At 47.7% G+C, this 288358-nt stretch overlaps 3 protein-coding genes across 3 annotated transcripts; all 3 read right to left on the reverse strand.

Annotated features, from left to right (window-relative positions):
• Positions 1–13634: 13634 nt before the first annotated feature.
• GALNT18 (polypeptide N-acetylgalactosaminyltransferase 18) lies at positions 13635–221615 on the reverse strand. The gene is made up of 11 exons (XM_038765072.1): positions 220794–221615; positions 90709–90901; positions 77110–77276; positions 63104–63287; positions 59311–59508; positions 57481–57595; positions 41865–42050; positions 39354–39491; positions 36428–36523; positions 19136–19300; positions 13635–14280 (listed from the first exon to the last, which is right to left on the reverse strand). The coding sequence occupies exons 1-11, from the start codon at positions 221032–221034 to the stop codon at positions 14134–14136; spliced, it is 1830 nt and encodes a 609-aa protein (XP_038621000.1). The 5' UTR covers positions 221035–221615; the 3' UTR covers positions 13635–14133.
• LOC119943465 (keratin-associated protein 10-2-like) lies at positions 221607–223376 on the reverse strand. The gene is made up of 3 exons (XM_038764453.1): positions 223325–223376; positions 222343–222773; positions 221607–222202 (listed from the first exon to the last, which is right to left on the reverse strand). Exons 1-3 carry the CDS (start codon positions 223374–223376, stop codon positions 221723–221725), a joined length of 963 nt encoding a protein of 320 aa, XP_038620381.1. The 3' UTR covers positions 221607–221722.
• Positions 223377–271713: 48337 nt separating this feature from the next.
• Positions 271714–280793, reverse strand: LOC119943921. The gene is made up of 2 exons (XM_038765127.1): positions 280726–280793; positions 271714–273998 (listed from the first exon to the last, which is right to left on the reverse strand). The coding sequence occupies exon 2, from the start codon at positions 273969–273971 to the stop codon at positions 272475–272477; it is 1497 nt and encodes a 498-aa protein (XP_038621055.1). The 5' UTR covers positions 273972–273998; positions 280726–280793; the 3' UTR covers positions 271714–272474.
• Between the last annotated feature and the right edge of the window lie 7565 nt (positions 280794–288358).

Genomic DNA, 288358 nt, shown 5'->3' on the forward strand with positions numbered 1-288358 from the left:
AAGGCAAGCAAGTAAATTCAGAGATAGATTTTAACCCCCAAACTATGATTTAAACAAGAAAACCCTCAAATTTGTGTCCAACTCTCACTTCTCTGGCTTACCTCTAAGCTCATTTTGGGCAGGGAACGAATCTGCCAGCTCTGTCACATTGTACTCTCCCAGGTGCTTAGCAGAGTGCTCAGCACATAGTAAGTGCTCAATAAACACTATTGATTGATCATTAGCTTCCCATCAAGTTAATTAAGGGAAATGACTTTCTTTTTTCAATGGCATTTGTTACGCACGTACTATGTGCCAGGCACTTGTTCTAAGCACTGTGGTAGATAAAAGCTAATCAGGTAGGACACAGTCCCTGTCCTACTTGGGGTTCACAGTCTTCATCCCCATTTTACAGATGAGACAACTGAGGAACAGAGACGTGAAGTGACTTGCCTAAGGTCACTCAGCTGACAAGTGGTAGAGCAAAATTAGAACTCAGGCCCTTCTGACTCCCAGGGCCGTTCTGTTTCTATTTGGCCACAGTGTTTCCGCAAGCCCTATGGCTTGGAAGCCAACTGGTCTGAGAGGCTCCTATCCCCACACTCATTAGTGTAGTGCCAGTATGGGACACACAGCTTTCTGTTTCATAAGGAAAGAAAGCCCTTTAGCTTAGTAAAGGTAAGTTCCAATAGTAAAGTGAATCAGCAATGTTCAGCACTTAACACCTGACAGGAGATAGCCAGGCGAACTATGTGATTTAACAGTAGGAGGTCAAGAAAGCAAAAAATAAATAAATCTGATCACAAAGGGAAACATTTTTCCCATCACAAAGCAGAAGCACTAATAATAATAACAACAATATTAATCATGATGACAATAATGATATTTGTTAAGTGCTTATTGTATGTGAAGCACTGTACTAAGCGCTGGGGTAGGTATAATATAATTAAGCTGGACACAATCTCTGCCCATACGGGCACCCAGTCTAGGAAGGAGGGAGACTCCTCTGCTCAATTTCTCTATCATCTTATTGGGTTTCAGAGATTTAGCTCACTGGCTAGAGATCCAGGAGCCAGGCCTCTCCGACACGTGCTCTCCTTCCAACATGGCCTTCCCCAGCTCCTCCGACAGAGACATCCCCTTGGCATCTCTTCCTGAGCCGCTCCGAACCCGAACTCCTTTCTTCCCAGCACTTTCCGGCTTTCGTCCATCTGCCCCACCATTCCTGGACTGCTCCTGGTTCAGCTATGGCAGCAAGTCACTCAACTTCTCTGGGCCTCAGTTTCCTCATCTGCAAAATGGAGATTCAATCCCTGTTCTCCCTCCTACTTGGACTACCAACCCTAAGTGGGACATTCATTCAGTCATACTTATTGAGCACTTAGTGTCTGCAGAGCAGTGTACTAAGAGCTTGGGAGAGTACAATAATAAAAAGACATAGTCCCTTCCCACAATGAGCTTACAGTCTAGAAGTGGGAAGACAGACATCAATACAAATAAATAAATTACAGACATGTACATAAGTGGGGCTGGGAGGGGAGAAAAGCAAAGTGAGCAAGTCAGGGCGACATAGAAGGGAGAGGGAGAAGAGGAGAGGCAGGGGGGCTTAATTTGGGAAAGGTTGTTGGAGTAGATGTGCCCTCAATAATGATATGAATGGAGGGAGAGTGATTGCCTGTTGGATTTGGGGAGGGAGGGTATTCTAGGCCAGAGGCAGGATGTGGGCTAGGGGTCAGCAATGAGATAGGTGAGATAGAGGCACAATGAGAAGGGTAGCATTAGAGGAATGATGAGTGCAGGCTGGGTTGTAGAAGGAGAATCATGAGTGAGGTAGGAGGGGGCAAGGTGATGGAGTGCTTTAAAGCTAATGGTGAGGAGCTTTTGTTTGATTTGGAGGTGGCTGAGCAACCACTGGAGTTTCTTGAGGAGCAGGAAAATCTGGTCTGAATGTTTTTGAAGGAAAATGATTCAGGCAGCAGAGTGGAGTATGGACTGGAGTGGGGAGAGACAGGAGTCAGGGAGGTCAGCAAGGAGGCTGATGCAATAATCCAGGTGGGTTAGGATGAGTGGATTGATGTACTAGCAGTTTGGATGGAGAGGAAAGGGCGGATTTTAGCAACGTTGTGAATGTGGGACCGAAAGGATTTAGTGATGGATTGAATATGTGGGTTGAATGAGAGAGAGGAGTCAAGGATAATGCCATGGTTATAGGCTTGTGGGACAGGAAGGATGGTGGTGCAGGCTAAAGTGATGGGACCGTCAAGGGAGGGCAGGGTTTGCATGGGAAATTAAGGAGTTCTGTTTTGGATATGCTAAGCTTCAGGTGATGGGAGGACATTCAAGTAGAGTTGTCTTGAAAACAAGAGGAAATGCGAGAATGCAGAGTGGGAAAGAGATCGGGGGTAGATTTGGATATCATCCAAAAGATGAGAAGCAGTGTGGTTCTCATGGAGAGAGCATGGGCCTGGTAGTAAGAAGGACCTGGGTTCTAATCCCAGCTCCACAACTTGCGTGTTGTGTGACCTTAGGCAAGTCACTTAACTTCTCTGTGTCTCAGGTACTTCAACTGTAAAATGGAAATATCTGTTCTCCCTTCTATTTAGACTGTGAGCCCCATGTGGGACAGGGAATGTGTCCAACCTAATTAACTTGTATCTACTCCAGCACTTAGAACTGTATTTGACACATAACAAGGGCTTAACAAATACCATAAAAAAAGATGATAAGAATGGTGCTTGTTAAGCAGATATTATGTGCCAAGCAATGTACTATATACAAGATAATTTGCAGCCAGAACAGGTATTGAATCCTCATTTTGCAGATGAGGGAATTGAGGCACAGATAAGATAAGCAACTTGCCCAAAGTCACACAGCAGGTAAGTGATGGAGCCGGGATTAGAACCCAGGGCTCTGACTCCCAAGTCCATGCTCTCTCCACTGTGTGATGTTGCTTCCCAGATGGAGCCAAACTCTTATTATTGACATCTGTCAATGAGGAGCTCCTGAAGGGAGAGAAGAAGCCATTGACTGGGGTGGGGAGAGGAGGCTTCCATTTGTAATTTTTCTGTTCACAATCCTCTCCAGCTGCTTGAAAGGCTCTAGGCTTTCACAAACGTAATTGAAAACTACGTCCTCATGAGGAAAATTTTCAGCATCTGATCATCCTTCACCAGTCATGTTTACATCTCAGTGTCTAAGAGCGTGTACTTGGCATCATCAAGTAGGGCACTTGGTATCAAAGTCTCCCACTTAACCAATTCACTACCAGCTTTTTCTTTCCCTACTGAAGGCAGGAAACATGTCTCCAGAAGATGGTTTGCCTTTCCCCAACACTTTGGGCTTTCTTTCCTTATGAAACAGAAGTTTTTGTGTCCCATACTGGCACTACGTGACTGAATGTGGGGATAGGAGCCTCTCAGACCAGTTGGCTTCTCATTGATAGAGCACGGGCCTGAGAGTCAGAAGGACCTGAGTTCTAATGCTGCTCTACCACTTGTCTGCTGAGTTACCTGAGGCAAGTCACTTCACTTCTCTGTGCTTCAGTTGCCTCATTTGTAAAATGGGGTTGAAGACTGTGAACCCCATGAAGGACAGGGATTTAACCACTCAGTTAAAATCCAGCAGCTCCAAGAGACATCAAGAGACCTTTCTGAAAAATTTAGGTCAGTCAGTGAAGAATAATTCCAAATCCAGTTGGAACCATGGGAAAAATGGAGGAAACATAGCTGGTCTTCACTCTCCTGGACTGATCCCCTCTAGACAGTAAGCTTTCTGAGGGCAGCAAATCTGTCTGTTTATTGCTATATCCTACTCTCCCAAGCGCTCAGTACAGTGCTCTGCACACAATAAGTACTCAATAAGTATGACTGACTGACTGATTGATCTTTTGTGGGAGGTCAGACACTGGTGGGGGCTTTAGGAAAGGACAACTCTTGCGCCAACAATAGCAATAATAATAATAATAATGACATTTATTAAGCACTTACTATGTGCAAAGCACTGTTCTAAGCGCTGGGGAGGTTACAAGGTGATCAGGTTGCCCCACGGGGGGCTCACAGTCTTCATCGCCATTTTACAGATGAGGTAACTGAGGCCCAGGGAAGTTAAGTGACTTGCCCAGGGTCACACAGCTGACAGGTGGCTGAGCCGGGTTTTGAACCCATGACCTCTGACTCCAAAGCCTGTGCTTTTTCCACTGAGCCATGCTGCTTCTCATAATAATAGTAGTAATTGTTAAGCACTTACTATACGCCAAGCACTGTACTAGGTGTCGGCATAGATACAAGACAGTCAGGTTGGACACAACTCCTGTCCCACATGGGGCTCACAGACTAAGGAGCGGACCAGGGATTGAATCTACATTTTACGAATGAGGAAACTGAGGATCAGAGGAGTGAAACGAATTGTTCAAGGTCACACCAGACATGTGGGAGAGCAGGGATTAGAACCCAGGTCCTGTGACTCCCGGGCTGGGGTTCTTTCCATAAGGCCATGTTGCTTCTCTGTGTGGCCTTGAAACAGGCTCCCGAGATGTAGGCGCAATGAAGCTCCACTTTTTGCTGGTGGTCAGGGAGGAGGAGGGCTGTGGGGGTGGTTTCATGATGTAGTTTTTGGGGAGTGAATGAAGGGAGGAAGGCCAGAGACCACAAGAGTAAAGTCCACTCCCTCCCCAACCTCTCCGGCCTCCCTCCCCCCAACAAACTCCAACATTTGCTGGTGAATTTTAGATGGCTTCCAGGTAAACACGGGCAGCAGGAAGAGGGAGGATCTGACAAGTCAGCCCTGATTGTGCTATTCTGCACCCCCCAGGACAGACCTTATGAATCTTCCCAAGGCTTTGGTTGACAGCGTGGTCCAGTGGAAAGAACATGGGTTTGGGAGTCAAAACACATGAGTTGTAATCCTGACTACTCCATTTGCCAGCTGTGTGATTTGGGGCAAGTCACTTAACTTCTCTGTGCCTCAGTTCCCTGCAAAATGGGGATTCAATAACTATTCTCCCATGGGAGCCCCATGAGGGACCTGATGATCTTGTACGTACCCCAGCTCTTAATACAATGCTTGGCGCGTATTAAGTGCTTAACAAATATGACAATTATTACTTATCCAAGCAGTAATTACAATTACAATAATTACAATTATCCAAGCACGGGCTTGGGAGTCAGAGGTCATGAGTTCGAATCCCGGCTCCGCCACATGTCTGCTGTGTGACCTTGGGCAAGTCACTTAATTTCTCTAGCCTCAGTTACCTCATCTGTAAAATGGGGATTAAGACTGTGAGCCCCACGTGGGACAACCTTGATTACCTTGTATCCCCCCAGTGCTTAGAACAGTGCTTTGAACGTAGTAAGCGCTTAACAAATGCCATCACTATCATCGTTATTATTATTACTATTCTGATATTCTCCAGCCACACTACCAATTCACCAGTCCAAGCACTTGTCATATCCTGATGCGATTATTGCATCTGCCTCCTCACTGCCCTCCTCGCCGCCATTCTTCCCCTCTCCAGTCCATACTTTGCTGCTCAAACTATTATTCTACAAAACGCTCAGCCCACATCTCAAAAACCTCCAATGGTGGTTCACGGTGGGTCAGAGGGGAAGGGGGTAGTTACCATCCACTTTATTAGGACACTTTAGAGGGCGATCTGTTATGATAGTGCTCTGTGCACACCACACATTCATTAAATACTATTGACTGATTTGTTCGTTATGGTATTTGTTAAGCACTTACCGTGTGCAGGCACTATTCTAAGTGCTGGGATAGATACGAGCGAATCAGGTTGGCCACAGTCCATGTTCCACACAGGTAGCACAGTCTTAATCCCCATTTTACAGATGAGGGAACTGAGGCTCAGAGAAGTGAAGGGGCTTGCCCAAAGACACACAACATGCAATTGACAGAGGCAGGATTCTGTCAAGATTCCCAGACTCTTCTGAATCCCAGGCCTGTTCTCTACCCACTAGGCCATACTGCTTCTCAGCCTTCTGAGCTAGTGATGAGTTGGCATCCGAATCTGTACAAAATGGAGTTAATATGTAGGGACCTGTCCTCCCCTCCCTCCCCTTTCTCTCTGAGCTGAGCCTCCTCTCGGGGTAGAAAGGTTCCTTGCTGGGAGGGCACTGCCCAGGGCACTGGATGTGGAAACCGATGCCTCAACAGATTTAGGGCAGGTCTGCAGGGCCCCGGGGCTGACTATCAGCTGGGAGTGGGGCCCCATGCCAGGCAGAGGCTGTGCCTGGGGTCGTTGAAACAGGAGGCTGTACTTCCCAGTACCCTCCTCCCCTTTCCCCTCTTCCCTCCTCCCTTCCCTCCTGATCTCCCTCCTCCCTTCCCTCTCCATTCCCTCCTCCTTCTCCCACTCTTCCTCCTCTTTCCTCTCCTCCCTCCTCTGTTTTCCCCGTTCCCCTCTTCCTTCTCTGCCCCTCTTCCCCTTGTCCCCTTTCTTCCCCCACTTCCCTTCCCCTTCCTCTTCTGTTCTTCTTCCACTTTCCCCTTCTTCCCTTCTCCCCCTCTTCCCTCTCTCCCTCTTTTCCCCCTCTGGACTGAAAACTCGTTGTGGGAATGTGTCTGTTATACTGTACTCTCCCAAGCACTTAGTACAGTGATCTGCACACCATAAGCGCTTAGTAAATATGACTGCCTGACTTACTGACTGCTGGAGAATGACTCCAGGCCAGCACAAATGTGCATATGAAATCTCCTCAGAGGAACTGAAACACCATTCGATTTATCATTCTACATTTGCTTCTCAAGTATTTTGAAGTCAGTCATTGTCTCTAGTAAGTGGCAACCATTTAGCTTAAATATATATACACATACATATATAATTTTTGTTCTCAAATTGGCTGAATGTATTTCAGCAAAATGGCTACCCAATTTGAGAACAAAAATGCAACTGCCCCAGTCAAATCGGCAGGAATTATGACTTCTGAACTACATGAAACTTCAGAATAAGTGAAATTTTTGACTCAGAAGGTGTGTTTTAGCAACAGTGTTTGATCTATGTTTAAAACTTGCAGACACCCTGTCAAAAACTGAAAAATAGTCTATTTTAAGAGACGCTTCCCTTAGCTATCTGCCTCTCTTGTATTGATCTTTTTTTTCATTAACAAGGATCACTTAAGTTGAAACCAAGTTTCTGAGAATTTCAGGGGCTTCTTCTGCTTTTTTAAAACTCCAAACAAAGATTTCTTGGCTTTAATCTCATAATCGGTTTCTTCGTTTAAATGCTAGGAAGAGAAGGGGAAGACAAACAGCTGAGGTCACATGCTTAAGTCATAGAAGGAGATGGTTTAATAATAATTAATGATAGATAAGGTAAGAGCTTATTATGTACCAAGCACTGTATTGAGTGCAGGGGTAGATATAAGATAATCAGGCCAGGCACAGTCCCTGTCCCACGGGGAGCTCTCCATCAAAGTGGGAGGGAGAACAGATATTTCATCCCTACTTTACAGATCAGGAAACTGGGGCCCAGAGAAGAGAAGTGACTTGTCCAAGGTCACACAGCAGACGGTTGCAGAGCAGGGATCGGAAAACAAGTCCTCTGATTCCCAGGCCCTGGAGGAGGATTCCAAAGTTTGGTTTTCTCAGCTGAGTGATTTTCCCAAGTTGGTCCTGAGGTTGGCCGAGTTGCTGAATTTCCCTGCTGGGACAATCACATGACTGAAAGGGGAACAGAAAAGGGTAACTGGACCAAATTCAAGTATTAATTTCAGGACACCCAAGGTCTGCTCTGAGTCTCTTCCCTTCTATTTCCCTTCTCTAGACTCTCCCTAACCACTCTTTTCCAACCTCAGCACCTTCCGCCCCGACTAGTTCTCTGGCTGGTTGTACCTAGAAACGGGCAGAGGAAGAAGAGGAGGAGAAGGAAGGGGAGGTGGAGGAATAAAAGGAAGTAGCAGTGGCATTTATTGAGCGCCTACTTGGTGCAGTGCACTGTGTTAGGTGTTTGAAAGTATGGAATCAAGAATCAATCAATTGCATTTATTGAGTGTTTACTGTGTGTAGAGCACTGTACTAAGCACTTGGGAGAGCACAGTTTTTTTATGGCATTTGTTAAGTGCTTACTGTGTGCCAGGCACTGTACTAAGCGCTGTACTTGATAGTTGGTAGAGTTGATAGATGCATTTCCTCTCCAAAATGAGCTTAAGTGACATGTCCTCTACCCACAAGGAGTTTGCAATCTAACAGGGAAGACGAACACAAAATATAAACATGAAAATTACTACAACCAAGTGGTCAGATTAAATATTTGAGTAATAATAATAATGATGATGGTATTTGTTAAGCACTTATTATGTGCCAGGCACTGTACTAAGTGCTGGGGTGGATGCAAGCAAATCGTTTGGACATAGCCCCTGTCCCACATAGAGCTCACGGTCTTAATCCCCGTTTTACAGATGAGATAACTGAGGCACAGAGAAGTGAAATGACCTGCTCAAGGCCACATGGAATTAGAACCCATGACATTCTGACCGTCAGGTGTGGGGTCTATCCACTACATCATGCTGCTTCCCTGTGGGTACATGTGAATGTTGGGGATGGGTACATATGGGTGCAAAGGTGATAGAGTTGGCTGAAGGGATGACAAATCTTGGGGTGCTGGAAGATTCACTGTATGATGGAGGAGGTGGGATTTCAGGAGGGATGCGAATATGGGGAGGGTTGGGGGGGGTCCATCTGATGTGGGGAAGGAGGGAGAGAGCACGGAACCAGGGGAACAGCATGACACAGCTAGAAGGTAGGTTTGGGAGGAACCAAGAGAGAAAATCGGGGAGAAGCAGGTGAAGAGAGCAGTTAAGGAAGGAGGGACCAGAGCTGGGAGAACCTGGAAGGTGTAGCAGAAAGACACTGCTTCTGAAGCAAGAACTTCTGGGACCCCCTGAGGAAGTCAAGGGCCAGCTCTCTTCTCAGACCCCAAAGAATAAAGCCCTGGAGCTCCTGTCTAACTATTCTCACTCCTCTGAGGAGAGCTTTTCTAAGGTTAAGGATGGAGGAGAGATGATTTTAGAAGGGCTTTGAAAATGGGGAGAGTAGTGGCCTGCCAAATGTGGAGAACTCATTCCCAACAGGAGGGAGAACTTGCACGAGAGGTTGACGTGAGAGAGATGAGAGCAAGGCATAGTGCTTAGGTGGGTGTTAGAGGAGTGAAGTGTGTGGGTTGGGGTATATATATAGAGAGAGTAGAGAAGTCAGGGCTAGAAAGATTTGTGAGCCATCAGCGCTGAGATGGTAGTTGACACCAAAGGACCAGATAGGCTTCCAAGAGAGTGGTTATGAATGGAGAATAAAAGGAGACCTAGAACTGAGCTTTGAGGGACCCCCATAGCTACAGGGTGACAGGCAGAGGTGGGGACATTGAAAGATACTGAAAAGAAGTGTCCACAGAGGCAGGAGAGGCAGGGGAAGACTGTCAGTGAAGCCAGGGTTAGATAGTTTCCAGGGGAAGGAGGTGGTTCACAGTGGCGAAGGCAGCTGAGAGGTCTAGGAGAATTAAGATGGAGTAGAGGCCATTGGGTTTCGCAAGAAGGAGGACACTGGTGATTTTAGAGAGACCAGTTTCAGTGGAAGGGCGGCGGCGGGGGGGGGGGGTGAAAGTCAGAATGTAGGGAGTTAAGAGGCATTTGGAGAAGTGGAAGCAGAGGCCATAGGAGAAAACAACTCATTCAAGGAGTTTGGACAGGAAAGATAGAGGGGCAGCGTGGCCTAGAGTAGCAGCGTGGCCAAGTGGATAAAAGTCCGGGCCCAGGAGTCAGAAGAACCTGGATTCAAATTTTGGCTCTGACACTAGTCTGCTGTGTGACCTTGGGCAAGTCACTTTACTTTTATGGGCCTCAGTTCTCTTATCCGTAAAATGGGGGATTAAGACTAGGAGCCTCATGTGAGACATGGACAGTGTCCAACCTGATTAGCTTGAATCTACCCCAGTGCTTAGTACAGTGCCTGGCACAGAGAAAGCACTTAACAAATATCATAAATAATAATAGTAATAATAATAGTAATGATGATATTTGTTAAGCGCTTACTGTTCAAAACACTCGGGGTGGGGGGAATACATGATAATCATGTTGTCCCATGTGGGGCTCACAGTCTTAATTCCCATTTTACAGATGAGGGAACTGAGGCACAGAGAAGTAAAGTGACTTGCCCAAAGTCACCCAGCTGACAAGTGGCAGAGCCGAGGTTAGAACCCATAATCTCTGATTCCCAAGCCCGTACTCTTTCCATTGAACCATGCTGCTTCTCTTGAAAAAACCATAGGAGGTAGGAGGGAGATGGGGAGATAGCAGGCTCCCAGTTCACACTGGGAACTAGCCACACAGCTAGGAGGGAGCAGCAGTGGGAGCAGCAGAGGGTTCCTGGAAGGGGGGACCCTGGAATTGTGCCTACCACGCACTTGGGAATTCCACCAAAGCCCCAGCTACGTGTGCCAAGGAAACCCACCCGAAGCAGGAACTCATGCTTGGCCCTGTGAGTGAGCCCACGCTGAAGGAGCGAGGACCTGCCATCCTGAAATTCTGCCCTGTCACTGGATGTGGGCATGGCCCAGAGGGGCAGGCAGGGGGGCACAGCAATCCTGAACCCAGGAGAACCAAGGTGGCCAAAGGCCCAGCTCCAGGGTGGAGCAGAGCAGCAGAGCTCCTGCATTCTTTGAGCGGTGTTGGGGAAGGAGGCGGGAGCGCCAATCGAGTCTACTCCTCCCCTCTCCTCGCCACCCCCAGCCTGCATCTCGGGCCTTCCAAGGCCCTGCCTTTTGTGACATGACCTTGTTGAATTTCACTAGGTTGTAACCTTCTCATGAGCAAGGATCGTGTCTTGTTTTTTTGTTTTGTTTTGTTTTATTTTTTAATGGTATTTGTTAAGCACTTACTATGTGCTAAGCACTGTTCTAAGTACTGGAGGGATACAAGGTGATCAGGTTGTCCCACGTGGGGCTCACAGTCTTAGTCCCCATTTTGCAGATGAGGTCACTGAGGCTCAGAGAACGTAAGGGACTTGCCCAAAGTCACATAAGTGACAAGTGGCGGAGCCAGGATTAGAACCCATGACCCCTGATGCCCAAGCCAGGGCTCTTTCCACTGAGCCACACTGCTTCTCTTGTTGTAGGCAGGGAATGCGACTGTTGTTGTAGTGTTATCACCCAAGCGTTAAGTAGAGTGCTTTGCACCCACTAAGCACTCAATAAATACAACTGAATGAGGGAATGACTATTCCAAGGGTTTGCTACGGTGCTCTGCCCACAGTGCTCAATAAATACCATTGATAGTGACTTGGCTAAGGTCACACAGCAGACAAGTGGCACAGCTGGGATTAGAACCCAGGCCCTAAGACTGCCAGACCCGTGCCCTTTCCACTGGGCGGTGTGGCTTCCCAGCAGGTGGTCCAGTCTGCAGACGCTCAGTCAATTGGGTGCCAACCCTGAAGGCCGGGCCGATTTTTAGACTTTATTGGTGTGGCGTGGATGGAGTAGGTGCTCTGCCCTTGGTGACCTCTTGTATGAGGACCTCTGATGTCGGCTTCGCATGAGGCTGCTGCAGTGTGTCCACTGGAGATGTTGAGAACCTCTGATTTGTCTCCAGTTTCTGCGGACTCTGGAATTTATTGCTCATCCATCTTTGGAAGAACTGAATCCTAACCCACTCCCCAAGGGCCATCTTCATCGTTGTCTTGTTCCCATCAAAGGACAAGCGATATCCTACATTTCACAGTCATCCAGTAGATCTTATTAATTACAGAAATGGATGACTAACTCTGAGATTCATCATTAACTTTTGGGTATAACCAGCAAAATAAGGACAGAGCATAGACCCCCTACTTATTATTAAAACCGTGAATACAAGGGAAAGAGGCCATTTACATTTTACAGCACCCCAAACTAAAATAATTGACTCATTAATTATAATGTCATCGTGGTGGTGCTTTGAAGGTCAGGTTCCAGAATAAATCGACACGGAGCGCCATTAAAATTTAGATGTGAAACAGGTAGGTGTTTAAGGTCGCTAGTACTCCGGGAGTACTCCGGGATTTGCATGAATCCAAAAGAACACTACTCCAGACAGTGGAACCTGATACTGATTGTGCTACAATGGAAGTGGGTTTTATGTCCCACAGTCCTTCACCACAAAGGAAGATGTCACTGAATTTTGCTATCTATGCAGCACTGTTTTAGTACATGGGTAAATAAAAAGTAGAAAACCAAATCAAGAAAGCCAGGGTAGTGGGGCAGAACTAATGCCAATTTCCTGGAGGCTGGGTGGGCAAGTTGTTGCCCAAAGACAGCGTCCACCGCCTCCCGGCCACCATCAAGTTCTTTCTCCCGAAGCCCAGCCCAGTGAACTACACTGCATCTGTCTGTCACCACCTGTCTTCCTTTCTCCTCCTCCTCCACCCCTTTCCCCTCTTCCTTCCACCCTTCCCCTCCTCCTCCTTCTTATACAGCAAGCCCCATGAGGGAGAGAGACTGTGTAAAACCTGATTATCTTGTATCTACTCCAGTGCTTAGTACACTTTTTGGTGAATAATAATAATAATAATTGTGGTGTTTGTTAAGCTATTACTATGTGCAAGGCACTGTACTAAGTACTGGGATGGATATAAGCACATCAGCTTGGACACAATCCCTGTCTCACATGGGGTGCACGGTCTTAATCCCCATTTTACAAATGAGGTAACTGAGGCACAGAGAAGTGAAGTGACTTGCTCAAGGTCACACAGCAGGCAAGTGGATGAGCCGGCATTAGAACCCAGGTCCTAGTAAGCACTTAACAAATACCACAATTATTATCTTCCCACCGTCTTTGTGATCAATTCCTGCCGGCAGCTCCTCAACTCTTACCAACCCCCACTTTTTGCTATTTGGTGTTTGCTAATCAGCTAATCAGGTTGGACACAGTCCGTGTCCCACATGAGGCTCACAGTCTTAATCCCCATTTTACAGAAGAGGTAACTGAGACACAAGAGAAATGAAATGACTTGCCCCAGGCCACGCAGCAGACAACTTAGTGGTGGAGCAGGGATTAGAACCCAGCTCTAACTCCCAGGCCTGTGCTCTAACCATTAGGCCACACTGCTGTTTCTGCCTCTCTTTTATCTCTCAGAGTGGCCTGGCAAGTAACCATTTTTGCTGCAGGATTCTTGTCATTCGCCCATTCTTGCTGATTATGCCTGATCCCCAGCAGCTGTTTGGCCCAATTTTTGTTTTCACTGGCGCTTTGATGGGACAGGAATGTTCACTGTGCAGTGTCCCAGTGTCCTTGAGTCCCGACCTTGCGGTCTTAAGACCTGCGCTGTCTAAATACGAAATCGAATCGAGGACGCGGTCCCTTCTGTTGGCAAGCTTGAGGAATGGGCTACCCAGAGCCAGAGAGCATACTTGGAGCTTCTTTATAGGTGGCTGATTGTGGTGCTGCCAGGATGTAACTATTGTACTGCCCCGAGTGTTTAGTACAGTCCCCACCCACAGTAGGTGCTCAATAAATAGTGGGTTCTAATCCCGGCTCTCCCTCCTTCTTCGACTGTGAGCCCCATGTGGGACGGGGACAGTGTCCAACCTGATCAACTTGTATCTATCCCATTGCTTAGAATAGTGCTTGGCGCAGAGTAAGCGCTTCATAAATACCATTGAAAGAAAAACAAAAAGAAAGGCTGCCCTTGGGCTCTACGCCAGAAGTGAGATGGCTAGCCAGGCTGCCGCCCATCCTGGAGACCCCTACTTGAGGCCTGGGGCCAGGGAACTTTTAGCGCTCAGTGCAGTGCTTAGCACACAGTAAGCTCTCAATAAATACGATTGAAATGAATGAAGGGATGGTCCACGGACGTTTGGTGGACCAGGCAACCATTAGCGTTGGTTGCCCCCCGCCCCCCAGACGCTCCTGGTTAAATCAATAGAATTTATTGTCAGTTATAAATAGCTTCCGTCCGTTCCTTATGTACATTGCAAAATATTTTATGCTATTAGCCCCTCACCCGACGGGCTGCGCCCATCTACAAACTCCATGGAAATCGAAGCGGAAGGAAAAACTCGATTCGGGCCTGCGCCCGTCCCCACCCATCCCCCAACGGTGAGAATGGTCCAGTTCCACGGGCCCCTGCTCCGCCTGCCAGCTACATGGTAGCCAGGCCCGCAGCTGCCCGTGCCCGCTGCCGTCAGGCCGCCGAACTGCTCAGCACATTGGTGATCGACCAGCGCTGCCCCGAGCACTTCTGAAGCACCAGCTGGAAGCCAAACTCGTTCTCCGGGTTCTCCTGGAGCTCCAGGCAACGCTTGGACTTCCGGTTCTGGATCGGGCCTCCCTGAAAGACACAATCACCAAGAGCATCCTGAGTCGGGGTGGGCCCGGGAGGGGCCGGGGGGACCGGGGTTCTGAGTCGCGATGACTTCTGAGTTTCTAGCAGCAACTAGATGCTCATGACCTGGAAGTGGGTTCTAATCCTGGCTCCGCCACTCATCCGCTGTGTGATCCTGGGCAACTCCCTTCACTTACTCTGTGCCTCAGTTCTCCTGCTCTCCGTCTTACTTAGACTATGAACCCATGCGGGATGGAGACAGGCGAGGGAACTGAGGCACAGAGAAGTTAAGTAACTTGCTCAAGGTCACAAGGCAGACAAGTGGCAGAGCTGGGATTAGAACCCATGACTCTCATGCTCTGTCCACTACGCCATGCTGCTTCTCAAGTTGGCAGGAAACTTGGTGGGTGTGGACACCCACGGTGAGGGCATGGTGCTGGATATCCAACACCCCTGTCTCCTCCTTTGCACCTCTAACTTTACCTCCGGTGCCCTGCCATGGACTGCTCCCTCATCCATGCATTTATCCAAACACCTCTGCAGTCTGCTGGAGTCTCCAGCTGCAAAGCTTCCCATGGAAAGGGAGAAGCAGCATGGTCTGGTGGATACTGTTACATTATACTCTCTCAAGCGCTTAGTACAGTGCTAAGCACACAGTAAGCACTCAATAATTTGACTGAATGATAGAGTATGGGCCTGGGAGACAGAGGTGCTGGATTCCAATCCCAGCTCTGACACATGCCTGCTGTGTGAACTTGGGTAAGTCACTGCACTTCTCTGTGTCTCAATAGCCTCACCTGTAAAATGGGGATAAAATAACTGTTCTCTCTCCTCCTATGATGACCCTGAAGCTTAAATGGAGGCTAGTGTGACCACTCTGGAGAATTAGTGCATGCAATGGGGATTTCCCAGGGAATTAGAACATGCAATGGGATCATTCCAGGGAATTAGTGCATGGAATGGGACCCCTCTGGAGAATTGGTGCATATAAGGGGGACTGTCCCAGGGAATTAGTGTATGCAATGGGGGACCTCTCTGAGAAGCCAATGGAGGCAATGGGGATCTCTCTGGGGAGTTAATACATTTCCCTGGAAAACTCTCTAGGGAATTAACACATGCAATGGGAAACACTCTGAGGAGCAGTTGAACAGTTGGAAAATCACTCTTGAAAAATTCCTTTTATGGCAACATTCATATGAAAAACTTTCTCATTATAGCAAGGTCCTCATGTAATTTGGGCAAATTAAAATCTTTTATTAGAAAATCAGTCCAAGAACAAGACTGAAATCACTAAAGAGCTCTCCCCTGTTCACTGAAGGTGGGCTGTGGAATTTCAGATGCTCGGTAATTAGGTTATTTTCTTGTGCACAAATCTCCCCCACTTCCACGTTTAATACCAAGGGAAATTTCGCAGGCTTTCTAAACTAAGAATCTTAAACACTTCAAGATTTAAAAAAGTTTCTAAACAGTTCACATCAGTGGAATGATCAACGGCCAACTGGCTGGCCAATGGGAAGAAAGTTTTTAATTAGAGTTATGCTACAATATCTGGAAGACAGACATCTAGGTCCAGAAGGTGAAAAATCTCACTGCTAGGGTAATGAACACTGAGCCGAAGAGATATGGCACAGAACATGAAAGGGGATTAAATGCCATTTCATCCGGAGGCCGAAGTTATGTGATTAATTTTTACTTATAATGGGCTTTTGTCTGAGTTAATGAGCTTGAGTCTCCCACACTTTGAAGGGCGTGGAGGTTCACTTGGGTGGAATTACACATACTCGCTGTGAGAAGCGATATTGCAGAGACCGGTATCCATAGCCAGTGTGTGTGGGTGGGTGTGTATGTGCTTGCGTGAACCTAAAAACACTCTGCTGATTTCACCTACTCCCTAAAAACAGCCCTTTACTCTTCCCAACTTCAAAGCCTTATTGAAGGCACATCTCCTCCAAGAGGTCTTCTCTGACTAAGCCCTACTTTCCTCTTCTCCCACTCCCTTTTGTGTCACCCTTGCACTTGGATTTGTTCACCTTTTTCACCCCTCCCTCAGCCCCACACTACTTCTGTATGTAGCCACAATTTATTTATTTATATCACTCCCTCTAGACTGTAAGCTCGTTGTGGGCAGGTAACAGGTCTACCAATTCTGTTATATTGTACTCTCCCAAGTGGCCAGCTTTAAGATTATCCAAGATGGCACATAGAGGCTCCTGCCAGGTTCTCCGGCACCCCTGGGGCCAGACGTTGCCCAGAATTTAGACCTGCTACTTTGTTAAGTGCTTGCTATATGCCAGTCACTGAACTAAGTGCTGGAGTAGCTACAAGCCAATCAGGTTGGACACAGCCCCTGTCTCACGTGGGGCTCACAGTCGTAATCCCCATTTTACAGATGAGAAAACTGAGGCACAGAGAAATGAAGTGAGTCGCCCAAGGTCACACAGCCGACAACTGATGGAGGTGGGATTAGAACCCAGGTCTTCTGACTCCCAGGCACATACTCTATCCAAGAGGCTATGCTGCTCCTCTACAACAGGCATTCCTCTTCCTGAGGGATAGGTGTGTCTATGTGGGGTGTTTGTGGCAACGTGTGGGGGTGTGTGCATATCTGTGTGTGTATTTGTGTGTTTGTGTACGTGCTCGTTTCCGGGCCCCAGGGGTAACTTCGAACCCGAGCAAGAGCCAAGCGGCCCCGTGATTCAGCCGGCTTCTGAATGTGTTCCCCAAAATGAATTCTTTTGCTGGATTAGATGTGAGCAGCCCTGACACCAGGCATATCCATTCATCTTGGCAGTGCTCGGTTAATCTCATTAATCTTCAAGTAGCCTCCGGCCTGCAAGCGGACGTGGCAGAGGGTTCTGCTCTCCAAGATGATGTTCTCAGCAGCAGCTGCTCAGCCCCTGACAGCCCTCACTCAGGGGTCTGCCTTCTTAATTCATCAGAAGGACAAAATAGCGGGGAAATCCCTCCCTATGCCCCTCCTGCACAACTGGGGTGGGGCCTTCGGATGGGGTCTCCGGAGGAAGAGGAAGTGGAGGAGTCCCACATGCTACCTCCTCTCCCTCCGGCACACACTGGGATGACCCGGCTCAGGTGGCTGAGGTGTGATACTGCCTGGAGGCTGAGGGAAGGATGAGTTGACAGCTCAATGCCGTCGCCTTCCAAAAGGGACAGTGCGCCATAGCAGACATCATCATCATCAATCGTATTTATTGAGCACTTACTATGTGCAGAGCACTGTACTAAGCGCTTGGGAAGTACAAATTGGCAACATATAGAGACAGTCCCTACCCAACAGTGGGCTCACAGTCTAAAAGAAGACACATGTGCCCGAGAAGGCTTTCCAGTCCATTGCAGCCTCGTGGGAAAAGTAACCTTGGGCAAGGAAGATTACTGCGGGTGGGAGGGGGGACCGGGAGGTCGGAGAGGGAACCGGATGGTGGGAGGGATAGCCATATGGGCTGCTTCTGTGGAGGAGCAGCATGGATTAGTGGATACAGCACTGGCCTGGGAATCAGAAGGACCTGGGTTCTAATCCCGACTCTGCCGCAAGTCTGCTGGATGACCTTGGGCGATTCACTTCACTTCTCTGGGCCTCAGTTATCTCATCTGTAAAACGGGGGTGAGAGCGTGAGCCCCATGTGGGACAGGGACCTTGTCCTACCTGATTTGCTTGAATCTACAACAGTGCTTGGCACATATTAAACGCTTAACAAGTATCACAATTGTTATTATTAACAGTGTGGTGGCAGGGTTAGCCGTGTGGTGGGAGGGTTAACAGTGTGCTGCCTGGATCATCTTTGTGCAGAAATGCTCTGGGCATGTTACTCCCCTCCTCAAAAATCTCCAGTGGCAGTCAGTCAACCTACACTTCAAGCAAAAACTCCTCACTCTCAGCTTCAAGGCTCTCCATCACCTCGCCCCCTCCTATCTCACCTCCCTTCTCTCCTTCTACAGCCCAACCCGCACCCTCCACTCCTCTGCTGCTAACTTCCTCACTGTACCTAGTTCTCACATGTCCTGCCATCGACACCCGGCCCACGTCCTCCCCCTGGCCTGGAATGCCCTCCCTCCACACATCTGCCCAGCTAGCTTTCTTCCTCCCTTCAAAGCCCTACTGAGAGCTCACCTCCTCCAGGAGGCCTTCCCAGACTGAGCCCCCTTTTTCCTCTCCTCCTCCCCATCCCCCCGCCCTGCCTCATTCCCCTCCCCACAGCACCCATATATATGTCTGTACAGATTTATTACTCTATTTATTTTACTTGAACATATTTACTATTCTATTTATTTTGTTAATGATGTACATCCAGCTTTATTTCTATTTGTTTTGACGACTTGACACCCGTCCACATGTTTTGTTCTGTTGTCTGTCTCCCCCTTCTAGACTGTGAGCCTGTTGTTGGGTAGGAACCGTCTCTATATGTTGCCAACTTGGAATTCCCAAGCGCTTAGTACAGCGCTCTGCACACAGTAAGTGCTCAATACATATGATTGAATGAATGAATGATGGGAGGGTGAACAGTGAGGTAGGAGGGTTAACGGTGTGATGGGAGGGTTAGTCGTGGAATGGGAGGTTTAACGGTGTGGTGGGAAGTTAGCCCTGTGGCAGGAGGGTGAACAGTGCGGTGGGAAGGTTAGCTGTGTGGTGGAAGGGTGAACAGTATGGTGGGAGGATTAACAGGTAGGTGGGAGGTTAGCCACATGTTAGGAGGGCTAGCCATGTGGTGGAAAGGTTAGTTGTGTGGCAGAAGGGTGAACAATATGGTGAGAGGGTTAGCCATGTGGTGGGAGTGTTAGCTGTGTGGTGGGAGGCTGAACAGTGTGATGTAGATGGGTCTGCCGCAGGCCTCCCCAGCGCCGTTACCTGAGAAAACTGCCAGTGCAGCTTCATCCTCTTGGCTTTGGCGTAGCTGCACTCGATGAGCCGTGGCCGGCTGTTCACATCCACCAGGCACCTGTTGTCGTCGTCATCGATGGTGGGGCTCAGGACGCCCACGTGGATCTGCTGGCCGCTTGTGTAGTATACGTTCTGACAGGGAGAGCCAGCCGCCAGAGGTAGACACAGATGTGCAGAGACACAGAGAGACGGAGACACAGAGATAGAGGCGGGCAGTAGGTCAGCATCAACCTGAGCTGGGGGTGGAGGAGAGGGCAGACGAGGGGTGAGCCTTCCAGGAAAGGCATGAGCGGGAAAGGCCAGGGGGTTTCAGTGGTCGCTGCACAGACCTCTACCCTACCAGTTTGGGCAGTTAATTTCACTTCCTGTTTGGTGTCTGTCAGTCAATTTTGTTTCCTGTTTCCTGTCAGTCAATTTCTGGACTTAGCAGACACGATCTGGGCCCTCAAGAATCAGTCAGTCAATCAATCGTATTTATTGAGCGCTTACTGTGTGAAGAGCACTGTACTAAGCGCTTGGGAAGTACAAGTCAGCAACACGTAGAGACAGTCCCTACCCAACAGCAGGCTCACAGTCTAGAAGGGGGAGACAGAGAACAAAACCAAACATACTAACAAAATAAAATAAATAGAATAGATATGTACAAGTAAGATAAATAAATAAATAAATAAATAAATAGACAAATAGAGTAATAAATATGTACAGACATATATACATATATACAAGAAGCTTACAGTCCGGCGGTCATCGTCATTCCCAAATTCTGGGGGTGCTGGTCTACCTGTGTCAGGACTGGCAAGTGGCAGGGGAGCGGGAAGAGCAGGGCCATGCCCTCTGGACCTGGGGCGCTTTCTGCTGCAACTTGCCCGTTTGGCCCAAGACATCCAGAGAAGCAGTGTTACCTAGGGAATGGAGCACAGGCCCGGAGACTAATCCCGGCTTCGCCACTTGTCTGCTGTGTGACCTTGGGGAGGTCACTTCACTTCTCTGTGTCTCAGTAACCTCATCTGTAAAATGGGGATTAAGTCTGTGAGCCCCATTTGGGACAGGGACTGTGTTCAACCCGATTAGCTTTTATCTACCCCAGCACTTAAATATGTGCCTGACACATGGTAAATCCTTAACAAATACCATAAAAAAATTAAAATAAAAACGGCAGTTGTGGAGAGCTCACCTCCTCCAGGAGGCCTTCCCAGACTGAGCCCCTTTTTCCTCTCCCCCTCCCCATCCCCCCCGCCCTACCTCCTTCCCCTCCCCACAGCACCTGTATATGTTTGTACAGATTTATTACTCTATTTATTTTACTTGTACATATTTACTATTCTATTTACTTTGTTAATGATGTACATCTAGCTTTGCTTCTATTTATTCTGATGACTTGACACCTGTCCACATATTTTGTTATGTTATCTGTCTCCCCCTACTAGACTGTGAGCCAGTTGTTGGGTAGGGATCGTCTCTACATGTTGCCAACTTGTACTTCCCAAGCGTTTAGTACAGTGCTCTGCACACAGTAAGTGCTCAATAAATACGATTGAATGAATGAATGAATGGAGCCACACATTGACTGTGTCCCCCTAGAGCTTAGGTTTGACAGCTTTAGCACCAAGAACGGTTGGGATACCGTTTCAGAGTCCTATCATATTTGGTCCTGTGGGTCGCTCATCTCCATGGATGGCAACTACTGCCAGTCATTACCCTAAGTGACAAGGCCAGCCCAGTCACGTCACCAAGTGACAAACCCACCATAGTCACTACAGTGTCCATTTCCTTAGGTAATGGGCAAACATACTGCTTTTTGGCCACTACCGAAGGGATCACACACCAGGTTTCTGGTTCACAATGTGTCCTTGGATTAGGGTTCTCCTAATCTGGCATAATCTGGTAGACACACACCTTTGCAGCCAAGGTTTAGGCATTTTAAATCCAAAGGAATTTCCAAGTTTCTAAGCACTCCCAAACTCCTCCCCTAAGTTTCCAGTCATCAAATAGTCCTGCATGAGGAGCAAACTCCTCTTTTTTTTTTTGATGACAGTTGGCAGAAACCCTTTTTTGAAGGAAATTCCTCCCTGTTATGGTGAGAACAGCCCTGATTCCTCCTCCTTTTAATGGTAGCAAGCAGGAACACTTTCTGAGTGATCCTTTGTTCTGACGATGGCGTGCGTGAGGAAGTTTTCCCCTTTTGGCGACGCAAAGAGTTGTTTCTGGAGGCCAATCTGTTTTGAACCAACAGCTCCAGGAGGGAGCTCTTTGGCGAGTTCTCTGTTCTGGACAGCCTCAGGTTCAGCGTGCTTTCTTGCTGCAGTTCAATCTCATCTATTTAACTGCCAATCTCACCCATGTCCTGTCTCCAGCCTGGAATTTCCTTCCTTTTCATATATGCCAGATAATTACTCTCCCCACCTTCAAAGTCTTATTGAAGGCACATCTCCTCCAAGAGGTCTTCCCTGACTAAACTCTACTTTCCTCCTCTCCCACTCCCTTCTGCATCACCCTGACTTGCTCCATTTATTCATCCCCATCCCAGACCCACAACTCTTATGTACATCTCTTTCAGCTTCAAAGCCATCACCTCGCCCCCTCCTGCCTCACCTCCCTTCTCTCCTTCTACAACCCAGCCCAGACCCTCCACTCCTCTGCCACTAACCTCCTCATCGTGCTTCGTTTTCGCCTGTCCCGCTGTCGACCTCTAGCCCACGTCCTACCTTTGGCCCGGAATGCCCTCCCTCCTCACATCTGCCAAACTAGCTCTGTTTCGCCCTTCAAAGTCCTACTGAGAGCTCAATTCTTCCAGGAGGCCTTCCCAGACTAAGTCCCCTTTCCCACTGCTCCTCCTCTCCTCCCCAACGCCCCCACTCCCTCTCTCTACCCTACCCTCTTCCCCTCCCCACAGCACTTGTGTATATTTGTACATATTTATTACTCTATTTATTTTATGAATGATGCATATATAGCTTTAATTCTATTCATCTATTCTGATGGTATTGACACCTGTTTACTTGTTTTGTTTTGTTGTCTGTCTCCCCCTTCTAGACTGTGAGCCCACTGTTAGGAAGGGACTGTCTCTTTCTGTGGCTGAACTGTACTTTCCAAGCGCTTAGTACAGTGCTCTACACACAGTAAGCTCTCAATAGATACAATTGAATAATTGAATGAATATCTGTAATTTTTTTTATTTATATTAATGTCTGTCTCCTGCTCCCAACTGTAAGCTCCTTATGGGTAGGGAATGTGTCTGTTATATATTTATACTCTACCCTCCCAATCACTTAGTATAGTGCTCTGCACACAGTAAGCGCTAAATAAATATAATTAACTGAGTAACTGACCCCCTCTCAGGACCACACCTGGAGAGTTTCCAGTAGTCTACCAGTCTCTGCTCTGGGAGGAAGGCCTACCCATTCCATTCCTAGCTTGGGCAGTGGCTAGTGAGTGGCAGGCAATCTGCTACAAGTCCAAACGCACCTGTGCTGCTCAGCAGCGGCACAGGAGAGAGTCAAGGGCAGAGACTCAAGTTTACTGAGCGGAAGAGGGCAATGGTAAACCACTTCCATATTTTTACCAAGAAAACTCTATGGATGCACTACAAGAATGACTGCAGATGGTGGTGGGGTGTCCTGGGATTGATACGACTGTGGAGTCGCAAAGTGTCGAAGATGACTCAACGGCATAAAACAAGACAAAAGTAGCTGACAGACTGCTGCTATTCTGTGGCTGGATTGCCATGGGCCCACTAGCCCTGTGGCAACAGTCTTTCCCTACATTTAACTTCACTCTCAAGTGTTTTCCTTCAGTATCAGCTTCCCCTTCTTGATTCCCCTCACAAGGCTACAGTTAATGAGGAAAATCTCTAAGGTTGAACTTCAAATTGAGAAAAGTGCATCTTCCTGCCAACCCCGACCTTGTCTCTTCCCCGCTCTCCATCGAGCTGGCCGCCTCCAGGGCAGATGGCCTCCAAGCAGCTGGCCCACCCATAGCCTACAGGCTGGGCTCCTAGGCAATGATGTCTCCCTGTGGGACTGGCAAATTGGTTCATAGCTGCCTAAGCCAAGCTGTCACGAAATCCACCTGTTACCAGGATAGCTGGCAGATCAACCCCAAACCCAGAGATTTAACATTTGGGGATCTCCTTTCTTCTCTGAGTCTACACCAGTGCCTCAAATCCTAAGTGTCTGCTCACCCAGAGCCTGCTTACCTTGCCTGTCTGACTCCTATTATCTGGGGATTGCTTAGCTTTATCTGTAAAGCATTTTGCTTTGTCTTTGCAAAGAAAATCAACGCATGGGTAAGGGGTGCTTGAACTGTACTGGGCTGAACTGAAGCATCTCCTCCTCCTTCTCCACTCCTCTTCCTTCTCCTTCCCTCATCTTCCTTCTCCTCCTCCCCATCCCCATCTCCTCACCATTTTCTTCTCACCACCTTCTCCTTTTCTTCCTCCTCCTCCACCTTCTCCTTCTCCTCCACACCTCCTCACCACCTTCTCCTCTTCTTCTTCTTCCAACTTCTCCTCCTTCTTCTCTTCCTCCTCTTTCTCCTCCTCCTCCCCACCTCATCACCATCTTCTCTTCTTCCATCTCTTCTGCCTCCTCCTCTTCTTCCAACTTCTCCTCCTTCTCCTTTTTTATGATATTTGTTAAGCACCGTTCTAAGGGCAGTTAATTAGATTGGACACAGTCTCTGTTCCACATGGGACTCATAGACTAAGAGGGAAATCCTATTTTGTAGTGGAGGAAACTGAAGCCCAGAGGAGTTAAGTGACTCACTCAAGGTCACTCAGCAGGCAAGTATCCTTCTTCTCCCCACATTCTCACCACCTTCCTCTCACCACCTTCTCTCCCTTCTCTTCTTCCTCTTCCTTCTCTTACCCAGCTACAAAAGATTGAGGAACAGATGATTAAAACTTAAAGTCAGAGAGCAGGAAAAATTGGCAGGGGGAAGTGATGGGGGATGGAAAGGGAAGAGGAGGAAGAACATTGGTTACAGCTCAAATTACTTTCTGTTTTCACCTTTATAAAAGCAAATCTATTTTTGGAGTCAAATGTTCAGAGAGAGGCAGAGAAATCCAAGTGAAACCAAGACGGATTCCCCTGCCTGCATACAGGGCAGATGATGTATTTTATTTTTTTTCTGAAATGGCTCCTTTTCTTCTAATCCCATGGGGACTTTATCACCCAGATCCTTCCTTCCCTCCTAAGAACTAGGTTCAGCCTGAAGCAAATTTGTAGCAAAAGAAAAATGGAATTTCCCCAGGAGTTGCACTTTCTCTTATTTTGCACCCAGAGATTAAGCCATCAGCTTATAACAGGGAGAAATGAGCTTCTTTACTGGTCTTGGATTCTCAGAAACACACGAACAATTAACAACTATGAAACTGCACAAGCTGCTGTTTCGCTCCTAACCAAGACAATCTGGATTTAAGACGACCTCCCAAAATTAGATGCTTCCTAACGGGCTCATTACCTTACATCTCTGGGGTCTATGACTTATCTTCCATCTCTAAATCACCGCCACTGGTGGCAGAGAGGCCACCCAAGAGACAGGGGCAGAGAGAAATGGGTAGATGGCTGAGATGGGTAGAGGCGAGGGTAGACAGGCAGTGACAGAGAGCAGCAGAAAGGCCCACCTGTTTCCTATAGTTCTTGCCAAAGAATATTACTTTCCAAGGAGTCTGACATATTCCTCTTACGTTATCACTAGTCTGTCTTACACTCATGACGTTTATTACTGTTTATTGCCTCAGAGATGTTTCTTAGATACAGCATTTTCAGACCTAATAGTCTTTAGTGTGAAAAGGGAAGCGTTCAACACATTTAGTTCCCTGCTGTCTGGTCCAGAAGTGGGGTCTTTATTCTCTCATTCTTTCTTGTTCTCTCTCTCTCTCTCTCTCTCTCTCTCTCTCTCTCTCTCTCTCTCCCTTTCTCTCTCACACAAATACATACACTTTGTAACAAATAATCAAACCCTTCATGATCAAACACTGACACGCCAAATGTCTTGCCACTGACCATCCAGTGAATCCAATGAATTGGATTCAATTCATTGAATTGGGATCACAATGAATCGTGATCCAATGAATCACAAATCCCCACCCGCTCCTGCTTCTGTCTCCTCCCAGCCCCATCTTGCATCTGGCCCTGGCTGTCCCTTCCCCCTGGGCTCTCCCCAACAAGCCTTCCACAGGCCAGGACACCTGCAGCTCTGAGCCTGTCAGATTGTTCCAACAGCCCCTCTCCTCGCTGTCTCCTGTGCTCCGACAGACAGGCTGGGCCTGCTTCTCCCTGCCAGGAGGAGAGCAGCTTCCTGCTTCCTGACCTTCCTTTTCCTCATCCCTCCACCCCATGGTCCAGTGGTGTCTAAATTCACCAACCCAGTCCAGAAACACTGAGGGCAAGCACTAAATCAGCAAGGCCCATCCACAATTAAAACAGTGCCAGGGGCCAGTTTCTGGTGCTTCTGGTCTGGGCAGTAGTAGCAGTAGTAGTTGTAGTAATAGCAGCCTGGCTCAGTGGAAAGAGCATGGGTTTGGGAGTCAGAGGACGTGGGTTCTAATCCCGGTATCTGCCACTTGTCTGCTGTGTGACCTTGGGCAGGCCACTTAACCTCTCTGTGCCTTGTTACCTCATCTGTAAAATGGGGATTAAGACTGTGAGTCTCACATGGGACAATCTGATTACCTTGTATCTACCCCAGCGCTTAGGACAGTATTTGGCACATAGTAAGCACTTAACAAATACCATAATTATTATTAGTAATAGTAGTAGTAGCAGTAGTAATAGTGGTAGCAGATAGAGAACAGGGCTTGGAGTCTGAAGGTCTTACGTTCTAGTCCTGGCTCCGTCACTTGTCTGCTGTGTGGGCTTGGGCAAGTCACTTCACTTCTCTGGGCCTCAGTTACCTCATCTTTCAATGGGGATCGAGACTGTGAGCCCCAAGCAGAATGGGGACTGTGTCCAACCCATTTTGTTTGTATACACCCCAGTGCTTAGTAGAGTGCCTGGCACATAGTAAGCACATAACAAATACCACAATTATTGTTATTATTAGCATTAGTAGTACTAATAGTAGTAGCAGTACTAGTAGCAGAAGCAGTAGCAGCTGTAATAGTAGTAGTAATAGTGGTAATAATAGCAGTACTAGTAGTAGTAATAGTGATAGTAGTTGACACATTTATTAAATGTTCACTGACCTCTCTGCCTCCAGCCTCTCCCTGCTCCAGTCCACACTTCTCTCTGCTGCCTTTATCCCTTTTAAAAGTGGCTTAGTAGAAAGAGCACGGGCTTGGGAGTCAGAGGTCCTAGGTTTGAATCCCGACTCTGCCACTTGTCAGCTATGTGACTTTGGGCAAGTCACTTCACTTCTCTGTGCCTCAGTGACATCTGTAAAATGGGGATTAAGACTGTGAGCCCCATGTGCGATGTGGAGTTTGCCCAAACTTGTATCTACCCTGATGCTCAGTACAGTGGCTGGACTCTACAAATATGAATTAAAAAATACCCCAAAACTGTGGTGAGTAGCCTGCCAAGTCTGTGTTGCTAGGAGGAGGCTCCTTTTGTGGACTGGGGGTAGGGGGCACATTGGAGTACCCTTTGTGGGCTGGGTCCCCAACCTTTGACCACTAGCCAGGGCAAGAGGCCACGCTCACTGCCCCTTCTCTGGACAAATGGAGACAGTCATGAGAAGCAGCATCAATCTAGTGGAAAAAGCATGAGTCTGAGAGTCAGAGGACCTGCGTTCCTATACAGCTCCACTACTCGTCTGCTGTGGGACCTTGGGCAAGTCACTTCAATTCTCTGGACTTCAGTTCTCACATCTGCAAAATGGGGGTTCAATACCTGTTCTCCCTCCTAGATAGAGGATGAGTCAACTTTGAGACCTGATTATTTTATGTTTACCCCAGTGCCTGGCACACAGTAAGCAACTAACAAATACCATTAAGAAATATGATGGGTGAGTTGATAGATATGGTCCAGAGGCTTCCTAAATGGACTGTGGTCTGGAAGCCCCTGGGACTTGTTCATCACTTTCAAGAGCATTTATAAAGTGAGGTGTTGTTTGCTATAAATCACGGGGATGAACTGCTGCTCTGATTTTGTCTGTGTTTCACCCTCATTCAGAACTACCATGTTCCATTTTGTTTATGAGCTTCCCGGAAACCTTCTCATTTAAGTGCCTCTCAGTCCAGATCCATGAGGCTTGAGGGAAATGTTGTAGCTGATAGGGCAGAGGGTGATAGTTACTAAACCCCCACAGTGAAATCAGACTCAGGAATGAGATTTGGCGGGGACTGGGGCGAGGGCTCCCTGAGGGCCTTTTTTTCCAAGTAAGGGTGGCTGACAGCCTCTGGCTGCTCAGGGCTTCAGAGAGAGTTTAAGGAGCTGAGGCTTAGCTTCCTTCCAAAGTTGAAGCATACACTCCTTGTAGGCAGGGAATACATCACGGCATTAGACCGTAAGATAATGATAGCATTATTAAGCGCTTACTATGTGGAAAGCAGTGTTCTGTAGGCTCGTTGTGGGCAGGGAATGTGTCTGTTATATTGTTTTGTTGTACTTGCCACATAGTAAGTGCTCAATAAATAGACTGACTGACTATTTTTCAGGTGTCTAGTACAGCTCGCCACCCAAAGTGGAGAGGCAGTGTGGTGCAGTAGAAGAGCTGTGGCCCTGGCAATCTGTGGTTCCGGGTTTTAGACCCAGCTCTGCCACTTGTCTACTGTCTGGCCTTAGGCAAGTCACTTAACCTCTCCATGCCTCAGTTTCTTCACCTGTAAAATGGGGATCATAATACCTAAACACTCCCTCGCAGGGGTGCTCTGAGGAGCAAATTAAAATAACTAATATCAGGGGCTTTGGTAATAAAAGCCCCAAATAAAATGAGAAGCACCAGGACCTAGTGGATAGAGCATGGGCCTGCGAGTCAGAAGGACCTAGGTTCTGATCCTGGCTCTGCCATTTTATTGCTGGGTGTCTTTGGGCAGGTCACTTAACTTTCCTGGACCTCAGTTACCTCATCTGTAAAATGTGGATAATATTAATAATAATGATGGCATTTATTAAGTGCTTACTATGAGCAAAGCACTGTTCTAAGTGCTGGGGAGGTTACAAGGTGATCAGGTTGTCCCACAGGGGGCTCACAGTCTTAATCCCTATTTTACAGATGAGGTAACTGAGGCCCAGAGAAGTGAAGTGACTTGCCCAAAGTCACACAGCTGACAGTTGGCGGAGTTGGGATTTGAACCCATGACCTCTGACTCCAAAACCCGTGCTCTTTCCATTGAGCCATGCTGCTTCTCCAAGATAAGATAAGATAAGATAAGATAAGATAAGATAAGATAAGATAAGACTGTGAGCCCCATGTGGGACAGGGACTGTGCGTAACCTGACTAGTTTGTATCCACTCCAGCACCTAGTAAAGTCAAAGAGACCGATTCGGTTTTCGAAGTAGGATATAATAAATACTTGGACCAGTGCAGTAGCAGTTTGGATGGAGAGGAAGGGGTGGATTCTAGAGATGTTTTGAAGGTAGATGTGACAAAAGTTGGTGACAGATTGAATATATGGGTTGAATGAGAGCGATAAATCAAGGAAAACACCAAGGTGGAGTACATGACAGAAAGGGAAATTGCTGTCTACAATAATGGGAAAGTCAAGGGGTGGACAGGTTTTAGATGGGAAGATGAGGAGTTCTCTTTGTGATGTGTTTAATTTGAAGTGTCATGGGGACCTCCAAACAGAGATGGAGTGAAGTCAAGTAGATTTGGGCATCATCAGCATTTAGTTAACCAGTTCAATCAATTAATTGTATTTATTGAACACTTACTGTATGCTGAGCACTATACTAAGCACTTGGGAGTGTACAATATAACAGAGTCGGTAGACACATTTCCTGCCCACAACGAGCTCATAAGCTTTGTCCAGTTGTCCAACTGAGGCAGTTATGGAGGTGTTAATGGGACTTAATAATAAATAATAAACCTTGTGACCATTGTTAGCAATCTAGTAGAAGGCTAGGAAACAAGACCATCAAGAATGTGGTACATTTTTACTCATTACTGCTTTTACCCTATGTAAATATCATAGTTCACAAGAGACAGGATAATGAATATATTATGCGTTTAAGGACTTTGTTCAAATAGGGGAGCAGGTGTTCATCCGTTTCCCTTCAATTTAATGTCTAAATTACTTTCCATGCCAAATACCACTGTCATCTGTATAATGTCAATCCAGGACAAGGAAAGAAAAGTCTTATTTAGAGGATCTAAAATGAGATGTTGCTATATTTTCTAGATATAATGAGATATATATATATATATACATATATATAGTTATAGTTGAATGATTCAGCCTCTAGCAATAGAAAATGCTGATATGCCTGAATGTTTGAGAATGAGAAAATCTGTGTAATACAAGTTTGCCGTAAAACAAGATCCTTCAAAACTTCAGAACTACCAAGTTCTAGCTGAAGTAACTGTATCTACTAACTCAGCGGTACGACAAGAACATGTAAGTCTTGCAATGTATGATCAAACTCAAGTGTAAAAGGGAATCAGTTACTACACAGTAAATGCCTGTTTTATTTTAATAGGTGTTCATTATGATTATTTTGTTTGGGCTTAGGGACTACAAGTTTGCTGCCTAATTTCATGTCTTGATATAGTGTGAAGTGGCGTGACCTTCGATCTAAAAGAGCGAAGAGAAAGAGCCCGGACTTGGGAGTCAGAAGACCTGGGTTTGAGTCCCTGCTCTGCCACTTGCCTGCTGTGAGAACTTTGGGCAAGTTATTTAGCTTCTCAGTTTCCTCATCTGTAAAATGGGGATTAAATCCTACTCCCCTCTACTTAGGCTATGGGCCCTACCTGTGATAGGGTTTGTGATGAGGTTGCAATTTGCATAAGAATCGTTTGGTTGTCTTATGAATCCTATCCCGTCTGGACTACTGCACCAGCCTTCTCTCTGATCTCCCATCCTCGTGTCTCTCTCCACTTCAATCCATACTTCATGCTGCTGCCCGGATTATCTTTGTCCAGAAACGCTCTGGGCATATTACTCCCCTCCTCAAAAATCTCCAGTGGCTACCAATCAATCTGCACATCAGGCAGAAACTCCTCACCCTGGGCTTCAAGGCTGTCCATCACCTCGCCCCCTCCTACCTCACCTCCCTTCTCTCCTTCTACTGCCCAGCCCGCAACCTCTGCTCCTCCACCGCTAATCTCCTCACTGTACCTCGTTCTCGCCTGTCCCGCCGTCGACCCCCGGCCCACGTCATCCCCCGGGCCTGGAATGCCCTCCCTCTGCCCATCCGCCAAGCTAGCTCTCTTCCTCCCTTCAAGGCCCTGCTGAGAGCTCACCTCCTCCAGGAGGCCTTCCCAGACTGAGCGCCTTCCTTCCTCTCCCCCTCGTCCCCCCTCCATCCTCCCATCTTACCTCCTTCCCTTCCCCACAGCACCTGTATATATGTATATATGGTTGTACATATTTATTACTCTATTTATTTATTTATTTATTTATTTTACTTGTACATTTCTATCCTATTTATTTTATTTTGTTGGTATGTTTGGTTCTGTTCTCTGTCTCCCCCTTTTAGACTGTGAGCCCACTGTTGGGTAGGGACTGTCTCTATGTGTTGCCAATTTGTACTTCCCAAGCGCTTAGTACAGTGCTCTGCATATAGTAAGCGCTCAATAAATATGATTGATTGATTGATTGATTATGAATTTTGGTATCCCATCTCTTCTTCTCCTTCTTCTTCCTGTCAAGTTCATTCATTCACTCATTCATTCAATCATATTTATTAAGTGCTTACTGTGTGCAGAGCGCTCTACTAAGCACTTAGGAAAGTACGATGCAACAATAAACAATGACATTCCCTGACCACAGTGAGCTCACAGTCTAGAGGGTGGAAAGAGATATCCATATAAAAAAGACATCAGTGTTTTTTACTATGTGTGGTAGATACAAGGTCATCAGGGTGGACACGGACCCTGTTACACACATGAGGATCACAGTCCAAGTAGGAGGGAGAACGGGTATTGAATACCCATTTTACAGATAAGGGAACTGAAGCACAGAGAAGCCAAGTGACTTGCCCAAGGTCACCCAGTAGACAAGTGGTGGGGCTGCGATTAGGAGCTGTGTCCTCAGAATCCCGAGTCCGTGCTCTTTCCACTAGACCATGTTTTCGCCCCCCAGCCCTAACCAGGAAAGGTGTAGAGGGGGAGGAGGAGGAGGAATGAGAGTGCTCAGACTTCTGGTCTGACCTCACCTGACTCATTGTGGGCAAGGAACTCTATTGCACATACTAAGCGCTCAGTAAATATCGTTGATTGATTGTGCACATGGTAAAGGGCAGAAGCAGCAGGAGCCAGTAAAGAAAACCAGTGAGACAATCTGAATGCATCCCAATGCATTCAGATTTCACTGGGGAAAAAGGCCAAGTCTTTAAGGTGGGAGCAATTAGTCGTCAGAACTCCAGAGCTGATCTCCTCATCTTAAAGCCCTCATTCAACAATGGGAAGTATGTACGGGCGTGGGAGTCAGAGGACGTAGGTTCTAATCTCAGATCCATCACATGCCTGCTGTGTGACCTTGGGCAAGTCACTTCACTTCTCTGTGCCTCAGTTACCTCATGGGGATTAAGACCTTGAGCCCCATGTGGGACAAGGACTGTATCCAACCTCAATACTTTGTATCTACCCCAGTGTTTTGAACAGTATTTGGCACATAGTAAGCACTTAACAGATGCCACAGTTGTCATTATTGTTATGTGGGCTCTACTATCTCCACTATGCTGCCAGAGACCTGCATTCTCTTAATGCTTTCAATGAAAATACATTGGATACCAGCCCGGACTCCCCAGCATGGCTCTGTTAAGATCCGGGGCTGCTGGGATGCTAGAGCGGGGCTATTTTAGATGAAAATCATCAGGTTCAGGGGGAGTTTACACCATCATCAATCGTATTTATTGAGCGCTTACCATCCCAACTCTGTAACTCATTGAAGGCAGGGGATGTGTCTGTTTATTGTTCTACTGGACTCCCCCGAGCACTTAATACAGTGCTCTTGCCACAGTAAGTGCTCAGTAAATAAAAATGAATGAAAGCTCACAGTTCTGTTGGGGCTGGGTATCCAGGAGGTGTGATCTGCTGACCCCAGGCTTCTTTGCCCTGAAAGCTGCTTGATCTGAGCACTCACGTAGCTGCAAATTTGTGGGACATTGAGCAGTCCCTGGGGCTTGAGGGAGGGAGGTTAGGTGACCTTGAAGCTATTGGCTCCTCTGGGCCTCATTCTCCCTGTCAGAGATGGAGGGAAGGACACCTATTTGAAATCTGGGAGGTCAGCGGAAAAGGCCAGGAGGAGAGTGGAAGGATCAGATGCTAGAAACAGATCTAAACCAACTCATTTCCCTTGGTTGCATTTCTAGTAATAACAAGGAATTTGTTAAATGCTAAGGGTTGACCACTGATATAAACTCTGAGATACATGGTAACGATAGTGATATTTGTTAAGTTCTTACTATGTGCCAGGCACTGTACTAAGCGCTGGGGTGGATACAAGCAAATGGGGCAGGCAAAATGTGCCTACCAACTCTGATGTATTGTACTCCCTCAGGAGCTTAGTATGGTGCTCTGCACACAGCAAGTGTTCATTAAGTGCCAGAGCACTGTACTAGGCACTTTTTAAAATGTTACTTGATAAGCACGTATTATGTGCCAGGCACTGGGGTAGATCCAAGCTAATCAAATCGGACACAGTCCCTGTTCCACGCGGGACTCATAGTCTTAATCCCCGTATTACAGATGAAGTAACCGAGACCCAGAGAAGTGAAATGACTTCCCCAAGGTCACACAGCAGGCAAGTGGCAGAGCCGGGCTTAGAACCCAGGTCCTCTGAATCCCAGGCCTGTGCTCTTTCAATTAGACCACACTGCTTTTCTTGTTTTTGTCACTGCTGCTTAAATTGCTGCTTCTTTCTTAATGCACTTTTCTCTAATGGATCGCTAAGGGGCTTTGCTCCTGGCAGCTGTCACAGCGAATGGCCCAGCTTTGGAAATTGAGAAAAATAAGAAGGCACTTAAACTCTGTGGTTCAAATGTAAATAACTCACAGTTACATGGAGCAGAAATTGGTTCAGTTTGTGGGCTAACGACAGTCTCGAGGTTGCTGGAACTGAAAGGGCGTCAACGAGAGACCGCGGGCATAGGGCAGACCCAATCGGGAACAACCTGACTCCATCTGTCATCCTGAAAATGCAGGAGCATCTATTCTTAATAATAATTAATAATTATGGTACTTGTTAAGTGCTTACTGTGTGCCAAGCACTTTTCTAAGCACTGGGGTAGATAAAAGGTAATCAGAATGGACACAGTCCCTGTCGCACAAGGGGCTCACACTCTTATCCCCATTTTACAGATGAGGGAATAGAGGCACAGTGGAGTGAGGTGACTTACCCAAGGTCACACAGCAGACATGCGACGGAGCCTGCATTAGAACCCATGACCTTCTGAGTCCCAGGCTTGTGCTCTATTCACTCTGTCACGCTCCTTCTTACCTACAGCAGCACAGTGTGATTTCTAGTCTAGGGGCAACCGCCTCCATCAATCCACCTAATCTCGGCTCCACCACTTGTCTGCTTTGCAACCTTGGGCAAGTCACTTCACTTCCCTGGGCCTCAGTTCCCACATCTGTAAAATGGGCGTTAAAGACTGTGAACCTCACGTGAGACATGGACTGCGTCCAACCTGATTAGCTTGTACCTATCCCAGCGCTTAGTACAGAGCCTGGCACATAGAGAGTGTTTAACAAATGCCATAAAAAAATCAATCAATGGTATTTTTTGAGTGCTCAGTCTAATATATATATATATTATGGCATTTGTTAGTGCTTACTATGTGCCAGACACTGTACTAAGTGCTGGGGTGGATACAAGCAAATGGGGTTGGACACAGACCCTTGTCCCATGTGGGGCTCAAAGTTTCAATCTCCATTTTACAAATGAGGTAAGGCACAAAGAAGTGAAGTGAGCTTCCCAAGGTCACACAGCAGATACGTGGTGCAGCCAGAATTAGAACTCAAGACCTTCTTACCCAGGTCTGTGCTCTATCCACTATGCCAAGCTGCTTCTCTTGAAGAGCACTGTACTAAAGGCATGGGAGAGTGCAATATGAAAGAATTAGCAGAAGGGAAGGTTGCCGGCTAGGAGTCTGGGAGGGCAGGAAAGGAAACTGGGCAACCAGGAAGGGAATGAGGAGCTTGTGGGAACCAGGACAGGAAGGACAAAGGGGAGATGGAAAGCATAGAGAAGAGAGAAAGGGAAGGGTAGGAGGGAGAAGAGGAAGGAAAATTTAGTGAGGAGTAGGAGGGGGAGAAAAGGAGGAGGTGAGGGAGAACTTATGTCCCTGACATTCTCTGTGCCTCAGTTTCCTCAACTGTAAAATGGAGATTAAATCCTACTCCCTCCTACTTAGATAGGGACTGCATCCAACCTGATAATCTTGTATGTGCCCCATACATAGAACAGTGCTTGACACATAGTTGGCGCTTAACGAATAGCATAAAAAACAAAAATGGTGTAATGAAGAGAAGGAGGGAGGGAGGAAGAGTGGAGTTGGTGAGGAAGGTCTGAAGAGATGGAAGAGGAAGAGGGGAGAAGTTAGGGCAAGGAAGAGTGGAGATGGAAGGGAAAAGTTGGGGAGGGAGGAAGAGAGGAAGACCTGAGGGACTGAGAGGGAAAGACCCCATAACCTTGGCGTTACCCTTGATTCAGCTCTTTCACACAACCCCCATATTCGATCAGTCACCAAATACCTTCACAACATCACTAAAATCCACCCTTTCCACTCCATCCAAACTGCTACTACGCTGATCCAAGCACTTAGCCCATCCCACCGTGATTACTGAAACTGCCTACTTGCTGACCTCCCAGCTTTCCTGCTCTCTCCACTACAGTCCATACTTCAAGCTGCTGCCAGGCCATTTTTCTAAAAACCTGTTCAATCCACATCTTCCCACTCTTCAAGAACCTCCAGTTGTTTGTCATCTACTTCCACATCAAACTGAAATACCTTTTTTTTTAAGCATTTGTTGAGCACTTACTGTGTGCCAGGCACTGTATGAAACGAATCAGTTTGGACACAAACCATGTCCCACAAGGGGCTCACTGGCTTAATCCCCATTAAGCCACAACACTCCTCGGGGTCAGTCAACTGATGGTATTTATTGAGCGCTCACTCTATGTAAGGTATTCATTCACTCATTCGTATTTATTGAGTACTTACTGTGTACAGAGCACTGTAGTAAGCATTAAAGGTACTGGATTAAGCGCTTGGGAAAGTACAGTATGATATATTGGGTAGATGCAATCCTTGCCTTCAAGGAGCTTTCAGTCTAAAGGTGGAGAAGGATATTGAAATAAAGCGCATCCCCTCAGGATGTAGGGGTGAAATCTCCAGGACTTCTAAGATTCAGAAAGATGTGAAAAAGCGATGGGGCAAGGTGGGGTGCCTGCCTCATCAGTCCTTGCATATGCCAGCCTCCCTTGCCTTGCAGGTGCCAGCCACCTTGGTCCCTCCTGGTGCCAGCTTCCCCAGTCCCTGCATATGCCAGTCTCCCCAGTCCTTTCAGGTGCCAGTTTACCCTGTCCTTGCAGATGCCAGCCTCTTCAATCAATCAATCAATCAATCATATTTATTGAGCACTTACTGTGTGCAGAGCACTTCAGGGCTTGCAGGTGTCAGCCTACCCTGTGCTTGCAGGTATGCCAGCCTCTCCCATCCCTGCAGGTGCCAATCTTCCTGGTCCCTGCAGGTCCCAGTCTATCCAATCCTTGCAGGTGCCAGTCTCCCTGGGCCCTGCAGGTGCAAACCTCCCCAGTCGCTGCAGGTGCCAGCCTCCCCACTCCTTGTAGGTGCCAGGCTCCCCTGTGCAGGCAGATGCCAGCCTCTTCGGGCCTTGCAGTGTAAGCCTACCCAATCCTTGCAGGTGTAAGTCTCCCCAGGCCCTGCAGGTGCCAACTTCCCCGGTCCCTGCAGGCAGAGTCATTGCTCCACAGCCTGAAATTCTTCCAAAAGAATAAATACATACCGTTGTCACCGCATTAATTAATACACCCCTGATTCTTGACATTTCGGCACTAATAATACCCCGTTTTCCATTAAATGCTTGACAAACAGCCGGAGAGGTCGCAGCGACATTTTGCAGATGCTTCCCGCCTCATTGGCCCAGCAGAAGCGGCAGCAATCTACCAGACCATCAGTCACACTAACCTGGGGTGTCATTCCGTGGCAGATATACATGATCGGAATATTCTCCGTGTCTGGCCCCTGATCAAGACACAAATCACTCTTCAGGGAATTCTGCAGCTGGAACCGAGAGGGCAAGAGAGAAAAGAAGAAACTGAACAGGTGAGAAGCCGGTGGAGGCGGGCCTTCATTTCCGATAAGAAAACCTGGCTCGGATAGAGGCCCATGCTGTTTGAACACGGGGCTCTCTGAAGGAAGGGGCGGGAGGCAGGCGTGACTCTGGGACTGATGGACCAAAGACAACGAAAACGCTGGAGCTCTGGACTCCCCTGTGGCCAAACCAGGGGGGCACTAAATATAGAGTAAATGCACTGTGTACACACCATATGCAATTTACACGGGGTTGTTTGGGCATCTACACACTGTAAGCGCATGGTACAGAGGGCTGGGGGTGAGAACAGCGGGAAAAGTAGACTTTCCCTCTGCCCACAAGAAGCTGACTGCCTGAGAGCGAAAAAGGACAAAAAAAATCAATCAATCAATCAATCAATTGTATTTATTGAGTGCTCACTGTGTGCCGAGCACTGTACTAAGCTCTTAGGAGAGTGCAATACAACTGAATTAGCAGATACATTCCCTTCCCATAATGAATTTATAGTCTAGAGGATGAGCTTACAAACACAAATATACTGACAGTTTGAAGGGGGAGACAGTATACACACATACTCTCTCTCTCTCTCTCTCTCTCTCTCTCTCTCTCTCTCTCTCTCTCTCTCTCTCTCTCCTGGATGGTATAGACAGGGAGGAGGAAGTGATGCAGTGCCTGTCCTCGAGAGGCGAACCATATGCTGAGGAAAAGCAGTATGGCCTACGGGATAGAGCTCAGGCCTGGGACTTAGACGGATCTGGATTCAAATCCCAGCTCGACCACTTGTCTCCTTTGTGATCTTGGGCAAGTCATTTCGCTTTTCTGTACATCAGTTACCCCATCTGTAAAATGGGGATTAAGATTGTGAACCCCATATCCAACCTTGTATCTACCAAGTACTTAGTACAGTGTCTGCCACATAGTAAGCGCTTAACAAATACCATAAAGAAAAAAAGAAGAAGAAGAATCTGACCCACACCTGCTGCTGTCCAGGGGGTGATGGGGATGAACTGAATGAGAGTCAGCTAGAGGCTGGCAGGGGTTAGGATTGGCAAAGGAAAGGCTACATATGTCTCTGTGTGTGACAGAGTGTGTCTATGTGTGCCCAAGTGTGTGTCTAGGTGCGTACCCCCAGGCACGTGGGTAGAGATGCTACTCAATAATAATAATTATGGTATTTGTTAAGCGCTTACTATGTGCCAGGGTCTGTACTAAGCACTGGGGTAGGTAGATACAAGATAATTGGGTTGAGACACAATTCCTGTGCCACACAGGGCTCACAGTCTTAATCCCCATTTTACAGATGAGGGAACTAAGGCACAGAGATGTTAAGTGACTTGCCCAAGGTCACACAGCAGACAAGTGGCAGATACTGGGATTAGAGCCCATGACGTTCTGACACCCAGGCCCGTGCTCTATCCACTAGGCCATGCTGCTTCTCAATCAATGGTGGTTAGCTCTGTGGCTGAGGTGCATTGCCGAATTTAGCCTTCCAGTTGTGGAGGGAAAAGAAGACGACCGTCCATGGCTGCGGTGGACGACAGAGTAGCCCACCTCTCCAGGCTCAGTTTGGGGGACGAAAGGCGATCATTACCTAGCAGTGCAGAAGCTCTGTCCCTCTCACCGACCCTAGGACCCTGTGGGTCCCGGGTTCCAGACCCTGCCTGACGGATTGCACTAGACAGAGCATTTCACGGGAAGCAGCATGACTCAGTGGAAAGACCATGGGCTTTGGGGTCAGAAGTCATGGGTTCTAATCCCGGCTCCACCACTTGTCAGCTGTGTGACTTTGGGCGAGTCACTTAACTTCTCCGGGCCTCAGTTACTTCATCTGTAAAATGGGGATTAAGACCGTGAGCCCCCCGTGGGACAACCTGATCATCTTGTAACCTCCCCAGCGCTTTGAGCAGCGCTTTGCACATAGTAAGTGCTTAATAAATGCCATTATTTCGGATACTTGTGCAAAATGGGGCGGGGCCTGGGAACAAGAAGTGAAAAACACGTGGCCTAGTGGAAAGATCACGGGCCTGGGAATCAGAGCACCTGGGTTCTAATCCCGGCTCCACCACTTGGCCGTGGGACCTTGATTAAGTCACGTAACTTCTCTGGGCCTCAGTTCCCTCAACTGTAAAATGAGGATTAAAACTCCAAGCCCCATATGGGACAGGGACTGCGTTCCACCTGATTAGCTTGGATCTACCTTAGCGCTTAGAACATTGTCTTGCACATAAGGAAGGATTTAACAAATACTATTGAAAAATAAATAACAGTGGTAATAATTATAACGATAAGAGGATTCCAAAGGGGATCCTGGCACTGGAGAGTGAGGACTCTCCAGGGTGGCAGGATTATGCCACCCTTCTCCCCACCACTGCCAAGACAGGGCCTCCCCATTACTATGTACTATGGCAGTGAACCATCTAGTGCAGGCGGCTGCCCTGGTTGGCTGGGCTCTGTGGGGTCTCTCCCACCCCAACAAGAGACATCCCTATCTGGTGGTCCGGAAGGACCACTTTCGGGTAAGACACCCTAGCCAGAGGAAGCCCAGCAGCCAGGTGATCAGACTCCTGGCTTCTGTGCTGCCTTGCCAGCGGCCTGCACAGGTATTATACCCCCTAGGAACCAGATGCCAGACTCCTGATGCTGCAACTTGGACAGGGAGTTCCCTCTCTGCCTCTCCATCTCTCTGAATCTCTGTCTCGCTCTGCTTCCGTTTCTCTCCCTCCGCCTCTGCCTCTCGGTAACTGAACAACTCGCCTTGGTTTATCTCCACACAGTCATCAAGGGAAGTCCAGTCCTTACCACCCCGTAGGCCACGGTGTCGGAGTACATCCTCATTTCGGGGTACACGTTGACGAGGTACCATCGGAAGGTCTTGCACTGCAGTGATTTCCTGAGGGCCTTCCTCTCCGAAATGTCCCCAATGTCGATTCCCGAATCCTGCGGGGTCACGGGAGGGGTCGGGGAGACAGAGGGAACCTGTGAGATACGAGTAGCTTTATAACATGAGAGAGGCCTCTTGACTGAACCCCAGGTTTCTGAGCACGAAGGTGCCTTGCCTGAAGAAGGAGACAAACCCTCTCCCAATTAACAACTGTGTAAAGAAGGAAGGGTGTGAAAGGGGTCTGTGGGCTTCCTCAGGGTGTCCTGCAGTGAGAGGGGGCACAGGCACCCCAAATAAGCAGGCAGCTATGATCCTGTATGCGTTGCTGATTCTGAGACGAAGCTTCTTTTCAGTTTCTTTCAGATGCCCACATCGCTGAGGAACAGTAACTGGTCTTTGAAGTCTGGAAAGATATGGAGTCCTCCTCTTTTTGTTCTTTGTCCTCCTTTTCTTTATCCTCCTCCTCCCTCTTCCTCTCTTTTTCCAAAATCTGGCCCAACTGTTTTATACAATTGCCAATGTCTCTAGGGCTGATTTGGTTGAAAACACTGGCAGAATCCTCCCTGCCCCCTCCCCGCCCCCACCATCTTGAATCTGTTTCTTCTGTGTCCCCTCCGGCACTGAGGTGATGCCTGCCACGGAGTTCACGAAATAGGAGTTCCATAAGTCAAGACCAATAATGCGTGGGTTGAAATCATGCATGCCTCATAGAGAAGTGGCTACAAAGAATGCCTCAGCTTGCTGGGGAGAAAGCCAAATGATGTTAATAATAACAATAATAATGGCATTTGTTAAGTGCTTACTATATGCCAGGCAATGTACTAAGCACTGGGGTGGAAACAAGCCTTAAGGGGCTCACACTCTCAATCGCCATTTAACAGATGAGGTAACTGAGGCCCAGAGAAGTGAAGTGACTTGCCCAAGGTCACACAGCAGACAAGCGGAGGAGCTGGGATTAGACCCCATGACCTTCTGATTCCCAGGCCTGTGCTAGGCCCATTATTCGTGCTAGGCCAATTCGTATGCGCTGAGCAGACCCTGGAGAATCAACTTCCAGCATGACTAAAGCCCATCCTCAGCCAGCCAGCCTGCCTCCTACGCTGTTGCTCTCCCCCAGCTCGTAACCTTGCTGGATTTTCTGCCTCTCGCCCACGGAAAGATTCCTCCTCTGCCTCGGTGAGGGGCCTCGGGGTGGAGAGCTCAGGGTCTCTCGGAACCGTGGGAAACGGAGAGGATCGGCCTTGTGCTACAGTCCAGATCCTGACTGTTAGTGTCTTTGTAGTGGTAATAGTAGTAGTAGTAATTGTAGCAGTAGAACTAGTAGTCATTGTAATAATAGTAGCAGTAGTAGTTGTAGTAGTAATAATAATAATTTGTTAAGCGCTTACTATGTGCCAAGCACTGTTCTAAATGCTGAGGTAGATACAAGGTAATCAGGTTGTCCTACATGGGGCTCACAGTCTTAATCCCCATTTTACAGACGAGGTAACTGAGGCAGAGAGAAGTGAAGTGACTTCCCCAAAGTCACACAGCTGACAAGTGGCGGAGTGGGATTACAACCCACAACCTCTGACTCCCAAGCCCAAGCTGTCCACTAAGCCACGCTGCTTCTCGTAGTAGTAGTTGTAGTAGTAATAGTATTTATTCAGCTTGTTTTGGGCAAGGGATGGGTCTTCCAGCTGTTCTGCATTGTACTCTTCCAAAGGTTTAGTATGGTGCTCTTGCCACAGCAAGTTTTTAATAAATACCATTGATTGATTAAGCACTTTCTGTGTGCAGAGCACTGTACTAAGCAATGAGAGAGAATACACAGTTGGGAATTAGCCATTGTCCGTGTCCCTCACAATCAAAGGGGAGAATTGGCTCATCTAGGGCAGGGGAGGGAAGCCCATGGCAGCAGTAGTGAAAGGAGCAAGAGGTCCCCAATGGACCCAAAAGATGTGGAAGAGTTTGGCTCAGAAGCACTAGACCTGCAGCCTATCAGAGCATCTCTGCCTTGGGCCGCCCTCTGGGCCTGGACTGCTTCCTTGAGGCTTCGTGTGTGTCTTTGTCACAGCTTAATGGATGCATGCTATCCTTAGAACCAGGGCTTCTCCCTCCCTCCAGGCTTCTCTCCATCTTCAGGTCCCCCCTTCCTGGGAGAAGGACTGTAGGAGGAAGAAGCCAGAGGGGCCTGGTTGTCATTATGGACTTCGGTTTGATATTCTGCCTTCCCCTTGCAGAGAAATCGTCTCAGGTGGCCAGACTATATACAAGAGCTTCAACAGGCTTCTTGGCTAAGCGTGTCAGGACACTAAACCAGAATCTTCCTACGTGCCCTTAAAGATGAAGAAAGAGAGAGAGAGAGAGCCTTTGGCCAGAGGCAAGCAAGAAGACTCGGGTGAGGATCTCCAAATCCCCTGTTCTTCCCACCTGGAGGTATCACTCACCTCTTGAGGAATGTTCCAAGCCATGTAAACGTGGCTCTTGAACTCATCCATCCAGACCTCGGCCACCCTGAGGGCGTTCCGGCGGACGTGGGCCGTGAGGTCTTCTGTGTAAGGTTTGTGCGCTCGTTCGATGTGGGCGATCCGGGAGCAGGGCAGGACCTCCACGCTCCCGCCACATTGCCACACCTGTGAGAATGACCGACAAAGGAGGGTCAGTGGCGAAGCCCAAAGTCACCCAGAAGACACTTGGAGGAGGATTAGAACCCAGGTCCTTCTGATTCCCAGTCTCGTGCTCTGTCCACTAGGCCACATTGCTGCCCAAGCACTTAGTGCAGTTCTCTACACACAGTAAGAACTCAATAATATCACTGATTGATTGAAAATAATAATAATTGTAGTATTTGTTAAGCGCTTACTGTGTGCCAGGCACTGTACTAAGCTCTGGGGTGGATATACGTAAATTGGGTTGGACACAGTCCCTGTCCCACATGGGGCTCACAGTCTCAGTCCCCATTTTACAGATGAGATAACTGAGGCCCAGAGAAGTGATGTGACTTGCCCAAGGTCATGCAGCAGACAAGTGGCAGAGGCAGGATTAGAACCCACAACCGTCTGACTCCCAGAGCCATAGTCTAGCCACTACACCATGCTGCTTCTCAAGTCCCCCATTGTGGGCAGGGATTGTCTCGATTTGTTGCTGAACTGTACTTCCCAAGCACTTAGTACAGTGCTCTGCATATGGTAATCGCTCAATAAATGCGACAACGAATGAATGAAAAGTCTCACTTCCCAAGGAGAAGACCCCTTCTCCGCGCATTCCCAACTTCCTGATTCAGGAGCCCCAGCAGGGCTCACCAGAGCCCTGGACAGACTCCTGGGTATATTCTGTTGTCAGGCTGGGTGTCTCTGAAATCGCCTTATTGGCAGATGGAGTACAGTGAGCATCTAGGGAAGGAGTTTCTGCAGGAGAATCAATCAATCATTCAATGGTATTTATTGAGCACTTACTGTGTGCACAGCACTCTCCTGAGCACTTGGGAGAGCAGGAATACAACACTGTTGGAAGGAAAGAGCCAAGATCTGGGAAAGCATTTGGCAAGACCACCAGCCAGCTGCCCATTTTTCTTTTTTTTTTTATGTTATTGGTTCTGTGCTTATTATGTGTTAAGCACTGTTCTAAGCCCTGAGGTAGGTACAACTTCATCAGGCCAGATAGAGTCCCTGTCCCACATGGGGCTCACAGTCAAATAGGAAGGAAAACAGAGTTGACAAACACATTCCCCGCCCACAAAAAACTTACAGTCGAGAGGGAGAAAGAGCGTTTCAACAGATGGATGGTACTTATTGAGAGCATATTAAGCTCTGGGTAGACATGTTCCCTTCCTACAACAAGCTTACGGTTTAGAGGACTCACCTGGAGAAGACTCCAGGAAGAAATCTGAGTGCGTGGCTCAGCCCTGATGGCTTTTTTTAAAATGGTATTTGCTAAGCTCTATGCGCCAGGCACTGTACTAAAACTCTGGGGGTAGATACAAGATAATCAGGTTGGACACAGTCCATGTCCTACATGGGGCTCCCGGTCTTTATTCCCATTTCACAGGTAAGGCACTTGAGGCACAGAGACGTTAAGTGGCTTGCCCAAGGTCACACAGAAGACAAGTGGCAGTGCCGGAATTAGAACCCAGGCCCTGGTGAAAGGGCCTTCCTGGATGAACTGCAAAGCGTGACAAGAGTCTCTGCAGTCTCTCACACGGGTGCCTTTTCGCCAGAGTCGCAGGATTTGCTGAAACAGCAGCTTCATCTACAGAAAGTCCCAGGTGGTCCAGCCAGGGAGGTTAGTAGTATTGATTCGAGCAAAGTGGTCTATTACATTACGGAGGTCTCAGCTTCACTCTCATACTGCGAGGTGGCAATTTGGGTGAAGTAGAAGAAGCAGAGTTCAGGGGAGGTTAAAGTCATGATTGTCTCTCCTCAGACTCGGAGCAATTAGGATCGAAATTTTTCTCCTCCCTCTGGGACGGTCAAGAGAATAGCCCAGGTCTCAGGGACTCGAAGCCCACCCACAATCAGTTATCATATAACATTAATAATAGTAATAACAATAATAATAATAATAATAATAATAATGGTATTTGTCAAGAGCTTAGTATGTACCAGGCACTGTACTAAGCATTGGGGTGGATACAAGCAAATCAGGTTGGACACAGTCCCTTGTCTCACGTGGGGCTCACAGTCTTAAACCCTTTTTCCAGATGAGGTAACTGAGCCCCAGATAAATGAACTGACTTGCTCAAGGTCACACAACAGGCAAGTGCATAGACTGTGCGCCCATTGTTGGGTAGGGACCATCTCTATATGTTGCCAACTTGTACTTCCCAAGCGCTTAGTACAGTGCTCTGCACACAGTAAGTGCTCAATAAATATGATTGAATGAATGAATGAATGATAAAACACAGGCCTGGGAGTCAGAGGTCATGGGTTCTAATCCTGACTCCGCCACTTGTCTGCTGCATGACCGTGGGCGAGTGGGGCGGGGTGGGGGGGCCAAAATTAATACTGAAGGAGAACGAAAACAGGTGTAAAAATATAGTATACGGTACAGGTCAGTAACAAGGCATTGCAGGGCATAAAAGTTGTGGGGAGATGGGGAAAGGCAGGGAGGGAGTTGGAAGGGAGAGACAAAGCTTAGTACTCAATTCGTTAAGTCCAGAAGTATATCCCAAGCCATGTGGTTTGCAAGGAGTTCAAAGGCACAGAGTTCAGAAGATGTTCACTTGCCACAATCCATCAGTCAATAAGTGGTATTTATCATAATCCCTACTGAGAGCTCACCTCCTCCAGGAGGCCTTCCCGGACTGTACGGCCTTTTTCCTCTCCTCCTCCCCATCCCCCCCTCTGCCCTACCTCCTTCCCCTCCGCACAGCACTTGTGTATATTTGTACAGATAGACTGTGAGCCCGTTGTTGGGTAGGGACTGTCTCTATATGTTGCCAACTTGTACTTCCCAAGCACTTAGTACAGTGCTCTGCACACAGTAAGCATTCAATAAATACAATTGAATGAATGAATCGAGCGCTTATTGGGAGACTATGATATAACAGAGTCGGCAGACAAATTCCTGGCCCATGAAGAGTTTACAGTCTAGAGGGGTTCATGGACATTAATATAAATATTTATTTTATTTTGTTATTATGTTTGGTTTTGTTCTCTGTCTCCCCCTTTTAGACTGTGAGCCCACTGTTGGGTAGGGACTGTCTCTATATGTTGCCAATTTGTACTTCCCAAGCGCTTAGTACAGTGCTCTGCACATAGTAAGCGCTCAATAAATACGATTGATGATGATGATAAACGAGTAAATTATGGATATGGATGTAAGTGTAAGCTAGTTCACTCATTCATTCATTTAGTCGTATTTATTGGGCATTTACAGCAAAGCACTGTACTACGCTCTTGGCAGCGTAAAATACAACAATAAATAGATACATTCCCTGCCCACAATGTGTTTACAGTCTTGACAGCTTACAGTCTGGAGTTGTGGTCAGGGAACATGTCTGCTAACTCTGTTGTACTGTACTTTCCCAAGTGCTTAGTACAGTGCTCTGCACATAGTAAGTGCTCAATAAATACCATTGATTGATTGAAGCGTCATGGGTTCTTTAGGAAAAAAAGAAGGGTGCTATTCAACCCAAGTTGGACTAATTCTTTACTAAAGTTGTAAACCCACTTCCACAGTTTGCACTTTCTGCAGCCTCCTGCAAACTCAAATTCACATTTCGACTCCTCGTTTACTTAACGTTGGGATGTTACGTGCTTTGAATTACTCTAGTAAAGATTAAACAATAGTTAACTGGTGTTTAACAGTATTGTAGATAGCCCTTAGGGGAATTTCAAATTATTTTTCCAGAGATTCTGGAATGGATCCTAATTTATAGCATATAAGTCTATGCCACAGTCCAGCCATTCATGACACAATCATTTTCCAGAATCGGAATGCTGGTGTATCATGGGATATACCTATAAAAGACAAGTGTAGCCCAGTGGATAGAGCACATTCCTGGAAGTCAGAGGACCTGGGGTCTAATCCTGGCTCTGCCACTTGTCTGCTGTGTGACCTTGGGCAAGTCACTTCACTTCCTCTGTGCCTCAGTTACCTCATTTGTAAAATGGGGATTAAGACTGTGAGTCCTGCATGGAATGGGGACTGTGTCCAAACTAATAATCTTTCATTCACTGAACTGCATTTATCGAGCACTTACTGTGTACAGAGCACTGTACTAAGTGCTTGGAGATGTACAATACAACAATAAAAAGACACGCTCCCTGCCCACAGCGACCTTACAGTCTAGAGTGGGGACACAAATATCAATACAAATAAATAAAATTACAGATATGTACATAAGTACTGTGGGGCTGGGAAGGGAGAAGAACAAAGGGAGAAAGCCAGGGAGATACAGAAGGGAGTGGGAGAAGAGGAAAGTGGTGGCCTAGTCTGGGAAGGCCTCTTGAAGGAGATGTGCCTTCAGTAAGGCCTTGAATGGGGGTAGAGTCATTGTCTGTCGGGTATGAGGAGGGAGAGCATTCCAGGCCAGAAGCAGGATAATAATTATGATAATAATAATAATAATAATAATAATAATAATAATAATAATGGCATTTGTTAAGCGCTTACTATGTGCAAAGCACTGTTCTAAGCGCTGGGGGGGATACAAGGTGATCAGGTTGTCCCACGCGGGGCTCACAGCCTTAATCCCCATTTTACAGATGAGGTAACTGAGGCTCAGAGAAGTTAAGTGACTTGCCCAAGGTCACACAGCAGACACATGGCGGAGCCGGGATTCGAACCCATGACCTTGGGCCAGGTGTCGGTAGGAAGATGGGTGAGATGGAGGCACAGTGAGATGGTTAGTACGAGAGAAGTGAAGTGTGTGGGCTGCGTTGTAGGAGAGTAGTGAGATGGGGTAGGAGAGGGAAAGGTGGTGGAGTGCTTTAAAGCCAATGGTGAGGAGTTTTTATTTGATGCGGAGGTGGATGTGCAGCAACTGGAGTATTTTGAGGAGTGGGGTGACGTGTCCTGAATGTTTTTGTAGAAAAATGAGCTGGGCAGCGGAGTGAAGTATGGACTGGAGTCGGGGGAAGGAGGCTGATGCAGTAATCCAGGCGGGAAAGGATGAGTGATTGTACTAACGTGATAGCAGTTTGGATGGAGAGGAAAGGGCGGGTGGATTTTAGCGATGTTGTGAAGGTGAGACCAAGAGGATTGAATGATGGATTGAATATGTGGGTTGTCCCATGTGGGGCTCACAGTCTCCATCCCCATTTTACAGATGAGGAAACTGAGGCCCAGAGAAGTGAAGTGACTTGCCCAAGGTCACACAGCAGGCACCTGGTGGAGCCAGAAGGAGCCAGGTCCTCTGGCTCCCAGGGCCGTACTCTTTCCATTAAGCTACTTTGCTTCCTGTTCTCCCTTCCCCTTAGACTGGGAGTCCCTTGAGGGACAAGGACTGTGTCTGATTTGCTAATCTTGACCTTTCCACAGTGCTTGGCCTTTAGTAAGCACTGAACAAATACCATAATCATTATTATTATTATCCTGGTTATGTGCGGTGTTCTCTCCCAGACCAATCGTGTTCAGATGGAGTCTTCTTCCTTCTGAATTCGGAAAAAAATGCCCTCACGTCAGCTCTATTTTAAACAGAATCCCCACACCATGTTTAATTTAAACTGTACTCTCTGAATATGAGCCACTTACTCATTTCAAGTGTTTCCTTTTTTATCTCTCTAATCATCTAAACACTTCCTTTCCCGCTCTTGCAGCCTAATCTAATCAGAACCTCAGCCTCTCTGATGGTTCAGAAGCACGGAGGTACAGAATTCAAATTGTCTCCCTGCTCCAGAAAGAAAGCGTGGAACTTGGAGTTCAGAGGACCTAGGTTCTAATCCCAGCTTTGCCACTTGTCTGCTGTGGGACCTTAGGAAGGTCACTTTGGTTCTCTGGGCCTCAGTTGCCTCATCTGTAAAATGGGGATTAAGATTGTGAGCCCCATGTGGGGCAGAGACTGTGTCCGACCTGATTACCTTGTATCTAACCCAGTGCTTAGAACAGTGCCCAGCACACAGCAAGTGCTTAACAAGTACCGTTAAAAAAACTCCCCCCAAAACAGAAGGGAAGGCAGGTAGGGGAAATGAGGGGTTAGTCAGTGAAAGCCTCTTGGAGGAGATAATAATAATAATAATAATGGCATTTATTAAGCACTTACTATGTGCAAAGCACTGTTCTAAGCGCTGGGGAGGTTACAAGGTGATCAGGTTGTCCCACGGGGGACTCACAGTCTTAAGCCCCATTTTACAGATGAGGTCACTGAGGCACAGAGAAGTTAAGTGAGTTGCCCAAAGTCACACAGCTGATAGTTGGCGGAGCCGGGATTTGAATCCCTGACCTCTGACTCCAAAACCCGGGCTCTTTCCACTGGGCCACACTCAGATGTGATTTGAGGAGGGTTTTGAAGGTGGAGAGAGTGGTGGTTTGTTGGATATTAAGGGGGAGGAAGTTAAAGGCCAGAGGTTGTGGGCAAGGGGTCAGCGGCAAGATAGACAAGATTGAGGTACAGAGGTGAGTTGAGATTGAGGTGGCGTTAGAAGAGCAGAGTGCACCCTATAACTTTCCTGGGTCGGGACTGATTTGCGGGGGTACCCTCGGGTTGGCTGCCCGTTAGCTTGATCAATCAATCAATCAATCGGATTTATCGAGTGCTTACTACATGCAGAGCACTGGACTAAGCGCTTGGGAGAGTACAACGTAGCAGAGTTGGAAGATACGATCCCTGCCCACAACAAGCTTTCAGTCTAGAGAGGGAGACGGGCATAATTGTGAAAAAAGAAATCATCCAGCCCCAGGGGCCTCCCTGAATCATAGTCCTCACGCTCACAGCCCATCAATTTTGCCTTTGCTCAGTTGTCCGTTGAATGATAAGAAAGTTATTTATGTGGACCACCTTTCTGGGGAAAATTGTGCGTTGCCTAGTCCCCTCCCCTGCCAAACCACTTTTAAGCTAATTGCTTCCTGATGTACTTTTTAAATTGCTTTGTACTTTAGGGACCCTTTTTTCATCTCCCCTGGTCATAAAGCTTTTACAGGGTGTTGTTAAACTATGCTGGCTCTGCTGCTGTTTCTTCCTGGCAATCTCACCCAGCCTAGGCTGGCTATGTGGTCTAGTGAAAAGAGCCTGGGCCAGAGAAGCAGAAGACCCGCGCTCTAATCCCGGCTCCACCACTTGTTTGCTATATTGTACTCTCCTAAGTGTTTAGTACAGTGCTCTGCACACAGTAAGTGCTTAATAAAGCAGCATGGCTCCTCCATTAAATGAGAAGTAGTGTGGCCTAGTGGCTAGAGCACGGGCCTGGGAATCAGAAGAATCTGGGTTCTAATCTTGGCTCCGCCTCTTGTCTGCTGTGTGACCTTGGGCAAGTCTCTTCACTTCAGCAGCGTGGCTCAGTGGAAAAATGCCCAGGCTTTGGAATCAGAGGTCATGGATTCAAATCCCGGCCCCGCCAATTGTCAGCTGTGTGACTTTGGGCACATCACTTAACTTCTCTGGGCCTCAGTTACCTTATCTGGAAAATGGGGATTAAGACTGTGAGCCCCCCGTGGGACAACCTTGTAACCTCCCCAGCGCTTAGAACAGTGCTTTGCACATGGTAAGCACTTAATAAATGCCATCATTATTATTATTATTATTCTCTGGCCTCAGTTATCTCATCTAGAAAATGCGGATTAAAGCTGTGAGGCCTTAATGTGGAATGGGGACTGTGTCTGGCCCAATTACCTTATACCTACCCAGGGCTTAGTACAGTGCCTGGCACAAGTATTCATTCATTCAATCGTATTTATTGAGTGCTTACTGTATGCGCTTAACAAATACCACAATTATTATTATTGTTATTATTACTATTCATAATACCACTGATTGATTAAATGATTGATTGTAGGGTGGGTGTGACTCCCCTGGGGCCCTTCTCCCTCTCTCCTGCTCCATCTCTGCCATGCTAGCCCCTGGTGTGGGAGATTTTGAGGTTGGCAAGCCCATATCCTGCAGAGTAACACCAAAACCTGGCCTCTCTGGGTCAGCAGAAAAGTAACCAGTGAGCAGAATGGACTGAAACATTTAGGGTTCAGTGTGGCCTAGTGGAAAGAGCCCAAGCCTGGGTGTCAGATGACCTGGGTTCTAGTCCCTGCTCCGCCACTTATATGCTGTGTGACCTTCTGCAAGTCGCTTCACTTCTCTGGGCCTCAGTTCCCTCATCTGCAAAATGGGGACCTGTTCTCCCTCTTCCTTAGACTGTGAGTCCCACACGGGACCTGACCACCTTGATTCTACCTTGGCGATTAGTATAGTGCCTGGCGGATAGTAAGTGCTTAATGAATATCGTCATTATCATTGTCATCAGTGGTATTTATTGACCACCTACCGTTTACTGAGCACTGAAAAAAGTGCTTGAGAGAGTATACTACAACAGAGTTAGCATATACGTTCCCTGCCCACAACGAGTTTACAGTCTAAAGGAAGAGAAAGACATAAATCCCCTTTTTCCTTTCCTCCTCCCCATCCCCTGCCACCCTACCTCCTTCCCCTCCCCACAGCCCTTGTATATATTTGTACAGATTTATTACTCTATTTATTTTACTTGTACATATTTACTATTCATTTTGTTAATGATGTGCATATAGCTATAATTCTATTTGTTCTGATGATTTTGACACCTGTCTACAAGTTTCGTTTTGTTGTCTGTCTCCCCCTTCTAGACTGTGAGTCCGTTGTTGGGTAGGGACCGTCTCTATATGTTGCCGATTTGTACTTCCCAAGCACTTAGTACAGTGCTCTGCACACAGTAAGTGCTCAATAAATACGATTGAATGATTGAATGAATGAATGAATAAATAAATAAATATAAATAAAGAATTACTAATGTATAATTTATAGATATGCTCATAAGCGCTGTAGGGGGAATATCTAATGCCCAGAGGTCATAGATCCAAGGGCAGAGATGATGCAGAAGGGAGAGGGGATCAGGGAAAAGACGGCTTAATTGGGGAAGTCCTCCTGGAGGAGACATGACCTTAATAAAGCCAATATCACAATTATTACTATTATAGACTATTATTGTTGCTGACTTGTACTTCCCAAGTGCTTAGTACAGTGCTCAGCACACAGTAAGCGCTCAATAAATATGATTGAATGAATAGACTGTAAACTCCCTGTGGGCAGAGACATTCTCTGTCAGCCAGCTCTGTTGCATTGTACTCTCCCAAGCGCTTAATACAGTGCTCTGCACATAGTAACCGCTTAATCAATACCATTGATGATGATTAATTAATTAATCACTCATCAAGCTCTTGCCAGGGATCCAGGGAAGGCAGCTGGCTGGGTCCAATAAGGTGGTCTGCAGCTCTCTGGGGGCCAGCAGGGTCCGGGATTAGGGCTGACTTGGACACCACCGAAGGATGTCACTGTGAGACGCAGAGTGGCCTAACTGAAAGAGCCTGGTCCTGGGTTCCAATCCCAGCTCTGCCAATTGCTTGCCGTGTGACCTTGGGCAAGCCACTTCAGTTCTCTGTCCCTTCGTTTCTTCGGTTGTAAAATGGAAATTCAATCCTACTTCCTCCTGCTTAGCCATGGAGCCCCATGTGGGACAGGGACTGTGTCCAACCTGAATGACTTGACTCTACCCCAGAGCTTAGAACAGTGCTTGACACTTAGTAAGCACTTAACAAACAGGACGAAACAAACAGAAACCAACCAACCAAGGTTGTCTCCCTGGCTTTAGTCTGTTTGCTGCCTGATTTAGCATTCCACCTGGACAGCGGACTGAGTTCAATCGATCAGTCAATGTTATTTACTGAGCACTTACTATGTGCAGAACACTGAACTAAGCTCTTGTGAGAACACAGTACAACAGAATTAGCAGATATGTTCCCTGTTCACAAAGAGCTTACAGTCTACAGGAGGAGACAGATATTAATATGAATAAATAAGCTGTGTTCCCGTTGTCCGAGTCAGGTGGTCAAAGACAAAATTGGCATCTCTCTAATGACTTGAGTCCACAGGCAGAGAAGAGGGCAGCCCCACCCCAGCCCTGCTACGCCGCCTTGGAATAATGATCCCATCATTCAAATCTCATCTTGGTTGTTTGCTTTTACATAAATTCTGCCGTAAAGAAAGCATGGAGGGCTCGTTTCTGCTAGTTAGAGCCTGCACTATGTCCTGGAGTTCTTAATGTCGGAATCACATTATTGCTTTGTAATACCATCTATCTCCATCCAGGTTGTCTTAGTAACCACACCTCGGTGACTAGAAGCTATAGAGAAGGTAATTAAATCCAGGGGTAGTCCCGACTTCCAGGAGCAGATAAGGATAATTGCCAAATCACCGCTCTGGAGACCTTGAAAGAACGACGGTGAAAAGCGTGTCTGAAACTGTCTGGAAACTGTAAAGGGAAGACACAGCCAGAAAATACAGCTCCAAGTCACCGATTTGATCCCCTCACCTCTTGTCCGTGGAGACCGAGAGAATTAAATACCTCAGATTGTATTTCATTCTCCATCGCGGCTGATCGCTCTCCTGCCGCCGGCCCGGACTGGTCGAAGCCCAGGGGTTTCTTCAGTCAGTCGGCAGTATACATTGAACGCTTACTGCTTTCAGAGCACTGTACAGCACTTGGGAGAGCACCATACATTTGGTAGACATGACCCTTGTTCTTTTGACGTTTTTATTCAGAATGATCGTCTCACACTACACCTTCTCTCTCCCAGTGCACCGCGGCGGTACGGATATTTGGAAAACTAATATCCAGTTTCTGGGAGTCTAGGAGTTTCCATAGGGTTACAGTTCGAAGTCAGAAGTTTGGGATCATTTTTCTCATGGAAGAAAATTTTCTCCATAGGAAAGGCAAGGTATTTTGAGAATTGGAACCTCCAGTGTGGGAGAGCTCCTTTGTGGGATAGTAGTTGGGTCCAGAGCAGTTTAAGAAGCGGAGATGCTTCTTTGGTGTGAAGACTCAGGGAGGGCCAGATTCTCCCTTAGCGACTGAGGCTGGAGGCCTTGCGGGGTGAGCCAAAACAGGCCCTGTGGAGGGCAGAGTGCCCACAGTGCTTCGGGGGGCCCATGAGCATCAAAACCAATGCCATGGCACAAGAGGGCCTGGTCCTACCTCAGAGGCTTCTGGGATCATAGGTGGGAATTTTGCTTCCCGCAGTCACCATTATGTCAGCGGAAGCTCTAGGGCCACTGGATGTTGTCCCAGTCTCCAGCCTCGCCCCATTTGGACAGTGAATTCTGCCTCGATTCCCTGATTTGGACCCCTGGTGATTTAGACTGTAAGCTCACTGTGGGTAGAGGACATGTCTACTGACTCGGTTATGTTTTGTTGTTTTTTTTATCACGTTTGTTAAGTGCTTACTGTGTGCCAGGCACTATTCTAAGTGCTGGAGTGGACACAAGATAATCAAGTTGCACACTGTCCCTGTCCCACGTGGGGCCCCAAGTGCTTAGTACAGTGCTTTGCACACAGTAAGCGCTCAATAAATACGATTGAATGAATGAATGAATAATCCCCATTTTACAGGCGAGAGAACTGAGGCACAGAGATGTTGTGACTTGCCCAAGGTCACACAGCAGACAAGTGGTGGAGCCAGGATTAGAACCCAGGTCCTTCTGATTCCCAGGCCTGTGCTCTATCCACTAGGCCATATTGCTTCTCATTGAGCATGCTTTTCATGCTCTTCATATCTGACAATCAGTCTCCCCACCTTCAAAGCGTTGTTGAAGGCACATCTCCTCCAAGAGGCCTTCCCTAACTTAGCCCTCATTTCCTCTTCTCCCATTCCCTTCTGCATTGCCCTGATTTGCTCCCTTTATTCACCTCCTCCCTCACTGTCAGCCCCAAGGCACTTATGTCCATATTTGTAATGTATTTATCTATATCAATGTCTGTCTCCCCTTCTAGACTATAAGCTCACTGTGCGCAGGAACATGCCTACCAAACTCTGTTATATTGTTATACTTTACTCTCCCAAGCACTTAGTAGAGTGTTCTGCATACAGTAAGTACTCAGTATACTGCCTGTTGACTTCCCAGCCTCCTGTCTCTCCTTACTCCGGTAGTATTCATTCATTCATTCAATTGTATTTATTGAGCGCTTACTGTGTGCAGAGCACTGTACTAAGCACTTGGAAAGTACAATTCAGCAACAGAGATAATCCCTGCCCACAACGGGCTCACAGTCTAGAAGCGGGGACACAGACATCAAAACAAGTAAACAGGCATCAATAGCATCAGTATAAATAGAGTTATAGATATATACACATCATTAATAAAAATAAATATAATTATAAATATGTACATATATACACAAGTGCTGTGGGGCGGGGAGGTAGGTAGAGTAAAGGGAGCAAGTTGGGGTGATGGGGAGGGGGAGAGGAGGAGAGGAAAAAGGGGGCTTAGTCTGGGTGCCCATCACCCCCGCCAGCTCTTCCGTACATTCAACTCCCTTCTCAGGCCCCCGGTTCCTCCCCCTCCTCCTTCCCTCACCCCCAACGATCTGGCCTCCTACTTCATTAACAAAATTAAATCCATCAGGTCCGACCTCCCCAAAGTCTCTTCCCCCCTTTCTCCAACCCCCTGGCTCTCAACACTCTCTGCTACTCTCCCATCCTTCCCAGCGGTATCCTCAGAGGAACTCTCCTCCCTCCTCTCAAGTGCTACTCCGGCCACCTGTGCTTCTGACCCCATTCCCTCTCATTTTATGAAATCTCTCGCTCCATCCCTTCTCCCCTCCTTAACTTCCATCTTCAACCGCTCACTCTCCACTGGTTCCTTCCCCTCTGCCTTCAAACATGCCCATGTCTCTCCCATCCTAAAAAAACCCTCTCTTGACCCCACCTCACCTTCTAGTTATCGTCCCATATCCCTCCTACCATTCCTTTCCAAACTCCTTGAACGAGTTGTCTACACGCGCTGCCTAGAATTCCTCAACGACAACTCTCTCCTCGACCCCCTCCAGTCTGGCTTCCATCCCCTTCATTCCACGGAAACTGCGCTCTCAAAGGTCACCAATGACCTCCTGCTTGCCAAATCCAACGGCTCATACTCTGTCCTAATCCTCCTCGACCTCTCAGCTACCTTTGACACTGTGGACCACCCCCTTCTCCTCCACACGTTATCTGACCTTGGCTTCACAGACTCCGTCCTCTCCTGGTTCTCCTCTTATCTCTCCGGTCGTTCTTTCTCAGTCTCTTTTGCAGGCTCCTCCTCCCCCTCCCATCCTCTTACTGTGGGGGTTCCCCAAGGTTCAGTGCTTGGTCCCCTTCTGTTCTCAATCTACACTCACTCCCTTGGTGACCTCATTCGCTCCCACGGCTTCAACTATCATCTCTACGCTGATGACACCCAGATCTACATCTCTGCCCCTGCTCTCTCCCCCTCCCTCCAGGCTCGCATCTCCTCCTGCCTTCAGGACATCTCCATCTGGATGTCCGCCTGCCACCTAAAGCTCAACATGTCGAAGACTGAGCTCCTTGTCTTCCCTCCCAAACCTTGTCCTCTCCCTGACTTTCCCATCTCTGTTGACGGCACTACCATCCTTCCCGTCTCACAAGCCCGCAACCTTGGTGTCATCCTCGACTCCGCTCTCTCATTCACCCCTCACATCCAAGCCGTCACCAAAACCTGCCGGTCTCAGCTCCGCAACATTGCCAAGATCCGCCCTTTCCTCTCCATCCAAACCGCTACCCTGCTAATTCAAGCTCTCATCCTATCCCGTCTGGACTACTGCACCAGCCTTCTCTCTGATCTCCCATCCTCGTGTCTCTCTCCACTTCAATCTATACTTCATGCTGCTGCCCGGATTATCTTTGTCCAGAAACGCTCTGGACATATTACTCCCCTCCTCAAAAACCTCCAATGGCTACCGATCAATCTGCGCATCAGGCAGAAACTCCTCACCCTGGGCTTCAAGGCTCTCCATCACCTCGCCCCCTCCTACCTCACCTCCCTTCTCTCCTTCTACTGCCCAGCCCGCACCCTCCGCTCCTCCACCACTGATCTCCTCACTGTACCTCGCTCTCGCCTGTCCCGCCATCGACCCCCGGCCCACGTCATCCCCCGGGCCTGGAATGCCCTCCCTCTGCCCATCCGCCAAGCTAGCTCTCTTCCTCCCTTCAAGGCCCTGCTGAGAGCTCACCTCCTCCAGGAGGCCTTCCCAGACTGAGCCCCTTCTTTCCTCTCCCCCTCGTCCCCCTCTCCATCCCCCCGTCTTACCTCCTTCCCTTCCCCACAGCACCTGTATATATGTATATATGGTTGTACATATTTATTACTCTATTTATTTATTTTACTTGTACATTTCTATCCTACTTATTTTATTTTGTTGGTATGTTTGGTTCTGTTCTCTGTCTCCCCCTTTTAGACTGTGAGCCCACTGTTGGGTAGGGACTGTCTCTATGTGATGCCAATTTGTACTTCCCAAGCGCTTAGTACAGTGCTCTGCACATAGTAAGCGCTCAATAAATACGATTGATTGATTGATTGATTGATTGGGAAGGCCTCCTGGAGGAAGTGAGCTTTCTCTGCACACAGTCAGCACTCAATAAATAAGATTGATTAATTGTCCATGCAACACTGTGGTTAAGGTGCCCCATTCCCAGGATAATGGGAGCCAGGTGGATAGATACTAATAATGGCGGTATTTGTTAAGTGCTTACTATGTGCCAAGCACTGTTCTAAGTGTTGGGGTAGATACCAGGTCATCGGGTTGTCCCACGTGGGGCTCACAGTCTTAATCCCATTTTACAGATGAGGTCACTGAGGCCCAGAGAAGTGAAGTGACTTGCCCAAAGTCACACGTTGACAAGTGGCGGAGCCGGGATGAGAACCCATGACCTCTGACTCCAAAGCCCATGCTCTTTCCACTGAGCCACGCTGCTTCTCAGCATGGGAGGCTCAGGGGAGGCTAGATGGTCTCTTCACACCAGCCTGGATGCTGCCAGTTGACCCGGGGTGACAAGCAGGGTCATCTCGGGCAGGTGAGAGACATGGGGGCACTTGGTGGCCAACCCCAGCTTTACTGCCCCTCCTCTCCAAGGGCTTCCGCACACCACGGGACGTGCCGTCAGTGGTGGGAATGGCAGTGCCAATCACAGCACACAGCACTATGTTAGGAAATATTTGGACAGTGTTAACAGCCATTGGAAAACGTTTAGTACATATTTACTATTCTTTTTATTTTGTTAATGATGTGCATATAGCTTCAATTATATTTGTTCTGACGATTTTGACACCTGTCTACGTGTTTTGTTTTGTTGTCTGTCTCCCCCTTCTAGACTGTGAGCCCGCTGTTGGGTAGGGACCGTCTCTATATGTTGCCGACTTGTACTTCCCAAGAGCTTAGTACAGTGCTCTACACACAGTAAGCGCTCAATAAATACGATTGAATGAATGAAGAGTGGGGGAGATTCGACCACCTTACCCCGCGAGCCGGAGCATCTCCAGCCCTGGACTGGCTCGGACCCAGGCATTCCCCGGGGCTGGCCTGGCCTCGGGAGCCCCCCAAGTCCCCGACTCACCCTGATTCCAAGCTCCACGTTCTCCCCGCCGTAGACCTCCATGCCCTCGTCCAGTAGGCCGATCTCCTGGAAGTACTGCCGGTCCACGATGAAGCAGCCGATGAGAGCGGGACTCCTGCGGGAGGCACAGAAATAGCACAGGGCTCAGCAGGAGGCCGAGGGCACCGACAACAGCCATCCGTCACCCCCGCCAACCGTTCATTCATTCATTCATTCATTCAATCGTATTTATTGAGTGCTTACTGTGTGCAGAGCACTGTACTAAGTACTTGGGAAGTACAAGTTGGCAACATATAGAGACGGTCCCTACCCAACAGTGGGCTCACAGTTTAGAACCGTTCCCCCTACTCTGCCAGGGGAACCCACCCCAGTTGGTCCACACACTTCTCCCAGAGGGCAAGCTCTTTGGCTTTATTTATTTATTGCTTTATATTATTTATTTATTTTTCATATTGTTGTCTTTCTCCCCCTCAAAACTGTAAGCTCGTTGTGGGCAGGGACTATGTCTGGTGTATCATATACTGTACTCTCCCAAGTGCTTTGTACTGTGCTCTGCATGCAGTAAGCGCTCAATAAATACGATTGAATGAATGAATGAATGCATAAATATGATAGAATGAACGAATGAATGGCTTTGCCCACTGGAGCTGATGACAGCAAACCCCATTTCCCACCCAGCAACACCCTGAAATGTCCCGAGTCAGCTCTGAAGTGGGAAACAGCCTGGCCTAGTGGATAGAGCACAGTCCTGGGAGTCAGAAGGATCTGGGTTCTAATCCCGGTCTGCCACTCGTCTGCTGTGTGACCTTGGGCGAGTCACTTCACTTCCCTGGGCCTCAGTTACCTCGTCTGTAAAATGGGAATTAAGACTCAGAGCCCCAGGTGGGACAGGGAGTGTGTCCAACCTGATTAGCTTGTATCTACCCCTGCACTTAGTGTTCGACACGAAATAAGAGCTTAACAAATACTATGAAAAAACAACAAGAAAAGAGGCACGGAGAAGTGAAATGACCTGCTCACATTCACCCAGTGGGCAAGTGGCAAGGCTGGGACTAAAATCCAGGGGTTTTTTTTTCCAAAGAAATGGTATTTGTTAAGCACCTATTATGTGTCAAACATAGTATTAAGCACTGGGGTAGAGATGATTTAAAAAAATCAGGTTAGACACAGTCCATTTCCCACAAGGGGCTCACAGCTTTAATCCCCATTCTCCAGATGAGGTAACTGAGGCATAGAGAAGTGAAGCGACTTGTACCAGGTCACCCAGCAGACACATGGTGGAGTCGAGATTAGAACCCAGGACACCTTACTACCAGGCTTGTGCTCTATCCACTTGGCCACACTCTTTCTCCCCAGTAACCGTCTAGTGAGAATGACTAACGGGGCGGCCAGTGAGGCTGCCTGTGGCTCCTGGGCTCTGCCCTAGTCCCCATTACTCATTCAACCCTATTTATTGAGCACTTACTGTGTGCAGAGCACTATGCTAAGTCCTTGGGAGAGTACAGCAGATCAATAAACAGATACATTTCCTGCCCACAATGAGCTTACAATCTAGGTGTAATGGATAGAGCATGGCCCTGGGAGTAAGAAGGTCATGGGTTCTAATCCCGGCTCCACCATTTGTCTGCTGTGTGATCTTGGGCAAGTCATTTCACCTCTCTGGGCCTCAGTTATCTCATCTGTAAAATGGGGATGAAGACTGTAAGTCCCACGTGGGACAACCTGACTACCTTGTAACTACCCCAGCACTTAGAACAGTGCTTGGCCCATTGTGAGCACTTAACAAATACCATAATGATTATCATTATTATTATTAGAGGACGAGCTCACCTGATGGGAGCGGTGGAGTTTTCCAGCTTCCACCACAGCTTGGGCGGGTTCAGGTAGCGACACCATAACTCCCAGTCAAACCCCTGGGCCGAGAGCGGGTATTCCTCAATCTCAAAGTTGTCGTATTTGATGTTGTCGAAGGACGGAGAGATGATCCTTTTCCGGTTCTCCTTTATTCGGGACAGCACGGGCTCGGCCCTGTGGGGAACAGGACAGGGTTACAGCAAAAAGGTCAACTTTCGCTTCTGGCAGAATCATTTTTTATTATCATTAGTATATGTTAAGTGCTTACTATGTGCCAGGCACTTACTAAGTGCTGGGGTAGACACAAGCTAATCAGGTTGGACGCAGTCCGTGTCCCACATGGGGCTCGCAATCCCCATTTTGCAGACGAGATCACTGAGGCCTAGAGAAGTGAAGTGACTTGCCCAGGGTCACACAGAATCGAGTGGGAAGCAGCATCTCCAGCAGGTCCCCACCCCAGGGGAAGAAGTTAGACATATCTCATTTCTGACCCTGAATCAATCAATCGACATTATTTATTGAGTGCTTACTATGTGCGGAGCACTGTAGTAAGCGCTTGGGAGAGCACAACAGAGTTTCCTTCCCATGATGTGCTTGCTTAACAGCCCTCCTAGGCTGTCAAGGCAGAGGGATGACAGGTTCAGAGGAAGACAGGGATGGGGAACTACCTCACCATCTCAAACAACAGCTGGGGGCTGCTCTAGAAGGTAAAACTTGCCCAGGCCTTATTGAAGACTTGCCAAAGTGGGCGAACCTCTAGGATGGGCAGGGTGAAGCAGTGCGGCCAAATGGATAGAGCACGGGCCTGGGAATCAGAAGGTCCGGGGTTCTAATCCCAGCTCCACCACAACTTTGTCTGTTGTGTGACCTGGGGCAAGTCACTTCACTTCTCTGTGCCTCAGTTTCTCATTTGTAAAATGGGGGTTAAGGCTGTAATGCGGGACAGCAACTGTGTCCAACCTGATTATCTTGTAGCCTATCTTGGTGCCTAGTTCAGTGACTGGCATACAGTAAGCACTTAAATACCATTAAAAAATGGGTGCCAATGCCTTGAGAAGGCAGGGATACAGCACCTTTGAATCATATATTATAAATAATTTTTAAAATCATGTTAATGTCTGTCCTCCTTCTCTAGACTGTAAGCTCATTGTGGACAGGAAACGTGACTGCTAATTCTGCTGTACTGTACTCTCCCAAGAGCTTAATACAGTGCTCTACACCTAGAAAGTGCTCAATAAATACCATTGATTGATTTATTGATTGAGAAAAATGTACTGTTCACAAATTTGAGAGAAAAGGAGCAGAGGAAAGAGTGGATCTCAAGTGAATTTGTGTCAGCAATGTAGGGCTGATAGCAAAATTCATTCATTCACTCATTCGATCTGATTTACTGAGTGCTTACTGTGTGCAGAGCACTGTACTAAGCACTTGGGAAGTACAAGTCGGCAACATATAGAGACGGTCCCTACCCATCAGTGGGCTCACAGTCTAGAAATAAGCACTAGGGTCCTGGGTGCCCCAATAGCAGCAGGGCCAGGGATATAAGAGGGAGCCCATTGTTGGGTAGGGACCGTCTCTATATGTTGGCGATTTGTACTTCCCAAGCGCTTAGTACAGTGCTCTGCACACAGTAAGTGCTCAGTAAATATGATTGAATGAATGAATGCAGTTGATCCCCCTAAACCATCTCTATGGCGAAGGAAATGGGCACTGCAATAATCCCCGTTCTTTCCCCTTCCAAAATGCCAACGTCCCTCCTCGGCTGGACGCTTCCGTTGGTCGGATTCCACATTCCAGTCCATGATCCCAAATAGGAATGTTTCTACCGGGTCTTTCTCCAGCCAGCCCCAAGCTACATAAGCTTCCCGTTGCCCTGGGGTGATTAATGTGTTCGTGGACAGCCAAGTTTCTCATTACCATCAGGTTGCGGAGATAATTGTTTATTCAAATCAGTTTGAAATAATCCAATTCCCTCTCCCATCCTGACTATAAATTCAACGAAAATGATTCTTAAATAGCTGCAAATGCCAACCGGGGACTTTAATGGGAACACATGTTTACCCGATAGCGCCGATTTGGCGGGGGAATGTACAAACCAGCCGGTCTCTGCTCACTACACGCCATTAGTCCCAACTGCCCGGTGTCTCGGGTCCAAGAAGCCAGGGAGCTCCGAACCGGGACTGTAAAAGCTGTCCAATCAATCGATGGAATATTTTGAGCACTTATTATACGCAGAGCGCTGTACTAAGCGCTTGAGAGAGTAATGGAATTGGCCAAAATGTTCCCTTTCCGTAACATGTTCCCCTGGGGAAACACAGCACGGCTTAGTGGATAGAGCACAAGCCTGGGAGTCAGAAGGACCTGGGTACCAATCCTGGATCTGCCACTTATCTGCTGTGTGACTTTGGGCAAGTCACTTCACTTCTCTGTACTTCAGTTACCTCATCTGGAAAATGGGGATTAAGACCTTAAACTCTATGTGGGACAGGGACTGTGTCCAACCTGATTCACTTGTATCTACCCCAGCGCTTAGAAAAGCGCTTGATTCATAGTAAGCGCTTAACAAATACCATTATTATTATTATTATTATTATTATAATGAGCATACAGCCACCAGTTGAGGGACCCCGGTTTTTTCCAAAGACTCGTTAGGGGAGGGAGGGAGAGTACAGCCAGTGACCTTCAAAAGGGCAATCCCTGCAAATCCTTCATGTCAATCAATCAACTAATCCTATATCCTCCTACTAGCCTTCTACAGCTAGCCCCTTATTTACCTGATTCCCTCCCTCCTCTGCATTGCCTATGAACTTGGAACCCTTTAAGCATTTGATCTTTACCCCATCCTTAGCTCCAAAGCACTTATGTATAGATCTGTAATTTATTTTAATTCTGGTCTCCCACTCTAGAGTGTAAGCTCCTTGCGGGCAGGGAGCAACATATGATAATAATAATAATAATAATTATTATTATTATTTTGACATTTGTTAAGCACTTACTATGTGCCAAGCACTGTTCTAAGTGCTGGGGTAGATACAAGGTAATCAGGTTGTCCCACGTGGGGCTCACAGTCTCAATCCCCATTTTACAGATGAGGTAACTGAGGCACAGAGAAGTTAAGTGACTTGCCCAAAGTCACACAGCTGATAAGTGGCGGAGCCGGGTTTAGAACCCATGACCTCTGATTCCCAATCCAGTGCTCTTTCCACAAAGCCACGCTGATATCTATCAACTCTACTGTATTGTACTTTCCCAAGCCTCCAGCCCAGGGCTCTGTACACAGTAATAATAATAATAGTTATGATATTTGTTAAGCACTTACTATGTGCCAGGCACTGCAATAAGTGCTGGGGTGGACCCAAGCAAATTGGGTTGGACACAGCCCCTGTCCCTCATGGAGTTCGCAGTTTCAATCCCCATTTTACAGATGAGGGAACTGAGGTCCAGAAAAGTGAAGTGACTTGTCCAAGGTCACACAGCAGACAAGCGGCAGAGCCAGGTTTAGAACTCACATCCTCTGACTCCATAGCCGGTGCTCTTACCACTAGGCCATGCTGCTTCTTTATTTTTACCAGCCATGATCCCTGGCCTAGAAGGGCAAAGGGTCACTAAAGGACATCCTTCTGCCTTCAGCTCCTTGGCCTCGGTATGCCATTCCCTGTCTTGGCATTTCATAAGGGGGAGGAATGAGGAGATGACCATTCTCGGTCTTGGTGGTCCCCAGGGTGGGCCAGGGCCCTGGCCCCCGCCTCGTTGGCGGCCGGGCTCCTACCAGCCTACGTTGAACTCCACGTGGGCATCGAAGAGGGCAACAACGGGGGCGGTGGCCACTCTCCAGCCGCTGACGCGGGAACGGATCAGCCCCTCCTGCTTGTTGTGGCGGACGACCTTGATGAAGCCGGGCTTGTGGCCGTTCACCTCATCTACATATTCCCTCAGCTTCTCCTTCAGCTCCTCTGTGGCAACAGAAACACACGGGCATTACATTTATTTCTCCTTTTCATCACCACCCTTCTCCTTCCCACCACTCCCTCCCTCTTCTTGTGACTCTCCTTCTCCACTGCCGTCACCATCTGTCAGTGTGGGATCCCATGGGGCAGTGAGGGAGAGTGGGGGGGGGACATCTCTCCAACCAGCTAACGGCCCTGTCTGCCGTCCAAGGCCCTGACCAATCCACCAGGAGTTTAGTGATCTGAGATCAGGTTTTCTACCACCCATCCCTGAGGTAGACAGAGGATCATTAAAGAGATTTTCTGAGCCACTCTCTGTAAACACACCAACGACCATCTTCTCCACTTGGAAAAGCATCGTTTTCCTCATGGTTCTCCCATAGAAATGGCCCCTCTGATCAGTTTCTAAACACCCTCTCATCTGTCCCTGACTGTAAGCATGATGGCAGCTGAGAATCAATCTGCTTTAGCTGGAAAGTTCCTTCAGCCTGGGCAAACCTCAGCGCAGGGGCCTGTTTACTTGGTTTGGGCAGTGTTTGACACTGTAAAGTGTCCTACACATCTACAATCTTCTAAAACTATTAAATAACCACGTCGGTATCCGAAGCTTCTCTGGTGTGGCGTCTTTGGAAAACAAAGGGAGAAATTAGGGAGCTGAAAACTAATGAGCTGCCTTTCTAGATAAGCGGAGTGGAAATTAAATCATTAAGCCAAATGCAGGCTTTGGGTGTTGGGAATAATCGAAGTCGCAAGTCCCAGATTGGGCAGATGGGGTTTGGGGTTTGAGGGAGGGGGCAAGGCTGGAGGCAGGGAATGAGGGATGAGGTGCAGTGGTGAGCTTGTCAGTGGCTCTGAGAAATTGCCTGGGTGAGTCCAGCCCACTGGGGTAAACCACCACCCCATTAAGATATACGGACCTACTCTCCAAGAGCGAGGTGCAGAGTAAGGGGGGACCAGGAAGCGAGGTGGGGGCTGTCCCAGGAAACAGATCCAGGTCTGATCCTGTCACAAAACAGAGGAGAGTGGTCCCATCTGCTGACTCAAACTCCTCAGCATGCTCAAAGCGTTCAAGAGCAGCCTGGTAGTCTCAGGTTGGGCAAAGTGAGGCCAAGACTTTGGGCCAGTCTGGCCTCTGTCAACCAAGGTTGCAGAAACAGAGCCCCCATCAAGTGAAGAGAACCGGTTTTCCAACCTCTGCCTTTTTCAAAATCTTGGCAAACAGCCTGGGGACCCCTGAGTGTTTCCTGTTAGGGCAAGTCTGGGCCAGGGGCAGAGGGAATGCTTCCTCAGTATCTGAAGTGGGTAATCCTCTCAGTGGCCTGTCCAGGCAAAACCTCGATACTCTGGGAGATTTTAGGGATGGAAGGATGTGGTGATGCAGCCACAATGGGAAAGAAGCTCCAGCTGTCACTCAATTTGCCTCTGGAAGGTAGCATGCTGAGCCAGGCATATGGCAAACCTGTGGGCCATCCTCTTCAGAACGTAGGCCTGGCTGCTCTGAGAGAGATGCAGACAACACTATCTCTCTCAGTATCAACGCTGATCCCCATATGAGAGGGCTCATCTGAAGTTCAAAAGGATATTGACCAAAATCCACCTAGAAGCCCTTGCTTCCATCCGATGGCAGGTTGTCACTCGGGCAGGGAATGCGTCTGTTTATTTTTACAATGTACTCTCCTAAGCGCTTGGTATAGTGCTTTGCACTTAATAAATATGATTAAATTGAATTGAATTGAATTTATCGAAGTGACTTCATGAGCTTGTTCTGCCCTGGTAGAACCTGGGCATTGGTCCCGGAGACTGGAAATGGGCAAGCATTGCTACTGGCCCAGCCTCTTTTCCATGGCTAGAGCAAATCTGCCCCACGCCAGCTGATTTACCGACCTCATTAAAGGAATAAAGCCTCCTAGTTGCCTGGGATTCACTCCTGGTGCTTCTGGGGTTTAGGATTATGATGGTTGATCTGGCTGGCCCCCTGGTTAATAATCATCATCATAATAATAACGATATTTGTTAAGTGCTTACTACGTAGGTACAATTTAATCAGGTTGTACCCAGCCCCTGTCCCACACAGGGCTCACAGTCTTAATCCCCATTTTACAGATGAGGAAGCTGAGGCACAGAGAAGTGAAGTGACTGGCCCAAGATCACACAGCAGACGTGGCGGAGCCGGGATTAGAACCCAGGTACTTTTGATTCCCAGGCCCATGTTCTATCCACTAGGCTATGAGTGGAGGGAAGCTTGGGGGAAGAGAACATACTTGGCTTAAGCCAATCAGAGGGAATGACTGAGGAGGAAATAAGGGGACTGGAAGAAGGAGACCAACTGTAAGCTCATTGTGGGCAGAGAATGTTTCTGTTTATTGTTACACTGTACTTTCCCAAGCGCTTAGTAGAGTGTTCCGTACACAGTAAGGGCTCAATAAATATGAGTGAATTGAATGGAATGAGTCGTCTGCCTGGGAGAACAGAACACAGGGACAGCTCATGCTTTGTACCCTGGATGGATGCTTTGCAGCAGGAGGGATCCAGAGCTAGGACTCAGGAGGAGTGAGGCTCCTGTCCCTGGTAGGGAGAAAGTATCCTAGGAGACTCCACTTCCAAATGAGTTGGAGAGGCTGAGACTGGAAGCTGGGATGCCCCGGATAAAAAGGGAAAGGACCAGAGGAACCTGGGCCTGGGATGTTTGCAGATAAGTACCGAGGTTTCTGGGGAGGGAAGGAAAGGTGGTTTAAACCAGAAATGTTGAGTGTTACTGAATTAAGGAAACTTATTAAACCTTACTAAGTTCTCAAATCTTGGTAGCTGCCTGTGGTAAGGTCTCGGGGAGAAGTTCCAGGTGGGCCTGGGCCTAGGGAGCCATGGAAGTGGGAAGGACCGCTTTCACGTGGGCAGGGAATGTGACTGTTATATTGTTATATTGGACCCTCGAAAGCACTTAGTACAGTGCTCTGCATGCAGTAAGTGCTCAATAAATATGATTGGCTGATTTGATTGACTGATTCTTCGAGCTTTCTGCAGCCAGCCTTGGGAGCGGGATGGTGTGCTTGTCTCTGATGACTCCTACACCTGCGGGGAGATTTCTGGGATTTAGTCAAAAGGTGGTGGTGGTGACAGGGATATAGGGATTTGGGAAGCACTGATCAGGTACACAAAATTTGTATTAGCTGAATGGGAGGACTGGTGGGCCTTAAGACTCAGGGGAGGCTGAGTGCTCCTAAAATGACTCCTGGGGCTTTTTTAGCTGGGAGTTTATTATGATTGTGATATTTGTCAAGTGCTTACTGTGTGTCAAACTCTGTACTAAGAGCTGGGGTAGATAAAAAATAATCAGGTCCCACATGGGACTAGCTAAGTAGAAGGGAAAGCAGGTACTGAATCCCCATTTTGCAGATAAGGAAACTGAGGCACAGAGAATGACTTGCCCAAAATCACATAGCAGGAGAGTGGTGGGGCTGGGATTAGAACCCAGGGCCTCTGACTCGGAGGTCTGTACTCTGTCCACTAGGCCACACTCATTCATTCATTCATTCAATCGTATTTATTGAGCGCTTACTTTGTGCAGAGCACTGTACTAAGCACTTGGGAAGTACAAGTTGCCAACATATAGAGACGGTCCCTACCCAACAGTGGGCTCACAGTCTAGAAGGGGGAGACAGAGAACAAAACAAAACATATCAACGGAATAAAATAAATAGAATAAATATGTACAAGTAAAATAAATAAATAGAGTAATAAATATGTACACTCTTAAATAAGGCTGAGGACCCTGGGTAAAATCAGAAGGATGGAGAAGGGGCTTCTGGGACCCGGGCTGAGGCCAGACACGCACTTCCACAAAAACACAGAAACACGTGCATAACTGGCAAAGGACACCCAGGCACATGCTAAATTGGCTTTCTCCCATTCATTGTCTCCGTCCAGCACAGGCATCCTCCACAGCCAAACGTTTTTTCTTCTTCTTTTTCTTTTGTAACAATAGTTGTTAAGTGTTTCCTATGTGCCAGGCTTTTTTTTTAGGGCATTTTTAAAGCACTTACTACATGCCAGGCACTGAACTAAGTGCTGGGGAAGGTACAAGTTAATCAGGTTGTACCCAGTACCAGCCCCATATAAGGTTCACATTTTTAATCTCCATTTTCCAGATGAGGGAACTGAGGCCCAGAGAAGTGAAGTGAGTTGCCCAAAGTCACCCAGCGGACAAGTGACAGAGGCAGGATTAGAACCCAGGCCCTTCTGACTCTCAGGCCCTTGCTCTGTGCACTAGACTGTAAGCTTGTTGTGGACAGGGAATGTGTTTGTTATTGCATTGTACTCTCCCAAGGGCTTAGTAGAGTGCTCTGCACAAAGTAAGCACTCAATAAATGTGATTGAATGAATGAATAAATGAATGACTGCTTCTCTCGTGCAGAAATCCATAGCCCACTCCATTAGAATTCACTTTGTCTCTCTCTCTCAATTCCCTTTGGAGGCCGTTGTGCCCTGGGAAGTGATTCTAAATCATGGCTCTGATCACCTTACACACTATCTTGATGTTCCCGCTCATTCTTCTCTGAACTCCTCAGGGCTCTTAACAACATTACGCTGTGATTTTGGGTTTATAAAATTTGGTGCTTAATGTACCTTCCTTCTATCCTAAGGCCTTTGAAATAACTCACAGATATCTGAGCCGGTGACCGGAACAATTTCTGTCCAGCGGGCGTGGGCTGTGGGAGGACACTGTGACTGCTGCGGCGGCTGGTATAGTCTGGGTTGGGTTTTGGCATTGCCCAGGATATGATTTCAGAAAGCAGTGCAGTTGCAACCTCACTTAGTACTCTCTCAAACGACTGGGCTGAAGCCCTGAGCAGAATGGAACCTGTGCCCCCTTCCCGGGACAGACTGGGGAGAATGTCGTGAAAGCCAAGTGGTTCTGAATACCCCCAGTGCCATCTCACTCCTTTGCCAGCTAATCAATCAATCAATCAATCAATCAATCAATCAATAGTATTTGTTGAGCGCTTACTGTGCGCAGAGCACTGTTCTAAGCGCCTAGGAGATTACAATACAACAGAGTTAGTAATAATAATAATAATAATTTATTAAGCGCTTACTATGTGAAAAGCATTGTTCTAAGGGCAGGGGAGGTTACAAGGTGAACAGGTTGTCCCACGGGGGGGTTCACAGTCAATCCCTATTTTACAGATGAGGTAACTGAGGCACAGAAAAGCCAAGTGACTTGCCCAAAGTGTAGTAGACTTTGGGATTCCTGCTCACAATGAGCTAATGAGGTGGGGTGTGAACCTGGGATTCATGGTTCAAATTCAGCTTTGCAGAGTGCAAAGTGTATGTTCGACACAGGGTGGAGAGGGTATTTTTTTGCCCTTGTGGAGGACCACTGGGGCACTGGGGACTGTTCCAGAGGCCCAGGGAGTGGACAGGACTGACAAGACTGACTCCCACAAAAACGTTCAGTCCACATTCCTCCAGTAGGCTCTCAATAGATACAAGTGATTGACTGATTGATTAGAAGTGATCTCTTCCCCCTTGGCCAGCTTCTCCCTTCTCCCGCTCCCCTGACAGATTCACACTTCCTAAAAGCTCCTTCTTTCCAAGCTCTGCCAAGGTCAGCAGCTGTCCGCGGTCCGGCTCAGAATTCACAATGCCTGTACTCCATGGAGGGATTTCCTTCCGGATATATTCATTCGCAGCATTGATGGGCAGATGTGTGATTATTGTCCAGCTCCTGCAGGCAGGGCTGGGGACTCGGGAGAAGAACTGGGGGGAGGGGAGGGGGCATAGCTCTGGCCAGAACCATGACCCAAAGGCGCCTTCCCACCACCTCATCTTTCCCATCGCTGTCTCTGCCCCAGAAGCCGTACTTCTGGCCAGGACTTCACCTCCCCTTCCAGCCCCACAGCACTTCTGACTGTACCTGTAATTTATTTGTTTAATTATTTATAATAATAATAATGATGGTGGCATTTGTTAAGTGCTTACTATGTGCAAAGCACTGTTTTAAGCACTGGGGAGGTTACAGTGTGATCAGGTAGTCCCACAGTGGGGACACAGTCTTAATCATCATTTTACAGGTGAGGTAACTGAGTCACAGAGAAGTTAAGTGACTTACCCAAATTCACACCGCTGACAATTGGTGGAGCTGGGATTTGAACCCATGACCTCTGTCTTCAAAGCCAGTGCTCTTTCCACTGAGCCATGCTCTATTAATATCTGTCTCCCCCTCTAGACTGTTAGCTCACTGTGGGCAAGGAATGTCTCTGTTTATTGTTGTATTGTTTTCTCCCAAGTACTTAGTACAGTGCTCTGCACACAGTAAGTGCTCAATAACTACAATTGAATGAGGTGCCCTCCCCTCATCTCAATTTCCCCTCGTGGTCTCTGCCAGGGAAACCATACCTCTGGGCAGAACTGTGACATAGAAGTGCCCTCCTCCACCTCAACTTTCTCCTTGCTGTCTCTGCCAGGGAAGCCCATACCTCTGACAGGAACTATGACATGCAGGTGCCCTCCCCCAACCTCACCTTCCCCCTCACTGGCTCTGCCAGGGTAAATCTACTCCATGTCCTCCTTGCGTGTCTCTTCAGGAGCACTGCTTCCACTGAACTGAGTTTGGTTTGTGGCTGGTGCTCTTTGCTCCCGGGCTAGCCTGGAGGGACTTCAGGGATTCACCCCACAGGCCATTGTGGAGGTAAAAGATGCTTCAGGGTGGGCTCAGTTGCTTTTGCCCCTCATCACCTGCCAGCCAGGCTGGATTTGCCCTCCGTACCCCCCCCCCCCCCCCGATCAGTTCCCAAGCCACTGTGGAATGGGAGACTTGGCAGGGGGCTGGGGGTAAGGAGGGCAGGAGGCAGCCCGTTAACTGGACGGCTATGCCAACTCCAAGACCCTGGAAGTCAGAGCTGCTCTCTGGACAGGAGATCCTGTCCACATGGCTCAGTCCCTGCTAAATGGGTTCTTAGTATTAGCTTCCCCAGAACTGACAGGAAAATTATTTTCCCAAAATACACGGGCCCCAGGCAGAGCAAGCCATGGGTTCAGTGGTCTGTGACGAGCCAGGAAATAGCGATTCTGATGCCTGTCACCCACTCTCTTTGGGTGAGGCCTTGGGAAAATCACTTTCCCTTTCTATGCCTCTGCATCCTCCTCTGCCCTCAGAGTCAACCACACTGACCTCCAATGCACAGGGCAGAGGGACAGTGACTGACTGGGCCATGAGAAGACAGGCTTTACTACTCCTGTCTCATTGGAATGTCTCGCTCAAGCCTTCTTTCCTTCCTTCTTTCCCTTCCTTCCTTCCTTCCCTTTCTTCCTTCCTTCCTTCCTTCCTTCCTTCCTTCCTTCCTTCCTTCCTTCCTTCCTTCCTTCCTTCCTTCCTTCCTTCCTTCCTTCCTCCCTCCCTCCCTCCCTCCCTCCCTCCCTTCCTTCCTGCCTTCCTGCCTTCCTTCCTGCCTTCCTTCCTGCCTTTCCTTACCTTCTTCTCTCCTTTCTTTATTTTCTCTTTCCTTATTTAGGAGTCTGCCTATTTCTTTATCATTTAGCAGTCTAAATTTCCCAGCAACTGAAACTTTCAGTAAAAACATTTCTTCCCAGTGAAAACTCTCAAAAATCTAGGTGCCAGACCTGAGAGTGGTACGCTTGCCCACTCAGGCTCCAATCTGAGCTCGGCAGGTGTCTGGCAGGAGGGGAGACCATTCCTTTGCTGGCAATTTCAGGCAGATGGGCCTGGCGCTGTCCATGGCCTTTCCCAGTTTGTCAAATGGGAGAAATTGGGAAAGAAAGAACAGGCATTCCCAACCGCCTACTGCGGGAAAGGGATTGACTGCATGCTATGCTACATAAACATCCCTAACTTGGTTGAGTCTTGGTTGTAATTTGATTAGCTAGACAGGAATTTTTAAGCTTCATAAAGCACAATGTTGTTTGCACATTCTTTTTCTCTGCTTTTTTTATTTTTCCAATTATTCCAGCTGCATGCAAATTTGCTGGTATTTTTATGGCCCGGAACGGCTGCCTCAAGTGTCGGCTGGCGTTTTTTGAAGCATTAAACAATGATTAGGCAGGCGCTGGGCCAGAGAAAGGGCGGTTTGAGGAAACCATGCAGCAGCTGGCGGTAAGCAATCTTGAGAAAACTGATAACATTTAGTAATTGCATCAAGATTTTCTGTACTGACAAATGAAAATAACAGTGATTCATACTGGGTTGTTATTCATCATTCACCTGGATTCCAAAAGGCTACAGTATCAATAAGTGCCTCCTACACCCGCAAATGCATACATGTACAATCATGTGTGCTCTGCACGCAGTAAGTGCTCAATAAATACAATTGAATGAATGAATGAGTGTGCACACACAAACACACATGGATACCTAGTATGGTTCCTTTGAGAATGGGAAGGAACACTGGTTTGGCATTGTAAGCTCTTTGGAGAAGCTCTGAAGCATCTTCTGTTCTCTTTGATTCTTGGCTTCACCATGAGCATCGTCACAGATTACTGGTGGCGAATTCTCGAGGAATCGGGGACTGATTGTCTAATTTGTGGATTTTTCCCTGTTTGGAATTTCTACTCCCCTGAGAAGGGCCTGGAAACATTAGGAATTCTCAGTGTGGAAAGAGACCTGCTGAGGATGCACAGAATTGGAGTTTACAAAGTCATGAAGGAGGTGGACAGGGTAAACATGGGACTATTGTTTCCCAAATCCCACAGCACCAGGGGGCAGGGAATCCATTGGGGCTAGTAGGCAGCAGGTTCAAAAAAAAAAGAAAAGAATTTCACCTGGGAGGAGAAGAGCATATGAAATCTGTTTGTTTCTTTTATGGCATTGTTAAGTGCTTACTACATATCAAGCACTGTTCTAAGCATTGGGGAAGATGCAAGTTTATCAGGTTGGACACAGTCCCTGTCCCACACAGGGCTCAGGGTCTAAGAAGGAGGGAGAACAGGTTTTGAATCCCCATTTTACAGTTGAGGAAACTGAGGCACAAAGAAGTGAAGTGACTTGCCCAGGGTCATACAGTAATCAATTGGTAGAGCTGGGACTAGAACCCAGGTCCTCTGATTCCCAGGCCCGGGATCTTTCAACTAGCTGATGCTGCTTCTCGGGAAGCTGTCAGGCCAGAAAATAACAGCAGATTCCAGAAGGTTTTGATAGATCCTGGCCCGTGCTGGGCTGGAAAGTTAGGGGAAGTTTTTTGGATGGTCCTTCCTAACCATGACAATGAGGTACCCAGGAGGGCAAAGAGGACAGGGTTTCATCAACCATTCCCTTGGAGACAGAGTCCTAGGCTGAAAGGAAGTTAGAGCTGACCCAGTAATGGTATTTTAAAATATCTACTTTGAATCTCCACTCCCAGGATCGCACCAGAGAGTTTCCAGTACTCCTCAGTCTAGGCTATAACAGGAAGAGTCAAAAAGAGGCATACTCATTCCATTCCTAGCTTGGGCAGTGACTAGTAAGTGGCAGGCAATCTGTTACAAGTCCAAACTCACCTGTGCTGGGCAGCAGTGTTATGGGAGAGAGTCGAGGGCGGAGACTCAAGTTTACTGCACAGAAGAAGGCAATGGTAAAACCAGTTCCATATTTTTACCAAGAAAACTCTTATGGGAGAGAGTCGAGGGCGGAGACTCAAGTTTACTGCACAGAAGAAGGCTGTGGTAAAACCAATTCCATATTTTTACCAAGAAAACTCTCTGGATACACTACCAGAACGACTGCAGATGGAAGTGGGGCATTCTGGAAGAGATGTGTCCAGGGAGTCATTATGGGTCAGAAATGACTCGACTAGGTTGAATTTTCACTTTTTAAATATCCATTTTTAGTAGCTAATTTGGCAGAGAATGAAAGGGCAGTGATCTGATGACCCTGCTCCATTTAAGAAGTACCTTTTGATACAGGAAAAAAAAACCCACAGTCTTAAAGGTCACCCCTCAGTCAAATGGTGAGTTTGCTAAGTTTGAAACTAATGAAGCCTAAATGACTAAGTGCTCAGTTTAGAGGTTCTCGGTGTGCTTAGCCACCTGAGCCTTGTGTGTCTGACCCATTTGTGTTTCTTGTGCTCCCACTGAAGTGAGCTTGGTTTGGGGCTGGTGCTCTTTGCTCCCTGGCTAGCCTGGGGGGGGCCTCAGTGATTCATCCTACAGGCCATTGCTGAGGTAAAAGGTGCTCTAAAGTGGGCTCAATGTAAAGGCTGGTCATGGACATATGGGAAGTCATTTGTCCAAAATAATATTAATACTTGTGCTATGAGTATCAAGCCCAGTACTAAACACTGGGGTACATACAAGATAACCGGGTTGGACAGTTACCATCCACTTGGGGCTCATAGTCTAATAGTCTTCTAGACTGTGAGCCCACTGTTGCGTAGGGACCGTCTCTATGTGTTGCCAACTTGTACTTCCCAAGCGCTTAGTACAGTGCTCTGCACACAGTAAGCATTCAATAAATATGATTGATTGATTGATTGATTAATAGGGAGGCAGACTAGGCATTCATTCATTCATTCAATCGTATCTATTGAGCACTTACTGTGTGCAGAGCATTGTACTAAGCGCTTGGGAGAGTACAATACAATAAACAGACACATTCCCTGCCCACAATGAGTTTACAGTCTGCGGTGGGGTGGAGGGGAAGACAAACATTAATATAAATAAATTACAGACATTTACATAAGTGCTGTTGGGCTGGTAGAGGGGGAAAGCAAAGGAAGCAAGTCAGGGTGATGCAGGAGGGGGTGGGAGAATAGGAAGGGGTGTGCTTAGTCAGGGAAGGCCTCCTGGAGGAGATGTGCCTTCAGTAAGGCTTTGAAAGAGAGGAGAGTAATTATCGGTCAGATTTGAGGAGGGAGGGCAATCCAGGCCAGAGGCAAGATGTGGGCGAGGGGTCGGCCGTTAGATGGGAGAGATCTAGGCACGATGAGGAATGAAGTGTGCGGGCTTGGTTTTAGTAGGAGAGTAGCAAGGTGAGGTAGGAGGGGCAAGATGATGGAGGGCTTTAAAGCCAATGGTGAGGAGTTTTTGTTTGATGCAGAGGTGGATGGGAAGCCACTGGAGTTTTGGGGGAATGGGGTGATGTGTCTGGAAAGTTTCTGTAGAAAAATGATCCGGGCAGCAGAGTGAAATATGGACTGGAGTGGGGAAGAGATAGGCGGCTGGGAGGTCAGCAAGGAGGCTGATACAGTAATTCAGGTGTGATAGGATGAGTGATTTTATTAATGTGGCAGCTGTTCGGATGGAGAGAAAAAGGTGGATTTTAGCAATGCTTACCAAGGATTTAGTTATGGATTGAATGAAAAAGAGGTGTCAAGGATAACACCAAGGTATTGAATCCCCATTCTGCAAAAGAGGAAACTGGGGCAGAGAGAAGTGAAACAACTGGCCCCTGGTCACAGCAGGCACCTGACTGAGCTGGGATTAGAACCCACGTCTTCTGATTCCCAGGCCCGTGCTCTATCCACTAGGCCACCTGGCTTCTCTAACTTGATGAGGGATCCGATTTCACAACTGGAGGACACACTTTTCAAATTCCTCATCAAGGAAGTAATAATAATGATGGTATTTGTTAAGTGCTTACTATGTGCCAAGCACTGTTCTAAGCACTGGGATAGATACAGGGTGATCAGGTTGTCCTACGTGGGGTTCACACTTTTAATCCCCATTCTACAGATGAGGTAACAAAGGAACAGAGCAGTTAAGTGATTTGCCCAAGGTCACACGGCAGACAAGTGGTGGAGGAGGGATTAGAACCCATGTCCTGTCTTTACTAAGCACTGAGGGAGAGACAAGATAATCAGGTCCCACATGGGGGTCACAGTCTAAGTAGGAGGGAGAACAAGGATTGAATCCCCATTTTGCAGATGAGAGAACTGAAGTGCAGAGAAGCTGGGACTTGCCCAATGTCAAGGCCCAATCAACCAATCGAGCACCGGTATTTATTGAGCGCTTACTAAAGCATTTGGGAGAGTACAACAGAGAGTTCATAGTCACGTTCCCCACCCGAAACAGTGTACAGTTCTGTCCTATTTCGATGGGCATCTCTCCAGTCTGAAGACACTTCCCTCGTTTTGCCTGTCCACCCAGTCAAAAACCCAGTCACTGTCCAAAGAACAGTGCTTTGCACGTAGTAAGCGCTTAATAAATGCCATTATTCTTATTCTTATTCTTATTCTTATTCTTATTCTTATTATTATTATTATCATTACCCCTCAATCCATTCGCCCACTTCTGCCAGCTTCCAGAAAGGCCTCCAGTGACCTCGGTCCCAGCCGTTGGGACAATAATAATAATATTGGCATGTGTTGAGCACTTACTTTATGCCAGGCACTGTACTAAGCGCTGGGGTGGATACAAGAAAATCGAGTTGGACAGTTAGAGTGACACTTTGACGCTTATAAGGGCCGTAAGCCCGAGTCCTACCATTAAAAGACAGTCTAGACCATTCTAGACTGTGAGCCCACTGTTGGGTAGGGAATGTCTCTATATGTTGCCAACTTGTACTTCCCAAGCGCTTAGTATAGTGCTCTGCACACAGTGAGCGCTCAATAAATGCAATTGATTGATTGATTGATTAAAATCCCTCATTTCCTTTCTATCCAAACCGCTTCTTCCCTGACCCAAGCCCTTATCCTATCCTGCCTTGATTACTGCATCTGCCTCCTCACTGAACTCCCTGCCTCCTGTCTTTCCCCACTGCAGTCCAGACTTCACTATACCACAATTACTATTATTATTATCCCAGGTAACACAGGGTCCCGAAGATTCACATCTGAGAATCAATCAATTGTATTTACTGGGCGCCTACTGTAGGAAGGGTTATTATAGCACATGTTAAGTGTTTACTATGTGCCATGCACTGTTCTAAGTGCTGGGTTAGATACAAGTTAATCAGATTGGACACAGTCCATGCCCCACATGGGGCTCACACTCTTAATCCCCATTTTATAGATGAGGTAACTGAAGCCCAGAGAAGGGAGGCAACTTGCCCAAGGTCACACAGCACACAAGCAGCAGAGCTGGCATTAGAACCCAGGTCTTTTTAACTCCCAGGCCTGTGCTCTATCCACGAGGCCATGCTGCTCTCCCAAGTGTTTTGTACAGTGCTCTGCACACAGTAAGTGTTCAATAAATACCACTGCTTAATTGGCTGACTGATCAGGGGTTGACCAATATTCATTCATCCATTCGATCGTATTTATTGAGCGCTTACTGTGTGCAGAGCACCATGGCTCAGTGGAAAGAACCTGGGCTTTGGAGCCAGAGGTCACGGGTTCAAATCCCGGCTCCGCCATCTGACTGCTGTGTGACCTTGGGCAAGTCACTTCACTTCTCTGGACCTTAGTTCCCTCATCTGTAAAATGGGGATTAAGACTGTGAGTCCCCCGTGGGACAATCTGATCACCTTGTAACCTCCCCAGCACTTAGAACAGTGCTTTGCACATAGTAAGTGCTTAATAAATGCTATTATTATTATTATTATTACTAAGTGCCTGGGAAGTACAAGTTGGCGACATAAAGTGTTGGTCCCTACCCAACAACGGGCTCACAAGTTTGGGGGCAGAAATTGACAGATCTTGAAATCCCAAGTGTTGCGTATCAGGTGTGAAATCACTGCAAAAGAGCATAATGTGGGGGTGAGGGGAGGGTGGAGTGGGGCGGGGAAGCCACAAGCAGGAGAGTGACAATGGGAGAGCACCTCTCCAACTAACGCCTTCTCTGCCAGGGCAGCTCCCAACCCTGGGCGCCGCCGGCCCAACACAGGGCCAGGGTGTAGACAAGGAAACGGCCCCTTCACCGAGTAGGGCCCAGGTGCGTCAGAAGACAAGGAAGAACCCACCGTTGCTACTGTTGTCATCCACGAGGATGATTTCCTTCAGCAGGTGAGGAGGGGTCCGGTCGATGGCGGTGTGGATGGATCGTAGAATCACCGAGAGAGCCTCGTTGACGAAAATAAACACAATGCTAACTTCAGGGAGGCTCTCGGGAAATGTGAGATTTCGGCACCTGAAAAAGAAAACCAATCGAGATTTCAAGCTCTCCTTAGGCTCTTTTGCTACCTAGGCACTCCACTGATCAAGATGATGATGACAATGGTATTTGTCAAGAGCTTACTACGTGCCAAGCACCGTTCTAAACTCTGGAGTAGATACAAGGTTCTAAGCTCTGGAGTAGATACAAGGTAATCAGGTTGTCCCACGTGGGGCTCACAGTCTTACTCCCCATTTTACAGATGAGGGAACTGAGGCCCAGAGTAGTTAAGTTGCTTGCCCAAGGTCACATAGCAGACAAGTGCTGGAGTCAGGATTAGAACCCAAGCCCTTCTGTATCCCTAGCCTCTGGCTCTTGCCACTAAGCCACACTGCTTCTCAGGAGGAAACAACAGGCAAAGAAAGTAGATCAATCGATCAATAGTTTGTTTTTTTTCTGGTCTTTGTTAAGCTCTTACTATACGTCAAACACTGTTCTAGGCACTGGGGTAGGTAGAAGATAATCACGTTGGACGCAGTCCTTGTCCCATGTGGGGCTCACAGTCTAAGTAGGAGGGAGAACACGTATCCCCATTTTACAGTTGAGAAAAGTGAGGCCCAGAGAAGTTGAGAGACTTGACCAAAGTCACACAGCCAACAATTGGTAGAGCTGGGATTATGACCCCATTTTTAGATTAGACTAGATTTAGATAACCCCAGTTTTAGATTATAATCTAAAACTCAATATGCCCAAGACTGAGTTCCTTATCTCCCCCCGAAACCCTGTCCTCTCCCTGACTTTCCCGTCACTGTAGATGGCACTACCATCCTTCCTGTCTGTTCACATGCTTTGTTTCTGTTCACATGTTTTGTTTTGTTGTCTGTCTCCCCCTTCTAGACTGTGAGCCCATTGTTGGGTAGGGACCGTCTCTATATGTTGCTAACTTGTACTTCCCAAGTGCTTAGTACAGTGCTCTGCACACAGTAAGCGCTCAATAAATATGATTGAATGAATGAATGAATGAACAAGCCCACAACCTTGGTGTCCTCCTCGACTCCGCTCTCTCATTCACCCCACACATCCAATCCATCCCCAAAATCTGCCGGTCTCACCTCCACAACATCACCAAGATCCACCGTTTCCTCTCCACCCAAATAGCTACCTTGCAGGTTCAATCTCTCATCCTATCCCGACTGGATGACTGCATCGGCCTCCTCTCTGATCTCCCATCCTCCTGTCTCTCCCCACTTTAGTCTATACTTCATTCTGCTGCCCGGATTATCTTTGTACAGAAACACTCTGGGAATGTCACTCCCCTCCTCAAAACTCTCCAGTGGTTGCCTGTCAACCTGCGAATCAAGCAAAAACTGCTCACTCTCGGCTTCAAGGCTGTCCATCACCTTGCCCCCTTTTACCTCACCTCCCTTCTCTCCTTCTACAGCCCAGCCCGCACCCTCCGCTCCTCTGCCACTGTCCTCCTCATTGGGCCTCGTACTCCCCTGTCCCACTATCAACCCCTGGCCCACGTCCTTCCCCTGGCCTGGAATGCCCTCCCTCTGCCCACCCCCCAAACTAGCTCTCTTCCTCCCTTTAAAGCCCTACTGAAAGCTCACCTCCTCCAGGAGGCCTTCCCGGGCTGAGCCCTCTTTTTCCTCTCCTCCTCCCCATCGCCCCCCTGACCCTTTCTCCTTCCCCTCCCCATAGCACTTGTATATTTATACATATTTATTACTCTATTTATTTTACTTGTACATATTTACTACTCTATTTTATTAATGATGTGCATATAGCTACAATTCTATTTATTCTGAAGGTTTTGACACCTGTCTACATGTTTTGTTTTGTTGTCTGTCTCCCCCTTCTAGACTGTGAGCCCGTTGTTGGGTAGGGACCGTCTCTATATGTTGCTGACTTGTACTTCCCAAGCGCTTAGTACAGTGCTGTGCACACAGTAAGTGCTCAATAAATACGATTGAATGAAGGAATGAATGAACCCCACACCTTCTGACTCCAAGGCCTGTGTTCTCTCCACTAGGCAATGCTGCTTCTTTATTCCTTTGGGGAGTTGTCAGGAAATGGTGGCAGTATGGATCAGATTCCAGACCAAACTGAAGGTTCATTCATTCATTCATTTATTCAATCATATTTACTGAGTACTTACTTTGTGCAGCGTGCTATACTAAGCACCTGAGAGAGTAGGATAGAACAATAAACAGAGCAGAAGTGCAGAAGGTCCTGGATTCTGATCCCGGCTCTAGCTGCTTGTCTGCTGTGTGACCGCGGGCAAGTCACTTCACTTCTCTGGGCCTCAGTTCCCTCCTCTGTAAAATGGGGATTAAGACTGTGAGTCCTGTGTAGGACAGGGACTGTGTCTGACCTGATGAACTTGTATCTGCCCAAGTGTTTAGAACTGTGTAAGCACATAGTAAATGCTTAAGAAATACCATTTTTTTTAAAAAACTTTTCTATGGCTGGGAAACCTGGACCCCACACAGACTTCACATAATAATAATAATAATAATAATAATAATAATAATAATAATAATAATAATGACAATAATAATGATAATGGTATTTGTTAAGCTCCTACTATATGCCAGGCTCTGTACTAAGCACTGATGTGGATACAAGTAAATCGAATTGGACACAGTCTCTGTCCCATGTGGGGCTTACAGCCTCAATCCCTATTTTACAGATGAGATAACTGAGGCCCAGAGGAGTGAAATGACTTGCCCAAGGTCACACAGCAGACAAGCGGCGACGCCGGGATTAGAACCCAAGACCTTCTGACTCCCATGCCCGTGCTCCATCCACTAGGCCATCCTGCTTCTAACCCCACGTTCAACTTCTTGTGTAGTCTCATCGGCGTCACTGAATGGATGAGAAGACACAGAGAACGGCAGGACAGGGTAACGAAACAGAGAGGTTCTGGAACAAAGTCATTCTCCTAGCACTGAAGCTACGGTCTCCGCAATACAGTCCCCACCCGCTGTGGGCAAATGGACACCTAAGCAACTTCCTTTTGGACAGCTGAAATTGAGAAGCCAGAAGCAAAGAAATCATAAGCTAGACCATAAACTCCTTGTGGGCAGGGAATATGCCTACCGACTCTGTTATATTGTACTCTCCCAAGCATTTAAGGCAGTGCTCTGCACACAGAAAGCGCTCAGTAAGTACGATCGATTGATTAACCAAGGAAACCCCTTAAAACAAACTATCAGACAATGCCACAGCCCATCTTAAACACTGGGAATCCATTAATAATAAGAAGAATAATAATGGCATTTATTAAGTGCTTACTATGTGCAAAGCACTGTTCTAAGCACTGGGGGGATTCAAGGTGATCAAGTTGTCCCACGTGGGGCTCACAATCTTAATCCCCATTTTACAGATGATAGAACTGAGGCCCAGAGAAGTTAAGCGACTTGCCCAAAGTCACACAGCTGACAACTGGCGAAGTTGGGATTTGAACCCATGACCTCTGACTCCAAAGCCTCCATTGTTGCGGCAAGCCCGGCACGGCGTTCTGTCACCCAGAAAAAGCGGCTACTTTTATGCAAAAACTTCACAGGGCTGGAGACAAGGATGTCAAAACGAAAACAACGCCAGGGGCTGCAAACAACAAACACAACGCAACAAGGGACAGCCTGTTTGTGTGCGCAATGTTGCCAAGACTGTGCTTTTTCGGTTAAATACGCGCTAGTAGTTGAATCTCCCCGTCGGTGCTGTCTTTACGTAAGAAGGACAAATATATTTGTGTAAGGCGGGGCTGTGGACTAGATTTAGGCCTGGCATAACATAGTCTATAGCCGTGCTCAAGGATGTAGCATTTTTTAAGCGCTTACTATGTGCCAGGCATTGTTCGAAGCGCTGGGCACTGTTCTAAGTGCTGAATGCAAGAGGGAACCTGAAAACTGGTGTTAGGGTAGAAATCCGATCCCCTGGGAATCTCATCCAAACTAGCACCCTCTAAAGTCCTTGAATAACTCCTCTGGGAACTCCCGGAGAAGCAGCATATCATAGTGGCTAGAGCACACGCCTGGGAGTCCCAAGGGCATGGGTTCTAATCCCGGCTCTGCCACTCACCTGCTGTGTGACCTTGAGCAAATCACTTCACGTCTCTGGGCCTCAGTTACCTCATCTGTGAAATGGGGAGGATGACTGTGAGCCCCACGTGGTCCAACCCGATTTGCTCATATCCACCCCAGCGCTTAGTATGGTGACTGGCATGTAGTAAGCGCTCAACAAACACCACAATTATTCCATCCCATTGGTCACCTTCGAGCATGCACTGGGGTGAGCCAGAAGTGGGGAACGTTGACCGTCCTGCCAATGTGGGGTGTCCCAACTTGGAAGCTTGGCAGTCAATCTTGGAGGGTGTGACTCAGTGGGGCTCCTGGTGATGACATCACTGAACAAGAAGCAGCGGGGCCTAGTGGAAAGAGATGGGCTTGGAAGACAGGGAACCCGAGTCTCTGTCATTTAACTTCTCTGGGCCTCAGTTACCTCATCTGTATAATGGGGATTAAGACTATAAATCCCACGTGGGACATGGACAGTGTCCAACCCGATTATCTTGTCTCAACTGCAGCGCTTAGTTCAGTGCCTGGCATGTAATAAACCCTCGAGAATTGCTATTAAAAAACAAACCAAAATTCAAGCCAATTACAGGGGTTGGACTGCATAAAGCAAAGAGGAGATTAAACCGTAAACTCATTATGGGCAGGGAATGTGTCTGCTAATGTTGTTGTACTGAATTTTCCCAAGCACTTACTACCATGCTCTGCACATAGTAAGCACTCAGTAAATATGATTGATTGATTGATTAGACCACAGTGACTCTTTTTATGGTATTTGTTAAGGGCCTACTGGGTGTCAAACACTGTTCTAAGCTCTGGGGTAGACTGTTTATCACAGTCTTAATCCCCATTTTACAGATGAGGTAATTGAGGCACAGAGCAGATAAGTGGCTTTCTCAAGGCCGCATAGCAGACAAGTTGAGGAGCTGGGATTAGAACCCAGGTCCTTCTGACTCCCATGCCTGTGCTCTAACCACTGGACATGCTGCTACTTGTCTTCATCATTATCATCCTCATCAATGGTATTTATTTATTTTATTTTTTATGGCATTTATTAAGCACTTACTATGTGCAAAGCACTGTTCTAAGTGCTGGTGAAGTTACAAGGTGATCAGGTTGTCCCACGGGGGGCTCACAGTCTTAATCCCCATTTTACAGATGAGGTAATTGGGGCACAGAGAAGTTAAGTGACTTGCCCAAAGTCACACAGCTGACGAGTGGCGGAGCCAGGATCCGAACCCATGACCTCTGACTCCAAAGCCCGTGCTCTTTCCACTGAGCCACGCTGCTTCTTTATTGAGCACTTACTATGTCTAGATATTGTACTAAGTGCTGCAGAGTGTACAATACAAAAGAATTGGCAGACACATTCCCTGCCCACAATGAGCTTATGGTTTAGAGGACTCACAGTCTAAGTGGAAGGGAGGACAGGTACTTAATTTCCATTTCACAGGCAAGGAAACTGAGGCATTAAGAAGTGAAGGGCCTTTCCCAAGGTCACCTGCAGGCAAGTGGCAGAGGCAGAATTAAATCCCAGATTCTGACCTCCAGTTTCATGCTCTTTCCATTAGACCATGCTGCTTCATGGCCTATCCAATTTATTCTATGGAGTCATCAATCAATCAATCAATCAATCGTATTTATTGAGCGCTTACTATGTACAGAGCACTGTACTAAGCGCGTGGGAAGTACAAATTGGCATCACATAGAGACAGTCCCTACCCAACAGTGGGCTCACAGTCTAAAAGGGGGAGACAGAGAACAGAATCAAACATACCAACAAAATAAAATAAGTAGGATAGAAATGTACAAGTAAAATAAATAAATAAATAAATAAATAGAGTAATAAATATGTACAACCATATATACATATATACAGGTGCTGTGGGGAAGGGAAGGAGGTAAGACGGGGGGATGGAGAGGGGGACGAGGGGAGAGGAAAGAAGGGGCTCAGTCTGGGAAGGCCTCCTGGAGGAGGTGAGCTCTCAGCAGGGCCTTGAAGGGAGGAAGAGAGCTAGCTTGGCGGATGGGCAGAGGGAGGGCATTCCAGGCCCGGGGGATGACGTGGGCCGGGGGTCGATGGCGGGACAGGCGAGAGCGAGGTACAGTGAGGAGATTAGTGGTGGAGGAGCGGAGGGTGCGGGCTGGGCAGTAGAAGGAGAGAAGGGAGGTGAGGTAGGAGGGGGCGAGGGGATGGAGAGCCTTGAAGCCCAGGGTGAGGAGTTTCTGCTTGATGCGCAGATTGATCGGTAGCCATTGGAGGTTTTTGAGGAGGGGAGTAATATGTCCAGAGCGTTTCTGGACAAAGATAATCCGGGCAGCAGCATGAAGTATGGATTGAAGTGGAGAGAGACACGAGGATGGGAGATCAGAGAGAAGGCTAGTGCAGTAGTCCAGACGGGATAGGATGAGAGCTTGAATTAGCAGGGTAGCGGTTTGGATGGAGAGGAAAGGGCGGATCTTGGCTAGGGAATGCAATGAAGAACCTGAATCCTGGCATTTGAATGCACTTCCTTTCCTGAAAATTGTTCCAGCTCATTAAAAGTCCTCGAGATATTCAAGAGTTTCTTTACGCAGATGACCGGACCCTGGAGATACATTAAAGTACCCATGCAAATAATTGTGAAACACTGTCCAGTCAGCCCAGCATTATTGAGTACAGGTTAAGATTGTCTAAAATAGAGGTAATGTATCAGCTTGCATGGAGGAAAACATATACCCAGTCAAAATTTCTCATTAGCCATTAGTCCTGAATCCTGCCACTGAATTTTGTTACCTGAGCAGCATACTGTCCAACAATCACTGAAGTAGAAATCCATTCAAGGCAGCATTCCTTTGGGAAACTATCTGTCAGACAGAGAATGGTGGCATTTTTTTTTAAATGGAATTTGTTTAGCACTTAATATGTACCAGGCACTGAACTAAGCGCTGGAATAGATACAAGCTAATCAGGTTGGACACAGTCAATGTCTCACATGGGTCTCACAGCCTCAATCTCCATTTTACAGATGAGGTCACTGAGGCCCAGAGAAGTGAAGTGACTTGCCCAAGGTCACAGAGAAAATAAGTGGAGCAGGTGGGATTAGAACCCATGACCTTCTGAATCCCAGGCCCATGCTCTATCCACTAAGCCACGCTACCATATTCACAGTTATTATTATTTTTATAGTACTTGTTAGGCACTTACTATATGCCAAGCACTGTTCTAAGCACTGGGTTAGAAGCAAGTTGATCAGATTGGACACAGTACATGTCCCACATAGGACTCATGCTCTTAATCTGCATTTTGCAAATGAGGTAACTGAGGTCCAGAGAAGTGAGGAGACTTGCCCAAGGTCACACAGAATAAAAATAATAATAATAATGATAATGACAGCATTTATTAAGCGCTTACTATATGCAAAGCACTGTTCCAAGCGCTGGGGAGGTTACAAGGTGATCAGGTTGTCCCACGTGGGGCTCACAGTCTTAACCCCCATTTTACAGATGAGGTCACTGAGGCACAGAGAAGTTAAGTGACTTGCCCAAAGTCACACAGCTGACAACTGATGGAGCCGCGATTTGAACCCATGAACTCTGACTCCAAAGCCCGGGCTCTTTCCAGTGAGCCACGCTGCTTCATCACAGAAAACATGTGACAAAGCCAGGATTAGAACTCAGGCCCTTCTGACTCCCGGGCCTGTGCTCTATCCACTAAGCCACTCTCCTTCTCGAGCCCTGCTGCTTCTCAGTAAGCACTGCTCTAAGTGCTTGAATAAGAGAAGCAGCATGGCCTAGTGGATTGAGCAAGGGCCTGGGGGTCAGAAGGACCTGGGTTCTAATCCCAACTCCACTCCTTGTCTGCTGTGTGACCTCGGGCAAGTCACTTAACCCTCCTCTGCCTCATTTACCATATCTGTAAAATGGGGATTAAGTCTGTGAGCCAGAGAGGGACTGTGTCCAACCTGATTAATTTGAATGTATCCCAGTGTGTAGTACAGTTCCTGGCACATGGTAAACACTAAACAAATATCATTTAAAAAAAATACAACAGAGTTGGTAGACATGTTCCCTGCCCACAAGGATCTTACAATCTAGAAGAGGAAACCAGTCTGCTAGCTTTGAGGCTGGGTTCACCTCAATCCAGGTGGGGTGGGTGGGATGTGAGGAGAATGGATGATGACAGTGGGATATCCAAACAGCTGCCGTCAAGTGAGGTGGAGTTGGGAAAGCAAAAAGAGAGGAAATGGTTTAAGACGGCAGTAAAGCTCAGCCTCAGAAAACATACCGCAGCTGAAAATTAGGAGACCACAGAAGCAGACAGACCAGCATGGTGCAATCAATAAAGAAGCAGCTCCTTCTGAGCGCATCCTTTGAGAATATCATGAGATAAAAAGAGAAAAGTCAAAGCAGGGCTAGGGGAGAAATAGATAAACGCTCCCCTGCTTCAAAGCCTTGTTGAAGGCACACCTCCTCCAAGAGGGCTTCCCTGACTAAGCCCTCCTTTCCTCTTCTCCCACTCCCTTCTGCGTCACCCTGACTGGCTCCCTCTGTTCTTCCCCCCAACTCCCAGCCCCACGGCACTTGCATACATATCTACAATTTATTAATTTATATTCATGTCTGTCTCCGCCAAACTGTAAGCTCGCTGTGGGAAGGGAACGTGTCTGTTCATTGTTGCATTGTACTCTCCTATGTGCTTAGCACAGTGCTCTGCACACAGTAAGAAGCCAATAATTACGATTGAAAGAAGGAACATTTTAAAATGTTATCGCAGAAGGAGGCGTACAGTGCAGCAACAAGCCCAGGATTGAGAGCCGCTGTGGGAAAAGTCTTAGAACCTGGAAATCAGAAGCCGTGGAAGGATTCTCCGCCAGGAGCGGAAAGTAGTTTACACAATCCCCATGGCAACGGACCTCTTCAAAGCAGGTGTGGGTTGTCATCTCTCCCCCAGGATTGTCCTGCCAACTCAGAAGAATCCGTTCCCTGGGAAACATGTCACCAAAGCTCCTGGCTTGAAATTGATACCTCCTTCTGGAGAGGCAGAAATGTTAACCTGGGTGAGCTCGCCCCAAATCTCCTCTGCGTTTCAAGAGCCATCGACACTCGAACACCGCCGTCCTGGGCAAACCTTCTGCTGGCACCTCGAGGAGCAGTTTTGTGTAATAAAAATTAGTGTTCCTGCTACGCTTCTTCTATATTTGCCCATTCAGATGCCCGTGCGTTCAATGTGGGATGTTAAAGTAGGCTACTGAGCCAGTGTACAATAGCTTGCCTCGGTGTTCCTCAAAGCCAGTTCTTGTGTTAGAGGGTTATACTGACATTTTTGCACAGTTTTCCCAGTTTGGGAAACAAGGAGGAAAGAGTACATTCCCTCTAATTACATATAAACTCCTTAGGAGCAGGAAACGTTTTCTGCTAATTCTGTTGTACTGTCCCAAGTGCTTAGTACGGTGCTCTGCACCTAGTAAGTGCTCAATAAATACCACTGATTGATTGACTGAATGGGGCTGGGCTTGGGCCAAGCTCCCCAGGGTGGGAATGAGGTCTCTGTAGTGTTTGGAAAGACTGAACCTTCCCAGCATTCTTCCAACTCAACCGAATAGGCCTAGGAATGATGCTGAGGTTGTCCTGAGGTGCCTCAGCCAGGCAAGGAGCATGCTGAGAGCAGCCTCCCCTCTGGTCTCCAAGGTGGGCTTGTCACGGTCAACCCCTCTGCACTAAGCACAAATCAATCAACGGTGTTAAATGAGCGCTTACTATGTACTGAGGAGGGTACCATATAACAGAGTTGGCTGACACGTTCCCTGCCCATAACGAACTTACAGTCTAGAGGGGGAGACAGACATTCATATAAACAAATAAATTACAGATATGGACGGACCTGTGGGACTGAGGGAGGGGCGAATAAAGGGTGCAAATCCAAGTGCAAGGGTGATACAGAAGGGAGTGGGAGAAGAGGAAATGAGGACTTAGTCGGGGAAGGCCTCTTGGAGGAGAAAGGCCTTTAGTAAGGCTTTCAAGGTGGGGAAAGTGATCAGTTATGCAGAGAGGAGGTGTTCCAGGTGGCCAGAGACAGGATGTGGTGAGAGGTTGGTGATGAGATAGATTAGATCGAGCTACAGCAAGCAGGCTGGCACTAGAGGAGCAAAGTGTGTGGGCTGGGTTGTAGTTAGGAGAGCAGCGAGGTGAGGTGGGACGGGCCAAGGTAATTGAGTGTTTTAAAGTGGCTCCACTCCTGACCAGACCGGCTACTTCAACCATCTTCTTTCCTGTGGATCTCAGTCTAATTCCCCAGGGGGAGCCTGGGGCCGTTACTACAGTTAGCCTCTGGGAGAGAGTCTTTTTATTTGACAAAGTTTGCCCTCACTCCGCAACAATCACCTGGGAACAGTAGCCTCGGGTAAGCCCACCAGGCCAAAGAACCAGAAGCGGAGCCGGGTGGGTGGCACCATAATCGGAGGTCTGCCGGATTGCCTGAGGGGTAGTCCCGGCATTCCCTTGAGAAGGAAAATCAATCAATCAATGCCATTTATTGAGTGCTTACTATGTACAGAGCGCTGTACTAAACAGAACTAGCAGACACGTTCCCTGCCCGTAACGAGCTGAATGTCTAGAGGAAAAGTGGGAGCAAAATTGGCTGGACAGAGTCAGGGGAGCAGTCTCAGGTAGCATACACAGCCTGAAGGTCTTCCAAGTTTCCGGGTGGCATCCTTTACCAAACCAATTTCAGTCCCAGGAAGAGGTAGAGGCCGATGCATGGTGTGGTGGATTGAGCCTGGGCCTGGGAGTTAGAGGACCTGGGTTCTAATCCTGGCTCTGCCACAGGTCTGCTGTGTTTCCTTGGGCAAGTCGCTTTACTTCTCTGGGCCTCAGTTCCCTCATCTGTAAAATGGGGATTCAGACTGTTTCTCTAGACTGTCAGCTTGTTAACGGGAAGGGAATGTGTCCAGAAATTCTGTCGTATTGTACTCTCCTGAGTGCTTAGCATGGGACTCTGTACATAGTAGGTGCTTGATAAATACCACTGATGATGCTAACTCTGTTGTACCCTCCTAAGCACTTAACAATAATAATAATGGCATTTATTAAGTGCTTACTATGTGCAAAGCACTGTTCTAAGCACTGGGGAGGTTACAAGGTGATCAGGTTGTCCCACAGGGGGCTCACAGTCTTAATCCCCATTTTACAGATGAGGTAACTGAGGTAAAGAGAAGTGAAGTGACTTGCCCAAAGTCACACAGCTGACAATTGGCAGAGCCAGGATTTGAACCCATGACCTCTGACTCCAAAGCCCGTGTTCTTTCCACTGAGCCACGCTGCTTCTCTATAGCTCTGCCTATAGTAAGCGATCAATAAATTCGATTGATCGATTACTCTCAAAGTGGTCTCTGGAGCCAGATTGCCTGGCTGAACATACCAAGATTCATCCTTTGCTGTTTGGAAAAGCACCTTTTCCTTTGGATCCTCTTTCCTCCCCCTCTTCCTTCTTCATCCCCCCCGACACCGGCTCTTCCCTCCTCTAGCTGACAAACTTTCCTGCAATCTCGGCCTCCAAGCTGTTTTGTGATTTGCAGTGTACCAAGATGATGATGAGTCTGCTGGTGATGGTGATATAGCCCCTAATTTAATGTGATGGTTGATTCTGCTACAGGAATATGCTCCCATTTTGAATAATTTAGAGTAATGAGAAACTCAAACCGAATCCTAGGGGCAGCATTGTTTCCTCAGAAAACAGTGCCGGCATTCTTCACTCTAGTTAGCCGGAGAAAACCCACTTGTTTTGAAATCTTAATCCATAGGAAAATGATTACGTGAGCTGGGGGGGAAGACCTGCATTCTACTCCCAACTCTGCCACTGATCTGCTGTGTGACCTTGAACGGGTCACTTAACCCCTCTGGGTCCTATCTGTAAACTGGGATCAATTATAATACCTGTCTCTCTCTACTTCACGGGGGACCTGGGTGAAATGAGAGAAGTAATGTGAAAAGTGACGGGGAAACATAAAAGCGCTATTCAAATGCAAATGATTATTGCCAACAAAATAACTCTTAATACAATATCCTTCATTGTACCCTATGGAGTCTAGTACCCTGGAGTTCTTCTAGTGCCTTTTTACCTTCATAGCTAACAGAAGGCTGCAAGTCATGGGAGGGCCCTAGAAGGAGGCATTAATAATAATAATAAAATAATTGTGGCATTTAAGTGCATACTATGTGCCAGGCACTGTACTAAGTGCTGGAATGGATACAAGCAAATTGGGTTGGACATAGTCCCTGTGTTGCATGGGGCTCACAGTCTTGATCCCCATTTACAGATGAGGGAACTGAGGCACAGAGAAGTGAAGTGACCTGTGCAAGATCACAAAGTGGACAAGTGGCGGAGCCGGGATTAGAACCTAGGTCCTTCTGATTCGCAGGTCTATGCTCTATTTACTAGGCCACGCTGCTTCTCCATCGGGCATTCTGAGGGATCTCTCGGGCTCTGTCAGTCCCCCAAAAGCATCTTGAGCCTCCACCTACATATGGCCCGGGATGCAATAAAGCCTGGTGACAGCAGGGAGGAATATTGAAACCAAATTTCGGGGCCCTTAAAATGACACGCTCCCACTCCCTTTCCCATCCTATCACTCTTAACCATTAAATATACTCCAGGTTAAGGTCACAATCTCCCTCGTTGGGCTGTTAGCTCCTCTAGGGCAACTAATAGTGTCAATCAATCCATCGTATTTATTGAGCCCTTATTATGAGCAGAGCACTGTATTAAGCACTTGAGAGAGTACAGTACAACAGAATTAGCAGTCATGTTGCCAGCACATAACAAGCTACTAGTAGTCAGGCAGGCAGTCAATCGTATTTACTTAGCGCTTACAGTGTGCACAGCACTGTCCTAAGCGCCTGGGAGAGTAAAATATAACAATAAACAGACACATTCCCTGCCGACAATTAGCTTACTACTACTATTACAATTATTTCTCCTACTTCTACTCCCCCTCCTCCTCCTCCTCCTACTACTACTAATAATAACTGTGGTATTTGTTAAGCACTTACTGTGTGCCAGGCACTATACTAACCACTGCTAACTACTACCCCTACTACTCCTATTACTACGGCGACTATTTCTTATATCTCTTCTCTCACTCTTAACCATGAAATACTCTCCAGGTTATATCCACTCACTCTTCTGTTGGACTATAATCAATCAATCGATCGATTGAGTGCCTACCCTGTGTAGAGCATTAGAGCTCCTCAAGGGCTGGGCCCAGGCCCGTCTTCCAGGTGCTCAGCTGGGGGTCCTTCACTGAGGAGGCTCAAGACAGAGGGGTGATCCCCCCTCTTGGGTAGTCGGGGCAATTCCAGACATTTCACCAGAGCCCAGTGGCGCTGAGGGGGCAGGCGGCCGGACTCACCCGCTGGGCCTCAGGTCTGGCAGAGCCCGGTCCAGGGGCAGGCGGTCACTGAGGTAAGCGTTGTAGCCATAATACTGGAACTGCTTCAGGGCCACACGCCGGTTCTCCGGGCTCAGGTCTTGGCCCCAGTGGGCGAAGAGAGACGAGTCGGTGAACGTTTCCGCCGCGGTCTCCTCTGGCTTGGGCGGGGCCTCTGTGGACACAGGGAGGAAGGGACAGAGCCCGGGTCAGATTGCTCGGGCCAAGGGGTAGACCGAGGGTAGCCTCCCGAGGACAGGAGTGTCCAACTCCTGGGGACTGTGCTCACCACTAGACACCTCGTTCATTCGATCATATTTATTGAGCACTATGTGCAAAGCACGGTACTAAGCACTGTAGTAACTCATTCATTCATTCAATCATATTTATTGAGCAGTTTCTATGTGCAGAGCACTGTACTAAGCACTTCCTCCTTGGTCCCCTGGCCCATCATCAGCTGCACCCATTTAAATTCCACAGACGTTCCCCTCCAACTCCTCTGTGTGCGAGAAGGGGGTCTTTGCGATTCCAACGTCACAGCAGGGTTGCCTACCATCCCTAAATTCACGGGCAGCCTGGAAAAATGAGCTAAAACTGGTTGTGTCCATAAATCTGATGAAAAGATAAGCACGCTGTGGGCAGGGAATATTGTCTCTTTATTGTTAATAATAATAATGATATTTGTTAAGCACTTATTATGTGTCAAGCACTGTTCTAGGCGTTAGGCTAGATACAAGCTAATCAGGTTGGACACAGTCCCTATCTCACAGGAGCTCACAATCACATTCTCCACTTTCCAGATGAGATAACTGAGGCCCAGAGAAGTGAAGTGACTTGTCCAAGGCCACACTGCTTCTCCTCTCCCAAGCACTTAGTACAGTGCTCTGCACTCAGTAAACACTCGGTAAATATGACTGAATGAGTGAACATTTGCAAAAAGAAGTGGTCGCCCTACGGGCACAGTGGCAGAAGGAATCACGTTGGCTCAGCCAGGAGGCCCAATGGCACGCTGCCCCTTGGGACACACTTCCTCTTTCCTGCATGGAGTCCTGTTCCTGGGGTCGCTACGGGAGGTGACGGTTGTCGGGATGATGGTGGAAAACTAACTGCTTTGCTTCCCGACAGGGTTGGGGAAGAAGCTTGAATGTCCCCTTCCTCAGCCCTGCCCACCCTGGCCAATCAGAGACGGCATGAGAGCTAGAAAAAGCAGATTAAGAGTGGGAGTATGTGACACTTACTAAGCACCCACTTGGTAAGGGTCACTGTACTAGGAGCTTGGTAAGGGACCTGTTCCCTGCCCAGAAGGAGCTTACGTTCTAATGGCTAAGCCGGGGAGAGAGAGAGGGTCACAGCACATGTTATCTCTCTCAGATGGCTGCAGCTGAATCTGGTGCCTGGGGAAATTCAAGAGGAGCTGTGGTAATGTTGGCAAGACAGACAGGCTGAAAGCTGACAAGAATCATGGCAGAATGATCATTTTTTAAAAATGGTATCTGTTATTCATTCATTCAATTGTATATATTGAGCACTTGCTGTGTGCAGAGCACTGTACTAAGCACTGGGGTAGATATAAGCTAATCAGATTGGACACAGTTCATGTCCTACATGGGGCTCACAGTCTTCATCCCCATTTTCCAGTTGAGGTAATTGAGGCCCACAGAAGTGAACTGACTTGCTCAAGGTCACATGGCAGACCTGTGACAGAGACGGGATTGGAATCTAGGTCCTTCTGATTCCCAGGGCCGTGCTCTACCCGCTAAGCCACACTGCTTCTCTAAGTGGACCAGCCCACATCATACCAGGGAAGCCCATACCCATCCAGACAGATCAGCTTTGATGATGATGATGATGGTATTTGTTAAGCACTGACTATGTGCGAAGCACTGTTCTAAGCACTGGGGAGATTACAAGGTGATCAGGTTGTCCCACGGGGGTCCCACAGTGTTGATCCCCATTTTACAGATGAGGTAACTGAGGCACAGAGAAGTTAAGTGACTTGCCCAAAGTCACACAGCTGACAGTTGGTGGAGCCGGAATTTGAACCCATGACCTCTGACTCCAAAGCCCGTGCTCTTTCCACTGAGCCATGCTGCTTCTGAGCCCTGAGGAGTCCAGAGCTGAGAGAATTCAGGGTCCGCTTCATCCTAAAGCCTCACTACCTGTCCTCTAACAGTGAGACCCACGGGGTTGGCTCGATCCTTGTCCCACCTGTGGTGGAAGGATGCTGGTGGACAAACCCATGTCAAGCGTGGGAAACCCTGTCAGGACAATTGGCAACTCCCTCACTCTTTGGGAGGGGTGCCCTTGGGCAATGCCACCCAAAAGGCAGGGACTCTTTTCTGACTCCCCTCTCTGTTCGGCAGCCCCGCTGGTCTTTATTATCTCAGACTTGAAAGGGGAACAAAACAAAAAATCCGGCTCTTCAAAGGTTTCTGCAGATAAGCTTGTGCTCTGGATTCATCCTCAGACACGAGGAAGAGGAAGTCATTCAAGTCAAACGCCCATGCTGACCCCAAGGACCCAAGTACGGCCATTTTTGGCTCGTGAGGGAGAAGTATTTGAGAAGAAACAGCTTATGTATCCATGCTGCTTAAATTCCATAGATCATAGCTCCCGGACTCCTGAAGATCTAGCTTCTCCTTTAATCTATTTTTACCCCAAATTGAAGAGACTGAGCCACAGTTCACTCTGATGATTGCGTCCCCCGAACGTGGCTTAGTGGATAGAGCACGGGCTTGGGAGTCGCAGGTCATGGGTTCTAATCTCAGCTCTGCCACTTGTCAGCTGAGTGACTTTGGCCAAGTCACATCACTTCTCTGTGCTTCAATGACCTCGTCTGTAAAATGGGGATTAAGACTGTGAGCCCCATGTGGGGAAGGGTCTGTGTCCAACCCGATTAGCTTGTATCTACCCCAGTACTTACAACATAGTAAGCGCTCAACAAATCACATGATTATTATCATTATTATTCTTTTGCCTATCTACCCCAGTACTTACAACATAGTAAGCGCTCAACAAATCGCATGATTATTATCATTATTATTCTTTCGCCTATACCTCAGAATGAGAAGGAGTGTTTGGTGATGCAGGTCGGAGGAAAATATGTCATGTCTCAGTCTCTTGCCTGATTCCCAGATTTCAGCCTCTCCATTCCCGACTGGTCCAAGAGATCCGCTGAGCCAACCCTGCCACACTCTCTCCTTTAAAACACCTTCGGACCTGGCTTTCCCTGAGGAAGATCCCGCCCCCGCCTTCTCCTTGTGGCCCCCTTATCAACACGCTGGCAGCCACGTTCCCTGACAGATGATCGTCTTAGCGTGTCTCACCTTTTCCTCCTAGACTGCCTGTCTTTCTCATCCTTGACCTTTCCCAGAGAAAATGTATGGAAATGAGTGTTCCTGGACCTCTGCAGGCTGCCTCGGGGGGTTTGGTCATTGAATCGGTCCTCGAAGCCGATGACGGCCGGATGGGAGATCTTTCGGTAAGAAATCGAGTGACCCCCTGACAGAGACAGCCTGCAAACGGCTGACCTGGGAATGGAATTACCCTCAAGTGGGAAGCCACTGACCACCATGCGTGCTCAACGCGGTCGACCGCTAAGCTCAGAGGAGAATTGGAGGTGAAATTACAGGAAGCAGGAAAAGGCAGGGTTTCCCCTGGGGCTTCCCCGGAATCCAGAAGAAATGACAATAGGTGCACCAAGACATTAGGGGTAACGGGAAGGGTGGAAGCGGTGAGGCCTAATGAGTGGAGCACAGGCCTAGCCATCAGAAGACCTGGTTTCTAATCCCTGCTGTGCCACTTGGCTGTGGAACTTGAGCCAGTTACTTCACTTCTCTGGGCCTCGGTTTCCTCATCTGTAAAATGGAGATTCAACATGTGTTCTCCCTCCTATTTAGACTGTGAGCCCTATGCGAGACAGGGACTGCGTCTGACCTAATTAACGTGTTTCTACTCCAGTGCTTAGAACAATGTTTGACACATAGTAAGCACTTAATAAATACCATAGAAAAGAGCAAGGCAAGGTGTCTAACTATCACTAGGCCTGTCGCTGGGTGGCTGAGGCTGGCAAGCTCAAATTAATTAATAATATTAATCTCAATTAATTATAATAATTGTGGTATTTGTTAAGCACTTTATTATGTGCCAGGCACTGTATTAAGCATAAGGGTGGATACAAGTAAATCAGGTTGGACACAGTCCCTGTCCCACATGGGGCTCACAGTTTTGATTCTCATTGTACAGATGTGGAAACTGAGGCACAGAAAAGTGAAGTGATTTGCCCAAGGTCACACAGCAGACTAGTGGCAAGGCTAGAATTAGAACTCAGGCCCGGGCTCTATTGACTAGGCCATGCTGCTTCTCCCCATTAGGCTGGGAATCTCCCAGCGAGATTTTGATCACCCACTAGGAACCGTAGCAGCTGTATGAGAAGCAGCGTGGTCTAGTGGATAGAGCAGGGGCCTGGGAGCCCAAAAGACCTGGGTTCAAATCCCAGCTCTGCCACGTGTCCGCCTGGGCGATCGTGAGCAAGTCACTTCACTTCTCTGTTCCTCAGTGCCCTCATCCATAAAATGGGGATTAAGACTGTGAGCCCCATGTAGGACAGGGACTGTCTGCCTGGAAGAGGAGAGATGGGTATGGAGGTCGCGTTTAACCCAACTGGCTGCACTTGGTGGGATCTGGGGCAGACCGCAAAGGGGACGGTTTCTGGGCCCTGAGTTCCACCACTGACTAAGTGCACTGGAGTGCTCTGACCAATGTCCCATTAGCAAGGCTGCTTGGAACAGACGGAAGATCTGAAAACCGAGACATCTGCCAGTCGCGGAAGTACAGGCCCGATTCCCGGGAGGTTGCATTATCAGACTCTTTGGACTGGGAAATAATGGATGAGTTAGCGCTCAGCAGGACGCTGGGTGGCAGAGGCCAGCGTCAGCTTGTTGAAAGAGAAATTTCAATTTCTGCTAAGTAAATTGGACTTTATTTTTGTCCAAACTCTAGCACATAAAAATACATCTCCCGCTTTGAGAACCAGGAACAGCTCACAAGGAACCTTCTTTAGCCCAGGCCTGGGGCTAGGGAGTTTTGACAAGGGGCTCTCTGCACATGTTTCTTCCTACTCAGATCATCCATTTAACAGATGGAGAAACTGAGGCCTGAGGTGCTGCTGGGGTTCTCAGAGAGTATCTGGGTAGGCAGGATGGGGCTGGAGGTGGGGATGGAAGGCTGGGTCCCTGAATCCGGCCCAGTGCCCAGCCTGTAATGTCCTCCCAAAGCCCCGTCCGGATCAAAGTGGGACAAACTGCTCTCCCCAAGGGAGCCCAGGAATTTTTTTTTAATGGTATTTGTGAAGCGCTTACTATGTGGCAGGCACTGTACTAAGCATTGGGGTAGATATAAGGTAATCAGGGTGGACACAGGCCATTCTCCTCATGGGGCTCACACTCTCAATAGTAATAATAATAATGGCGTTTATTAAGTGCTTACTATATGTAAAGCACTGTTCTAAGTGCTGGAGAGGTTACAAGATGATCAGGTTGTCCCACGGGGTGGGGCTCACAGTCTTTATCCCCATTTTACAGAGGAAGTAACTGAGGCCCAGAGAAGTTAAGTGACTTGCCCAAAGTCACACAGCTAATTGGTGGAGTCGGGAGTTGAACCCATGACCTCTGACTCCAAAGCCCGTGCTCTTTCCCACTGAGCCACGCTGCTTCTCTAGTAATAGTACTACTATTACTACTAATAATAGTGATAATGGTACTCATTAAGCACTAACTATCTGACAGGCACTGTACTTAGCACTGGGGTACATACAAGGTAATCAGATTGAATACAGGCCATGCCCCTTATGAGGCTCACAGTGTTAATACTCCTCCTCCTAATAATAATAATGGTAATGATGATGATGATGATATTTGTTAAGCACTTACTATATGCCAGGCACTGTACTAAGCATTGGGGTAGATGTAGTATAATCAGGTTGAGAAGCAGCGTGGCTCAGCGGAAAGAGCCCGGGTTTTGGAGTCAGAGGTCATGGGTTCAAATCCCAGCTCCACCAATTGTCAGCTGTGTGACTTTGGGCTAGTTACTTCACTTCTCTGTATACAGTTTGTACATATTTACTACTCTATTTATTCTTTTAGACTGTGAGCCCACTGTTGGGTAGGAACTGTCTCTATATGTTGCCAACTTGTACTTCCCAAGCGCTTAGTACAGTGCTCTGCACACAGTAAGCGCTCAATAAATACGATTGATGATGATGATGATGATGAGGTTGGAGACAGGCCACGTCCCTAATGGGGCTCACAGTCTTAATATCACTATACTTATATAATAATAACTCTATTTGTTACTGCTTACTATGTGCCAGGCACTGTACTAAGCGTCGGGGTTGATATAAGGTAATCAGGTTGGACACAGGCCATGTCCCACATGGGGCTCATGGTCTTAATCCCCATTTTACAGATGAGGGAACTGGGGTACAGGGAAGTGAAATGACATGCTCAAGGTCACAAAACATTCACATGGCAGAGCTGGGCTTAGGACCCAGGTCCTCTGACTCTCAAGCCTGTGCTCTTTCCACTACGGCACACTGCTTCTCAAGAAATGGTTGTCGTTTGCCTTTGACTGAGCTTCACCCCGCCATATGAAATGGGAGAAGCTGGATCTGGAAGACAGCTGCCCACGGTCACTCCCGGTGGGCTTAAGGGCCCACAGAACGAGTTCCCACGCCCACTGTCACAGAAGCCCTCTCCCAAACCAAGCTGTCGCCTTCCTTCTCCTAATGGACGCTCTACAGAGATGCCCCAATCCTTGTGGCTGCCACCACTCAATTCTGCTTGGTTTTCCAATGAGGCTGAACTGCCCATCCCTGTCCAGGGCAAACTGGCACGGAGTGCAGCAACAGCAGCTGCAGTGGGGCATCTACCCTCTGTTCCAAGTCCCCTGAGTCTTTCCTACTTACTCACCAAATGCCAAATCCAGCTAAGGTGCCAGAGAGAGAGAGAGAAAGAGAGAGAGAGAAAGAATGCCTGCTCTGCAGATAATAATAATAATAATAGCAGTATTTGTTAAATGCTTACTGTTTGCCAAGCACTGTTCTATGCCCTGGGGTAGATACAAGGCAATCAGGTTGTCCCACATGGGGCTCCCAGTCTTAATCCCCATTTTACAGATGAGAGAACTGAGGCACAGAGTAATTAAGTGATTGCCCAAAGTCACACAGCCGACAAGTGGCGGAGCTGGGATTAGAACCCACAACCTCTGACTCCCCACCTGTACTCTTTCCACTAAGTCACACCTAGTGTTTAATATAGTGCCTCCCCCCACCTCTATACTGTAAGCTCCCTTGTGGGCAGGAAACTCGTCGATCAATTCTGTTATATCGTTACTCTCCCAAGTACTTAATGCAGTGCTCTGCACGCACCAAGTGCTCAATAAATACCATTGTTTGATTGATTGATTGGCACACGGTAAGTGCTTAACAAGTACCATTTTCTTTTAAAGTACCACCTAAACTGGCAGGGGCTTGGACACCCATCCCCAGAGAAAGGACATCATCAGGGTTTCCAGCAACCATTCTCTACTATGCAGAGAAGTCCCGGCTAGGTTCACAGGCCAACCCTGAACTCTGAGACACTAGGACAGAGTCAGTCAGCCAGTCAATCATGTTTATTGAGCGCCTACTGTGTGCAGAGCATTGTACTAAGCACTTGGGAGAGCACAATAGAACAATAAACAGACACAGTCCCTGCCCACAACGAGTTTACAGTCTAAAGGGCACCGATCAATTAATTGTGGTATTTGTTAAGCGTTTAGTTTATGTCAGGCACTGTACTAAATGCTGGGGTGAATACAAGCAAATTGGGTTGAACACAGTCCCTGTCCCACATGGGGCTCACAGTCTCAAACCTCATTTTACAGATGAGGTAACTGAGGCCCAGAGAAATGATGTGACTTGCCCAAGGTCACACACAGAGTCCCTTCAATCCCAGCCCTGGGGAGGTGGGCGCAGGTTCAGGACGGCTGGGATTTTTTTTTGGTTTTTGTTTTTTTTTGTGGCATTTGTTATGCTCTTACCATGTGCCAGGATCTGTACTAAACACTGGGATAGATACAAGCTCGACAGGTTGGACACAGTCCCTATCCCCTAAGGGGCTCACAATCTTAACCCCCATTTTACAGATGAAGGAACTGGGCCTAGAGAAGAGAAGTGACTTGCCCGAGGTCACAGCAAAGTGGCAGAGCCGGGATTAGAACCCAGGTCCTTCTGCCCCCGAAGCCTGCGCTCTATCTGCTAGGCCACACTGCTTCCAGGAGCCAGGCCCGCTGGGAGCCCTCTCTCCGAATCTGGACCCGTTTCAGGGACAGACACTCAGGGCCCAACCTAGATGAAGCCCAGATGGGCTCAGGTCGGTCAACGCGGGCCTGCTATGTGAACTTGGGCAAGTCACTTAACTTCCGTGGGCTTTGTACTGTGCTTTAGACAATCTCGAAGCAGCCCAAATGGGCTCAGGTGCAGGGATGAGGAGAGGAGAGAGAAGCCCAGCATTGGTTCTCATTCCTCATGCACCCTCCCCCTTCCCCAGGGGAAGACTTGCCTTTCGATCAATCAATCGTATTTACTGAGAGCTTACTGCGTGCAGGGTACTGTACTAAGGGCTTTGAAGAGTACAATAGAACAGAGTTGGTAGGCACATTCCCTGCCTGTGACAAGCTTAGTTTAGAGCTTACAGTCTAGCCTTTCTCCGTTATCTGCCTCGGGACACTTCCTAGCAGGTCCCAGAGTGCAGGAATCCAACGTTGCCGGCTGGCCTCTGGGATGACCATTCCCTCCCGGAATCTCGGACACGTCAACAGGGGGACACCACACTTCTGCTCCCTCACTCACACACACAAATGCACACACACACTTCTCCCCTTGACTCACAAATGTGCACACTTGTTTCTGCCCTCAGCACACTCACACATTCAGCCACGTCCTCATTCATTCATTCATTCATTCATTTAATCGTATTTATTGAGCGCTTACTGTGTGCAGAGCACTGTACCAAGTGCTTGGGAAGTACAAGTTAGCAACATATAGAGACAGCCCCTACCCAACAACGGGCTCACAGTCTAGAGGCTCACAACGAGCTCACACACATTCTCACATGTACTCTCACATACACACAACACACACATACACTTATACACATGCTCACATACACACCCTCATGCACACCCGGATTTCAAGATGCACAGCAGCAAAGAGTTTCATTAAAATTATGCAGGCTATGAAGTCGCAATTAGGGATCTATAACATTTTATGTTCCGTGCCAACCACAGAAAGAAAATGTAAAGAACTAATTTCAGAGAGTGAAAAATGTATGTATCCTAGGAATAAGGATTTATCTACACTGTTACTCCTGGCTTTAAAACAACCCTTTATAGCTAATATTCTGCCAACAAGATATAACAAACTCCATGGAGCATACTGCAATTTTTCTTTTGGAGCGCTGACAGTCTGGACCAGAGTTCCAGACCTTCTTAGTGACTGATCATCCGGCATTTCCTGAGTGCAAAGGACAAGGCCCCATTAACACAAAAAGTGAGAAGCAGCATGGCCTAATGAAGAGAACATGAGCCTGGGAGCCAGAGAAACCTGGGTTCTAATGCCGGCTACGCCACTCATCTGCTGTGTGACCTTGGACAAGTCACCTCATTTCTCTAGGCCACAGTTCCCCCGTCTGTAAAATAGGGACTAAGACCACAAGCCCTACGTGGGACAGGGACTGTGTCCAACCTGATTAACTTGTATCTACTCCAGTGCTTAGTACAGTGGCTGGCACATAGTAAGTACTTAAGAAATACCATTTAAAGACAAAAAAAAGTACCCCAAGTCCATTCCCAGTGTCAGCAGCCGTGAGGCCTAGCGGAAAGATCATGGGCTTGGGTTCTAATGCCGGTTCTGCCCCTTTCCCGCTATGTGACCTTGGGCAAGGCATTTAACCTCTGTGGGCCTCAGTTTCCTCATCTGCAAAATGGGGATTCAGTGTGTTCTCTCTCCCATTTGTGGGACAGGAACTCTCTCTGATTTACCGACCTTAGTGGTTAGTACAGTGTATGGCACCTAGTAAGCACTTCATAAATGCTTACCTGCTATTATTATTACTGTTATTGTCCAAAGAGCCTATTTTTTTCTTTTTTATGGTATTTCAGTGCTTACTATGTGTCAAACACTGTCCTACGTATTGGAATAGATATGAGTTAATCAGGTTGGACACCGTCTCTGTCTACATAGGGCTCACAGACTAAGTAAGAGGGAGAACAGGGATTTAATCCCTATTTTTCAGGTGAAGAAACTGAGGCACAGGGAAGTGAAGCAACTTGCCCAGGATACCACAGCAGGCAAATGACAAAGCTGGGATTAGAACCCAGGTCCTCTGAATCCAGGCCCCTGCTCTTTCCACCGTGCCATGCTGCTTTTCAGTTGTTTCTGCCTGGCTCCCAGAGAGCATGGCTCTCTTTCTTCGCGTAATCGGGACTGACAACTGTGTATTCTGCATTCATTTATTCATTCAATTGTATTTATTGAGTGCTTACTGTGTGCAGAGCACTGTACTAAGTGCTTGGGAAGTACAAATCGGCAACATATAGAGACAGTCCCTACCCAACAACGGGCTCACAGTCTAGAAGGGGGATGACAGACAACAGCACAAAACAAGTAGACAGGTGTCAATACCATCAGAATGAACATCTGCACAGAAGACGGGCTCTTCCCTCTCCCTTCTCCGCTACCCTAACCCCCTTTCTCCCTGGTCGGCAGCAGATAGGCCACAACCCTTCCGCTTTAGATCACCCCGTCAGCACTTGCTTCCATCAGAAGTAGTGTGGCTTAGCGGATAGAGCACAGGCTGGGAGTCAGAAGGACCTGGGTTCTAATCCTGGCTCCGCCATATGTCAGCTGAGTGACCTTAGGCAAGTCACTTCACTTCTCAGTACCTCATTTACCTCATCTGTCAAACGGGGATTGAGACTGTGAGCAACCGTGTAGGATGTGGATGTGTCCAACTTGATTACCTTGTATCTACCCCAGTGCTCAGTACAGGGTGCGGCACATAGTAAACTCTTAACAAACACAATTAAGAAAAAAATAACTTAGCTCTAAACTCAGCCCCCGAGTGGCTCATCCTTTCTCCCGTGGGTAAGGGCATGAACCTCATTCATACAAAGGGGGAGAAAGTGGTCTGAACCCCAGGTGGCGGGGAGGGGAGAGGAGGGGGGCGGTCTGAGAGTCATCACACAGTTGCAGGCTGGCCTTTATTTCATATTCAATTCCAGGATCGCCAACTCAGCCTTTAAAGTTAATTTGCATTTTTATTTGTCTTCGAGTTTCCCTTTTTCCGGTACTCTCCGACACCTCACCCACTAGGCATGCTCTGCAGAATTCGTAACCCGGTACGATGGTCCAAATGCAGTGTTTCAGAAATGACTTATATCCGGGGTACATAAAGCTTGCCCACCATATATATAAAACCCATTAAAACGAAACCATTCCACAAGAAAAAGAAAAGGACATATAAAAACAAGCTTGCAAGAAGAAATATTAGGGCTTTTACTTCAGTAAAGTAGTCCCCTTCTAAATCTTTAAATCCATTTTATGGTCAAAGGGGGAGGCGGAGAACAGCAAGCCATCTGTAAGTTGGTGGAGTTCATGCCTTCCTGCTGAGTGAACAGGCATTCGCTGTCATCCTGATCAGAAAATGCCATAAATCCTGGCAACTGTTGGTGCCACGGAACATCTTTTCATTTCTGGTGTGAGCCATTTGGGAACACATGTGTCACTGTGCTGATAAGTGAGCCCCATGTGGGACAGAGACTGCGTCCAACCTGAGTAGCCTGTATCTACCTTAGGCGCTTAGAACAGCGCTTTGCCACACAGTAAGCATCTGGCCCAGTGGAAAGAACATGGGCCTGGTTCTAAACCTGGCTCCACCGCTTGTCTGCTGTGTGACCTTGGGCAAGTCACTTCACTTTGTGTCCCAGCTACCGCATCTGTACAATGGGGATTAAAACTGTGAGCCTGATATGGGATGAGGACTGTGTTCAATCTGATTAGCTTGTATCTACTCTAGTGCTAGGGACAGTGCCTGACATATAGTAGGCGCTTAACAAATACCATGAAATAAATAAATAAAAAGTGCATTTGGGGTTGGGGAAAGTGGGAACAGGAAGATGGTGCCTTTCATGGAACGGTTGTTTCCACCCTGCTGAAAAAAAATGGATCGGGTTGGAAAATGACCTATTCTTGAGGGGGGCGGTTACCCTTTTTAGATGGGGTGAGGGGTTTCCCTCCTGCTTAGGCTGTGAGCCCTATGCAGGACAGGGTCTGTGTCCCACCTAATTAACTTAACGCCTTCCCCAGCGTATAGAACAGTGTTTGGTGCGTAGTAAGCACTCAACAAATGCCATAAAAAAACAAAAAAAAACCCTGAGCCCCAGCCATTGCTTTAGTCCAACAACAAAGATGGCTATTGCTGCCAGTGCCATAGTCCCTTTCCCCATCAGTGGGGGCTCCTGGGGAGCCAGGAAACCCCCTGTGGGAGCTGCTGGATTTGGGTTTTCAAAGAACAGGACGTTTCATTACCTCTCGTGACACTGTTCTGAACGCACAACTGACTTTACAGTCTACTGTGAATGCTTGTCCTCAACACCTGCCGGTCACTCCTGGAGTCTTGAACGAATCACCTCCCAAACTACAAAAACTTCAGCTTCAGTGGCCACTCACTGCTGTCCTCGAAGACAGTTCCCATCGACTGTTTATTGTTGTACTATACTCTCCTAAGGGCTCAGTACAGTGCTCTGCATGCAGTAGGCGCTCAATAAATATGACCAACTGACTGATTGACTGCCTGGCTAGCAGCTCTGATGATGAGGCAGCCCAGTTTCCTGACGGCTGGATTCAGAGCAGTCTCCCCATTACTGAGAACCCTCCCTGCAGCCTCCTGGAACAGGGTGGCACAGGCTTCGGGGTCAGCAAAGCCTGGCACAGCCACTTGGGTGGTGTTACAGATCACAACGGGCACTCCGCCGTTTAACGGCAGGCGGACTCGGAAACGACGCAGCGCCGTTATAACGCGTGGGTTACATTACGTAAGTAGAGGGACAAAAGGATACACGGAAAGGTTCGTGGAAAACTGCAGAACCTATATAATTGCTGGGTGGGTTGCCATGGGAACTCCTGACGCCCCATTCCTGCTTCAGAGTCAGTGCGTTTTCCTCCCAGGGGCCTGTGAACGAGGAACTCGCTTTCAAGCCACACGGCTCAGCTGCAAAAACTGAAGAAGTGGGAGGCTGGGAGTTTAAAATAAAAACACCGGAGACATCTCATAACCGAACTGGGCACAGATTGGGTGAAAACTAGGCTGCCAGGTAGGAAACCGGATGAATAAACACCCAAGAAAAGTTCTTTCTCCAGTGTGCCTTAGCTGACCTCCTCTGGGGTCATCTAACCAATCAATCTAACCCCCACCAATCAATCTGCGCATCAGGCAGAAACTCCTCACCCTGGGCTTCAAGGCTGTCCATCCCCTGGCCCCCTCCTACCTCACCTCCCTTCTCTCCTTCTCCAGCCCAGCCCACACCCTCCACTCCTGCCGCTAATCTCCTCACCATGCCTCTTCTCGCCTGTCCCGCCATCGACCCCCGGCCCACGTCCTCCCCCGGGCCTGGAATGCCCTCCCTCTGCCCATCTGCCAAGCTAGCTCTCTTCCTCCCTTCAAGGCCCTACTGAGAGCTCACCTCCTCCAGGAGGCCTTCCCACACTGAGCCCCTTCCTTCCTCTCCCCCTCGTCCCCCTCTCCATCCCCCCATCTTACCTCCTTCCCTTCCCCACAGCACCTGTATATATGGTTGTACATATTTATTACTCTATTTATTTATTTATTTATTTATTTTACTTGTACATATCTAGTCTATTTATTTTATTTTGTTGGTATGTTTGGTTTTGTTCTCTGTCTCCCCCTTTTAGACTGTGAGCCCACTGTTGGGTAGGGACTGTCTCTATCTGTTGCCAATTTGTACTTCCCAAGCGCTTAGTACAGTGCTCTGCACATAGTAAGCGCTCAATAAATACGATTGATTGATTGATTGATTCCTCCCTTCAAGGCCCTGCTGAGAGCTCACCTCCTCCAGGAGGCCTTCCCAGACTGAGCCCCTTCCTTCCTCTCCCCCTCGTCCCCCTCTCCATCCCCCCCATCTTACCTCCTTCCGTTCCCCACAGCACCTGTATATATGTATATATGGTTGTACATATTTGTTACTCTATTTATTTATTTATTTATTTATTTTACTTGTACATATCTAGTCTATTTTATTTTGTTGGTATGTTTGGTTTTGTTCTCTGTCTCCCCCTTTTAGACTGTGAGCCCATTGTTGGGTAGGGACTGTCTCTGTGTTGCCAATTTGTACTTCCCAAGCGCTTAGTACAGTGCTCTGCACATAGTAAGCGCTCAATAAATACGATTGATTGATTGATTGATCTAACCTCAGCCCTTCATAGCACAGTGTAATGGCTAGAGCACGGGCCTGGGAATCGGAAGGTCATGGGTTCTTATCCTGGCTCCTCTACATGCCTGCTTTGTGACCTTGGGCAAGTCACTTCACTTCTCTCTTCCTCAGTTCCCTCATCTGTAAAATGGGAATTGAGACTGGGACAACCTGATTACCTTGCATGTACCCCAGTGCTTAGAACAGTGCTTAGCACTTAGTACGTACTTAACAAATACCATAATTTTTATTATTATTATTTATTTACCCATAAGGGACATAGCTCCAGTCCCTAGACTTCACTGGAGTCTAGTTGGGGGTGATCCTAATAATAATAATAATAATAATAATAATTGTAGCATTTGTTAAGTTTTTACCATATTCCAAGCACTGTATTAAGTGCTGGGGATGGACACAAGCAAATTGGGTTGGACGCAGTCCCTGTCCCACATCAGGCTCACAGTCTTAATCTCCATTTTAAAGATGAGGTAACAGGCACAGAGAGGTGAAGTGACTTGCCCGAGGTCACACAGCAGACAAGTGGCGGGGCGGGGGGGGGGGGGGGATTACAACCCATGTCCTTCTGACTCCGAGGCACATGGTTTTTATCCCCTCCCACTTTCCACTCTGGATTTGCTGTTCCTAAAGAGGGAGGTGTTGGAACCGGGGAAACAGGAACCCTTGTTAGCCTCGGTAGCCTGGTGGTCTTCTTGGCCACCAAAGTCCAGTGGGCACCACGACCTCGCCCCTGGAATCAGACCGGCTTCCAGTTAGGGTCCACAGATCACGCTAGCCTGGCCAGTTAATCGGCAGAGTCCTAAACCAAGCTGTTGGAGTCCGCAGAGAGCACGAGGCCTGTCGGTTAATTTGCAAAGAGCGCTAGGTTTTCTGGCTAGTCCACAGAGAACTCGAGCCTGGTCAGTTAGTCTGCAGAGAGTGCTAGGCCAACAGGTCAGAGTCCGCAGAGAGAGCTAGACGTTTGCAAGCGTCGTCAACTCTGAAGAGTTGCCAAGCAGTGGAGAGTGGGCGTTTGGATGGGAAAAGCACTCCAACATGACATTAATGAGGAAAAATTAAGCTTGGATAAATGTAGAGGAAAGAAAAGCCATCTGACAAACCCGTGAAGAAGCAGGGCAGGCCCTATCCTAGAGGACGGCCCTAAGAGTCTGGCAGAGGACGGGGAAGGAGTTGGGGAGGGGGATACCATCACTCTCAGACCCCAACAACACGCATCTGGGGGGGTGCATGGGAGGAGCCCCCCACTCCCTTCCCACACTGAGGCATGGCCTGGGTTCCAGCTGGATCAATCAATGAGAGAATAATAATAATAATGATGGCGTTTGTTAAGCACTTACCGTTCTAAGCGCTGGGGCGGACACAAGGTGATCATGTTGTCCCACATAATAATAATAATAATGGCATTTATTAAGTGCTTACTATGTGCAAAGCACTGTTCTAAGCGCTGGGGTGGATACAAGGTGATCAGGTTGTCCCACATGGGGCTCACAGTCTTAATCCCCATTTTACAGATGAGGTAACTGAGGCTCAGAGAAGTGAAGTGACTTACCCAAGGTCACACAGCAGACATGTGGTGGAGCCAGGATTTGAACCCATGACCTCTGACTCCAAAGCCCGTGCTCTTTCCACTGAGCCACGCTGCCACGCTGCTTCCCCAAATGGGGCTCACGGTCTTAATCCCCATTTTACAGATGAGATGACTGAGGCTCAGAGAAATTAAGTGACTTGCCTAAGGTCACACAGCAGACACGCAGGGGAACCGGCTTTAGAACCCATGACCTCTGACTCCCAAGCCCGTGCTGTTTCCACTGAGCCAAGTGGTGTGGCCTAGTGGAAAGAGCATAGCCTAGGAGTCAGAAGGACCTGGATTCTAATCCTAGCTCTGCCGTTTGTCTGCTGTCTGACCTTGGGCAAGTCACTTCTCTTGGCCTCATTGGCAAAATGGGAATTCAATACCTGCTGCCACCTTTTGAGCTACATCCCCTCGGGGGTCTGCTGGGAATCCAAGCTAGGCCGGGGTCTGAATCTGCCTGCCTCTGGCAGTGTCTTCAGTAGGGATCCCAGAGGAGCTGAGTTAGTCAGTCAGTCAGTCAAACATATTTACTGAACACTTACAGTGTGCAGAGCACTGTACTAAGCGCTTGGGAGAGTGCAATACAACAATATAACGCCGAGACAGAACCGTGTACCATGCACTGTGGAAATTTCCTCTGGACCGGAAGCTGGATATGGCAGGGACCGCGTCTGCTAATTCTGATGGATTGTGCTCTGTACATAGTAAGTGCTCAATAAATACCATTGATTGACTGACTGATTGCTGAAGGGTTGGCCTGTCCGGTTCACGTAGCATTCTCTTCATGGTGCCATCATTTCCCCAAATAACCTGGTTTCCACTCAGTTTTTTGTGGAGATAATATCTGGGGACTGCAAAAACCGACAAGCATAAGAGAAGCAGCATGGCGGAAAGAGCTTGGGCATGGGTGTCACAGGACCTGGGCTCTAATCCTTGCTCTTCCAATTGTTTGCTGTGTGACCTTGGACAAGTCACTTCAGTTCTCTGGGCTTCAGTTCCCTCACCTGCAAAATGGGGATTCAGTTCCAGTTTTCCTTCCTACTTAGACTGTGAGCCCCATGCGGGGCAGGGACTGTGTCTGACCTAATTAACTTGTGCCTCCCCCAGTATTTAGAACACTCTTTGATACATAGTACAGCTTGACAAATACCATAAAAAAGCATGAAGTTAATGGATGTTGCCAACTATGTTGCCAACTTGTACTTCCCAAGCGCTTAGTACAGTGCCCTGCACACAGTAAGTGCTCAATAAATACGACTGAATGAATGAATGAATAAATGGATCCTCATTCCATATCAGCCCTAAAAGCTGGGTGAAGGTTAATGCCCTACCCACAGAGGCTGGATGCCTCAACCTGAATCCCACCGAAAGCCATCGTGACCCGGCTTCTCTGGACACTAATCTTCCTTCTGCAATATGGTGTGGTAATAATAATAATAATAATGATAATAATAACAATAATAATAAGGGCAGGAGTGGGAACGGGGCTGGGAGCTGGGGTGGCCAAGGGGATTAGAGGTAGAAGGAAGGTATTGGAGATCGGAATGGGATTGAGGTAGGGATGAGGATTAGAAGTGGAGTTGGAATTATGGCTCAGTGGAAAGAGCCTGGGCTTGCGAGTCAGAGGTCATGGGTTCTAATCCCAGCTCTGCCACGTGTCAGCTGTGTGACTTTGGGCAAATCACTTCACTTCTCTGAGCCTCAGTTACCTCATCTGTAAAATGGGGATTAAGACTGTGAGCCCCACGTGGGACAACCTGATCATCTTGTATCCCCCCCAGCGATTAAAACAGTGCATCGCACGTAGTAAGCACCTAACAAATGCCATTATTATTATTATTATTATTATTATTATTATTATTATTATGGAAGAGGTGGCATTAGATGTAGGAATGGGGATTAGGGTAGGGATGGTGATTACAGGAAGGAATACATATTAAGGAAGGAGCTGGGAGGGCTCATGGAATTCCAGCCTGGGGCCAGTTGCTGAGTGGACACTGAGGCCAGTTTCCAGGTCCCATGGTACTTTGGGAGGTCCGGATCATCCAGGAGTTTGATTCTGTTTAAGTTACCCTGGGAGCCTGGCACGGTTCTTCGGATCTGTCTCTTTCTCTTTTTTAAAATGGTATTTGTTAGGTGCTTACTATGTGTCAGGCACTGTCCTAAGCACCGGGGAAGATATGAGCTAATCAGGTTGGACCCAGTCCATGCCACATGGGGCTTACAGTCTTAATCACCATTTTACAGATGACGCAACTGAGCCCCAGAAAAATGAAGTGACTTGCCCAAGGACACACAGCAGACATGAGGAAGAGCCGGAATTAAAACCCTCCTGACTCCAAGGCCTGTGCTCTTTCCACTAGGCCACACTGCTTCTCATCCTGAGCTGAAAGAACCCCTGACGGAGCTCCCAGAACAGGCCGCCCAGAGACTTCAGCAGACGTGAGGCTCCCTAAATCAACAACCCGATTAGCTTGTATCTACCCCAGCACTTAGTACAGTGCCTGGCACATAGTAAGTGCTTAACAAATACTATTAAAAAAAAAAAAAAAAAGCGGGAGCGGTCAAGGTGGTCCAGAGTTGGCCCTGTTGCTAGGGAACAGAGTAGCGTTCATAGAGTTCCTCTTGAAGCAGGCCACTTCAAGTTGAGGGAGTCTGCATCATTGCATCCCCAGGAGCCCCTAGGGAGGGGTGGGGTCAGCATGTTAACTGCATTTTTCTCTCCAGTGCTTTCTTTCACTCTCCACTTCAAAGGCTTGGTTGGTTCCAGAAATTTCTGGGAAACACCATTCTGGGAAACACAGGGAGCACTATTGCCTAATGGATAGAGCACAGGCCTGCGAGTCAGAAGGACCTGGGTTCTAATTCCGCCTCCCCCACTTGTCTGTTGTGTGACCTTGAGCAAGTCACTTCACTTCTCTAGGCCTCAGTTACCTTGTCTATAAAATGGGGATTAAGATGGTGTAAGCCCCATGAGGGACAAGGACTGTGTCTAACCTGATTATCTACCCCAGGGCTTAGTATGGTGCCTGGCACATAGAAATCACTTAACAAATACCATTGAAAACAAACAAACAAACAACAAAAAGCCCAGTCTCTTAGTCTTGGTCCTCCATGGACTTCCCAGTGGGAGAAAGATATCTGTGGTCAGCCCTACTCACAAGATGGTTAACAAGCTCCTACAGACAACTTCTCTTCTCCCACTCATGGAGATCCTACAGAGCTCAGCCATTCCCACCTAAAATCTCATGATTCCTTTTACAAAGATCTGGCATTTTCAGAGATCAAAAGCCCCCACTCAAAACCCATTCAACTTAACAACACTGCATTCTGTGTTTTCTGGGGCAAGGCATTTGAGCTTCACGCTGTTTTTAGAACTATGCTGATGGAACTTTTCCCTTTGATGGGTGATTATTTTGAGTATTTATAAAAGATCCTGTGGCTCCAAAGTGCTTCCCCCGATAAATCTACAAGCAGGCATTTTGTCACAGGCTAAGTTTTTTTTTATCACTATTATAGATGGTCTCAAGTCTCTCCTGGCTCTGGAGATCTGGGAAGTTTCCTCTAAAGAGAAGCAGAGTGGCCTAGTGAAAACATCACGGGCTTGGGAGTCAGCGGACCTGGGTTCTAGTCCCGGTTCTTCCACTTGCCTGTTGTGTGGCAAGTCATTTAACTTCTCTGGCCCTCAGATACCTTATATGTAAAATGGGGATGAAATCCTATTCTCTCCTACTAGACTGTGAGCTCCATATAGGACAGGAACTGTGTCTGAATTGATTATCTTGTATTTACCCCAGTACAGAGCTTGACACATAGTGAGCTCTTAGCAAATACTATCATTATTGTTATATCTGCCAATTCCCTAGATCTCTGACAGTCCATCAGGCCAGACTCCCATCTGGAAATTTCCAGAACGGAGAAACAATTCACTTGTTCCCTCCCCACAGTGAGCTTACAGTCTAGAGGGGAAGACAGTTATTAATATATATTAATATAAGTAAATTATGGATATCCCCATATGTGTTGTGGGGCCAAGGGACGATGTGAATAAAAGGTGCAAATCCAAGTGAAAGGGAGACACAGAAGGGAGAAGGTCTCTTGGAGGAGATGCCTTCAACAGGGATCTGAAGGTGGGAAGAGTCATTGTCTATGGAATATGAAGAGGGAGGGCATTCCAGGTCAAAGGTAGGACATGGGCAAGAGGTCGGCAGTGAGAAGACGAGAGTGAGAAGGTTGGCATTAGAGAAGCAAGGTATTTTCAGCCTGAAGTGTCACCCTCAGTTTATCTGAATTGTTTCTTTGCTCTCTGGGACTTACCACTGCAGCCCAGGTTAGTGTCCGCTGAGATTTTAATCAGGGGACTTCTTATTATGCCTTCTCTCTGTCATTACTGATATTAAATCATTTGGGATTCTATCCCACCAAATGTCCCAGATGGAGCTAGTTAGGCAGACGTAGGGGCCGCGGAGCTACAAACATAGGCTGGGCCCCATCTTGTTCTGCTTCCTCAGGCTGCTGGCCCTCACTCTGCTGCCTGTTCTGCTCTGCCACTCTGGGTCATCCGTGCCTGGCATCATTCATTCGTTCAATCATACTTATTGAGCACTTACTGTGTGCAAACCATTGCATAAACGCTCGGAAGAGTACAATATAACATCAGACACATTCCCCACCCACAACGTGTGCACAGTAACAGCCTGAGATGCCTTTCCCTTTGCTGTGCTTGACCGGTCATGTGACAAACTCGGAAAAAGGCACCTTGAGACATCCGGTAAATAACATCCGCTGGGCCCCTTTCACCTTTACCGACCATTTTTATTAGCATTGTCAATTAACTCTGACATTTTGAAACCAAACATTTGGTAGCCGTGGCTGGTTTGACCTAAGCTTCCATGACCGTCATCTCAGGATGATCTGAACAAGAAAGAAACTGATTCCTCCATATCAAGGTCTCGCTCCAAGCTTCTGCCTGAGCTTCTAGGCCTTTCACTCTTTGCTTCCTATCCAATTCTGAGTCACCTCCCCCACATCTTACCCTGGGGCTTTTCTTGGGGCTCCTTCTACCTAATGATAATAATAATAATAATAATTGTGATATTTGTTAAGCGCTTTCTAAATTCCAAGCACTGTTCTAAGCCCTACGGATGATACGGGATCATCAGGTCAGACGCCGTCCCTGTCCCACACAGGATTCACAGTTTAATGAAGAGGAAGAAGAGGTATTGAGTCCCCATTTTACGGATGAGAGAACTGAGGCACAGAGAAGTGAAGTGACTTACCCAAGGTCACCCAGCAGACAAGTAGCGGAGCTGGGATTAGAACCCAGGTCCTTCTGACTCCCAAGCCCGGGCTCTATCGATTAGGTGATGGAGTTAGACTGTGAGCCCCCTTCTAGACTGGGAGCCCATTGTTGGGTAGGGACAGTCTCTGTATGTTGCTGATTTGTACTTCCCAAACGCTTACTACAGTGCTCTGCACACAGTAAGCGCTCAATAAATATGATTGAATGAATGAATGAATTATGGTTAGAAGCAGCGTGGACTAGTGGACAGAGTACGGGGCTGGGAGTCCGAGGATGTGGGTTCTAATCAGAGCTTCGCCACTTTTTTATGGCATTTATTAAGCGCTTACTATGTGCAAAGCACCGTTCTAAGCGCTGGGGAGGTTACAAGGTGATCAGGTTGTCCCACGGGGGGCTCACAGTCTTTATCCCCATTTTGCAGATGAGGGAACTGAGGCACAGAGAAGTTAAGTGACTTGCCCAAAGTCACACAGCTGACAGTTGGCAGAGCCGGGATTTGAACCCATGACCCCTGCTCTTTCCACTGAGCCACGCTGCTTTCTGCTGGGTGACCGTGGGAAAGTCACATCACTTTTCTGTGCCTCAGTTACCTTGTCTTTAATATAGGGATTAAGATTGTGAGTCCCGTGTGGGACAGGGACTGTGCCCAATCTGATTAGCTAGTATCTATCCCAGTGCTTAGTACAGTGCCTGGCACATAGTAAGCGATTAATCAATACCCTAAAAAATGGTGGCACTCTTGGGGGAGGTGGTGGTGGTGGTGGAGACAGACAGGATGATGTTGCACTTGGATCTGTGCACTTTGGGCATTTGGTATTCTCCCCTCCCTCAACCTCACAGTACTTAATGTACAGATCTGTATTATATTTATTTCTATTAATGTCGGTCTCCCCTTCTAGACTGTGAGCTCCTTGCAGACAGGGAATGTGCTTACCAACCCTGTTGCAATGTACTCTCCTAAGCACTTAGTACAGTTCTCTGAACATGGTAAGCGCTCAATAAATACCAATGATTGATTGATTGATCGAGAAAGCAAACAGGCTCTATCCTCACTGCCCAATGCCACTGAATGCCTAGTGAATTTCAGTCATCCGCTCTCCCATGTACATGGCTTTCTGATTGCTAATAACCCCTTTCCTCTGCCACTTAGTCCCCTCCTTTCTTTTTCCAGCTCAGGGGCAGAGCACATAAGCCATCTCCGGCTCTAATTCAGTGTAATAACTACCTGCCAAGAAGAAACACAGTCGGTGTTGGAAGGACAAATATTCGACCCCCACCCGGCCCCCAAGCTATTGGCAGGAACTCCTGGATGCCAACAATTCTCTCCCCTGGCCCGACTGCAGCAAGTTCAGAAAGCAAGGCAGTTCCAGTCTGTAAAGAAAGTATAGATTGTCGCCCGGGTGCCTGACTTGGTCTCTGAACCTCAAGCAAAAGCATTAGCCCCAGACTCCTCCTTTGTCTTGTAATTCACAATTCTATTCTCCCCGTAGCAGAAACATACAACCTTGGTGTTTGCCTCAACTCCTCCATTCATTCAATTCATTCAGTCGAGCGCCTTTTTTTTATGGTTTTGTTAAGCGCTTACAAGGTAATCAGGCTGTCCCACGTGGGACTCACAGTCTTCATCCCCATTTTACACATGAAGTAACTGAGGCACAGAGAAGTGAAGTGGCTTGCCCAAGGTCACACAGAAGACAAGTGGTGGAGACCGGATTAGAACTCACGTCCTCTGACTCCCAAGCCCGTGCTCTTTCCACTAAGCCATGCTGCTTCTTCAGGGCACAGCACTGTACTAAGTGCTTCGGAGAGTACAATAGTACAACAAACAGACACATTCCCTGCCCATAATGAGTTTACAGGAGGAGGTTACAGTCTAGAGGACAAACTAACAGCTCTCTCCCATTTCATCAACTGCTAAATCCTGCCTTTGTTTCCTCGCTATTCCCCAGATCTGCCCCTTTCTCTCCACCTAAACCACCTCCCTCCTTCCCACCCTAGTCCAGGCTCTTGTGGAAACACAGTTAGATGACACTACCAGGCTCACACTGCTTTTCCTTTTTTCCAGTCTAGGTTTCCATTCACTCTGTAGCCTGGATTACCTCCTCAAAAAGTCACTCATCAAATATACCTCCACTACTTACACACCTCTGACCTATCAATCACAGCACCCATCCAAAAACTCCATGCAATTCCAGATAGTGAACCCCTTGAGGGGAGCAGTGTGGCCTAGTGGATAGAACACAGGTCTGGGAATCAGAATCCAGGGTTTTTAATCCCAGCTCTGCCACGAGTCTGCTGGGTGACCTTGACTTGCCCAAGGTTACCTCCTCTGTAAAATGGGGATTCAATACCTGTTCTCTCTGTTCCTTAAACTGTGAGGCCCTGTGTCCGACCTGGCTCAGTGGAAAGAGCACGAGGGCTTTGGAGTCAGAGGTCAGGGGTTCAAATCCCGGCTCCACCAGTTGTCAGCTGTGGGACTTTGGGCAAGTCACTTCACTTCTCTGTGCCTCAGTTACCTCAACTGTAAAATGGGGATGAAGGCTGTGAGCCCTCCATGGGACCACATGATCACCTTGTAACCTCCCCAGTGCTTAGAACAGTGCTTTGCACATAGTAAGTGCTTAATAAATGTCATTATTATTATTATTATTATTATTAACTTGTATCTACCCCAGTGCTTAGAACAGTGCTGGACACATAGTAAGCACTTGACAGATATCACACAGTTATTATAGGGTCTGTGTCTATATTTGCACCTGAATACTTTTTCCCAGCACTTAGTAGTGCTCTGCAAACAGTAAGTACTTAATAAATACTACATTTAAATGGTACTGTTAAGTGCTTATTATGTGTCAGGCAGCATACTCAGTGCTGGGGTAGATAGATGCTAATCAGCCCCACATGGGGCTCACAGTCTAAATCTCCATTTTACAGATGAGGTAACTGAGGCACAGAGATGTGAAGTGATTTGTCCAAGGTCACCCAGCAGACAAGTGGCAGAGCTGGGATTAGAACCCAGGTCCTTCTGACTCCCAAATCTGTGCTCTATCCACCAGACCAGACTGCTTTTTATTATTACTGCTATTCCCCACTTACACATCCCCCCTTCTAGACCGTGAGCCAGTTGTTGGGTAGGGGTTGTCTCTATTTGTTGCCGAATTGTACTTTTCAAACGTTCAGTACAGTGCTCTGCACACAGTAAGTGCTCAATAAATATGATTTAATGAAGTGAATGACTATCAGCTCTCTTCACCTACCACTCCCCAGTTCACACACCTCATTTCTGACAAACTCACCTCCTAACTGTATCTCACTCTTGTCTCTTCCATCTCTGACACCTTGCTCACACGGTTTTCCAGGCAGACACTCCCTCTCCTTCTAAATCCGCCAGGCTTTTGCTTTCCCCATCTTCAAAATCCTCCAAAATCCCACTGCCTCCAACAAGCCTTCCCAGATTAATTCCCAACACTCCAGGTTGTACCAACCCAAGAGCCACCCATTGCTAGCACTTCCATATTTATTCCTAACATCAGCACTTAGGTGGAGATAAATATATATATGTATATGCATTCATATAGTGTCAGGAATTAATCTGGGAAGGCTTGTTGGAGGCAGTGGGATTTTGGAGGATTTTGGAGATGGGGAAAGCAAAAGCCTGGTGGATTTAGAAGGGGAGGGAGTGTCTGAGCAAAGTGTCAGAGATGGAAGAGACAAGAGTGTGTATGTGTGAGTTTATACACACACATAGATATAGATATAGATAGATAGATAGATAGATAGATAGATAGATAGATATGGGAGATTGATATACATACTCAATTATTTGTTCTGTTGCCTTGTTCTGGCTCCTCTTACTACTGCTAAGTCATTTTTGTCTGTCTGTCTGTCCCTTTAGCTTGTATCCTATTGCAGCATGGCCCAGTGGATACAGCAAGGATCAGGGAGTTGGAAGGACCTGAGTTCATTCAATCGTATTTATTGAGCGCTTACTGTGTGCAGAGCACTGTACGAAGTGCTTGGGAAGTACAAGCTGGCAACATATAGAGACGATTCTAATCCCAGCTCCGCCACTTGTCTGCTGTGTGATCTTGGGCAAGACACTTCACTTCTCTTCACCTCAGCTACCTCATCCGCAAAATGGGGATTATGAATGTGAGCCCCACGTGGGACAGGGACTGCATTCAGCCTGATTTGCTTGTATCCGCCCCAGTGCTTAGTACAGTGCCTGGCACATAGTAAGCACTTAACCAATACCATGATTATTATTATTGCTATGATTATCTTTCTTGAGGTCAAGGAAATTTCTGTGACAATCCCTCCTCCTCCTCCAAACACTATCATGACTGAGTTTGACTATCCTGATTGTTCTACCTCTCCGACTTTTCCTTCTCAGTTCTGTTCCCTGTTTCCTCTTCCGCCTCTCATCCTCTTGGCCCAGACACCCTCTGGAACTCTGTTCTACATCCTCTCCTAGAGGAGCAGCATGGCGAGGCAGATAGAGCATGAGCGTGGAAGTCAGCAGGTCATGGGTTCTAATCCCAACTCTGCCTCTTCTGCTGTGTGACCCTGAGCCAGTCATTTAAGTTCTCTGTGCCTCAGTTACCACATCTGAAAAATGGGGATTGACTCTGTGAGACTGTGAGCACTCAATAAATATGACTGATTGCCCAACTCCTACCACTACCATGACTACACAGAGATAGTCCACTGAATTAAGTGGAGATTTCACCTTCTCTCCTATTTCTTGTTTACCTCCATGACAAAATGAGATCGCTTCTTCTTTGTACTTGTAGTTCTACTTGGTGTCATTTTCTTTCAATGGCTTTTACCTGCATGAAATAATAGCTTGTTATCAAATTACAGCCCCTGAATCTCAAATAGCTGATAATTATCATTCTATGGGGCCTCAGGAGCACTCCATTTTCAAGCACATCTCCCTGCATAAAGTCTTTGTTTGTCTTTAAGGTGGTTGGCAGGTAGGGGAACAACAAAAAACAATTATTAATCTCACTGAAGCAAGGGGAGGGGGTGGTAGGGAAAGCTGAATAATACTACCCCTCCTGAGCAGGCAGCTCAAACTGGAGCTGATCCTTTTAAGGGTAATCAATGTTAAAACCTAACTGAAATTCTCTTTCTTCAGATCGTTCCCAATGGACCCAGCCCTCCTGGAGCCCTCCTGAAGACCCTGGTGGCAGCATAGACATTTTGTTCGCAGAAAGGACAAAACCTTCTGCACCCCTGACCTCTGGGAATGCCATCCCCAATGATTAGGACGGCCAACGTATTTGGAAGATGCTAACCCAAGAGACAAAATTGAGATGGTCTTTATAGAACACTTACTCTGTGCCCTAGGAAGAGCATGGCCTAGTGGATAAGCCCAGCCCTGGGAACCAGAAGACCTGGGTTCTAGTTCCGACTCTGCCACTTGACCGCCGTGTGACTTAACATCTTTGTGCTCCATTTCCTCAACTGCAAGATGGGGATTCAATAGCTGTTTTCTCCCTCATACTTAGACTGTGAGCCTCGTGTGGGACAGGAACCGTATCCTGCCCGATTAGCTTGTATCTATCCCGGAACAGTGCTTGACACATAGCAAGTGTTTAATAAATACCATTTTTTAAAAGTGCTAAGGGTGGGCTTAAGTGTGAAGAAATCAGTTCATACACAGGGGAGAGGTGCATTCCCAAATTTTCCCAGCCATGCCTCCTGCAAATCCATGGTCCCCCCACCCTCAAGGAACCCTCTGATTTTGGCTCACCTCTGGGTTTCATGACAATCAGCCCGTGGTCCTCTGTGCTTTTTCTAGGCCCTAGGGAGTCACTCGCACTGGACGCTGCCTCCATCATAGGCTACCCAGAGCAGAGCTTTTTTCATAGTATTTGTTAAGGCATTGTACTAAGCAGTGAAGTAGCTACATTTTAATTAGGTTGGACACCGTCTTACCTCCTTCCCTTCCCCACAGCACCTGTATATATGTATATATGTTTGTACATATTTATTACTCTATTTATTTATTTTACTTGTACATATCTATTCTATTTATTTTATTTTGTTAATATGTTTGGTTTTGTTCTCTGTCTCCCCCTTCTAGACTGTGAGCCCACTGTTGGGTAGGGCTGTCTCTATATGTTGCCAACTTGTACTTCCCAAGTGCTTAGTACAGTGCTCTGCACACAGTAAGTGCTCAATAAATACGATTGATTGATTGATTGACACGGTCCCTGTCCCACAAAGACCTCACAGCCTTAATCCCCATTTTACAGGTGAGGTAACTGAGGTGGAGCAACTTGTCCACGGTCACCCAGCAGACAAGTGGCAGAGCCGGAATTAGGACACAGGTCCTCTGACACCCAGGCCTGTGTTCTTTCCGCTAGACAACACTGCTTCTCATGTGTCCACCCCCATCTAGCTGGTCTGCCCTCCGAGGCCCAGGCCCGGCCATTTGATTACCACTGAGGTGGAGCCACAGACATGAAAAATCTCCCCACTGCTTTGTTTGCACTGTCATTGCTCACCCAGACAAGTGTTCATATAGTGATGTGTCTTTGTCTCCCAGCCCCCTGACTATCTCTGAGGTGTAATATGTTTCCTGTCATCTGTTCTTACAACATGCACCTGGCAGTCCCTCTCGCTAAAGGGTTTGGAAAGTGAAAAACAGTTTAACGTGGATGCAGCGGGGAGAGGTTTCTGAGACCAGACCAAGCAGGGAAAGGCGAGACATTCAAGATCTAGATTAGCTGGCAATATGAGCCCCGGCATATCGGTTCAGAATGGCGAGAAGCTGCATGCCTTAGTGGATAGAGCACGGGGCTGGGAGTCAGAAGGACCTGACTTCTAAGCCTGGCTTTGCCACTTGGCTTCTGCGTGACCTTGGATGAGTCACTTCACTTCTCCGGGCCTCAGTTACCTGAGTTGACCACTCTACCGGCTTGGGATCCGTATCATGCTACTATGAAAAACCTTCGCTTCATTATCTACACAGGATAACAGTCAGATCCAGTTGGAACTAAATTCATTCACTCATTCGATCACATTTATTGAGCTCTTACTGTAATCAAAGCACTGTACTAAGCGCTTGGGAAAGTACAACAATAAACAGATGCAGTCCCTGCCCACATGAGCTTATAGTCTAAAGGGAACATAGGCACTCAGCTCGTGTACATTCTCTCACGGCTGCTTAAATGACTCTAAGTGGGATTGAGCTTGCTTGGTCCCGATGAAGTCTTGGGAGATTTATTCATTCATTCATTCAATCGTATTTATTGAGCGCTTACTGTGTGTAGAGCACTGTCCTAAGCGCTTGGGAAGTACAAATCGGCAACATATAGAGACAGTCCCTACCCAACAACGGGCTCACAGCCTAAAAGGGGGAGACAGAAAACAAAACAAAACAAAACAAGTAGACAGTTGTCAATACCATCAGAATAAACAGAATTATAACTTTATAGTATATAGAATTATATACATTAATAAAATAAACAGAGTAATAAATATGTGCAACTATACATAAGTGCTGTGGGGAGGGGAAGGGGGTAGGACAGAGGGAGGGAGTAGGGACGATGAGGAGGGGAGGAGGAGCTGAGGAAAAGGGAGATCAAACAATCGATCAATAGTATTTATTGAGTGCTTATTGTGTGCTGAGCACTGTACTAAGCGCTTGTGAGAGTCCAATATAACAAAGTTGGTAGTCACGTTCCCTGCTGACAAAGAATCAATCAATCAATGGGATTTATTGAGTGCTTATTGGGTGCTGAGCCCTGTACTAAGCGCTTGGAAGAGTCCAATGTAACAGAGTTGGTAGGCACGTTTTCTGCCCACAGTGAATCAATCAATGATATTTATTGAGCTCTTACTGTGTGCTGAGCATTGTACCTAGCTCTTTGGGAGAGTCCAATATAAAGAGTTGGTAGATATGCTCCCTGCCCACAACGAATCAATCAATCAATGGGATTTATTGAGAACTTACCGCATGCAGAGCACTGTACTAAGCACTTGGGAGAGTACAATATAACCAAGTTGGTAGACGCGTTCCCTACCCACAGCAAATCAAACAGTCAATGGCATTTATTAAGTGCTTGTTGTGTGCTGAGCACTGTACTAAGCACTTGGGAGAGTCAGAGTTGGTAGACACGTTCCCAGCCCACAGTGAACCAATCCTTCAGTGGTAGTTACTGAGTACTTAGTGTGTGCAGAGCATTATACTAAGTGTTTGGGAGAGTCCAATATGATCGAGTTGGTAGGAATTTTCCCTTCCCTCAACCCTTAGCTTAAGCGCTTAGTACAGTGCTTTGCACACAGTAAGCGCTCAATAAATATGATTGACTGAATGAATGAATGAACCCTTTCACCCTGTGGCATCAGAGGTTCCAGCAAAGTGTGAGAGCCTCAGCCCACAAACAGATAATTTGGAAGGGGGGGCGGAGGGGCAATGGAAAACCATCTCCAAAGTCCCGTCTCCTTAGCAACCCGCCCACCCCCTACCTGGGGGATAGCAGGGATAACAGATGGGGGCTCTTCAGCAGTGTGGGAGGAGGCCCAGCCGACAGAGGAAAGCGTTCCAAGAGAAACGACCCAAAACGGATCGAAAATCTGGGTCTGGAATTTTGCTACTGCATTTTGAACTGTACAGAGCTGCTAGGTCCTACGAGCTCATTAACTAATCAGGATAAATATGCCAGTAAATCAACTGATAGCTCTAAGGAAATAACTTTTAAATTCCAAATCTCTCTCCGGTGGCAGACTGATTATGACTTCTGGGTTAGGGCCTGAAACGGATCAGATGGTAGAGGCCGTCAAAAACGGAAGCAAATGTGTTGCTACAATCGGACTCTTATCTTTCTTTCTCTTCTTATGGCATCTGTTAAAGCGATTCCTATGTGCCAGGCACTGTACTAAGCGCTGGGGTAGATACAAGCTAATCAGATTGGACACGGTCCCTGCCCCACATGCGGCTCACAGTGTCAATCCCCATTTTACAGATGAGGTAACTGAAGTGCAGGGAAGTGAAGTGACTTGTCCAAGTTCACAATAGCAGATGAGTGGGGGAGTGAGGATTAAAACCCAAGTCCTTCTGACTTCCAGGTCAAAACTCTATCCACTAGGCCATGCTCCCCTTCCTCCTCCTCCTCCTCCATCTCCTCTTTTTCCTCCTCTTCCTCCTCCTCCTCCTCTACCCCTTCATCATCTCCAGAGTTAGTTAAGTAAGGAGGCCTTGGAGTAGAAGATTTGGTTATGTGCCAGGAAACCAAGGTGGATTCTAATCTTGCAGGAGGGGTTCTTTCTCCCTCTGCTTGTGAAATTAAAGGTGATAAATAAGCAAAGGAAATGCATTTTCCATGGCTCTGGAGGTGCTATTGACATCCTCCTTTACTGCCTCATAAAGAAACTGGTGAAACCCTAGTCTCCAAAGCTGATGACTCACTAATTGGAATATCCTCTGCCCTGGAAATTACCTCCTGTTCCTTTTTCTTCTTTTCTCCTTCCTTTCCCTGGTCTGTAAGTAGCAGGAGAACTAAGCCTGGAAAGCTGCCAGAGGAGGAGGCCTGGGACCCCTACCTGCATGTGTGTTGGGGTGGGAGGGGGAAGGATGGGCTGTGTCTCCTGTCCCCATTATTGGAGGACAACTCAGTGAGAAAAGAAATGCCTCTCATGAAATAATTTTGAACTGCATTTGGAAGGGTGGGAGGGGACAACAGTCTGGGCCTAGTGGAAAGAGCACGAGTCTGGGAGTCAGCGGACCTGGGTTCTAATCCCGGCCCTGCCACCTTCCTGCTGTAGAACCTTGGGAAAGTCACTTGATCATCTCATGCCTCAGTTTCCTCGTGCAGAAAATGGGGATTCAATTTCTGTTCCCCCTCTTTTTTATGGTGTTTGTTAAGTGCTTACTATGTGCCAGGCACTGTGCTAAGTGCTGGGGTGGATATGAAATAATCAGGTTGGACCGAGTCAATGTCCCACATGGGGCTCACAGTTTTAACAGTGCTTAACCATCATCATCATGATCAGGGGTTTTTTCTCCTGCTGCTTTGGGCTGAAAATATGCCTGTGTGTGTAAATGTGAGCAGGAGAGGTCAAGCTAGGCGTTCTGAGAGAACGGAGCAAGCCGAGCTGGAAGAAGCCGGGGAGGTCAGGTGGCCTGGTCATGGTGCTTAGTACAGTGCTTTGCACACAATAAGCGCTCAATAAATATGATTGAATGGTGATCCCTGGAGGGAATCCTGAGCCCTTAGACCCTGCACAATCCAGCCAAGGGCTGGGTTCATGTGAGCAAATGGGCTTGGAAATGGTCTCTAATGCAAAACCCAGATTTTCAGGGACCTGGGACTTAGTCACTGTTCTGAGGATCATCCCCAAAGAGGCAAGGGGATATAGAGATGTAGGAGTAAGAGAGGGCAGGGAACCCAGACCCACCAAGATCGGGTTTCCTCACACCCTTCCTCCTCCTTGGTTTCTCTAAAGCATTCAGCCCACCCTGGAGAAGGCTGAATCAACCTTTCCTCTCTGCAGGAAATAATCATGGACAACCCGAATGGGGCTGGAGAGACAGAGAGAGAGAGAGAGAGAGAGAGAGAGAGAGAGAGAGAGAGATAAGGGGGACAGGGGGACAGAGAAGGACAGAAAGAGATAAGGGGAGAGAGACAGAGATATAAGGGCAAAGAGAGAAACATGGACAGGGAGATGGGGAGAGATAAGTAGGAGAGAGAGACAGGGACAGGAGATTAGGGGGACAGAGCAAGAACAGAGGAACAGAGAAAGTTATAGGGAGACAGGCAGAGACTGAGAGAAATGCAAAGCAGAGTGGTCTAGTGGATAGAGCATGGGTCTGCTGGGTGACCTTGGGCAAGTCACTCAACTTCTCTGGGTCTCAGTTACCTCATCTGTAAAATGGGGAGTAAGACCCTGAGCTTCATGTGGGACATGGACTGTGTCCAACCCGATTCCCTTGTATCTATTCCGACACTTAGTACAGTGCCTGCCACATAAGAAGCGATTAACAAATACCATACAGAATGAGGGAGAAACAGAGACACAGAGAGAGGAAGCAGAAAAGAGAGATACCCTGAGAGATATTATCAAGATATTCCAGTGCATCAAGCAGCAAAACCTTTGTAACCAGAGAGGAAGAGGAGAGAGATAGTTCCCAGCATCAAAGAGCTCCAAATATTTTTCTTTTTTTTTCTTTTGTCTCTAATTCTCTATCCCAGACAGGTTGACAACTTATTGAAAGCAGTTCTTCATGCGGAAAGTGCTTATTCCCTGCTGCGTCTCATCTTAATTCCATCAATCCTGACATTTAACACTCGGTAAATCTGGAGTCTCTCTGCAGTGTTCTCTCAGAGAACGATCTCAAACCCACTGCCCACCTTCCTGTTTATAGCTGACGATGTCTTCAGGAGGGAGAAGCTGCTTCAGCCATGGCTCAAGGGTCGCACAAACCAAGGAAGGGATGCAGTGGTCTCGGACCCCATTGGAAAGCTGGCTGGCTCATGCTTCCTCTCGCAGCCCCCCATTTCAGTGGCCCAAACCCCTCTTCAATCAGAGGAATTATAAGACCAAACTCTGCTCTCTTGCCTAGCTAGTCTTACTGGCAGGCAAAGACCACCAGGACATTCTGGACTGGGGCTCTGGAGGGATTTTTATGTTTCTATTTTTATGGTACTTTTTAAATCATTTTTTTGGAGTGCTTCCTGTGCAGAGCACTATACTGAACACTTGGGAGAGGACACCATAACAGAGTTGGTAGACAAATTCCCTGCTCATAGTGAGCTCAAGACCTTACTAGGTGGTCAGGGTTGACACAAAATAAAAAAGTTGGACACAGTCCCTGAGCCACATGGGGCTCACAGTCTAAACATCATCACTGGTATTTATTGAGCACTTACTATGTGAACAGCACTGTACTAAGCCCTTGGGAGAATACAGTGCCGCAGAGTTGGCGGACACGTTCCCTGCCCACAAACAGCTTACAGGCTAGAGATGAGTTTTCAGTCCAGAGATGCAGTGTACGCTTACAGTCTAAATTGGCGCCTAAACCCACCTCACTGCTTTCCTATCTGACACGGCCCGCACTTTTCTGTCTCCTCTCCTTTTCCCTTTCTCCCTTGGCCCTTCCAGACTCCCTCCTTCTGCTCAAAGAGAACAAGAAATTCACCTCTGCACATAGTAACTACTTAATGAATACTATTGATGATGACACCCTCTAGATTGTGAGTTTGTATGGGCAGGGAATAGCTGGTGTAGTGGATACAGCACGGCCCTGGGAATCAGAAGTTCATGGGTTCTAATCCTGACTCCGCCGCTTGTCTGCTGTGGGACCTTGGGTAAGTCACTTCACTTCTCTGTGCCTCAGTTACTTCATCTGTAAAATGGAGATTGAGACTATGAGTCCCATGCGGGACAGGGACTGCGTCCAATCCGATTTGCTTGTATCCACCCCAGTGCTTAGTATAGTGCCACGCACACAGTAGGTGGTTAACAAATGCCATAATTATCAATATCTCCCCCCCACCTCTCCCATCGCCCCCGGCTCTAGACAGTAAGCTCACCTTGGGCAGGGAATGTGTCTGTTTACTGTTGCACTGTACTCTTCCCAAATGCTCAGTACAGCACTCTGACACAGTAAGCGCTCAATAAATACGACTAGCTAATTGACTGACCTTCAACTCCTGGATTAATTACGGGGAAATCAAGCCATTTAGCTGGTAACAATTACTGGCATACCTTACCTGGTGCATTCCTAAGGAACCTAGAACCACCTTCCAGGGATTATAGAGAGGGACAGAATCACTGGGGAACCAGAGGCTTCAAAGACCTCCAATCCAGGGGGACTCGACATCCATACAACAGAAATTTGGGTGTCTCATTCATAGAACTTGAGGTTTTGTCTTCAGGTGACTTTGTGTCATTTGGTACTTGAGAGCTGCACCCTCCCCCAACACCCAATACAAGCGAACACACACACGCACACTCAATTAAAAACCCTACGAAATCTTTCCCAAAAGACCAGTTTCTCAGCAGTAACTCAGCAGCTTCTCAGAAGCCCTTTGGGCATTTGGTATTCACCCCACTCTCAGCCCAACAGCATTTCTGTACATTGCCGTAACATTTATTTTTATTAATGTCTGTCTCCCTGCCCTAGACTTTGAGCTCGTTGTGGGCAGGGAACATGTCTACCAATTCTGTAGTATTGTCCTCTCCCAAAGACTTAGTCCAGCGCTCTGCATACAGTAAGCTCTCAATAAACACTAATTGACTGAATCACCGGGCCGTCTTCGGAGAAGGTGCTTAATTCCCCAGCTCTGTCCCATCTGCCTGCAAAGGATCAGTGCTCATCTTGAGGTTATTCCCCAGATTCAGGTCTGCCCTGGAAAGAGGAGGAGCCCTCAAATTTCATGACAGAGGACACAAAACATCGGGCATCTCAGCTTGGAAACTGCTGTTTCTGCTCTTGGCTGTCACTTGGCTTCAGAAAGCAATAACAAACAACCTACCCCAAGTGAGTGTCCAGAATGTTAAATGCACTCTTCTTTTCAAGAAAGAAGCAGCATGGGAGTCAGAAGGACCCGGGTTCTAATCCCAGCTCTGCCACTTGTCTGCTGTGGGACTTAGGGCAAGTCATTTCACTTCTCTGGGCCTCAGTTCCCTCATCTGGAAAATGGGGATTAAGACTGTGAGTCCCATGTGGGACATGGACTCTGTATCCAAACTGATTACTTTGTATCTACCCCAGTGCTGGCACACAGTAAGCGCTTAACAAATACCTTTAAAAAGTGTCTAGGCTTTATATTCAAAGGATGTTTATCTTCATTAAATCATGACATTGTAGTCTGGTTTGGTTTCTGCACTGTAGCACAGAATTGGGTCCCCAGATAATGAAAACAATTCCTCTCCAAAAGTCACCTGACAAACAGAGATTTTTTTTTTTTCTGGTAGGTTCAAGGGCGTAAACATGAAGCAGCATGACCTAGTGGCAACAGCATGGGCTTGGGAGTTGGAGGATGTGGATTCTAATCCTGGCTCTGCCACATGTCTGCTGTGTGACCTTGGGCAAGTCACTTCACAGCTCTGTGCCTCAGTTATCTCCTCTGTAAAATGGGGATTAAGACTGTGAGCCCTAGTAACACACAGTAAGTGCTCCCAATTAATATGATTGAATGAATGAATGTGGGACAGGGATTGTGTCCAACCTGATTAGCGTGTTTCTGCCCCAGAGCTTAGACCAGTGCTTGGCACATAGGAAGCACTTAACAAATATCACAGTTATTATTATCATTATTATTATTATTATCACTGCCGTCATCCTCATCAGTGGCATTTATCGAGCGCTTGCTGTGTGCAGAGCTCTATCAGACCCAGATCATTCACTGTCAATGATTTTTTTCACCCACTCTCTGACCCATCAGAGTGCAATACTCCTTGTAGGCAGAGTATCTGTCACTTATTTTATAATAATAATATTAATTATTGTTGTTGTGGCTATTATTATTGTCGATACAACAGGGCCTCTCAGGATCACACCTGGAAAATTTCCAGTACTCTACCAATCTCGATTATGGGAGGGAGAGTCGAGCAGAGGCCTGCCCATCCTAGCTTGGGCAGTGGCTAGCGAATGGAAGGCAATCTGCTAGAAGTCAAAACTCACCTTTGCTGGGCAGCGGCGGCATGGGAGAGAGTGGAGGGTGGAGACTTAGGTTTACTGTGCACAAGGAGGCAATGGTAACCTGCTTCCGTGTTTTTACCAAGGAAACTCTATGGATCCACTACCAGAATGACTGCAGATGGAGGTGGGGCGGTCTGGGAGAGATGTGTCCATGGCATCGCTATGGGTTGGACATGACAACAGCATAAGACAACAACAACAAATATAACGGGGGCCACTGGTACAGTGCTTGGGAGAAGCACAGAGCTTACAGTCTAGAGTTTTAAAAACCAACTTCTGGCTAGGAGCTGGGTCTAAACATCACTGTCATCATCAATGGTACTTATTGAGTGCTTACTGTGCAAGGAGCACTGTACTAAGTGCTTGGGAGAATATGATACCACAGAGTTGATAGACACATTCCCTGCCCATGACAAGTTTACAGTCTAGAGTTTTGAAAACTAACTAGTGGCCAGGAGCCGGGTCTACTGTGGATGTGCAGAGAGATAGCAAAATATTATTATTATTATTATTATTATTATTATTATGGCAAGGAATCAATCTCAAAGTTTCTGAGGGCACCCCTGACTGCTTGCCACCCATTCATCCACTAACGCACAGTCATCCAGTGAGCAGGCCCCTGCATGTCCCGATTTCATCCAGTATCCTAGTTCAGGAATACAGGCACTGACGTACCAGAATAGCAGTTTTGGAAGATACTGCGAGTTACTAACCGATCCTGTCAAAATCATTAGCAATAAAGCCCATGAAGGCTTACCGCTGAGGAATGCCATTATGCGGGAGAGAGACGGATGTCATTTTTCTCTTCAGCAGCAGACCTTCAGAACCTCAAAACAAAGGGTGGCAATCCTATGCTATTAATATTAATGAGAACATTAATAAAGTCCCAGGGATCCCATTAGCAACGACTCTAAATTTCATTTTTTCTTGCCAAAACGAATAGTCTGTCGACGCTTTTGTTGAGGGTGCCGTACTTCGGTTTATCTTTTAGCGAGGAAGGAAAGGGTCGCCTGTTGAATTTTTATTTTTTAGGGTGTTAGTCTCAGCTCCTGCCCTAGGGCGGGAGGTGAGACTGGGAGGATTGAAGAGGCTCACTCTTCTGAGATTGGTCAAATCATTCGGAAGTTTCTAGGATGCTGAGTCCTGGTGTTTCTCTAAAAAAGAGATGCTAACCAAATTAAGGTACCCAACTGTTCTTTACCAATCTCAGTCATCCATTGAAGGGATGGATGTCCCTATGACTCTATGCATAATCTGTTAACTGTTGTAAATTCTAATGTTTCTTGATTTTTTTCCATTTGGGATTGCCCTTTGCATTTAACCACCATTAGACAATGGTACAGGACATCAAATGATTCTTGCTCTTGGGTCTGTCCCTACTTTGGTCACTTTGTATTCACTCCACATGGGCAGGGAACATGTCTACCAACTCCATTCTACCATCCTCTCCTAAGTGCTTAGTACAGTGCTCTGCACAGGGTAAGTGCTCAATAAATACCATTGATTGACTGATTGATTGACTCCAGAAAGAAAATCTGAATGAATCTTCGACAGATTCAGAAATGAATGATTCAGTCCTCACATCTTCTGGGAACGTGACCCAACTGTCCCAAAACCTCTCCCCTACCTCAATCAGGCAATGAGTGGTATTTATTGAGCACTTACTGTGTGTGGAGTACTATGAAAAGAGCTTGGGAGACTAAACTATAACAGAGATGGTAGACAGGTTCCCTGCCCACACTTCCCTTGTCTTTTGCCTCCTCTCTGATTCCCCTTTTCTGGCCTCCTCCACTTCCCATGCTCCAGTTTGCTCCTGGATGAACTACTGGGGACCCCAGATCTGCTCGCCATGCCCTTCCACCCCCTTTTTCAGAAATTCCTGGATGTGAAAGTGACACGGCTGTCAAGGCGGGCGAGGGACTGCAGGTAGGGAGTCTTCCAATGAGGACCTGAGTTCATTCTGGATCACCTGGGAAGCATCATGGCCTAGTGGAAAAGAATATGGACCTGGAAGTTAGAGGACCTGGGTTCTAATCCATACTCTGCCACTTGTCTGCTGTGTGACTTAGGGCAAGTCACTTAACTTCTCTGTCCCTCAGTTTCCTCATCTGTAAAATGGGGTTCAAAAGCTATTTTCCCTCCTATTTAGAATGTAAACCCCATGAGGGATAGAGACTGTGTCCGACTTGTTAAGTATGTGAGGGACAGAGACTGTGTCCGATCTGTTAAGTATGTACCTACCCCGGTGCTTAAAACATTGCTTGACACATTTTTTATGGTATTTGTTAAGTGTTTACTATGTGCCAGGCACTGTACTAAGAGCTGAGGTAGATCCAAGATAATTAGGCTGGACACAGTCCATGTCCCATAAGGGGCTCGTAACCTTAACAAACAGCAAGATCTTAACAACTATCACGATAAGAAAAATAATAGTTATGGCTGGAACTAAATCTTGCCTTTGACACAAGTACAGTTTTCTTTCCAATTAACTCAACCAATCAATTGATCAATTAATCAAAGGCACTTATTGAATGTTAACTGAGCACTGTATTAGGCACTTTGGAGAGTACAATATAACAGACTTGGAATTCTTGCCTACAAAAAGCTCACAGACCAGAAGAGGAGAGAGACATTAATTAAATTAAATTATGGATATGTACTTAAGTGCTGTGGGGCTGAGATGGTGCATACCAAGTTCTTAAGGGGTAATAATAATAATAATGATGGTATTTGTTAAGTGCTTTCTATGTGCTGAGCACTGTTCTAAGCACTGGATTGTGGTATTTGTTAAGCGCTTGCTATAAGCCAAGCACTGATTCAAGTGCTGGGCCAGATTTAAGATAATCAGGTTCCACATGGGGCTCACAGTCTAAGTAGGAGGGAGAACAGGTATGGAATCCCCATTCTGCAGATGAGGGAACTGAGGCCCAGAGAAGTGAAGTGATTTGTTCAAGGTGGAGGCAGGATTAGAACCCAGGTCCTCTGACTCTCAGGCCCATCATCAATCGTATTTATTGAGCGCTTACTATGTGCAGAGCACTGTACTAAAGCGCTTGCTTCCCCAAGCAGCATGGCCTAGAGGATACAGGTACAAGTGATCAGGCAATGCAGAAAGGAGGGCCTTTGTGTCAGCCCCCTTAGATCCAGTTTACAGGATTCTTTGAAATGCCACAGGTCGGAAAAAACTACAGAAGCCCTTAGCGTAAAATAATGGCATTGAGACGGCTAATCGCTGGGGACTCTCTAAATCCATATGCTACTCTCAAAGACAATGTGGCGGTCGAACCAGAGCCATTTCCTGGAAGTCAGATCAAGACAAGGCCGTAATGAATTGATTCTGAATTTGCGAGGGCTTTGGAAATGGGATTTTCTTGTCAAGTAATACTGAAGACAAATCAGGACCAGGATTCTAGTTTTCCGGGCCACAGATGCCTGTAGTCGCTGACAGATCCTGTTCCCTCATGGTTGTCTCCGTTTCTAACTAGCTTCTCTTGGACAGAACGGATTCCAGGTGGCTGTCCTGATGACTGGCAGGCAGGGGAAGGTAATCAGAAGATATACCATGTACCTGTTATAGCCAAACATTCCAATCTCCCGGTTCCCTGTCACTTTGCTGCCCCTTTTAATACTGCAACACCGTATGGGCCGGGACTACAAACGGACTCTTTCTCCATCACATTATTCCCCCACTTGCAGAACCAGAAGATCAGCCGTTTAGCAGGCTTTCTCAGCTCCAGTTCTGGAAAACAGCACCATCCAATCTCCCAACCCCACACCTTTGCAGCTCTACCTTTTGGTTTACTCTTTCGGTGACTGCGGAGAGATCGTAGCTGATTGAAGAGCTCTCCCCTGTCTGTTAATCCATTTACCCACTCCTGTTCTTGGAGCAATTTCATAGCGATATGAACAGAGGACTGAATCCAGCCCACGTTATCATTATTCAGAGCCACTGTGAGGATGGTCCCCTTCTATCTAGGCAATATTTCAATCTCGCAGCCAGAGGCAAGATCGTCGGGATGTGTCTTGGGGATGATCGGGCATTCTCCTGGAGGGAGGTTCAGTAGCCGAGCCCCATACAGAAGATGCGCTTTGTGATGTGGTTGAATATCCGTAGGCGGATTGTAAACAAAACTTCCAGAGAGAATCCGTTTGTCTACACAAAAAATAGAGGGGAGGATGTTGGAATTTGATTATTACTTTAGAAATTCCATCTTAGCGGAAACTGAGTCAGATGCTCTATTCCCCCTGAGTGGTGAACACACAAGCCCAGGCCTCATGGTAAATCCTGCAGAGTTCAGAGTTTCAGATTCATATGCCTTTTTTTTTAATTCGTTAAACGCTTACTATTTGCCAGACACTGTACTATTATTATTCCCAGGGCCTGAGTGCTTCCAGGCAGCTAAGGAGCTCCTCTATATCAGTCCAGCAACGCTCAGAAACATCCAGAATCTGGCATAGAGGAGGGAGAGAAGGAGAGGGAGGGAGGAAAGGAGTGGGAGAGTGCTACCATCTGCTCAAACTCTGCCTTCTGCAGGTTTTGGACAGTGTGGGTATGTAAGTGTTGGTGCAAGTGTGGGGATCACTGGGATTGGGGATTGAGTGGAGAGAGGGGTGAGAGAGGGAGGTAAGGATGAGGGGAAAAGAGGAGCCAGCCAGAGAGCAAGGAATAATTGCAGCCCTATAGCACTGGTATCAGCAGGGTGAGCGGGTACTGGAGAGAATCAATGAATGAATCAACCAAAGGTATGAATTGAGTGCATATTGTGTCCAGAGCACTGTACTAAACACTTGCGAGAGGCCAATATAACAGAGTTAGTAGAAAAGTTCCCTGCTCTCAGTGAGCTTCCAGTCTGCTAATTCTGTTGTATTGTGCTTCCCAAGTGCTTAGTGCAGTGCTCTGCACATAATAAAAACTCAATAAACACTATTGATTGGTTGATATATAATTTATATCATTTATAGATATGTTTGTAAGGGCTGTGGGGCTGAGGGTGGGGTGAGGCGAATATCAAATGCCCAAAGGACACAGATCCAAGTGCACAAATGAGAGCTTAATCAGGGAAAGCTTCTTGGAGGAGATCTGGTCCTCAAGACCAGGTTCTCTTTGTGTGGGGTGTATCTCAAATTCTCTCTCATGCACGTATTTCCCAACTCTCTCCTCTTTCAACTTTCTCCTCTCTCCTCTTTGTGGGAATCTCTCAATCTCTCCCAAATGAGTAATTCTCATGTCTCCTTCCCTGAAACTTGCCTTTTAGCCTTTTCACTTCTTCTGCACATGTCTGAACCCCTGATTCAGTGCCCTTGAAGCCACTTCCCTGCAGGTAGACCTTTGACCTTGAAGATGTCCATTTCAATTAATCAATCAATCAATCGTATTTATTGAGCGCTTACTGTGTGCAGAAGCCACTTCCCTGCAGGTGGACCTTTGACCTTGAAGATGTCCATTTCAATCAATCAATCAATCAATCGTATTTATTGAGCGCTTACTGTGTGCAGAGCACTGTACTAAGCGCTTGGGAAGTACAAGTTGGCAACATTTCAGTTTCGGTCCAATTCTGGAGTTACATCACTCCACTGCCCCATGTCATGGCAGGGCTGGAGAGGAGGAACCCCACAGCACTTACGTCCTTATCCATAATTTCTTCATTTCTATTAATGTCCACCTCCGCCTCTAGACTGTAAGCTCACTGTGGGCAGGGAAAATGTCTACCAACTCTGTTCTATTGTATTCATTCATTCGATCGTATCTATTGAGTGCTAACTGTGTGCAGAACACTGGACTAAGCGCTTAGGAAAGTACAATACAACAATCAACAGTGACAATCCCTGCCTGCAATGAGTTTACAGTCTAGATGGGGGGGAGACAGACATCAGTACAAATAAATAAAATGACAGGTACGTATCTAAGTGCTATGGGGCTGGAAGGGGGGAACAGCAAAGGAAGCAAGTCATGGAGACGCAGAAGAGAGTGGGAGTACTCTTCCAAGTGCTTAGAACACTGTGGACTTAATAAATATGATTTATTGATTGACTGTGGCCCTGTCAGAACTGGGTGAGCTTGTCCTGCTGCTCGAGTTTTCTTCAAGGGTCCCAGTGAAGGGGGATGGTCTTTTGGATCAACTCCAGACCGTGCTGCTGTCTTGAGCTTCCTCAGCACTGCAAGCTTATCCACAGTGGAGGGGACTCCCTTCTCTTTCTCTCAGTATAGTCCATCAATAAATCAACAACATTTATTGAGCACTTACTCTGCGCAGGGTACTGTAATAAGAGCTTGAGAGAGTACAAGGCAATAATGTGACAGATAACATTTTTCTACAAAAATGTTCAGGGCATGTCTCCTCAAAAAACTCCAGTGGTTGCCCATTCACCTCCATATCAACCAAAAACTCCCCACCATTGGCTTTAAAGCTCTCTATCACCTTGTCCCCTCCTCACCTCGCTTCTCTGCTTCTACAACCCAGTCTGCACACTTTGCTCCTCTAGTGCTAACCATCTCACTGTGCCTTGATCTTACCTGTCTTGCCACTAACCTCCAGTCCACATTGCTTCTGGATGAAACGCCCTTCCTCATCAAATCTGACAGACAATGACTCTCCCTGCCTTCAAAGCCTTACTGAAGGCCCATCTCCTCCAAGAGGCCTTCCCAGACTAAGCCCCACTTTTCCTCATCTCCCACTCCCTTCTGAATCTCCCCAACTTGCTTCCTTTGCTCTTCCCCCCTCCTAGCCCCACAGCACTTATGTACAAATCTGTAACTTTATTTATTTGTCTGTCTCCCCCCAACCCCTGCCCGCCCTGACTGTAAGCTTGTTGTGGGCAGTGAATGTCACTATTGTTGTATTGTATTTTCCTAAGTGCTTAGTACAGTGCTCTGAACACAATAAGCACTCAATAAATATGACTGAATGAATTAATAAATAATGTAACACAATAATGTAACACATTCCCTGCCCACGGTGAGTTTACAGTCAATGATGGGAGGGGATGACCCAAAGTGGGATCTTAAGACAATTCAATTTTTTTAAATGGCATTTGTTAAGTGCTTACTATGTGCCAGGCACTGTACTGAGCACTGGTGTAGACTCAAGCTAGTCAGATTGGACCCTGTCCGTGTTCCACATGGGGCTCGCAGTTATATTCCACATAATAATAACAATAATAATGGAATTTATTGAGCACTTGCTATGTACAATAATAATAATAATAATAATAATAATGGCATTTAGTAAGCGCTTACTATGTGCAAAGCACTGTTCTAAGCGCTGGGGAGGTTACAAGGTGATCAGGTTGTCCCACGGGGGGGCTCACAGTCTTCATCCCTATTTTCCAGATGAGGGAACTGAGGCACAGAGAAGTTAAGTGACTTTGCCCAAAGTCACACAGCGGGCAATTGGCGGAGCTGGGATTTGAACCCATGACCTCTGACTCCAAAGCCCGCGCTCTTGCCACTGAGCCACGCTGCTTTTCAAATTAGGATATTTTCAGGCTCTCCTCATCTCCTTGATGATTTGGGCTTGCCCTTGAACTTGCTCCCTTTCCAATAATTGCTACAACTACTTCTATCACTCCATTTTGGCCTGCTTGAAGTGCTGATGGGCCACTGCAACAGACACGTTTGGTGCGTGGGGGTTTCTAGACTGAGCCCGTTGTTGGGTAGGGACCGTCTCTCTATGTTGCCGACCTGTACTTCCCAAGCGCCTAGCACAGTGCTCTGCACACAGTAAGCGCTCGATAAATACAATTGAATTAATGAATGAAGAGCTGCTCCTCAGTACAAAGCACTGTTCTAAGCATTGGGGAGATTACAAGGTGATCAGGTTGTCCCACAGGGGGCTCACAGTCTTAATCCCCATTTTACAGATGAGGGAACTGAGGCCCAGAGAAGTGAAGTCACTTGCCCAAAGTCATACAGGTGACAATTGGCTGAGCCGGGATTTGAACCCATGACCTCTGACTCCAAAGCCCGTGCTCTATCCACTATGCCCCGTTGTTTCCCCTGCCCTCCTAGCTTCCTGGCTCTGGGAAGCAGCAAAAAGAAAGACCTCATCGCAGTCTCAGTAACTTCCTGTTTTTATGAGCTGTAGCAAGGGGAAAAAAGCCCACCGCTCAGTGCAGCTCATCACCTCATAAAGATTGAAGCTGACAGCATAAATAAGATCGATCTCCAGGCAAGGTACACCACACTGAATTTATGGGCCACTTGGGCATGCTTACATACAAAGTTAAGCCAATGGTGACTTACTTTTATGTCCTTCTGGGTACACTTTACCTCGGCTCCTCGGGCACACTTAGCAACAGGCGTTTGAACCTGAGTGCTAAGAACCCTCCTGTATTTCTGGGAAGGGGTCCCACTGCCGCCTGAAGCCTTGCGGCAGACCCACTTCCTAATCTGGGAAATCTGGATGCCGAGAGGCATCTCCTAGCAAGGATATTCCCAATCCACAGCAACTGCCTTTTGGTCCCACTCACAGGTTTCACCAAGAGGGACAGAATGGAGGGAGGGAGGGCAGGAGGGAGACAGTCCTCTCGGCAAACACCAACATAACCACCGCTCCTGAGGGTCTCTGCTCCCAGCACGCACAGGATGCAACAGGATGGATATAAAAGCTACTCCCACACACCCTCAAACCTAACTGTTGCTGCTGACAAAAGAGCCATCATAATATCATAATAAATCATAATATCATAATAAATCATAAATAAATAAATAATAAATATATCATCATAATAAAGGGCTATCCCGGCCCTTGTTCCTGGCATGCTCCGGATGGACTGGGATAGGGATAAAAGCTACTCCCACACACTCTCGGCCCCCTCCATTGCTGCTGAGAAAAGCACCATGATAACCAGTGCCTTCCCTCTTACCCCTGAGGGTCCCTGCTCCTAAGAATAATAAAAATAACAATTATGGTACTTGTTAAGCACTTACTATGTGCTGTTCTAAGCGCTGGGGTAGATATAAGTTAATCAGGTTGAACACAGTCCCTGTCCCACATGGGGCTCACACCCTTATCTCCGTTTCACAGAAGAGGGAACTGAGGCCCAGAGAAATGAAGTGACTTGCCCAAGGCCACGCAGAGGACATGTGGTGGTGGAGCCAGGATCGGAACCCAGGTCCTCTGATTCCCAGGCCTGTGCTCTTTCCACTAGGTCTGACCTGGCTATGGATTAGCTTGCATCTACCCCAGCCTTTGGTAATAATAATTATACTGATGGTATTTGTTAAGCACTTACCATGTGCCAAGCACTGTTTGAAGTGCTGGGATAGATACAAGGTAATCAGGTTGTCCCCCATGGGGCTCACAGTCTTAATCCCCATTTTACAGATGAGGTAACTGAGGCAGGGAGAAGTTAAGTGACTTGCCTAAAGACACCTAGCTGACAAGTGGCAGAGCTGGGATTAGAACCCACACCCTCTGACTTCCAAGCCCGTGCTCTTTCCACTGCTTGGCACATAATAAGCACTTAACAAATACCCTAATGAATCAATTAACAGTTTCCCCTGTCAATCCAGGCTCAGGAGCGTTGGGATTGGTGGAAAGATTTCTGAGAGACACTAGGGTACTTATCCCTCCACCTGCATCCAAGGAGGGGCTAGAGAAAGAGGTGGAATGGCCTACCCCCCACCCAATTTTCTCACTGGACAATTTTCTCCAGTGGGTGGCTTGGCTTGGGGAGAAGTTGGAATTCGATGGAGGAAAGACAGTTGTGGAGGATCTGTGAGTTTTAATAGGCGCTGGAGTAGCATAGAGAAATAATAAGGGAAAAATGACTCACAAATATTTGCAGGAAGTCGCAAATGCTTCCCAGGAGTTTAATGGTGATTAATGATGCGGCCCAGGATGGGCTTTGATTCGAGCAGGGAAGGGCATGCCAGACAAAGGCAAAATATTGATCGCTATCCCTGCTACTTTAAAGTAGGAAGCAAGGGACTTGTCTTGGATTAGTTAAAAGTCAAGGGCCAAACCAAGGTAGGGAAGGGCAGCCGCTACTCCATCATTTCATAAACCCTCCAGGTAGCACTCTCGGGGTTTGTATGTTTCCATCTAAGATGCAGGAAATCAAATTTGAAAATGAAACAGGCCTCCTACCCCTCCCAACTCCAATCCACACTTCACTCTGCTGTCCTGATCATTTTTCTACAAAAAAGTTCAGTCCTCGCCTGAAGAATCTCCAGTGGTCCCCCAAGTCTCTCTAGGGACTGTCTCTATATGTTGCCAACTTGTAATTCCCAAGCGCTTAGTACAGTGCTCTGCATACAGTAAGCGCTCAATAAATAAGATTGATTGATTGATTGATTGATCTACCTCCATAAAACACAGAAACTCCTTCCCATCAGCTTTAAAGCACGCAATCAGCTCACCCGCTCCTACCTTACCTCGCTGATTTCTTACTTTGCACACTTCACTCCTCTAAAATCTACTCACTGTGCCCCAATCTTGTCTATCTTGCCACCGACCTCTTTTCCATATCCTTCCTCCAGCCTGGGGCTCCCTCCATATCTGACAGACCTCCACTCTCCCTAGCTTCAAAGGTCAACATCTCCCCCAAGAGACTTTCCCTGAGTAAGCCATCTTCTCCCCTACTCCCTCTCTTTTCTGTATCACTCGGATCTCTACCCTTCGAACACTTGATAATAATAATAATAATTATGGTACATGTTAAGCACTTACTATGTGCCAGCACTCTTCTAGGAACTGGAGTAGATATGAAATAATCAGGGTGGTCATGGTCCTCATTTTACATGGAGCTCACACTCTCATTCCCATTTTAAAGATGGGCATTAACTGAGGCCCAGAAAAGTGAAGTGACTTGCCCAAGGTTACATAGCAAACAAGTCGCAGAGCTGGGATTAGAACCTAGGTTCTTGTGATTCTTAGACCTCTATCCATGCTGTTTCTACAGATATTACCCCATCCTCAGCTCCAAAGGAACTTATGCCCATACCCGTCATGTATTTTTTCATATTAATCACTGTCTTCCCCTCTTGACAGTAAACTCATTGTGGGCAGGGAACGTGTCTGCCAATTCTGTTGTATTGCACTCTCCCAAGTGCTTAGTAATAATAATGATGGCATTTATTAAGTGCTTACTATGTGCAAAGCACTGTTCTAAGCCCTGGGGAGGTTACAAGGTGATCAGGTTGTTCCACGGGGGTGCTCACAGTCTTAATCCCCATTTTACAGATACACTGCTCTGCACACAGTAAGTGCTCCATAAATGCCACCGATTGATTTATTGGGTGTCCTGGATTTTCTAGTGGCACTAGTGACCAGCTTTTGAGGAAACTGGCTAGTATGGGGACTACATCCCACAAAGCTGCTTTGGATGTAACAGGGGTACAGCACAGAGAGAAGCTTTGCTGTGAGTTGTGGCAGACCTGGAGGGCTAAATCCGAACCCTTGCTCACACCACAACCTTGTAATAACGCACCGAAACGAAGAGCTTTCAATTTTACTAGACAATCAATCAATCATACTTATTGGGTGCTTACTGTGAGCAGAGTACTGAACAGAGCGCTTGAGAGAGCACAGTATAACAATACATCAGAGTGCATGCAAAGCACTCTACTAAGTGCTTGGAAGAGTACAATGTAATAGAGTTGGTAAACACATTTCCTGCCCACAAGGAGCTTACAATCTAGCAGGGAAGACAGACGTTAACATAAATCAATTATGGATACATACTTAAGTGCTGTCAGGCTGAGAGTGGGATGCAAATCCAAGTGCAAAGGTGACACAGAAGGGAGTGGGAGAAGAGGAAAGGAGGGCTTAGTCAGGGAATGCTTATTGAAGGTGGGGAGAGTGATCCTCTGTCGGATTTAAAGAGGGAAAGAGTTCCAGGCCAGAGGCAGGGTATAAGCGAGGGGTCAGCGATGAGATTGATGAGATGGCGGCATAGTGAGCAGGTTTGTATTAGAGGAGCAAAGTGTGCGGGCTCGCTTGTAGTAGGAAAGCAGGGAGGTGAGGTGTGGAATTGGAAGGGACAAGGTGATTGAGTGCTTTAAAAACAACAGCAAGGAGTTTCTGTTTGAGGCAGAGGTGGATGGGCAACCATTGGAGGAGTGGTGAGATATGGATTAGTTATAATATATTAGGGACAGGGGAATGTGTTTTGCCTCTTATTTCTGGTGCACCAGCTAAGCGGGGAGAGCTTGGTTCAGTCCTTGGCGAGCTGGCAGTGAACCCCAACTCTGAACTCTTATGAAGAGACTCCAGAACGAGGCCCAGCTCCTGATGGGTAGCAAAGGAGGAGGGAGAGAGGAGGCCTCTGAGGAAGCTGTAAGCCAGGGAACCTCACTGGGCGCCCATGGCTGAATTTTCAAGGCAATTCCTTCATCGTCTACTCCTACTTCAAGTTGCTTAGGATGCCTAGTGGATAGAGAATGGGCCTGGGAATCCAATGGACCTGGGTTCTAATCACGGCTCTGCCATTTGTCTGCTGTGTGACCTGGGGGAAATCATTTCACTTCTCTGCGCCTCAGTTCCCTTATCTGTACGATGGGGATCGTGACTGCATTGTCAGGCCTCAGTCTCTCCCCTCTTGGTCTGCTTCAACAGCCAACTGCCACGGCTCGCAAGGCGCTTTCCTCTCTTGGGCTCCCTCAGACCGAGACAAATTCCAGGCAGGCAGGAGGAGAGAGAGCAGAACCTAAGTGGAGAGATGGAGAGAGGCCTAGCTAACAGCCCGAAGTTTTTTAAAAAAGGGTGTGATGAGTAGGCAGAGAGTGAGCTGCGGCAATTACAACTTAAAAGCTCCAAATCTCAGGTGTTTTCCCTCAGCCCTGCCTCTTCAAACTGAAGGACTTTCATCTGGAGTTCTGCCCCGTACTGCCAGAGAGTGGGCAGGCATCAGTTATGGTTGTAAATAATATCATGTTCTCCACTGACGTGAACGATGCCCGTGCGTGTTTGCGTTAGGGCTGAACTCTGACTTCTCAGCCGGTTTTCAATCTCCTTTCCCCAAATAACCTAATATGTTCCGTTCTAGCAGAGGAACGGGGCGCTGTTCCACAGAGCGCAAAGCCAGGTAATATCCCAGGAAGTTTGCACGGGTTATGACAAAAAAAAAAGCTTGTTTCTCGAAATGACATTTCCTGTGAAAACACTCTTGAGGACATCAATTCTTTGTCTGGAAGGTCTGCAGGTTTTTGTTTCTTATCTTCAGAGAGGAACTAAGTCAGTCAGTCAGACAATCCTATTTATTGAGCGCTTACTGTGTGCCAAGCACTGTGCTAAATGCTTGGGAGAGTACAATATAACAATGAAAGGACATATTCCCTGCCCACAACAAGCTTACAGTCTAGAGGACGAGCTTACGGTATAGAGGATAATAGATACTCAGTGCTCAGGATACCCTGACCTCTGAATCTGAAAGGGCCATGGAACCAGAGGAGGAGGAGGTTTGGTTTCCTTTCTTTCTCCTCTTTTATTTCCCACAACGGCCATACCAGCTGCAGCTACTAGCCTACTGCGAGTCTTATAATACTAATAACATTGATAGTAATAGTAATAATAATTATGGCATTTGTTAAACACATACTATGTGCTAAACTCTGGGGTAGATATAAAATCATCCTCTAGATTGTAAGCTTGTTGTGGGCAGGGAACACGTCTACCAAATCTGTTGTATTGGATTCTCCCAAGTGCTTAATACCGTGCTCTGCACACAGTAAACGCTCAATAAATATGATTGATTGATAGAACAGATCCCACCCAGTTCCTGTCCCACTTTATTTTTTAATGGCATTTGTTAAGCGCTTACTATTTGTCAGGCACTGTACGGAGCACTGGGGTAGACACAAGCAAATCAGGTTGGACACAGTCCATGTCCCACATGGGGCTCACAGTCCTCTCCCCTCTTAAAGATGAGGCAACTGAGGCAGAGAGAAGTGAAGTGACTTGTCCAAAGTCACACAGCAGATATGTGGCAGAGCTGGGATTAGAACCCAGGTCCTCTGACTATCAGGCTTGTGCTTTAACCACTGGACCACACTGCTTCTCCATTGGGGACTCACGGTCTAAGCACAAGGGAGACCGTGTATCGAATCCCCATTTTATAGACGGAGAAACTGCAGTAGTTTGGGCACATCAAGATGGCCCCACTTCAACCCAACTGAAGCTTTCCCCCATTTTCAACCAGAGCTCGATGAGGTGGCCGGAGGATTCTCAGTTGACTGGATAAGCCGTGTTTGTTATCTAACTAAACTGTGGCGGAAATGGTGTGTGAATGCGTGAGTCGTAATGCAGTCGTGGATCACTTCTGACAGTTTCGATTATGGTTTTGTTTAGTTAAGCACTTCCACATTTTAATGAACTGTCTGTGGCCATTATTAATTGGCTGTGGAATTTCCCATTTCCCCCACTTTTTGGAGTTCTCCAGAGGGAAGGCATTGGTTGGGGCTGGAGGTTTCGCATTTGGATTGGTTTTGCAGCAAAAAACGCTGGCCTCTGCTAGGCAAACAGAAGGAGCTTTGTGTTCGGCTTGCTACCCAATGGAGTAAAAGTTTTTGCATTTCAAGGACCTCTTAGTCGAGAGTATCCGTGAGAGGCAACCGTGGAGAAATAAAAAAAGTCTGTTGCCTTCAAGTGGAAAGTTCCAGCAGACCCTGGCCTGATAAATCCCAACCAAGCCCACTGTCTCTGGGACATCCCACCCCTTGCTCAGAACTATTCATTCATTCATTCAATCGTATTTATTGAGCACTTACTGTGTGCAGAGCACTGTACTAAGCACTTGGGAAGTACAAGTCGGCAACATATAAAGACGGTCCCTACCCAACAGTGGGCTCACAGTCTACAAGGGGGAGACAGAGAACCAAACAAAACATATTAACAAAATAAAATAAGTAGAATAAATGTGTACAAGTAAAATAAATAATCATTATAATAAATAACTAGAAGTTTCCATCCCTGGGCTCAGCAGCCGAGCGGGAGAAGAAACCCTAAGCTGTGGAATGGGAGAGTCTGCAGGATAATCCCCGAAAAGATGAAGGTGAGGCTGGAGAACCACCACGACTGTTGTTGCCAAATTGTACTTTCCAAGCACTTAGTACAGTGCTCTGCACACAGTAAGCACTCAATAAATCCGATTGAATGAATGAATGACTGCCCTCCTGAAGGGGTATCAGCTCAGCAGCCCGCATTCATTCATTCCTTCATTCATTCAATCGCATTCATTGAGAGTTCACTAGTAATTAGCAATAATAATGATGGTACTGGTTAAGAGCTTACTGTGTGCCAAGCACTGTTCTAAGCGCTGGGGTAGATACAAGTTAATCGCAGAACGCATTCTCTGTCGCACAGGGGGCTCATACTCTTATCCCCACTTCACAGGTGAGGTAACTGAAGCACTGAGAAGTGAAGTGACTTTCCCAAGGTCACACAGCAGACATGTGTGATGCCCTCCTACCTCACCTCTCGTTCTACCATCCAGCTGGCATGCTGCACTCCTCTAGTGCTAACCTCCTCACTGAGCCTCGATCTCGCCTATCTCACTGCCAACCCCTGGCCCATATCCTACCTCTGGCCTGGAACGCCCTCCCTCCTCAAATCCAACACACTTTGCTCTCCCCGCCTTCAAAGCCTTATGGAAGGCACAGCTCCTCCAAGAAGCCTTCCCCGATGAAGCCCCTTTTCCTCAACTCACTCAAAATGGCTCTCCCTGTCTTCGAAGGCTTCCTAAAATCTCAGCACTCCCAACATGATTTTCCTGCTTAACTCCCAACATCTCAGTTCTCATTTGTTCATTAGTCACATCTCTAGCAGTTATAGGTTCATTTCTACACTTGTGCATACGTGTAGGGTTGATTGCCTGGTCATGAGAAGCAGCGTGGCTCAGTGGAAAGAGCCTGGGCTTTGGAGTCAGAGGTCAATGGGTCATGGGTTCAAATCCCAGCTCCACCAATTGTCAGCTGTGTGACTTTGGATAAGTCACTTAACTTCTCTGTAATCAATCAATCATATTTATTTAGCGCTTACTGTGTGCACAGCACTGTACTAAGTGCTTGGGAAGTACAAGTTGGCAACATATTGAGACAGTCCCTACCCAACAGAGGGCTCACAGTCTAGAAGGGGGAAACAGGGAACAAAACCAAACATACTAACAAAATAAAATAAATAGAATAGATATGTACAAGTAAAATAAATAAATAAATAGAGTAATAAATATGTACAAACATATATACATATATACAGGTGCTGTGGGGAAGGGAAGGAGGTAAGATGGGGGGATGACGAGGGGGAGAGGAAGGAAGGGGCTCAGTCCGGGAAGGCCTCTGTACCTCAGTTACTTCATCTGTAAAATGGGGATTAAGACTGTGAACCCCCCGTGGGGCAACTTGATCACCTTGTAACCTCCCCAGTGCTTAGAACAGTGCTTTACACATAGTAAACGCTTAATGAATGCCATTATTATTATTATTATTCTGTTTGACCCATTTCTAAATATTATTGTCCGTTGGATTTGAGGAGCGAGGGCACTACAGGCCAGAGGTGGGGCGTGGGGTAGGTGTGGGAGGTGAGACAGGCGAGATGGAGGCACATTGAGAAAGTTAGCACTAGAGGAGCGAAAGGAGCGAAATGTGTGGGCTAGGTTGTAAAAGAAGAGAAGCACCGAGGTAGCTGAAGGCGTATTTGCTCTTGCTGACATTGGGCTGACAGCGTTTATTCACTTCAACATGAAAAACCATATTTTGTCTCACAGAGCTACACAATTAAGGATTTTTTTTGGTTAGGCAGATTTTCTCGTGTTGTTCACTCAACCATAATGTAAACAAACCTTTTACAGTCCTTTCGCTCCCCCTTCGTTGCCCCAGTTAAAACATTGCCAGGCTGGAGCAATGTTCCATAAAGTACTTGAACGCAAAAGCTGTACTTCCAAATGTATTCACGAGAGATAAAATTGCATCTTGGAGGCTGCTCTCAGAAGATCCTTTTCCTCTGGACTGTTGTGTGAAACCACCAGGAGTCCTTGCCACCTTCCAATCAATCAATCAATCAATCAATCAATCAATCAAATTTATTGAGCACTTACAATGTGCAGAGCACGGTACTAAGAGCTTCGACAATACAACGGAGTTTGTAGGTACGTTCCCTGCCCACGAAATTCTTACAATCTAGAGGGAGAGACATATATTAATATAAATTCATAATTTAGACTACATAATTATCCTTTCTAGGGAAAAGATAAATTGTGAGTCCTGTGTGGGAATTGGGCTAAGTCAGATCTCAGAATCATGAATCTGCCCCAGGGCTTAGCACATAGAAAGAGTTTAATAAACGCATTTTCAAAGGAGGAATTCACACTCTAAATGGGGAGACAGATATAGACATAGAAGTCACAGGAAGTAGCATGACTTGGTGGACAGAAAACAGGCCTGAGAGTCAGAAGGAGATCCTGGTTCCTCCATGTGACTGCTGTGTGATCTTGGGCAGGTCACAACTTCTCTATGCCTTAGTTACCTCATCTGTAAAAAGGGGATTAAGACTGTGAGCTCCATGTGGGACAGGGTCCCTATCCATCCTGATTAAAGTGCATCTACCTCAGTGATTAGAGCAGTGCTTGACACATGGTAAGGGCTTAAAAGGTACCGTAATCATTACTGTTACAAATTGAGCAAGGCAAATACATAGTAAACTGTACAATTGATTATGTTTATACACTCAAGTGCTGCTGAGGAAGAGTTTTAATATATACCTCAGATCCCTTCTAGTCTGTGAGCCCATTGTTGGGTAGGGACCGTCTGTATATGTTGCCAACTTGTACTTTCCAAGCGGTTAGTACAGTGCTCTGCACACAGTAAGCGCTCAATAAATACGATTGAATGAATGAATGGATGAATGAATGAATGAATATAAGTGCTCTAGGAAGCTGCTGGATTCATCTCGGAAGAACTTCAGGAGCACTTTGACGTTGGGGAGAACTTGGTCTACCTTATTAGGGGACGGGGAAGAGGGAACTCCAGGCCAGAGATGGGACTGGAACCAGCAGGATTTAGCAACAGCCAGAACGTGGGATGGGACGGGCCTGATCTGAGGGACCCCAGATCCCAGGCTAGCCCTGGCCCCTTCCCAGTCCAAAGCAGGGTTAAGGGACTCTCGAGGGTGACCATACCTTGGCTAGACCCCAGTCCCCTGACCCTAGGCCTCAACTTGCCCAAGAGGGCCAGTAGGCTGCAGGAAGAGGATTGGCAGCCCAGTTTCTTGATCGGAAGCTCGTCGTGGCCAGGGAACCTGTCTACCAGCTATCAATCAATCAATCAATCAGTGGTATTTACTGAGTGCTTACTGTGGGCAGAGCACTGTACTATGTGCTTGGGAGAGTACACTACAACAGAGTTGGTCGACACATGCCCTGCCCACAAAGAACCTACAGCCTAGAGCTGCTTACGACCAGTGAATGAATCAATCAATTAATTGTATTTATTGAGTGCTCACTGTGTGCAATACACTGAACTAAGTGCTTGGGAGAGTACAGTATGAGAGAATTGGTAGACACATTTTAGACTGTGAGCCCACTGTAGGGTAGGGACTGTCTCTATATGTTGCCAATTTGTACTTCCCAAGCGCTTAGTACAGTGCTGTGCACATAGTAAGCGCTCAATAAATACGATTGATTGATTGATGATTTCCCGCCCACAACGAGCTTACAGTCTAGGGGGGAAGTAGACATTAATATAAAGAAATAAAATATGGATATGGCTGAGGGAGGGGTGAATAGAGGGAGCGAATCAGTGTGATGCAGAACGGAGTGGGAGAAGAGGCTTAGTCAGGGAAGGCCTCCTGGAGGAGATGTGCCTTCCATAAGGCTTTTGAAGGTGGGGAGAGTCATTGCCTGTGGGGTATGAAAAGGAAGGGTGTTCCAGATCAGAGGCAGGATGTAGGCGAGAGGTCGGCAGAGAAATAGATGAGACTAACTCTGTTGAATTCTCCCAAACTCTTAGTTCAGTGCTCTGCACACAGTAAGTGCTCAATAAATACGACTAACTGATAGATTGCTTGATCAATTTGGATGGTAGCCAGGATGCCAAGCAGTCACCCAGACACCATCACATCAGCTCGCCTCTCCCCTTCTGCCCACATGGCAGACAAGATTGCAGGCACCCACCTCCGTTCTGCTCATCTGGGCCCTTTCCACATCTCTCTGACGCTTTTTCCACTGGCACCTTTCCCTTTTTAATTAGCCGCAAGCAGCGACAGGGAGATCATTGCAGACTTCTACATGTACCCGGAATGCCGTTTTTACAAATGGAAAGGCGGATACCAATTACTCCCTCCACCTGTCCTTTGAAATACAAGGCTGCCCTTTAAATGTTTGCCTTGACTGAAGTTTTCTACTCCGGTCACCCTTAATGAGCCTTCTGGAATGCCTTCCTGAATCTTTTGCTCTCAGGGGAGCCGGCTGTCTCACCAAAATCCCTGGGGCTTTCGCTGTGAACGGAGGGTCGGTACTGCTGACCCGGAGGGGGGCTTAAGGCCCCCTCTAGCCGTTCCTCCCAGGATTTCGGGGAGACCTAAGGATTCGTTGCCAGCCACGAGATGAGTGGCAACTTGCACTTATCCCAGGTCTAACTCCAGCCCTTCTGGTCTATTAGGGCCATTGTTGTTGGGTTTTTACGGTACTTAATAATTGTGGTATTTGTTAAGCGCTTACTATGTGCCAAGCACTGCACTAAGCGCTGGGATAGATACAAGCAAATCAGGTTGGACACAGTCCCTGTCCCACATGGGGCTCACAGTCCCAATCCCCATTTTACAGATCAGGTAACTGAGGCCCAGAGAAGTAAAGTCATTAGAACACAGGTCCTTCTGACTCCCAACCCCGTTCTCTATCTGCTAGATGACACTGATTCTCTCTAAACTGCTTGCAGTTTATTCAAAGAGTAAAAAGCTCAAGGTGGGATTCTAAGAGCTTACACAACAAGCTAGTTCAAAGGTCAGTGGCAAAAAAACTAAGCTTAATTCCTCTGTCTTCTCCCTGGAGTTCTGATGACCTCTCACCTCTCGGATCAAAGATATACAGGTGATTGATAACTTTACACCAGAGCAGTAACCTGAGGTATGATGGATCGTGTGAAGGGATCTTAACTTTTACATGGTAAAATGCAGTTAGATTCCAGGGAAATCAAAACAAAACAAAGCAAAACATCCTCACTGGAAAACCCATACACAGAAAATGAAGGAAACACACCGAGATCAAACATTTTTGTTTTACTGAAAGATCAGGATTTTAGGACTTGCTTCTAGGGTCAGAATTCAAAGCTGGGAGGGGCAAGGTTGGCTGGGAGTGAGGGAAGGGAGATGTGTGAAGGGCTTTAACACTTTTCCTCAAAGCTACTGACTCCCGGGTGGCACACCCACAGAAAAGGGCTTAGTACAGCACCCCAGGCTTAGTAAAGTGCCTGGCACATAGTAAGCGCTTAACAAATATCACAATTATTAAAAGAATTTCAGCTCTCCCTGGCAAAGGGCTTTTAGGGACAGCCTGTTCTGGACACAAGCCCTCCAGCCAGAAAGGGGGAGAATTAAAGAAAGAAGGGATTCAGCCCCAGGATTCCACAGCTAATCTTGCAGACTTCAAACTCTGGTGAGCACAATTTTTCCCATTGACTTGGCCTGGCAGGCTTAGTCTCGATAATGCCTGTCTTACTGAACCCTGAAAGAAAATGAGGAAAATGCCATTTCTTCCCTAGCCCAGGAATCCATATCATAAAGAAAGTCAGCACTGTCTCCTCTATTATTCCCCCAAACTTAATACAAATTGATTTCCCACTGCCTGGAAACAGAAACGTTAGTACGGCCATGTAAGAGCTAAGATTTTAGCCCTGGATTTCAGAATCCTGAACTGCAACCTCTGAGTTCTCGGTTTTTCATTGTTGCTCCTCTTGGAAGGAAGCAGGCATCTTGATATTACCTACAGCCCCCGGCTATCTCAATGTTGTTACCAGCCCTTTCTCACAGGCTCCAGAATCTTCACAATCAGACTGATTCTTAATTTAGACGCCGTGCTGTCAAGTTTCATCTAGCCTTGCATGGGGGAAAAAAAAGAGAATTTGGTGATTGTGCTCTTAAATGCAAGCACACCTTAAATTATGACTGCATGTGCGGGGGCGGGGGGGTTGTTTGAATTTTGGGGGAGTGGGTGAATTGCAGGGAGCTATGTATATGTGTGTGTGTGTGTGTGTGTGTGTGTGTGAATTTTGGGGAGCATATGTGTATGTATTAGGGGGAATGGGCATATGAATTGTGTGCATGTGTGCGAGTGGGTGTGGGTGTGTGTAAATTCCTCCTGCTCTGCAGGGAATTTTAAGCCCATGCAGGGTTATATCTCCTGACCTCCAGCGAAACAGATTTGCAGAGAAATTCACAAGGGAGTGATCTCCTGGCCAGCTACCTGAGCTGGTTCGTGTCTGCCAGATGCATTTTCATTATTCTCTCCAGAAACAGGTGACATGAAGCATCATGGAACAGATGTAATTTGCAGGAGAATCGAGATGAGAAGCCCTGGAAAAGGAAGCTTATAAAGCATCCCTCCCCCTGTCTGTGGAGGTAATTATCTCTATCCATCCACGGGAGGTAGGAAGGGGGGTGGGGGGGGTCTCTTTCTAGAACAGGGTGGGAAGGAGGATTGAAGGGACAGAAACACCAAATGTTCTGGGCTCAGTTGAACCAATCTCCACTCCCAAGGGAGTTTATCCTCAAGACCCAGCCAGAAGTCACCTGGATTTGCGGTCGTCTCCACCCACAGTGTTGCAGGGTGGAATAGCTAATCCGGGAAAAGTGAATCCGGAACAAAAGAGGCTTTAGCAGCCTCAGGGGGTGGTGATGGAATATGCCAAGGTGACAAGATTCCCCTCCACCCCATCCCACCCAGTGGCCTCCATGATGGTCCACAATGCTACGGACAGAGCTCTGACTGAGACTGGTAGAGTGAGGGTTTCTGGGGGAATCGTGCCTTGTTGAACAGAGATTTTGCTGGAATTGAGCACTAGGAAACAGTATTCAGAGATTGCCCTGGATTCTAATCCCGACTCCGCCACTTGTCTGCTGTGTGTCCTTGGACAAGTCACTTCACTTCTCTGTGCCCCAGTTACCTCATCTGTAAAATGGGGATTGATTATGAGCCCTATGAAGGACAGGGATTGTGTCCTGACTAATTAGCTTGCGTCTACCCCAGAGATTAGTACAGTGCCTGTCACAATGTAAGCGCTTTAGAAGTACCGTTAAAAAACCCCCCAAAAACCCAAGATATCCTGAATGGAGCAGGGGGCTTGCATGCCAAACCACCCTGCTGACTAATAAATATGATTGATTGATTGATTGATTGATTGATAAACCTGAAATCGCAGAGTAGCTGCCCTGAAGTTTAATCATCGTCAGTGGTACTTATTGAGCGCTTACTATGTGCAGAGCACTGTACTAAGTGCTTGGGGGAGTACAATACAACAGAGTTAATAATGATTATTGTGATATTTGTTAAACTCTTACTATGTGCTAGGCAATTTACTAAGCGCTGGGGTAGCTACAAGGTAATCATGGTTCCTGTATGGAGTGTCTCTCCCCACTCCAGTCCATACTTCACTCCAATGCCCAGATCATCTTTCTACAAAAACGTTTGGGACGTGTCACCACCCACCACCACCACCCCCCGCCTCAAAAATCTCCTGTAGCTGCCCATCCATCTCCATATCAAACTAAATCCTCACCATTGGCTTTAGAGCACTCCATCACCTTGCCCCCTCCTACCTCACCTCACTTCTCTACTTCTACGACCCAGCCGGCGTACTTCGCTCCTCTAGTGCTAACCTTCTCATTGTGCCCTGATCTCGCCTGTCAAGCCACTGACCCCTGGCCCATGTCATTCATTCATTCAATCGTATTTATTGAGCGCTTACTGTGTGCAGAGCACTGTACCACGCGCTTGGAAAGCACAAGTTGGCAACACATAGAGACCTGGAACGTCCTCCCTCCTCTAATCTGGCAGACAATGACTCTCCCCACCTTCAAAGCTTTATTAAATCCACATCTCCTCCAAGAGGCCTTCCCAGGCTAAGCCCCACTTTTCCTCATCTCCCCCTCCCTTCTGCGTTGCCCTGATTTGCTCCCTTTGCTCTTCCCCCGCCCTCCAGGCCCACAGTACTTATGCATATATGTTATTTTATTTACTTGCATTGATGTCTATCTCCCCCCTTCTAGACTGTGAGCTCAGTGTGGGCAGGGAATATCACTGTTTATTGTTGTATTGTACTTTCCCAAGCACTTAGTACAGTGTTCTGCACACAGTAAGCGAGCATGGCTCAGTGAAAAGAGCTCAGGCTTCGGAGTCAGAGGTCATGGGTTCAAATCCCGGCCCCACCAACTGTCAGCTGTGTGACTTTGGGCAAGTCACTTAACTTCTCTGGGCCTCCGTTACCTCATCTGTAAAATGGGGATTAAAACTGTGAGCCCTCCGTGGGACAACCTGATCACCTTGTAACCTCCCCAGTGTTTAGAACAGTGCTTTGCACATAGTAAGTGCTTCACAAATACCATCATCATCATTATTATTATTATTAATAATAAATATGATTGAATGAATGAATGCTCAGCACACAGTGAGTGCTCAATAAATACCACTGACAGTGATGATGATGCTTTGCCTTTTGGGGTGATGGAGAAAAGGGAGAGCTGGGTTGACTGATGCAGAGTCTGTCTTGCTGCTCACACGGAAACAGAGTTTGTTCCCAGAGCCTCGGTGACACTGGGAATGGGAAGGCTGGGGAGGGGACCTTGGGACTGAGCCAAGGCAGGGCCGGAAGCCACTGAGGGTCATGCCAACCCCACCCCTGCTGCCCCAGGGACGATGGCACCGTTGAAGGGCTTATTTATTCAAATTAATGTCAGTTTTCCCCTCTAGACCGTAACTTCTTTATGGGCAGAGACCATGGCTACCAGGTCTGTAATACTGCACTCTCCCAAGTGCTTAGCACGATGCTCTGCACAAAGTGAGCACTCAATAAGTACCACTGATCAATTGACTGACTGACCCACGCAGGGTACCCGGTGGCCAGGCGATCAATTGCTTGATGAGATCAAGTGCTTAGTACAGTGCTCTGCACACAGTAAGCGCTCAATAAATACAACTGAATGAATGAGAAGCATCATGGCTTAGTGGATAGAGCCCGGGCCTGGGAGTGAGAAGGACCTGGGTTCTAGGCCCGGCTCCAATACTTGTCTGCTGTGTGACCCTGAGCAAGTCACTTAAATCCTCTGAGCCTCAGTTATCTCATTGGTAAAATGGGGATGAAGACTGTGAGTCCCATGTGGTCTTTTAGACTGTGAGCCCACTGTTGGGTAGGGACTGTCTCTATATGTTGCCAACTTGTACTTCCCAAGCACTTAGTACAGTGCTCTGCACACAGTAAGCGCTCAATAAATACAATTGATTGATTGATTGATTGATTGATTGATGTGGGACAAGGACTGTGTCCAACGCAATTAGCTTATATCTACCCCAGTGCTTAGTATAGTGCCTGGCACATAGTAAGCACTTAACAAATACCATTAAAAAAAAAGCAATCTGAGTTCTTGGTAAAGTACAACAGAGTTGGCAATCAACATCCTCTCCCTCAAGGAGCTTACATGGGGCAGGAGAGCTGTGAAATGCCTCCAGACTCTGAACTTCTTCAGCAAGAGAGAACCAGAAAGGACCTCCAGCATTGGCTGGAGGGAGAGGATGGCAGCAGAGGTCTATGGGAGGGGGCCGTGGAAGATCAATAATGCCAACTCAGAAGTGAGATGAAAAATCCACCCCAGTGGGATCTCCATGGCAATAGAAAAACACACCCAGAATTTTTATTGGCTTCCTAGCATAATACAATCCCAGAGTGGCCCTTCAAAAATCTCTAAAACCCTGTTGTGCTGCAAAAGGGAAAGAGGAGAGGGGAAAGACATTTTCTTCTTTCAAAGAACGTAATAGCAGGACTTTTCTTTTTAATGGTATTAGTTAAGTGCTTATTATATGACAGACACTGTACTAAGCGCTAGGATAGATACAAGCTAATTGGGTTGGACACAGTCCCTGTCCCACATGGTGCACACAGTCTTCATTCCCATTTCGCTGATGAGCTGAGGCCCATAGAAAGGAATAATAATAATCTATCCACTAGTCCACATTGCTTCCAGGCCTTGCAACCCAGAATCTAGTTGAACATAGACTGTGTCCAACCTGATTAGCTCATATTTACTACAGTGCCTGGAGCATAGTAAGTGCTTAATATATACCATAAAAAAGAGAGAGAGAGAGAGAGAGAGAGAGAGAGAGAGAGAAAGCTGTGTTACAGTTGAGGCTCTGGCCAAACCAATCAAGGGGGTGATGGAATTATTTCTCTCCCTTTGGACTGCTGGTTTGGAGAGTTGGGGTGGGATGGTTCCTTTGAGTCACTTTCCTGCTAGACTAAATTAATCTGAAAATCATTAGGAACATCCCAACATGCAACAAACCTGTCTGTTGTGTGGTCTTGAGGGAAAGTCACTTGATTTCTCTGTGCCTCAGTTCCCTCATCTGTATAATGGGGATTCATACCTGTTTTCCCTCTTACTTAGACCATGAGCCCCATGTGGGACCTGATCATCTTATATCTATTCCAGTGCTTAGTACAGTGATAGACACATAGTAAGTGCTTAATAATACCGCAGTTATCATTATTGTTTTTATATGCCCAAATGGAACCTACTCATGCTTAAAATCTACCTTCTGTGACATGTCCCCCATTACCAGAAGCAGCGTGGCTCAGTGGAAAGAGCACGGGCTTTGGAATCAGGGGTCATGGGTTCAAATCCTTCCTCAACCAATTGTCAGCTGTGTGACTTTGGGCAAGTCACTTAACTTCTCTGGGCCTCAGTGACCTCATCTGTAAAATGGGGGTTAAGACGGTGAGCCCCCTGTAGGACAACCCAATCACCTTGTAACCTCCCCAGCACTTAGAACAGTGCTTTGCACATAGTAAGTGCTTAATAAATGCCATTATTATTATTACTATTATTACCAATCACCCCACTGAACTGTGAGCCAATATAACAGTTGTGATATTTGTTAAGCACTTACTGTGTGCCAGGCACTGTACTAAGCACTGGGGTGGATACAAGCAAATCGGGTTGGACACAGTCCCTGTCCCACATGGGGCTCACAGTCTCATCATCATCATCATCATCATCAATCGTATTTATTGAGCGCTTACTATGTGCAGAGCACTGTACTAAGCACTTGGGAAGTACAAATTGGCAACATATAGAGACAGTCCCTACCCAACAGTGGGCTCACAGTCTAAAAGGGGGAGACAGAGAACAAAACCAAACATAGTAACAAAATAAAATAAATAGAATAGATATGTACAAATAAAATAAATAAATAAATAGAGTAAAAAATATGTACAAACATATATACATATATACAGGTGCTGTGGGGAAGGGAAGGAGGTAAGGAAGGAGGTCTCAATCCCCATTAGACAGACGAGGGAACTGAGGCACAGAGAAGCAAAGTGACTTGGCCCTAGGTAGCACGGCAGAAAAGTGGCAGGGTCAGGATTAGAATCCACAACCTTCTGACTCCCAGCCCATGCCCTATCCACTATACCATGCTGCTTCTCCAGCATTCACCCACAGATACTAGTCGACAGCCCATGCTCTCTCTCACCGAGATGGCAAAAGAGAAAACAGCTTGGTATTTCCAATTAACCTTCTGTACCCTCGATATCTGCGACACATGAACACAGGCGAATGTGAGCGTGGGATCGCATCTGTGAAGACAGAAGGGTGTCCCGGTGTCCCTGTGCAAGTGAATTTCTGGATTTGGCTGAAATGCTAACTAGCAGTCGCTATCCCTTCTGGTGGTAGAGCTAGGGGCCTGGAAATAGCTCCCATGGCTAACGGCGGGCTAGGAATGGTTGCCACTGAGGTGCTTGGAGAGTTCTTCACTCCCAAGAGGGTGGCTCCTCCTACAGATCCATACCACTGAGGATTAAATCTGACGTTTCTAGACTGTGAGACCATTGTTGGGTAGGGACCGTCTCTATATGTCGCCAATTTATACTTCCCAAGCGCTTACTACAGTGCTCTGCCCACAGTAAGCGCTCAATAAATACGATTGAATGAATGAATGAATGAACGTGCCCTGTTGCAGGGGGCTGGGCAAGCTGACCTTAAGGTCCCCTCCATATTCAGGACTCCAAATTCTATGACAAACACATTTTCACCACAGGACGAAGCAACATGGCCTAGTGGATAGAACCTGGAACCAGAAGGACCTGGGTTTTAATCCTGGCTCTGCCACTTGTCTGCTGGGTGACTTTGGAGAAATCACTTCACTTCTCTGGGCCTCAATTACCTCATCTGTAAAAGGGGGATTGACTATCAGCTCTATGTGGGACATGAACTGTGTCCAACTTGATTATCTTTATCTACTCTAGCATTTAGTACTATTCCTTGCACATAGTAAATTGCTCTCGACCTTTCTCTCTCTCGCTCACTTGCTGAATGTCTCTCTCTCTGAGCATCCACGCCAAACTGAATCACTCCCATGTTCCTCTCTCTTCTATGGGTCAGGGTGAAATTTATAAGCCAACACTGTGAACTCCATCCAACTCCTCAGTGTAGACTGAAAGGTCCCTTTGGTTCCCTGGGCTTCTTGCAGCTTCCCGCCTGACACCATAGCGGAGAAGACTAATAGTAATAGCAATGATTGTGGTATTTGTTAAGCAATTAATATATGCCAAGCACTGTTCTAAGTGCTGGGGAAGATACAAGATAATCAGCTAAAAGAGAAACCGGTGATTACATATAAGATATGAAACAATATAAGATAAATTCCTGTCACAGCTATTAAAGCCCCGGGAAGGTGGTGACAGGCTGAGAAGGGCCACCAGGACTGGAACCGTGAAGGGTCCAAGAAGGTAATAATAATAATAATAATAATAATAATAATAATAATAATAATAATAATAATAATAATACATTGTGGTATTTAAGTGCTTACTATGTTCCAGACACTGTCCTAAATGCTGGGGTAGATACAAGATAATTGGGTTGGACAAAGTCCCTGTCCCACATGGGGCTCACAGTCTTAATTGCCATTTTACAGATAAGGGAACTGGGGCCCAGAGAAGTGAAGTGACTTGCACAAGGTCATACAGCAGACAAGTGGTAGAGCCAGGATTAGAACCCAGGAACTTCTGACTCCCAGGCTTGTGCTCTAGCCACTAGACCATACTGCTTCTCCAAAGCAGCAGTCCACACATTCTCTCTGGCACTTGGTTCAGGGCAGCAAAAGGGTACAGGACTTAATGCTACTGTTGGTAGATTGATTATTGTTTGATTATTGTCCCTAAAGGCTAGGTGACAATGGGCCAGCTGTCGGACTCCCGGATAACAGCGTGGCTCAGTGGAAAGAGCACGGGCTTTGGAGTCAGAGGTCATGGGTTCAAATTCCGGCTCCTCCAACTGTCCACTGTGTGACTTTGGGCAAGGCGCTTAACTTCTCTGGGCCTCAGTTACCTCATCTGTAAAATGGGGATGAAGACTGTGAGCCCCCCGTGGGACAACCTGATCACCTCCCCAGCACTTAGAACAGTGCTTTGCACATAGTAAGCACTTAATAAATGCCATTATTATTATAACAGGCTCTGCCTCAGGAGCACCCTTCCACAGAAGCATCCTCTTAAGTTTCCCTTTCTGCTGGGCTGAGGGAGCCCCAGGTTGCCTTCCATGTTCCTAACTTATTTCAAGTCCTCAAATGTGGTCCAGAAATCCACTTAGCTTCACAGGAAATGTGTTAGCACGTCCAAGACGGAGCAGCGGTGGCAGAGGAGGGGGACTCTGCTGACCAACAGAGAAACCGCTGCCCAGCCCTCACCATCACATACTTTTATAACTGGAAATTGATTACCGTGCCTGCTCTCTGTTCCTGGGCTCAGCTGAGCGATGGCTTCAGTCAGGAGGAGATTTACCTAGGACGGACCTTTTCCCTCCTCAACCCAGGAGGGGCAGGGAGAGAACACCCAGAGGGAGAGGTGGCTGTCATTCATTCATTCAATGAATTCTTCCCAAACTCCTCTGCTCCGCTGTGGGTTGCCAGAGTCTGGCAGGAGCTGGGAAATATCCACCCGTCGAGCATATCCACCTCTTCTCCCTTCCTGCCTCCCTCCTTCCTTCCACCCCTTCAACACTGTAAGCCTCCAGTAGGACAGGAAGTGGATCTGATCCGATTATGCTAGGACCCATTCCAGAGCTGTGCACAATGCTTGGCACATAGCGACCGCTTGAAAACTATCCCAATCATTATTATTATTGTTATTATCACCAGTCTCATTTCAGAGGCAGGAGGCTGCTCTCTGACTTCAGCTGCCCTTTCCGGTTCCATTCGCTTGAAATTCCACCGCCCGGGGGACTTCTGAACTGAGAATAATTGGACCGACTGAAAAAGAACGCTGAACAACACTTCAAACCAAGGTCAGGACAGAGGCCTAGTTTTCCTGCAAGGTTAATTTTATTCAGGATATTTTGAGCACACAAAAACACACACACACCTGTTTTCAAGCCGATGTTATCACGCTGCCTATTATAAGTAGCTGAGCAGGCATTAAACCGGAGTTTCAGGAGATAGCATTGCTGTATCTGGCAGGATTTGCTCCATGTCAGAAAATACTCCTGCTTGCTTGGTAGATTACACGGCTGAATGAGATTTCCCCAATAAAGGGCCATGTGCCTTAGTTTCTGGAAGTTTCTGGATGCAGTCTGCTGCTCTGTCTTCCTCACTGGGACAATGTCAATTAACGGACCAATCTCTGGGCCTCAGTTACCTCATTTGTAAAATGGGAATGAAGACCGTTAGCTCCATGTGGGCCAGGAACTGTATCTAACCTGGTAATCTTGTTCTTACCCCAGTGCTTAGTATAGTGCCTGGCACATAGTAAGTACTGAACAAATACCGTAAAAAAAATAAAATTTAAAAAAAGCCAGGAGGATTGAGAAGGGGTTGGGAGATAAAAAGACGGGAAGGGAGGCTGCAGTTCAATCAATCAACTAGAGCTGCCCTGCTAGTTGAGAATAAGAATCTCATCTGCAGCTCTTGAGCCGAGACTAGATCCTACCTAGTCCAGAGAGAATCTGACCCCGTCTGGGATCCAGGAGTCCTAGGTTCCCCATCCCGCTCACCTAACCCCATGCTTGGAAGCTCGGGCTAAGACTGCAGCCATCTCTGTTCCTGCTGGTGGGGCCCTCCTCCCACCTGCTGCCCAAAGACATTTTGAGGATTAATTCATTCATTCATTCAATCGTATTTATTGAGTGCTTACTGTGTGCAGAGCACTGTACTAAGCGCTTGGGAAGTCCAAGTTGGCAACATGTAGAGACGGTCCCTACCCAACAGCAGGCTTACAGTCTAGAGGGGGGACTCTAGACTGAATTAACAAAGACCTCCAGCATGCCCAGAGTCTCCACAAGGCTCGCAGGTCTCACTAGCCAGGAAAGGCTTGCCGGGCCACTGCTTCCCTAACTCCCATCCTGAAGCTCCAAGAAATCTCCAGACGCCTTAGGTCTGGAGTTTGGTGTGACCATGGCCAAGCAGCTACCCCCGCCAGCCTCAGAGTCCATACTTCACTCTGTTGCCCGGATCATTTTTCTATAAAAGCATTCAGTCCACGTCTCCCCACTCCACAAGAGCCTTCAGTGGTTGTCCATCCACCTCTGTATCAAACAGAAACTGCTTACCATCTACTTGAAAACACTCAATCACCTAGCCCCCTCCAACTTCTCCTCGCTGCTGTCCTACTACAAACCAGCCTGCATGCTTCATTCATTTAATGCCAACTTTCTCACTGTACCGCAATCTCATTGATCTCGCTGCCAACCTCTCGTCCACGTCCTGCCTCTGGCCTAGAATGTTCTCCCTCTGCACTTCCGACAGACCATCACTCTCCCCACCTTCAAAGCTTTATTTGAGGCACAAAGCCTGATTCGAGGCTCCAAGAGACCTTCCCCAACTAACTTCCTCATTCCCTCTTCTCCCACTCCCTTCTGCATCACCCCTGCAGTTGGATTTGATCTCTCTATTCACCGCTCCCTCAGCCCTATAGCACTTTTGTACATATCCGTAAATTAATCATTTTTATTAATGTCTGTCTCCCCCTCTAGACTGTAAAACTCATTGTGGGCAGGGAACATGTCTACCAACTCTGTTACACTGTACTCTCCCAAGCACTAAGTACAGTGCTCTGCGCCCAGTAAGTCAATAATATGAGCGATTGATTGATTAACTGATTGCAGGGGGTAGAAGACACTGTCTCTCTGGCCACACTCACACCCGGAACAAATGTCACTGTGGGCAGTGCCATCTTTGAGCCCGAAGGCCGGCTCCTGATCGATTCGGAGCCTCAAAAAGTCCTCGTGACATTTTAAACTCTGGCAACTTCGGATGAGCGCATGATGAAGAGGACTTGTAAATGGCCTTAAAAGCATGATTCAAAAAGTTTAACAGCGATACTGATTTATTTTTGTTCAGCGCTGTCGCTGCCTTCGGTTCAGCTAAGCATGGCGCACAATTAAGCTCTCTCCTACCCTCACCATATTTATAAGCCAGGGACCTGAAATTAAAAAGCTGCACTTAAAATGAATGGCTTGGAAATGATTCCCAAATGCTAGGAATGCTTTCTTCAGTAAGCATCATTTAGGATTTTTTTTAACATATGCATGTCGAAAATGATTCGAGTTTGAAGAGGTCTGCTGAGTGCCCTGTGGGTAAATGACCAGTTGGGCTGACCAGGTGGAACTGGTCAACCCCAACCCTCTTTCAAACCCCTGAAGTCCCCCAGCTCCCCGAACGACTGCTTGGGCCGAGCTCTGGTACCCCGCAGGCTGGAGCCAGAGGGTGGTGGAGAGAAGCAAGTTCTAATCCCAGCTCTGCCACTTGTCCACAGGGTGACTTTGGGCAAGTCACTTCACCTCTTTGGGTCTCGGGCACCCCATCTATAAAACGGAGATGAAGACTGTGAGCCCCAGCTCTGCCACGTGTCTGCTGGGTGACCCTGGGCAAGTCACTTCACTTCTCTGGGCCTTAGGTACCTCATCTGTAAAATGGGGATTCAACCTGATTATCTTGTTCCTCGCTAGCACTTAGTATAGCACCTGGCACGTAGAAAATGCTGCAAAAAATAATTTTTTTAAAAAAAGCCGGGGAGGATTCCGAAGGGGTTAGGTGATAGAAGAAGGGAGACCCTGGTTCAATCAGTCAATCAAACAATCTGAGTTGGCCCAATTAGATGATCGTGCCTACAGTTTCCCCTTATGTTTCTGTCACAAAAGGCGTCCTCACCTCCTCACCCTCACCAGCAAAAATGTCTGCGGAAACCTATTTCCTGGGAAGAAATCGAGTGATATGAGGATCCCTCAGGAGAGACGGCAGACTCTGAAACAAGCAGGTTGACTTTTCTGCCTCTAGCAAGAGCCATGGAGGTGAGTCCTCTCCCAGAGTCCAGGGCCTAAAAGAAAATGGATGGCCAGCTGAAAAGAAAGTGAACCTGTTCAGCTTCTCCTTCCAATTTCCATAAAGAAGCAGCGTGGCTCAGGGGAAAGAGCACGGGCTTTGGAGTCAGAGGTCAGGGGTTCAAATCCTGGCTCCACCAATTGTTAGCTGTGTGACTTTGGGCAAGTCACTTAACTTCTCTGAGCCTCAGTTCCCTCATCTGTAAAATGGGGATTAAAACTGTGATTCCCCCGTGGGACAACCTGATCACCTTGTAACCTCCCCAGCGCTTAGAACAGTGCTTTGCACATAGTAAGCACTTAATAAATACCATCATTATTATTATTACTGTGGTTCTCCAGGGAGATGTTTGCTTGGGGGTGAGAGTTAAACATTATCTCCCAGCTTGGAGCAATGAGAAGTTGGGTGGGGACGGATGGGATTAGGGGCCATTTTTCTGTGAATGGGAAATTGTGAACATAAATAGGACAGGTGAAATCCCTAACTAAACCCCTTCGGAGCTTATGGTCCACTGCCATCACTAATTGACGTGACACAATCTGGCCTTTCTGGGTCTTCAAAAGGAGTTAGAAAACGCATTTCTCCTTGAGACACTGGCCATAACTGCATAACTGAAAATCTTTCCTCCTCTCCTCATGTATCTTTCATGACTGCACTAACTTCTCATCTGTTAGCCAGCTAGCCTGGGGAAACTCTAAGACTGCTGCATTCATAGTCCAGAGAGAGGCGGCGACTGAAAGCAAAGCTTCATCTCGGGGATCCGCATGTGACTTCCTGAAGAGGGTGGCCACAAGAGATCTTCCAGAGATGGTGGCCACATAAGGCCTTCCAGAGACGGCAGCCGCCCGGTCTTTCTCAAAGTTGAACACTGCATCACTGCCCTTCGGAAGATGGCGGCAGGATGGCTGGGTCTCGGAGTTGAGATATTCAGAGTTCTCGATCAAGGGGCAGAGGCGGAGAAACGCTACCCCACAAACTCTCGTGTGTGACAGCGTTATGGTTCTTCATGTGCATTCATTCATTTAATAGTATTTATTGAGCGCTTACTGTGCTCAGACCACTGCATTAAGCACATGGGCACAATGCAACAATAAACAACGACATGCCCTGCCCACAATGAACTTACAGTCTAGAGTGGGGGAGGCAGACATCAACACAATGAAATAAAATTACAGATATTCATTCAATTGTATTTATTGAGCATTTACTGTGTGCAGAGCACGGTACTAATTGCAAGTGCTTTGAGACTGGGAGGGGGAAGAGCAAAGGGAGCAAGTCAGAGTGATGCAGAAGGAAGTGGGAGATGAGGAAAAGTGGGGCTTAGTTTGGGAAGGGCTCTTGGAGGAGATGTGCCTTCAATAAGGCTTTGAAGCGGGGGAGAATGGTTGTCTGTCAGAATAGAGGAGGGAGGCCAGAGGCAGGACGTGAGCCAGGGGTTGGCGGTGAGACAGGTGAGATCAGGGCACAGTGAGAAGGTTAGCATGACAGCGAGATGTGCGGGCTGGGTTCTAGAAGGAGAAATGTGATGTACAGTACGACCTCTCAGCTGCCTTCGACACTGTGGACCACCCCCTTCTCCTCAACACGTTATCTGACCTTGGCTTCACAGACTCCGTCATCTCCTGGTTCTCCTCTTATCTCTCCGGTCGTTCTTTCTCAGTCTCTTTTGCAGGCTCCTCCTCCCCCTCCCATCCTCTTACTGTGGGGGTTCCCCAAGGTTCAGTGCTTGGTCCCCTTCTGTTCTCAATATACACTCACTCCCTTGGTGACCTCATTCGCTCCCACGGCTTCAACTATCATCTCTACGCTGATGACACCCAGATCTACATCTCTGCCCCTGCTCTCTCCCCCTCCCTCCAGGCTCGCATCTCCTCCTGCCTTCAGGACATCTCCATCTGGATGTCCGCCCGCCACCTAAAGCTCAACATGTCGAAGACTGAGCTCCTTGTCTTCCCTCCCAAACCTTGTCCTCTCCCTGACTTTCCCATCTCTGTTGACGACACTACCATCCTTCCCGTCTCACAAGCCCGCAAACTTGGTGTCATCCTCGACTCCGCTCTCTCATTCACCCCTCACATCCAAGCCGTCACCAAAACCTGCCGGTCTCAGCTCCGCAACATTGCCAAGATCCGCCCTTTCCTCTCCATCCAAACCGCTACCCTGCTAATTCAAGCTCTCATCCTATCCCGTCTGGACTACTGCACTAGCCTTCTCTCTGATCTCCCATCCTCGTGTCTCTCTCCACTTCAATCCATACTTCATGCTGCTGCCCGGATTATCTTTGTCCAGAAACGCTCTGGACATATTACTCCCCTCCTCAAAAACCTCCAATGGCTACCGATCAATCTGCGCATCAAGCAGAAACTCCTCACCCTGGGCTTCAAGGCTCTCCATCACCTCGCCCCCTCCTACCTCACCTCCCTTCTCTCCTTCTACTGCCCAGCCCGCACCCTCCGCTCCTCCACCACTAATCTCCTCACTGTACCTCGCTCTCGCCTGTCCCGCCATCGACCCCCGGCCCACGTCATCCCCCGGGCCTGCAATGCCCTCCCTCTGCCCATCCGCCAAGCTAGCTCTCTTCCTCCCTTCAAGGCCCTGCTGAGAGCTCACCTCCTCCAGGAGGCCTTCCCAGACTGAGCCCCTTCTTTCCTCTCCCCCTCGTCCCCCTCTCCATCCCCCCGTCTTACCTCCTTCCCTTCCCCACAGCACCTGTATATATGTATATATGGTTGTACATATTTATTACTCTATTTATTTCTTTATTTATTTATTTTACTTGTACATTTCTATCCTACTTATTTTATTTTGTTGGTATGTTTGGTTCTGTTCTCTGTCTCCCCCTTTTAGACTGTGAGCCCACTGTTGGGTAGGGACTGTCTCTATGTGATGCCAATTTGTACTTCCCAAGTGCTTAGTACAGTGCTCTGCACATAGTAAGCGCTCAATAAATACGATTGATTGATTGATTGATTGAGGGGGCAAGGTGAAGGAGTGCCTTTAAAGCCAATGGAGAGGAGTTTTTGCTTGATACGGAGGTGGATGGGCAACCACTAGAGTTTTTTGAGGAGCGGGGTGACGTGTCCAGAACAGCTTTGAAGAAAAATGATCCGGGCAGCAGATTGAAGTATGGACTGGAGTGAGGAAAGACAGGAGGGTGGGAGGTCAGCAAGGAGGCTGATGCAGTAATCCAGGAGGGATGGGATGAGTGATGTACATGATCAGGGTGAAGAAATGGCATCTCACATTGTGCCTCACGTGCTGCCTAAACTGATGGTGTGACGTGGGATTTGGGAGGTGGCTGTTTTTGCCCTCATCTGGGTGACTGAAAGTCAGAAGCCAGGCTGAGGGCAAACTTTACAATTCGGAAGTGCCAGGTGAAGCTAGTGTGGATGGGTCATATTTTCCAATCAATCAATAATGAGAAGCAGCACAGCCTAGTGGAAAGAGCATGGGCCTTAGAGTCAGAGGTTGTGGGTTCGAATTCTGGCTCCGCTACTTGTCAGCTGTGTGACTTTGGGCAAATCACTTCACTTCTCTTTGCCTCAGTTATCTCATCTGTAAAATGGGGATTAAGAGTGTGAGCTCCATATGGGACAGGGACTGTGTCCAACCTAACTCGTATCTTTCCCAATGCTTAGAACAGTGCTTGGCACATAGTAAGCACTTAACAAGTACCATATTTGGTATTATTATTAAGTCAAGTGACTTATCCAAGGTCACCGAGCAGACAAGTGGCAGAGCCAGGATTATGCTTATGTTGCCCTGAAGTTCCTCAGCAAAAATGGCATGGTGTTGGAAAATTTCCTCAACTCAGAGGGAGACATAAGCCTGGAAAAACTGCACTTATCCAGATGAAAACCTCTCTTCTGCGGGCCTAATGGCATTGCCTGACCTCATTCATTCATATTTTCAGTCATTCAGTCGTATTTATTGAGTGCTTACTGTGTGCAGAGCACTGTACTAAGCGCTTGGGAAGTACAAGTTGGCAACACATAGAGACGGTCCCTACCCAACAACGGGCTCACAGTCTAGAAGGGGGAGACAGACAACAAAACAAAACATACGGACAGGTGTCAAGGCGTCAGGAGAAATAGAAATAAAGCTAGATGCACAACATTAACAAAATAAATAGAATAATGACCTGAAGAACAAGGCTTTAATCCGGCTCTGCTCTATAACCCGACGCTTTTCCCATCTGCCGTTCTCTGGCCCATAGCTCTCTCTAAGCATTCTCTGGCAATCTCATCCCTCATCCCCCAGCTGCCGATAGTAACAATAATAATGGTATTTGTTCAGCGTTTACTATGTCCCAAGCTGTGCCTGACCTGATTATCTTGTATCTATCCCAGCACTTAGTTCGGGGCCTGACACATAGTAAATGCTAAACAAGAACCATTTAAACAACCCAAAAAATGACGAAAGAAGGTTCACCTCATGCAGACAGGACCAGGGACCGCTAACCCCATCTTCCAAGCCCTGAGAGCTGGACCTTCGCCAAGAAGCATTGCATTCTGGGCTTTTCCCCTCACCTCGCTACACTCCAGAAGGGAAGTCAATCAATCAATCAATCAATCAATTGTATTTATTGAGCGCTTACTGTGTGCAGAGCACTGTACTAAGCACTTGGGAAGTACAAGTTGGCAACAAATAGAGACAGTCCCTACCCAACAGTGGGCTCACAGTCTAAAAGACTGTCTAAAAGTCATGTCTGTCCCCATTAGTGGAGTCAGGGAGAGGACTCAAGGCCACTATAACCATCCCCCATCACTATCCCCCGGGGTGGCAGCTGTCAATCACGTAGGCTCCCAATCAATCAGGAGCCATGAATGAAGTTGCGGTATCTTTGGTCCTACTGAGAGCTCATCCCCTCCAAGAGGCCTTCCCAGACTGAGCCTTCTTTTTCCTCTCCTCCTCCCTATCCCCCAACACTACCTCCTTCCCCACCCCACAGCACTTGCATATATGTTTGTACAGATTTCTTACTCCATTTATTTTACTTGTACATCTTTACTATTCTATTTATTTTGTTAATGATGTGCATTTAGCTTTAATTCTATTTGTTCTGACGACTTGACACCTGTATACATGTTTTGTTTTGTTGTCTGTCTACCCACTTCTAGACTGTGAGCCCGTTGTTGGGTAGGGACTGTCTTTATATGTTGCCAACTTGTACTTCTCAAGCGCTTAGTACAGTGCTCTGCACACAGTAAGCAATCAATAAATACAATTGAATGAATGAATGAACAACCCTGTGCCTCAAAACCTCAATCTTGAACCTTGTTTCCCCTTAGAATAACGGAATGAAAAATTCATTAAAGACCTGCGGCAAAATATAAATTTTACTAAAAGGATGCAATCTCTGAATCCACTGCCCAAATTGGCTTTCTCTTGATTTTTAAAACAGATTCTTCAGCCATCTGTCAGCTTTATTAAAACTCCACGCGGTTCCCACAACCTTCTGGGTAGATGGGTTCCTGTTCTTGATGATAATAATAGCATTTGTTAAGCACTTACTTATGTGCATTGTATTTTACTAAGAACTGAGGTAGATAGAAATTAATCAGGTCAGACACCATCCCTGTCCCACATGGGGCTCACAGTCTAGATAGGAGGGAGAATAGGTTTGGAGCTGGAGAAGGCTTGATTAGTACAGTGCGCTGCTCACAATAAGTGCTTAATAAATACGACTGAATGAACCCCACTGTAATTGCTTGCACACATGCTCTGTCCTTTGAGTAGCCCCACAGAAGCCACCATTCTGAACTGCAGAAGCGCAAAAGTACAGCACATTTCTCTGGCTTCCACGGTCCTCAAACTAGACCCAACTACTCTGGTTTAATAGTGAGAAGCAGCATGGCCTAGTGAACCGAGCGTGGGACTTGGAGTCAGAAGGACCTGGTTTCTAATTCCGACCCTGCCACTTGTCTGCTGGGTGACCTTGGACAAGTCACTTCACTTCTCTGGGCCTCAGTTACCTCATCTGTAAAATGCGGATAAAAGACCGTGAGCCCCATGTGGGACGTGGACTGTGTCCAACCTGATCAGCTTGTATCTAATCTAGAGTTTAGTACAGTGCCTGGCACATAGTAAGTGCTTAACAAATGCTGCAGTTGTTCTTCTTATTACTCAGGGGCAGAGCCAGTCTGACACTGAAACACCTATGGAAGCAGTATGACCTAGTGGAAAGAGCCCAGGCTTGAGAGTCAGAGGACCTGGGCTCTAATCCCACTCCACCACATGTCTGCTGTGTGACCTTGGGCAAGTCACTTCACTTCTCTGGGCTTCAGTTTCCTCATCTCTAAAATGGGGATTAAATCCCCATTAAATCCCTCCCACTTAGACTGTGAGCCCCATGTGGGACAGGAACTCTATCCAGCCTGATTAGCTTGTATCTACCCCAGCACTTAGACCAGTGCTTGGCACATAGTAAGCGCATAACAACGAGCATAAGAAAAAGAAAGTGGAGATGATGGACCAGCTGCCTGGCCCAGGAACAGAAGAGGGGAGGGATCAGACTGGGCTGAGGAGGGTGCTCCCAGGACCCGAGATCAGCCCAAACAGTCAATCAATCAGTAGCATTTATTGAGCACTTCTGGTGTGCAGGGCACTGTGCTAAGTACTGTATAGAGTCAGTAGACACATTTCCTGCCCACAAGGAGCTGACGGTCTAGAGGAAGTGGCTACAGCTGTTGTCTTTTCCCAGCCATGCAGGAGACAGCAAAATCCCTTCTCCCCACCCTTCCCGCCTTATTCATTATTAAGGTGATTATTCATTATTAAGAATTATTATTCTCCCCACCCTTCCCTTCCTTATTCATTAAGACCTCATCCAGATGGAGTTGGGCGGAAACAGATGGAAACTTTCAGAGCTGGCAATCTGCACCTTCCTCAGGCCCCCTTTGAGAGGGGGCATTTTTTTCCCCAGGGTGTCAATCACTCATCCGATGACATCTGCTGAGCAAAGGCAATCCCGGAGGAGGAACTGAGCACGGAGGGGAGAACTAGATAAGGAGTTAGAAAAGATAATACAAGACCCAGAGTCAGGAAGGGAGATAACACTGTGGCCTGAGAGGTCACGGAAGGACTTGGGATGTTGCGATGGAGTGATGATAGTGTGGCCTAGTGGAAAGAGCTTGGGTGTGGGAATCAGCCTGCAGGTAGACCTCGGTGATTCTGGGGGCTCTTGCAGTGAGTCTAGCCAGGGAATACCACACATTTTTTATAAAATTACGATTATATTATTACAATAATAATAATTTGATTTATTGTATCCATTAAGTAAGAACTATGTACTAAGCGCCAGGGTAGATAAAAGATAATCAGGTCGGACACAGTCCCTCTCCCTCATGAGGCTCACAGTCTAAGTTCATCACCCCCACAGCTGCCTCAGCATCCCGAGAGGACGGATTTTCCCTACATTTGTTCCGGCCGCGCAGGATCCCTAGGCGAATTTCAAGTTTGAGTCTATAAGTAGCCAAGGTAAAGGTCGCAAATGAGCTTGAGGTCCACGATCTCTCTGACGCTCTTCGTTTCTACCTTCCCCAGGCTCAGCAGCTTTTTAGGATATTTTCGTCTCTTCTCAGGAGACGGAGAAATCCTTGTCCACAACATCATCTTCAAATTCAAAGGGGAGTGCCCTAGATTTATAAGTAAGGGAGGCAATGGAAAATTGCTTCCCAGAATATCCATTTTAAATGTCAGCGTTTGGCGGGTGCTAAGATGAATTTTTGATGATTTAGTGTCTCGCTTTATTTATTAGCTCTGTTTGCTAATATGCCACCAAGAAAAATCAAGACTGTCTTACACGACCATTTGGCTTTACAAATAGGTTCAGGTTTCAGATGTTTTTCTTTTGCCCTATTTATGTGAATGTGTGCCCCATTTATGTGAATGTGTGCCCCCTGTCCTTAATGAACGGCTGTGGTTTCTGAACCTGAGGAGCGATTCAGGGAGAAGAGCTTTAGCCCAATGCCGGCTTTCTCTCCCAGCGTTGTCCCACAGAAAGCAGCGTGGCCTAATGTATGGCGCACAGGTATGGGAGTCAGAAGGCCCTGGGTTCTAATCCTAGCTCTGCCACTTGTTGGCTGTGTGAACTTGGGCAAGTCACATCACTTCTCTGGGCCTCACTTACCTCGTCTGTAAAATGGAGATGAAGACTGTGAGCCCGTGTGGAACAGGGACTGCGTCCAACCTGATTATCTTGTACCTACCCCAGCGTTTAATACAGTGCCTGGCACATAGTACACACTTAACAAATACCTCAATTTTTTTTAAGCAGTCTGAGGAGCCGCTCTGGAATGATGGGGGCTGGAGTGAGGAGGTCTGCTCTTTGATGACTAAAGGGGGACATGTCATGGACCCTGAGCAGACGGGGTGATAGAAGGAGGTCAGTGATGACCAGGGGAGGATTCAATGATGATTTGAAGCTGACTTCAATCAATCAATCAATCATATTTTTTGAGCGCTTACTGTGTGCAGAGCACTGTACTAGCACTTGAGAGAGTACAATAACTTCTCTGTGCCTCAATTACCTCATCTGTAAAATAAGGTTTTAAAATGTGAGCCCCACATGGGACAACCTGATTGCCCTGTATCAACCACAGTGCTTAGAACAGTGCTTGGCACATAGCGCTTAACAAATACTATAATAATGATTACTATTATTACAATATAACAGAGTTGGTAGCAATGCTCCCTAATGGTATTTCTTGAGCACTTATTGTGTACAGAGCACTGTACTAAAAGCTTGAGAGAATACAACAGATTTTGTAGATACATTCCCTAACGGTATTTCTTGAGCACTTGCTGTGTGCAGAGCACTGTACTAAGCGTTTGGACCAGTACAATACAACAGTTGGTCAACACGTTCCATGCCCAATGGGGAGCTTCCATCCTAGAGTGACTCGTGTTCACTTTATCTATACAAATCAGGTAACAAAGAGAAACCATGACGGCTGAATCCCCACCAAAGCCGAGTCTGAGCTCCAGGCATCCTAGACTGAAGTCTCCAAGACAAACTTGGGTCTCTCTCCTTCTCCAGCTCTTGATTTATTAATAATCGATAGCGTAAAAACATTAACCCCTCCATTCAGCCAAGCCTAAATTGATTTTCCATCAGTCAGAGCCACAACATAAAAATAAAGTCCGATGCCTCAGAGGAATGGATCTACTCCTGTCCCTCAATTTAAGTATGTGGAAGGAGTGGGGCCTGGGCAATGATTGGCATTTGATGGCGTCTCTCCCCCCACCCCCATTCCTCATTTCTAGGGTGTTTCGTTCGAGGAACCTTACTCAGCCGATGCCTTGCAGGTAGAACATGCCAGAAGTCAGCCCAGCAACTCTTCTGCTAGTTATCAAATGGGTGTAGGGAACATTGATTTACCCATAATGACCTGGGGTATAATAATAATAATAATAATTGGCATTTGTTAAGCGCTTACTATGTGCAAAGCACTGTTCTAAGTGCTGGGGAGGATACAGGGTGATCAGGTTGTCCCACGTGGGGCTCACAGTCTTAATCCCTATTTTACAGATGAGGTAACTAAGGCCCAGAGAAGTTAAGTGACTTCCCAAGATCACACAGCAGACATGTGGCAGAGTCTGGATTCGAACCCATGACCTCTGAATCCAAATCCCGGGCTCTTTCCACTGAGCCACGCTGGGTATCTCTATGTGCTCCCAACCAGCCCAGTGAGAGAAAGGCAGGCACTGCATTGTTTGGAAATCCAAAACCTGTTAGTCGCCGGTTAAACGGACAAACCAGGACAACCCTGATCAATAAAAATCTTCAGAGGCCTGGATCTCTGAGCACCAGGGAGGGGAATGTGTCTGATATATTGTTATACTGAATTCTCCCAAGCGCTTAGTACAGTGCTCTGCATACAGTAATCACTCAATAAATACGATTAACTGGCTGACAGACTGACGGACTGACAGGAGACTAGGAAGCTGTGAAACGGGTGGCCTCATTAGTCGCGGGATACTTGATAGGAGAGGTTTATAAGACCAGAGGGGAAACATGGAAAAGTTTCATTTCAGGAAGCAGCCTGAACTGGTCCCAAAGGAGAAGTCCAAAATCCTGTGAAACCAGGGAGCGAGCAACTCCAACATGGACCAACTATGTCGCCCTGATTTACTCCCTTTATTCTTCCCCCTTCCCAAGCCCACATCACTTTTATGCATGGCTCAGTGGAAAGAGCACGGGCTTGGGAGTCAGAGGTCATGGGTTCTAATGCCGGCTCTGCCACATGTCTGCTGTGTGACCTTGGGTAAGTCATTTAACTTCTCTGAGCCTCGGTTACCTCATCTGTAAAATGGGGATTAAGACTGTGAGCCCCACGTGGGACAACCTGATCGCCTTGTATCCCCCCAGCGCTTAGAACAGTGCTTTGCACATAGTAAGTGCTTAACAAATGCCATCATCGTCATTATTATTATTGTTATCTGTCATTTATCTATTTATATTGATGTCTGTTTCCCCTTCTAGACTGTAAAGCTCCTTGTGAGCAGGGACTGTCCCTGTTTATTGCTATATTGTACTCTCCCAAGTGCTTAGTACAGTGTTTTGCACACAGTAAGAATTCAATAAATACAATATAATGAATGAATGAATGAATGAATGAATGAATGAATGAATGAAAGAACTGGGGCTCTGTCAAGGCCATTGATTCTGGTCCGGAGCAGGGAGCGAAGAGAGGGCTTTATCCTGGAACAATAATAATAATAATAATAATAATAATAATAATAATAATAATAATAATAATGGTATTTGTTTAATGCTTACTATGTGCCAAGCTCCTTCCTAAGCACTGGGGTAGATGCAAGGTAATCAGGTTGTCCCACATGGGACTCAAAGTTTTAATCCCCATTTTACAGATGAGGTAACTGAGGCACAGAGAAGTTAAGTGACTTGCCCAAAGTCACCCAGCTGATGAGTTGTCGAGCAGGAATTAGAACGCATGACCTCTGACTCCCATGCTCTTTCCAATGAGCCACGCAATCCGGGCCCTCCTCAATAAGCTCCCAATACTGCTGACAGGATGGCCCAAGGAGACCTCTCCTGCCGCCTGCAGCTCTCCAGAGCGGCACGTGGAAGCAGTGCTTCCCGACAATCGGGCATATCGCTTGGAGGGGGACGGGAGACTGAGTCTCTCCCAGCTGCTCCTTAATGTTTCCCAGCAGCCAGCTCAGGACAGGAAAAACAGAGGACGGCCGGACTGACAGACCTCGTCCCTGTGGAAGATAGGGTAGAAGAACTGCTTCCCAGCAGACAGACACCCGGAATCCAACTTGGTCAGAGGGCTGAGCCCACTTTTCTTGGCCACCGTGACAACCACCGTCGACTCTGTGCACCTGGGAGATTCTCGGGAAGCCATTCCCCATCTGTTTCCCGCTATGCTCGATCCACATGTCTAATTCGCTTCGCTCCCACCACCCGCAACGGGCCAGGACAAGGCTAATTCATCTCCCTCCCAGAGAGAGGGGAAATCCCAGCTCTTCCAACGTGGTTAATATTCTGTGAAAAGGCTTTGGTAGCTACAAGCCCATAGATTAATTATGTCACAGGGCATCGCTTGTAACGCTCGCCCGCTTGTCTTGGCAACCTCTTGTCGATGAACTGCACTGAGGCCAAAGGCAATACCTGATGGAGAACGTTTCAATTCAGTTCTAACGTCCGTGCTCCTCCGAGCCCAGAACATATAACGAGGCTGCAAATATTTAATCTGGAAAGAAATCCTGGGACCCAGAGAAAAATATTTATCTGGGAATTTCAGCCCCAGATAGTCTATTTTCTTCATGGTTTGGCTACCACTGCCAGTCAGGGGAACAAGCTAACACTGTGTTTCCCTCCTGGACTGAGCTCCGGTGATCGCGAGTGTCTTCGCTGTGGATCCGAGGAGCCTCGGCCCCCCGATCCATGTGGAACGAACCTTCTCCCCCTCCGGCCCTGGAACCGGATTGGCATTCGGGAACCTTCTGAGCCAGAGTTGACTAGGAAAGATGACGGCTTGAACTTTAAAGATTGCCAAGTGACTGACGCTCAGGTTTCCTTTGGCCCAAGTGAACAGAAGAAACAGAGGGCCCGTTATTTAGTCCGTTATTTGCCGCTCACCTCCCCGATGCCTTCAAGGGCTCGAAAAGGACCGTCAGGGAACAGAAAATAGAGAAATGCGCACAAGGGCAGTTGTCCCTGGCTGAGGCAGGAATTGGCCTTGTGATTCCCGAAGTTGAGAGATTCATTCAATCGTATTTATTGAGCGCTTACTGTGTGCAGATGATAGTTACAAACTCTGGAGAAGCTCAAGGCCAGAGTGGCTCCCAGGAAATGGTGGCTACTTGAAACACCTTGTCCCGATAATGATCTAAACAAACCTTGGCATCCTGCCACTCCAGCGTGGCACTGCTGTGAAGACTGGGATTAGGATTGGGAGAAACCCTGTTCCTAACCCAGTTTTGCCTCCAAGTGACTGAACCAGAGAGCTGCCCTCTCTAGGCCTCAGTTTCCCCATCAGCCTAATGGATATAGTACCAGCCTGGGAGTCAGAGGGACCTTTCATTCCTTCCTTCCTTCTTCATTCATTCAATCATATTTGTTGAGTGCTTATTATGTGCAAAGCACTGTACTAAGCACTTGGGAGAGTGCGCTATAACAACAGACACATTCCCTGCCCACAAAGAGATTACGGTCTAGAGGGGGAGACAGACATGAATATACACAAATAAATAAATAACAGATCTATACATAGACCTGGGTTCTAATCCTGGCTCCACCGCTTCTCTGCTGTGTGTCCTGGGCAAGTCCCTTCACTTCTCTAGGCTGGATTGGAGGAAGCCATGTGGGGACATTTGTGTGGAAGAGGGGACTAGAGAGATGTATATATGTATGTATGTTTGTACATATTTATTACTCTATTTATTTATTTATTTTACTTGTACATATTTATTCTATTTATTTTGTTAATGTTTTGTTTTATTGTCTGTCTCCCCCTTCTAGACTGTGAGCCCGCTGTTGGGTAGGGACTATCTCTCTATGTTGCCAACTTGTGCCTCCCAAGCGCTTAGTACAGTGCTCTGCACACAGTAAGTGCTCAATGAATACGATTGAATGAATGAATGTTAGAGATGTTGGAGAAGCAGCATAGCCTGGTGGATACAGCTTAGGCCTTGGAGTCAGAAGGACCTGGGTTCTAATCCTGGCTCTGCCACTTGTCTGCTGTGTGGTCACTCACTTCCCTTTGCCTCAGTTCCCTCATCTGTAAGACAGGGATTAAGATTGTGAGCCACATGGACTATGTCCAACTTGATTAGCTTGTATCTAGTCCAGAGCTTAGCACAGTGCCTGGCACATAGTAAGCACTTAAACAGAAACCATTAAAGAACAAAAGACTGCCCAAAGGCAGGGCCCAATAGGTGGACTGAGGGGAGAGGAGAATGGCATAGATTCATTCATTCATTCATTCATTCAATCGTATTTATTGAGCACTTACTGTGTGCAGAGCACTGTACTAAGTGCTTGGGAAGTACAAGTTGGCAACATATAGAGACGGTCCCTACCCAATAGCGGGTTCACAGTCTAGAAGGGGGAGACAGACAATGAAACAAAACATATTAACAAAATAAAATAAATAGAATAAATATGTACAAGTAAAATAAATCGAGTAATAAATATGTACAAACATATATACATATATAGGTTGGTTGTAGGAGGCTAAACTGAAGGGCAGGCAGGCTTGGGCACATGGAAGGGAGTGGGTTGGTTGGCCAAAGGAAGGGCAGATGAAGGATAGATCGAAGCAGTCAAATTAGAGGCTAAAACCAATGCATATCTCTTAAAGGAGGAAAATAGAAAATGTGCTCAGCCCAAGGAAAAAAAAAAGAAATAGAAGGCTAAAAGCAACCAGAAAGGCATAATGGCCTAGTGGAAAGAGTAGAGGTCTGTGAGTCTGAAGGGCTGATTTTTACATTGTACTTTATTGTTATATTGTTCTCTCCCAACTGCTTAGTACAGTGTTCTGCACACAGTAAGCACTCAATAAATAACTGAATGAATGCATGAATGAACAAATGAATGAATGACCTGGGTTCTAACCCTCGCTCTGCCAACCTGTCTGCTGTGTGACCTCGGGCAATTCACTTCACTTCTCTGTACCTTAGTTTCCTCACCTGTAAAATGGGGATTTGTTACCCATTATCTCGGGGAATAGGGGATGTATCTGGCCTGATCATTTTGTTTCTCTCTCGGTGCGTAGTCTAGTGCTTGGCACATAGAAAGCACTTAATAATAACCACAGTTACAGTTACTATCAAGCAAAAACTCCTCACTCTCGGCTTCAAAGCTCCCCATCACCTCACCCCCTCCTACCTCACCTCCCTTCTCTCCTTCTATAGCCCAGCCCACCCCCTCCACTCCTCTGCCACTAACCTCATCACTGTGCTTCGTTCTCGCCTATCCCGCTGTCAACCCTGGCCCACACCTTCCCCTGCCCTGGAATGCCCACCCTCCACACATCCGCCAAACTAGCTCTCTTCCTCCCTTCAAAGCCCTAATGAGAGCTCACATCCTCCAGGAGGTCTTCCCAGACTGAGCCCCCCCTTTTTCCTCTCCTCCTCCTCCCCTCCCCATTGCCCCCTCGACCTACCCGGTTCCCCTCCCCACAGCACTTGTGTATATTTGTACATATTTATTACTCTATTTTATTAATGGTGTGTATATAGCTATAATTCTATTTATTCTGATGGTATTGACACCTGTTTACTTGTTTTGTTTTGTTGTCTGTCTCCCCCTTCTAGACTGTGAGCCCATTGTTGGGTAGGGACCGTCTCTATATGTTGTCGATTTATTTGTACTTCCCAAGCGCTTAGTAAAGTGCTCTGCACAGAGTGAGTGCTCAATAAATATGACTGAATGAAAGAATGAATATTTTGAGGGAGGAAGCTGGATTGGGAAGGAGGAAGCTATGGTGGATCAGGGCCTGTTTCTATTTGAAACACATGAGATGTACGTCAGACTGTGGCATTCCAGGCAGGGCCCAGGATGTTCGTGGTGTGTGGAAAAGGAAGAAAGTGAGGCCCAGGACTATTTTTGTTCCACAGAGGAGAGTGAAATGGGAAGGTGTTATCGGAGACATTGGGTCTCTCTTACCTTCTACAAAGACAGCAGCGTTAGCTGGAGACAGAAGCTCGCCACAGAATAACGTGGCAAGCAAGAGAAGGAACCAAATAATGTAGGAAGCTAAATATTTAGGAAAGAGGTTGGTAGGAGAACTTGACTTGGAAATACAGGCAGAGGGCAGAAATTTTATTTTTAAAAGAAGAAGAGAAGTTAAATATTGCAGATAAAAAGCACCTGCCAGTCAACCTAGGTGATTATGAATGCAAAATCTGCAAGAGCAGGCAGGGGTGCAGTTTCCATCCCACTCCTTTTATCCTTAAAACAGATGAATCACCAGGCACAAAAAAAAACCTTTATCCCTAATGTGGGGTTTGGAGATCGGGCTGACAATTAGCCTTGGGAAATTGGTGGGAAGGAGAGTGGCTAAGTTAGCAGTCTAGTTTAAGGTCCTGGGTGGTGGTGATGGGTGATGAGGGGGATGAAGAAGCGAAAGCTGCCCCTGCAGGGATGGTAGGGGTGGGGGAAAGGGGTGGAAGGGCAGCAGACAGAGATTTGGGGGAAGGGAAAAGGGGAAAGAACCTCCTGCTCCTCCTTGAAGCTGTCCCGGTGGGGACCGTTAATGGTTCCTGGGTGGGTGGGAGGGGGAAATCAGATGAGATTGGTCAGAAGCCAAAATTCTGAGAAGGAATCACCAATCACCAACTTCATTCAGCTACAAAAAAAGAGCATCCAGGGCAGAGAAGTACTGTTTCCCAAACTTCAGGGATGGTGAGAGAGATTGAAGAGAGACAGAAAAGACGTCAAGGGGAGGGATGAGGTGACTGGAAAAAAATGCATTCGACTGAAAAGGAATCTGAGAAATCCTGGAGATAAAAAAAAAAAAACAGAGAGAAAGATGACCTTTTCCTAATTACAACCTGTGTCTTTCTTGTCTTGATTAGAGAAGACGCCGCATGGCCTAGTGTGGGTCTGGGGGCCAGAGAACCTGGGCTCTAATCCCGGCTCCAGTGTTTGCTGTCTGACCTTGGGCAAACAACGTCACTTCTCTGTGCCTCGGTTTCTTCATCTGTAAAATGAGGATTCAGTACCTGTTCTACTTAGGCTGGGAGCCCCATGTGACACAGGGATGGGATTTGGCCTGATTAAAATTTATCTACCCCCAGGGCTTAGAACAGTGCCTGATACACAGTAAACGCTTAACAAATACCATTTAAGAAAAGAGAGAAGAAAGGCAGACACAGCCCCAGAGTAGCAGGGGATGAAAGGTGAAGGGCAGTGGAAACAGACATAGCCTTGACCGAAGAAACCAGCCAGAGGAGAACCAACTGGATTTCTCACAGTGTTACCTCAGGGGACTGGGTCGTTTGCAGAGAAGGCCTCATTAGCAGAGAAGCCCACTCCCGGTAGCCAAGGATAAAAGAAGAACCTAAGGGATTAGATGTGGAAAAAGCTGGAAATACGACTTGTCTCCCGACCACATTGCTCTAAAGTGATGGCGGGAGAGCTGATGCCTCCAGCTCATTCAGCAGAGTGGCTTCTGTGGCCTGGACCGACGGACAGATGGCCAATCTCAGCCCAGCCGTCAGTATTGCCCCCAGTCCAATTGGAGTGAGGAAACTGGAGGCCTCTGGCTGGATTAATTGCAGACTACAAAAACCTGTCTTTCAGAAATCTTATCATTATTTTTGTGATTATGCTCTAGATTGTAAGCTGGTTGTGGGCAGCGAATGTGTCTGCTTATTGTTATACTGTACTCTTCCAAGTACAGTGCACTTGCACAAAGTAAGCACTCAGTAAATACGACTGAATGAATGAATATGGTATTTGTTGAGCGCTTATTATATGCTAAGCAGCGCTCCAAGCACTGGTTAGATACAATATAATCAGGTTGGACACAGTCCCTGTCTGACATGAGGCTCACAGTCTAAAGAGGAGGGAGAATAGGAATTTTTTATGTACTATGTGCCAGGCCCTGTACTAAATGCTGGTGTAGATACAAGTTAATCAGGTTGGACCATGGGGCTCGGGGTCTTAATCCGCATTTTACAAATGAAGTAACTGGGGCACAGAGAAGTGAAATGACTTGCCCGGGGTCACACAGAAACAAACTGGCAGAGCTGGGATTAGAAGTCAGGTCCTTCTGACACCCAGGCCCGTGCTCTATTGTAAGTGCTCTCCAAGACTGACAATAAAATGATCCGTGCTCTCGAAGTCTGCGGACAGAATGATCCGCGAAGCACACAGATGGATCATCAAAGGGAAGAGAGAGCAGACTGTTTGCTGCATCAGCGCTTAGAACAGCACTTGGCACATAGTAAGCGCTTAACAAATACCATCATCATCCTCACAGCGGAGAGATGACTCAGTGCACAAAGCGGTGACGGTGAGTCTCAAAGGGGACAGAGACCGTGTCCAATCTTGAACCAATTTTGCTAGTAAATCTTGAGCAATCTTGAGTAAGTGCTCAATAAATACCATCGATTGACTGGTTTGAGTCAAGGGATAAATGTAGATGGCATGGGCAGGTCAGGGGGCCGGGCCAGGGCAGCCCACGATCTTTTCTGTTTCAGTAGCTTTCCCTAGCCACAAATTCACCCATTAAAAAGTCCTATGTCCATATCCGTCATCTACTGTAATATGTCTCCCATTCTAGACTGTAAGCTTGTTATGGGAAGGGAACGTGTCTTCCAACTCTGTTGTACTGTACTCTCACATAGCGAGCGTTCAGTGAATACCACTGGTGACAAAAAGGAAAGCTTGATGAACTCCTCCAGATCACGCTGATTTCCCATTTCAATGCCAAAAGGGAAGCTCCCAAAATTAAACCCGTCTCTCCACGCTCCATAACAGCTGCTGGGTAGCGTGATCCCGGAGAAAGTCACACATCAGGCTGTTTCCAGTGTCATTCTGCTGCTGAGTTGGGCAGGGGGAGCTGGATTGTTATTACTTCACACGCAGGCTGGTTAGGTTTCGAAGCACATCTCCCGGGTTGACAAAGAATATGTCGGAACATCAATATTCCACAGGCCGACGGGCACCCAACCATTTTCTAGGATGAAAGAATGGATGAGGGGAAAGAAAAACCTCCCAGTGAGCAAGGACCTAGGCAGGCCTGTTGGCTGGGCACACTACAACCGGCTACAGAAAATAAATTAAGCCAATTTAATATTCCAATCCCCAGAGGAGCCGGTGTTCGGCAGGAGAGGAGGGAGCAGAAATATTAGTATAAATTACTTCTGGTGTTCATAATGGTTTGTTGCTCAACAATCCCAAATGGCTAAAGAATCATTTGCTTTAGTCCAGCAGGCTGGCAAAATGCAAATTAATAGTGCTGATTTATTCCGAAGAATATTTTATTTGCTTACTTGGGCCACGTTCTTCTAAGGATTGGGGTTCATCTATCTAGTGTTAGCTGAACCGATTTACTACTCCCATTATGTAAAGCCCGCCATAAATCCAACATTTAAGTGAGGTTTATTTAAGCCATCCCGGTGTCCGGAGTCCAAAGTTCATTACCATGAACACAATTAACTACTAGCCGGGTTCCAGGCTGCAGAAACAGGCTCTAAGCTTATTTTCAGCATCTCAGCAGGGTTCACCTCAAACACCTTCCCATCCAAACGGGGAGAGAGTGTGCTCTAGCCACTAAGCCACACTGCTTCTCGTAAATGAATGTACTGCTCTTTGTATTCAGAGATGTCACTTTTACCAGGGGCTGGAAATATAAATCCATCAATCAATAGCATTTACCGATAACCTACAAGGTGCAAAGCACTATACTAAGCAACTGGCAGAGTACATCAGAATTAGTAAACACGATCCCTGCCCTGAAAAAGGTTAAAATCTAAGGGGGAAGACAGACAATAAAATACATTACATGTGGGATGTACTACTACCCTTACAACCAGAGAAGCAGAGTGGTCTAGTGGGTAGAGCACAGGCCTGGGAGTTTGAAGGACGATTATTATTGTTATGATGATTATTGTTAATTAAGCAATGATCCTTATTGTCTGCTGAGTGACCCTGGGCAAGTCACTTCACTTCTCTGTGCCTCAAGTACCTCATTTGGATAGTGGGGATTAAGACTGTGAATCCCACATGGGACAGGGACTGTGCCCAATTCGATTTGCTTGTATCCAACCCAGCGCTTAGTACAGTGCTTGGCACAAGTAAGTGCTTAATAAATACCACCATTATTAGAGAGGGGAAGATGGAAATTATAATAAATAAATCAGTTGCACCCGAGCCCCGGCTGAGAGGGGTGAGGGGGGCCGGGCATGACGGGAGGATGGGGGTGGGACAAGGTCAGGATTGCCAAGAGCTGAAAATGATTTTGACAGAGTCTGACCCTGAGCTCTCCAGCTGTTCCCAAAACCCGTTCCCCATCCCTTTGGACAAAATCTGGAAGTCGGTGATGTTTATTCAGCCCGCTTGTCAAAATCCCTCTCAGCAGCTGGCCACCCTGCTCCCTCAGAGCCTCCTTCGGCTCCCAGAGACAGAGCCGTAACGGGGCCACTGCCCTGGTTCGATTGGAATTTTCCTCTGTTTTCAGTGGGGAATCGAGGTTGTCGGCAGGGGTCCCCCATCGGAGTACACGCTCTCTCAGTTGGAAAATCAGACACATCTGTTGGCGCCTCTCATCTGGGGAGATGTGGGGAAGGTGGGAGGAGTGCGCTCAATTTAGAAGATTAATTAAGAAACTAATAAACCTGTAGCCGTGGCCACTAGCAGAGAAGATTGGATAAACATATGGACTTGCTTTAGTCCCTTGCTATTAAAGGGCTAAGGCTGACTGGGGTGAGCACTATTTTGAGAGTAGTGAAAGCCATGAGCCGCAGGTACTACTTGGGGAGATGGGGAGAAAGAAAGTTCAAGTTTCCTGCTCCCGAACAGTTCCTCTGCAAATCTGAGGAGACAATTGCATCCCCACATCTGTAAAGTAGCCGCACAGGGCGCGTAAGCAGCACGGTGTAGTGGATAAAGCACGGGCCCGGGAATCAAAAGGTCATGGGTTCTAATCCCAGCACTGCCACTGGTCTGCTGTGTGACCTTGGGTGGATCACTTCACTTCTCTGGACCTTAGATACATCATCAAAATAATAATAATGTCGGTATTTGTTAAGCGCTTACTCTATGCCAAGCACTGTTCCAACCGCTGGGGTATATTCAAGGTAATCAGGTTGTCCCACGTGGGGCTCACAGTCTTCATCCCCATGTTACAGATGAGGTAACTGAGGCACAGAGAAGTGAAGTGACTCGCCCAAAGTCACATAGCTGACGAGTGGCAGAGCAGGGATTAGAACCCACGACCTCTGACTCCCAAGCCTGTGCTCTTTCCACTAAGCCACACTGCTTCTCATCTGTAAAATGGGGATTGAGACCGTGAGCCCCACAGGGGACAGGGACTGTGTCCAACTTGATTTACTTGTATCCACCCAGTGCTTAGTACAGTGCTTAAATACTACTATTATTATTATCATTATCATTATTAGTGAAGTGGCACTGGGTTGCCCTTGAGAAGGCTAGGGCAAAGTTAGATTGCCAGGAGGGAGCTGGCCAGGGAGATTAAGGTCTGACAGACAATCCCCTCATGGAGACTTTAATAGGCAACAGGTGAGAGTGGTGTTTACTTGCTTGGCTAGCATTCTCCTGGCTGCCCTTCTGGCCCAGAGCAAATGACCAATCAAACACCAAGCCAACCGAGAGGGGTGTCAGGGGTCTCATGAGTACTGGGGAAAGGAGTTGTAATCACGCTGGAAGAGCCCCCCACACCCCGTTGGCACCCCTTACCGACTTTCCCGCATCATTTTCCCCGGGCAGATCTCCAGGCCTTTTCGCGCAGCTCAAAGAAGTGCCCTACCCTACCTTTCCAAGTGCTTAGTACAGTGCTCTGCACACAGTAAGCGCTCAGTAAGCATGGCTGAATGAATGAATGACAGGTCTGTGTCCCAGGTGTCCCCAAGAAGGGAGGTGATCACGAAAAAGCAGCGTGGCTTAGGGGAAAGAGCACGGGCTTGGGAGTCAAAGGACATGGCTTCTAATCCCAGCTCCGCCACTTCTCCGCTGTGTGACTTTGGGCAAGTCACTTCACTTCTCTGTGCCTCAGTTCCCTCATCTGTAAAATGACAATTAAGACTGTGAGCCCCACGTGGGACAACCTGATTACCTTGTATCTACCCCAGAGTTTAGAACAGCATAGTAAATGCTTAACAAATGCCATCATTATTACCATTATTATTAAGATCACAGCCCAGCTTTGCCAGGGAATGCTCTTCCACCAAGGAGCACTAGTTTAACAGAGCGCAAAGGAGCTGGGTTCGAGACATGGGGTTGCCTCTGCTTGAATGAATGCAATCACTGTCAGTGGGTGTGTGGCAGCCCTAACTGCCCAGGGCCTCACAGAACCCCCAAAGAGGTGTCCTTGTCAGTCTTCCCCAGGAGGAAGGTTGTGCTTCTGGGAAAAATTTGAGGGAGGTGAGTGGAGACATTTGCTCTTCACTCTGTGCAGCCTCATTTTTCTATCCCTCACCTCTGTCTGTTGGCTGAACGAAAATCAGCCTGCTGGCACCTAGATATCTGGAGAAAGGCAAGGGAGGAGGGGAGAAGGGGGAAAGGCAGGAGGGATGTACCACCCCCAAAACAGACACTGTCCACCGCCAACAGGCCCCTGACTAATGACCCAGGGGAGAATGTCCTAGCCCGATGAAGCTCATTATTAATTCAACACTGGTGGCTAATGGGATAGTTGATCATCTATGTCAGCAAACTGATCCTCACAGAAGGCTACTCCTCCCTTGGGTGGACACCTTGTTCAAAGAGAAAAGGCCCAAAAGGCACAGGTCTCAGAATACAATGCATATTCATTCATTCAATTGTATTTATTGAGCACTTACTGTGCGCAGAGCACTGTACTAAGCGCTTGGGAGAGTACGATATGTTACTCCCCTCCTCAAAAATCTCCAGTGGCTGCCTGTCAACCTACAAATCAAGCAAAAACTCCTCACTCTCAGCTTCAAGGCTCTCCATCACCTCGCCCCCTCCTACCTCACCTCCCTTCTCTCCTTCTCCAGCCCAGCCTGCACCCTCCGCTCCTCTGCCGCTAACTTCCTCACTGGGCCTCATTCTCGCCTGTCCCGCCGTCGACCCCCATGCCCTTACCCTGGCCTGGAATGCCCTCCCTCCACACATCCGCCAAGCTAACTCTCTTCCTCCCTTCAAAGCCCTACTGAGAGGTCACCTCCTCCGGGAGGCCTTCCCAGACTGAGCCCCCTTTTTCCTCTCCTCCTCCCTATCTCCCCCCACCCTACCTCCTTCCCCTCCCCACAACACTTGTACATATTTTTACAGATTTATTACTCTATCCATTTTACTTGTACACATTTACTATTCTATTTATTTTGTTAATGATGTACGTATAGCTTTAATTCTATTTGTTCTGACGATTTTGACACCTGTCTACATGTTTTGTTTTGTTGTCCGTCTCCCCCTTCTAGACTGTGAGCCTGTTGTTGGGTAGGGACCAACTCTATATGTTGCCGACTTGTACTTCCCAAGTGCTTAGTACAGTGCTCTGCACACAGTAAGAGCTCAATAAATACGATTGAATGAATGAATATAACAGACATAATGCCTGCTGCTGCAAGCTTACAATCTAGATTGGGAGACGGACATTAACATAAATAAATAAATAAGTACCATATAACAATAAACAGACACATTCCATGCCCACAACGAGCTTACGGTCTAGAAAGGGAGACAGACATGGATATAAATATATATATATATCTATATCTATATCTATATATCTATATCTATACATATATAGATATAGATATATATATATAAATTACAGATATAATAATAAATGAGAGGTATATAAATATAATATAAGTAAATATAAATGGATTTTGGAGCAAATTAAACCAAAGTGGTCTTAGATTAGCATATTTTGGACACAGAATCAGGAGGACTAATTCTCTAGAGAAGACATTAATGCTAGGAAGAGTGGAGGGAAAACGTGGAAGAGGCAGATCAGCGGCTAGATTCATTCATTCATTCATTCATTCATTCAATTGTATTTATTGAGTGCTTACTGTGTGCAGAGCACTGTACTAAGATGGATAGAAACCATAACAACGATAACGGAAGAACCATTAGAAAGGTTGCGGATTATGGCAGAGGACGGGACGTACTGGAGAAAGTATATCCGTGCAGTTGTTATGAATTGGAAACGACTCGATGGCACTTAATGATAATAATAATATAAATAAATGACAGGTATATAAATGAATGAGAGATTTGACTTCTCCCCACTACAAGACGAGCCGGGGCTGGTCACACCTTGCCAGGTGGTGGCTGTGACGCCCTGGGGAGAAACTGGGCCACACGTGAGAGCAGCTCATCCCTAATCGGCGATGAGCCGTATCCGGCCAGGCGAGTTTCCAGCCCAGCAGGGCCTGCCGGCTGGGCCCGGCTGCCATGGAGACGGGCCCGTTATCCTCCGAGCCGCCGCTGAGGTGGCTCCAGGAGAAGCGGATGGAGGGGACGCAGACCCTGACTGGCAGGAATAAACACCAACGGCTTTAGAGAGGAGAGGAATTCACTCCTTCATTCCATCGTTTTTATTGAGTGCTTACTGTGAGCGGAGCACTGTACTGGGCTCTTGTGAGCATACACTACAACGATACTTCACTCCCCTAGTGCTAACCTTCTCACTGCACCTCAATCTCACCTGTCTCACCACTGACTCCTGGCCCACGTCCTGCCCCTGGACTGGAACGCCCTCCTTCCTCTAATCTGATAGAAAATGACTCTCCCCCACTTCAGAGCCTTAAGAGGCCTTCCCACTTTTCCTCATCTCCCTCTCATTTCTGCATCACCCTAACTTGCTTCCTTTGCTCTTCCCCCTGCCAGCCCCGCACAATTTATGAATATAGCTGTAATTTTATTTATTTGTATTGATGTCTGTCTTCCCACTCTAGACTTTGAGCTCATTGTGGGAAGGGAATATAACTGTTCATCATTGTACTGTACTTTCCCAAGTGCTTAGTACAGTGCTATTAGTATAACTGAATGAATAAACAGACGCAATCCCTGCCCACAACGAGCTTACGGTCTAGAGAGGAAAAAATTCCCTCTGAGCCTCGGGTGGAACTCCACCATTCAAAAGGCCGAGCGGGCTGACCGACTTCCCGGAATGTCGAGGGGACGTTCCCCACTTCTGGAAATTCGGGAATAGTGCGGCCTCTGAAACCAAAAGGCTCGGTTGGGATCTGCTCCACCCTGTCCTGATGATGATGGTATTTGTTAAGTGCTTACTATGTGCCAGGCACTGTCCTAAGCGCTAGGGTAGATACAAGCCAATCAATACACAATATACACAGTCCATATCCCACATGGGGCTCACAGCATCAATCTCCATTTTACAGATGAAGTAGCTGAGGCACAGAGAAGTGAAGTGGCTTGCCAAGCTCACACAGCTGACAAGTGGAATTAGAAGCCACGTCCTTCTGAATCCCGGGCCCGTGCTATATCCACTAAGCCACGTTCCTTCTCAAAGTGCCCCCGTGCCCTGTGAGAGAAGAAGCCACCTTCTCAGAAGTGACTCCATTTGCTGTCCTGGCTTCCTCTCGACGAGGAGCCGACCTTCGGGAGAGGATATTTTCAAGCGGGAAGAGAGAGGAAGGGCCAGATGGCTCTTGCCCAAGCCTTTAAAATAAAAATAGAAAATGGGGAGATTCCAGCTGCCTCTCTCCGCCGGGTTGGCCAAGAAACCATTTTCCATCTCGATCCCTGGGCTCAACAGTTACCAGAAAAGAAAGGAGTTCAAAGGAGCCAACGGGGCCCTGTTGCTGAGTGCCTTCAGGGAGGACAGTCCAGGGAGTCGGGTCAGGCCCTCTGGGAAAGACAGAAAAAAGGGAATTATCTCAGTCACAGACTCCAGAGTACCAGGGAAACCACGTTCCTTCGAGGTGGCAGAACAGGGCACAGGAAGACCAGGAAACAAAGACCTGCCAAACGGACGCATAGGAGTCACTGAATGAATGAATAATGATAATAACTGTGGCATTTGTTAAGCGTTTACTACATGCGCTGGGGTGGATACAAGCAAATCGGGCTGGACACAGTCCCTGTCGCACGTGGGGCTCACAGTCTCCATCCCCATTTTACAGATGAGCTAACTGAGCCACAGAGAAGTGAAGCGATTCGCCCAAGGTCCCAAAGCACACATGTGGCGGTACCGGGATTAGAACCCATGACCTTCTCACTCCCAGGCCCGTGCTCAATCCATGAATGAATGAATGAGGGCTGAAGCCAACCCGGCAGGAGAGTGAGATGCCACCCTGAGCTAGGGGAGGCAGCGTGGCCTAGTGGGTAGAGCACGGACACGGACCTGGGTTCTAATCCCGTCTCTGCCACTGGTCTGCTGGGCGACATTGGGCGAATCACCTCACTTTTCTGTCCCACAGTTACCTCACCTGTAAAATGGGGATTCAATACCTGTTCTCCTTCCTATTTAAGACACTGAGCCCCAACCTGGGACAGGGACTGTGTCTGACCTAATCAACTTGTACCTATCCCAGTGCTTAGAACAGAGTTTGACACACAGTAAGCACTTAACAAACATGTCCACATGTTCTGTTTTGTTGTCTGTCTCCCCCTTCTAGACTGTGGGCTCGTTGTTGGGTAGGGACCGTCTCTATATGTTGCCAACTAGTACTTCCCAAGCGCTTAGTACAGTGCTCTGCACACAGTAAGCGCTCAATAAATACGATTGATTGAATGAATTAATTAATTAAAAAAATTTTTTTTAAAAAAACAACCCACCTCAAGAAAAGTCTCTGGAAGCAAACAGATTTGGTACCAGCTCTGGTTCACGGTCAATCAAGCAATCGGTCAAAGCGAACGGAATTCTGGGAGACGGCAAGGTTTCTGGGTATAAAGCCAAAGCAGGAGACAGCCGAGGCTGTCATAATAATAATAATAATAATAATAATAATAATAATAATAATAATGGCATTTGTTAAGCGCTTACTATGTGCAAAGCACTGTTCTAAGCGCTGGGGGGGAGACAAGGTGATCAGGTTGTCCCACGCGGGGCTCACAGTCTTAATCCCCATTGTACAGATGAGGGAACTGAGGCTCAGAGAAGTTAAGTGACTTCCTCCAAAGAGGCTCTGTTTGGCTGAGGCCAAAACACGTTTATCAGCAGAACGGATGCTGTCAGGTCAGAGCGAAGAACGCTGGCAACCCAAGAGGAAGGCAGGGGATGCAGACTGCTTGCCACCCGTTCAATCAATCACTCAAACAATGGCATGTATTGAGCTCTCGCTCCTCGCTGAGCACTGTACTAAGCATGTGGGAGAGCACAATACAGCAGAGTTGGTAGAAACAGTCCATATCCACACTGAGCTTAGGGTCTATAGGTGGCAGGGAGAAAGATTTTGTTTGTCCCCTCCCTGGAATTCCAAGCGTGGCATCTCGGCACTCCAACAGGAACCTTAAGCATTCCAGCCCCATGGGGGCAGGAGCTGGGTTCTAATCTTACCTCCTTGCACCTACCCCAGCAGAGTACTTTGGTATGGAATAAGCCCTTAATAAAAAGAGAAGCAGCATGGCTGAGTGGATAGAGCAAGGGCCTGGGAGCCTAATCCCGGCTCTGCCACTTGTCTGCTGTGTGACCTTGCGCAAGCTGCTTTCCTTCTCTGGGCCTCAGTTCCCTCATCTGCAAAATGGGGATGAAGAGTGTGATCCCCATGTGGGACAAGGACAGTGTCCAACCTGATTAGTTTGTACTCATTCCAGTGCTTCCCCTCTCAGGATCACATCTGGAGAGTTTCTAGTACTCTACCACTCTCAGCTATAAGAATAATAATAATAATGATGATGGCATTTATTAAGCGCTTACTATGTGCAAAGCACTGTTCTAAGCGCTGGGGAGGTTACAAGGTGATCAGGTTGTCCCACGGGGGGCTCACAGTCTTAATCCCCATTTTCTAGATGAGGTAACTGAGGCACAGAGAAGTTAAGTGACTTGCCCAAAGTCACACGGGTGACAATTGGCAGAGCCGGGATTTGAACCCTTGACTTCTGACTCCAAAGCCCGGGCTCTTTCCACTGAGCCACGCTGCTATGGGAGGAAGAGTCAAGCAGAGGCCTACCCATTCCAGTCCTAGCTTGGGCAGTGGCTAGCGAGTGGAAGACAATCTGCTACGAGTCAAAATTCACCTGCGCTAGACAGTAGGGCATGGGAGAGAGTCGAGGGCGGCGGTTCGGGTTTACTGCTCGGAAGAAGGCAGTGGTAAACCACGTCCGTATTTTTACCAGGAGAACTCTACGGATACACAACCAGAACGATTGCAGGTGAGGTGGGGCGTTCTGGGAGAGATGTGTCTGTGGCATCGCTAAGGGTTGGAGAAGACTCGACAGCATAAGGCGAGACAAGAATCCAGTGCTTAGTACAGTGCCTGGCACAGAGTGAGCGCTTCACAGATACCATAAAAAATAGCATGCTTTAGTAGAGTGGACCCCCGGCCCACGTCATCCTCCTGGCCTGGAATATCCTCCCTCCGTACATCCGCCAAGCAAGCTCTCTTCCTCCCTTCAAAGCCCTACTGAGAGCTCACCTCCTCCAGAAGGCCTTCCCAGACTGAGCCCCCTCCTTCCTCTCCCCCTCCTCCACCTCCCCATCCCCCCCGCCTTCCCTCCTTCCCCTCCCCACAGCACCTATATGTATGTATATATGTTTGTACGCATTTATTACTCTATTTTATTTGTACATATTTATTCTATTTATTTTATTTTGTTAATATGTTTTGTTTTGTTCTCTGTCTCCCCCTTCTTGACTGTGAGCCCACTGTTGGGTAGGGACCGTCTCTACATGTTGCCAGCTTGTACTTCCCAAGCGCTTAGTACAGTGCTCTGCACACAGTAAGCACTCAATAAATACGATTGAATGAATGAATGGAGTTAAAGGAGAATTTAACTGCAATCTCTATTCAAGAGAAAGTCAAACGCATGCAGGATGACTTTCACTCATTCATTCATTCAATCGTATTTATTGAGCGCTTACTGTGTGCAGAGCACTGTACTAAGTGCTTGGGAAGTACAAGTTGGCAACCTATAGAGACGGTCCCTACCCAACAACGGGCTCACAGTCTGGAAGGGGGAGACAGACAACAAAACAAAACACGTGGACAGGTGTCAAGTCATCAGAATAAATAGAAATAAAGCTAGATGCATGTCATTAACAAAATAAATAGAATAGTAAATATGGACAGGTAAAATAAATAGAGTAATAAATCCATACAAACTTATGTACGAGAAGCCACTGGAGAAGAGACTCCAAATATTTTTAGAGGAGAAAGTCGTCCACAGCCACCCAGACAAGAAGTGGGACGTTGAGACGGCAAGTTGGATTGGTGGGTTAAGTAGTCCTTCATGTCTACCGACTGCTTACGAGGAGAGTCAGGCTGAGCGAGGATCCCATCAGCCTTCTATTCTAAGAAGCCCCCTGCATCCCCCCAACCCCCTCGCGACAGGAGGACCTGGGACGGCGCCCACACAAACATCAGTTTCCTCCTGCCTGGTTCGTGCCAGAAGACGACTCTCACTCACTGGACCGTGGGAGCAAATGCATTCGCCAGTGCCGAAGCCCGTGGGGGGTTTGGCAGGCAGGAAATGATCCTTACAGTCGTTTCTCTAAATTCTCCTTATCGGCTTTTAACCCGAAAGAGACGGGTCCGGATCCGGAGCTGGACCAGGGTGAGGCGGCCCTGGGGGCGGTGCAAACTGACCAAAGCATAAGACAATCCAAGGAGGCGTGACCCTCATTCATTAATTCTATTTGTTGCCAACTTGTACTTCCCAAGCGCTTAGTACAGTGCTCTGCACACAGTAAGCGCTCAATAAATATGATTGAATGAATGAATGATTGTATTTATTGAGCACTAACTGTGCAGAGCACTGTACTAAGCGCTTGGGAGAGTACAATATAACAATATAATGGACACTTCCCTGCCCATAACGAGTCAAAGCAGATGCAAACTCTAGCCTCACGCCCCCACATGCATTTTAGTGCTACCGAAGCAAGGACATGGAGCCCAAAGGGAAGATCGGAGGAGCATATCCAATCGAGTCAATAACAACAGAATAACCATGAAAAAAGGAGAATATAAGGTGGCCAATCATCCTCCCCCGTCCCTGAGAGGAGCGCTGACTGTGGCTCTACTGAGGGGCGAGAAAATCCCTCTCTTCCGGATGGCTCGAGTCTCTATTTCTCATGCCTCACTGCTAGGCGCTTTGCTAAAAACGATTTACCCGCAAAAAAATTGTTTATGAAGAAAGGAAAACACTGAACCTCATCTTCTGTTCCTTCGCTGGGCAAGCGTGGGAAACGGTCGGTGCCCCAGTAAAGGAGCCTTAATGGAGCGAGGCATTCAGCAAGTTTTTTTTTAAAAAACCAAAAACAAAAAACCACCCAACAAAACAGCTGATCTGCCCAGCCAGGCTCAGCGCCCTGCATGTTAATGGCTCCCGGGGAGCCAGGAGGGAGCAAGGCCTAGGGACCAGTTGGAAGCCCGGCGGGAGGTGGGGGGCGCGTGGCCTGCTATGGGGTGCTGCGGAGTCTGGAGAGGGCAGGGTCCCGTCCCCCTCAACCCACTGACCGCCTTCATCCAGCTGCCCCCGGGCCTGGAAGGATCGGTCATCTTCGTTCATTCAATCGTATTTATTGAGCACTTACTGTGTGCAGAGCACTGTACTAAGCGCTTGGGAGGTACAAGTTGGCAACATATAGAGACGGTCCCTACCCAACAGTGGGCTAGGCCACATTTAGGACTCGGTAGAATGGCAGCCAGATCCTGGGAGAGGCGGCCGAGAAGGTTGGGAGCAGAGCCGGGGGTCGACGGCACACCGGGTTTCCAAGGAGCGGCGTGGCCTAGTCAGACGACGGTATTTGTAGAGCGCTTGCTGTGTGCAGAGCGGTGTACTAAGCGCTTGGGAGACTACAATAGAACAATATAACAGACACATTCCCTGCCCACAACAGGCTTACGGTCTAGAGGGGGAGACAGACATTAATATTCATAAATGAATAAGTCCCGCCGTTATGACTGGGGAAGAGCCTGGGCCGGGGAATCAGTAGGTCCTGGGTTCTAATCCCGGCTCCAGCATTTGTCTGCTGTGTGGGCTTGGGCAAGTCACTTCACTTCTCTGGGCCTCAGTTTGCTTGTCTGTAACATGGGGATTTACTTCCTGTTGCCCCTCCTCCTTAGATTTGTGAGCCCCGTCTGAGACAGGGACTGTGTCTGACCTTGTGAGCCCCGTCAGGGACAGGGACTGTGTCTGACCTCATTGTCTTATATCTAACCCAGTTCTTAGAATAATGCTTCACATGTATTAAGTGCTTAACAAAGCCATTATTGTTATTATTATCATTATTATTATTATTATTATTATTATTATTATTATTATTTAAGCTTCTCTTCCGAGTTTCTCCTCTAGACTATAAACTCGTCATGGACAAGAAACATGTCTACCTACTCTGTTGTACTGTACTCTCCCAAGCGCTTAGTACCATGCTCTGCACTCAGTAAATGTGCAACGAATAATAATAATAGCGATATTAGTTAAGCACTTACTATGTGCCAAGCACTGTTCTAAGCAATGGGGCAGATGGAACAGAATCAGGTTGGATCCAGTCCCTGTCCCACAAAGGGCTCACAGTCTAAATCCCCATTTGACAGATGAGGTAACTGAGGCCCAGAGAAGTGAAGTGACTTGCCCAAAGTCACACAGAGGAAAAGTGGCAGAGCCGGAATTAGAACGCAGGTCCTTCTCACTCCCAGGCCCGTGCTCTTCCCACTAGGCCAAGCTACTTCTCAGATACGATGGATTGATTGATTTCCTGGACAACACCCAGCCCCCCGCACCTGGGTGTTTCACCAAAGAACACCAAGCAATGAGACTAAGGTCAGCTCCCTCCTCTCCTCTGCCTCTCCTGCTCATCCCAAATCCATTTTTTGGCGCCTCGGAGACCGGGGCGGGGTGGACCAGAACGCCCCGAGATAGTCGCCTTGGGGAGGAAATGCCAGCCTGGCTGGCGGGGCCGATGAGTGTACTTGTTTGCTGGCAGACAGGGACCAGGGCTTTGGCCCGGAGAGCAAATGGAAATTTAATGGCAACCTACAGCCCAGTTTGGCCCTAGAGCTCTTAACGTTTGCTCTTCTGACCAGAAGGCTCCACTTTGCTCCTCCCTCGTCTGCTTTTATGTGGTGCAGGGTGACCTGCTCTAAATCATCACCCCACCAAAGTCCAACCTCCATAAGAAAGGGTAAGAGCGTCTCGTTCCCTCCTCCTCCGCTGAAGCCTGAACCCTCACAGACATCCCCACGGAGCGGGAGAAGAGGGGTTTGTTTTTTCCAAAGAAAAAACCACCAAAAACGAACCACCGTCAATGTCGTCAACCTGTCTTTAGCAGATGGGGTTCTGCGTAACGATTTCTGGGGAGGAAAAAAAAAGCTTTAATCAATGCATGGAAGAGAAACGTGCAGACAAATCGCACTCAAAGTTACTAAAAAATCAAAGATGTTTCCGACACGTTGTCAGGTGGACAAAAACATATCGATGCGCTGTTCCTGTGAGGAAATGAAGTGGGATGGAGGGTCCTAACCTCCTCTCAGCCCTGAGGGTCTCCAGGAGAAGCCAAACCTCCACTCCCTAACGGCATCCTTCGCTCCCCAGAAGAAACACCATTTGTCCATCCAGAGGCGGACTCTTTTTGTTTGGTGAATATAATAATAATAATGATTATGGTATTTGTTAGGCATTTACTCTGTGCCAGGCACTGTACTAAGTGTTGGGGTGGATACAAGTAAATCAGGTTGGATACAGTCCCTGTCCCACGTGAGACTCACAGTCTTGATCCCCATTTTACAGATGAGGGAGCTGAGGTCTAGAGAAGTGAAGTGACTTGCCCGAGGTCACCCAGCAGACAAGTGGCAGAGCCGGATTAGAACCCAGGACCTTTGGACTCCCAGGCTCCTGCTCCATATACTAGGCCAAGCTGATTTAAAGGGTGTGGAGAGAGGGAGGCCTCCATACCCAAAGGCAGTCTCCCTGGGGTGGGGTGGAGAGGGGAGGGTCAGCGGAGCCTAGTGGAAAGAGCACAATCAATCAATCAATCAATCATATTTATTGAGCGCTTACTGTGTGCAGAGCACTGTACTAAGCGCTTGGGAAGTACAAGTTGGTAACATATAGAGACAGTCCCTACCCAACAGTGGGCTCACAAGGACCTGGGTTCTAATCCCGGATCGAACACTTGCAGCATGGCCTAGTGGGAAGAGCAGGGGCCTGGGAAGCAGAGGACGTGGGTTCTAATACCGGTTCTTTCACATGTCTGCTGTGTGACCTTGGGCAAGTCATTTCACCGCTCCGGGCCTCAGTAACCTCATCTGTTAAATGGGGATTAAGAGAGGAAGCCCCATGTGGGACAAGGACTATGACAAACCTGATTAGCTTGTATCTACCCCAGCACTAAGTACAGTTCTTGCCACATAGTAAGCACTTACCAAGTACCATATTTATTACAAAATAAGCACTCAAAAAATACCATTTAAAAAAAAAAGTTTCTGTGGGTCTCCATACCAGGCTGGCAACCAGACATTTGTCTACCAACAGGCGTTGCTCCCTCTGTGTGAGGTTCGGTGGGGCTACGATTTGATTTCCCTGGGCCCCTTTAATCTCTTTAATCACCCTGAGATGAGGGAAGTCAATCAATCGATCAGTCCATTTATTCATTTATTTATTGAGCGCTTACTTTGTGCAGAGTAGTGTATTAAGCAGCACGGCCTAATGGATAGAGCTTGAGCCTGGGAGTCAGAAGGTCCTGGGTTCTAATCCCAGCTCTGCCACTTGTCTACTGTGTGAACTTGGGCAACCCACTTCACTTCTCTGTGCCTCAGTTCCATCAACTGTAAAATGAGGATGAGACTGGGAGCCCCCGGTGGAACAGGGAGCGTGTCCAACTCTATTTGCTTGTATCCACCCCAATGCTTAGTACAGTGTCTGGCACATAGTAAGTGCTTAAAAATGCCACAATTATCATTATTATTATTATTATTAAGCCCTTGTAAGGGAACATTATAACAGAGTTGGTTCACTTTCTCTGCCCACAATGAGCTTAGTATCTAGTGGGGAAGACAGACATTAATATAAATAAATATTAATATAAATATTAATATAAAGAAATAAATGACAGGTATAGACATTCATTCACTCATTCATTCAATCATATTTATTGAGTGCCTACTTGTGTACAGAGCACTGTACTAAGCGCTTGGGAAGTACAAGTCGGCAACATATAGAGATGGTCCCTACCCAACAACGGGGTCACAGTCTAGAAGGGGGAGACAGACAACAAAACAAAACATGTAGACAGGTGTCAAAATCGTCAGAACAAACAGAATGAAAGCTATATGCACATCATTAACAAAATAAATAGAATAGTAAAGATGTACAAGTAAAATAAATAGAGTAATAAATCTGTACAATAAATGACAGGTATAGACATTCATTCATTCATTCATTCAATCATATTTATTGAGCGCTTACTTGTGTACAGAGCACTGTACTAAGCACTTGGGAAGTACAAGTCGGCAACATATAGAGATGGTCCCTACCCAACAACGGGCTCACAGTCTAGAAGGGGGAGACAGACAACAAAACAAAACATGTAGACAGGTGTCAAAATCGTCAGAACAAATAGAAGGAGGTAGGGCGGGGGGATGGGGAGGAGGAGAAGAAAAAGGGGACTCGGACATAAGTATTGTGGCTGAGGGAGGGGTGAATAAAGGGAGCAAATCTGAATGCAAGGGCAATGCATAATGGAGTGGACAAGGAAATGAGGGCTGAGTCAGAAAAGGCCTCTTGGAGGAAATGTGCCTTCTATAAGGCTTTGAAGCAAGGGAGAGACACTGTCTGTCAGATATGAAGAGGGAGGATATTCCAGGCCAGAAGCAGAATGTGGGCAAGAAGTCACTGGTGAGAAGGAATGGAAGCGAGAGGGTGAGAAAAGAGAGAAGCTACTACTTCCGAATGCAAGCTGAATCCTCCATGACCCAAGATGGAGGCCAGGTGGCGGCAGCATTAGGGGACAGATGATGGGTAGAAGAGGAGAAAGGGACATTAAAAAAAGGGAAGAAGCCATTTAAGGACACTCAAAGGAGGTTGGGGGTCACTGACATATGATATAACAACATGAAATGCCAGCGGGAGGTGACCAATTAGTTGAACTTCAAACTGGTCTCAACTCCGATATCCACCGCCTAAGGTATTTATCGTTAACCATCTTGGTGGAAAGATTCATAGTGCAGAATCACCACTCGAAAGAAAAAGATCCAATCACGGGATGTTCTGTATAAAGAAACTTGGCCCGGCCTTGAATGCCCTCACAGGGGTAGTTGTAACAGTAATAGCAGCAGCAGCAGCAGTAGTTAGCTCCTTCATTCAATCATTCATTCATTCAATCATATTAATTGAGCACTTACTGTGTACTAAGCACTTGGGAAAGTACAATACAACAATAAACAGTATCATTCCCTGCCCACAATGAGCTCGCGGTTTAGAGAGGGAGAAACAGACATCGACACAAGTAAATAAAACAACAGATATGTACATAAGTTTTGGGGGGCTGGGAGGTGAGACTGTGAGCCCGTTGTTGGGTAGGGACCGTCTCTATAATGTTGCCAACTTGTACTTCCCAAGTGCTTAGTACAGTGCCCTGCACACAGTAAGCGCTCAGTAAATATGATTGAATGAATGAATGAAAACAACATTACAGATACATACATAAGCGCTTTGGGGCTGAGAGGGGAGAAGGGGAAAGGGAATGAGTCAGGGTGATGCAGAAGGGAGTGGGAGATGAGGAAAAGTGGGGCTTAATCTGGGAAGGCCTCTTGGAGGAGCTGTGCCTTCAGTAAGGCTTTGAAGAGGGGGGAAGGGCAGGAATCATATCTACCAACCAAGTATTGCACTTTCCCAAGCACGGAGATCAGCGCTCTGCATCTAAGTGTTCAATAAATACCATTGATTGATTGACTGATTGATTTCCTCAGAGTCTGGGCATTGTAGGGTGGAAGGAAACACTTGGCCTTAGTCTATCCCAGGAGTATTAGTAGCAGCAGCAGCTACAATAGTAGTACTGCTACTACTAAGTAGAAAGTGCAGTAAGTGCTCAATAAACACCACTGATTGATTGATAGCAGTAACTTTCACTGAGTACTCACTTAGTAATAACAGTAGTAATGGCTCTGCTGCCCTCCCAGCCTCCTGTCTCTCCCTTCTCCAGTCCACACTTCACTCTGCTGCCCGGATCATTTTTCTGTAAAAAGTTCAGGACACATTTCCCCACTCCACAGGAAACTGCAGTGGTTGCCCTTCCAACTCCGTATCAAACAAAAACTCCTCACCATTGGCTTTAAAGCAGTCAATCACCTTACCACTTCCTATCTCTCCTCGCTACTCTCCTACTATAGCCCAGTCCACACACTTCGCTCCTCTAATGCTAACCTTCACACTGTACCTCAGTCTCATCTGTCTCGCCACCAACCCCATGCCCATGGCCTGCCACTGCCCTAGAACGTCCTCCCTCCTCAAATCGGACAGTTACTCTCCCCCCATTCAGTCTTATTGAAGGCCCATCTCCTGCAAGAGGCTTTCCCTGACCCCTCCTTTCCTCTTCTCCCACTCCCTTCTGCGTCACTCTGACTTGCTCCCTTTATTCATCCCCTCTCCCAGCCCCACAGCACTTACGTACATATCTGTAATTTATGGATTTATAGTAATGTCTGTCTCTCCCCTCTAGACTGAAAGCTTGTTACAGGCAGGGAATATGTCTGTTTATGGTTCTGTTGTACTCTACCAAGCACTAAATACAGTGCTCCACACACTGTAGGCCCCCAATAAATTCTATTGAATGAATGAAGAGCATTTATCCTACACCCACTTGGCATGGGGATTGGGGACTGGGAAGACCAGGATCAAGAAGCAACAGCCCTGGTCCACAAAACACTGACAGTGGGAGAGACGGGTCCAAAACCATTGACAAATAGAGCAAATGAATAACTGAGTAAACTCAAAGCTCTCTACATGCACATGGTGATCACGTCTGCCATCCCTGGGATGCCATATCTGGCATCCCCTTCGTCTATCCAAGGAGCCAGGGGAAATGAGCTAGCTGCAACTCATCCTTGGCATAAATACACGTCTGTCTAATTGCTTGCGACCATATACACTTTGTACATCTGCTGAATATGCATGCTCACAGGGAGGGTGCCGGTGTGTATTTTTTAATTGCTTCATGCAGCGTATGAGTCTATGCTCTCCTTGAAAAGACCCTGGATTTTGCTAGGTCAGTAGATTGGATGCCAGGATATTCGGCATATTAGTAGCTCACACGGTGTCTTTTCACGAAAACTTAAGTGAACATTTGTCGGAACCCATTCGGAATCGGTCTCCTGAAATAAGTCTCGACAGGGAGTTGCTGGGAATCTTCTCCTGCCGGGAATTCTGGAGGACCCTTGCCATTACAGCTTGGAAAATTCCAGTTTGGGGTATCCAAGAGAATCAGCGTGGCCTAGTGTGTGACGTTCGGCAAGTCACTTCACTTCTCTGTGCCTCAGTTACCTCACCTGTAAAATGGGAATTAAGATGGGGGGTCCCATGTGGGACAGGGACTGTGTCCCACCTGACTAGCTTGTATCTACCCCAGAGCTTAGTACAGGGCCTGGCACAGAGTAAGAGCTTAACAAATACCACTAAAAAAAAAAAAGAAAAGTAAAAATAGTTTCCCTGCTCACAGGATTTGTTTATCTGTTTGGGGGTTGGTGGGTGTATGCCGAAGGTTTCTTTTGTTTGTTTTATGTTATTCTGCCCCTGGCTACCCAAGTTGTTCCACACAAAAATGAAAACGAAATTACCATCCCTCTGAGCTGGTGTCAAAGCCTATCTTCGACCCCAGGGCCTCAAGGGGGATGGCTAACTCCAACTCTGTTTAAGAGGAGAGTGAATATCCATTTCATTTTGCCTTCAGCTCTCTTTCACACGTACACCACACCACCCCCCTCCACACACACACCATGCCCTCACCTACCTATACTTAAGGGACTCTTTTCAAATTGAAAGCACCAGAGGAATGATCTGCTATGGGAAGGTTTAGCTAACCATGACTACCACAAGCAGCCAGCTGTAATTCCTGTTAATACAGCACCCGGGAGGAAATGGAGGAAATTCTCACACACTCAGGGGAGTTCTGCCCAGGGGTTACCTGGAGCAGCCAGAGGAAACAATGGGGGAACAATGAGGAAAGTGTGTGCAGGAAATCTATCAGATGGAGCAGAAATATCCTCTTCACTGTGCCTGCCAACAGAATTCCCCTCTGAATTCACAGGGGCTCTTAACTATTCCAGCTCAGCCTGCACACTCTGCTCCTCTAGTGCCAACTTATTCACTGAGCCCTGACCTCGTCTCTCTTGCCGGTGACCCTTCTTCCCCATCATCCTTCCGGCTTGGAAATCTCTCCCCTTCCATGTACGCCAAAGCGCCACTTTCCCCCACGTTCAAAACATGATTAGGATCGCATCTCCTTCAGAAGGCCTTCCCCGATTACATCCTTGGCTTCCTCTCCCTCCTGCATCATCTACACACTTGGATCCGTGAATTTTGGTGTTTGATATTCACCCCGCCCTCAACCCCGCCGCATTTATGTTCATACCTTTAAATCATATATTACAAATTACTCATTTATATTAATGTCTGTCTCCTCCTCTAGACTGTGAAGCCGTAGGCAGGGAATGTGTCTGCCAACTCTCTTAAATTGTACTCTCCCAAGCGCTTCGTATGGTGCTCTGCGCATAGTAAGTGCTCAATAATAGCACCAATTTATTGATTGAAAGGGTTAGCGAGTATGAGAGAGGACCTTCTGATTGAGGAATTTTAACTCCCAAGAATTTGTCCTCCCAGAACCCTGCTATTCAGAGTTTGAGCAGGCCCAGGATTGTCTGATGGCAAGTCATGGCATGTGGCAGCTCTGAAAACATCCCAAATAACATAGACCCCATTTTGAGCTCCTCTGGCATCTGTCAACATCAAACAGCCTTGGTGACTTTAGAGTTTCAGCCAGGGGATTCCAGAGGAGAAAGCTTTACCTTGGTTCTTGGGTGTTTGAACACTTTCATCTTTTTTCTTTGCCATTAAATGGTGTTACTTCTCCCCTTTCAGCTCTTCAAATTCTAACTGGCTGTGCCTTCCTGAAATCTCTCTAGGCCTCTCCCTCCTTATTCTTTCTCTCCTTTTCTTTTCTCCCCATTTCTTTGGTTTGAAAGTGACTACAAGTGACAGCTATATTAAGAGGCAAAGAGGTAAATACCACACCCAGTTCAGTCTCTAGACTGTTCCCCACTAGTTGCAGCACAAGGTAGATTCAAGCAGTAAACATATTTTTTAAAAAACCTAACAAACAAGCAAGAAAGCACTACAGAGTGAAGAAACCACCAGTCCGCTGCAATCCTCCGAGGCCTCGGATCACTGAGCCCAGATGGGGAGAGCCCCTTTCTAGACTGTAAGCTCGTTGTGGGCAGGGAATGTGTCTGTTTATTGTTATATTGGACTCTCGCAAGCACAGTAAGTTCTGCATACAGTAAGCATCCAGTAAATAGAATCGAATGAATGAAATGGGCTCTCCTCACTCAGGCCTGGACGTGTCACAACGTGGGTGAAATGACCCCGCATCAATTCTGTCCGTCATCTAACACTCTGCTGCTGGTGGCTGGGCATAGTAGCCATAAGTCCACCTCTTCTTGCTCACCGACCAAACGGCCCTCGGAAGGTAGCCAAACAGCCCAGTCCCCCAGACCATACTCTTGTTCAACTGGATTCTCACAGGCTGCTTTGTAGTCAATCCGTGGTATTTACCGAATGTTTACTATATGCAGAGCACTGTACTAAGCACTTGGGAGAGTAATAATAATGGCATTTATTAAGCGCTTACTATGTGCAGAGCAGAGAAGCAGCACGGCCTCGTGGATAGAGCTCAGGTCTGGGAATCAAGAGGACCGGGGTTCTATTCCTGGCTCTGCCACTTGTCTGTTGTGTGACCTTGGGCAAGGCACCTCACTCCTCCCGTGCCTCAGTTCCCTCATTTATAAAATGCGGATTAAGACTGTGAGCCACATGTGGCTCACATGTTGCCGAATTGTACTTCCCAAGCGCTTTGTATAGTGCTTTGTACACGGTAAGCACTCAATAAATATGATTGAATGAATGAATGTGGGACAGGGCCATTTGTACTTCCCAAGCGCTTAGTACAGAGCTCTGCACCCAGTAAGTGCTTAATAAAAACGACTGAATAAATGACTGTGTCCGTCCTGATTATCTTCTATCTACCCCAGCACTTAGAACAGTGTCATTAGTAAGCTCTTTACAAATACCATCATCATTATTATATTACAATACAATAGAATCAGTAGGTATGATCACTCCAAAGCTTACAGTTCTCAGAAGGAAGCAGAGGGTTTGCATTGGGGTCTAGCCTGTAAGCTCACTGTGGGCAGGTAATGAGTCTGCTTATTGCTGCATTGCCCTCTCTCAAGCACTTAGTACAGTATTCTGCACACAGTAAGCGCTCAATAAATACAACTGAATTAATGAATGAATGCACCCAATAAGCTTCCCATAAATCCTACTGATTGGTTGATAGCAAGTTTTGGGTGGAAGTAGCAGGTCAGTCAATTGTATTTATTGAGCGCTTACTGTGTGCAGAGAAGTGTTCTAACCGCTTGGGACAGTTCAGTATAACAGAGCAGGTGGATGGATGGTTAAAAAGAAGACAATGCCAGTGGTAAGGGAGAGGTACTTTCCCTTAGGCATGAACTGAGCAGAGTGTTTGCAGGGCTTAAAAATGTTTTTCAAACTCGGCCAAATTGCTGTACTCTGGGAAAAAAAAACCGCTCCCTTTTTTCAGCCAAGCCCATCTCTGGGTTATGGATCAGGAAAAGACATCCAACTCAGTTCTCAAGGAGCTGAAAGAGATCTCCAGGAACTACCCAATCTGCAGTCATTTAGGGAAGGGGGAAAACAGAAGAGGCAAGCTTTCCCAATCATTTTCTTGTATCTAACCCAGTGCTTAGTACAAGTGCCTGGCACATAGTAAGTGCTTAACAAATACCATTAAAAAAAAAAAGAGTAACAGGACACGGTGCATTCCAACCCAGGAGTTCTGACTTCTCCCAACAAGTCTGCATTCCTAGAATTGTCCTGCCTGCCAACAGAGGTGATGAGGGTGTTGGCTAGGTAAAGATTTTTTTTGAGAAAAAGGCAACAAGCTCCGTGTGTCTTTCCGAAGCTGGCATTTTAAGCTGGCCGCTTGCAGAGGTTGAAACGTTTTAACTACCTTACATTTGGGCATCTCTAATTCATTCTGGGATCAGCAAAGGTTGGATTTGACAAAAGACAGCTTAACCAGGCTACTAGAGAAGCAGCAGGGCCTAGTGGATAGAGCATGGACCTGGAGTCAGAAGGACCCGGGTTCTAATCCCGGCTCTGCTACTTGTCTGTCGTGCGATCTAGGGCAAGTCACTTCACTTCTCTGGGCCTTGGTTCCCTCATCTGTAAAATGGGGAGAAACACTGGGAGCCCCGTGTGGGACCGGAACCATGTCCAACCTGACTAGCTTCTATCTACCCCAGTGCTTAGTATTTCCTGATACACAGTAAGCGCTAAACACCAATAGAAAAAAGTTATTGTTGCCCTTATAGGACAAATTTGAGTAAATCAAAGAACAAGGTGCTTATTCCCAATGAGTTCTAATTTCCAACGGCCAGACCTGTCAAATCCTCTGATCACATTTTCTCCATCAGACCCTATCCACTACCAGTATGTGCTGTCCCCTTCCCCCGCTTACTGAGTAGTAGTAATAATAATAAGAAGAAGAAGAACAATAATAATAGTATTTGTAAAGCGCTTACTACATGCCAAGCACTGTAATACTACTACTACTACTACTACTACTACTACTACTACTACTACTACTACTACTACTGGTACGCATTAAGCACTTACTATGTGCCAAGCACTGTTCTAAGCACTAGGGTAGATACAAGGTCATCAGGTTGGACACAGTCCTTGTCCCACATGGGGCTCACACTCTTATCCCCATTTTACAGATGATGTATCTGAGGCAACGCGTTTCAGTGTCGCACCTGGAGAGTTTCCAGGACTTTACCAGTCTCAAGTATGGGAGGGAGAGCTAAGCAGAGGCCTACCCATTCCATTCCTAGCTTGGGCAGTGGCTAGTGAGTAGCAGGCAATCTGCTACAAGTCAAAACTCACCCGTGCTGAGCAGCAGCGGCATGGGAGAGAATCAAGGGCGGAGACTCGAGTTTACTGTATGGAAGGAGGCAATGGTAAAACCATTTCTGTATTTTTACCAAGAAAACTCTATGGATCCACTACCAGAATGATTGCAGGTGGAGGTGGGGCATTCGGGGAGAGATGTGTCCATGGAGTCGCTATGGGTCGGAGACGACTCGACAGCATAAGACAAGACAACTGAGGTACAGAGAAGTTAAGTGACTTGCCCAAGGTCACACAGCAGCAGCTGCTGCTGCCTCAGTAACCAGAAGAATCCTTGCTGACTACAGGGACCCTAAACCACTTCCAGTCCAGAGATGTGCCCCCAGGGAGCATTTCCTTAGCCCAGAGAGGAGAAAAGAGACTGTGCCAGCCCTTTTCTGATCCTGCCTTTCTGGGACACAGGGGAAGAGCACTCTCTCCCCAAGCAGAGCTAGAGAAAAAAAAATCCACCACAAAAAAAAAAAAAAGTCAGAGGGCATAACACTCCCTCTGAATGTAATCCTAGTCTCATAATTGCTCTGGTTTCATCAGTGAGAATTCTGCACATAGTAAGTGCTCAATACATACAATTGATTGACTGATTGATGGAAGTCCAAAGAGTGCCGAGCTGCTAGATTGGAGCTGGATCCAGGGAAGACTGCCGGGCCCTCATTTGGAAAGTCAGTTGGTCAATCGAGCGCTTACTGTGTGCAGAGCACTGTACTAAGCACTTGGGAGAGTACAGTACAATAATAGCCAGCTGGCTCTGTGTGGGACAGTGTTTTCTTTAGGAAGAGCAGCCTCAGTATTTTCTGGAAAAAAAACACCCTCCCGCTTGTTTTGGTTCCTCTCCAAACACACTCCCATCCCACCCTCTCAAGAACAATGCCTCTTTGTCTCCATCGAGAAATTCTGCACCCCACCAGACCAGGAAGACTCGGTCCCTTTCAGCTGCAGCAGGAGAAAATGCCTCAGTCTTGGCTTCAAAGCTCTCCATCACCTTGCCCCTTCCTACCTCACCTCTCTTCTCTCCTACAGCTCAGCCCGCACACTCTGCTCCTCTGCCGCTAACCTCCTCACTGGGCCTCGTTCTCGCCTGTCCCACCGTCGACCCCTGGCCCACATCCTACCTCTGGCCTGGAATGCCCTCCCTCCTCAAATCCGCCAATCACACTTCCCCCTTTCAAAGCCCGACTGAAGGCTCACCCCCTCCAGGAGGCCTTCCCAGACTAAACCCCCTTTTCCTCCACTCCCCCTCCCCTCCCCATCACCCTGACTCACTCCCTTTTCTCTACCCTCCCTCCCCACAGCACTTGTGTATACATGCACATATAATTCTATTTATATTAATGATGTGTATACACCTATAATTCAATTTCTTTATATTGATGCTATTGATGCTTGTTAGTTGTTTTGAAGTCTGTCTCCCCCCTTCTAGACTTGCCCTTGTGGGCAGGGATTGTCTCTCTTTGTTGCTCAATTGTACTTTCCTAGAGCTTAGGATAGTGCTATCCACACGGTAAGCGCTAAGCAAATACGACTGAATGAATGAAAATGGCCCAGCCCGCCCCAGCTCCTAGGGCAAGGATCAGAGACTGGCTAAAATAGTAACAATAGTAGCTACTACGCACTTATCGTTTGCCAAACACTGGGAGAGAGTACAAGGGTGGGAACCAGCCCCAACCTGTCTTCTGTTAATTCCACTTGCCTGCAGAGACAGGCTGGGACCCTGTCCTTCAGGGTCCAAAAAGCACATGTCCTGAAGACTCACTTCCAAACTCCCTCTGCAGCTGCGTGAGAATTGACAGTCCAAAGCTAAGCTTTGCAGAAGTTATAGCCGAAGAAATCCCGTTTTCCCCGCTTTGGTTTTCCCCAAATTCCTCGGAAATCTTGAGCTGAAAGGGACCTTGGTAGGTCATGTTTACTCCCCTTCCTAGTTCTCCAGGGAAGAAGATCTCATAACCTCACAGTCGCACAACCGGCTAAGTTAGGGAGTTCCTTCTTCCATTCTGCCTACATCTCCCACCTACTGACAAGAAAGTCCTCTCCCTTCATCTTGAGCTTCAGGGAAAATGAAGTACAAATTGCCCAACATCCTTCTTAAAATAACTCTCTCCATACTGACAATTATTATATACTTATTATACAGAAATCAAAAAACCACGGTCATGAAATGCCCTGTTTGTTCATCTGGTTCTGATCCTTGTTAGGCTTATTTGCATTTATTCTTACTTACATTTAAACTCCTTCCCCTCCCTACCCCTTCTTGTGTCCATATCCTTCTACTTGGTTGCCTCTTCTACCTGTAGTTTTAGTATAATAATTGATAGCAATAATTATGATATGTTAAGCACTTACTATGTGCCAATCACTTGTTCTAATCGCTGGGGCTGTCCCACATAGTAATAATAATGGTGGTATTTGTTAAGCTTACTATGTGCAAAGCACTGTTCTAAGTGCTGGGAGGGATACAAGGTGATCAGGTCGTCCCATGTGGGGCTCACAGTCTTAACCTCCATTTTACAGATGAGGTAACGGAGGCAAAGAGAAGTTAAGTGACTTGCCCAAGGTCACACAGCAGACAGGTGGCGGAGCCGGGATTTGTATCTGTCTCCTTCGCTAGACTGTAAGCTTCTTGAGGGCAGGGGTCATGCCTACTTACCCTTCCGCACTCTCTCAAGTGCTTAATACAATGCTCCACACACAGTGAGCGCTCAATCAATATCGTTTATCGATTGACTGGTTCACCGAGATCCCACCCTACCAGGACAAGAAGCAGCCATTTAAGTTGGAAGGTGGGAGGTTTGAAACCAACGGAAGGAAACACTTCTTCACACAGGCAATAGTAAACCTTTCAAATCTGTATTGAGCAGCAGTCACGGACACCAAAGAAATCTAAAGGGGTTTGGCTAAGCCAGGGATGACAAACTGGATTATGAAAGGCCAAGTTAGGGATCGAGTCTGTAAGCTCCTTGAGGGTAAGAATTGTGTCTCCCTACAGTAGTGTACTGTATAATCCCAGGCACTTATTACAGTGCTCTGCCACAATAAGCGCTCAATAAATACCAGTGATTGAATGGATGGAGAGAGAAAAGTTAGGTGTGTTGTGAGTTGGTTTGTCCAGTGGACAGGACAATTTATTACACAGCTTCTCCAAGCCTCCTTTTGCTTCTGTCTGGGGCAGATGGACTGTGGGTCTATCTAAAGGTGTTATGGCTGAGGGTAAAGGTTCACATCTTACACATCTACCAATTCTGTTGTAGTATTCTCTCCCAAGCACTTAGTTCAGTGCTCTTCATGTGGTAAACACCCAACTTGCTCCCTTTGCTCTAGCCCCCTCCCTGTCCCACAGCACTTGTGTATGTATGTACATACATATAATTATAATTCTATTTACTTTTATTAATGATGCGCACGTATCTATAATTCTTTTTATTTATAATGACGCTATCGATGCCTTTTTATTTGTTGTGATGTCTGTCTTCCCCCTTCTAGACTGTGAGCCTGTGAGTGGGTAGGAATTGTCTCTACTGGTTGCCGAATTGTACTTTCCAAGCGCTTAGGACAGTGCCTGCACACAGTAAGCTCTCAATAAATATGATTGAATGAATGAATAAATACCACTGATTGACTGACTGAGTGATTACGTTCTCCTTTTCCCTAGGTTAAACAATTCCAGTTTTCCACAGCTTCCTTTTTTTTTCTGGTCCTCTGATCCTCTCTGATATACCCTCTAGGCCTTTACCAAGTCTCTTAGCCTTCCAATAAACAATTCCCGTTTCCCACAGCTTCCTTTTTTTTTTCTGGTCCTCTGATCCTCTCTGATACACCCTCTAGGCCTTTACCAGGTCTCTTACGCCTTCCAATCAGGAGACCCAGATTGGATCCAACCCTGTAATTCATTCATCCATTCAACTGTATTTATTGAACACTTGCTGTTTGCAGAGCACTGTACTAAGCGCTTGGAAAGTACAATTTGGCAACAATAATTGTAATAATTGGGGGTTCAATGCTCAGAGAATAAAAGAAAGGATTACATCCCAATTTCTTCAAAAATGAAAACAGAGCAGAGAAGTGTTTTCTTATTAAAAATGAATCTAACAAGGACAAGTTTTAGCTTTATATGATGTTATTCTAGAAAGTATTTTAGTGAAGAGGGAGCTTGTGTTGCCTGGGAGCTTGGGACTCTATAAATTTCTCCCTCAAGCCACAAGGCTAATTTGAGAAATGGCATGGCTTAGTGGATGGAGCACGGGCCGGAGAGTCGGAGGACCTGGGTTCTAATCCCGGCTCTTGGGCAAGTCACTTCACTTCTCTGGGCCTCAGTTCCCTCATCTGTAAAATGGGGATTAAGAATGTGAGCCTCATGTGGGAAAGGAACTGTGTCCAACCTGATGAACTTGTAACTATCCCAGTGTTTAGAACTATGCTTGGCACATAGTAAGGGATTAACAAGTACTATTATTATTATCGTTATTATCATTATTAATTGTATGTGACTACAGGCTTCCCTACCTGACCTTCCATCCCTCACCAGGATATCACGAACGGAATTACAGAATATCTATCTAGAACACCGAACTCTTAGTTCATCATTACCATTCCATTATCCCACACTAGCCCCACAAACAGAAGGAATTATACCTGCAATAAAGGAAATCCAGGAAGCCCCATTTTGGTTAGACTGTCTCCCGAGTACTAAAAAATAAATCTGAAGCACGGAAGATCAGAGAAGATCTTCTCTATGGATAATAGAGATGTCTCCAGCGGAAACAGGAAGAGAGATTATAGTTCAATAAAAGAAAAAAAAATGCTTCTAAGGGGCTAGGGTGAGATTTTTGCTTACTGTTAACTTCCCTGAACATAACTCACTGGGTTATTAATTCAGGCTCCCACTGTTTTGGCAAATAAACAGCTGCTGATGCTTTGTGCCCAAACCACTTTATTAAAGCTTCCTTTTCAGCAACTGTTTTTTCCTCTGCAGACCCTGAGAGGCTCTGACAGCTCACAGAAAGAGACACCAACCATTTAGTCTCTTCACAAGGAAACCAGAACATGTGGGTGGCTGAGCTGGGGGGAGAAGGGGAGGATGATATGGTCTCACTGGGGCAGTGGTTCCCATCTCCTCTGCTGGGAGTAATAATAATAATTGTGGCCTGTGTTCGTTCATTCATTCAATCATATTTATTAAGCACTTACTGTGTGTAGAGCACTGTACTAAGTTCTTAAGAAAGAACAATATAACAGTAAACAGTGACAATCCCTGCCTACATTCATTCATTCATTCAATCATATTTATTGAGCACTTACTGTGTGAAGAGCACTGTACTAAGCACTTGGGAAGTACATGTTGGCAACATATGTACTACAATGAGTTTACAGTCTAGAGAAGGGGAGACAGACTTCAATATAAATAAATCAAATTATAGACATAGGGCACACAGCCTTAATCCCCATTTTACAGATGAGGGAACTGAGGTATGGAGAAGTTAAGTGACCTGTCCAAGATCACACAGCAGACAAGTGGAGGAGCCGGGATTAGAACCCAGGTCCTTCTGAATCCCAGGCCCGTGTTCTATCGACTAAGCCACGCCGCTTCTCATCAGTGGTGGGCTCACACCATTTTAGCTCTCTGATATCGATCAATCAAGCACAGTTATTGAGTGCTTATTGTGTGCATAGCACTGTACTAAGCGCTTGGGAGAGTACAATATAACAGAGTTGGTAGGCGTATTCCCTGCTCACGACAAGTTTACAGTCTTGTGGGGAGACAGAACTTAATATTCTGGGAAGCAGGATTAATATTCTGGGAAGCAGCACGGAGTAGGGGATAGAGCAAGGGTCTGGGAATCAGAAGGTTACAATAACAATAATTACAGCATTTGTTAAGTGCTTACTATGTGTCAGGCACTGAATTAAGTGCTGGGATGGATACAAGCAAATCAGGTTGAACACAGTCTCTGTCCCAAGTGGGGCTCATGGTCTCAATTCCCATTTTACAGATGAGGTCACTGAGGCTCAGAGAAGTGAACTGACTTGCCCAAGGTCACACAGCAGACAAGTGGAGGAGCCGGGATTAGAACCCATGACCTTCTGATTCCCAGGCCCGTGTTCTATCCACTACACCATGCTGCTTCTCGACTAATCTTGTCATCACCTGTCCCTGGCACATAGTAAGTGCTTAACAAATGTCATAATTATTATTACTATTTTCTTATCTAAACTGTAAGCCTCCTACCCTGCTTATCTTACTGGAATGAATGCCACTCTCCCCCTGGCCAAAAACAAGAGCTACCATACACCTTCCCACCGCTCAAGATCACACCTCTGGCTTTAACCTCGACGTCTCCTTCTTCAGGTCCGATCTTCAGTCACCAAATCCACAGTTTTTCCTCCTCCACATTTTTTTTTTAATAATGGCATTTATTAAGCGCTTACTACATTTCCAGAATCCGCCCTTTCCTCTTCATCCAAACTGCCTCCACACTCGTCCAAGTACTTGTCATATCAGGCCTTTCATTCATTCATTCGCATTTATTGAGCCCTTACTGTGTGCAGAGCACTGTACTAAGAGCTTGGGAAGGACAAGTTGGCAACATATAGAGACGGTCCCTACCCAACAGTGGGCTCACAGTCTAGAAGAGGGAGACAGACAACAAAACAAAACATATTAACAAAATAAAATAAATAGAATAAATATGTACAAGTAAAATAAATAGAGTAATAAATATGTACAATGTACAATATATGCCTTGACTTGCCTCCTCACTGTTTTCCCTATCTACAAGCTCTTCCCTCTCCAATTCATACTCTGCTCTGCTCCCCAAATATTTTTCCTAAAATATCATTCTGACCCCATCTCCCCACTCTTGAAAACTCTCCAGTGGCTGCCCATACCTCTCTGCAACAAGCAGACACCCCTGACCATTGGTTTTGCGATACTCAGCAGGGCTCAGTGGAAAGAGCCCGGGCTTGGGAGTCAGAAGTCGTGGGTTCTAAACCCGGCTCTGTTACGTCAGCTGTGTGACTCTGAGCTAGTCACTTAACTTCTCTGTGCCTCAGTTACCTCATCTGTCAAATGGGGATTAAGATTGTGAGTCCCACATGGGACAACCTGATTACCTTGTATCTCCCCCAGCGCTTAGAACAGTGCTTGGCACCTATTATTATTATTATTTCTCAAATGGATCTCTTCCCCCTACTTACCCACGCCTTTCACCTACTACATTCCAACGCGCATACTTCCTTCCTCTCAAGCCAACTACTCACTGTGCCTCCTTCTTGGCTATCCAGCCATTGACCTCTTCCTCAAACCCTCCATTCTTTCTGGAGCTCCCTCCCCTTTCACATCTGGCAGACCGCGGCCTTCTTTGTCTTCTGAAAACACATTTCCATCAGGAGGTCTTCCCTGATTAATCATTCATTTCTCCAACCTATCCCTCCCAACTTGGCACTTCAGCATTTACACATCCTGTTATGGGAAGGGAACATGTTTTCTCATTCTGTGGTACTAAGTTCTCCCAAGGGCTTAGGACAGTGTTCTGCACACAGTAAGTGCTCAATAAATACCACTGATTGACCTCACCCCTCTCACTCCCCTGTAGCACTTAGGTACATATCCATATACTCCATTGTTTCCTCTTTCCTGAAATGTCTTGTAGAGTCTGTCTTCCCCACAAGATTCTCAGGTTCTTGAACAGAGAGAAATCATGTTCTGCTAATTCTATTGTATTCTCCCAAATGTTCTGCAAGGAGTACTCTTATTGATTGACTGAGTGAATGATTGAAGCCAGGTGAGTCAAAGAAACTACAGAATTCAATTATTTGACTCCCTGGGGAATTCTTAGGGTGAGAGCTAGTAAATGAGAGAGTGAGTGAGAGTGAGAGAAAGAGTGAGAGGGAGGGAGAGAGAGAGGTAGAGCGTGTATGTCTGTGTGTGTGTGAGCGCACATGCCCTGGTAGTTCTAGAAACCCAGGACTACAAGAAATTCAGAGGCATCATTTAGGTCGGCCTTCTAGTGAGTGACTAAACTATCAACGACACCTCTATATCTATGTTTTCCTCAAAGATCTTCTGGAATCAAGACTCCTCGGTCTTCTTCGGTAGCTTAGCATTTCATCAGCCTGACAGCTAAGAAATTCTTTCCCGTTTTCATTTAAGCTCATTTTCTCTTCTTTGGTTCTCAGTGGCCATGGCAAACTAGCCAGTCCCCTCCCAATAAAACCCTCGTAGACTTCAAGACAGATAGAACGTTCTGCCTTCAACTTTTTCTTCTACCATACTAAACAGATCCAATTATTTACCGCTTGGATTTGCATCCTTTATTCTCCCCTCTCTCAGCTTCACAGCACATATGTACATATCCATCATTTATCCATCATATATTAAAGTCTGTCTCCCCCTCTAGCCTGTAAACTCAATGTGAGCAGGGAACGTGTCTACCGACTCAGTTATATTGTGCTCTCTCAAGTGCTTAGTGCAGTGTTCTGCACACAGAAGGAGGAAGCAGAATGGTGTAGTGGGTAGAGCATGGCCCTGGGAGTCGGCAGGACTTGGGTTCTAATCCCGGCTCTTCCACTTGTCCGCTGTGTGACCTTGGGCAAGTCACTTCACTTCTCTGGGCCTCAGTAACCTCATCTGTAAAATAGGAAGTGAGACTGCAAGCCCCACGTGGGACAGGGACTGTAACCAACCCAATTTGTTTGTATCCACTCCAGCTCGTAGTACAGTGCCTGGCACACTTAACAAATACCGCAATCATTATTAAATACCGATTGATTGATTGATTGAGCCTTTCCCCATAGGACCGAATTTCCATTTTATTCATCATCTGAATCACTCTTTCGTTCATTCACTCATTCAACTGTATTTATTGAGTGCTTACTGTGCAGAGCTCTGTTCTAAGCGCTTGGGAGAGTACAATATAACAATAATCAGACACATTCCCTGCCCACAACGAGCTTACAGCCTAGAGGGGAGACAGACATTAATATAAATAAATAAATTACGGTGCTGTGGGGCTGGGAGGGGAGATGAATAAAGGGAGCAAGTCAGGGTGATGGAGAAGAGAGTGGGAGAAGAGGAGAAGAGGGCTTAGTCAGGGAAGGCCTCTTGGAGGAGATGTACCTTCAATAATGCTTTGAAGAGGGAGAGAGTCATTGTCTTTCTGAACCCTCCCAGACTGAGCACCCTCCTTCCTCTCCCCCTACTCCCCCTCCCCATCCCCCCTGCCTTACCTCCTTCCCCTCCCCACAGCACTTGTACATATATATATATATATATATATATATATATATATATATATATATATATATGTTTGCACATACTTATTACTCTATTTATTTATCTTGTACATATTTACTCTATTTATTTTATTTGGTTTATATGTTTTGTTTTGTTGTCTGTCTCCCCCTTCTAGACTGTGAGCCCACTGTTGGGTAAGGACTGTCTCTATATGTTGCAAACTTGTACTTCCCAAGCGCTTAGTACAGTGCTCTGAACACAGTAAGCACTCAATAAATACGATTGAATGAATTGAATGAACCCTCTCTAGTCACTCCATATCCTTTATAAAGTGAGGAAACCAAAACTAGGCAAAATACTCTAAAATGGGACTGAATCGGTGCAGAGAAATGCAGAAGGAATATAAACTTGGGTTGTGGCTAGGGTCCGTGAGGTACAATGGCCTGAACCATAGAATCTCGGTCTTTTTCATTCTCACTGTTAGGTCATGGTATTTGGGCTATTCTGCAAAGCAGTTTAGAACCAGGCACAAACCTCCCTGACTGGAGCAAAATCACCAGCAAACAGCAGCTCCTCTGTGAGGGTTTCAAGGACCTTTTGAATCAAACAACCCAGCCCTCAATCCATGGTACTTACTGAGTGCTTACTGTGTCCACAGCACTGTACTAAGTGCCTGGGAAAGAACAGTACAATATGATTCAATCTCTGCCCAACAGGGAGTTTACCATCTAGAGGGGGAGATGGAAATTTAAAATAAAATACAGACTGGGGACAGGGCAGAGTGTAAGGATGTATACCTAAGTCCGTGGGGGTTGGGGAGGGGTGAAAAGAGAAGTGCTTAAGGGGTTCATATCTACACGCATAGACAATGCAGAGGGGAGGGAGAGGACGGGAGAGGAGGCCTTTAGTCAGGGAAGGGCTTTGGGAGGAGATGTGAGTTTTGGAGGGCTTTGAAGATAGCGAGAGTGGACTTTTGAGAGCATGCTTTCGAATTAGAAAAGTTTACTGGAGGACTGAAAGCTATTTTCGTACCAGTTTCCACAGTCCTTTTGTGGTATTCTCCAGCCTGGCCGGGTAGGACGGTGACTGCTGGATCTATTTCACAGCTCCGCTTTATTCCAGCGGGGAGGGCGAAAGGGTCGAATAAGACACCGTTAACTCTGACACGACTCGAAGTTTTCATGGAATAACCTTAGGACCCTGCTCAACATTCCATGGCAGCCAAACTAGTTTAGCGGTTGGCAGAGCCTAGATCTACTATCGGCATCAAATTCTTCTGCCAGGCTTGAGAGTACAGCTCAGAGGGTGGGGCTCTCCACAGATCTCCTGTAGCTGCAAGAACAAAAATCTAGCAACTATCACGTCTGCTGGGCTGCACTTGAATCTGAAATCTAATTGCAATTTCAGGAGCACACAGCTAACAATGTTCTTCGGTCATCAGGCTGGGGAAGTAGCGTGGCCCAGTGAAAAGAGCACGGGCCTGGGTGTCAGAGGACCTGGGTTCTAATCCCGGCTCCGCCATCTGTCTGTTGCGTGACCTTAGGCAAGTCGCTTAACTTCTCAGTGCATCGGTTCCCTCAACTGCAAAACGGGGATTCAATACCTCTATTCCCTCCTACTTAGAATGTGAGCCCCTTGTCTGATGACCTTGTATCTATCCCAGCACTTTGTAGAGTTCTTGGCACATAGTGAACCCTTAAAATTACCCCAATTGATATTATTATTGTCATTATTGTTATTTCTAAGATTCGGCTTAGGAGCTTGCCAGCGGGGCAGAGCAGAGAGATTCCACCACGATTTCCATTTAGCTTCCTCACCTTTCCTCTCGCAGCAGATGATGTCTCTGAACTCCTCTGACATTTTCTCGATATTCCTTAGACTGAGGAAGAGCCCATGAAGGCGACTGAGCAAAATGTCCCCTCCCTGCCTGTGGATCTCGGCAGATATTATCACATCAGGTCTGAAAGCTCTGCCATTCTTCACGGCTCCGACCGCATTCCTAAATCGGAATGGAGGGCCCGAATGCAGCCAAACTCCTCCAGACTGTATCAAAGCTGCCCCTTTAGTCTCTCCCTTCTGCTTCTCCCCCTGTTGAGGCTCTTTCTGGCTGGGCGAGTCTATTCTGCCCCGGGAAAGCTTGATCCTGGTCTCGCATCAGGGGTTTCTTACTCCATCTGCAACCCGAGCCCGATCAAAACACCCCATCTTGTTTCTGTCCTAGCTCAGTGGATCAATTTTACTGGCTATAATGTGGTTTGACTTGCAATTGTCTTTCTTTCCTGGAGGAAGCCAGGCGCTCAAATGACCACCCTCGGGGTTCACCTAGCATTCTTTCCTACAGGAAATTCACCTCCCATTATGCCCAACCTCACTTGATAGCTGATTCCTTCTGCTACCGATCCTACACCTTCCCCCGGGGCTGTAGTGTGGCCTAGGGAATAATAGAGCCCAGGCCTTGGGAGTCAGAAGGACCTGGGTTCTACTCCTGCCTCTGCTACTTGTCTGCTGTGTGACCCTGGGCAAGTCACTTCACTTTTCCGTGCCTCAGTGACCTCATCTGTCAAATGGGGATGAAGACTTTAAGCTCTATGTGGGACAGGGACTTGCTTGTAACCACCCCAGTACTTAGTACAGTGCCTGGCAAACAGTAAGCGCTGAACAAATACCACAATTATTATAACCATTATTAACAAAGATTATAATGATAATACATAATAATACCCTGGCTTCCTACGTGGGTGACAATACCCAGCAGCTCCTCATCTGAAAGGTACCGTGTACATAATGCATCGAATGCACAGTACTGTACTGTCCAAGTGCTTAGTACAGTGCTCTACACACAGTAAACACTCAATAAATACAATTGGATGAATGAAAACTGAAACTACTAGGAATCGATTCTTTCTCCTCTTCGGGCAATAAACTAACTCTGGTGAAGGTACAGGATTTAACAACTCAAACCACATGTATTCTAGTGAGATATGAATTTCTGAAATTGTTGGTGTAAAGGACTGCCCGGTAATTCGATTCATTCCGCAGAAACTGATTAATGGAAGAAATTTCTTGACCTTGTCAATAAACGGTAGTCAAAACCATCTCTCCCTGCTCTAATTTTCTTTTTCACATAAAGACGCTTTTGCTCCAAAACAAGACATTGGTTTACAAGAACCAGCATGTCTCAAACAGAATTTTCAAGCAAAACAAAAGCCTTCCAAATTAAAGAAGGCATCAGTCAAGCAATGAATTAATAGTATTTGTTGAGTGCTTACAAAGTGCAGAGCATTCATTCATTCATTCAATCATATTTACTGGACATTTACTGTGTGCGAAGCACTGTACTAAGCGCATGAGAGAGTACAATACAACAGATTTAGCAGACTCGTTCACTGCCCCTACGGAGCTTACGGTCTGGAGGGAGACAGAGAGAGACACAGACATTAATATGAATAAATCAGTCTTGCATAATTACAAGCGACAATTTTTCTCTCCAAATTCTCTCTCAAAATGCCTTTTTTCCTCCCGGCACCTTCTCCCTCAGCTCACTTTTCTTCACAAAATACCAGCACTTCTCTAACTTGATGCTCTTAATGCTGGCATTGACGCCCCTCTGTTTTCCGGCTGTTTGATAGAATAAAGTTTCAGAACCTCCCCAGAGATTTCCAAAGACCATCATCTAATTAAACCACCCACTCAGGGAAACTAATTAAAATGAATGAAATACCAATGCAACCCCCATGAGCAAAGTACATTTTTCCATCAGGGCTTCCTGACAGTTGGAAGCCTGGGGGTGAGAGTGATGAGAAACTTCTGGTCTCAAGTCCTGTCAATATTATTCCAAACCCCTTAAGACATTTTTAGCTTCCAGCAAAGCCATCCTTTCAATTATCATCCTTGAAGTCACATCTTGTACCTATTCCAGTGCTTAGTACAGTACATAGTTCATAGTAAGGGCTTAACACATGCTAATATTATCGGTATTATTGTTATTATCATCATTACAGCAAGTGGTTGTACAGGGCACTTCAACGGAAATGAGGGATCCAGAAGAAAGCAAAGCAGGACCCGGTATTCACTGAGCATTGACAGAATTTATTGGGCACTGATAGCATTTGTTGAGCACCTGCTTGGTAACGTGCACTGTACCCAAACTCGGCAGTGCGTGGCACATAGTACGCGCTTAATAAATATCATCATTATTATTAAGTATAAAATAACAATGCACCACGTTCCTGCCCACAAGGAGCTTCCACGCTAAAGGGGGAGACAAGCATAAAAAAGATTCCTAGTCCCGAAAATAATTATAGGGAATGATTAACCTACCGTCACACAATGGAAATTCACAGGTAGAGAGCTACTGTTTAGAAACTGATTTAACAGCCAGCCCGTTCAAGGCAAGTGATCCAGTGCCCAGGCTGGAGAACTGAGTGACTAAATTTAAAGAATCCCCCCAGGCAAACATGCTGGGAAGGCCACATGAAATACTTTTCAAGCTTCCTGATCTCTAAAGTTTGGCCCATTTTCTACAAAGCCTTACTTGTATTTGCTACACGAGTTGGCTGTAGGATAACACTAGCGTTTGCCCATGTAAGGATTTTTTCTCCCTTTACCATATCGCCTCAAATTTTTCTGGTGTAAATATTTAAAATTTCTAAACCGAACACATCGGTAGGGCCCTGCTTACTTTGAAGAAAATTGGAATATTTCATCTTCAACTTTAAACCACTGTCTTAGGAAGCCACAAAAATGAAAACCTGTGAGTGACAAGCAGAATAAATGATTCCAGGACTAATCCCCTCATATTATTTCTTTACAAAAGCTTTGTAAAGCCGGCACCTTCATCTTGAAGTCTGCTCTGATTTTCTCTTCAAAGCTCAGGTGAATGCTGTTTCACCGGAGACATCTGGGTCTTAAAAATCCTCTCCAAAAAATTTATATTGGCTAAAAAATTCCATGTCGGGCACAAACCATGAGGCATTCCTGCTATGATCGGCATTACCCCTGGAGCAAAAATTGCACATCCCTTTCTGATAGACTTTAAGGAGCAAGCTGGCTATGCCTGATGATAGAAAAAACAAACAGGCAAGCAGTCACAACAACAGCCAACTTGGAAAACATACACTGTGGTCCTTCCCGGCCTGCCAGGTTAAGGATCAGAAAGAGGGTAAATTAGAGAAAGCCGCAAAGTCTCTTTTTTTAAGCATTAAAGCTTAATCCGCCTGTCGCCTCATCCATTTTGCAAAATCTTCGGAAAGGCAGCAGAGGGAATCGCCCTCTTTGGAGATGGTAAGCTCGCTGTGGGCAGGGAAAGCGTCTACCAAGTCTGTTGGACTGTCCTCCCCCAAGTGCTTAGCCCAATGCTCTGCACACAGTAAGCGCCGAGTGCGCAGCATTGATGAGAGTGACTTTTGTCACAACCAGGGATGATAATGGGTGTAAGAACCCAGAGGAGAGGGGCTGATAATAATAATAATGATGGTATTTGTTAAGTGCTTACTATGTGTCAAGCACTGTTCTAAGTGCTGAGGGAGATACGAGTAATAAGGTTGTCCCATGTGGGGCTCACAGTTTTTAATCCCCATTTTACAGATGAGGTAACCGAGAAGTTCAGTGACTTGCCTAAAGTCACACAGCTGACAAGTGGTGGAGCCAGAATTAGAACCCACGGCCTCTGACTCCTAAGTCCGTACTCTTTCCACTGAGCCGCGATCTCTCTGGACCTGCGAGACTCCGTGCCACGGAACTAAGACCGAGCCGTCAATCCGTCCATCATATTTATTGAGCGCTTACTGTGCGCTGAGCCCTGTTCTTGGTGCTTGGGGGAGTACGATATACCTGAGTTGGCAGACACAATCCCTGCCCGCAACAAGCTGGCCAACTACAGGGGATCTCCAAGCATCTCATACAACATTTACCTAGAACAGTGCTTTGCACATAGTAAGCGCTTAACAAATGCCATCATTATTATTATTATTATTTACCTCCGGCTCCAGCGGACGAGGGGCTACTCGGGGGTGGACAAGGGATTTGCACAGCAGGGGACGCTTAGTACAGTGCTCTGCACATAGTAAGCGCTCAATAAATACGATTGATGATGATGATCCTTCCTGGACTAAGCCCCTCTTTTTCTCTGCTCCTGCTCCCCTCCCCATCGCCCCCACTCGCTCCCCCTTCCCTACCCTCCTCCCCACCCCACAGCACTTGTGTGCATATGGGTACATATTTATAATTCTACTTATATTAATGATGTTTCTATATCTATAATTCTATTTATTTATATTGAGGCTATTGTTTTGATGCCTGCCACCCCTCTTCTAGACTGTGAGCCCGCTGCGCGTGGGGATCATCCCTATTTGTTGCATGAATTGTACTTCCAAGCACTTAGTACAGTGCTCTGCACACAGTAAGCGCTCAATAAACAGGACTGAATGAATGAAAGGACTGGGACAGGTGCTCCCTTCCTAGGGCGCCTGTGGAACAGTGGGGAGAGACATGGCATGGGGCAGGGTGTGAGGGGGATTGCCTGGGAGGAGGGAAGAGGCGCGGGAATGTGGGAAAGGTGATGGATGAAAGACGTGTGTTCGAGTGGAAGAGAGATGGATGCGGATGGGACGGGTGGGAGGGCCCAAGGCGGTATGTGGGGCTGGGATGTGGGGCTGGGATGTGGGGATGGGATGCGGGGATGGGATGCGGGGATGGAATGAGGGGATGGGATGTGGGGTTGGGATGTGGGGATGGGATGCAGGGCTGGGATGCGGGGATGGGATGCAGGGATGGGATGTGGGGTTGGGATGCGGGGTTGGGATGCGGGGATGGGATGTGGGGATGGGATGCCGGGATGGGATGCGGGGATGGGATGTGGGGATGGGATGCCGGGATGGGATGCCAAGATGGGATACGGGGATGGTATGTGGGGATGGGATGCGGGGATGGGATGCAGGACGGGGAAGCTGTGCCTGCCAAAGACAAGGAAGGAAAAAAGGAGTTAAAAAAGCACACATTCCCGGTTCCCTCCAGGGCTCTGCACCCGCGTGCAAACACACACACACACAATCAATCAATCAATCGTATTTATTGAGCACTTACTGTGTGCAGAGCACTGTACTAAGCGCTTGGGAAGTACAAGTTGGCAACATATACAGTCCCTACTCAACAGTGGGCTCACAACACACACACACACACACACACACACACACACACAGACACACACACACACACACACACACACATCCCCCTCTCAAGGAAGGGAGGTGAGGAAGAAAAGGAGGGCGCTCCCCCGACTGTATTCTCTCCCCTCCCCACCTAGCATGACGCCCTCCGGCCTCAACGCGAGGTATTTCCTCGCTACAACGCGTAGGGCTCCTTTTATTCACTCAGTCAGTCGGTCAGTCGTATTTATTGAGCGCCTACCGCCTTCAGAGCACTGTACTAAGCGCTCGGGAGAGTACAATACAACAGTGAAGAGCGGCATTCTCTGCCCACAACGAGGGGGGAGCTTACAGTCTCGGCATCATCATCATCCTCATCCTCGGAATTTATAGAGCGTTTACTGGGTGCACAGCACTGTCCTAAGCGCTGGGGAGAGCACGCGACAATAATAAACAATGACATTCCCTGGCCCCCACGAGCTCCCGGGCTGGAGGGAGCTAGCACTCTCAGCGTGATCCTCATCCTCGGCATTTATTGAGCGCTTCCCGTGTGCGGAACACTGTACTAAGCGCTGGGGAGAGTACAATACAATAATAAAGAGACACATTCCCTGCCCTCAACGAGCTAAAACGGCCACACACACACACACACACACACACACACACACACACACAGACTATAGCTGTGTGACTTTGGGCAAGTCACTTAACTTCTCTGAGCCTCAGTTCCCTCATCTGTAAAATGGGGATGAAGACTGTGAGCCCCTCGTGGGACAACCTGGTTACCCTGTAACCTCCCCAGCGCTTAGAACAGTGCTTTGCACATAGTAAGTGCTTAATAAATGCCATTATTATTATTATTCTTATTATCTTCCAACACTGCTGCCCACTCTAGTCACCCACCCACCCACACATATGCAACGACCTACATTCGTTCATTCATAATTCCTTCGTAATAATAATGATGATGGCATTTATTAAGCCCTTACTACGTGCAAAGCACTGTTCTAAGCGCTGGGGAGGTTACAGGGTGACCAGGTTGTCCCACGGGGGGCTCACAGTCTTCATCCCCATTTTCCAGATGAGGCAGCTGAGGCACGGAGAAGTGAAGTGACTTGCCCAGAGTCACACAGCTGACAAGTGGCGGAGTCGGGATTTGAACCCATGACCTCTGACTCATTCATCCCATCGTATTGACTGAGCACTTACTGTGTGCAGAGCGCTGTACTAGGCGCTTGGAAAGTACAATACAGCAATAAAGAGAGATGATCCCTGCCCCCACCGGGCTGACAGTTTAGTCCCACCCTTAGGCAGCAGTGACCCATCCACACAAACCCACCCAGCCACACACCCCACAGACACCCACCCCCCCACTCCCCCCCCACACACACCCTCACACACACACACACACCCCACACCCACCCACTCCACACACACCCACCCATTCATTCCATAGTACTTATTGAGCACTTACTGTGTGCAGAGCAATGGACTAAGTGCTTGGAAAGTACAATTCGGCAACAGAGACCATCCCTACCCGACAACAAGCTCACAGGCTAGAAGGGGCTAGCACCGACCCATACACATCACACAGATACACACCCCACTCACACACACACTCCCCCCCCACACACTCCTCACCTACACACCCACTCACATCCCCCACACACCCACACTCCTCACATACACACCCACACACCCACTCACATCCCCCACACACCCACACATATCCCCACTCCCCTCATACACACACACACACCCCCCACTCACACACCCACACATATCCCCACTCCCCTCATACACACACACACACCCCACTCACACACCCCACTCACACACCCACACATCCTTCCCCCATACACCCCTCACATACACACACACACCCACACAGCCACCCAAACACACACCCCCACAAGCACACCCACACACACTCCCTCCCCACACAACCCCACACACACTCCTCACATGTACCCACACCCCCCCTCACTTCCACACCCACACACCCACTCACACCACTCATCATCATCATCATCAATCGTATTTATTGAGCACTTACTGTGTGCAGAGCACTGTACTAAGCGCTTGGGAAGTACAAGTTGGCAACATATAGAGACAGTCCCTACCCAACAGTGGGCTCACAGTCTAAAAGGGGGAGACAGACAACAAAACCAAACATACTAACAAAATAAAATAAATAGAATAGATATGTACAAGTAAAATGAATAAATAAATAAATGAGTAATAAATATGTGCAAACATATATCCATATATACAGGTGCTGTGGGGAAGGGAAGGAGGTAAGATGGGGGGATGGAGAGGGGGACGAGGGGGAGAGGAAGGAAGGGGCTCAGTCTGGGAAGGCCTCCTGGAGGAGGTGAGCTCTCAGCAGGGCCTTGAAGGGAGGAAGAGAGCTAGCTTGGCGGCACTCACATACCCACACACCCCCACACAGCCACCCAAACACACCCCTCACATACACACACACCCCCAAGCACACACACACAAACACAGTCCCTCCCCACACAACCCCCCCACACTCCTCACATGCACCCACACTCCCCCCTCACTTCCACACCCACTCACATCCCACACACCCACTCACATCCCCCCCACACACCCACGCATATCCCCACTCCCCTTACACACACGCACACACACATCCCTCCCACACACACCCCTCACATACACCCCTCACATACACCCCTCACATACACACCCCCCACAAGCACACCCACACACACAGTCCCTCCCCACACAACCCCCCCACACTCCTCACATGCACCCACACTGCCCCCTCACTTCCACACCCCCACACCCACTCACATCCCACACACCCACTCACGTCCCCCCACACACACCCACGCACATCCCCACTCCCCTTACACACACGTGCACACACATCCCTCCCCCCCACACCCCTCACATACACACACCCCCACACCCCCCCACAAACCCACTCCTCACATACACCCACACACACATCCCTCCCACACACACCCCTCACATACACATACAAACACACTCCTCACACACACCCCCCTCACATACGCACCCACATCATCCTCATCATCCTCATCAATCGTATCTATTGAGCGCTTACTGTGTGCAGAGCACTGTCCTAAGCGCTTGGGAAGTACAAGTTGGCAACATACAGAGACGGTCCCTACCCAACAGTGGGCTCACACGCCCACTCACATCCCCACTCCCCTCAAACACACACACCCACCCCCTCCCACTCACACCCCCCCACTCACCCACCCCCCATTCACACAAACACCCACACCCCACACATCCCTCCCACACACCCCCCTCGCATACACACCCCCCCACAAAAACACACACTCCCACCCACCCCCACTCACCCACCCCCCATTCACACAAATACCCACACCCCACACATCCCTCCCACACACACCCCTCGCATACACACACTCCCACACTCCGTACCCCCCATCCACACCTCCCACACACACCCCCCACCCATTCCCCCGGCCCCCCGCCCGCTCCGCCGGCCCCGGGTGGGCCCGGGCGTGTGTGTGTGTGTTGTGTTGTGCGTCGCGGTGCGTTGTTCGGGCCTGACCTTGGATGTGCTGCTTGATGACCCTCTCCAGACGGTCCAGGCGGTCGGCGATGGTGAGGGCGGCGGTGGGGGGCGGCGGGGGTCCGGGCCCGGGCCCGGGCCCCGCGGGGCCCCGCGGGCGGAGCAGGCCGGCCAGGTAGTTGGTGAGCCAGCCCACGTAGAGCAGGCAGGCGACGTTGGTCATCCCGCTGAGGATCACGCAGGTGGACACCCAAGTTTTGGTCTTCCTGGTGCACAGCATCCTCGGCTCCCTCCATAGAGAGCCGCGCCCCAGTCGTTCGGCCGCCCCCGAGGCCCCCGCCCGGACCGGACGGGCCGCAGCGCACCGCGCAGCACCGCGCAGCACCGCACAGCGCCGCGCCGCACAGGACCTCACAGGACCTCAAGGAGCGGACCGCACCGCGCAGGACCGCGCGGGACCGCACCGCACCTCACAGGACCGGACAGGACTGGACGGGAGCAGATCGCACCGCACAGGACCCGACCGCACTGCACAGGACCGGACAGGAGCAGACCGCACCGCACAGGACCGGACCGCACCTCACAGGACTGGACAGGACTGGACAGGTGCAGACCGCGCCGCACAGGACCGGACCGCACCTCACAGGACTGGACAGGACTGGACAGGTGCAGACCGCACCGCACAGGACCGGACCGCACCTCAAGGACCGGACAGGACCGGACAGGAGCAGAACGCACCGCACAGGACCGGACAGGACCGCACAGGACCGGCCAGGAGCAGAACGCACCGCACAGGACCGGACTGCACCTCACAGGACTGGACAGGAGCAGAACGCACCGCAAAGGACCGAACCGGACCGGACCGGACCGGACAGGTGCAGATCGCACCGCACAGGACCGGACCGCACCTCAAGGACTGGACAGGACCGGCCAGGAGCAGAACGCACAGCACAGGACCGGACTGCACCTCACAGGACTGGACAGGAGCAGAACGCACCGCACAGGACCGGACCGGACCGGACCGGTGCAGATCCGGACTGCACTTCACAGGACTGGGCAGGAGCAGAACGCACCGCAAAGGACCGAATAGGACCGGACAGGTGCAGATCGCACCGCACAGGACCGGACTGCACCTCACAGGACTGGGCAGGAGCAGAACGCACCGCACAGGACCGGACCGGACAGGTGCAGACCGCACCGCACAGGACCGGACTGCACCTCACAGGACTGGGCAGGAGCAGAACGCACCGCACAGGACCGGATAGGACCGCACAGGACCGGACAGGAGCAGAACGCACCGCACAGGACTGGATAGGACCGGACAGGAGCAGACCGCACCGCACAGGACCGGACTGCACCTCACAGGACTGGACAGGACCGGACAGGAGCAGAACGCACCGCACAGGACCGGACAGGAGCAGATCGCACCGCACAGGACCGGACCGCACCTCACAGGACTGGACAGGAGCAGATCGCACCGCACAGGACCGGACTGCACCTCACAGGACTGGGCAGGAGCAGAACGCACCGCACAGGACCGGACAGTACCGGACAGGTGCAGATCGCACCGCACAGGACCGGACTGCACCTCACAGGACTGGGCAGGAGCAGAACGCACCGCACAGGACCGGATAGGACGGCACAGGCCCGGGGACTGCACCTCACAGGCCCGGACAGGACCGGACAGGAGCAGAACGCACCGCACAGGACTGGATAGGACTGGACAGGGGCAGAACGCACCGCACAGGACCGGACAGGACCGGACAGGTTCAGACCGCACGCACAGGACCGGACTGCACCTCACAGGACTGGACAGGACCGGACAGGAGCAGAACGCACCGCACAGGAACAGAACGCACCGCACAGGACCGGACAGGAGCAGAACGCACCGCACAGGACCGGACAGGACCGGACAGGAGCAGAACGCACCGCACAGGACCGGACAAGAGCAGAACGCACCGCACAGGACCGGACAGGACCGGTCAGGAGCAGACCGCACCGCACAGGACCGGACCGGACCTCACAGGACCGCTAAGAGAGGAGCGCACCGCGCAGGAGCGTCCAGGAGCAGAGCGCACCGCGCAGGAGCGCGCAGGATGATCCAGGAGCGTCCCGCAGCGCTCAGGTCCCGGTCCCGGTCCCGGTCCCGTTCCCGGTCACCAGCTTGGCAGTTGACGCCGGTCCCCGGCCCCTTCCCCGGCCCCAGGCTCGGCCCCGACGCGGGCAGGCGGGCAGGCGGGCAGGCAGGCGGGCGGGCGGGCGGGCGGGCGGGCGCGGGCACGGGGGAGCCCGGCCCCCGAGCGACGAGCGCCTCGGCCAATCGGAATCCGGCTCCGCGGCCGCCGACCGATGAGGAGCCGCCTTCCCCCCCCCCGGCCCCGCCCCCGCCGCCTCCCAGCCGTCAGCCCCCTCGCCCGCCCCAGCCGCGCCCGGACCCCGGGCCTTCTGCCCGTCCCTCGGGCCCTCTGTCCACCCCACCGGACCCTCTGGCCACTCCCCCGGACCCTCCTCTGCCCATCCCTCGGCCCCTCTGTCCACCCCACAGGACCCTCTGTCCACTCCCCCCGGACCCTTTGTCCAGCCCTCGGCCCCTCCGCCCACCCCCCGGGATGCTCTGCCCATCCCTCGGCCCCTCCGCTCACCCCCCGGGATGCTCGGTCCACCCCTCCAGGCTCTCTGTCCCCCCCCCCGGGGCCCACTCCTCCGGTCCCTCTGTCCACCTCCCGGGCCCTCTGTCCACCCCCAGTAGCTCTGTCCACCCCCCCGGGATGCTGTGTCCACTCACCCGGATCCTCTGTCCACCCACCCCCCCAGGCTCTCTATTCATCCACCAGACGTTCTGTCAACTCCCCGGGCCTTCTGTCCACCTCTCCAGGCGCTCTGTCCACCCCCGGGGCCCTCTGCCCACTCCCCCGGTCCCTCTGTCTACATCGCAGGCCCTCTGTCCACCCCCAGGAGCTCTGTCCACCCCCCCCCCCGGGGCGCTCTATCCACCCTTCAGACACTCTGCCCACCCCCTAGCTGCCCTGTCCACCCCCCTTGGGGCACTCTGTCCACCTCCCCAGGCGCTCTCTCCACCCCTGGGGCCCTCTGCCCACTGCCCTGTCCCTCTGTCTACATCGCAGGCCCTCTGTCCACCCCCAGGAGCTCTGTCCACCCCCCCCCCGGGGCGCTCTATCCACCCTTCAGACACTCTGCCCACCCCCTAGCTGCCCTGTCCACCCCCCTTGGGGCACTCTGTCCACCTCCCCAGGCGCTCTCTCCACCCCTGGGGCCCTCTGCCCACTGCCCGGGCCCTCTGTCCATCCCTCGGCCCCTCTGTCCACCCCCCGGGGCGCTCTGCCCACCTCCCCAGGCGCTCTGTCCACCCCCGGGGCCTCTGTCCACTCCCCCGAGATCTCTGCCCAATCCTCCGGGCCCTCTGTCAACATCCTAGGCCCTCTGCTCACGCTTCAGGTGCTCTGTCCACCCACCCCGGGGTGCTTTGTCCACTCCCCCGGTCCCTCTGTCCACATCCCGGGAGCTCTGTCCACCCCCGGGGCCCTCTGCCCACTCCCCTGAGACCTCTGCCCAATCCCCCGGGCCCTCGGTCAACATCCTAGGCCCTCTGTTCACCCCTCAGGTGCTCTGTCCACCCACCCCGGGGTGCTTTGTCCAATTCCCCGGTCCCTCTGTCCACATCCCGGGCGCTCTGTCCACCCCCGGGGCCCTCTGCCCACTCCCCTGAGACCTCTGCCCAATCCCCCGGGCCCTCTGTCAACATCCTAGGCCCTCTGTTCACTCCTCAGGTGCTCTGTCCACTCACCCCGGGGTGCTTTGTCCACTCCCCCGGTCCCTCTGTCCACATCCCGGGAGCTCTGTCCACCCCCGGGGTGCTTTGTCCACTCCCCCGGTCCCTCTGTCCACATCCCGGGAGCTCTGTCCACCCCCGGGGCCCTCTGCCCACTCCCCTGAGACCTCTGCCCAATCCCCCGGGCCCTCTGTCAACATCCTAGGCCCTCTATTCACCCTTCAGGTGCTCTGTCCACTCACCCCGGGGTGCTTTGTCCAATTCCCCGGTCCCTCTGTCCACATCCCGGGCGCTCTGTCCACCCCCGGGGCCCTCTGCCCACTCCCCCGAGATCTCTGCCAATCCCCCGGGCCCTCAGTCAACATCCTAGGCCCACTGCTCACCCCTCAGGTGCTCTGTCCACCCAACCCGGGGTGCTTTGTCCACTCCTCCGGTCCCTTTGTCCACATCCCGGGAGCTCTGTCCACCCCCGGGACCCCCTGCCCACTCCCCCGAGACCTCTGCCCAATCCCCCGGGCCCTCTGTCAACAACCTAGGCCCTCTGCTCACCCCTCAGGTGCTCTGACCACCCACCCCGGGGTGCTTTGTCCACTCCCCCGGTCCCTCTGTCCACATCCCGGGCACACTGTCCACTCCCCCGGTCCCTATGTTCACTCCCCCAGGCCCTCTGTCCCCTCCCCCAGGCCCTCTGTCCACTCCCCCGGGCCTTTCCTCCTCTCTCCCACTGCTCTGTCCAGGAGAGGAGAATGCCCGGCGCATCCCGGCCCCCTCTAACTCCTGTCCTGGTTATTCATCCCCGCCCCAGGTCGGACTCCTCCTGCAGGGCCCTCAGACGGTACCTCCTGAGGGTGACTGACACGATGGTTAGCTTGGCATGAAACCCACTTCGCACGACCACCTGGGGGGACAGAAATGCCGGGCACTCGGACCATCCGGAGCGCACCCAGGTATGAGAGATTTGCCCTTTTGCCCTCCAGTGAAGCAGGCGGCGCCTGTGTGATTAGTAATCTCACAGATATCAACTTTTCATTTTCAGTTCAAGAGTGAAAAGGGAGCAGGGATTTTAGGGCGGAAAGTCTTCAAAAACCGAATCGGGGCTGAAACAAAAAAAAAAAAATCTCCATTTTAGGTCTTTTTCAGCCCTTGCTTGAAAACTCTCAGATCTCGCCAGACACTTGGGTTGAACAAACCTGGGAGACCAGCTCAGAGAGCTGGGGAGACAGTCTCACCCACGGGATTTAGCTCCGGGGTCTGGTTATTCTTATGATTTCCCTCTCGGGAAACACCCACTCGGCCAGCTGCTCTGCGGAACCAAGAATGGGCTGGTGCCCTCTCTCCCACGTTGTAAGGGGGTCATCAAGAAAAGTCCCAAGTCCACTCCTTGACTTCGCAGCCTTCCTTCCCGGGGCCGAATCTCTCCCTTTGAACTCAGGCCCCCGAAAGCTATCAGCTTTATTCATTCATTCAATCGTATTTATTGAGCGCTTACTGTGTGCAGAGCACTGTACTGAGCGCTTGGGAAGTACAAGTCGGTAACATAAAGAGACGGTCCCTACCCAACAACGGGCTCACAGTCTAGAAGGGCTCACAGACAACAAAACAAAACATGTAGGACAGGAGTCAAAATCATCAGCTTCCACTTCCAGGCAGCCCCACGTTTATGATATGAACTGAGACTTAGAGATTTCAGTGAAAAACTAAGGCGCAAGCTACCCTGCCCCCCTTCCCCGCTTCCCCATCTCGATACCCAACTGCATCTTAGACTGTGAGCGCCTTCTGGGACAGAGACTGTACCTGACCTGATTTATCTCCCATCTATCCCTGCATTTAGTACCCAGTTTGGCACTTAGTGCTTAAAAAATACAATCCCACCCCCCTCCCCAATCCAGCTCCTGGAAGAGTTCATCCAATTTAAGCTAAAAAGCGTGTGCGTGTGCAGGTGTATGCGAGTACGCCAATGTAAAAGAGACAGAGATTTTGCTGCTCCATAATGTAGAAAACCAAATCATAGAAATCTGCTGCCTCCAAGAGGGAGGCAATGATCTTGTCCTTCTTTCTCTGCTCTTTTCTCTCAATGCAGGGGCAGAAAGTTCCCTTGAACTGAAGTCGTTTTCCTTTCTCCCCACAGCCCCTTTTCCCGTCAGAGCCGGGGAGGGAAGCTCTACCCAGTTCCACGCAAATTTAGCTGAAGGAACAGACCCAACTTTTCCAATAATTCTAACATATCCATTGCTGTAGAATGTTGGATGTTTTCATTTCTGGGAAAATACCACAAGTAAGCGCTCACTAAATACAACTGAATGAATGAATGAATCCCCCCAAAAATAGGCTGTGAGGGTTTTTTTAGCTAGACGGATTGGACGGAATATTAGTGAAAACACAACGAGGGTACTGCTCATTCAACCCAAGAGATAGCTTGGTCTTGACTTCCCGACGCTCTTTCCATCCATTATGGAGTTTGGCCCAACCTGAATCGATCAGCGTGTGACCCTGAGCAAGTCATTTAACTTCTCTGAGCCTCAGTCGCCTCATCTGTAAAATGGGAATTAAGACCGCGAGCCCCGCGTGGGACGTAGACTGCGTCCCACCTGATTAGCTTGCATCTACCCAGCGCCTAGTACGATGGCACAGTGCTGGCGCATAATAAGTGCTTAACCAATATCATAAAAAAATCAGATTGGGGCTGAAGGGGGTCACCATTTAGGGATGGAGCATGCCCAGTGGGGGACTACTGGGAAGTCACCCGCTCTCCCTTCTCTAATCCGTGTCCCATTCCCATGCTACATGGCTACCCACAAATCACTGCAGGGGAGGCCCAAAGATTGCTTCTGTTGGCTTTCGAGGCTCCCTTCCCCAGGAATCCTTCCCAGATTAAAGCCGTCCATTCCCTTGCTAGCCTAACACTTTCCATGACTCACTCCTACCCCTCGATTCATTCTTATAATTATCATATCTACTCAAATAGTAAAGGCTCAAATAACACTGATGTCGCCTGCCCAGAAAACATCATCAGCATAAACTGTGCTCGTGATTCGTTTAATCTATGGAAATTGGAGGATTACGCTCTTGAGGTCTCGCGTTTTGTCTGGTAAACATTTGTCAAATATTTAAGAATTGAATACATGTAACTGGACCGGGCTGTCAGTTCTCTTAGAGCATAGGGGTTGAGTGCTTTAAGAATCCATGTACCTTCCCCACCTCCTCTTCCCCCTTGCACTTAAGTTCATACTCTATTTCTTCCTCAAACCTGTAATTTATTTTAGGGCCTGTCTCCTCCTAAGCCCCTTGAGGGCAGGGATCAGATCTACTTGCTCTATCGTACTCTCCCAAGTACAGTGCTCCACACACACAGAGCCCTTAATAAATAAATGAATAGAGAAGTAGCATGGCCTCGCGGAAAGAGCACGCCCTGGGAGTTAGAGGATCTGGGTTCTTATCCTGGCTCCACCACTCATCTGCTATGTGACTGCAGTAAGCAGTCGCTAAATAAATGGGAAAGCTGCATGACGTAGTGGATAGAGCGCGGACCTGGGATTCAGAACGCCATGGGTTCTAATCTCAGCTCTGCCACTTGTCTGCTATGTCCCTTCACTTCCTCTGTGCCTCAGTTACCGCCTCTGTAAAAGGGGGATTAAGGCTGTAAGCCCCATGTGGGGTAGGGACCGTGTCCAACCTGACAACCTTCTATCTACCCCAGCACTTATTACAGTGCCTGGCACATAATAAGTGCCCAACAAATGCCAGAAAAGAATACCATTGATTAAGTGATTGATTGGGATAAGGCCTCTGGGTGGAGACTGAAGGGCAACATGGGGGCTCCTGCTCCCCTTTTAGTGAGTAATCTGCTGCAAAGCATCGTTTCGGGAGATGGTTCTGACTGCACAGCCCAACACTAACTTCTGGAGAGATGCTCTCTTAGTCGAGGAGGAGAAGGAATGGGCTACAGCCCTCAAATCCACATTACACAGTCCTCTTAATCCCCCCCACTCCCCCCGACCAACAAACACTCCATGCTGATTCCAGATATTGCTGGCAACTCCAAGTGACATTAGGAAAATGTCAGCCTTTCCAGAACCCTCTCACCGCCCTTAAAACCATCTTATTGGATAGAGCACGGTCCTGGGAGTCAGAAGGACCTGGGTTCTAAACCCAAAGAAGCGGCATGGCTCAGTGGAAAGAGCACGGCATGGGAGTCAGAGGTCATGGGTTCTCGGCTCCATCACTTGTCAGCTGTGTGACTTTGGGCAAGTTACTTAACTTCTCTGTGCCTGTTACCTCATCTGTAAAATGGGGCTTAAGACTGTGAGCCCCACGTGGGACAACCTGATTACCTTGTATCTCCCCCAGCACTTAGAACAGTGCTTGGCACATAGTAAGTGTTTAACAAATACCATTATTATCATTATTATTATTAATAAACCCAGCTCCACCACAAGCCTGCCGTGTGACCTTGGGCAAGTCGCTTAACTTCTCTGCGCCTTAATCACTGCATCTATAAAATGGGGATTAAGACCGTGAGCCCATGTGGGACAGGGACTGTGTCCTACCTGATTAGCTTGTATCCAACCCAGCACTTAGAACAGTGCTTGGCACACAGTAGCGCTGAACAAGTACCATAATTATTAAGTACCATAATCACAGATTAACAGGACACTCAGAGCCAAATTTGCCCTCGTGTTACTGTGACCTTATGCCTTTATTTATACCCGTCTTCAGCGCTCGTGTTAATGTGTATGTTTGATTCAACATCCGATTTATTCCGATTCCACTGTCTGCTAATGTGAATGCAAGCTTCTTGGGCTTCTGTTGTACTTTCCCAAATTCCCAACCCAGATGTTCCCTCTGTCCCCAAATTCTGTCGGTTCCACCTTCACCGCATCGCCAAAATCTGCCCTTTCTTCTTCATCCAAATTGTTATCACGTTAATCCAAGCATTTACCCTATGCCGCCTTGAAAACTGCACCTGCCTCCTTGCTGAGCTCCCTGCCTCCCGTCTCTCCCCACTCCAGTCCAAACTTCACTCTGCTCCCCAGATCATTTTTCTGAACGAGCATTCATCCCGTGTCTCCCTAGTGGACCTCCACGTCAAACTGAAACTCCTTACCATTGGTTTGAGGCAGTTGGGTCTAGGTGAGCAGTGTGGTGAGTTTTTGCTGCTCAATAATGTAGAAAATCAAAGATCCCGAGCCTGGGAGTCAGAGGACCTGGGTTCTAATCCCAGTTCTGCTACTTGTCTGCTGTAGGACCTTGGGCAAGTCACTTAACCTCTCGGGGCCTCAGTTTCCTCATCTGTAAAATGGGGATTAAAACCTACTCCCGTCAACTTAGAGGGTAAGTCCTAGGTGGACAGGGGCTTTGTCCAACCTGATTATCCTCTATCTACTCCAGCGATTAGTACAGTGTTTGTCACAAAGTAAGTGCCTAACAAATACCACCATTGTTATCATAGTGATTTAAGGTGTTCAAACAGCTTGCCCCCTCCTACCTTACCTCACTGAACTCCTTCTACAGCCTCGCCTGCACACTTTACTCATGTAGTACCTGCTTACTCACTATGCCCCAATCCTGTGTATCTTGTCACTGACCCTTTCCCCACATTCATTCATTTACTCATTCAGTCGTACTTATTGAGCGCTTACTATGTTCAGAGCACTGTATTAAGCGCTTGGGAGCGTGCAATACAACAATAAACAGACACGTTCCCCAGCCCCAATGAGCTTACAGTCAAGATGGGAGCTAACAGTTTCACGTCTCCCCTCTGGCCTCGAACTCCCTCCTCCTCATTTATGACAGACCACCACTTTCCCCACTTTCAAAGTCTTGTTTGATTTCATAATAATACCAATAATAATGATGATGATGGTATGTGTTAAGCACTTACTATGTTCAAAGCACTGTTCTAAGCGCTGGGAGGATACAAGGTGATCAGGTTGTCCCACGTGGGACAACCTTAATCTTAATCCTTAACAATCTTAATCCCCATTATGAGGTAACTGAGGCACAGAGAAGTTAAGTGACTTGCCCAAACCTATGACCTCTCACTCCAAGCCCATGATCTTTCCACTGAGCCATGCTGCTTCTCTATTTAGGTCACACGTCTCCTCCAAGAGGCCTTCCCTGATTAAGCCCTGTTTTCCCCGACTCACTTGCCTTTCTGCATCTTCTGTGCACTTGGGTCTCTGACCTTTGGGCACTTGATATTCACCCCAACCTCAGCCCCATAACACTTGGATACATATCTTTGCCTCTAGATTGTAAGCCTGTTAAATTACAAATTAAATAATGGCATTTGTTAAGCACTTACAGTGATCTTCTAAGCTTTGGGGTAGATACAAGGTAATCAGGTTGTCCCACATGGGGCTCACAGTCTTAATTCCCATTTTACAGGTGAGGGAACTGAGGCACAGAGAAGTTAAGTGGCTTGCCCAAGGTCGCACAGCAGAAAAGTGGCAGTGCCGGGATTAGAACACTTGTCCTCTGACTCCTAAGCCTCTGCTCTTTCCACTAAGCCAACGCTGCTTCTCGTTGTGAGGCAGGGAATGTGTCTACCAACTCTATCCTATCATACTTTCCCAAGCGCTTAGTACAGTGCTCTGCAAATGGTAAGTGTTCAATAAATACCTTTGATTGATTGATTGATTTATCTTAGAATCGTGCATTGTAATCAGTAAGTGCTCAATGAATATCATTACTAGGATGACTTCTAGGTTAGGGACCAACACGCTTTCATCCAGAGTCTAATCCTGTGTTTCTCACAATCGGTCTTTTTGGAGAGTAGAAAAGCCAAGCTATAATATATTTCCTCTTTTTTTATCCTCGAATGACCCCAGATGCTTTGTTTGAAGAGATAGTTCCAAAAGCTAAGAGCCCTCAGCAAATGATACTGCATTTTCATCCCAGGGTGGAGAGAAGATAAAAATAGAGATCGCAGGGAATGTGTCTACCAACTCTGTTATACTGTACTCTCCCAAGCACTTAGTACAACGTTCTGCACACAGTGAGCGCTCAGTAAATACCACTGAATGATAATAATAATAATAATAATGGCATTTATTAAGCGCTTACTTTGTGCAAAGCACTGTTCTGAGCGCTGGGGAGGGTACAAGGTGATCAGGTTGTCCCATGGGGGGCTCACAGTCTTCATCCCCATTTTACAGATGAGGTGACTGAGGCACAGAGAAGTTAAGTGACTTGCCCAAAGTCACACGGCTGACAATTGGCGGAGCTGGGATTTGAACCCATGACCTCTGACTCCAAAGCCTGAGCTCTTTCCACTGAGCCACGCTGGTACCACCCCCTGGAAACTGCAAGCCCTCGTGAGTGGCCATCCGAGTTAGAGGGCTCGGGATGAACAGAAGATCAAGAGGAGGATTTGAGAATAGCCAGAGGTCCCGTGGCACTTGGCATGGAATGCTCTTCTCCCACCAGCCTTTTCAGCCAAAATGGGACAGAGGGACAGGAAACATCAACAATCCTGATGAAGGACAGATATGTCTACTTATAGAGGTATTAAATGACCTGCGCAAATCAGAAAAAATGTTAGAAAGTCCTGAAACAGCATTGCTAAGGAATCTCTAAGAATATTCTACCATCTGCAAAAATGACAGGCCTTGGAGGTTGAGAGAAACAGCGTGGCCTAAAGGAAAGAGCGCAGGCCTGGGTGTCGGAGGACCTGGGTTCTAATGTCTGCTGGGTGACCTTGGACAAATTACTTAACTTCCCTGTGCCTCCGTTTCCTCAACTGCAAAATGGGGATGCAGTACCCGTTCTCCCTCCTAATTAGACTGTGAACCCTATGTGGGGCATGGGCGGTGTCTGTTCCGATTGATTTGTATTTACCCTAGCGCTTAGAACAGGGCTTGATGCATAGTTAACATTTTACAAACACCATCAAAAAAAAGTTTAATGGTCATTCCAAGGGCAGCCAGCCTGCACACTTTGCTCCTCTAATGCCAGTGTACTCACTGTACCTCGATCTTATCTGTTTTGCTGTTGCCCTCTCGCCCACATCCTGCCTCTCACCTGGAACCCCCTCTCTCTTTATATCTGACAGACAATTACTCTCACCGACTTCAAAGGCTTATTGAAGGGGCATCTCTTCCAAGAGGCCTTCCCTGACTGCACCCTCATTTCCTCTTTTCCCACTCCCTTTTGTGTCGCCGTGACTTGCTCCCTTTATTCCCCAACCCCAGCTCCGCAGCACTTATGTCCATATCCGTAATTTATTCATTCACATTAATGTCTGTCTCCCCTTCTAGACTGCCAGCTCATTGTTTGTAGGGAATGTGTCTGTTATATTGCACCCAGTAAAGCACTCAATAAATACAATGGATTGATTGTTGGGGCTCCAGGAGAATCATCAGCAATAACAGATAGCAGGACCTTCTGGATGTGGCCAGTTTGCCCAGACTGCGTACAGTAAGCGCTCAATAAATAGGACCAACAGACTGACTGGCAGGAGGCGTGAGAGTTGAGTGAATTGTTCTGCTCACATGCCAGGGCGAACGTGGACCCATTCTACCCCATTCATTTCCATGCAACCTCTTTTCAATGTCATAATAATTGTGGTATTTAAGCGCTTACATTGTGCCAAGCACTGTTGGAACTTTTGGGGAGATACAGAGTAGTCGTGTCAGACACAGTCCCTGCCCCACATGGGGCTCACAGTCTACGAAGGAGAGAGAAGAGGAATTGAATTGCCATTTTACAGAGGAAACTGAGGCACAGAGAATTGAAGTGACTATGTCAGACACAGTCCCTGCCCCACATGGGGCTCACAGTCTATGAAGGAGAGAGAAGAGGAATTGAATTGCCATTTTACAGAGGAATCTGAGGCACAGAGAATTGAAGTGACTTGCCCAAGGTAATAGAGCAGGCGAGTGATGGAGCCAGGATTAGAATCCAGATCTTCCGACTCGCAGGCCCGTGCTCTTTCCACTAGGCCATACTACTTCCAAGATTTTCCCAGAAGTATAATAATAATAATGGCATTTATTAAGTGCTTACTATGTGCAAAGCACTGTCCTAAGTGCTGGGGAGGTTACAAAGTGATCAGGTTGTCCCACAGAGGGCTCACAGTCTTAATCCCCATTTTACAGATGAGGTAACTGAGGCACAGAGAAGTTAAATGACTTGCCCAAAGTCACACAGCTGACAATTGGTGGAGCCAGGAATTGAACCCATGACCACTGACTCCAAAGCCCGGGCTCTTTCCACTGAGCAGTGGGGAAAACGATCGTCTCTAGGATTTAAAGAGGAAGGGAGCTCCAGGCCAGAAGCAAGAAGCAGGCAAGGGGTTGGAGGCGAGTTTGAGGCACAGTCTGTAGATTGACTTTAGAGGAGTGAAGTGAATAGGCTGGATTGTAGTAGGACATCAACGAGGAGGGCAGAAACTGGGTATCTTTCATTCATTCAATCAATCGTATTTATAGAGTGCTTTCTATGTGCAGAACACTGTACTAAGCACTTAAGTATCTTCAAGCCGACGGTAAGGAGTTCTGTTTGCAGAGTTAGATGGGTAACCATTGGCGGTTCTTGAGGAGTGGGAAAATGTCGGCATTGTCCTCGATTCACCTCTCTCTCATTCCACTCACATAATCTGTCACCAAATTCTGTCGGTTCTGTCTTCAGAGCACTGCTAAAATCCGCCTTTTTCTCTCCATCCAAACTGCCACCATGCTGATCCAAGCACTTATCCTACCCTGCCTTGATTACTGCACCTGCCTCCCTGCTGACCGCCCTGCCTGCTGTCTCTCCCCACTTCAGTCCACATTTCACTCCGCTGCACGGATCATTTTTCTAAAACAGTGCTCAGTCCATGTCTCACCACTCCTTGAGAACCTCCGATGGCTGTCCATCCACCTCTGCATCAAACAGAGACTCCTTGCCATGGGCTTTAAAGTACTCAATCAGCTCACCCCATCCTACCTCGTCTCACTGATTTTCTCCTACGAGTCATCCTGCACACTCCTCTCCTCTGGCTCCAGCTTACTTCCTCTGCCCTGACCCCATCTATCTCACTGCCGACTTCTTTCCCGCACCCTCCGCCTAGCCTGGGATCCCCTCTTCTTCCATATATGCCAGATTACCATTGTTCCCTCCTTCAAAACATAATGAAGTTCACACCTCCAAGAAGCCATCCTTGATTATGCCTTTTTGCCCTGCCCTCTCTCTCCCTTCTGCATCATCTATACACTTAGATTTGTGACTTTTGGGCATTTGATAAACGCCCCACCTTCAACCCCAAGGCACTTATGAGACAGAGAGAGAGAGGGAGAGGGAGAGAGAGAGAGAGAGAGAAGCAGTGTGGCTCAGTGGAATGAGCCCGGGCTTTGGAGTCAGAGGTTCAAATCCCGGCTCCACCACTCGTCAGTGGTGTGACTTTGGGCAAGTCACTTAACTTCTCTGTGCCTCAGTTCCCTCATCTGTAAAATGGCGATTAAGACTGTGAGCCCCCCCATGGGACAACCTGATCACCTTGTAACCTCCCCAGTGCTTAGAACAGTGCTTTGCACATCGTAAGTGCTTAATAAATGTCATTATTATTATTATTAATAATTATATATTATTAATTATTTATTTATGTTACTGTCTGTTTTCCCCCTCTGGAATGTAAGCTTGTTGTGGGCAGGGAAAATATCTGCTAACTCTGTTTGGTTTGTACTCTCCCAAGCACTTAGTACAGTGCTCTGAACATAGTTAACTGTTCAATAAATGCAATTGATTGATTGATCAATCGTATTTATTGAGCACTTACTGTGTGCAGAGCACTGTACTAAGCGCTTGGGAAGTACAAGTTGGCAACATATAGAGACAGTCCCTACCCAACAGTGGGCTCACAGTCTAGATTGATTGATGTGGACAGAACTTTTTTTTGAAAAATAATCTGGGCAACTGAGGGAAGTAAGGATTGGATTAGAGACAGTCAGGAGGCAGGGAGGTCGGTGAGGAGGCTGATGCAATGGTTAAGGTGGGCTAGGATATGTGCTTTGATTAACGTGGTAGCAGACGGGATGGAGAGGAAAGGGCAGATTTTAGCAATGATGTAAAGGAAGCATCAACAGGATTTGATGACCTTCATTCAATCGTATTTATTGAGTGCTTACTGTGTGAAGAGCACTGTACTAAGCGCTTGTGGGTTGAATGAAAGAGATGAGTTTAGGACAATGCCAAGTTTATGGACTTTTAAGGCAGGGAGCATAGTGGTGCCGTCTACAGAGTTGGGAAAGGTCCTGGGAGGAAAGGGTTTGGGTGAGAGGTTGAGAAGTTCCGTTTTGGGTGTGTTTAATTTGAGTTGCCAGTGAGACATGCAGGTGGAGATGTCCTGAAGGCAGGAGAAAATAGGAGGCTGCAGAGAAGGAGAGAGGTCAGGGCTGGAGAGGTAGCTTTGGGTATCATCCGCAAAGAGATGGCAGTTGAAGCCATGGAAGTATCACCCCCCACTCCTCAAAAATCGCCAGTGGTTGCCTATCAACCTTCATATCAAGCAAAAACTCTTCACTTTTGGCTTCAAAACTCTCCATCCCCTTGCCCCCTCCTACCCCACCTCCCTTCTCTCCTTCTACAGCCCAGCCTGCACCCTCCGCTGCTCTGCTGCTGCTAACCTCCTCACTTATTTTACTTGTACATTTCTATCCTACTTATTTTATTTTGTTGGTATGTTTGGTTCTGTTCTGTGTCTCCCCCTTTTAGACTGTGAGCCCACTGTTGGGTAGGGACTGTCTCCATGTGATGCCAATTTGTACTTCCCAAGCGCTTAGTACGGTGCTCTGCACATAGTAAGTGCTCAATAAATACGATTGATTGATTGATTGATTGATTGTGACTCGTTTTCGCCTGTCCTGCCATTGACCTCTAGCCCACATCCTACCTCTGGCCTGGAATGCCCTCCGTCCTCACATCCTCCAAATTAGCTCACTTCCCCCCTTCAAAGTCCTACTGAAGAAAGCTCATGTCCTCCAGGAGGCCTTCCCAGACTGAGCCCCCCTTTTCCTCTGCTCCTCCTCCCCTCCCCGTCGCCCCAACTCCCTCCCTCTGCTCTATCCCCCACCCCACAGCACTTTTGTATATCTGTACATATTTATTATTCTATTTATTTTATTAATGATGTGTGTAGATCTATAATTCTATTTATTTATTTTGAGGCTATTGATGCCTGTCTACTTCTTTTGTTTTGTTGTCTGTCTCCCCACTTCTAGACTGTGAGCCCATTTTTGGATAGGGATTGTCTCTATCTGTTGCCAAATTGTATTTTCCAAGCACTTAGTACAGTGTTCTGCACACAGAAAGTGCTCAATAAATACGATTGAATGAATGAATGAATGAGTGAATGAGTTCTCCAAAGGAGTGGGTGTAGATGGAGACTGGTCAGGGCGCATGTCTGCTAATTCTGTTGTACTGTACTCTCCCAAGTGCTTAGTACAGTGCTCTGCACAGAGTGAGCGCTCAATAAATATCATTGATTGATCGATTGATTGATTGAGAATAGAAGGGGATCCAGGACTGAATCTCTGAGGGACTCCCACAGTTAGGGGGTGGGAGGCAGAGGAGGAGCCCACGAAGAGACTGAGAATAAGCAACCAGAGAGATTGGAGAAGAACCAGGAGAGGACTGTGTCAGTGAAGCCAAGGTTGGATAATATTTCCGGAAGAAGGGGGTGGCCCACAGTGTCAAAAGTAGCCGAGCGGTTGAGGAGGATTAGGATGGCAAAAAGGCCATTGGATTTGGCAAAAGGGTGGTCACTGGTGAACTTAGAGAGGGCAGTTTCTGTGGAGTGAAGGGGACAGAAGCCAGATTGGGTGATGGGGGAGGAAGGGGAAGGAGAGAATTGAAGGAGAGGAAGTGAAGGCAGTAGGTGTAGACAACTTGCTCAAGGAATTTGGAGAGGAATAGTAGGGGGGAGGTGGAGCATAAACTGGAAGGAGCCTTGGTGATAAGGGAGGTTTTTTTTAAGAGAAGGGATACATGCTCGTTCAAGCTCTCATCCTATCCCGTCTGGACTACTGCACCAGCCTTCTCTCTGATCTCCCATCCTCGTGTCTCTCTCCACTTCGATCCATACTTCATGCTGCTGCCTGGATTATCTTTGTCCAGAAACGCTCTGGGCATATTACTCCCCTCCTCAAAAATCTCCAGTGGCTACCAATCAATCTGCGCATCAGGCAGAAACTCCTCACCCTGGGCTTCAAGGCTGTCCATCACCTCGCCCCCTCCTACCTCACCTCCCTTCTCTCCTTCTCCAGCCCACCCCACACCCTCCGCTCCTCCGCCGCTATTCTCCTCACCGTACCTCGCTCTCGCCTGTCCCGCCAACGACCCCCGGCCCACGTCATCCCCCGGGCCTGGAATGCCCTCCCTCTGCCCATCCGCCAAGCTAGCTCTCTTCCTCCCTTCAAGGCCCTGCTGAGAGCTCACCTCCTCCAGGAGGCCTTCCCAGACTGAGCCCCTTCCTTCCTCTCCCCCTTGTCCCCCTCTCCATCCCCCCATCTTACCTCCTTCCCTTCCCCACAGCACCTGTATATATGGTTGTACATATTTATTACTCTATTTATTTATTTATTTATTTATTTTACTTGTACATATCTATCCTATTTATTTTATTTTGTTAGTATGTTTGGTTTTATTCTCTGTCTCCCCCTTTTAGACTGTGAGCCCACTGTTGGGTAGGGACTGTCTCTGTATGTTGCCAATTTGTACTTCCCAAGCACTTAGTACAGTGCTCTGCACATAGTAAGCGCTCAATAAATACGATTGATTGATTGATTGATTGATTGAAGGCAGTGGGGGAGAAGCCATTGGAAAGTGAAGAGTTGAAGGTGGCAGTTAGGGAGAGAAGAAGAGAGGAAGCAAGAAGGAGATCATTTGTGACCTTTGAGAGGGTGGTTTCTGCGGAGCCAAAGGGACAGAAGGTGATGGAGGCTTCAGGCAAGCTTCCGCTAAATCAGCCACCTGAGGGGATAGGAGGAGAATAAAGAAGAAGGGAAACATATCCCTTCTTAAAGATCCTGTGGTCTATTTTCAATGATTTCAAAGATTTGCCCTTGCTGAGGATACGGTGTTTTGGATCACTGAAAGATGGGCTTAAATATTTCAGGACAAAGACTTTTGGCTAGACCTAAATTATCTGGATATCCATCTCCTCTTTGCATGCCAGTTTTCTAGGAGACCTGGCCTGTGTCTGATTGATTCTTGGGGACAGGATTTCTCATCACTTCCTTTGATCCAAATACCGTAGCCTCTTGTCCTCTCCTTTTACTACATGGGCCTGCCTCTGACAGTGACACTGAGTGACAACTTTGCTTAGCCTGCCAGGTTCCATTTAGCTGTTGCCTCCTTGCAGTGAGAAAAGACTTGACTAAAGAGAGTGGAACCAAGAGAGAAAACTGAGCAGACACAGTCTGGGTGAGTTCTAAATCGTCTTTTGGTCCAAAACCCAGATACTGTCAGCAGCTTCCTGCGATATAAGGAGGCGAGGTGGTCTTGTACGAGAGTAATCCAATAGAGCCCCCTTGGCCCCTCATTTGAATGGGCAGGTGGATTCAGAATTACAAAAAGAAAATCCTCCCTAAATTCAGGTATAAGAAATCTTCGATCCACATGGTACAGATGTCAAGCACCTCTTTTTTTTTTCGTACGGTATTTGTTAAGCTCTTACTATGTGCAGGCACTGTACTAAGTGCTGGGGGTAGATGCAAAGTTGTCAGGTTGGACACAGTCTTAATCCCCGTTTTACAGATGAGGCAAGTGAGGCACCCAGAAAAGTGAGGTGATTTGCCCAAGGTCACACAGCAGACAGGGGGTGGAGTCAGAATTAGAACTCAGGTCCTTCTGACAACCAGGTCTATCCTCTATTCACTAGGCCATGCTGCTTCTCTTGCCTCAAAGATACCTAATAAACCAACCTCAGCCAGGGCTTTCTGAGATAAACTCACCCCCTCGTATTGTTTGCAACTTAACCCAGCGGTAACTTAGCTCTTGGGGACCAGTTGATAGAGAGTTGCCTGAAAGAGGGGACCCCCACCCTCAACACCACAGCACTTAGGTCCACATCGGTAATTTATTTTAATGTCTGCCTCCCCCCTAGACTTTCATTCATTCATTCATTCGATAGTATTTATTGAGCGCTTACTGTGTGCAGAGCACTGTACTAAGCGCTTGGGAAGTACAAGTCGGCAACATATAGAGACGGTTCCTACCCAACAACAGGCTCACAGTCTAGAAGGGGGAGACAGACAACAAAACAAAACATGTAGACAGGTGTCAAAATCACCGAAACAAATAGAATTAAAGGTCTATGCACATCATTAACAAAATAAACAGAATAGTAAATATGTACAAGTAAAATAAAGTAATAAATCTGTACAAATATATACAAGTGCTGTGGGGAGGGGAAGAAGATAGGGCGGGGGGGGATGGGGAGGAGGAGAGGAAAAAGGGAGCTCAGTCTGGGAAGGCCTCCTGAAGGAGGTGAGCTCTCAGTAGGGCTTTGAGGTGGTGGGCAGGGCACATGTCTATTACATACCTAGCGCTAAGATAGATACAAGAAGCAGCGTGGCTCAGTGGAAAGACCACCATCTTTGGAGTCGGAGGTCATGGGTTCAAATCCCAGACTTGCCCAAGTTTGGGCAAATCAATCAATCAATCGTATTTATTGAGCACTTACTAGTTCACACAGCAGACAAGTGGTGGAGCCAGGATTAGAATCCAGGTCCTGTGACTCCAAGGGTCATACTCTTTCCAGTACACCACACTGCTTCTCTTTGGCTTTAGAACACTCAATCACCTTGCTCCCTCCTTTTTTACCTTGCTGATTTCCTTCTACTTCACTCCTCTAATGCCAACCTACTCACTATACCTTGATCTCATCTATCTCTCCACTGACCCCTTGCCCACTTCCTGCCCCTGGCACGGAGCACCATCCCTCTTCATATCTGACAATTACACTTGCCACCTTCAGAACTTTTACCGAAGGCACAACTACACCTAAAGCGGCCTACCCTGACTAACCCCTCATTTCCTTTGAGAAGCAACGTGGCTCAGTGGAAAGAGCACACGCTTTGGAGTCAGAGGTCGTGGGTTCAAATCCCGCCTCTGCCACTTGTCAGCTGTGTGACTTTGGGCAAGTCAGTTCACTTCTCTGGGCCTCGGTTACCTCATCTCTAAAATGGGGATTAAGATTGTGAGCCCCCCGTGGGACAACCTGATCACCTTGTAACCTCCCCAGTGCTTAGAACAGTGCTTTGCACATAGTAAGTGCTTAATAAATGCCATTATTATTATTTCCTCTTCTCCCTTTCCCTTTTGCATCCCTTTTACGCTGAGATTTGTACCCTCTATTCACTTTACCCTCAGTTCCATAGCACTTTTGTACTTGTCCCTCATTCATTTTAAGGTCCCCATATAGACTGTAAGCTCGCTGTGGGCAGGGAACATGTCTACCAACTCCATTGGGCTCTCCCAAGCCCTCAGTACAGCGTTCTGCACACAGTAAGCCCTCAATAAATGTGACTGATGGATTGAACAAACGTCAGCTTTGGCTTTCCCTGGAGCAGGCCTGTGGGAGTTAGAGGGTTTCAGCCAATCCTAATGAGGATTTGAGAGCCTTTCAACAGCTCCTCGTTTCTGGTTCGGGGCATTGTTTGACCAAGAAAAGCATTTTGTTCCACTCTGTAAGCCAGATGGTCCATAAAATATTCAGCAGGCCCCCATCTTGCAACCGTAAGGCAACCGGTTCCATTTGAGCCGTGACGTCTTGGAGCAACCAGGGACTGAAAATCAGGGTCATGGCAAGAAGGGGAGAGGAGAAAAATGACAACCTGCTGCCTGCTCAGAGCTGGCATTTCACATGTCATGGAGAAACATCGTGGATAGTGGATAGAGCACAGGTCTCAGAGTCAGAAGGACCTGGGTTCTAATCCCGGCTCTACCACGTGTCTGTTGGATGACCTTGGGCAAGTTACTTCGCTTCTCTGGGCCTCGGTGACCTCATCTGTAAAATGGGGATGAAGATTTCTGGGCAGCTCCCTCCTCCAGGCCCCGGTGGAGGAGTCCAAGCCCTGCTGGGATTGTCATGCAGGACATCCTCTAGACCGTAAGCTTACTGTGGGCAGGGAAAGTGTCTGTTATAATGGTATATATTGATATTGGTATATTCATTCATTCATTCAATGGTATTTATTGAGCGCTTACTGTGTGCAGAGCACTGTACTAAGGGCTTGGGAAGTACAAGTTGGCAACATATAGAGACGGTCCCTACCCAACAATGGGCTCACAGTCTAGAAGATTAGAAGCAGCACGGTGAAGTGGATAGAGCATGGGCCTGGGCATCAGAAGGTCATGGGCTCTAATTTTGGCTCCACCACTTCTCTGCTGTGTGCCCTTAGGCAAGTCACTTAACTTCTCTGTACCTCAGTTCCCTCATCTGTAAAATGGGGATTAATGATAATAGTGATGGCATTTGTTAAGTGCTTACTATGTGCCAAGCTCTGTTCTGTGCTCTGGAGTAGAAACAAGGTAATCAAGACTGTGAGCCCTATGTGGGACAGGGACTGTATCCAACCCAATTATCTTGTATCTTCCCCAGCACTTAGAACAGTGCCTGGCACCTAGTAAGAGCTTAACAAATACCATAATTATTATTATTCATTATCGTTATACTCTCCCAAGTGCTTAGTCCAGGGGTCTGGACACAGCTAGTGCTCAGTAAATACCATTGATTGATGTAGACTGTACTGAGGTCCACCTCTCCATTATAACAGGAGCCTCTGTGGTTAGGAATGCACCTGGACCAGACCTGGAGACTTCTGGGAGGGTGGCAGAACTATCTTCATTTTTTTTATGTTATTTTTAAGGTCTTATTATCTGCCAAACACAGTCTAAATGCTGGGGTAGGTGCAAGTCCCTGTCACAACCTAAGTAGGTGGGAGATTTTACGGAGACTATTTTATAGTTGAGGAAACTGAGGCACAGAGAAGTTAAGTCACTTACCAAGGTCACACAGCAGACAATTGGCAGAGTTAAGATTAGAACCCAGGTCCTTCTGACTCCCATTCCCACGCTGTCTCCACTAGGCCACGTTGCTTGTCATTGTCACTAAAGGGGGTCCCTGCTCCAGTGTCCTGGACCTCGGACATCCTTATGAGTCCAAAGAGGTGGGCATTCACTCGTCCCGAGAGGCAGCATGGCATAGTGGACAGAGAACAGGCCTGGGAGTTGAAAGGTCATGGGTTCTAATCCCGGCTCCGCCGCTTGTCTGCTGTGTGACCTTGGGCAAATCACTTCACTTCTCTGTGCCTCAATTCCAGTCCCTCCTTGGTGAAGTCAAGCCTCCTCCTGGAAAAACCAAGCTGACCACTTGGAATGCCCTCTTTAATCAAGGATGCCAATGCCTTTCTGAGACAGGCAGCTAGTGGGTGGCATCCTCCACAGCATGAAACAAGAGGGTCCAGACCCCTTACCCCCTCTCAGGATGGCACCTGGAGAGTTTCCAGTACTCTACCAGTCTCGGCTACGGGAGGGAGAGTCAAGCAGAGGCCTGTCCATTCTGTTCCTGGCTTGGGCATTGGCTAGCCATTGGAAGGCAATCTTCTATAAGTCAAAACTTATATAAGTCAGCAGCAGAACGGGAGAGAATTGAGGATGGAGACTCAAGTTTGCTGTGCGAAAGGCGGCGATGGTAAAGCACTTTCGGATTTTTACCAAGAAAACTCTGTGGATCCACTACCAGAACGATTGTAGACGGAGGTGGGACACTGTGGGAGAGATGTGTCCATGGCATCTCTATGGGTCGGAGATGACTGGACAGCTTAAGACAACCGCTTATACCCAGCTGCCCACAGAAAGTCAGAGTGTGGACCAAGAAGAGGAATCTGGCTTCCCCTGCGGGACTGAACAATGGGTGATGAATCGGTTTGGGGGTGGCATTTGGTGTCTCTCCTTAACTGGCTATACAAAACTCGGATCCCCCAAGTTCCATTTCTAGGGACAGGGTTGGCTCCAAGTTACATTTAGTGCAAAATATGCGTCTCCAGTGTTCAACTCTCCCAAGACTGACTTGTTAGAGGCATTTTTATTCATTACACATTTCTCAAGAATTCATTTTCAGCCAATTCCTTTAACCCCCAGGTTCCTTCATTCTCTACAGACACCATCTCATGGTAGCCTTTAAATCTAATGACATGTTTACAATTCACGCTTCACCGGGCGGCGAGCAACATGCTTCATATTCTGAGTTGAGAAAAACACTACTTGAAATTCTCGGCAGACTGAAAGAAAAGGAAACTTGGGCTGGTTTCCGATCTGGAAAAACATCTCCATTTCCATGGTGAGGCTCTCCTAGGAGGTCCGGAGAAGCAATGTGGCTTAGTGGATAGCACACGCGTCTGGGAGTCAGAAGGTTCTGGGTTGAAGGGCTCAAACGGCAGCCACGGACGACCGCGTCCATATCTGTAGGAGCACTCCTTTTCATCCTGATGCCAGATCTGCCTCTTGGGAGCCAGGGACTGCCCGCAGCGGGGGTTGGCTACTTTTCCTGTTCCGGGAGAGGCCCTGAGGGCTTAGTGCTTTTTAGACCAAGGTCTGAACCCTCTCACTAAACAGTGGCTCTCTCCTGTCCTGGGGCCCGTCTCTACAAACTCCACGCTGGTAAACCTATTCATTCATTCAATTCTATTTATTGAGCACCTACTGTGTGCAGAGCACTGTACTAAGTGCTTGGGAAGTCCAAGTTGGCAACATATAGAGACGGTCCCTACCCAACAGCGGGCACACAGTCTAGAAGGGAGAGACAGACAACAAAACAAAACATATTAACAAAATAAAATAAATAGAATAGTAAATACGTACAAGTGAAATAAATAGAGCAATAAATCTGTACAAACATATATACAGGTGCTGTGGGGAGGGGAAGGAGGTAGGGCGGGGGGAATGGGGAGAGGGAGAGGAAGGAGGGGGCTCAGTGTGGGAAGGCCTCCTGGAGAAGGTGAGCTCTCAGTAGGGCTGTGAAGGGAGGAAGAGAGCTAGCTTGGCGGATGTTGGGAGGGAGGGCATTCCAGGCCCGGAGGAGGACATGGGCTGGGGGTCGACGGTGGGACAGGCAAGAATGAGGCCCGGTGAGGAGGTTAGCGGCAGAGGAGCGGAGGGTGCGGGCTGGGCTGGAGAAGGAAAGAAGGGAGGTGAGGTAGGAGGGGGCGAGGTGATGGAGAGCCCTGAAGCCAAGAGTGAGGAGTTGGTGGGGGACAGTGGAAATTGCTCTAGGCCAAGGCCAAAGGCGGGCAGCGGGAGTCACTCTGGGCCAAAGCCAGAGGGTGGCCTCAGGGGTCTCTCTGGACCGCACCCTCCTTTCCTCTGCTGCCAACCTCCTCCCTGTACCTCGTCCTTTCCTGTCCCGCCATCGATGCCCGGCCTACATCCTCCCCCTGGCCTGGAATGCCCTCCCTCCGCCCATTCGCCAAGCTAGGTCTCTTGTTCCCTTCAAAGCCCTACTGAGAGCTCACCTCCTCCAGGAGGTCTTCCCAGACTGAGCCCCCTCCTTCCTCTTCCCTTCCCCATTCTCCCCGCCCTACCTCCTTCCCCTCCCACAGCACCTGTATATATGTTTGTACAGATTTATTATTCTATTTTACCTGTACGTATTTACTATTCTATTTATTTTGTTAATGATGTGCATATAGCTTGAATTCTATTTGTTCTGACGACTTGACACCTGTCCACGTGTTTTATTTTGTTGTCTGTCTCCCCCTTCTAGACTGTGAGCCCGTTGTTGGGTACGGACCGTCTGTATATGTTGCCAACTTGTACTTCCTAAGTGCTTAGTACAGTGCTCTGCACACAGTAAGCGCTCAATAAATACGATTGTATGAATGAATGAATGAATGAATGACCAGGGCTAATGGGTGGTCAGCGGGGGTCTCTCTGGGCTGAGGCTGGCTGGAAACATCAGGGGTTGCTCAGAGCCGGCAGGGGGTGGAGTGATATAATAATAATAATGATGGTATTTGTTAAGTGCTTACTATGGGCAAAGCACTGTTATAAGCACTGGGGGAGGTAACAAGGTGATCAGGTTGTCCCATGAGGGACTCACAGTCTTCATCCCCATTTTACAGATGAGGGAACTGAAGCCCAGACAAGTGAAGTGATTTGCCCAAAGTCACACAGCTGACAATTAGTGGAGCTGGGATTTGAACCCATGACCTCTGATTCCAAAGCCCGCGCAATCAATCAGCGGTATTTACTGAGTGCTGGCTGCGTGCAGAGCACTGTACTAAACACTTGGAAGTGTACAATACGACAGAGTTCATTCATTCAATTGCATTTATTGAGCACTTACTGGGTGCAGAGCACTGTACTAAGTGCCTACAAAGTTGGTAGATACATTCCCTGCCCACGAAGAGCTTACAGTCTAGAAGGGAAGGTCGGCAGCTTCAAAGCCTTATTGAAGGCACATCTCCTCCAAGAGGCCTTCCCAGACTAAGCCCCACTTTTCCTCATCTCCCACTCCCTTCCGCGTTGCCCTGGCTGGCTCCCTATGCTCTTCCCCCACTCCCAGCCCCAAAGCACTTGTGTACATAGCTGTAATTTTATTTATCCCTTTGCTCTTCCCCCTCTCAGCCCCAAAGCACTTATGTACATATCTGTAATTTTATTTATTTGTACTGATGTCTGTCTCCCCAGCTCCAGATTGTGAACTCAAGAGTGAGCGGAGAGGGGACCTCAGCAATGGAAAGGGGAAGGGGCAGATGAGACCAAATGGCTTTGTAGAAAAGTAATCGAGGCAGGAGAGGGAAATACAGACTGGAGTGGGGAGAGATGAGAGGCAGGATAGGAAAAGAGCTTGGATAACACAGCAGCAGACAGTGAAGGTCGGACCAACGGGATTTTTGTGACAGGTTGAAAATGTGAGTTCAATAAGAGGGATGAGTTGAGGATAACACCAAGGCTTATGAGACGGGGAGGGTGGTGATGGGACAGTCGGGGAAAACAGGATTTGGATGGGAATTTAAGGATTAAGATGAGACAGGGAAGGGAAGACAGGAAGATAAGATTGCAGTCCCAGCCTCCACAGCTTGAGTAAGTCTCCATCTAGACTGACAGCTTCATGGATCTACCAACTCCGCTATAGTTACTCTCCCTGGCTCTTATTACAGTGCTCTGTACACGGTAAGTACTCAGTAAATAGTTGAGTGCTTCAGTGAAGTTTAAAAAGTTAGGGAGGGGGGATTTTTTAATTTGGGTGAAAATCAGATGTCATTTTTTCCTAATCGTGATTTTATTCATTCATTCATTCAATCAATGATATTTATGGAGAGCTTCCTGTGTGCACTGTACTAAGTGCTTGGAAAGTACAATTCAGAAATAAAGAGAGACACAGCGGGCTTACAGTCTAGGAGCGGGAGACAGACATCAAAACAAGTAAACAGGCATCAATATAAATAAATAGAATTATAGATATATACACATCAAAACGAGTAAACAGGCATTAATATGAATAAATAGAATTAATGATATGTACAGATACACACAAGTTCTGTGGGGCGAGGAGAAAGTGCAGAGCAACGAGGGTGAGTCGGGGCAACGTTGAGGAAAAGGGGGCTTAGTCTGAGAAGGCCTCTTTATTTTCGATTTTATTTTAAATGTCTTCCTGGTTGCTCTGGACCAGGCGGTCACTTCGGTGGGAGCTGAGGGAGGGGACAGCATCGATGCCCCTGGCAGAGCGCGGGGGGCAGAGAGGGCATCGGTTGGCACGAAACCGACCCGTTGCAACTCGGACTCTCTGGCGTTGAGAGCCGTAGGGTGGGGACGGTGTCCCATCTGGTTATCTTGTATCCACCCCAACTGTCCAACCCCACCTGGTCCTTAACTGCTTCTGTATCATCGCTTAGTGCCTGGGAGGGTATAGCGGGAACATTATGTTCCCAGCTGCACAGGAACGGGCTGTTTATAGCTACAGGTAGTCCTACTTCGTGTTTGTCAGGAAACACGTGTTCATATTGAGCTGGGTGAGTGTTTGACACTTCACTTGTACGCCTCACTCCTCTCGGGCTAAACTTCTCACTGTGCCTTCATCTCACCCATCTCACCGCTGACCCCTCGTCCCCGTCCTGCCTCTGGCCTGGAACGCCCTGCCTCCTCAAACACTCTCCCCCACTTTGTAGCCTTACTGAAGGCACACCTCCTCCAGGAGGCCTTCCTTACTAAGCCCCCCTTTCCTCTTCTCCCACTCCCTTCTGCATCACCTTAACTTGCTCCCACTGTTTATCCCCCCTCCCAGGCCCACTGCGCTTATGTACCTATCGGTAATTCATTTATTTATATTAATGTCCATTTCCCCGCCTCTTGACTATAAACTAATTGTGGGCAGGGAATTTGTCTGCTTATTGTTGTACTGTGCTCTCCCGAGCGCTTAGTACGGTGCTCTGCACACAGTAAACGCTCAATAAGTACAATTGAATGAATACTTGTACATATTTATTCTATTTATTTTATTTGGTTTAGATGTTTTGTTTTGTTGTCTGTCTCCCCCTTCTAGACTGTGAGCCCGCTGTTGGGTAGGGACCGTCTCTATATGTTGCAAACTTGTACTTCCCAAGCGCTTAGTACAGTGCCCTGCACACAGTAAGCACTCAATAAATACGATTGAATGAATGAATGAATGAATACTTCTGACATAGAAATTGCATTTTCCCTCATGAGCAACTTCCTGAAAGCAGCTCCCGGCACAGGCTCTCCATCCCAGAGCTTATTCCCCATTCTCCAGGGCAGATTCCATAACCATTTGGATGCCTAAGGAGGTGAGTGGAAAGATACACCCTGTGCTTGAGTTGTTTCCAAGTAGAGGGGATGGCTTGCGTGCACCATCCACACTCTCTCACATGATCTCCTGGAACCCTTATACGAGGAAGCATAGGACCTGGGATCCATTCCCGGCTCCACCACTTGTCTGCTGTGTGACCTTGGGAAAGTCACTTCCCTTCTCCGAGCCTCAGTTCCCTCATCTGTAAAATGGGGATTAAGACTGTGAGCCCTGTGTGGGACAGGGACTGTGTCCAACCTGATTAGCTTGTATTTGCCCCAACCGCAAATCATTTACAAATGCCACAATGATTATTACTATAAGTTTCTGCTCCGAAGCTGTGATGAATTAATTGTGTATAGATCTATAATTCTATTTATCTGTTTTGATGGTATTGTTGCCTGTCTACTTGTTTTGTTTTGTTGTCTGTCTCCCCCTTCTAGACTGTGAGTCCATTGTTGGGTAGGAATTGTCTCTCTCTGTTGCCCAATTGTGCTTTCCAAGCGCTTAGTACAGTGCTCTGCATACAGTAAGTGCTCAATAAATGCAATTGAATGAATGACCCAATGAATGAATCTCCTCTAGACCAAGCGATGGGTCCTCACTGACCTCCGGGAGGAGATGCAGAGGGGGCATGTTATGGAAGTGACGATGTAGACCGGGAAAAAAGGGGAAGGAAATCAAACCCGACTCATATAAAATGCATCTTTTGTCTCCAGTTTCTAAGGACAGAGGAACCAGACGTTCTTAAGAGACTCTCACTGTCCTGGACCAGTCTGGCAAGTGCAATAGAGGATAATAATAATAATAATAATAATGGCATTCGTTCAGTGCTTACTATATGCCAGGCAATGTACTAAGCAATGTACTAAGCACTGGCCTGTATACAAACAAATCCAGTTGGACACTGTCCCTGTCCCAAGTGGGGCTCAGAGTCTCCATCCCCATTTTACAGATGAGGTGACTGAGGCACAGAGAAGTAGAGTGACTTGCCCAAGATCACACAGCAGACAAGTTGTGGGGTTAGAAGTCATGACCTTCTGACCCCCAGACCCGCGTTTAATTATTATTTTTATCATTATTATTATTATTCTGGGCTTTCCAGGCCTTTGGGGCTGTTCACAATCTTCAGCGTGGCTCAGGGGAAAGAGCCTGGGCTTTGGAGTCAGAGGTCATGGGTTCAAATCCCGGCTCCGCCGACTGTCAGCTGTGTGACTTTGGGCAAGTCACTTCACTTCTCTGGGCCTCCGTTACCTCATCTGTAAAATGGGGATTAGAAACGTGAGCCCCCTGTGGGACAACCTGATCACCTTGTAACCTCCCCGGCGCTTAGAACAGTGCTTTGCACATAGTAAGCGCTTAACAAATACAATTATTATTATTATTATTATTATTATTATTATTATTTTCAGCATTCATTGAAAAGGAGAGGGGCCATGCTGCCCCCTGGAGGCGTCTAGTGATATGTCCCAATAGACTGTAAACTCCTTTTTTCAATGGTATTTGTTAAGCGCTTTATTATCAATCAATCAACCAATAAATCGTATTTATTGAGCGCTTACTGTGTGCAGAACACTGTACTAAGCACTTGGGAAGTACAAGTTGGCAACATATAGCAACAGTCCCTGCCCAACAGTGGGCTCACAGTCTAAAAGGGGGAGACAGAGAACAAAACCAAACATACTAACAAAATAAAATAAATAGATATGTACAAGTAAAATAAATAAATAAACAAATAAATAGAGTAATAAATATGTACATACATATATACAGGTGTGTTATTATGTGTCTAACACTGTTCTAAGCACTGAGGTAGGTACACGTTAATTAGGTCGGACACAGTCTCTGTTCCACGCGAGACTCACATTCTAAGTAGGAGGGTGTGTGTGTGTGTCTGTGACTTGCCCAAGGTCACACAGCAAAGTGGCAGAGCTGGGATTAGACGCAGGTCCTCCCAGGACTGGGCTCTTTCCTCTAGGCCATGATGCTTCTCCTTGTGGGCAGGGAATGTGAAGCAGCGTGGCTTAGTGGAAAGAGCGTGGGCTTGGGAGTCAGAGGTCGTGGGTTCTAATCCTAGCTCAGCTGTGTGACTTTGGGCAAGTCACTTAACTTCTCTGTGCCTCAGTTACCTCATCTGTAAAATGGGGATTAAGACTGTGAGCCCCATGTGGGACAACCTGATTACCTTGTATCTATCCCAACACTTAGAACAGTGCTTGGCACATAGTAAGTGCTTAACGGATACCATCATTATTAGTAGTAGTATGGTCTAGAGAAGCAGCATGATGTAGTGGATAGAGCATGGGCCTGGGAAGCAGATCAGGGGTTCTAATCCCACTTTGTATGATCTTGAGTAAGTCACTTCACTTCTCTAGGCCTCAGTTCCCTCATCTGTAAAATGGGGACAGTGAGTCCCACGTGGGACAGGGACTGTGTCCGACCTGATTAGCTTGTATCCACCCCAGATCCTTCTGACTCCCAGGCTCTACCCACCAACTCCCTTCCTTCCTGTATCGTTTTATTTTGAAACAAGCGAGCAACTTGTCATCTCACAGGTGAACCTCACCCCCAATTTTCAAAGGCTTCATGAGCGCAAGAGCTGGGGTAGGGAGAGGGAAAGGCAATCTCCCCAGAGCTAGGACAAATTGGCAACCGGGATAATGACTCTTCTCCTCCTAGCTTTTAAAAGGATAGTTGATTTTATTGATGTTCTGTATGTTTATAATCTGTGTTCTCCTGATGGGAAGATTAATCCTTCAGTGGGTGTGACTGAAAAGGCTGATTAGTGACAGTGGAGGAGCATTACCAAATCACGGCATGCTAAACATCAAGGATTCATCCATTCAGCTCAGGCTACGGGAACCACGGCCCAATTATTAACCAAAGAGATTGTCGGCATGGGGCGAAAATGCCCAATCGTGACCTTCCTCTTTCCTCAGATAATCACTTTGTAATGCACTGCTGATTCTACAGAACAGTTCATATCTCCTTGGGTCACAAGCAACTGGTGAGGGCAATGGACATGGGAATCCATAACAGTGGAAAAATAATGTTGCCAGGCAGAGGAGAGGGCAGAGTTAGGATGTATTTGAGGTGGAAGAGGTCGGCTTAATATCTGGATTTCCACCAGTGGCACTCGGAGGCTCTTGCATATGAGCAAAGGAAGCAGAATATATAGGCGGTCCAGAGCTGTGAGTTAATAATAATAATAATAATGTTGGTATTTGTTAAGCGCTTACTATGTGTCAAGCACTGTTCTGAGCACAGTGGTAGATACAAGGTAATCAGGTTGTCCCACGTGGAGTTAGTGACAAGAAATCCATAAATATAAATCCCTCCAGACTGTAAGCTACTTGTGGGCCAGGAACGTTACTCTTCCAAGTGCTTGGTACAGTGCTCTGCACAAAGTAAGCACTCAATGAATCCCACTGATTAATTGATTGAGTGAATGCCGTCTGGAAACAACATTATAGATACCTTGAGCCAGCTCAGATCAAGTGAAGCAGAAGGAGGGTGGGCTCAAACCCGAGTGTATAGAGCACAGGCCTGGGAATCAGAAGGACCTGGGTTCTAATCCCTGCGCTGCCACTTGTCTGCTGTGTGCCTTGGGAAAGTCACTTAACTTCTCTGGGTCTCAGTTACCTTGTCTGCAAAATGGGGATTAAGGCTGTGAGCCCTGTGCGGGACAGGGACTGTGTCCAACCCACTTTGCCTGTATCTGCCCCCAGCACTTAATACAGTGCCTGGTGCATAGTAAGCACTTAATAAATACCGCAGTTATTATTATTATTATTCACTTACCCCTCAACCAGCCCACCCATTCACCTCATCACTCGGCCTTATGGTCTGGTTCCGAGCCAATGGAGGGTATGTCACCCCCATCCCCAACCCTTAAAGGGAAGGAAAATCCCCAAGATACTAAGGAGATACTAAGGAGGAAGAAGGAGGGATTTACAGGATTCATGCACTTCAGGAGTGGTGAGAGCCTATGTGATGTCACTGGGAGGAATTCAGCAGCTCACGGGGTGCGTCCGTTCTAGTAGACTGCAAGCTCACTGTGGCCAGGGAATATATCTACCAACTCTTGTTATATTGTACTCTCCCGAGCACTTATCACAGTAAGAGCTCAGTAAATGCGGTTGATTGATTGATTGATCGTCCTCTCTGGACACATGCCCATTCCCCAGCATCTGCCCTGAGGGTCTACCAAAGCCCGCCTGGGCTGCACTACCACCAGTCCAGCCGTAGCAAAGGCCAGAGGCCACAGTCCCTCCATCAATCAATCAATCAATCGTATTTATTGAGCGCTTACTGTGTGCAGAGCACTGTACCAAGCGCTTGGGAAGTACAAGTTGGCAACATATAGAGACAGTCCCTACCCAACGGTGGGCTCCCAATCTAAAAGTCTCTTGCCCTCAAGAGAAGCAGTGTGGCCTAGTGGAGAGAACACAAGCCTGGGAATCAGAAGGACCTTGGCTCTAACCCCAGGTCTGCCACTTGTCTCCTGAGTGACCTAAGGCAAATCACTTCACTTCTGTGTGCCTCAGTCACCTCGTCTGTAAAATGGGGATGACTATTATGAGTCCCATGTGGGACAAAGACTGTGTCCATCCAAGCTGATTAGATTGGATCTATCCCAGCATGCCTGACACATAATAAGCGCTTAACAAATACTATAAAAAGAGAGAACTTTACTACAGATTATCGCTAACCACTGAGCCCTCCCTCCTTCAGCGTCTACGGGGGCTGGATCTTCCCTTGTCTGGCCTGGTTCCCTCCACTACAATGAAATGCGCTTTCTTTTTGAATTCTGCTCCCGTTATAAATATCTCTTTCCGTAACTGCCACACGGCTGGCTGATTTACAAGGGGGATGTGAGGCTTAATTAATGCTTGTTTAGAGTCTTGTGTGCCAGCCTCGTTATTGCAGAATCAATTGAGATTCATCGAAAGTTGGTGGAAAACTCCGAGCTTTTCAGAATGCTCTGAAGTACCGGACCCACAGGAGATGCCCCTCTCCTCCGCCCCCCGGCAACCCCAATACCCTCCGGTGGGCACCCCATCCTCTGCCCCATCCTCATCCTTCCAGCTGGGCCTGGTGAAGACCCCCGCCCCGGGCCAGGGTCAGACTGGACAACTAACGCTCTTTATTTCTTCTTTCCTTTCCTCACGCCACATTTCGTGTTGGGGGGGAGCAGGGCTAGAAGAAAGGGGGTGAAGAAGGGGGGCATAAGAAGGGGCGAGGGCAGGACTAGAATGAGGGGAGAGGGTTGGGGGAAAGGAGAGGAGAGGAGGGCAGGACTAAAGCTGGGGAGAGCCAACGGGTGGGTTTGGAGGCTATTCCGGCTCTCCAGAGCCGGGCCATCCTGCAATGGGGACTCCACTCCACTCTGCATTTTAATTGCTTCTCTTGCTGCAACTAATCTCTCTGGGATTGCCGACAATTAGAACACCAGCAAATGTCTGAGGCACTGGAAACCGGAACAGTTAAATAACCAAAAATACCCGGAGATGCATATCTATGTAGAGAAGCGGCGCGGCTCAGTGGAAGGAGCACCGGCTTTAGAGTCAGAGGTCATGGGTTAATAATAATAATAGTAATGATGTTGGTATTTGTTAAACGCTTACTATGTGCAAAGCACTGTTCTAAGCGCTGGGGGGAATACAAGGAGATGAGGTTGTCCCATGTGGGGCTCACAGTCTTAATCCCCATTTTACAGATGAGGGAACTGAGGCACAGGGAAGTGAAGCGACTTGCCCAAGGTCACACAGCAGACATGTGGGGGAGGCGGGATTCGAACCCATGACCTGTGACTCCCAAGCCCGCGCTCTTTCCACTGAGCCACGCTGCTTCTCTGGTTCAAATCTCGGCTCCGCCAATTGTCAGCTGCGTGACTTTGGGCAAGTCACTTAACTTCTATGTGCCTCAGTTACCTCATCTGTAAAATGGGGATTAAGACTGTGAGCCCCCCGTGGGACAACCTGATCACCTTGTAACCTCCCCAGCGCTTAGAACAGTGCTTTTCACACAGTAAGCGCTTAATAAATGCCATTATTATTATTATTATGTAAATAGATAGATACACTCAGAGAGATACACATGCACACTCATATATATATATATATATGCACACTAGCACATAGTAAGCGCTTAATAAATGCCATTATTATTATTATTATTATTATGTAAATAGATAGATACACTCAGAGAGATACACATGCACACTCATATATATATATATATATATATATATATATGCACACTAGCACATAGTAAGCGCTTAATAAATGTCATTATTATTATTATTATGTAAATAGATACACTCAGATACACATGCACACTCATATATATATATATATCCATATGCACACTAGCAAGCCCACAAAAACATAAGCCAATACGCACAATCCCACACACGTATAGATACAGATGGGGTAACCATTGGAGGTTTTTGAGGAGTGGGAAGAAATGGACAGCACATGTAAAAAAAAATGATCTGGGCAACAGAGCAAAGTATGCATTGGAGGCAGGGAGGTCAGCAAAGAGGCTGATGTAGTAAAGTTGAACAGTTTGGTTGGAGAGGAAAGGGCGGATTCTAGAGATGTTGTGAAGGTAAAACCAACATGATATAGTGACAGACTGAATTTACAGTGACAGTCTCCTTCACGGGCTCCTCCTCTGCCTCCCAGCCCCTTACTGTGGGGGTCCCTCAAGGCTCAGGTCTGGATCATCATCATCATCATCATCAATCGTATTTATTGAGCGCTTACTATGTGCAGAGCACTGTACTAAGCGCTTGGGAAGTACAAATTGGCAACATATAGAGACAGTCCCTACCCAACAGTAGGCTCACAGTCTACAAGGGGGAGACAGAGAACAAAACCAAACATACTAACAAAATAAAATAAATAGAATAGATATGTACAAGTAAACTAAATAAATAAATAAATAGAGTAATAAATATGTACAAACATATATACATATATACAGGTGCTGTGGGGAAGGGAAGGAGGTAAGATGGGGATCCCTTTCTATTCTCCAGCTACACTAATTCCCTTGGAGAACTCATGGCTTCAACTACCATTTCTGTGCAGATGATAACCAGATCTACATCTCCCCGATCTCTCTCCCTCCCTGCAGACTCGCATCTCCTCCCGCCTTTAAGACATGTCTACTTGGATGTCCTCCCGTCATCTCAAACTTAACCTGTCTAAAACAGATCTTCTTATCTTCCCAACCAAACTCTGTCCTCTCTCTGACTTTCCCATCACTGTAGTCGGCATCACCATCCTTCCCGTCTCACAAGCCTGTAACCTTGGCACTATCCTTGACTCTTCTCTCTCATTCAACCCACATATTCAATCCATCACCACATCCTACAGGTCACAGCGTCGCTAAAATCCGCCCTTTCCTCTCCATCCAAACTGCTACCACGTTAATACAGTCACTCATCCTATCCAGCCTAGATTGCTGCATCAGTATCCTTGCCGACCTCCCAACCTCCTGTCCCTCCCAACTCCAGTCCGTACTTCACTCCATTTCCTGGATCGTCTTTCTACAGAAAAGTTCATGGCTTGGCATGTTCACAACATGAGAAGCAGCGTGGCTTAGTGGAAAGAGCCCGGGCTTTGGAGTCAGAGGTCATGGGTTCAAACCCCGGCTCCGCCACTTGTCAGCTGTGTGACTTTGGGCAAGTCACTTCACTTTTCTGTGCCTCAGTTACCTCATCTGTAAAATGGGGATTAAGACTGTGGGCCCCCTGTGAGACAACCTGATCACCTTGTAACCTCCCCAGCGCTTAGAACAGTGCTTTGCACATAGTAAGTGCTTAATAAATGCCATTATTATTATTATGTCATCCACCTCATCAAAAATCTTCAGCAGTTGCCCATCCACCTCCTTATCAAACAAAAACTACTCACCATTGACCCTCCCTCCTCTAATCTGACAGACTATTACTCTCCCCACTTTCAAAGCCTTACTGAAGGCACATCTCCTCCAAGAGGCTTTCCCAGATGAAGCCCCACTTTTCCCCATCTCCCACTCTTTTCTGCATTGCCCTGACTTGTTCCCTCTGCTCTTTTCCCCTCCCGGCCCAACAATCAATCAATCAATCAATCAATCAATCGTATTTATTGAGTGCTTACTGTGTGCAGAGCACTGTACTAAGCGCTTGGGAAGTACAAGGTGGCATCATTTAGAGACAGTCCCTACCCAACAGTGGGCTCAACAGCACTTATGTACATATCTGTAATTTATTTAAATATATCGATGTCTGTCTTCCCCACTCTAGACTACAACCTCATTTTTGGGCAGGGAATATGACAGTTTTTATTGGACTCTCCCAAGCGCTTAGTATAGTGCTCTGCACACAGTAAGCACTCAACAAATACAATTGAATGAATAAGTGAATAGTAGAGGAAACGGTAGTAGTAGTAGTAACAGTGATAGTAATAGTGCTAAAATAATAATAATGGCATTTGTTACGTGCTTTCTATATGCCAGGCACTGTACTTAGGACCGGGGAAGATACAAGCAAATCAGATTGGCCACAGTCCCTATCCTTCATGGGGCTTACAGTCTTAATCCCCATTTTACAGATGAGGGAACGGAGGCACAGAGAAGTAAAGTGACTTACCCAAGGTCACCCAGCAGACAAGTGGCGGAGCAGGAATTAGAACCCAGTCCTTCTGACTCCCAGGCTTGTGTTCTAGCCATTAAAACCAAGCTGCTTCTGGTGCCCTTTCCCTGAGCCAGGATGACTGTTCAATTCCAAGCAAAGTGTCTCTCAGCCACCTGAAAATATGACACAGATTGAAGGACCTCATGCCTTCCTATGAGCAGGACGTACTCTTTTCTATGGCTCAATGGGGGGAGGTTTTAGATAGCCACATTTTTAGACAGTTGAGAGTTAAGCTGAAAGGAAAAACAGGCTAAAGAAAGGTGGGTCCCATGGTTTACACTTTGATGTGCTTGACTATCATGTGCCGATAGCCTTTAGTGAAAAATAGATTTTCCACTCAAGCAACACTTGAACCCATCCCCGAATGAAAATGCAGACTGAAAACTCCCTAGAAAAGGAATACGGCTAATACTTGGAATTTTGCAAACATTACGTACCCACCTCGTGGTTTGCAACTATTTTTCACATTATATAGAGATGACAGAATTAGAACAGAACTGACAAATGGTACTTGATTTCCAAAACTCCTCCAAAAGTTTAATGTGGAAAACACCTGGTGGGAATTAAAAGCAACTTGTCTAGTTGTTGCAGCGTGACTTAGTGGATAGAGCACAAGCCTGGGAGTCAGAAGGACCTGGGTTTTAATCCCAGCTCTGCCACTTGTCTGCTGGGTGACCCTGGGCAAGTCACTGCACTTCTCCGGGCCTCACTTACCTCATCTGTAAAATGTGGATTAAGAGTCTCCATGCGGGTCAGGGATTGGGTCCAACCTGATTAGTTTGTATCTACCCCAGCACTTAGAACAGTGCTTGGTACATAGCAAGCACTTAACAAGTACCATTATTATTATTATTATTAAGTGCTTATTGTGTGCAGAGCACTGTGCTAAATCCTGGGAAAAGACACACAAAACGAGAGTTAGACCCCACCTCTGGCCTTCCAAGGGCCCACAGTCTAAGAATAAGTGTGGAAGGGCTTGGTGCCAGGCGCAATAAGGAAGATGAACTTATATAAATCAAAACGACATGAAAGTAAGCGCTTAATAAATGCCATCATTATTCCAGCGTTTGGAACAGTGCTTTGCACATAGCGCTTAATAAATGCTATCATCATTCCAATGCTTAGAACAGTGCTTTGCACATGTTGCCAATTTGTACTTCCCAAGTGCTTAGTACAGTGCTCTGCACATAGTAAGCGCTCAATAAATACGATTGATGATGATAGTAAGTGCTTAATGCCATCATTATTATTATTACTATTATTACTCTGCAAAGTTCACAGTCCAACAAGTCCAGTGGCACAGCTTACAGAATGCAGAGTCTCGGTGATGGGTCAGTGAGAGTCCAGTCACAATCAAACCTCCCCCAACCTTCTGAAATGTGTAGAGGCTGCTCACCGCTGCTGTGTAAATCTCCCGCGGCCCGGCCTGCGCCGGGAGGTTTGCTCTGCGGTCCTGTGAGAGGAGAGGCAGAGGGGTGCACTGCTGCTGTGTCTATCCCTCACGGCTCCACATGTGACGGGCCTGTTGGGAACGGAGCTTTGGGAATTGCGGTGGAAAGGGAAGAGTGAGGGTACCCTCACTGTTGGCTTTAGAGCAACTCGCTACTCTCCTACTACAACCCAGTCCACACACTTCGCTCCTCCAATGCTAACCTACTCACTGTATCTTCTCGCCACACCTCTCACCCACTCCCTCCCTCCTCATATCTGACAGACAATGACTCTCCCCCTCTTCAAAATCTTATTGAAGGCACATCCCCCTTTTAGACTGTGAGCCCACTGTTGGGTAGGGACTGTCTCTATATGTTGCCAATTTGTACTTCCCAAGCGCTTAGTACAGTGCTCTGCACATAGTAAGTGCTCAATAAATACGATTGATGATGATGATCTCTTCCTAGAGGCCTTCCCTGACTAAGCCCTCCTTTCCTCTTCTCTCGCTCCCTTTTGCGTTGCCCTTACTTGCTCCCTTTATGCATCCCCTCTCCCAGCCCCACATAACAATGTCCTTAACTGTAATTTATTCCTTTATATTAATGTCTGTCTCCCCCTCTAGACTGTAAACCCATTTTGGGCAGGGAATGTGTCTGTTATATTGTCATATTGTACACCCTCAAGCACTTAGTACTGTGCACACAGTAAGTGTTCAATAAATGTGGTTGACCGACTGATGCCTACTCATGGCGGCCCAGAGCTGAGAATGGAGTATCTAAATGACCCAAGCAGATGAGAGGGGCATTCATTCATTCAATCGTATTTATTGAGCACTTACTGTGGGCAGAGCACTGTACTAAGCGCTTGGGAAGTCCAAGTTGGCAACATATAGAGACGGTCCCTACCCAACAACGGGCTCACAGTCCAGAAAGGGGGAGACAGACAACAAAACAAAACATGTGGACAGGTGTCAAGTCATCAGAATAAATAGATGCACATCATTAACAAAATAAATAGAATAGTAAATATGTACAAGTAAAATAGAGTAATAAATCTGTACAAACATATATATAGGTGCTGTGGGGAGGGGAAGGAGGTAGGGTGGGGGTATGGGGAGGAGGAGAGGAAAAAGGGGGCTCAGTCTGGGAAGGCCTCCTGGAGAAGGTGAGCTCTCGGGCTTTGAAGGGAGGAAGAGAGCTAGCTTGGCGGATGTGCGGAGGGAGGGCATTCCATGCCAGGGGGAGGACGTGGGCTGGGGGTCGATGGCAGGACACATGAGAACGAGGTACAGTGAGGAGGTTAGCGGCAGAGGAGTGGAGGGTGCGGGCTGGGCTGGAGAAGGAGAAAAGGGAAGTGAGGTAGGAGGGGGTGAGGGGATGGACAGCCTTGAAGCCCAGAGTGAGGAGTGAGGAGGAGGGTCATGACTGGAAAAGAGAGACAGAGCTGGTTGAGAGGTCTCGTGCCAAGGATAGAAGCAACCTCTAGGGCCAGGGCCAGGGTCAGGGACAAGCATACGTTTACCCGGGCTGTCATGCCTGGAACAAGGAGTGCGATTCCGAACCAGGGACGGCACCAACAGCACAGTCCAATTTCCCTCCAGGGGACGGGTGTGAAATTTGGGTCTCAGAACCCTTCCCTGAAGAAACCAGGTTGAGTCATTTTACCTCCTCACAGCTCCAAGCCTCTGTGGTACACAGGGCACGCCCAGCACCGAGACCAATAAGTATGTGACGGGAAAGATTTATGGGCTTCATTTCCGTCCAAATATTCAATAAATTATTTTTAATAAGTTAATTGGTTTTTAATAAATGCTGCACTTTTGAGCGCCTAAACGACTAGGTAGAATTAAAGAAGTTCAATCCTCTTCAGAAAACAATGTCACAGGACCCCGCCGATTTATCTTCCATTAATTGGGCTGTCAAACCTGACGGAATGCCACAGGTCAACCGCTGGAAAAGGTTTTGCCCTTTCTTCTCCCCTGGCTCTGGGGTTGTGGGTGATCATAGATTTCTCTTGGTCTCAGATAATCCCACTCTGGGGAGGAGGAGGTGGCGGGATGGGGGGAAGAGACACAGAGACAGAGAAAGAGATGGCCAGAGAGAGATAAGGAAAGAGAGAGGTAGGGAAAAAGAGACAGGGAGAGAGAGAAGGAGACAGGGAAACAGGGGAGAGAGGCAGACAGAGAAAGAGACAGAGAGAGAGACAGAGACTCAGCCAGAGGGAGGAGGAGAGAGAGATAAACAGAGAGAGGGAGATGGAGAGAAAAGAACAGACAGAAAGAAAAAGGAGGAGCATGGTCTGGCGGAGAGAGCACTGGCTTGGGAGTCAGAAAGAGAATGCTCCTCTCGTCTCTGGTCCCAGCCCCTGCTCTGGAGCCCAGAAATGGAACCACGGCCACCCTGTCTGGGAGACAAGATGACAATAAATCAATCAATTGTAATAATAATGGTGGGTTTTTTAAGCGCTTGCATTTATTAAGTGCTATGTGCAAAGCACTGTTCTAAACGCTGGAATAATGATGGCATTTATTAAGTGCTTACTTTCATGTCGTTCTGATTTAAGCGCTTAGTACAGTGCTCTGCACATAGTAAGCGCTCAATAAATACGATTGATGATGTGCGAAGGACTGTTTTAAGCGCTCAGGGGTTAGAAGGTGATCAGGTTGTCCCACGTGGGGCTCACAGTCTTAGTCCCCATTTTACAGAGGAGGTAACTGGGGCACAGAGAAGTTAAGTGACTTGCCCAAGATCACACAGCTGACAAGTGAAGCAGCGTGGCTCAGTGGATAAAAGCCCGGGCTTTGGAGTCAGAGGTCATGGGTTCATATCCCAGTTCCGCCAATTGTCAGCTGTGTGACCTTGGGCAAGTCACTTCACTTCTCTGGCCCTCAGTTCCCTCATCTGTAAAACGGGGATGAAGACTGTGAGCCCCCCGTGGGACAACCTGATCACCTTGTAACCTTCCCAGTGCTTAGAACAGTGCTTTGCACATAGCAAGCACTTAATAAATGCCATCATTATTATTATTATTATTATTAAGTGGCAGAGCTGGGATTCGAACCCATGACCTCCGACTCCCAAGCCCGCGCTCTTTCCGCCGAGCCACACCGCTTCCCCTTGTATTGTATTTACTGAGCGCTTACAGTACAGAAGAGTTAGTAGATATGTTCCCTGCCCACCTTGGGCTTCAAGTCTCGAGGTGGAGGTGGCGTGCAGGGAGAGCCTTAGCTCTTCAACCGTGGGAGTTTGGAGAGAAGAGGGTGAGGAGGTCATCATCAATCGTATTTATTGAGTGCTTACTGTGTGCAGAGCACTGTACTAAGCACTTGGGAAGTACAAGTTGGCAACATATAGAGACAGTCCTTACCCAACAGTGGGCTCACAGTCTGAAAGGGGGAGACAGACAACAAAACCAAACATACTAACAAAATAAAATAAATAGAATAGATATGCACAAGTAAAATAAATAAATAAATAGAGTAACAAATATGTACAAACATATATATATATATATATATATATATATATATATATATGTATATACAGGTGCTGTGGGGAAGGGAAGGAGGTAAGATGTGGGGGGATGGAGAGGGGGATGAGGGGGAGAGGAAGGAAGCCGCTCAGTCTGGGAAGGCCTCCTGGAGGAGGTGAGCTCTCAGTAGGGCCTTGAAGGGAGGAAGAAAGCTAGCTTGGCGGATGGGCAGAGGGAGGGCATTCCAGGCCCGGGAGGTGAGAGTGTGAGAGGGGGGCAGGCCTCCTGCTCAAGGTGAGGGCTGGAGGAAGAGTTAGCCTGGCACTGGGCTCTCTTCTGTTTGCTTCTGTGCCCCGTACTCTGCTCCGGTTTACACCAGCCCAGACACGGGGCCAGGTTCTCCCTTCCCACCTGCCTTCCTGTTTCTGGATTCACGGTAGACCGTAAGCTCTTTGAGGGCAGCAGCATGGCGGAGTGAGAAGCAGCATGGTGGAGTGGATAGAGCACGGGCCTAGGAGCCAGAAAGTCGTGGGTTAGCGCTTAACAAATACCATTATGGGTTCTAATCCTGGCTCCTCCACTTGTCTGCTGTGTGACCTTGGGCAAGTCACTTAACTTCTCGGGGCCTCGGTGATCTCCGCTGTAAAAACTGTGTGACCTTGGCCGGGTCACTTAACTTCTCGGGGCCTCGGTGATCTCAGTTGTAAAATGGGAATTCAGACCGTGAGCCCCATGTGGGACAGGGACTGTGTCCAACCCGATTTACTTGTGTCCACCCCAGCGCTTAGTACAGTGCATGACTCATAGTGAGTGCTGAACAAATACCCTGATTACAATTATTATTACATATACTAATTCTCTTGTATACTCCCAAGTGCTCTCTAGAGTGCTCTGCACCCAGTAAATGTTCGATAACTACAATTGAGTGCTCACTGTTGGGAGAGCAACTGTATATATGTGTATATGTTTGTACGTATTTATTACTCTATTTTATTTGTACATGTTTATTCTATTTATTTTATTTTGTTAATATGTTCTGTTTTGTTCTCTGTCTCCCCCTCTAGACCGTGAGCCCACTGTTGGGTAGGGACCGTCTCTATACGTTGCCAACTTGTACTTCCCAAGCGCTTAGTACAGTGCTCTGCACGCAGTAAGCGCTCAATAAATACGATTGAATGAATGAACGAACATTCCCTGCCCATGACAAGCTTACAGTCTAGCAGGGGAGACAGACATTAATTTCAATAAATAAGTAATTTACAATACATAATTTAAAGGTATGTACAAAAGTGCTCTGGGATTGGGGCGAATATCTAATGTCCAAAGGTCACCGATTCAGTGTAAAGACAGCACAGAAGGGAGAACAAATGGCTAAGCTTGTCTGTTATGTTGTATTCTCAGCTTGGCTTAGTGGAAAGAGCCCAGGTTTGGGAGTCAGAGGTCATGGGTTCTAATCCCGGATCCACCACTTGTCAGCTGTGTGGCTTTGGGCAAGTCACTTAATTTCTCTGTGCCTCAATTCCCTCATCTGTAAAATGGGGATTGAGACCGCGAGCCCCATGTGGGACACCCTGATTACCTTGTCTCTACAACAGCTCTTAGAACAGTGCTTGGCATATAGTAAGCACTTAAGAAATGCCATCATTATTCAGCACTTAGAACAGTGCTTTGCACATAGTAAGCACTTAACAAATGCCATCAGCATTATTACTCTCACAAGCATTTAGTACCACACAGTAAGTGCTCACTAAATACGACTGACAGGCTGATTAACTGCCTAAGCACTGGGATAGATACAAGTTACTAAGGTTGGACGCAGTCCATGTCCCACATGGGGCTCACAGTCTTAATTCCCATTTTACAAATGCGGGAACTAAGGCCCAGAGAAATGAATATTCATTCATTCATTCATTCAATTGTATTTATTGAGCGCTTACTGTGTGCAGAGCACTGTACTAAGTGCTTGGGAAGTACAAGTTAGCAACGTATAGAGACGGTCTCTACCCAACAGTGGGCTCACAGTCTAGAAGTTATTCTTTCTAGACTTCTTAACTATAAGTTGTTACACCTAACTTCCCTCATTAAATTGTAAATTCCCTGAGAGCAGGAAGAAGAATAATTGTCGCATTTGTTGTCAAACACTATAATAGTGTTGTCAAACACTACAATAAGCACTGGGGTAGGTACAAGATAATCAGGCGGGACACAGTCCCTGTCCCACATGGGGCTCACATGGGGAGGAAGAACAGATATTGAATCCCCACTTAGGTGAGGAAACTGAGGCCTAGAGAAGTGACTTGGCCAAAGTCACACAGCAGACAAGTAGTGGAGCTGGGATTTGAACCCAAATCCTCTGGCTCTGTCCACCAGGCTGCTTTCTAGCTTACCTGCTGGACCTTCCTGGGTCCTAGAAATTGTCTGTCTGTGGGCCTTTCCCACCCCTGCAATGTCCCTCTGACTTCAGGCCGCCGCTTCTCTTTCCCATCCCAATGTCCATGGGCTCAACTGACACCCTGGGGCCAGGCTGGGCGGGTGATTTCACCCTCTTGGTGGCTGTGAGTCTTTAATTGTGAATCAGAACATATTTGGCGGGGTTTGCATGCATCAACAAATTATATGCTCCGTTCCTTTTGCCACAGTCAATGTTAACTGACCTGAATCACTGCTCTCGCCTTGAGTCATGTATTTATTTGCCTCTAAATTCCACCGTAGAGGCAGCTAGCTTAGCGTTGCCCAGAGTTAAAAAAAAAAAAAAAAGCACACCCTCCTGCTCCTGGTTGGGGTAGAAGGAGCTTCCTGCCCATCCATTTTCGGTCCAGGTGCCCCTCTGTAGCACTGTCCTCTCCCAAGTGCTTAATACAGTGCTCTGCACATAGACCCTACTGAGAGCTCACCTCCTCCAGGAGGCCTTCCCAGACTGAGCCCCTTCCTTCCTCTCCCCCTCGTTCCCCTCTCCACCCCTCATCTTACCTCCTTCCCTTCCCCACAGCACCTGTATATATGCATATATGTTTGTACATATTTGTTACTCTATTTATTTATTTATTTTACTTGTACATATCTATTCTATTTATTTTATTTTGTTAGTATGTTTGGTTTTGTTCTCTGTCTCCCCCTTTTAGACTGTGAGCCCACTGTTGGGTAGGGACTGTCTCTATATGTTGCCAACTTGTACTTCCCAAGTGCTTAGTCCAGTGCTCTGCACACAGTAAGCGCTCAATAAATACGATTGATGATGATGATGATGAATGAATGCTCAGTAAATAACACCGATTGATTGATTGGAAGCGGGGAGGCTGGTGAGGGAGGCTGATCCTGGTATCAGTCAATCAGTGGTATTTTTTGAGCACGTACTGTGTGCAGGGCACTGTAATAAGCAGCGTGGCTTAGTGGAAAGACCCGGGCTTAGGAGTCAGAGATCGGGGGTTCGAATCCCGTCTCCGCCACTTATCAGCTGTGTGATTTTAGGCAAGCCACTTAAATTCTCTGTGCCTCAGTCTGTAAAATGGGGATGAAGACTGTGAGCCCCACGTGGGACAACCTGATCCCCTTGTATCTACCCCTAGCGCTTAGAACAGTGCTTGGCACATTGTAAATGCTTAACAAATACCATCATTATTAATAAGCACTTGGGAGAGTACGATACAAGGGAATTAGCCGGCACATTCCCTGCCCATAAAGAGGTTACAGTCTAGAGGGGATGGAACAGAGCCTGGTCTTGCAGTGATGGCTGTGATTATAGAGAACAGGGCGGACTCAGAAAATGTGGCAAAAATCAAGGGAGTTTAGTGACCCTTGAAATGCACAACTTTGGTCTCATCCCTGACTCCATGCTCTGTTATCTCTTACATTCAGAGCCAGAGAGGGTGGTGGGAAATCCAGGTGGAAAGATAACCACTCTCCCCACCTTAAAAGTCTTCCTAAGGTCACATCTCATTCATTCAATCATATTTATTAAGCACTTACTGTGTGCAGAACACTGTACTAAGTGCTTGAGAGAGTACAACAATAAACAGACACATTCCCTGCCCACAGTGAGGTCTCAGCTTAGAACAGGGGAGACACACATTAATATAAATAAATTAGAGCTATGTACAGAGAAGCAGCTTGGCTCAGTGGAAGGAGCTCGGGCTTTGGAGTCAGAGGTCATGGGTTCGAATGCCGACTCTGTCTATTGTCAACTGTGTGACTTTAACGTCTCTGTGCCTCAGTTCCCTCATCTGTAAAATGGGGATTAAGACTGTGAGCCCCACGTGGGACAACCCGATCACCTTGTATCCCTGCAGTGCTTAGAACAGTGCTTTGCACACATTAAGCGCTTAACAAATACCATTATTATTATTATTATTATTGTTACATACGTGCTATGGGGTTGGGAGTGGGGAAGAATAAAAGGAGTAAGTCAGGGTGACGCAGAAAGGAGTGGGAGAAGAGGAAAGGGGAGCTTAGTCAGGAAAGACCTCTTGGCGGGGATGTGCCTTCAGTAAAGCCTTGAAATGGGGGAGAGTAATTTTCTGTCGAATTTGAGGAAGGAGGATGTTCCAGGCCAGAGGCAGGATGTGGGCGAGAGGTCAGTGGTTGGGTAGGGACTGCCTCTATATGTTGCCAACTTGTACTTCTCAAGCGCTTAGTACAGTGCTCTGCACACAGTAAGCGCTCAATAAATACGATTGAATGAGTGAATGGTGAGATAGATGAGATCAAGGCCCAGTGAGAAGGTTAACACCAGAGGAACCAAGTGTGCGGGCTGGGTTCTAGTAGGAAAGTAGAAAGGTAAGGTAGGAGGGGGAAAAGTGAGTGCTTTAAAGCCAATGGTGATTAAGCCCTCTTTGCCCCAGCTCCCTCTCTTTTTTTTAAAAAAAAGGTATTTTTTAAGTGTTAAGTGCTTATTTGGAGTCAGAGGTCATGGGTTCAAATCCCGGCTCCACCAGTTGTCAGCTGTGTGACTTTGGGCAAGTCACTTAGCTTCTCTGTGCCTCAGTTACCTCATCTGTAAAGTGGGGATTAAGGCTGTGAGCCCCCAGTGGGACACCCTGATTACCTTGTAACCCTCCCAGCGCTTAGAACAGTGCTTTGCACACAGTAAGCGCTTAACAAATGCCATTATTATTATTAGTATGCGACACACACTGTACTAAGCGCTGGGATAAATACAAGCTAATCAGGTTTGACACGGTCTCTGTCCCACAGCCTTAATCTCCCTTTTGCAGATGAGGTAACTGAGGCCCAGAGAAGTGAAATGACCTGCCCAGGGTCATACAGCAGATAAGTGGCAGAGCCAGGTTTAGAACCCAGGTCCTTCTGACCCCCCAGGCCCATGCTCCATCCACCAGGCCACACTGCTTCTCTCTCCCTCACAGTCAAGTCCGCCCAACACCCCACAACCCTACATCCCTGTCTGGGTCACAGTGAGCTTGCTCAGAGCCTGGGGAGGGCACGAACTACAATAGGAAGGAACAGTTGGCAGAAATCCTACATAATTTATAATCAATCAATGGTGTTTGTTGGGGGCGGTTTTCCCTGAAAAATGACTACATTATCCCACACATCCCCGACCTCTCTGCCAAAATTCCGCCACTCTGGGGCAGAGCCAATAGAGTTACATTATTGGGAAACCTGCCACTGGTTTCACTGGTATTTGTGAGGCCAGGGGAGAAGAGAGAGGGGGAGGAGGAGGAGGAGAAGAAAAAGGAGGAGAAGGGAGAGGAGGAAGACACTGGGGACAAGGAGGAGGCGGAGGAAGAGGAGGAGAAGAAGGAGGGAGAGGACGAAGAAGAGGAAAAGTAGGTAAAGGAGAAGAAGAAGAGAGGAGAAAGAGGTAAGGGAGGAGGATAAGGAAGAGGAGGAGAACCAGAAGGAAGAGGAGAGCTAAGAAAAAGTAGGAGGTAAGAAGAGACATTGTGTAGTCGAGGGAGTATGGGCTACGAGTCAAATGACTTGCATTCTAGTTCTGGCTCTGCCAATTACTTGCTGTGTGACCTTGGGCGAGTCATTTAACTTCTGTGTGCCTCAGTTTCCTCAACTGTAAAATGGGGATTTGAAACCTATTCTCTCTCCTAATTATACCGTGACCCCCAAGTGGGACAGGGACTAGTGGCTGCTGAGTGACCTTGGGCAAATCCCTTCACTTCTCTGTGCCTCAGTTCAATCATCTGTAAATAATAACAATAATAATGGCATTTGTTCAGCGCTTACTATGTGCCAAGCACTGTTCTAAGCGCTGGGGGGATATAAGGTAGTCAGGTTGTCCCACGTGGGGCTCACAGTCTTAATTCCCATTTTACAGACGAGGTGACTGAGACACAGAGAAGTTAAGTGATTTGCCCAAAGTCACACTGCTGACAAGTGGTGGAGGCAGGATTAGAACCCATGAGCTCTGACTCCCAAGCCCGGGTTCTTTCCACTGAGCCACACTGCTTCTTGCATATTGACTGGGAACTCCAGGAGCATTGCTACCACTGGCTGGGCCTCGGGAAAGATTCCCAGACCTGACCCTGTGGCAGGAAAAGTTTTTAATTAGTTACCTCCAGCACGAATCCTCTAGGTATTTTCTGCTTCTGTGGGAGCCAGATGCAGGCTTGGTAAAGGTCTTCCCTTCCCTGACTAAGTCCTCCTTTCCTCTTCTCCCACTCCCTTCTGCGTCGCCCTGACTTGCTCCCTTTTGTCATCCCCCCGGCCCAGCCCCACAGCACTTATGTCCATATCTGTCATTTATTTATTTCTAGTAATGTCTGTCTTCCCCTCTAGACCATAAGCTCCTTGTCGACAGGGAATGTGGCAGTTTATGGTTGTGTTGCACTCTCCCAAGCGTTTGTTACAGTGCTCTGCACATGGTAGGCGCTCAACAACTACGATTGACTGATTAACTAAAATCCTGGGGAGCTAGGCTTCCTCGGGGTCAGGGAAGGGTGTCAGAGGACTCCCCCATGTTGCTGAGAGCCTCAAGGACCCTAGGGCCCTGACGTCTCAAATGAATTATTCATCATCATCATCATCATCAATCGTATTTATTAAACGCTTACTGTGTGCAGAGCACTGTACTAAGCGCTTGGGAAGTACAAGTTGGCAACATATAGAGACAGTCCCTACCCAGCAGTGGGCTCACAGTCTATTCAGATCAACTGGAGTCTACCCGGGCTCAGAAAATGCTCCCAATTAGGAACGATGGTTGTTCTTAACCTCTGGGGAAATATTAATATCACTAAAACGGAGTTGCAGCTGAAAATTCCATGTACTTTCATTCTTTGTCCCTTTTAGACTGTGAGCCCACTGTTGGGTAGGGACTGTCTCTATATGTTGCCAATTTGTACTTCCCAAGCGCTTAGTACAGTGCTCTGCACATAGTAAGCGCTCAATAAATACGATTGATTGATTGATTGATTCTGAGCGCTAACGACCTGCTTAATTAAGGTTATTGCTGCCTTTAAAGATTTTTCTCCAAGGAAAAGTTTCTCACTTCCAAACACACATCTTCTTGGGCTGGAGGATTGCTTTCCCATCCCCAGAATTGGGAATGATTCTGAACATCCCAAAGCCCCCAGAGATAGAAACGATCGGTGGGTGGGTCCATGCCAAGATGTCCAGTCGGTCAATCAGTAGTATTTACCGAACGCTTACTGTGTGCACAGCACTGGACTGAGTGCTTGGGAGAGGACTATAACAGAGTTGGTAGACACATTCCCTGCCCACAATAAGCTTTCAGTCCGGCCTCTCTCCACCCATGAAAAACCTCCTTTTTCATCATTTTTCATCTCCTGAAAACCCTCAAGGGAGAGTGACAATCAGCAGAGTTGCATACACACAAAGAGGGGTGACCCTTGTGAGAGATGTGTGTCAAAACACCACTCTCCCCACCCTGGCAGTGGGGAAAAGGAAGTCAAGAGAAGCAGCATGGCCTAATGGAAAGACCAAAGGCCTGGGATTCAGAGGACCTAGGTTCTAATCCCGCCTCTGACCATTGCTTGCTGTATGACCTTGGGCCAGTCACTTACCTTCTCTGGGCGTCAGTTACCTCAACTGTAAAATAGGAATTAAATACTTGTTCTCCTTCCTGTTTATATTGGGTAGGGGCGGTCTCTATATGTTGCCAACTTGTACTTCCCAAGCGCTTAGTACAGCGCTCTGCACACAGTAAGCGCTCAATAAATACGATTGATGATGATGATGATTTAGTGTGTGAATGCAACTGGGCCTGGGACTTCGTCCAAACTGATTACCTTGTATCTACCCTAGCAAGTAGAACAGTGTTTGTCACACCGTAAGTGCTTAATGGCATAGTCAGAAGGTCATGGTTCTAACCCCGGTTCCACCAGTTTGCTGAGTGACCTTGGGCAAGTCACTTCACTTCTCTTTGCCTCAGTTACCTCATCTGTAAAATGGGGTTAAGAGAGCGAGCCCCATGTGGGACAGGGACCAGGCCCAACCTGATTAACATATCTACTCCAGTGCTTAGAACAGTGCTTGGCACAGAGTAAGCACTTAACAAGTACTGTAATTATCATCCTTATTATTAAGCACTATTTTTGAAGATGTGATTGTATTGTGGAGTATGTTTCCCCATGGGTTTCCATGTTATAAATTGGGATCTGATCCTGAATCAATCGATACAATTTATCGAGCACTCACAGTGTGCGGAATAATGGAGAAGCAGCGTGGCTCAGTGCAAAGAGCCCGGGCTTTGGAGTCAGAGGTCATGGGTTCAAATCCCGGCTCCGCCAACTGTCAGCTGTGTGACTTTGGGCAAGTCGCTTAACTTCTCTGTGCCGCAGTTACCTCATCTGTAAAATGGGGATTAAGACTGTGAGCCCCCCGTGGGACAATCTGATCACCTTGTAACCTCCCCGGCGCTTAGAACAGTGCTTTGCACATAGTAAGTGTTTAACAAATACCATCATTATTATTAGTATTATACTGAATTCGGTGCCCACGAGATGCAGAGCACTGTACTGGGTGTCTGGTGCTAGACGCTTGGGAACGCACAACAAAAGCATGAAAGAGTACAATTCCCATGAGTTTCTGAATGGCACTCAGTTCAGGACGCCTTCTCAACCTCCCCCATTATGTGGGTAATTCAGTGCAACTCTGATATGGCAAGTCTGTAAAAGGAAACCATAAAAGCAATTGGGTTTTACCCAAGGGTGTGTTAAGATTTGGACAGAACAGTTCTCATTTGTAGCCCTTGAGCTGAAATCAGGCTAGCAACATCTCCACTTTTCACCACATTGCCACTCACCCCGACAGAATACCAGACTCTTACCCTCCCATCAATCAATCATATTTACTCAGTCATTCAATCGATCAAATTGTTGAGCACCTACTGAGTACAAAGCACTGTAATAAGCACTTGGGAGAGTACAACACAATACACAGACACATTCCCTGCTCACAGAGAGTTCCAGCTGGGGTCACTGGTTTTTTGCTTTTTTTTTTTTTACCCCAGATTGGAAATGACTGAAGTAGGGAGCAAGCCGGGAGAGGATGAAAGGGGAGGCATAGGACACACTTGTTTCACAAATTTTATTTTTCAAGCAATAATAATGATGGTATTTGTTAAGCGCTTACTATGTGCCAAGCACTGTTCTGAGCGCTACAACGTTTAACAAAAAAAACTTCTCATTTCTTGAACAATTCCCCCACGCAGAGAGGCGCTTAAGCAATCTCCAGACCCCAAGAGTGAAAACGGGAGGGAAACTACGGTGCACGGCTTTGATTATGTCTCAATGCATCACAGCTGGAATCTGAGGTGAAAGGGAAAATCTGTCAATCAGAGAACAGTCATTGATAGTTAGAACCGTTTTCTACAGCCCAGAGGGCCTTTTCCTCCACGTTTTCAACCCGATTGTCACCGTTACATCCATTAATTAAAAAAAGACAGGAAATATAATAAGCCGGGGAATAGCATCCGTAATGTTACGAGGTAAGGTGTTGGAGAAAACACCTTCGGTATTGGAACTTCTACAAATGAGGTTGCTTAAATGGCCATCGAGTCATTAACAGGGGACAACTAGGGCACACTGATCTAGGCAAGCAATTTCCTCCTGAAAACAGCTCATTAAGCTATCAGTTAGAAGGGGATAAAAGGTTCTCTCATATATTATCTGTAGGTTGAGTGTTGACAGCTGCTTGTCCAGGGGGTTGGAGAAAAGCTTTATGCTACAGTTTGACTTAATGAGGTGACTCAAAATGAAAGACTGTGGTAGCTTGAAGAGGATTTCTGGAGAGCGAACATTAACTTTAATTCCGCGTGCTTGAATTGACAACAAAAATACGGTTATTTGTTTTGAAGTAACTCTTTTTGCTGAAATCTCCATGCTAGCCTCACAAATGGGTTGCTTCGCTTCCCTCCCCTTATTGTGTCTGCAAGAAAACAAACTATTAAGGTATAAAAGCCCCTACCACACACACCCTTTTTAGACGCTTAGTACAGTCTCCTGAACCCAGTAAAGTGCTCGACAACCACCACCGAATGATAACGCTAAATGGCACCCAAACACGTGAATTGGATAGCTGTACTTTGGAAACCCGTGCGGTACGTCTTTCCGTACAACTTCCGGACAATCATTTGTAACTGCTCTTGGCTTTGATTTTGGCCTTCGACTTCACCAGTGGCTCCTTGGATATGTTAGTGCCCGGCTCACCTTTCACCTTGAAGTAAAAGGAAGAATTAAGCAGCGTCTGGACGTATCTTTTCTCGCCAGATCGTCGCGGCCGGGCGTGACGACGGGTTTCCCTCCTGCCCTCGCCTGCGAGGAGGATTTCTGATCCGGAAGGCTCGTCTTCTAGGAGACCCGCGGTCTCCGTGGGCCCTGGCGATCCTCTCCTTCCCGGCACACGCAAATCCAAGGGCTTTTCTTCCGGCTCCTCTTTTCTTTGTCTAAAGAGCAAGAAGGTGGACAGGGCTGGAGAACTAAAGAAGTTCTCTGTCTGACTGGCCTTCTCCTGTGTTGCTACCTGGCTCTTTTTTTTCTTTCTGGTTTTAAAATGATTCAGAAAAAGGCGTTCGAGCTCCTGGGCTTCCTCACCGTCTGGACTCGCCTGCGAAATATCTCTAGAGGGGACGGATCGGTCACACTGTCTCCCACAGCTCGCTCTGGATGAAGGAGGACTTGGGAAGTGCTCGGAGAGGCCCAGACTCCTCGGGACGGGCCCTGGGATGAAAGACTCCTGAGTTTCAAAAACCTCTTGGCTGAGATCAGGGTGACGAGGAGTCTCTTCGGTTCTGGATTTCCTTCTCCGAGAAGGTCTCTTTGCCTTGGGGCCCCGCACACTCAATTCATCTCCCGAGCCATCATCGTGAAATTCTGGGCCGGTGGGAGTGGAGGATAAAAGAAGATCTGTGCCGCTCGGACAGCTGTCCGTTTCAGGGGAGGGGATTCCCGACACCCCGCAGACAGATGCTTCCTTGTGCGATTTCCTGGGCTTCTTGAAACCTGTCAGCGTCCCACCAGCTAATTGGTCTAGAGTAGACTCAAAGTCCCCATGCTGATATGGGGTCTGAGAAGAACCACCTGCTCCTGAAGGGCTCAGCCCATGGCCTGCATCGCCCTCACCAAACTCCGGGCTCGGGAGACGGCCAACACGGGACCCTTTAGGTCTCGGATGGTCCCAGGGGCTTTTTCTAGGGGTCTGGGGGCTTCTGCCAACGCTTCTGGAAGCCGCGTCTGACGGCTGTCCTGGACGGACTTTGCGGCGATCTTTGTCTTTCTTTGTTCTCTTGCCAATTTCAGACACAGATGAACGAGAAAACACCAGGTTCTCTCCACTGCATTTAGTGGAATGAGTAGGCTCCGGAGCTCCTGACCCATCCCCACGGTGCTTGTTTTTAAGCTTTTTGTTCTTTCTGCGAGCCACGGGACTGGAAATATTTGAAACATTCTTCAACAGCCCCTGGTACTCCAAACAAGGCTTCAGAAGATCCTTTTCTTCGCACATCTCAGGCGCGGTCTGCTTAAGCGCATCAACCACGTGAACTTTTTTAGACTTTTTAGTCTTCTGATCTTTCTGGGAGTTTTCCTTGAGGTCATCGGAGTTTCCAAGAAGATAGAGGAATTCCATTTTGGCGTCTGGTGCCCAACTGGAGAGCTGAAAAATAAAAGAAGACAGAGAGCAGTCCACTCAATTCTGTAACAGGTAGAGGTAGGGTTAAGCTGGGAAATCACGGAGTGTTGGGTGACTATGAACTGTGCTCCTTGACTGTCATAATTCAGAACCACCAAGATGCTTTTCAGAGCCAGTATCGAGAGTAAGAGAGGGGCATAGGGAAATAAAGAGAATTTTTTAAAATGGTATTTCTTAAGCGCTTGTGCCTAGCACCTTACTAAGCACTGGGGTAGATAAGGTAAATCAGGTCAGGCACAGTTCCTGTCCCACATGGGGCTCACCAAGTAGGAGGGAGATCTGGTATTGAATCCCCCTTTTACAGATGAGGAAAGTGAGGCACAGAGAAGTGAAGTGAATAGCTAACGTCGTGCAGCAGGCAGGTGGCAGAACTGGGATTTATTTTTTTAATGATATTAAAAAATTTAAAGCTAAGCATTAACTATGTGCCAGGCACTGTACTAAGCCCTGAGGTAGACAAGCTAATCAGGTTGGACAAAGTCCATGTCCCACATGGGGTTCACAGTCTTAATCCCCATTTTTCAGATGAGGTAACTGAACCACAGAAAAGTGAAATGACTTGCCCAAGGTCACAGAGCAGACAAGCGGCAAAGCCGGGATTGGGCCTGCCAATACAGGCCTGTGATCTTTCCACTAGGCCACACTGCTCCTAGGTTTCTTTCTCTTCGTCTCTAGACTATAAGCCCCTTATGAGCAGGGAACTTGTCTGCTAATTCTGTGTTGTATCACATTCTCCCAAGCCTGCTCTGCTTGCACTGCACAGTACAGTGCTCCGCACATTGTCAGCGCTCAATAAATACCATTGATTGATCGATCAATTGATTTCACTCCTCACACCTTTCTCCCGCCCAAGTATTGAGGCTGGGATTTTCCGGTACAGGTCTGAGCTGGGCTGGCATTGGGCAAAAGCAGAAATTGTGAAATGATCAACCCCAGAGTAGCCAGATAAACAGGCAATTCAAAGAAGATCCATTTCCTCCTGGTCCTGAGTACCTGAGACTCTTTGGAGTCCAGCCATCAATCAATCAATCTATTGTCAGTCAATCAATCATCAGTCAATCCTATTTATGGAGTACTTACTGTGTGCAGTGCACTGTACTAAGCGCTTGGGCTGTGAGCCCGTTGTCTTCTAGACTGTGAGCCTGTTGTTGGGTAGGGACCATCTCTATATGTTGCCAACTTGTACTTCCCAAGCGCTTAGTACAGTGCTCTGCACACAGTAAGTGCTCAATAAACACGATTGAATGGATGAATGAATGAATCTAAGAGACACTTTCCCAGCCCACAACAAGCTTACAGTGCTTGGCACATAGTAAGCACTTAAATACCATTATAATTATTATTATTATGATTATGGAGCTCTTACTGTGTGTCAGGCACTGTACTAAGCACTGGGGTAGTTACAAGCTAATCAGGTTGGACACAGTCCTTGTCCCCCATGGGGCTCACAGTCTTTATTCCCATTTCACAGATGAGATAGGTGAGGCACAGAGAAGTGAAGTGACTTGCCCATGGTCACATAGCAGGTAAGTGGCGGAGCCAGGATTCGAACCCCGGTCCTCTGAATCCCAGGCCCCTGCTCTTTCCACTAGGCCATGCTGAGAAAACCAATACAATCAATCAATCAATCAATCGTATTTATTGAGCGCTTACTGTGTGCAGAGCACTGTACTAAGCGCTTGGGAAGTACAAGTCGGCAACACATAGAGACGGTCCCTACCCAACAGCGGGAATACAGAATCGTGGCTCCAAACTAATACAGCAGAAGCAGCCTGGCATAGCAGATAGAGCACGGGCCTAAGAGTCAGAAGGTCACGGGTTCTAATCCTGACTCTGCCACTTGTCCGCTGTGTGGCCCTGGGCAAGCCACTTCACATCTCTGTGCTTCGGTGATTTCATCTGTAAAATGGGGTCCAAGACTGTAAGCCCCATGCGGGACAGGGACTGTGTCCAAACTGATTAACCTGTATCTACCCCAGCGCTTAGAAAAGTGCCTGGCACGTAGTAAGCGCTTAACAAAGGCCGTAATTATTCATTATTATTATTATTATTATGCAATTGGTTATAAGAGGGGGAGGTAAGCATTAAAATAAATTATGGCTAAGGGAAATGGCGGAATATAAGGACGTGGCAGAGTGTCCGGTCAGCAGCAAGCGCAGGTTGGAGGATGGCCGACGGGTCGAACTGCTCCAATTAAAATAAATCAGACCAGGCTGCAAAATACCTCAATAATAATAATATTTTTTTTAAAATGATGGCATTTGTTAAGCGCTTACTATGTGCAAAGCACTGTTCTAAGCGCTGGGGGGATACAAAGTGATCAGGTTGTCCCACATGGGGCTCACAGTCTTAATCCCCGTTTTACAGATGAGGGAACTGAGGCTCAGAGAAGTGAAGTGACTTGCCCAAGGTCACACAGCAGACATGTGGCGGAGCCAGGATTCGAACCCCTGACCTCTGACTCCAAAGCCCGTGCTCTTTCCACTGAGCCACGCTGCTTCTCTAATAATTGTTATATATATATGATATATGATAATAATAATAATTGAGAAACAGTGTTGCATAGTGGAAAGAGCACAGGCTTGGGAGTCAGAGGACGTGGGTTTTAATCCTGCCTCTGACACTTGTCTGTTGTGTGACCTTGGGCAAGCCACTTAACTTCTCTGTGCCTCAATGACCTCATCTGTTAAATGGGGATGAAGACTGTGAGCCCCACGTGGGACAACCTGATTACCTTGTATCTACACTGGCGTTTAGAATAGCGCTTGGCACATAGTAAGCGCTTAACAAATACCATAATTATTATTAATTGCTGCATTTGTTATGCCTTTACTATGTGCCGGGCACTGGGGTGGATACAAGCAAATTGGGTTGGACACAGTTCCTGTCCCACAGGGGGGTTCCCAGTCTCAATCCCCATTTTACAGACAAAGTCACTGAGGCCCAGAGAGATGAAGTGACTTGCCCAAGGCCACACAGCAGACAAGTGACAGAGCCGGAATTAGAACCCATGACTTGCTGACTCCCAAGCTTGTGCTGTATCCACTATGCCACGCTGCTTCCTTCCTTCCTTCCTTCCTTCCTTCCTTCCTTCCTTCCTTCCTTCCTTCCTTCCTTCTCTTTCCTTCCTTCCTTCTCTTTCTTTCTTTCCTTCCTTCCTTCCTTCCTTCCTTCCTTCCTTCCTTCCTTCCTTCCTTCCTTCCTTCCTTCCTTCCTTCCTTCCTTCCTTCCTTCCTTCCTTCCTTCCTTCCTTCCTTCCCTTTCCACTGAGCCACGCTGCTTCTCTGCGTGGAAAGAGCCTGGGCTTTGGAGTCAGAGGTCACGAGTTCAAATCCCGACTCCACCAACTGTCAGCTGTGTGACTTTGGGCAAGTCACTTCACTTCTCTGGGCCTCAGTTCCCTCATCTGTAAAATGGGGAGTAAGACTGTGAGCCCCCCACAGGACAACCTGATCACCTTGTAACCTCCCCAGTGCTTAGAACAGTGTTTTGTACATAGTAAGCACTTAATAAATGTTTGTACGTATTTATTACTCTATTTATTTATTTATTTTACTGGTACATATCTATTCCATTTATTTTATTTTGTTAATATGTTTTGTTTTGTTCTCTGTCTCCCCCTTCTAGACTGTGAGCCCACTGTTGGGTAGGGACCGTCTCTATATGTTGCCGACTTGTACTTCCCAAGCGCTTAGTACAGTGCTCTGCACACAGTAAGCGCTCAATAAATACGACTGAATGAATGAATGAATGAAGGAATGAAGGAGTGGATTGGGCTCTTTGAAATCCCAGCTCACTTTCAGGTTCCTGGAGAACGCACAGTGACTCCCTAATGGGATCCTTTTCAAGGCATCTTGAGGTTTTTGACTGAGGGGACAAAGCGCTTAGTACAATGCTCTGCGCACAGTAAGTGCTCAATAAATACAACTGAATGAATGAATGAATATTAGGAGCTCTACCTTGTGTTTCTCTGAATCTTCCTCACAGCTGCGGGGCCGGGCCGGGGCTCGGCTGGCGAGTCAGAGACCTGGGTTCTAGGCTCAGCTCTGCCGCTTGCTGTGTGACTTTGGGCAAACCACTTAACTTCTCTGGGCCTCAGTTTCCTCCACTGTAAAATGGGGATTCAATTCCTATTCTGCCTTCTATTTAGACTGTGAGCCCCACGGGGGACAGGGACTGTGTCTTATCTAATGAGCTTGTACGTACCCAAGCATTCAGCAGAGGGCTTAACACAAAGTAGGCGCTAAACCAATATCATTATTATTATTATCACTACTACTCTGTAATTGTTGAGAAGTTGAGGGGGCAGAATCGAAAACCCTGGCCTTCATTTCAGCAAAAATGGGCTCGGCAATAATAATAATTAATTATGGTACTTGTTATGTGCTTACTATGTGCCAAGCACTGTTCTAAGCACTGGGGTAGATTCAAGGTAGTCACGCTGGACACAGAAAGAGTGGTGCAGCTTCCTGGTCCAAAACCCAACTTAGTTTAAAATAGTAATAACTGTGGTATTTGTTAAGTACCTACTATGTGCCAAGCCCCGGAGTTGATACAATAAAACTCATCCCAGGCCAGTCCCAACTCATCCCAGCCCCTGCTGAGCCCCAACTCATCCCAGCCCCTGCCCAGCCCCAATAATAAGAATAATGGTATTTGTAATAAATTTGTAATTTGTAATAAAGAATAAAGGTATTTGTTATGTGCTCTCTATGTGCCAGGCACTATACTAAGTGCTAGGGTGGATACAAGCAAATCAGGTTGGACACAGTACCTGTCCAGGATGGGGCATTTTAGAGATTTTACATTTACATTTTTACCCATTTTACAGATGAGGTAACTGAGGCACAAATAAATTAAGTGACTCATCCAAGGCCACCCAGCAGATAAGTGGCGGAGCTGGGATTCGAACCCATGACCTTCCGACTCTCAGGCCCAAGTTCAATCCACTATGCCATGATGTGGGTAGAGTAATATTTTTTTTTAATTGGTATTTGTTAAGCGCTTACTATGTGCCGGGCACTGTACTAAACACTGGGATAGATACAAACTCCCAGCCCAGCCCCCGCAGTCTAGCCCCTGCTGAGCCCCAACTCATCCCAGCCCACCTCCAGCCCCCTCAGCCCAGCCCCTGCCCAGTCCCAACTCATCCCTGCCCAGCCCTAACTCATCCCAGCTCAGCCCACCCTAATTTAGCTCAGCCCAGCCCACCCCCAACCCCAACTCACCCCAGCCCCAACTCATCCCAGCCCAGCCCACCCCCAGCCTAGCCCCAACTCACCCCAGCCCACCCCCACCTAGCCCAGCCCCTGCCCAGCCCTAACTCATCCCAGCCCAGCCCCTGCCCAGCCCTAACTCATCCCAGTTCAGCCCACCCCCAAATTTAGCTCAGCCCAGCCCACCCCCAGCCCCAACTCACCCCAGCCCCAACTCATCCCAGTCCAACCCACCCCCAAATTTAGCTCAGCCCAGCCCACCCCCAGCCTAGCCCCAACTCACCCCAGCCCACCCCACCTAGCCCAGCCCCTGCCCAGCCCCAACTCATCCCAGCCCAGCCCACCCCCAGCCCCAACTCATCCCAGCCCACCCCCAGCCCAGCCCCAACTCACCCCAGCCCCCCCAACCTAGCCCAGCCCCTGCCCAGCCCTAACTCATCCCAGTTCAGCCCACCCCCAAATTTAGCTCAGCCCAGCCCACCCCCAGCCCCAACTCACCCCAGCCCCAACTCATCCCAGTCCAACCCCCCCCCAAATTTAGCTCAGCCCAGCCCACCCCCACCTCAACCCAGCCCACCCCACCTAGCCCTAACTCATCCCAGCCCAGCCCACCCCCAGCCCCAACTCACCCCAGCCCACCCCCACCTAACCCAGCCCCTGCCCAGCCCTAAATCATCCCAGCCCAGCCCCTGCCCAGCCCTAACTCATCCCAGTTCAGCCCACCTCCAAATTTAGACCAGCCCACCCCCAGCCCCAACTCCCCCCAGCCCAGCCCCAACTCATCCCAGTCCAGCCCACCCCCAAATTTAGCTCAGCCCAGCCCACCCCCAACTCAACCCAGCCCACCCCACCTAGCCCAGCCCCTGCCCAGCCCTAACTCAGCTCAGCCCAGCCCAGCCCACCCCCAGCCCCAACTCATCCCAGCCCACCCCCACCTAGCCCAGCCCCTGCCCAGCCCTAACTCATCCCAGTTCAGCCCACCCCCAAATTTAGCCCAGCCCACCCTCAGCCCCAACTCACCCCAGCCCCAACTCATCCCAGTCCAACGCACCCCCAAATTTAGCTCAGCCCAGCCCACCCCCAGCCTAGCCCCAACTCAACCCAGCTCACCCCACCTAGCCCAGCCCCTGCCCAGCCCTAACTCATCCCAGCCCAGCCCCTGCCCAGCCCCAACTCATCCCAGTCCAGCCCACCCCCAGCCCCAACTCACCCCATCCCCTGCCCATCCCCAACTCACCCCAGCCCAGCCCACCCCCCCATTTAGCTCAGCCCAGCCCACCCCCACCTAGCCCAGCCCCTGCCCAGCCCCAACTCACCCCAGCCCAGCCCCTGCCCAGCTCCAACTCACCCCAGCCCAGCCCCTGCCCATCCCCAACTCATCCCAGCCCAGTCCACCCCCTCACCCAGCCCAGGTCCTGCCCAGCCCACCCCCAACCCAGCCCCAACTCATCCCACCTCATCCCAGCCCCTCTCACCTGGTCCTCGGGGAGTCTGCCCTCCGGCTGGCAGAGGAGAGGGGGCCTGGGGGCACCTTCTGGCAGGGTGGCAAGGTGGTCTCCCTGGGAACAGACACACGTGGCCTTTAGCTTCCCAAACCACTGGGCCTGGGGGCTGCCCCAGGGCCACGAGGTGGGCCTCGGCGGGTGCCCCCCACCCGGTCAACGGCCCGGGGAGGGGTCAGGGGGAGGGAGAGGGGTGGCTGGGGGGGGGGTGCCCCCCTAATACCTGCTGGTCCGGGTGGGGAGGTGGAGGGGCCTGGCACGAAGAGGTGGACGAAGGGATGGACGAAAAGGTAGAAAAAGGGATGGACGGAAGGTGGGACAAAGGAGGGAAAGAGAGGACCCAGGCCGGGCAGGGGGCGGGGGCAGCGGGGGCAGGGGGCAGCCGGGGGGAGGGCCACGGCTTGGGCGGGGTCCTTCCTTCCTTCATCCATTCAGTCAGGCCGATTTATTGAGCGCTTACTGGGTGCAGAGCGCTGGACTAAGCGCTGAGCACTGTAGAGAAGCAGCGTAGCCCAGTGGAAAGAGCGCCGGCTCTGGAGTCAGGGGTCATGGGTTCAAATCCCGGCTCCTCCAATTCAATCAATCGTATTTATTAAGCGCTTACTGTGTGCAGAGCACTGGACTAGGCGCCTGGGAAGTACAAGCTGGCCACATATAGAGGAGGAGCCCCCTTTTAGACTGTGGGCCCACTGTTGGGTGGGGACTGTCTCTATATGTTGCCAACTTGGACTTCCCAAGCGCTTAGTACAGTGCTCTGCACATAGTAAGCGCTCAATAAATACGATTGATGATGATGATGTTTATTCTATTTATTTTATTTGGTTTATATGTTTTGTTTTGTTGTCTGTCTCCCCCTTCTAGACTGTGAGCCCGCTGTTGGGTAGGAACCGTCTCTATATGTTGCCAACTTGGACTTCCCAAGCGCTTAGTACAGTGCTCTGCACACAGTAAGCGCTCAATAAATACGATTGATGATGATGATATAGAGACGGTCCCTACCCGACAGTGGGCAGTTGTCAGCTGGGTGACTTTGGGCGAGTCGCTTCACTTCTCTGGGCCTCAGTGGCCTCATCGGGAAAATAATAATAATAATGGCATTTATTAAGCACTTACTATGGGCAAAACACTGTTCTAAGCTCTGGGGTGTATACAAAGTGATCAGGTTGTCCCATGGGGGGCTCACAGTCTTAATCCCCATTTTACAGATGAGGTCACTGAGGCCCAGAGAAGTGAAGTGACTTGCCCAAAGTCACACAGCTGGCAATTGGCAGAGCCGGGACTTGAACCCATGACCTCTGACTCCAAAGCCCGTGCTGTTTCCCACTGAGCCATGGGACTTAAAGACTGTGAGCCCCCCGTGGGATAACCTGATCACTTTGTAACCTCCCCAGCGCTTAGAACAGTGTTTTGCACATAGTAAGAGCTTAAAAAATGCCATCATCATTATCACTATTATTACTAAGCACGGCAGAGAAGCATTGTGACTCAGTGGAAAGAGCGCGGGCTGTGGAATCAGGGGTCATGGGTTCAAATCCCGGCTCCTCCTATTGTCGGCTGGGTGACTTTGGGCAAGTCACTTCACTTCTCTGGGCCTCAGTTCCCTCTTCTGTGAAATGGGGATGAAGACCTCTGTGGGACAACCTGATCACCTGTAACCTCCCCAGCGCTTAGAACAGTGCTTTGCACATGGTAAGCGCTTAATAAGTGCCATTATTATTATTATTACTAAGCGCTTGCACTGGGCTAAGCTCTTACAGCCGGGCCAGAGGTCAGCGTGGAGGGAGGGGGATGCCAGGGTCAGGGGGCAGAGAGGAGGGGGGCAGGGGCAGCAAAGGGGGTGGGGTCAAGGGTCAACGAGGGGGTCAGGGGTCAGCAGGGGCCGGAATAATAATAATCATAATGATGGTATTTGTTAAGCAGAGAAGTCGCGTGGCTCAGTGGAAAGAGCAGGGGCTTGGAAGTCAGAGGTCATGGGTCCGAATCCCGGCTCCGCCACTTGTCAGCTGTGTGACTCTGGGCGAGTCGCTTCACTTCTCTGGGCCTCAGTTACCTCATCTGTAAAACGGGGATTAAGACCGTGAGCCCCCCCGTGGGACAACCTGATCACTTTATATACACCCCAGAGCTTAGAACAGTGCTTCGCACATAGTAAGTGCTTAACAAATGCCATCATTATTATTATTATTAAGCGCTTACTATGTGCCAAGCACTGTTCTAAGCGCTGGGGAAGATACAAAGTAATCAAGTTGTCCCACGCGGGGCTCAGGGGCTTGGGCCCCCGGGGTTTGGCCTTGGTTCCGCAGGCCCCAGGGGGTCCGTATCCAGCCCCCTGCCCCCCAGTCCATCCTCACGTCCCCCTCAACTCAGGGTCCCCCTAAGAATAGCCCCCCACCCTGCCCCGGACCAGGCAGCTGACTCTGTTAATAAGAATAATCCTGGTATTTGTTAAGCGCTTACTGTGGGCCAGGCACTGAACTAAGCGCCGGGGTGGAGACAAGCAAATCAGGTTGGACACAGTCCCTGTCCCGCATGGGGCTCCCAGTCTTCATCCCCATTTTACAGAGGAGGTTAACTGAGGCCCAGGGAAGTGAAGCGACTTGTCCAAGGCCACGCAGCAGACATGAGATTGGAACCCACGACCGTTTAACTCCCGGGCTCGTGCTCAATCCATTGTGCCACGCTCTGTTGTTTCGCATTCATTCATTCATTCGATCGTATTTATTGAGCGCTTACTGTGTGCAGAGCACTGTACTAAGCGCTTGGGAAGTATAACTTGGCAACACATTGATTGCTTGAGAGAAGCTAATAATCATAACGGTCTTTGTTAAGCACTTACTATGTGCCCGGCACCGTCCTAAGGGCTGGGTTTGGACACAGTCCCCGCCCCACATGGGGCTCACAGCCTTAATCTCCATTTTGCAGATGGGGGAACCAAGGAACAGAGACATTAAGCGACTTCCCGAGGTCACACAGCAGACCAGCGGCAGACCCGGGATTAGAACCTGTGATCTTCCGACTCTGAGGCCCTTGCTCTACCCGCTGTGCTGCTTCAATGGCCCGAGGATCCCACCCGGATGGCGACTGTTTCAAGGCAAGCTACCCTGGGACAATCCCTGGATCTCTCGGCGTCTCAGTTCTTGCCCCTGGAAAGGGAGACTAGCCCCCTAAAATCCAATTTTCCCACCTTGGGTAGTAGGGACCGTCTCTATATGTTGCCAACTTGTACTTCCCAAGCGCTTAGTACAGTGCTTTGCACACAGTAAGTGCTCAATAAATACGATTGATTGATTGATTGATTGACAGGCTGCCAGAACCCTGCAGCCCATATGCGATCAAGTAACGGTGCAGATTGTTTACTACGTACCAAGCACTGTGTTGAGTGCTGGGTTAGAGTCACGGTATTCAGGTCACTAAAAAAAAAGTCATTAAAATGGGAAATTCCACCCCAAATCTAGGATGGGAGGGTGCTTTTTTAGGCTGCTGTTGCTTCAGTATTTATTTATTTATCTATTTATTTATATTCATGTCTTTCTCCCCCTCTAGACCGCGAGCTTGCCGTGGGCAGGAACGTGCCTGTTGTTCTATTGTACTCTCCCAAGCTCTTAGTACACGGTAAGCGCTCCGTAAATACGATCGAATGAATGAAAGAACAGCAAGGATTAGTGATATTTATTGGTACCAATGGTATTTATTGAGGGTTTGCCGCACGCAGAGCACTGTACTGACTACTTGGGAGAGAACAATGCAGCAGAGTTGGTACTTGCCGCAACAAGCTTAAAGTCTCGAGGGGAAGACGGACATTAATTTATTTTAAATGACAGATATGGACATAAATCCTGTGGGATTTAGGGTGGGGTGAATATGAAGTGCTCACAGGGCACACGTCTAAGTGCTAGAGAGGGAGAAGGGGAAATGGGGTTCTGAATCAACAGAGCTGATTTTCCATTCCCTGCCCACTGTGATCTTTTAGACTGTAAGCCCACTGTTGGGTAGGGACCGTCTCTATATGTTGCCATCTTGTACTTGCCAAGCGCTTAGTACAATGCTCTGCACACAGCAAGCGCTCAATAAATATGATTGATTGATTGATTGATCTTACACTCCAGTGGCAAACCCTCCACAGCCAGAGGCACAGTGTTTATTTTATTTTATTTTTTTACTCATACTTGTCCAGCCCTTTACGATGATCCAAGCACTGTTCCAAGTGTTGGGGTAGAACAAGTTAATCGGGTTGAATGCAGTCCATGACCCACGTTTTAATCCCCGTTTCACAGAGGAGGTAACTGAGGCCCAGAGAAATGAAGCGACTTGCCCAAGGTCACACAGCAGGCAAGTAGCGGAGCTGGGATTAGAACCCAGGTCCGGGCCCGGGCTCTTTCCACCGGGCCACGCTGCCGTGTCCTGGGAGAGCTGCCGTGGGGCGAGAAACTCTGAGGTTTTCCAACAGACCTCTCTCCCAGTAGTTGAATTTTTCCCATCCCAATCCAAGAGGCACGAGAGCGGGAAAGGGGAGGGATTTGAGGATTGAAAGCTACTCTCCACCGGACCACCCATGAGCTACGTGGATTTGGGAAGCAGTGTGGCTCAGTGGAAAGAGCCTGGGCTTGGGAGTCCGGGGTCATGGGTTCTAATCCCAGCTCCGCCACTTGTCTGCTGGGTGACTTTGGGCAAGTCACTTCACTTCTCTGGGCCTCAGTTGCCTCATCTGTGAAACGGGGATGAAGACTGTGAGCCCCCCGTGGGACGGCCTGATTACCTTGTAACCTCCCCAGTGCTTAGAACAGTGCTTTGCACATAGTAAGCGCTTAATAAATGCCATTATTATTATTATTATTATTATTTGGGGCTCGGCAGGAGAGCCGACCGACGCTGGAGGTTTTCATGAAGTGGGGAGACGCGGAGAATGGCATTTTCGAAAAATGATTCAGGAGCAGAGTGGAAGCGAGGAGGTGAAGAGGGGAGGGGCGGGTGATGACAAGGTTAATTGAGAAGCAGCATGGCGTGATGGATAGAGCATGGGCCCGGAAGTCGGGAGGTCCTGGGTTCTAATCCCGGATCTGCCCCTTGTCTGCTGGGTGACCTTGGGCGAGTTTCGAAAACGCCATTCTCCATGTCTCCCCACTTCATGAAAACCTCCAACGTCAGTCAGCTCTCTCTCCTACCGAGCCCCAAATCCATCATCATCATCATCATCAGTCGCATTTATTGAGCGCTTACTATGTGCAGAGCACTGTACTAAGCGCTTGGGAAGTACAAATTGGCAACATATCCAACAAATCCACACAGCTCATGGGTGGTCAGGCGACCTGATCACCTTGTAACCTCCCCAGCGCTTAGAACAGTGCTTGGCACATAGTAAGCGTTTAATAAATACCATTATTATTATTATTATTATTACAGCTTTGAACGTTGGGAACCCTGACTCTTTTCCATTCCCTCCAACTATCCGACTCGGAGAAGCAGCGTGGCTTAATGGAAAGCTCCCGGGCCTGGGACTCAGAGGACCTGGGTTCTAATCCCAGCTCCACCACGTCTGCTGTGTGACCGTGGGCCAGTCACTTTACTTCTCTGCGCCTCAGTTCCGTCATCCGTAAAATGGGGATGAAGACTGTGAGCCCCATGTGGGACAAGGACTGTGTCAACCTGATTAGCTTATATCTTGCTCAGCGCTCAGTACAGTGCCTGGCACGTCGTGAGCCCTTTCGGCTCACCCATTCTCTCGCCATTCCTGATGGTGACCCTCCAACTCTACCTGGCCCCACAACTCAGCCATCCCAGCAAGAGGAATTTTCCTGTCCACTTTAATAAAATAATAATAATAATAATGGTATTTGTTAAGCGCTTCCTGTGTGCCATGTACTGTTCTAAGCGCTGGGGTAATAATAATAATAATAATAATAATAATAATAATAATAATAATAATGGCATTTGTTAAGTGCTTACTATGTGCAAAGCACTGTACTGAGCACTGGGGAGGATACAAGGTGATCACGTTGTCCCACGTAGGGCTCACAGTCTTAATCCCCATTTTCCAGATGAGGTAACTGAGGCTCAGAGAAGTGAAGTGACTTGCCCAAGGTCACACAGCAGACATGTGGCCCTACTGAGAGCTCACCTCCTCCAGGAGGCCTTCCCAGACTGAGCCCCCTCCTTCCTCTCCCCCTCGTCCCCCTCTCCATCCCCTCCGCCTTACCTCCTTCCCTTCCCCACAGCACCTGTATATATGTATATATGTTTGTATGTATTTATTACTCTATTTATTTTCCTTATGCATATTTATTCTATTTATTTTATTCTGTTAATATGTTTTGTTTTGTTGTCTGTCTCCCCCTTCTAGACTGTGAGCCCACTGTGAGCCCAACTTGTACTTCCCAAGCACTTAGTACAGTGCTCTGCACACAGTAAGCGCTCAGTAAATACGATTGAATGAATGCATGAATGTGGGGGGAGCCGGGATTAGAACCCACGACCTCTGACTCCCAAGCCCGGGCTCTTTCCACCGAGCCACGCTGCTTCACTTTGTCTCCCCTCTCCTCCCTGGCTGGAGTTCATTGGTTTTGTTCTCTGTCTCAATCAATCAATCAATCATATTTATTGAGCGCTTACTATGTGCAGAGCACTGTACTAAGCGCTTGGGAAGTACAAATTGGCAACATATAGAGACAGTCCCTACCCAACAGTGGGCTCACAGTCTAAAAGGGGGAGACAGAGAAAAAAAAACAACAAAAAACAGTGCTTGGCACATAGTAAGTGCTTAATAAATGCCTTTTTCTAGACTGTGAGCCCACTGTTGGGTAGGGACTGTCTCTATATGTTGCCAATTTGTACTTCCCAAGCGCTTAGTACAGCGCTCTGCACATAGTAAGCGCTCAATAAATACGATTGATTGATTGATTGATCATCATCAATCGTATTTATTGAGCGCTTACTGTGTGCAGAGCGCTGTACTAAGCGCTTGGGACAAATAGCATGCTCTTCCAGGACGTCCTGGCTTCGGAGTTTCCAATCCAAGGGGGCAAGCGAGTGAGCAGGGGAAGATGAGCAGGTTGCGATAACTAGCAATAAATTACCAATAGAACGACACACGCCTGAATACCGGGGTGGCTATACGGGTTTAAATAAAAGAGGGGTTTTCAGAAGGCCTTTGAGCCCACTGTCGGGGGAGACGGAGAACAAAACCAAACCTACTTGCCTGCTCTGTGACCTTGGGCAAGTCAATTCACCTCTCTGGGCCTCAGTTTCCTCATCCATAAACTACAGAAGGCCCCCCTCCTCCAAGAGGCCTTCCCAGACTAAGCCCCCCTTTTCCTCGGCCCCGTCACTGTTGCCCCAACTCGCTCCCTTTGCTCCAAGCTGTGTGACTTTACCTGTATATACGTATATATGTTTGTACATATTTATTACTCTATTTTTTTATTTATTTTACCTGTGCATATCTATTCTATTTATTTTATTTTGTTAGTATGTTTGGTTTTTTTTGTCTGTCTCTCCCTTTTAGACTGTGAGCCCAATGTTGGGTAGGGACCGTCTCTGTATGTTGCCAATTTGTACTTCCCAAGCGCTTAGTACAGTGCTCTGCACATAGTAAGCGCTCAATAAATATGAT

This window comes from Tachyglossus aculeatus, chromosome 22, assembly GCF_015852505.1.
Source record: "Tachyglossus aculeatus isolate mTacAcu1 chromosome 22, mTacAcu1.pri, whole genome shotgun sequence".
Lineage (NCBI taxonomy): Eukaryota > Metazoa > Chordata > Mammalia > Monotremata > Tachyglossidae > Tachyglossus > Tachyglossus aculeatus.

Bases quoted from the DNA above. Each gene is read 5' to 3' on its own strand.
- GALNT18 (XM_038765072.1), bottom strand. From the start codon at position 221,034: ATGCTGTGCACCAGGAAGACCAAAACTTGGGTGTCCACCTGCGTGATC. The intron at 90,902-220,793 runs GTCAGGCCCGAA...CTGTGTCCACAG, and splicing joins CATCAAGCAGCACATCCAAG to AGGCCCCGCCCAAGCCAGAG. The intron at 36,524-39,353 runs GTAAGGACTGGA...TCTCGGTTCCAG, and splicing joins ACACCGTGGCCTACGGGGTG to CTGCAGAATTCCCTGAAGAG.
- LOC119943465 (XM_038764453.1), bottom strand. From the start codon at position 223,376: ATGGGCAGAGCATCCCGGGGGGTGGGCGGAGGGGCCGAGGGCTGGACA. The intron at 222,774-223,324 runs GTCCGGGGGGAG...CGGTCCTGTGAG, and splicing joins GGCCGAGGGCTGGACAAAGG to GTCCGGTCCGGTCCTGTGCG. The intron at 222,203-222,342 runs GTGCAGTCCGGT...CAGTCCTGTGAG, and splicing joins CTCCTGCCCAGTCCTGTGAG to GTGCGGTCCGGTCCTGTGCG.
- LOC119943921 (XM_038765127.1), bottom strand. From the start codon at position 273,971: ATGGAATTCCTCTATCTTCTTGGAAACTCCGATGACCTCAAGGAAAAC.